At 35.8% G+C, this 215,415-nt stretch overlaps 5 protein-coding genes and 1 long non-coding RNA gene across 13 annotated transcripts; 3 read left to right on the top strand and 3 right to left on the bottom strand.

The window, feature by feature from the left end:
* Positions 1-1,839: 1,839 nt before the first annotated feature.
* On the top strand, positions 1,840-25,302 carry LOC121425617 (rho GTPase-activating protein 19-like). Of its 3 annotated transcripts, none has more exons than XM_041621738.1 (15): positions 1,840-1,942; positions 6,741-6,981; positions 8,368-8,460; positions 9,824-10,033; positions 10,342-10,592; positions 11,126-11,218; positions 11,879-11,977; positions 12,393-12,560; positions 14,884-14,910; positions 21,695-21,823; positions 22,668-22,739; positions 23,391-23,525; positions 23,902-24,204; positions 24,553-24,807; positions 25,270-25,302. In XM_041621738.1, the coding sequence occupies exons 2-15, from the start codon at positions 6,765-6,767 to the stop codon at positions 25,297-25,299; spliced, it is 2,082 nt and encodes a 693-aa protein (XP_041477672.1). In that variant the 5' UTR covers positions 1,840-1,942; positions 6,741-6,764; the 3' UTR covers positions 25,300-25,302. The 3 variants fall into 3 exon arrangements, with proteins under 3 accessions (XP_041477672.1, XP_041477671.1, XP_041477674.1); XM_041621737.1 differs by having other exon boundaries at positions 1,843-1,942; positions 6,711-6,981; XM_041621740.1 differs by lacking the exon at positions 14,884-14,910 and having other exon boundaries at positions 1,843-1,942; positions 6,711-6,981.
* A 1,626-nt stretch (positions 25,303-26,928) lies between these two features.
* On the bottom strand, positions 26,929-39,032 carry LOC121425618 (ribonuclease H2 subunit A-like). Its single transcript, XM_041621741.1, has 8 exons — positions 38,782-39,032; positions 36,695-36,766; positions 35,877-36,003; positions 34,934-35,021; positions 34,124-34,261; positions 33,541-33,628; positions 30,773-30,896; positions 26,929-30,365 (listed from the first exon to the last, which is right to left on the bottom strand). Exons 1-8 carry the CDS (start codon positions 38,966-38,968, stop codon positions 30,224-30,226), a joined length of 966 nt encoding a protein of 321 aa, XP_041477675.1. The 5' UTR covers positions 38,969-39,032; the 3' UTR covers positions 26,929-30,223.
* A 4,709-nt stretch (positions 39,033-43,741) lies between these two features.
* LOC121425004 (LIM domain-binding protein 2-like) lies at positions 43,742-127,674 on the top strand. 5 transcript variants are annotated; one of them, XM_041620921.1, is made up of 12 exons: positions 43,742-43,902; positions 55,511-55,759; positions 70,401-70,476; positions 90,683-90,785; positions 96,264-96,436; positions 100,371-100,493; positions 103,519-103,596; positions 104,497-104,620; positions 108,444-108,598; positions 116,909-117,004; positions 118,486-118,515; positions 124,607-127,674. In XM_041620921.1, exons 2-12 carry the CDS (start codon positions 55,704-55,706, stop codon positions 124,898-124,900), a joined length of 1,308 nt encoding a protein of 435 aa, XP_041476855.1. In that variant the 5' UTR covers positions 43,742-43,902; positions 55,511-55,703; the 3' UTR covers positions 124,901-127,674. The 5 variants fall into 5 exon arrangements, with proteins under 5 accessions (XP_041476855.1, XP_041476857.1, XP_041476858.1 ...); XM_041620922.1 differs by having other exon boundaries at positions 43,744-43,902; positions 104,497-104,602; XM_041620923.1 differs by lacking the exon at positions 118,486-118,515 and having other exon boundaries at positions 43,743-43,902.
* Positions 127,675-128,938: 1,264 nt separating this feature from the next.
* On the bottom strand, positions 128,939-146,314 carry LOC121425613 (transmembrane protein 127-like). Of its 2 annotated transcripts, none has more exons than XM_041621735.1 (4): positions 146,128-146,314; positions 139,387-139,657; positions 137,534-137,704; positions 128,939-136,748 (listed from the first exon to the last, which is right to left on the bottom strand). In XM_041621735.1, exons 2-4 carry the CDS (start codon positions 139,655-139,657, stop codon positions 136,435-136,437), a joined length of 756 nt encoding a protein of 251 aa, XP_041477669.1. In that variant the 5' UTR covers positions 146,128-146,314; the 3' UTR covers positions 128,939-136,434. The 2 variants fall into 2 exon arrangements, with proteins under 2 accessions (XP_041477669.1, XP_041477668.1); XM_041621734.1 differs by lacking the exon at positions 146,128-146,314 and adding an exon at positions 143,054-143,065.
* A 3,639-nt stretch (positions 146,315-149,953) lies between these two features.
* Positions 149,954-152,350, top strand: LOC121425356. The gene is made up of 3 exons (XR_005971489.1): positions 149,954-150,249; positions 151,747-151,826; positions 152,257-152,350. It is a non-coding gene; the product is annotated as an uncharacterized LOC121425356 (long non-coding RNA).
* A 19,604-nt stretch (positions 152,351-171,954) lies between these two features.
* Positions 171,955-174,764, bottom strand: LOC121425315. The gene is made up of 2 exons (XM_041621344.1): positions 172,918-174,764; positions 171,955-172,596 (listed from the first exon to the last, which is right to left on the bottom strand). Exons 1-2 carry the CDS (start codon positions 174,691-174,693, stop codon positions 171,955-171,957), a joined length of 2,418 nt encoding a protein of 805 aa, XP_041477278.1. The 5' UTR covers positions 174,694-174,764.
* Between the last annotated feature and the right edge of the window lie 40,651 nt (positions 174,765-215,415).

The following is a 215,415-nucleotide window of genomic DNA, read 5'->3' as shown; positions in this document are numbered from 1 at the left end:
AAATCTTTATATCAGTTTCTGCCGTCACCTCCATAAAGTCAGCTTCTCCCGCTTTTCAACTCATTTACTATAAACAACCATAATTTGGGGGCAAACAGGTTCCTAATTTAAAAAGAGGAAGGTATGGAATTCGTGTCGTATTAAATAAAAAAGTACAATATTTTTTTTTATCAAATTGTATTAAACTTCATGTCATTTCCCTGTATACATTCATCTCCTGTCCTGTTTTGCGCCCTCAGTTTGAAATTTTGAATGACACTTATCAGGATAAGTCAAAAAAATTAATCATCCTTTATCATATAGATAGATAATTTCAATAAATCACAGAAGTTTCAAATTTATGCGCACTATTTTCCTTGTAATGAAGTTCAATAATCTTAGAAAATCAATTGAATTAGAGACGATTGGGTATTAGAGATATCTACATTTGATGAAACGTCCGCCCTTTGAAATTTCAGAGTTTCATTGCTCTGCGCGGGGAGGAATATCTTCCTCTTCCAATCTTCTCCTCTGTTTTGCGAGTTAAAAATATGCACTGATGCTAAATTGTTTGTAATCAAATCTGATCTTTCCAAAGAAAGTTTCAATATATCTTTGAGAATACCCTTTTCTCGGGCCCCTTTTTATGGCAAGAAAAATTGATAAAACACTTAAGCTTCCGCGCTTCGCGCGGAGTTATTATCATTTAATTTCCTCCATTGTATACCTCTTTTGTGCGTTCACAATCACTTTTGAAAACAAGGTTCAAAATCGCAATATAGTCAACCGAATTGGAAGTACTAGAGACAAGAGAAACGGCTCCTTTTCATTTTAATTTATGAAACACTAAAAGCTTGGCGCTTCGCGCGGGAGGGGAAACTCCCCCTCCCTGCACCCACCCCCTAGGGAGCGCGCTTCGCGCTCTGTAAGTATTGGCACGCTTCGCGTGCATTTACCGCCCCCTCCAAAATGAAATCCTGGCTACGCGGTTGCTGACATATATGTTTTTTTTTTCAATTAGACCTGTCAACAAACTTATAGTAGCTTCCCGCAGGTGAGGATTACGAATTTATCCTTATCATATTGCGGACTATAATATTATTGCAAGAGAATTAGCTATTTTCGACCGTGAATCTCCATGGCCCTGTGAAGCGGGGGTGCCTGGGGTGTGTCTGGGGTGCGTGCGTTATTCACCATGCATATGCAGCCCCCCTTGGAAATCAGGTTGGGTTTTTTTTGCCAGTCAATTTTCCTTTCTGTCCAAAATTACCTTCATTTTGGAGCTAAATTTCAAAGGCCGCTTTGTTCTTTCTTTCTTTCTTTTCTTTCTTTCTTTCTTTCTTTAATTCTTTCCTTCTTTCTTTTTTTTATTTCTTTCCTTCAGCACCCCCCCCCCCCCTCTTTCATGAATCGTTCTCAAGTCACTGTGAAACTTAAAATTCAGTATACAATCTGGTACAGCAGTGAGAAGAAGGAGGAGCAATGAGAATGGAATACAATATTCTTTGCCCGGGGGGGGGGGGCAGTCAAATGTATTGCTGTACACATGCTTGAACAAATTATTTCCAAACACCCCCTAAACGAGTTTTTCTCTGTGTGCAAAATAACCGCCTTAACAAGTTTTTCGCGGGCTTCGTTTACACATTTATACATTTAGCCCCTAAACAAGTTGTCGCCCGAATATGACCCCGGGGAAAAGGTCATGCATGAGTACAACAATATATTTGACTACCCCCCCCCCCCCCCCGATTCTTTGTTACATTTCGAACAAGGACACTTCGCTCGCTCTAAGTTCTCGCTCTCGATCTCACGAGCTCGTAGTTCCTTCAGTATGACGTCACGTGTGATTTGACCAATGAGCTCATTGTATTTTCGAAGTCTACCTGTCGTGCGAAATTTGATTTTACGAGCACAGTTCCGCCTCGTTTTCACAAAGTTAATTTGATTTTTGATAAATCGACTGGTAAGTGATGTTATGAAATAGGTTTGGTAAAAGTATTGATTCATATATATATCTATTAAAAAGCTGCCGAGTCAAAAGTGATGTGAGTGGCGCCGAAAATGTGCTTTGTGTGACTGAGCGTGAGAGCTCGAGAAAAATACCCGCGTCCCACCAATTGACTCTTGTGTCATGTTTGTACAAGACAGCTGTGTTTCGAGGAGTGTTTTTGTTATTGTTGATGAAATAAGGACATGGCGATGTTAGGAGACTGATTTCACCTAAAATTTTGTCTGATTTTTTGCCTAATATCTATCTAATTGATCCTTGTCCTCGATGGCTTGACATGATTTTTCATATTATTAAGTTTCCTTTGTTTACATTTGCTGCAAAAGTATTACTATTAGTATTAGCTTGACGGCAAATAAAAATGTGATAACTGATAAGCAGATGCAGATTCCTCATGAAAAATTACCCCTTTTCACCGTCTACTTTAAAAATTCACTGCGCTGTCTACTTTTCTTTTGTTTTGATAAAGATTTTGGCATTATCGTGATATTGGGAACCACCGTTCATTTCACACAGCAGTGCTTTATTCAGTCACACGCACGGTTCCCTATTTCCACCTCCATTCACTTCGTACACAAGTGCGCGTACACAAATCTACGAGTGGTTCCCAAATACACGATTTGGCCAAGATTTTTGTTGTCATCCACACACAAAACAGATCAGTAGAGGCGCACGGCCAATATGGGAGACTCTCTCCAATAGGGGAGACAATCTCCCACATTGGAGACTTGCTTTGCAAAAGGACAAAAGAAACAACACCAACAAAAGCATGATTTTTTCCACCCAAAATTTTGTCTCACTGAGGTCAGAAGCCCATTTGTTTTGTGTGTGATTGACAACAAAAATCCTTATCAAAACAAAAGTAGACGGTGAATTTTTAAAGTAGACGGTGAAAAGGGGTAATTTTTCATGAGGAATCTGCTTATCTCATTTTTATTTGCCGCCAAGGTAATCCTTTTGCCGCAAATGTAAACAAAGGAAATTGGTCTCCAAAACTGGAGACTGTCTCTGAAATTGGATACCCAAATTCTTCACAAAAGTCTCTGATATTGGAGATTATCTCCCACATTGGAGACAGTCTCCAATATTGGCCGTGCGCCTCTACTGCAAATGGCCTTCTTTTTAATGAGATACAACTTCATTTCTGACATTTATATCATGGACTTGCCCAAATCCAAATTTTTAGATTCTGACGAGCTACGAGAGCTGTTAAGAATTTATTCTTGATGTAAAAATCGTGTCCACTGAGTGTCAGTTCCTAATCCGACACTTTTTAATTTGGAAATCAGATCATAGACTAGTGTAAAATGGCGACAATGTGAACAAAATTGTGCCAAACAGAAATTATTCAATATGTAGTGCATGGGGTATTGGCAATCTCAACACACACAAAAATAAGGGTTTGCAATTTATCTCTTCTCCTTAATCCTTATTTCTAATAATCCTATAAACTTGTACTTAGCATTAAAAGAAGGCCCTGAATTTTCTCTTTTCATACATTGTACATCATATATGATTAGAAAATCAATTCAGATTTTTCTTGCAGGCTGAATTTGCCCACAAAATTGTGCCATTTGCCCTCAAATAAGTCTGTTTTCTTTAGACAACTCTTGATAATAATGCGTCTTTTTCGGGAGGTCATGTGACCTTTATGAGATTACGATTACCTCCGCCATCACTACAATGTTGTAGAGAAGGTGAATATCATGGTAAACAACTCTGGATAATAATGCGTCTTTTTTGGGAGGTCATGCGACCTTTAAGAGTTTACGATTACCTCCGCCATCACTACGACGTTGTAGAGAAGGTGAATATCATGATAAACAACTCTGGATGATAATGCGTTTACCGTGATATTCACCTTCTCTACAACATCGTGGTGATGGCGGAGGTAATCGTAAACTCTTAAAGGTCGCATGACCTCCCGAAAAAGACGCATTATTATCAAGAGTGGTTTACCGTGATATTCACCTCTACAACATCGTAGTGATGGCGGAGGTAATCGTAAACTCTTAAAGGTCGCATGACCTCCCGAAAAAGACGCATTATTATCCAGAGTTGTTTACCATGATATTCACCTTCTCTACAACATCGTAGTGATAGCGGAGGTAATCGTAAACTCTTAAAGGTTGCATGTCTCTCGAAAAAGACGCATTATTATCCAGAGTTGTTCACCATGATATTTACCTTCTCTACAACTTCGTAGTGATAGCGGAGGTAATCGTAAACTCTAAGAGGACGTATAGTCATATAGTCGTATATATTACCGCGCATGTCAGCGTGTTCAACTAAATCTTATTTGCCTCCGCTTAAGATCAAAACATATCGTCTTTTCGTTGTTTTTCTTCCTCCATTTTTGTCGGAGATCAAAACAAATTATCACCAATTATCATCATCATCGTTTTGTTCTTCCCCGATTATGTCGGAGATCAAAACAAATCATAATCTTCTTCTCCACCTGCCTTTCCGCTAATATCGGAGATAAAAACAAATCATAATTTTCTTCCCCTTTATCTTCTTATCCTTCCACCGCTTTTGTGTGAGATCTAAACAAATCACCAGCGCATTTTGACGGCAAACATGTCGCCACGTGTTTTTTTTTTTTGTCTTGTTATGTTTTGGTTTTTCCGATCCGATTTTTTCCCCACTGGTCAAAAATCGGAGTTCGGAAAAATGTAGAAAAAAGGGGAAAATCGGATCGGATCGGGAATTGGAATAAAAATCGGTTACAGCATTACTGAATACTATTATCCCGGCTTTAGCATTGCTATGCTTAGTGGATGCTCGAGCATTCAAGGGATTCCTTCCTATAAGATACCCATTTACTACACCTGGTTGGAGAGTGGCAAATATAAATATACGTCTTGCCAAAGGATGCGAATGCTGCGGTGGGCCCTTTCAAACCCTGGAACTTATGGTACAAAGTCGGGAGACTTTACATTTATCCACTGAGCCACAACACCTCTATTATATGTACATGTTATGCAGGGCTCCACACTAACAATTTTTTCTACTGGTCCAACCTATTCATGTCGGACCAGTAGATACCCAGTTTTTCAAATTTTTACTGGTCCGAACCTAAAATCTACTGGTCCCAAAAAATAAAGAAAACATTAAGAAAAGGCGCATGTTTATTTTTCTAGCCTTTCGTTACCCACCCCCCCCCCCCCCCCGGCCCCCCCAAAAATGAAGGAAATGAAGGACAAAAAGAAAGCAAGACCGAAAGAAAGAAAGAAAGGAAGGAAGAAAAAAAGGTAAAGAAAGGATAGGTGTGAAAGAAGAAAAAAAAAGAAAGGAAACGAAGGAATAAAGAAGGAACAAATATAAGAAAGAAAGAAATGAAGGAAGGAAATGAAGCAAGCAATACAGAAAGAAAGAACAAATCCAGAAAGTAGTAAAGGAAAGAAAGAAGAAGCAATAAAAAAAGGGTAAAAGGAGAGATGGAAAGATGGAAAAAAGAAAGGAAGGATTGAAAGAAGGAAGGAATTAAGAAAGAAATGAAGGAAAGGTAAAATGATAGATAGAAGGAAAGAAATAAAAAAAAGAAAGACCGAGAGACAAAGAAAGGAAGGAATGAAAAAAAAGGAAGCAAGCAGTCAAAAAAAAGAAAGGAAGGTAAAAGGATATAATTAACAAAGGGAAAAAGGAAAGAACAAGACAGATAGAAGAAAGGAAGGAATGAATGTAATAAAGAAAGGGCTGAGAAAAGAAATAAAAAAAGAAAGGGTAAATAAATGATGGATGGAAGAAAGAAACAAAGAATGAAGAAAGGGGTAAAAAGAAGGAAGGAAAGAAAGGAAGAAGAGAAGAGATAAATATAGGATGGATGGACTCAAAAACTAAAGAAAGAAAATATCAGAAAGAGAGAGAAAAAGGAAATAGAGAAAATATTTTATAAAAGGATAGAAAGAAAAAATGAATTAAAGAAAAAAGGGAAATTAAAAAAAAAAAAAAAAAAAAAATCGAGGGAAGAAACAAAGAAAGATTAAGAAGGAAAGAAAGATAGGAAGAAAGCTAAAACTATTATCATAAATAATTTATCAGTTTCTTTTTGGCTCAATTAAAATAGCTACGAAAGAAAGTCAGATACCAAGTGTATCAACACACACATAAATGCATATGTGGGGCTATTATGTATTCAGACGATATCACCCGAAACCCGATCTGTTTGAACCAAAACAGAAGTGAAAATTTCTCCTTTTACTACTTACAAATGAACCTTGAATTTTGACAGTTCTGTGAGAGATTTCTGACAGAGTTTAGCCAGGCTTCGTTCGTGCGGCCAGTGGAGAATTTACCATGTGAGTTGTGTGGCTGACTACATGTACACTGTATGCATGCTGTATAGTACTCTAGTAACACTTACGTGCGATTCATTCTGTGTGTATTCTGTGTGTGAATGGCAGAATTTAACGGGGGGAAATGGTTTGCTGTGAATTTGACCATTTCTGGAAAAGTTATTGGCCCAACAATGGTTTTTATTACTGGTCATGTCGGACCCTTAAATCTTGCTATTTTTGGAAAAATTACTGGCCCGACAATGATATTTTTTACTGGTCATGTCGGACCGGTACATCTTCCAATTTCTGAAAATCTACTGGCCCGACAGCGATTTTTACCGGTCTGGGACCGTCGGACCGCCGCTAGTGTCGAGCCCTGTTGACTTTCATGGTACCAACACCTAGAATAGGAAGCCTGCTTAAGTATTTTCTTATTTCTAAAGTCTAATTTCTAGGTTTCCCTTAAACATCAGGAAGTTTAAAGAACTACTAAGAAAATGAGTGGGCGAGACGTTCTGTGTAACCCGCTCTACTATGTCGAGGTGATGCGACACAAGTACCCCGAGACACTGAATGACTGGTGCTGCATTGAGCTATCCCACAGATTAGATTTCAGCGGAACTGATGGCCTTGGTCAGGTCCTCATGGGGAAGGTGGATGTCAGGCAAGGGAAGACAATCATCAGGAAATTCACCAGGCATAAGAAGAAAGCAGGTGGGACCACTTGTGAAATGTGTTTTTAAATCAAGCATTGAAATGTGCTAAAGAATAATTTGACATTTGTGTGTTTCCATTCATTCTAGTTCAGGTACCAGTTCATGTATGTGTACTTTGAGATCAACCCACTTTTGTAAGTTGCCTTACTGATTCCTTTGAAATATATAAAACAATACTGTTAACTAAACATTCAAGCTTAATTGCATGTCGATGTTATGGAATAGGCGTATCAACTAATTTTGTTATCTATTTGTTAAAAAAAAAACCTCATACATGTATGTTAGCAGAAACAAACGTGTCATGACATTACATAATGGAATAGGTTATATCTTACAAGATGAATTGAAATCCTTGCTTTTCTATATGAAAATGGTGGTTACAAGATCCAATTTATTTTTTGAACAGTTTTATCAGTTTTTGTTGCTTTTGTATATATAAAACAATACTGTTAACTTTTCAAAAGTACTTAATGTCTTTTAATTAATCTTTATAGATTTCCAATTGTTATTATTTAATCGAAAGCTTTTGCCAACTTTAACTACTTTATAAAAGTAAATAATGCTTAGGTATATCATTGTTTTGCATGTATACATCATTGTGGCATGTTCATTACACCCTAGTAACTCCTCAGCTACGAAGGTTCATGACAGTGCTTCTTGAGTTTTATACCTACACTGTGCATGTTGATGAACAATAGTCAATACTGAGGACTACATGTAGATGACCTGGGCCCTGTCTTACAAAGAGTTGCAATTGATCCAATCGAACACAACTATGGATGACCGGCAACGTCAACATCTATTGTGCATGTTCAAAATATTTTCTAATTATGATGTGTATTCATTCATTCATGGTTTTCTTGAAAATTCAGTGTGCTTCTCTTTGTTTACAAAGGGCATTGTGCAAATTTCCTGTAGAAAAAATTATGACACTGATGGATTTCCATAGAGTTACGATTGATTGGATAAATCGTAACTCTTTGTTAGACGGGGCCCAGTTATAAATTACCGCTGTTCCTTCTCTTTGAAGAGGTTGGATGTCATGGTTTTCCATCTGTCTCTATCCAGTGCTATCTTGCAGCATTCATTTATCTTTCTGCCTGTCATCTCTTCAATATTTCCAAGCCAGCTTTTTCTTTTACGTCCCCTTCCTCTTGTGCCTTCAATTTTTCCCTCCATGATTTTCTATGGCAAAGATTCATGTCCTCTAGTATGGCCGTAATATGAGAGTTTTCTAATAGCCCTCCTGCCCAAACTGATAATAAATCTTTATTGTTACTATGTTAGTTCATATGCCTTGGAGTTCTGCAAAGCCGTGTCAAGGGTTATCTGTTCAGAGAATATCTATTTTGTAAAACTGCATCTGATTTCTTTTCTTCTATAGCTGCCCTCCAGCCTCAATTGACAATATTTGGTGCACCATTGAGTGAGGAAAGTTACAGTAAAGCCAGACAGCTCATTGACTATTTGAAAGATCGTAAGTTCATTGATATGGGCCCTGTATCATATAGAGATACAATTGATATTTACATTTGATAGAATCTTCTTTGTACATGGTAATCATAGAAGGATAGTTATGTTGAATTTGCAGTTGTGTCTTTTGTGTAACAGGGATCTGGGGAAGGAGGTATCTTTGCTACATGTAGGTTATTCAAGTGAGGAATCCAAAAGTGAATTGTTAGGTTGTGTTATCCATTTTCAATGAGAATATTCATCTCACAATAACTAGGGATTAATGTTCAACTAGATTAGATGAAATAATAGATACACTTTTATATTTCTATTTAAAACCATTGCTTAACAATATAAAGCATCACAAAGATCACAAATTGGTATGAAAATTGAAAATAATAGCTGTTAATGTTCAATTCAGGATATATGAACAATCTTTATAAAACTCAAGTTGTAATTATCTTTTTTTTTTAATGATAGTTGTAAATTAGCATGTGTATGGCACCAAGCACATATAAACATCCAATTGTGCAGATTTGTTCAAATCAACCATTACCACAATCAATTCTTATAAGACCTGGCGAGTGTTTCATCAATGTATTTTGTCTGACAAGATTTGAAAGCTTTCCTTGATTTTGATTTACTGAATAGCACTGGCACTATATTAAAGGGGAATCCAGCCTTGGCCATAAAATGTTGTGTTGGGAAGGAGAAAAATAAATTAAACAGAATGGTGAAAGTTTTAAAGATATTGGACAAGCAATAAGAAAGTTATAGCTGCTTTAAAATTGAGATTACTAATACTATGTAGATTTCAAATTGGCAACTGGGTAAGTAAATTATGACAAGGGGCAAGGACAACTTTCCCATAGGCCATGTACTTTATTATCAGGGATTTGTGGTTTTCTCCCAAGTACCCATTCCCCTGGGGCAGTAATCTAAATATAACCCATGTAGTATATTGTTTTATGTCATCATGAAAGAAAAATATAATTTGAAATAAAACTTTTGGGAAAAATGACATTTTAGCCATAATATGTATTGGAGTACATGGAAGAGTAGTCCTTGCCTTACATCACTATGACATCCCATACGCGGCCAATTTGAAATCTCCATGGGTATAGTGATTACCAATATTTACAACTTTTAAAAATTCATATCTTTCTTTTTGTTTGTCCAATATTCAAACTTACACCTATCAACTTGTCTGATTTGTCTTTTCCTTATAAAAACAAGTTTTTATTTGGGTTGGATTCCCCTTTAACTGTTGGATAAAACTGGCTGTGTTGGATATGACGTTTGACAAGTCCTTTCATAAAATGCTCCCAGACTTAAAAAATGTTACATAGCTTCCATTTTATTGGTTATGATCATCTTCTCTTTCATAGATGTGCATGTCGAAGGGTTGTTCCGCATCCCCGGGAACTCCCACCGTCAGCAGCGCCTCAAGGAATTCCTCAGCATGGGGAGAACCGTAGACCTAGAGAGCTCAGAGTTTACTCCCCATGATGCTGCCTGTGTCCTCAAAACCTTCCTGAGTGAGCTCCCAGAACCTCTCCTAACAGACAGACATTATGAAGCCCATATACAGGCTGCAGGTAAGAAATATTTTGTATTCAGCAAAAAAAAAAAAGAGGAAAGGAAAGGAACAATCTCTTTATTTTGTTGTGAATTCAGATTCATTTATTTCACACCTCTTTAAAATACACAACAATACACAAATACAAGTAAAATGCTTATACAACAATACAGATATCAAGTAGTCACATATAGTAAAGAACAGTGATGACTGCTAATACGGCGGATGTCGGGAAAGACAGAAAGCCATATTGAATAAAGCTGAACTTAGAATTGTTACCATTTCTTGCTGTATATCAAGAATACCACCATCTGTCTTTACATACAGAGCTCACGTACAAGCTTGAGATTCTTCCGCACCAAACGCCCGAGATGCTTGGGAGGCTGAGAGCGACACGGACAACCTGTCAAGTGGGGGCGCTCCGCTACCTGTTCCTGATGCTCCAACCGTGCACGTATAAACTCCTTCGGGATGTGATGGAACTGCTGCACACCGTAGCAGCCAATGAAGTTACAAACAAGATGAATGCCTCGAGTCTTGGCATCCTCTTTGCACCCCATGTCCTCTGGCCCAGATTTGTAAGTAATCACTAGAGATTAGATGAGATCATTGAGATGATTCTTGCAGAGTGTCTGACCAATTCTTATCCCTGTATCAAAGCTAGACGTACAGTGTATATGAATATTCTTTCTTTTCGTTGCCAGTTTTACCTTGACATAGAAAAATTGGGGGATGGGGGAGGAGTGGAAAGAACAGATTTGTTTTAAAGTGTAAATTGATAAACTTTAATAGAAAAAACTTTGGTATCCTTTTTATCACAATTCAATAACACAGATATAGATCAATTGCGTTATATGACTGGTTTATGAAATGTGTGTAACTTTCAAGGTCTCGTTGCTTATGCCACCTATGTATTCATGCAGTGAGGAATAAACAGATTTTGAAAATGAACAAACAAGAATAAATAATGCTCATTAACAATAAAACATTTTTTTCTGTCAAGTAGGGCATCTGTCGATGGCTGAGCAGCGTGTTGGAGTCAAATTTCCCTCAGGTGTATTTAATGTAAACCTTTTAATTTAATTCTTTAATTTATTTTGTTATCCCACAGTTGACCACAAATGATTTGAAGGATCAAACTTACATCAATAAACTCAACTATGCTGTTGAGTTCATGATCAGCTATTACACCAGCATCTTCAAGGTAAAAAAAAAGCGAATTTTATCCTTTGCAGTGAAAAAATGTGTACGGGAGCAGGGAGCTATTTATCCCCTGGAAACTTCAAGGAAAATAGTTAAGAAACACAATTATGTTATTTGCAGTGAAAAAAATATGCATGGGACTGGGAACTACTTATCCCCTAAAATATCCAAAGAGCCAAGTTTCAAATAGCTCTTGTAAAATACCATTTAGCTCAACAACGGAGGTATTAAAGCATGAAATATAGCTACCTTGAAGGAAATATAATTTTTTTGCATTGTTTCTTTGAATAAATGTACAGTAGATATCAATAAGATATTTTGTTCACAAAATTGTGGCGAATGTCTTCTGTGAATGAACGTGTACATTTAGATATTGGAAGAAAAATGCTTGTCAGGTTTAAGGAATAAAGAAGATGATACAGGACTATGCATTTTTTTATAATTGCAAACTTACAATGGAAAAAAACTGATAATGGATTACATCTGTCTGCCTGGATTATCCATATTTGTGTTACTTATTTTAATGTTTTTTTCTTTTTTAGCACCCCCCCCCCTCAAAAAAAAGAGAATGAAAACAAATAGTACTCATATTGCAGTTGTGCGATTGGAGACTTTTTAAACCATACACAGACTTGGTGTTATAATTTACCTTCTCTTGCAGGTTCCAGACCATATGCTGAGAAAGTGTGAATTATTTGTCAAAAATGGAGGCAAGCTACCAGAAGATGAAGAGGAAGATTTGTGCCATCGAAGGTCCCAGGTAATTCAACACATACAATCTTTTGCGCATCCCCCACCCCATTTTTGCAGTTGGTTTAGGGTTATGCATGAGTTTGGTCAGCCTCTTTGTGAGTGAAACCCCTTAGTTCTCTTCTTAGGGTCAAATGTATATTTAAACTGATTTTCAAATTAACCAATAAATTAATTAAACCTAAAATATATGGACGGTAGTTGCAGTTGCTCCATCATTTTCTTTCAGGAAGAAAAGTTGAACAGTTTTGGCATCATTTTTAAAAGAGTTTTTAATATTCTATCAGTCATTTTTATCTTGTGGCATAGTTCTATTAAAGAAAACCAAACACTTACGAAAGTATATCAAATGTACAAAGAAAAAAATTCTCAACTTTATTCTTGAGGAATTCAATTCAAAATTGATATATCTGCTTCTCTGACAGTCTGATGATGAATTGGAATCAGATCGGAGGTTACCCATAAGCCACCCAGAGACAGAATCAGTGACGATCCACAATAAAATAGATTACACTCGGGACGCCCTTGCTCAGCTGTATGCAGACGTTCAGGCTATGCCAGAGAGCTCCAAGAAACGCAAGCTCATGAAGCAGGTATGGTATAGACAAGATTGAGAATTATAATCGTATTGAGAAGGATTAATTCCTTGAACGCATCGAGCGTTAGAATCAGCAGCTCGAGCTTAACCTGGAGTAGTGATAGCAATTGTGTGCCTACAATATTTCTAGATAGATGTTATGCATATGTCTGTTATACTTGTTATCATTATTATCATCAGCATTTTACTAGTAAGGCAGATTATAAAGTTATACAGGACTTTACTAAAGGCTTGATTATGGAAAGCTTAATTGGATGTCCAAATTTTTTAATCTATAATCAAAATTTCCTTTATTTCCTCCAACCAATGCCATTCAAAGTCTGCCCAATATACTTTGTTAATTGTTTTACATCTTGATTATTTAAATAAGGATTTTAAGTCTATAATATTCAGAACATTTCATTCTACATTATTTGGTAATAACTGATTAATTTTTTCATATGACTTGCCATACCCAAGTCGATTGTAAATTCCTGAATAAATATACATGTACATAGCGGTTTCATGAAACTCCCTCAGGAAATATTATAGCTTATTCCCCTATGTCTTCCTTGGTAGAATTACATTGATAATTTCCTGTGTGTGATTTACTAGTATATCATCTTTCCTTCCTTTTCACAAACTGCATGTTTTCAAATATATCCTACATTTTTTTTCTTGCATGCTACATTATTCACCCCTGGGTTCTTTGTCATAAACCTTGTTATCAATAGCAAATGCAATAATTAAATGGCAAATGTACTTTCAGCCAATCGAATGCCTCTATTTTAGCAGCTTGTTACATGTGTTTTGATATGTCATTGATGTCAAGTATTATGAAAAAGAGCCCACTATTCAATATATATGACCGGATCCAGCTGAACCAGGCTCTTGTCTGGTTTTAGGTTATCCACATTTTGGATGGAATACCTCACAAAAGAAAAGAGGGAGTAGATTGTAGAGTAAAATGAAATTTTGAAAATTTGTGTAAAAATGATGACTATGTCAGGTACTTTATTTTTTTCTCATTAAAGTCTAAACCGGTGAGAGCAACCATCTTTTAAATTTTCTTTTGGTTGAGAATTCTTATGATTACAATTTCCTTTTTTATGTGGTTTTAGTGTTAGAACATGTAAGGCTACTGTAGTATTACTGGCCATGAATGATTCTCTTGTTTTTCTTGAGCTTTAATTCCAGGAGATTTTAGTTTCAGAAGAGTGCCTGGGTTTGTTGGATTGGGTCATATTTTTTTCCTGTGCTTACTTTAATAGTTTCTGATTAAAATATCCAGCTCCTAATTCTCATCAACATTCAATAGAATTTCATTATGCAAGAGGCTGATAGAGCTAATACTCTTTAGATTACATGTAGTGTACTTTTATCTTTAAGAATCCTTGTATATTGTGTTCACATATTTTTCTTTATCACCCTTAACCCTATCTAGGCCGGTGGGGGGCCTCGGAGGCCCCCCCCCCCTCAACGAATCGCGTAATATTTTCGCCGTGCGAATTTTTTGACCGCGCCACTAGCTGACTTTTTACTTTCAAGTCTTGCGCAACTTTTGAGACCAATTTTGCGTCACCCGGGTACGTTTTTCCGAAATTACGCAACATTATGTAAGTGCATGTCAGACCGAAAATTGCTCAAAAACGTGATTTCATGTACAAAGTCAATGCAAATTGTGTTTTCAACCAAAATTCATAAATGTATGATTATTTTAGGTTTTTCTAGTCTAAATATATTCATTTTATGCTTTTTATGATTACAGAAGAGTCCCCAACAAATTTCATTGAAAAAACAATGAAAAACAAAAGGTCAAAAAACAAAGAAATACATAAGAAATTGCAAAAAACAATATAATACATAAGAAAATAATTTGATATCACAATTTTTCTCATGTACACTTGCTAAGGACACCACAAAGAGTTTCTATACCAAAAATTAGTACATTTGGAGCTTTATTTAGTGAGTTAAAGGGAAAAGTATGATTTCGCATACTAATTACGCATAAATTCGCATAATCACTTAATAGCGATTCGCATGATATAAATTACTTTACAATCTTGTAGATTATGCTCCAGGCAACCCGCGTGCCAATTTTCGGCGCAATCGCGCGGTCGACGGCCGAGATCTTAGGGGGGCCTGGGAGGCCCCCCCCCCCCCCCGGCCATAGGAACTTCCAAAATACCCCGGCCTAGATAGGGTTAATAGACAATATTTAGCCTCTCCATTATCTTGTATACCTTAAGCTCTAGTTTATACTGCATGATTGTTGCATGACTTAATAATTTTGAAACAGTCTTTGTTGTCGTCATTTGTTGTTATTTTTCTCCATACAGGATGAATGTAGAAGCATGGTTAACAAGGTATCATGGTTTGGTTATATCTTTCATTGATTGTTTGTCTGTCCGTCCATCCGTCCCTGTCCTTACCATCCTATCCCATGGTTCACCCACCCGATCCCATATTATGTCTCTCTAACTTCAAGGTTGTAGCACTGATTTTAGGTCACCACAAAATGAAGTTGACAAGTTTACGGCAAAACCAATATATATCCAAGCGCGGATCTAGCAGAATAAGACACAATCATTTTGAGAGGCCGACTATTGTGCTGAAACAATATGGCCCCTGGAATAGTATTGTGTCCAATCCGGCTAGATCCACGCATGATTATATCGATGATTTTGGTATATATCTTGCCAGTAAGTTGTTTCATAGTGCATTCCTTTAATTTAGTGCTATTACTTTGAATATGTTTCCCAACTAAGTGAACTCTGCCTGAGTCGAATATTCTGGGTTTAACAATAGGTCAGGTGGGTGTTTCATAAAGTTGTTCATAAAGATACGAATGACTAGATGAAACATCCCTATGTCATTCATGTAGGACATAAGAACATGTTCCAGTCGTTTGTAAAGTTGTGCGTAACTTTACAAACAGCTTTATGAAACACCCACCAGATGTCTACTTCAAAAATTCTTTACTTGTGTAGTCCTGCATTTTACATCTCATGTCTAAGTATTACGCAACATCTTCCTTTAATGGATACTATATCATTAACTGTAAATTCAATGGTAACATCCAATCAAAATCAAGAAATCCTTGTTAATAGTGCGGTACGGTATGTCACTGACACAGCTCCCGTAGGACTAGCGTGCCAAAATTGATTTTTGGGTTGTTTTGGCTTCAATAGGGTCCCCTTAGACCAAAAACGATGGGGTTCAAATTTTCAGACCCCTCCTTCCCTTTGTGGGGGTCCTTTTTGGCGCCATATTGGCCTGTACAAAGCCCAATAGGATAATCCATTGTTTTCAACCTTATTTCTTTTCTTCGCCAATTATATTTTTAAGTTGTCTGGGGTGTATGAGAATGAATATTTGATGATGTTGTGATGTCAATTTTTTTTTTACTTTTACCTTATGGGGGCGGACTTTACGAAAAATGCCCCAAAATTGTAAAATATTGCCCCCAAAATATTATTTTTCCCTTTTTTGGCAATCATTACGCGAATCATGTGTTTAAAAAATACCCCACCAGCTTATAACACAGGAACTCCATTGCCTTGCGTGTTGTGTCAATGGGAGCTCAGGTGGGGTATTTGAAACCCCAATTTCAGATTTTGGGAGAGCTCTCGTTTAAACTGGGGTGGGGTTCATCTGACTGCTGATAATGCCTTGCGTGTTAGTCAATGGGATCTCAAGTGGGGTATTGACACCCCAATTTCAGTTTTTTGGGAAAGTTGCATTTCTCGCGTTTAAACTGGGGTGGGGTAACTGCTGCTGCTGATAAGCCACCACAACAGGCTGATAAACAGTATGGAGTGGGATTGCAGCTGTCCTTGTTACGTAATAGTATAAACAAACTCTTCAGAGCTTCCTGGCTGACATTAATCTTGAAAGAATGAATTTGTATTCTATTTGTTTTAGGACATTAGCATATCTAAAAACGATTCGGAATTTAGATGACGATCGACATGAAATTTTGAACGATGCAAAATGACCCACAATTGCCGAAATAACAATAAGTTTTAAAAAATCACCCTCTCTCTCTCTTGCTCTCTCTCTCTGCCAGGCCTTATGAAGGTCACTTCTCCTTGGGGGAAGGTGGAGAGTGCGTGGTTGTTGACTTAAGGATAACTATTCCTTGTTGATATAGGGGATGGGGGGGGGCGAGTGAAAGTAGCTTGGAATTTGAAATTGGGGTGTCAGATGAGATCCATTTTTAAACACAAATTTTCGTAATGATAAAATTAGGACGAAAGGATTACAAAATGAAATGAATATGTATTGTTATACAATCCAACAACAGAGGAATATATCACATGTAATGTATATCATTATTTTTGGTCAACTGGTATAAAAATCATCCCCATTTCAGGATTTTATGCAGTGAAAACCTTACTACAACACTAGAGGGCGCCATAACTTATGATAAGCCCTTTCCTTAATAAAGTCAAATCCTAGGGCACTGTAATTTTATCAATAAATTTGAAAGTTGACACATTTCAAGAGCAATTATTTCCAAAGCCTATTCATAGTATGGGCATCTAATTTTTTTTTATTCTACCCCCGCCCCCGGGGGGAGCAAAATGGCTGCCTTAGGCTAAAAAATAACAAAAAATCCTGGGTTCTTTTTTTTTGGTTAGTTAAGTGACCTTAATTTGGTTTCTATTCAAATATTTTAAGGGTGAAGAAGTATATCGGGAAAAGTTACAAGGACCCAGAAATCCAAGATGGCTTCCCAAAAATGGAGTTTAAAATGGCTGTTGATACTTTAAATGGACATAGCACGGAATCGGTGTCTAGACCATGGTTACAACGATCAAAATTGGGACAAGAATACCGTTTCCTTTTTTTATTTATTTAACTTTTGGAGGCCATCTTGGACTCAACATACCGGGACAGTCGGTGGTCCGGTATGTTAAAAAATCCAAGATGGCTTCCAAAAATGGAGTTTGAAATTGCTGTTGCTGCTTGAAAAACCGATATAGTTTGTTCAATATCCGGGAATATGAATGTGTGTGACTACCATGGAAAAGTGAGTCTAATAATACATTAGAATTAGTTACAAGGAGAGTCGTTGGTCGAGTATGTTAAACAATAGAGTATAAAATAGCCACTGTTATTTACAAGTGGACATGTAATATCCATCAAGAATATGGTTTGATGTCTAAACCATGATTTTTAAAGTCAGAAAATTAGTTATAACCGTTCGAGTGTTGTGGCCCAGTGGATTGGTCTTTTGACTTTGAAAGGGTCGTGGGTTCGAATCCTGGGGGCCGTTTCATAAAGCTGTTCGTAAGTTAAGAGTGACTTTGAGAACGACTGGTGATCCTTTCTTACGCGCTAAACCATCGCCTATGGTGTATACTATTTACCAAAAGAAAGGATCACCAGTCGTTCTTAAAGTCGTTCTTATCTTACGAACAGCTTTATGAAACACCCACCTGATATCTCCCAGGCCGATATGAAATGAATGTCCGCTTTAAGTATCAGCAGCCATTTTAAGATCATTTTTTTGGAATTCATCTTTGATTTTTGGACATACCAGACCACTGACTGTACTTGTAACTTATCCTTATGTATTACTTGAACCAAACCAGTGGTTTAAAATCAAACAACGAAATCACATTTCCATGGACGATATGAAATCATCATCTATGTCTGCGTTAAGTTTAGCAGCCATTTCAGAATAAATTGTTTGAAGCCATCATGGATTTTTGGACCCACCAGACCACTCACTGTCCTTGTAACTTTTTCCAATTTACTACTTCACCCTTAAAATCATTGAATCAAAACCAAATTGCGAATTTTAGCACACAGCAGCCTTTTTTGATGCCATCTTTTATTTTCCAGGTATTCTGGGGTCCTTATATTCACTCTACCCTGTGTCAACAAATTATTTCAACTCGTATTCATTAATTTTAAGTGAATGGTGGCCATCTTGGATACTATCTTGAAAACAATCACTTTCGTTCCCTGATGCAGATTTTGGTAGATTTTTAGTATTCCTGAAGTCAATTAGTACTAAAAACTGTTGAAAAACAATGTAAGTTCGGAAGTGCTCTAAACATCACATGTTATTTCAATAATGATTATGTGCATGTGTGTGTTTGCCTGTGTGGGGGGGGGATAAAAAATAAAAAATATATTTTATGTGTTTCTTTCTGTCTATCAGTAATTGGAAATTAGCCGAGAAGTATATAATTGACAATTCGAATAGAAGTCCTTTAATCGTAAATTGTACTCTAGAACGAGTGGCCGAATGGTGAAAGTTGTATGCCAGTCAGTTGGGGGGGTAGGGGATATGGTTGGTAGGTTGCTCGTCTAACTTGAAGCCTTCAGATATAGGCATTCTAGCTGTCTAGGGATGATAAAGTACCATAAAACAATTCATTTTTTAACCGGGCGCAAAATTATACTAATACTCCTGATTTTAGTGGGTCTTGTTATAGGTGACCCCCCCCCTCAGGCAGTGGGTGAGGGTGGGGAAAATTGGAACCCTATTATTTCCTGATAGATTGGACCCAAATGAATAAAAAAAAAACAGTTTTGGCACAAAAATCCTGCAGGAGCTGTGTCATGATATACCATACCACACTAATATCATCATGATAAGTTATGGCGCCCCCTAGTGTAGTTAGGTTTTCACTGCATAAAATCCTGAAATGGGGGTGACTTTTACATTAATTTACCAAGAATAATCATATAAATTACATGTGATGTATTCCTCTGTTATTGGACTGTACGACAAGACATATGCACTTCATTTTGTAATCTTTTTGTCCTAATTCTAGTGCCAAAAAGGGGGAAAATTATAATTTTGGGGTAATATTTTACAATTTTGGGGCATTTTTCGCAAAATCCGCCCCCCGTATGGCAAGAGTGAAAAAATATTGACATCACAACATCATCAAATATTCATTCTTGTACACCTCAAACAACTTAAAAATTAAATTGGCGAAGAAAAGTGAGAAATAAGGTTGAAAACAATGGATTATCCTATTGGGCTTTGTACAGGCCAATATGGCGCCAAAAAGGACCCCCCACAAAGGGAAGGAGGGGTCTGAAAATTTGAACCCCATCGTTTTTGGTCTAAGGGGACCCTATTGAAGCCAAAACAACCAAAAAATCAATTTTGGCACGCTAGTCCTACGGGATGACACACCTTACTGCACTATTAATATTGATAGCAAATTTACCAGTAATGGTTAGTTTTAACAGGGATGTGAGTCCCTGGTTTTATGTGATGTGCCCTGCCATGCTGTAGATTCGACCTAGGCAAAGTTGACTAGATGTATGTCAGTAACTGGGGAAAGTAATGGAGCCATACTGTTAACCATTGTCAAGGCTTGGAGGAATCGGATAACATCAATTGCATTCTCAAATCATTCATGTCATGTTGAACTCTTCTGTCAGAGTAAATGCCTCTCATGTTTTGAAAATGCATGTACTGTATATTGTTTTCATGATTCATTCCCAATAGGGATGTTTCATGTATTCTCATTTCTAATGATCCCTTTTCTCCTCAAGAATCCAAGATATTTCCCTCCCTTGGATATTTGTGTACAGAATTACCCATGGACCGTCGATGGCAATTCATTCATATTGTTTATCAGGTTTCATGTGTATGATAACAATGTTTTTCTTTCCTTCACAGTTATATGGTCTAGTAACTGACAAATAAGGGATTGAGCAGTGTCCTTATGTCAGTTACAAATTAAAATCATAGATTGCACCTGTTATTTGCTGTGATAGCATAAATTTCTGTACTTTTCCCTTAGATGGTTGTGATTGATTTGTTGTGAATAAGTAATCAAAGTTTCCATGTTTTGATGACATCTCATGGATTAGAGAATACACAGTTTGTTTGAAGTGTTAGCACATATTTTTCCATTTCTAACACAGTTTTGTTCTTGTAAATTTTAATTTTAGTGATGTAGATTGACTATTTTGAATATTTTCATGAAGCAGTGATATGCTTAAGGTTGTATGCAATCGCTGAGCATTGTTGATACCAGAAGCTACTAATCGGCCACTGATGTCATAAGCTCTTTTCTATTGTAGGGTTTTTCATGATGAATAACATAAATTGCATTTTCTCCTGAAAGTTTAACAAAGTTTGACTTTTCATTGAATGTGTAAAACATCATTTGGATTTTCTGTGACATAAAGAATGGATCATATCTACACAATATCATATTTTTTTTAAAGGCTGAATTACTAGTGAAAGAAATGTGAGGTTATTGCATGGCCCTTGGGGGTCATGTAGCCTTTTTTACTTTTTCACAAAATGTATAGCTCTAAATTCTTATTGCAACTGGTATTTTCCAGTTGACTCAGATGATATACTTTTACAGTTCTAATTTTACTTGGTTTGATTAAGATGGTCTTGTTTTAGGGTGGACCTATGTGTGTGTAGCCAATACCATTTTTGTTTTCTTTTTAAAAGTACAATAATGTAGATTTTCATCAGCAATGTAGATGTCAGCAATTCCATTTCTTCATCCCAGATTTCAAAATCATACTTTGCAACAACTTTATTGTTCATGTTCATTGATATGTGCTTTGTTCTCTCTCACAATTCTCTGCAAACCATGCTACATTTAATGAAAAATGAATCAGATTTTTATCATACATTCAATTGTGTGCTTCATTTTCACCTATAATTCTTTTCAATTTCCCCCATTGTTTACATGATTATTTGGAGTGCAAATTTGTCTGATCAACTAAAACTTGCGTGTATTTCAGTTATTTGCATCTTATTGCTATTTTCATCACACATCAAATTTCTGATGTCACATCCTTATAGTTCCGTAGAACATCTGATTAATAATGCACCTGTCATAATGAAGCTTAATTGGCAAACTATTTCAGACTTCAAACTTCTTCTGCATCATCACATTGGCATGCAATTTACAAGTCCCTCTTACTCTTTTCGTTGTAGACTACCTTGTCGCTTCATTTCACATGTAATCTGCTCTGAAGGAATGCCAGTTTTAAATACAAAAATACCTAGGGTGCTTGTCAGTCCATCCTGTATTGTGACCTCGCCTAGGAATGTAATATGTATACATCTGTCCTGGTGTATACTCATTAAATTTGTCATATTCATTCTTCATCTACTCCCCCCCCTCACCATTCCCACGCCAGTTTGTCCAGAACAGCTATCTCCCCGGCACACCTACCAAAGTGAGAGACGATGCGGTCCAGATGGCCAAGACCCAAGAGCGGTCCCGGAAGCACCACAGACGGAGCAGATCAGCTGGGGATTTGCTTGTGGTGCGTTTCATGTTGGAGGACATATGGCTCCAAAGATATGCTTACTGGTGTATCAGTTAGGATACAGTGGCCCATTTTTTTTTTTCTTTTTTTATTTTTTTATTATTCAAACATCTTTATGAGCCTCCCCCCAACATTAGAAATAAAATCATTCATATCAGGCTCCCATTTTGATAGGGCCTCATCTTTCATTTGTGCTTCAATATGCTAGCTTTACTGATTGTAATTCATCATAGATATAATTCAAAATGTAATTCATCCCTTCTTGATCGTCATTGAAAATATCATGACTTGCGCAACTGAATGATAGTACATGTAGTAATAATGTCCATTGCAAAGCGAAATATTGCATAATTGATAGGACACAATGTTAACTAACCTGGCATATTATATTTAAGAATTGTATATTCTGTCACTCTATAGTCTCAAGCATATTTACTTGAATTTGTATGTGATCATAGTGGAGAATATAAAAAACAATATCAAGTAGGAATTCATCAAGTAAAAAGAAGAAAATCATTAAAGAAAAATGATTTCTTACATAATGTACATTAGGCATAGTGATTATAATAATAATAAAGGTATATTTCCCAGGGTAGCCACTTCGGTTCAGAAAACTGTTCTCCCAGCCGGCCCTGCTATTATATGCAGCAGGTTTGAAATACAGATAAAGTTTTGTTGTTAAAACATCAAATGCATTCCAAAGTATCATTGTCAGCTTTTCCATGCACTATAATGAATACCTGTATACCATGTTTTATTTTTTCTGAAGCCATTATTGTTTTATCCATTCTGAATTTGAATGAAAAAACCTACTAACTGAATTGTTTAAATTTTTTTTTAGAAGCAGCTAAGTACTCCGTTCAGCAGTCGCAAGAAGAGGCTTGCTCCTAATCCACCCCCTCAAAAAGTTTTGGTGAGGAAAAAAAATCATTATTTATTCTATAATCTAATAAAGATATTCAAATTTTAATGGTAGGCATGTGAGGGTATGTTAATATGTCTGCATGACTGTTTTTGTGTGTGGGTTACTCAGATACATTGTACTGTACTCATTGACATACAGTGTATATTGATTTGTGAGCATATCATTTGAAAAAAACACAAATTCAGGATGAGCAATTTATGTAGATGGCTTTGTATCAATTTAAAAAAATCCTGAAACCGATACAAAATTAGTACGAAATGCTTTTGAGCAGTTACAAATAAGGCTTTTTTTGGAATATGATCTCTCCCTGAGATAAATTGAAACTGATCACTTTACTCACTTTCTAAAAATTACTGTTAGGGGAAGTGTCTGTGTATGAAGAGAGATGGGAAGAAGTGAATGTGTAGACACATGGTCTGTGCTATCCCTGCAGTACCAATGACCTTTCTCAATTTATCTTTCAACCTAGCCGTCTTCACACCCGTTGATGATTCTGTGTATGAGAATGACCTGGTGCATGGTATGAATGACCTCGATAGCTAAAGAGGAAGCAACAATGATACCCCTTTCAGGTTCTGTAATGATACATGTAGAGTGTTACCTGTCATTTCTAATATTTCATTTTGTCTTTGAACCTAGCCGACGTCACGTTCTGTTGAGGATGCAGAGTACGAGGATGACCTGGTACATGGCATGAATGACCTCAATAGTTCAAGAGGAAGGAGAGATATGACACCAGGCAGTCCGTTTAGAATGTCAATGAAACACACAAAGGTGAGTGTTCAATTTCCGCTAAAGATCAAGCTTATTGAGATCATGACACTGATAATGATGATGATGACGATATCGATGATGATGATGATGATGATGGTGGTGGTTGTGGTGGTGGTGGTGGTGGTTATTGTGGTATTGATGATTCTGCTGCTAATGATAGTTTTTGTGGTAATGGTGGTTGTGAAAATGATGATGATTTAATGATAATGTTGGTGATGATACTGCTGCTAGCCTGCTACTAATGGTTTTGGTGGTTCACTAGAAGCACATTTACTTAAATCACTATATTCAAAATTGCAACTTTGAAGTAATGTCAATAGCAATGAATCTTCATTTTAAAACAGATTTCCAACTCTCCTTGTGTCTGTTCCTTTAGGAATTAAACATCCCCTCACCTGCACCACGCACCCCAGGGTCCCACCGGCGTAACGCCACCCCTAGTGGCCGTCCGGCATCTCAGAGTCAGAGGACCAAGCAGCCCCTCCCATCCAGTAGAGAGCCCCGACCTAGCAAGCCAACAAACAGTAGTACTAGGAGACAAGTGCTCAAGCCCCAGAGTGATAACATCACTCCAACCCGCAAGGCACCGACCGCACCCCCAAAGAAGTACTCTCCCTATATCCCACCCCCAAGGAGCCATTCTTCGCCAAAAGACTTGGAATACACAGATACAACAGAGGTAATAATCACACTGCTGGCTGCAGTCATTAAATTACAATAAAATGTTTGTTAGAAGATTCAAAGTCACTAAGCTCCCTTGATATGTTATGTCCTTTGTTCTGTTATTAATTTTTTCCCAGTTTTGCTTGAAAATGTGAAATTATTATATCTCACTTTCTGTTTTATCTGCCCAAGAAAGTAAAGTCTACATAGGATTTTAAACTTGCATCTCTATTTTGAGAATTTCAAAAGGAGTCTAGTAATATCTAGTATTTATTACATTTCATTGTGATATAAAGAGATAAAAAAATATTTACAATGAAATTGATCATGAAGAGAAACTGGATATTGTTGTTGCTCTTGATAGAATTCCACAAGGCGAGGTCTTCCTCATCCCAGAGGCCACTCGTCCCCGAAGGAGATGATTCGAGGGACATCATCAAGGCAATCACATTCCAGAAGGACTCCGGTTCCTGCTCCTCGAACTAACACCCCACCTGTCTCCGTCACCAAACCAAGGAAACGACGGAGTGATGGCACACCAGTTGATAGTCCATTGGTTGTAGATAGTCGTGATTACGGTTCATCCTCACACAGACCAGTACCAAAACCAAGGATAGTTGTGAGTTAATTATCTTTCTTTTGTCACAGCGTCCTGATTTGATGAAAATAATCCACATCACGAGATATAATTCCTTGATTGAACATAATCTTACCCTCTTACCCATTGTTTGTAGATTCTATATCTATCTGTGATCTGATATTTGGAATGAAATATACTTCTTACAGTATTATTACTTACTGTTGAACTACTTGATATGCAAATTTTAAACTAAGACAAACTGTTCAAATTCTGATTAGTTTGTTGAATACCAAAGTTGAAATTTATGGCTAGCCCCAAGAGGAGAATTTGCTCCTACTTCCAGGAACCCATTTATTACACTTTGGTAGGGAGTAGTATATGTATATATGCCTTGCCAATGAACGCGAATGCTGCTTTGGGATTTTAACCCAGGACGTTATGTTTCAAATTCCATCAGTAATGTTGACTTCCATCTTGTTTCTTCTTTTCTTTTCTTTTTAGGATAAAAGGCAACTGCATACCGCTGTTTGAGTAGATAGGAGCTCAACTCCTATCTACATGCACAGAATGAAACAGACAATCCATGGCTATCATGAAAGACTGTTGTCTCATTAGGCACTTATCCACATTTGTCACTCTCCACTCAGGTGTTAAATGGGTACCGGGTAGGGTGTGAATGTCAATGTGATTAGATTAGCATGTGCGCACCAATAAACGGTTGCCTGGCCAGGATACCCCCCAGGGATTAGAGATGGTGCACTTTATGTGTGGAACAGTGATGGATCCTACGACCGGGGTAATAATAATTACTATGTACATGTAAAGTGCTTAGAAACCAACGTATGAAGCGCTATATAAATGTAACTATTATAATTATTATTATTACCGGTATTATTAGATCTTTTCTGTATGAAAGGCAGAAATATAAATGCATTCAGATTTTATTCAGTGCTTCAGTCTTTTCCCCCACAGGGTATAGGCTGCATGTAGACATGTTCAGATTTGGTTAAAAAAAAAAAAGCTCAGCCACAAAGTTCTGCAACTTTCCATGTTCTGAATGAATGGAATATGATCCGAAAGATAAATGTAGCAGTGGCAGGACGACACATATAACATGTTGCCAAGCTTCACAAATTTGTGGACAATCAAACCTTTAAAAGTTTATACATGATATGTGGCTGGTGTTCTCATGTCGTAAAATTTTAGGGGTTATTTTAAATCTTGAACCTCTCACAAAGAGCAAAATCCTGAACACTAAAAAATTTACTGGGATTTGCCACAACATATCTGAATAGTTCTTGAGGGATAAGTTTGAATTTTCAGTGTAAACTTGCATGTGCTTTTATCATTTCTACATGGACTCTACTACCATGCTGAAGTTTACAAGACTTGTCACGCACTTATGTTGACATGGGTCATGCTTTTTAAAAGTCTGTGTGGTCTGGGACGACTTTAGTAACTTTAGTATCACCACATGATCAATGTGACATGAAAATTAAACTTCTCTATTGCATGGGTTTGAAGAAAGTCGCAAAATTCATAATTTATAAATCCTGATTTTTAGTTTTGACTGAGAGACAACTGTTGACTTATGTAGTAAAACCATAGGGGCAATTCCACAGGTTGGGACAAATCTGTAACGTGAGTAACCGACACATTCCAAAGATTTGCCAGGAGCATAATAGAATTTCCCAAGTTTTGTTTTTATACAAAGGATAGTCAGACTGTGTACTTTGTTGTGATACGGAGATGTTTAGTTCCTATCAATAATAATGGAGTTACAGCTCCAAGTATGAGTCAAGGTGTCTCCAAATGTAACGTGAGTAACCGTGGAATAGCCCATAGATAGAAATCAGCACTTGTAGAATACATGTAGTTGGATGAGGTTCTCAGTACTGTATATGAGACACATATTGACTGCTGAAGTTGGACAATGGGTTATCCACTTAATGTCAAGCTTGTGATAAAACATAGCATACTTTTGAATATAATATTAATGTGTGTGTACAAAATGTAGATCATTAATGTAACCATGTATGCCTACCAATATGTACATTTTTGTCATATACCGGTATATAAAACATTGTAAATAGGATTATGGATAAAACATATTGTAATGGAATGGTAACCTTTTTTATTCAGTGTTGAGGACAATTATCAATTTAGACATCTCATTTTATAAAATCAAGTTTGGGTCATGGAATGCTAAAATTTTTATTCATTAGATTTGATATCTGTTTCAATTTTATATATTTTTTCTTTCTATGAGATCATTTCCAATGTGGTGTATAAAGCAAATAATCACCATTTGGTTTCAGTGGATGACACAAACTGTCGCTTCCGCAGTGATGTGAATGCAGATGTATGCTATCTTATCTCAGCTTTGCTTCAGAGAGTAGATACACAGAACCACCCCTATCACCTCAAATATGTCATATCACTTTCACCAATGGCGAATGTTCGCTCTAATTGGACTTATTAATTGGACTTGAATTTTGGAAAGATTTTGTGTGACAGATTTTCAATCGGAGTTAATATTATTACCGCAGTCCGGGGGTGTTTTACAAAGAGTCAAGTATGACTTAGAGTTGCACTTAATGCCTAGTTGTGTGCGGTATAAAAGGCATGACCACAATGGTCAGATCATACCAAGAGGATGCGCATTACTGCGTATTGATCAATAAGATTGCACGTTCCATATCATGTACGCGTGGGCTTCAAAGTCATACTTAAATCTTTTAAACCCCCTCCCCCCTTCCCGGATCCTCCTGAATGATAAATGGTCTGTATTTATGGCCTAGAGCATGTGAATAGGATACCTACCCCTTCCCTTTTGTATCTCGAATCACATATCTAACAGTTCATGCAAATTTTTTTTACACCTTCTACTATTACAAAATGCCCATCTTTATGATAAAGGATTGCTTCAGTCAAGGTGTTTTTAATATATTTTTTTTATTTGATCCAATATATTTCATACACATATTGTACATGTATATACAAGAGATATTGAGTGCATACCTTTGGCAATTGCGATTTGATCTATGATTAAGTTTGCATAATATTCCTTAAGTTCTCTGAATAAAATAATTGCCCAAGTCAGAGTAATTTATCAGATCTGGGTCCCGTAACACAAATCGTAGCAATGATTATAAGACTTTGTTAAGCTTGCATTGACTACAATGTACAATTAACCGTAAAAATCAAGCGTACGATTAATCGCTAATTTTTGTCACAGGACCCAGATTGTTAAGGGCGTGTCGGATGACAAAAGGTGAAATGCTCTCCAGATTCCGTTGTTTCCAAGGCAGACTTGCCTTTAAATAGATCAAAGTAATTGTGAAATTTTCCTTGATTTGCCATTAGATCTGAAATTGTAATTCCTGCTGTAAATATGAAAGATTATTTTATAATTTTGTACTTCTACTGTGACTGGCTATAACTATTTAACAACAAATGTACAATTTTGCTCATATTTCTTTATGTGTATTGGGGCATTTTACTTTGCTCAGACTTGTTTTGTAAGTACTGTATATGCAAATAAATATACTCTATGCTAACACCACAATTCATAGCATCTTGTCTTTATTATTATCATGTGTATGACAGCATAAGTCAACCTATAAACTTCCATTCAAGTTTAAAAACAATTGTCCCAATTTGGGCAGATTCACCTTCATATACAGCTAGATATTCTGGTTGGAAAACACAGAAGGTCAACCACTGCATGTACATACACAGGGAAAATTTATGGATGATGTCATATGCTGTAAATAATTTCAGTAGATTGTAGAACACTACAGCATGTATTTCTGGATTGTTATGTTACATGATCCTCCGTGATGAATTGACAATTGTATTTAATCATACTATTTTCAGGACACATAAAAATAACTTTCTTGGCTAAGCTTTTCAAGTTTTCATAAATTGTGATAATTTTTTTTATTCACCCCCACCCCCAGCACTATAAGTGCAAGTTGAAAAAGCAAAATAGACAACAAGAGCATTCATTCTTACCATTGCATACATATTTATAAAAATAAGGAAAGCTTACAAAATGATAAAGGTTGAATATTAAATTTATATGATTTCTTCCAAATCTTTCATTTTGGACTTTTTTGGTTTTAATGTTAACAAGCCATCAAAGCACCACAGCCCATACAGCGCCCTGGGAATGATTTTTGAAAATAGGGGTGCAGGTGGTTTTGTTCAGATAGTAAAAAATGACAGGCAAAAAAAAAGGTAAATGGTTATTGCTCCTAAATCACTATCATTTTGGAGAAATGACCTTGTCAACCTGATTTCCATGCGGTGCTGCCTGTGGTAATTTGCATACATATGCAGCATCACCTGAAAAATCCTCTGCTTTCTATGTAGCCACATAACTACCTAAATATAAAATAAATTTTGAATATTGTGAAAGATTACAGCAAGCCTTTAGTTTGCAGTAAGGTCCATATTTGGACGTTTGCCATGACTTAACAATCAAATTTTAATCCACTCAATGTTACACTCCCAACGCAATATTCATTAATTTGATTATCGGAGTACTCAGATCACAATTCAATACTTTAGACAAACGTTTCATGTCCCAATGTTCGCATCAATATCATACTTGTTAAATGCAAAATCGGGCTGGAGACCAATCATAAGGTGTGTGGTGGCCATAAGTTACACCTAAGTCTGAGGAACAGCCCCAAATATTTTATATAAATGCTCACTCTTTAAGAGACATCATTATATTGCTTCGAGGTCTATGTGAATGACAAACACATTTTACCCTTTCACAGAAAATGAACCTTTCATTACATGCCTCATTTTGTAAAATTTAGGAGCTCTAGTTCCACATCACATCACAGTGACCTGTCTCTCTCATTGAATAATTGGTGTTTCTTTTGTTGAGGATCTGCACTCATGGGCGGAGGAAGTTAGCAGGAGACGTTTCCTTTAGCTGATGCTCTAGTTCTACATCACATCGCAGTAACTCATTTCAAATCCCTCTCTCGAAGAATTGGTATTTTTTCTGCCGAATGTCTGCACTCTTGGGCCAAAAAATGTTTGCCCACTCTTGGTCCAAATCACAGAACTGTAACTTGTTCAAGTTGCTCTCGTTGAAGAATTGATGTTCCTTTTGCAGGACTACACTCTGAGAATAGTGAACAGTAGCAGACAGACACTTCTTCAGCCGTTACTCTCGTTCCAAATCATCACAGAGACTTGTTTCAAGTCTCTTTCAATGAAGAATTGGTGTTTCTTCTGCCATAGGTCTGCACACTTGGGGACAAAGAATGATAGCAAGGAGGCGCTTCCTTTTTAGCGGTTACTTTACTTCTACATCACAATGACTTGTTTCAAGCTATTCTCATTGAAGATTTGATGTTTCTTTCACAGGTGTTCATTCTTTGAGGAAAAAGCAGTAGTACAGAAACACTTCTTCAGCTAATACCCTCGTAAATCACATTGCAGTGACTTGTTTCAAGTCTCTCTCGTTAAAGAATTGGTGTTTCTTCTGTCGAGGGTCTGCACTCTTGGGAGCGAAGAACGTCAGCAGTGAGGCACTTCCTTTGGCTGCTTCATCCTCCTCATCATCATCTTCCCTGTCATCATATATATATAAAAAAAAAAAAGAATCCATTATTGGATCTGAATCTGCCAGTGGTCAATTCCTCATGAAAATGAAAACAAAAATATGTCATGATACAATTCTGAAATCAATTCCACTGTTCCACATGTCCATGAAAAAATTGTATATTTGAGTTTACATACAACAAAATGGTTTAAAAAGTCAGCTCACTTTACTTGAATTGCATCAATGAAAAATATTTTAGCTTTGTTCTGTATCCCATAATGCAGTAACTTCCATATTTCTTATACAATTTAGATTGATTCTACAACTGTGCTTGTTTAATTTACCCGAATGATATCATTGCAAAATCATTTGGGGGAGGACCGGACATTCTTGCACCTCGTTATCTGATCAGATTCATTCTTTATAGTCACTAACCATTGCACAGGGAAGGCTTTATCATCCAAGATGATGCTTGCTGTGGACCAACTGAAGCGTACAAACTGTGAGAATCCAAAAACAGGATCAACATTTCCAGCAAGCCACTTCTTGGTTGCAGGATCTGTTGGGTTAAAGCAAGGAGAAAAACAAAATATGGATGGACATAGTTTACTTTGAGGCTCTTTCATTCAAATATGTTGTTGGACCCAGGGATTATGAGGAGGTAAAAAGCTATTCATATACAATCTCTTTCTGACTCTCAATTTTTTTCTATTAAATGCCGAATGTTATTTTCATCATCATCACAACAACAGTATTATCAGCAACAACAATAACAATATTCACATAGATACATAGTGCTTTAACAAAAAATATTGTTTATAAGCAGTAGATACATACTAAACAAAACATGTTCTAAAATAATGTTCAAGTATGAAGATAGTACAATGACATAGAAAGATAGGTAGGCTAATAAAAAATCAAGATGAAAAGTATGTAAGACTGGGTACATGTATTTGAGTCTAACTAAAGCTATTGGTTGGGATGGGGCTTCCAATAAAACCTACAAAAATAATATTTAACTAGATTTTAATTCGTCATTAGGACGAATTAGGTGGTCTGTCATGAAATTTCATTAAGTGTCGCCTAATGTATGAACTAAATCATTAGACAATCTTGATCATAGACATCATGGGAGTAAATTTTGACCATTGCTAAATCCCGGTGCTTAATACTCACTCTGTAATGTGTGATGACAAACGTGATGGTTATAAATATGTTGGTGATAATGCAATACAAAATGAAGTTTGGTGCACGTAAAATGCATTAAAACAACTCAGAAATTGGTTTTCCGAAATTGCGCTATGAAAGGAGCCTTCATTTTCAGAGCAGCTAATTTTTAATCGACAGTTTATGTTTTTTTTTGCAAAATCTTTTTAAAAATTCTTTACTCAGTAAGCAACTTTTCTTTTAAGATTACAAGCAAGAATTTTCACAATGTCAGTGGGTATCAAATTCACAGAATGCGTGAAAATTCATGATACTTTTTGAAAACTAAAATATCTCAAATATTTTATTCAAAGCTTTTGCTAAATTTGAATTATTTTTAATGAGAAATTTCACAGTGCTACAATTTCACAGCATTCACTTCAAAACTCATCAGTGATGTATTAGATGAAAGGAATATCTTTTTTTTTTTTGGGGGGGGAATGTTACATTTCACATTATATTTTCCGTCAAGAATTTTCAATATCCATTTATTAATTGTGTATGTCTTTAACTTTTAATTGAGAATTCTTTCTTAATGATTTTACTAGAAAAAATTCAGGTGAAAGATTCAAATACAGGCAATTTTCCCGCAAAATTTCGGGAAAATATGTATTTAAGTAAATTGCATAACTTTTAATTTTACAGAAGGCATATGAAAATTTGTTATATGTTATATTTAGTGAAAAGCGAATAAAGCAAAAATCAGGAAATTTCCACAAAATGTCCGGAATGAAATTTTTCAACACAACAGCATTTCAATATTGTAGCGTTTACAAAGAAAATACATAAATGATGTTCTACAATGTTAAAATTACCTCTTAATAAGTTCCGGAAAAATTACAAAAATGTCCTACGTGAAAAAAAACAAAACCAGTTGCCTTGAAATTTATAGGAAGACCGTAAAATTGATTGATAAAATATTTTCTTAAGAAAATTCTCAAAAAATAGGCCCAGAAAAAATTTGGAAAAACTTAAACAGGTCACAACACATTGATGCTGTGGTCAAAAGTGAAAATTATTCACATGTTATTTGTAGAGAATTTTTTCGACTACATCATATCAAAATTTGAGAGAAAACTGACCACTAATAATGAAGATACGGTCAAATATGCATAAATACGTTGACGTATGCTGCGAAAATGTGTAATTTTTATTTTTTAAGCAATTTTGTGGTATTTATGCAGTTTCCAAATGAGATATTGAGTATATTGACGAGTGAGGAAAAATTAGGGGTCAACGGACTCCCTGAAGAGCTACAGTGAATTTTATATAGGCATATTTTTTCCCACTTATGACTTATTTTGCGAGTTTGCACGCGCGTGCAATGCAAATTTGAATGGACGCGCATTCCGGTATTATTGGTCGTAAGAGGCTTAATGAGGTATCAAATTAATCAGAAGATCATGGACAATGGACAGACACAAAATAAATGACGACTCGAAGAGGCATAGCGATGGTAGGAGCAAGAACGCGCACGCATACCTGTGCGCGCGCAAATTCTTGACATGCTCAAAATGGCCTGAAACGTACCCAAACCTGACCACGGTTGATTTGGAAAATTTTTAAATTTTGACGCGCGCGTACGTGCGCGTCGTGACCTTTGCATGACCTGTGTTGACATGTCCTGATGACTTGTCACCTGAACTTGATATGATGCAAATATGGATGATTTTTGATGATTAGTTGCGATGATATGATCAATCATTTAATTTCACAAAATGGCGCCTAGATGACGTCATCATGATTTGATAACCTTGAAAAGTTTCGTTTCGCATGTCCACAATGATTGCCATACATGACATGAAAATCAAGGAAATTGACATGCCCGATATTGAGATAAAGTGGTTACTAGCTTTGGCAATAAAAATAAAGAAAATTCTGACGAATATAATAGGTGATCTGTCATATTCATGACAGACCACCTAAAAAATAATTCAGCTTAATAGAACATAATATGCACTTAAGTTTTTTTTTTGTAAACTGAATTGTTTTCTTACCACTAGGATATCCACTGCCATAGTTCTCAGTATCTATATCACACTTCTCAACAAACTTCCATCCAGTCGTCGCTCTATCTCTCGTTACCTATAAGATTGCACAACAAAGAGATCAAATAAGACTGGAGTTATAAGGTTGATCAAATATATGATTGATGACTTCATCACACATTTTATGTAATTATTCTGAAACAAGCACTTTATAAGAAATTTTCTTTGAATTCTTACGCAACTTTGAGTGTAGCATCAAAATGCTTCAAAGCTTTCCACGAGTCAACAGTCTGCACAAAATTCATATTTAGTTTATTTTAGTTGTTTTGGCATGGAAATCCATTAAAACAAAAAAAATGTGAAAACCCAAAGGAATACATAATCGATTAGTCAAATTATTGAATACCAACATACAAACTTGTGCATTAAAAGAACTAATAATAATATTCTTCTCTAATAAACCACATTCAAATGATGTCTCCATAAAGCACTTTGGAGGTGTATCATATAACCCTGGTCATTAGATTCTGTAGTGCCACCATACAGTGTATGCACATTCTCCACGACCTGGGGAGCATCCCAGCATACTAACCTTTGCACATATACTAGCAGCGCTGACAATGGGGAACTTGGCATCAGCCTTTGGTGTGACGGTGATATCAAGATCAGGGAAGAGACCCGATAGTTTATCCTGGTATTTCTTGGCATCCCCTACAGTATCAACATATACCTGTGAGGATAAACACATACATGTAGGAATGTAAGAGAGTTGTGATTTAATTATCGGGCCTGAAGATAACTAAGAATGATAACTCACACAGTACACCCCATGGGGTATTGGGTAAAAAAATGTGGCTTATGGAGCAACATTTCTAAAAAGTGAATGAGAATTTTTTCTTTTTGTTTTACTTTTTACTGCAAAAATCTAATTTCATGACAGACTAAGTTTGATCAACTTCTAGTATTCAAGAAATGATATCATATTTCACCCTTTTCTGTCATTTCTCTTTCTTTTTTGGGGGGGGTTATGAAACCTTAAGGGGGCTATGGCTCCCACAGCCTGCCCCCTGCTATCTATACAACAGTGATCCCCTTCCCTCCTTGGATTCAAGGGGAAGGGGTACCATATAAATGGAGAGATAACATATCACTCTTGCTTGTCAACAATAAGTTTTTACAGGAAAGTCACAAACGTGGTTACACTTGACTTTTTTTGCTTGTCAGAAATTTTAAAAGGAAATTAAGACCCCTCCTATAAGAAATTCTGGATCTGCCTTGCCTCCCTGATCCACAAGCTGACTGGTATGGGAAATTTTATATAACTTTCGTTTTCATGTGATAGTCCAGATGAAAAAAATTGTGTTTTATATTTAAATTATAAAAATTACCTTTTGTTTCTTACCTCTTTCACTTGGACACCATCAGCCAATGCTAACCTCAGCAAACCGATGGCTGAATCCATCGATACAGCATTCAAACTATGTTTACTCCTGTTCGAAAGACATTACAATCAATACCTAGTTCAATACTATTCAAGATGAGAATAGCAAATTATGCTTAGAAATACATGAACTACTGACTCATCAACATTATATGAAGATAATACAGTGGAATTCCTCTGATATTCTAGCCTTCATGAAATTTTAGCACAGCAGTGCTGATAATGAAAACAACTAAACTGAAATATTTTCAAAGAGAGAAAAACATACAACTAAAGTGAAACATTTTCAAAGAGAGAAAAACATACATTCATTAATAAAAAGTAGTTCTTGGACCTAAACTTCGAAAAATTATACCAAAGTAATTTCCAAAACATGTCATCAAGATGATCTTGAGGGAGGGGGGGGGATACTTTGAGTCTGAGCTCAATCAATAGAGATAATTATAATAGCAATAATAAAAATGCTAAAAATATCAAGGGGTGAAATGGGGCTCTCATTTTACACTATAACACTTCCCTCCTTCAACAAACAATAATGGGTAATATCTTAAATGGCACCACAAAACCTCCATTGAGCAAGTAATATGGGGGAATCAAATCCATTTCTGTGACTGTGCTTTTATACTGTAATAATGAGATAAAGAATTTTGAAGGTTACACTAGGTCACGGGCGAGGTATAGCAAGCCGTTTAGTAGTACTTGTATGTCATTTCTTGATATTCTTCATTCTTAAATTTATTCTTAATATTATTAAATAATTTCATAATGTAAACAAATGACAATTCTTGATATTAAGAAATAGGATTGAACCAGTTTGCCATATTTTGTAAGCACGCCGGCATAAGCTGGCTAAAACATTGCAGTGTTTCAGCACCATTACATGTAGGTAAGGTTCTGAACGCACCTTCTAAGCATAGCGTTTGCAATGTAGTTTGGTGAGAGAATCTCAATCTTATACCCCATATGGTCACTAGCATCTTGGATTTTCTTCATCAATGCTTCTCTCTGTTCTTCATTCAGAGTCTTGGAATCTGAAATATTTCAAAGATAAATAATTTGTTTAAGACTAGAATATATAACCTTATTAAAGACTAAGAAGTAAGGGGGGAAATATGATGAAATGTTATACAAAGGTGAGAGCTACTGCAAGAAATATCTGATTTATTAATTCTAAACTTGATATTGAAGTGATGTTGAAATCATTCAGAGAATCAAATATGTGATACATACATATACACTGATCTGTGGGTATTACAACTTAAAATTAAGTTAAATGAAATGAAATTTTAATATTGTACATTTCCTAAGAATAAGGGAAAAAAAAGAAGAAAAATATAGAAACACACCAGACTCTTAGTAGTACAGTATATTAAAATTGCATCGATATTCAAGTCATTAAAAATGTGACCTTAATAAAGATGAATACTGGGTGTCCACCCCCAGGAGGATGACTGCTGTGTGTCAAAGTACCCCTCCCTGTTATATAGATGCAGGATATGTTAAATTAAGAAAACTGTCCCTTAGATAGGATGTTAAATTGAGGTCGAGAGTCACCACCTTTGCATGATAAGAATCCACTAGACCGATGGGGGGGGGGGGTACCAGGGTTAGAAATTCACCAGTATACCCAGCCAAGGCTACTTACCTGCAAGAATCTTTAGTGAAGGAGCCGGATTAATCTTGAAAGAAGAAATTCAAATCAATATAAATCTAAAGTTTTACCTGCAAAGCCAAGGTCTCCAAGTTGTTCTTTCCAGGAGAGTGGACAGAAACTTGTTCCATAGACCATGGGACCTGTCAAGAAGAAATTGGTTATCAGGCAGAGAATACAAGAACTTAAAAGATGAAAAATTCCTCAATTTATTTCCATTGTATTTATACAATATATATCAATTATCACAAACATGTGTCTTTATTGAATTCTGAAGAAAAAAAAATCATTTTTCTAGTACAACAGTTTAGATCTACTTTGACAATAACGAGGATGTTCACCGAACATAAATTTGAGTTTGATGATTTTAACAGCAGAAAAATATAAAGAAAAATTATCAATGAAGATTTGGTGAAAATTTGTAAATGAATAATGGAGATATGAAATTTTATTTTGTGATGTCACGTGCAAGTAATTACCCCCAAACATTATATCATGTGATATGTCTATGAATTCCATATAGATCTAGATTATATTAGAAATTGAAAAAGAAAATACTTCAAACATAAGGTGTGTTTATCAACGTTATAGCATCTGGACTCTAGTCAAGTGCCACTCACATGTATTGCGAGGTTAGTATTAGTATACTAACCTCGCACCATGAACCGCGTTTGGCCATGGATTTCTAACTAGTGGGTCGCATGCTGCGACCCCTCTTCTGGTGTCCACAACACACGACTTCTATGGCTTGATTTTTCTGTGCGCGGCGGCATTTAATGAACCCTTGAGTCACTTGTTCACTGCTACCATCCTGCCTGTGGAGAATCTACAGGTAGGACTATGGTATGCCATTGCTGTATTGAGCACACACTTTAAAAAATCATTAAAATATCACTTTTGTGACCAAGTGATATCTTAATGATTTTTTAAAGTGTGTGCTCAATACAGCAATGGCATACCATAGTCCTACATGTAGATTCTCCACAGGCAGGATGGTAAAATTACTAATTTCCATACAGTTGCAATTTATTTTTCATTAGTAACTTGGGAATAATTTTTGTATTCACCAGAGCGCTCAAAAACTTGAATTTTGGGCATATTTTTTGTACGCCCTCTATTGGTGGAAAGTAATATGGCAAGAAAATTTTCATTTTTCAATCTCTACTTTTAATTAAGAAAAAAATAATTCAAAAAATTAAATTTACATAAGAGCCAAGTTATATGATGAATAGCTGTAATGAAAACTGACAGTGTAAGAAAATCAAGCATTTGTCCCATAAAAAAGAGAAAATAAGCCAAACATTGCCACCCTTATTTTGCCACACATGGAGATGTAACTGAGAACAAGGTTATATCATAACCTTGTTCATTGAATGAGTGCCTTGAGTGGTCAACTGCTTGACTCATCAAAACCTTCAAAATGAGGAGACCAAAACTAATAGCTTCATCGATCATCAGTCACTCATCACTTGATAACCTAAACTAAAACAAACATTCATCTAACATTATTATTCTGGAGTCAGACTGTCATGTCTGGTTTGGAGATGATTGTTATTGTTAAGAGTCTCAAGATCATGATGTCAGAAATTGTTATTCCTGTCTACATCTACAAATGAGATCTATAATTATGTTACTGTCGCCCTTAACTTAAGTCAAAGTTTACAGCTACATTGTAGATCATCTTGCTGTGTAATAAATACGACTTTTGCAGAATAATCCGGGTTTCAAAAAATCAATCTAGTGAGTGATTGTATTACCGAACGCATGCACCAGATGTCCATACGCGTCAAAAAATTATTTCATACGCTCAAACTTTGCATTTTTGCAAAGCCAAAGCCAAGGGTTTGAAATTGAATATGAAATGATCCTTCCAAAACTAAGGCAAAAGTAAAATTAAACTTTAAAGAACCAAACGTTTTCATGAGAATAATGTGTTTGATATGATTGAAATCATGAAAAGTGTTCGGTAATATGATCAACTACCATAGCTCATGACCATGCATACCATATCTATCCCGACTTTGCCTTTATAATAAGTAACTTAGCTTAATACTATATAGTAAGGCTTTGGGCCTGAGGAGTAGCAGCTAGGTGAGGTTAGCGCCATTCTAACGGGCTGGGCCGGGGTAAGTGCGCCGTGGCTGTCGGGTATACTTACCAAGCACGGGACCTCTGCCAGCTTCGTCGATTCCAAAGCAACAAGGCTCATCTTTGCAAATCTGGGGTATTTCTGATTGAATAAATGCATTTCCACTATTGTTCTTATCAAACTCCGTCAGATCTATAACAGCAGCTGTATCTTGACTCTCCATAGGAGTTTCGGAAGTGTCATTTTGTTCTTCCATAATTACTCAATTATTTTAACTTTGCCGCGCGCTCTTGCTCTCTAGACTAGTTCTAGCTCTGTTTCCGGTTTGAAAGAATAAGAGTCAATGCACTTTGCATGCAATTTGCCCCGCAATTTGCATTGATGATGAGGGATAGGTGGTGGTACGGGGGGGAGGGGGGGGGGGGGGGTAAGGGGAGGGGAGATGAATATACTGTTGAGATATTTCACCTTTGGATGAAGCTTATTCAAGTGAATAGAAAAATATTAATGATAACATTTGTAACAAAATGCAAAAAAAAAACATATAACATAAATAGAGAGTTTGTCAATTTCATCCGGGTTCAGGTAAAAAAAAAATATTGCATGATTTTATCTATGAGGGCGTGTTTGGGAAGGAGGGGACCTCTAGGAAAAAGATTTATTTTTTTTGCGTGTGGGATGTGTTCGGATTTGTTTATTTTCTTTTTTTTTGTATAATATTTCTTGATTTATTTCACTGAATTGGAAAATGAATGGATTATTCAATTATGTATGTTCATGAAGTACCTTGATATTTCATTAAGTTATTATGATGTATCATAAATTTAGGAAGTTATGAAACTTCCTAAATGAATATACTGTTGAGATATTTCACCTTTGGATTAAGCTTATTTAAGTGAATAGAAAAATATTAATGATAACATTTATAACAAAATGCAAAAAAAAACATATAACATAAATAGCGAGTTTGTCAATTTCATCCGGGTTCAGGTAAAAAAAAAATATTGCATGATTTTATCTGTGAGGGCGTGTTGGGAAGGAGGGGACCTCTAGGAAAAAGATTCATTTTTTAAATTTTTTTTGCGTGTGGGATGTGTTCGGATGTGTTTATTTTCTTTTTTTTGTATTATATTTCTTGATTTATTTCACTGAATTGGAAAATGAATGGATTATTCATAAATTATGTATGTTCATGAAGTACCTTGATATTTCATTAAGTTATTATGATGTATCATAAATTTAGGAAGTTATGAAACTTATGAAGTCAGTTTATGTTTGCATTCACTGGAAGAAGCAATAAAAGAATACTTTAAAAAAAACCTGCTTCCTAGTGTGATAATTTGTCCATATTTTTTTTTGTACCATTGTGAAGCAAAGTACATGTGCAAATCTTAAGGGCGCCATCTTGTGAAAATTCTATTCAATGCTGAAAAATCTTTACGAACGCATCATTTTTTTTCTGATCCCATAGCCATGGCCACTGATTTGCAAAGAGATGGGCCCACTAGCGTACCAACGGGGGGGGGGGCATTCTGCCCCCTGACAAGTCACAACCCATACAAAGGACGTATCTCTGCCCCCCCCCTGACGAGCTTGTCAAATTTTTCGGCGAACGGTTTTGCCCCCCCCCCTGTGGAAAATCCTAGGTAAGCCACTGGATGGGCCCTTTTTTTTTGGGGGGGGGGTCTCACATTGATTTTTCATTATTATATTTTAAATGAATAACATAAAAGACTTTAGTAAAGAAAAAAACACACCAAAAACGCAAACATTCTGCATTAAGTGGAGTGTGCATGTCAAAATAAAACTTTACAAAAATTATATAGTGGTAAAAATCTTTGTATATCAAACAAAATACTTTGTTGCAAACTCCAAAAGACAAATAACGAAAGTCATAAAATCAAACAAAGGATTATAAAAAAAAATAATCTCAAAATCGCAATATTCTTTTCCTCGGACTATAAACAGCGTTTTCTGACGGTAGGCCTATTTTGTTGTATGAAAGCATGTTTAGTCATAAATGCAACAAAGTATTTGAAGGGGAGGGCAAGCCAACCTAAACGTGAAAAGTACGTCATTCAAATTGAGTTGCATGCAGGGGCAACAAGGACTTACACGATCAAGCTCTTTTCTTCTTCTTTTTTTTTTTGGTTCGCCTTTTCATCACTACTTGAAAAATTACACACCTACCCTTTATGGGTGTCACTCCTTTATTAGGGCATATTAATGATGAACTGAACCTTTGGTTAGGTAAAAAAAAATGCATCAACGTCATCGATTTTTAAAATGCGAGAGAGCGAAACTACGGGGGCGCAAATAGATCTTTATCATTATAATTTTTTTTGGGGGGGAGGTGTTTATTCAATATTTGTTGTACCGAGGGCAGGAGGTCATAATCTAACAACTAATCTTCAAATGAAAATCAGTGAGCTCACAATGCTCGTTCGTCTGACTTCTGTTGAAATATTTTTTAAACTCTAAAAATAACACTTGGGAAAAGGTTATTATTTTACTTCAAGTAAAAATTGTCAAGTTTTTTCTTACCGTGGTTCATGATTTGCATTTTGCAGTTATTTTACATGAATATAATAAGTACTTCATAATTTTATACCACAAGGCAATTTCAAATGATTATAAATGATGGCCACAATGTATATTGTTCTGAATATTTACATTTACCTGAAAATTCCACCAAAATATTATTTGATAAACGTTAGTCACTGAATGTATCCAGTGGCGTACCTGGGATTTTCCACGGGGGGGGGGGCAAATTCGTCCGCCCAAAAATTTGACAAGCAAAAAAAAGGTCTTCAACCACAAATATAGGATTTCGTACCAGACAAAAAATTGACAAGCAAAAAAAAACTCCCCCCCCCCGTTGGTTAGCTAGTGAATATATCTCTAGAAATCCAATAAAAATAGGTATAACATGCACAGAAAAGAAATACCACCATTGAATAACAAGGGAAATTAGAAAAAATTAGTTAGTCTATACATATCATTATAATTAATATTATTGATATTATCACATTTTCTTTACATTTTTGTCACTCATTCGTTGGAACTTTTGATAATTATTTTGTATAGTGCTTTTTAGATTGTCTACCGTCACCCCTAATTGTACATTAATTTGTAATTGTTTATACCTTACAGGGGCGTGCCTCCCATATTAGCATGGCTTCTAGACAAGCCCCTCCATTCTTTTTCTTTTACTGAATTAGTTTACCTCAGTTCCCGCTTTCATTTCTATTTTTTTAGCGTACTATCACGATTGATAATACTTTACTATGTGACATTGAGTGATTTTAATATGTAAAAAAAATGATAACAACACCCCTGGGAAAGGTTAATTTTTGCTCATTTCTATTTGTTCCGTTCATATTCACACCCCATAATGCAAGTCAGACAACAGAATAGCCAATCTATCTATCTATCTATCTATCTGTCTGTATGTCTGCCTGTCCATCTGTCTGTTTGTCTGTCTGTCACTCTGTCGGCCTGCCTGTCTGTCTGTCTGCCTCCATAAGGGTATGTTTCACGACATTGACCTATCTTTTTGATACATTTTCCTTGATTCTTTTTTTTTTGGTTTTAATTCTAAACGGATTTTCTAGACTGAATCTTACAGCGGAAACCATGATGTATTTAAAAATAATTTATTTCAAAGCAGCGGGAATGACAGTGACGGATCCATGGACCTATGATCCAGCTAGGGGCACATCCGACCAGTGCCCCCTCCCCTTGAGAGACATAGAAACATATTTTTAGGGGAATATGTCGTGCAAACGCAAGTGAGGACCTTTTTTTATTTTTATTTTATGTTGTTATTTTTTTTGGGGGCCTGTCAAACTTTTCCTGGAACAAATCGACATCCATTGAGTGGGGAAAACCTTTCTTTTTCGTCATTTTTTTTCCTGATATAAATAATCATTGATTAGGAGTAAAGATTTTTTTTGCTCTTTTTTTGGAGGGGGGGGGGGGTTGTTCATAGGAAATCCTATATCCACCCGTGTAATAAAAGTATTATCATTATTATTATTTTACTCAAAGATTGATTGGGATGCAAAACTATAACTGTCTATACAACATTAACTACTCATTTTTAGTCAAGTTTATCCATTATTTCTTTTTGTTAACTTCTTGGATATTGTCAGTGATTTTGCTTAAAAAAGTAAAAGTAGATTTTTCAATGTGGGAAACAATGTAAAAAAAAATCTATTTTGGGATTTAATTACAAGATGACTGTTCAATGAGCTATATGTTCTTCTATTGTATTTTCTTGTATCAACAAGTTTCTGCTTTTGATTGATCCAAAATTAATCATGATTTATAAATCTACGCGAGTTTGTGTGGAATCCGAGTAGCACCACAATAATCTTTTAACTTTTGTTATAGGCATAACTGCATCAGATTAAAATAGCCCAGTACAAAGTAACAAACATAAGGTTATTGATATGTGTATAGTAGGCCTACATAGGTATCAAAGAGAATCACTTCCTCCGCCTCCTGCATGCCTCACCCCTCCCCCGAGCACATATATCTCTCCACGATGTGGAGAGATCAGTTCCCCCCCCGATTCCAGCACTGGCATATATCTCTGCATGCCCGTTGGTGCTGTACCAATATCTTAGTGGTGGTGCAGGTGGCCTCACTTTATTTTGCTATAATCAAAATTACTTTTGCATTGAATCTATCTGTCACCAATATAAGTTTGGTTATTTTACATTTTTGCGGCTGAACTTCACCTGTACCTATTCTTTTACAGATCGACTGTTGTCATGAATTTTAACGTTAGTGCTTGTTCGATGTGATAATCAGTGGTAGTCTCACTGAATATATTAAATTGTTACATTGTACATATCAAAACCCCCGGATCAAAACAAAAATGATTTAGACTCGGCTGTGAAAAAATACGAATCGTCGATCACCCCTTTAAATTTTTAACTAGTCTTTATACCCAGTTGTTTGTTACTCAAACGTACTTCGAAATGTTGCAATAATATGTACGAGTATACATGCATAAATACGAATATGACTTGAAAGCAACTAAGCAATTATGTCGGCTTCGGGTAGAGTCCTCCTGTAAAACAGTGGTGTTCCTGTGAGAGAAACAAGCATGATTATCGAGTTTCAGAAGTGTTTTCGTAGGCGAGAGGAATGTATATCCATTGACATTGACACTTATTATTGGTAAGTTTCATTTTGGTGTCAATTTTTCCCGAATTGATGTCGAAAATACGTGACAAATGAGCCCGTACATTTGATGGCAGTGCGTGGGTCTATGCGCCCTCTGCATGCAAATCGTACACGGCTTCTGAAGGCGAGGGCACCGCTCGACACCCATGTCACGTCTGTTCGTTGCTGCTGTTGTACGCGGTATGTAGTCGGCTTGATCTGACTCGCCTAAAACTAAGTACCAGGCCGAAGCCCGTGGCTTGGTTGGAGTTGGTCGTTCGCTACGTGTGTACTCGATTCGACAGCCAAAAACTTTGTATTTACATGAGTATTGCATGTGTCTTGAATTATGGAGATTTTTTATCTAGATACTGTGCAGCTAACCCGGCCAGGGACGGACTAGACAGCTGGCAGCCGTCTGTTTCGAGGAGTTTTATTAAACATTAAAAAAAAAAAATTCTCCTCGTACACACTTGTTCACTGCTACCACCCTGCCTGTGGGGAATCTACAGATAGGACTATGGTATGCCAATGTTGCACAGAGCTCAGAGCACACACTTTAAAAAATCATTAAAATATCACTTTTGTGACCAAAATTACTAATTTCCATACAGTTGCAATTTATTTTTCATTAGTAACTTAAGAATAATTTTTGTATTCACCAGAGCACTCAAAAACTTGAATTTGGGGTTTATTTTTGTGTACGCCCTCTTTTGGTGAAAAGTAATATGGCAAAAAAAAATTCATTTTTTGATCTCTATTTTTAATTAAGAAAAAAATGATTTAAAAAATCAAATTTAAATAAGAGCCAAGTTGTAGGAAAAATAGGTGTAATGAAAACTGTCAGTGTAAAAAAATCGAGCATTTGCCCCAAAGAAAAAGAGAAAATAAGCCAAACATTGCCACCCTTATTTTGCCACACATGGATATATAACTGAGAACAGGTTATATTATAACCTTGTTCATTGAATGAGTGCTCGTACACAGACGGCTCGCTATTGTGTAACCCAGGGGGGGCCAAGGACCTTATGTGTAATTGATCATACTCACCTGACTAGCGTGAAGTACCGTATGGGCACTAGTATTCAACCCGGCAGAATTCAAAGATTTTGACGTATTCCGAAAATATTTAGAAATTTGGAATTTATCTTCATTTCATATCTTTGTTTTTTCCAGGGTAATCTGTTGTCAGTATTTTCTTTATCAATCTGTCAACTGTATGTGCGTAAGATCAAATTATGCGGCGATGGCCTTTTGCACTGAATGGCACTAGTCTTCAACCTAGTGAGGATAGATAGAAAATCTCAAAAGGGTTTAGATTGCTAAATTAGATCTAGATCTACATGTATGTAAGTCTGTGGCTTTGATTAATTCCCTGTTTGGTCTCATCTCAAATGGCCTAGTCCATAGTCGGATGGCACGAGGGCAGATCGAGAGACAGGACCATCTTTTATCGCTAGGTTGAATACTAGTGCCAACGGATTGAATACTAGTGCCAAAAACCGTCGCCATGTAATTTGATCGCCCTCGCACACAGTCGACTGGTTGAAGAAAAAAATAACGGAAAAGGAATAATCATTTGCTCCATGAAATAAGATGGGTCTGATATTCAGGTAAATTCTATATTTCTACATATTTGAGAAAACTCTCCAAACGGGTTGAATACTAGTGCCCTTACGGTATGGTCAAAATAATTCTCCGAATAAATAGTTAAAACAGAAATCAAGCACTTACCACGATTATATGGATGAAGGTCTAACGAGTGGCAGTTTCCTGACATCTGGGCACAAACTGGAACCTCAAAAAAACGAAAAGTTCTCTCCTTCCCTGTCTCGATCGGCCACTTTTGTTATGAATCGTAAGTGTAAATTGTATTTTTTTTTTTCATATTTCAAGCAGAGCTTGTGTAGTGATTGGCAAACCTGCATGACTGCCAGGGCCCAATCTAAAAATGAAAATAAATTAAAGTAATTCTTGTCATGGGTAAATATATTTAGGTTCAAAATTACTCATATTCTTACTGGAAAATAATGTGAATATTGATTGATTATAATTCAAAAATTATTTGCGAATCCTATATAATAAGCATGAAATTTCAATTACATGAAGTATGATGGTGGGCCCCAAGTCTGCGCACCTAACAATTTGAGTTAAGATTTAACATGAATTTTGTCTTATTTCACAAAATCTTTTAGTTAATAATGTTCCTTATATTATAAGTGTACCAAATTTCGCATTAAAAAATGAAAGAAAATATAGGATTTTCATGAAAAAACCTCAGGCAGTCATTTTCAGATTAAAAAAAAAAGGTACCCCATGTTTGCGCACTCATTCACTTTGCACACGATTCAGGGATTTTGAGGAGAAAGGCTGCATTTTGAGGTCGTCACATGAAATGCTCTAAATTCATTATTTTTCCACCATTTTGAGTCAGATTTTTTTATGAATACCTGTCTATGTATTGCATGTGTAAAGTTCGTGCTCGTTGCGTATCTTCTTTTAGTAGAATCATGCAGATACGCGGGTGCGCAGACTTGGGAGACCGCGCAGACAAAGGGGAACTGACCATACTGAAAAATATGAGCCAATATTGCATGTTTCAGCAAGACTTGAAATAGTAAATTCATCAGGCCTCAAGTTTGTCAAATAATGAATGCGCCATGTTTACCTTTATTTGATTTTCATACCTGATAATTTAATTTCTGATGTTCTATCATTTTTTAATACCGGCTTTGAATGACTTTAGAAATTGATGAGCTCCACAAGGGAGTGATGTGACCAGTATGTAAACATCATTTGTCGTGTCAGATATCATTGAGTGTAATGGCCTTACTGAATATTTGCCTACCCACATGTGCAACTACCATAAACCACATTTTGGTAACCATGGATATAAAGCTGTAATTCTCTCCCTACTTAAGCATTGTTTTTGTTTTTGTCATTTGGTTCTGTTCTGGTAATTGTGTGTTTAAGTCGATGAGTTGATCGCTGGAAAGGACATTTGAACATCACCCAAACATGTGCACCTGTAGGTTACATCTTGTAGAAAACTGCAGTTAAATAAAGGCTAGGTCCACCTATGAATAATTGATTTGAATAAATAGAGATAATTAGCACTGAAAATTTCCATTAGAATTGTGTGTGTGAGATTGAGTTTTTACAGGCCAATCATTCACAAATGATAATTTACCCCAGGGACCGACCTTAGATGTTACCATCCTAAAGACATGACCTAGGCCTGAATCTTTGATCCCTCCTCAATTTTTATCTTCTTTATAATAGCTTCTTATGTAATGTACTTCGATTACAGGTGCATGCCACAATGCCAAGATAGATTGGATGTATAAAAGTACATGTAAGAAATTACTTGGTATCTTCAAATTTCACTTGCATAATGACTATTAATCCTGGAGGGAACTGATGTCACACATTTTTGTATTCAATACGAAATACAAAAATTCAATTTCAAAGATTGTTTTTTGTTAGGATAAAGAGGATCTCCTCTAGGTCAAGGCAAGTCGTAAGAATGATAATTTTACTTTTTCCATGAGTAATATGTACATGTAGGATCACTCTTTTGTGCAAGTGAAATGAGTGCAACATACATGTACGTACCGTGATATTCTCATTTTGCATTTGATTTGCAATTTTGCATGTTCTTTTCAGTATAATCCTTGTTTAAGAGCTGTGTATTTTTGTTTGGGTTGACTAAGACCCTCGTTACAACAGAAAATTGCTGGCCCGGGGCCTGCCATGGGTAGGATAGAAAAAAGATGTAAACACGTTCAACCAACTTTTATACATGTAGACCACCTTTTAGTGAACCTAACCGAGACCACCTCCAGAGGTAGGCTCAGGCTGGACTAAGGGCAGGCTACTGGCCACTGATTCGTAGATGTAAACGCAAACATACATGTACTTCAAACCTATCTTTGTCCACTTGCACTTTGCAGTAGTTTGCAGCACAGACCCCAGTTTGCCAAAAGTGGGGTAAATTTTACTTCAGTATGAGGAGAACTAGGATTATGAAGTGTACTCGCTGTAGCTACTGCATACATGTATTTATTGTCCAAATTATTGACGCAGATTGTCTGCATTTTGCAGTCCTTGAGTTTATAAAAATTAAGATTACATGTGCCTTCAGACTGAATATACAGTATGAAGTGGTCACGAATTTGAAACCTACTTGCGAATTGACATAAATTCCTGTGACCGATTGGGGGAATTGAATATACGTACATAAACTCCATGATAAAGGCCACATGAAACTTAGCGAGTTGTCTTGTGGATCTTCTACCATCGCGAGTAAATTACTTGCGATGATACTAATGTGAATGCAGTGATCCAAAACTTGCGATGTTTTGTTTAAATTTTGTGCGTTGCCAATAGGCAAAGCAAGCTGGATAGCACACTCATGTGCAAAAGACCGCAATGTTTTTACGGGTCCAGATCGCAATGTTTTGCTCCAGTGTGAATCAAGAGGAGGAAAGATCATGATGAGCTCGCGAGTAGAATCATCACAATCTTTCAAATAAGAATTGCCCTAATGCTGTGATGTAAACAGGTTCATACTGTACGGACCAGGTCCGTTCATGAAGCTAATCCACCTCTCATCAAGATTGCAACTAGAATCAGGCCTGCCACAAGTCAGCAGTTTTCCAGATGTAAAATGGGTCTCACATGTATAAACTGGACTTGAGTCTTGACCATAAGTTTTGAAAGCAGTGGAAGTGCGTGCTAATGAAGCACTGTTTTTTTTTTATTGCGTTACATGTACTGTATATTGACTTGTGTGAGTTTAAGATAAAGGATTAGAGTTTTCAGGAACCAGATCCTTGAATGCAAGTCTGGGAATGGATTGATTATCGTTTTACAACATGAATTCTGATCAGATACCAATTTAGTTTGTAAATGTTCATTTTGTTTTTAATAATATTTACATATATATCTCTAGGCTCCACATTAACTTTTTTGGTGGTGGCCCGTTCGGGCCACCAAAACCTTCAAATAATTTTTTTTGGTGGCCCACTAATAAGGTTTGGTGGCCCGAAAAATATAAAGAAAAACATTAATTAAAATGAATAAAACAAACTGAAATATTCTGCAATCACTAACACGTACCACTATTCTTTGTACATCTTGTATGTAAATCGTGCTTGCTGTTATTTTACTTTGCTTAATTTGTGGTAATATATATTGTTCCCAGGTTGTGTAGATTTTTAATCTCCGTATAGACACATACTCATAATGGTAAAGTAAATAAATAGTGCATACATGTATATCAAACTCAGATAGATTTACAAAACAATGATTTTTCTTTTCTTCCTTTGATTGTAAAACCTAGATTATGCAGGCCCCAAATCCAGTTTATTTTCTCTTTTCCAGCATATTATAGCAGGAGAAAATCACATGCTGCAGAATTAGAACAATGTGTAAAAGGGGGAAATAAACAAAAATAATTTTTAGAATAGTATATTGAAAAAAGAAAACAAAAATTGTAAAAATGAATACGGTAAGTGAAATAAAACAAAAGAAAAAATGAAGAAAGAAAAAAACAAAGAACAGGTCATAAAAAAAAAATTGAGAAAAAACAAAAGAAAATTTAAGAAAAATAAATAAAACAAAATTATCAAAAAATGGGGAAAATTATTATTATTCAGTAGAAACATGATCTTTAATCAGGCATTTTCAAAGGGAATGGGTATAAATGGTTTAATCACTGAAAAAAATGAAAGAAAAAAATAAAATGGCAAGTTATCTGGAAAAAACAGTGAGAAAATTCCTTCCCTATATTTGACAAAATGATGGAAAAAAATCGCATGTCGTATCAATGAAATGCCTTCCCAAAGTATTTACTTCCTTAAGAGTGGTTTAAGAAGTCATTTGTAAACAAGAAAGAAAGAGCGGCCTATTTATTTTTGGCTCAAAGAGACACAGCTTCGAAATAAACCAAATATCAACATACATACAAATGCACATATGGGACTGTGATGTACTCACCTATGTGTTTTATGTGTATTAATGCATTTGGAAATCGGTCTTTTTGAGTCAAAAGAGAGGTCATAATTCCTCCTTTTAATGCTGCAATTAATCAGGTTTCAGTAACATGGACTGTAGAAGGGCATTTCATTGGTGTAAAATGTGACTTTGACGTAGATTTCCAAAGTTCTGGGGAAGATTTCTTAGCATTGGCAGTAACATTTCGTATCGTAGCTCCCTAGGTCTGAATAGTCTGCTCGTGCACAGCTAGCTGCATTGGTTTCATGCATGCAAAGCTCAGCCAGACAGCCCGCACGGCCGGCTATACTGTATGCTAGCTGTAGGCCTACATACTGTCATGACTATGCAATCTTTGTGTGTGTGTATTTGTGTGTAGATTAACAAAAAAGGCGCATGACGAATTGGCTTGCAATTTTAACTGTAGAAGGTTGATAAATGCATGCAAAATCGGGAGAAAAATTGCACTACTTTGAAAATTATTGGTTGCCCGATTCGGGCCACCAAAACTTAACATTTTTTCAATAATGGTTGCCCGAGATGAATTTTTGGTGGCCCCGGGCCACCGGGCCACCGCTAATGTCGAGTCTTGTATATCTACAGTGTATGTTTGTTGTTATAAATAGGAAATTATGGTAGACTAGATAATTAATACAAGGATGAACTCTGTTGCATTACAGTTGAAGTACTTTTTCCTACATGTTTGCTGTAAATGCAAAATGATTTTGAAAAATGTAATAACACAGTAAATACATGTACACATTTGCTCTTCTACTCTACATGTACAAGTAGATCCTCTTTAATAGACACAAAACAAGTGTGAAACTGAAACATATTGTTATTAAAGCTTTCAGTTCGTTACTAAAATTAACATGCATTAAAATTCAGGTTACTACAAAAAGGAAGTTCCTTTTCAAATGTAGGAAATGCCATTGAGGGTCATTGTTAATTCTTTGACATTGCCTATAATTACAGAGGTTGATGGTTGCACAGTACATGTATGTCTTAGAGTTGCTCTCAAGTCCTGGATATTATACTCACGTAATGTCTTGTTTACTTTGTTGTGGAAGATTGAACAAACTATTATGATTAATGAAATAATAACAGTGGAGACTGAGACTACATGTACATGTAGTACAGACTACATACAGTATTTGTGCGATACTGCCAAAATTGGGGAAAAAATGAATTTGGAGTTGGACAAAATTTAACAATCATACTGTACTTTGCAAAGGTGAATAACAGACTTGTACATGTACTGTATATCTCTTGTACATGCATTTCTCTACATTTTTTGCTTCCAAGACAAGTGAAATGTCACTGCAAATGAGTAATTAATTTTTCGATTATTGATCAGTGCAAACAGTAGGCCTGCATGTGTACTGTACATGAAGATGTAAAGATTTAGAGTTTTCCAAGAGGAAAAAAAAAGAAATTGTGGGCCGAAATAGATTTTAGCCCTCCTCCCCCCTACCCTCCCCATCCCAAAATGTCTAAATTACGTGTAGCTTTCAAGTGTAAATTTTAATACACAAAAGGTCTGGTTTCTCAATGTGTTTTAAAACATTTGGAATGACCAGGGGTAGGAAGAGAATATCCCCAGCAAAGAAATGGTTTCCATGAGGAAACCTGTTTGTGAATGCCATTTTCATTCTCATAGTGATTCTGTGATCAGTCTTTACCTTGAGTTTGATGTTCAACATGGTAATAATATGAAAATGTACTGTACAGCACCTGTAAACATGTACTGTACATCCACATCAACCCAAGTTTCCAATACAAGATCAGTGCACAGTGCCTATGTAGCCACACAATGCACAATCGTCTCTTCGCACATTTTTTCATAGGCCCATGCTGACTCTGCTGATCGACAGTGTAGCTTGAACTGCAGACAGACTTGATGCACATTACTTATTGATCCACTTTGGAGGGTAGGAGAAAGAAAAACATGTTGTTCATGTAATATTCAAAAGCATACTGTTTATTTGAAAATTTTAACAGACAAAATTTGAGTAATAGATATCCATACAGGGCTTGACATAAATTAGGACGGGTCATCTACATGGGCTACTAAAATTTAGGCACGGCCACCCAAAATTGGATGATCAGGACTTTTTTCTCTCTCAAAGCTATGAAAATTCATAGGGAAGGAACTTTGTAAAAATTGTTCAAAAGGGAGACATTCAGTTTCAATACTTTTTCCAACCATTTTATCATCATCTATTGTCTGTACATGCATGAACCTGCATGTAGTACATGTAGGTCCATGTACATGTAAGCATGAGAATCTGTGTTCAACCCATTTCTCATACTTCCATGATGCGCAAGTGTGGTGGTGATGGTGGAGAAGCGGTGATGATATTAGAGTGTTGAATTGATTGTGGGGGAGGTGGATGCACGGCGCACTGTACAGTGTAATGCATCAGTGGTTTACGTAGATGACCAAGGGGTCACTCGCATTGTTTAGATTGATGACTCAAGGCTAAAAAATGATATATTCAATATGGAACCAAAACTACATACATGTACATGGCACTGAATGGGATCACATGAAAGGAAAGAAAATGGAGAAATCAGGAAGACATAATTTATATAGTACATGTACATGTACACCAGGGAAAAGAATTACACAGAGGTTTGGGTGATTTCACCCCTGAATTGCTCAAAAGAGCCCTGGAAAATATAAACAAGAGCTACAGAAATCCCTTTTTTTGTGCAATGTTAAAGCTACAGACATGTATGTAATCAACTACATTGCAGATTTACATGTAGGCATTAGGTCCAAGAGTATATGTGAACCTGTTCACATTTGTCCAAAATGCATGCCTGGTAGTGCTGCATAAATTCTTTTTTTCTGTCTTGATAGTCAAGAGTCAGTTCACATCTGCATTAGATATCCACATGTTAATGCATAATCTTTCCCTGCCGTATTACCTACAAATAAGCAGGACTTTTTAATACTTGCTTTATAAAAAGTGCCTACATGGACATATTTGTTGAACTTGTATTTCTTTTATATACATGTATGAATATGATTGCATGCATCCACATAGCATGATTCTCACCATTGTGTTGATTACCAAAAATAAACTTGGTTTTTTAAAAAGCTATTTGAAGTCACACTTTATGCATTTTTTAAAAAAATATAAACATCACATGTAGGTGCTAATGAGTTCATATCTTTGGAAGATATGGTACATCTGTGTTATATGAATTTTGATTATGGTATGGGTATATAAACATGATTTATATGTGTAAAATGAGTTTATGTATTGAGAAATAACTTCGAGATGCTTTTATCAAAATGCAATATACACCCGTTTTTCACTGGAATTAAACTAAAGTCCTGGTACATTACATGTAGTTCACATTTTGTGCAAAAAATCACTAATTTTTTATTTTTTACGAGATCTGTCATGGCCAAATTCCATCTTTTACTCTAAATGTACCCACTATTAAGTCAAGTGAAGGCATTCTTGTTTTATACCTGTATGTAGCTTTGAGGCAATTATGTTTTTTAAACCCTCCTTAAATTAATATTCAACTCTTTTTGTTTTGGATATGGTTCTACGTTTTGTTGCCTCAACACCATTTTGTAACTCATGTCGATATATTCAGAGTCCTTTTCATATTGTAATACAGGCTTGCATGAATATATTTCTGCAACCCCTGGAAATGTCACCATTGCTGCTTTGTTTCTGGCTGCATATATACCCTAACTCTGCATTCAGACGGGTTATTCAGACTAAGGAATAAATGGTTTGGCTGCATTGAAAGATATACATGTACATGTATGTACCTGTGCAAGTACATGTACGTACAAGAAGGGATTTGAGTTATATTTTAAGACATTTTTTTTTCTGAATGACAATACATGTAACATAATTTTTATTACAATTTGTGTGTGGGTTAAATGAAACAGATGGAGAGAATGTGCATTGTCTAATGAGAATGTTGATTTGTAAAAATTCTATTAAGTTACAAATGCAAGTAGCTCTATGGCTTATATCCCGAGTGTGAACTGATCGATGTAGATTACCCCCAAAGGACCCCACGGATGATGGTACATCTGCAACAGGCCAGTGTCGCAATGCGGGGTTCGAAATGTCTGGTAAGGCCCTGACTCCATCAGCCCAAGTTTTAAATTTCATCCTGCTACATGTATTGGTAAATTCTTAAGCCAAAGTTAGGATGTGAACACATCTAATCCTCTGATCATAATAGGCAAGAACTGCTGCATCAGAACACTTCCGAATAGCATGTTCATGTTTCTCTAGAAAGTGATAAAGTTTCCCCTCTCTACCGACTACCTTTCTCTTCCACAATTTCTTCCCACTCTTTATATACTTTGTTCCTTATACATGTATATATGTATGACGTTTCATTGCAAGGTTCAGCGTAGATTTCATCTGGTCTAAATTGGGCTATGGGATAGAGAAAAGAGAAAGCTCCTGAAGCAAATTTCCCTCTCCCAAATCAATTCAAAGTGCACTGGTTGGGTGATCATCGTAATAAAGGTCTGAGGGAAAAGCACTTCAGACTTCGGTATAGTCTGTGGTGTTGAGCCATTGTTTTAGCAACGATCCCAGGGTGCTGAAAGTACAGTTGGTGAATTTATATCAGAATCGGCAATGATTTTCATTGAGTCTGTTTAAAACAAAACAAAAAACAACAACAAGTGACGTATCCAAGCGGATGGAACTCATTTATTACTATGTTCGAGATACCGCTCTACAAAATATAGTTCTCAGAATTTCTGTTTTTGTGCTAGTTTTCTGAAACCATGTAGCATACTGTCTTCTAAAGTCTGTCTTACAAAACTACCTTTTGGTATGTTTTCATTTCAAAGGGATAAAAGGATGAAAGAGTATAAAGAAAGGAATATTGTTAAAATGAAGGAAACCATGGTTTGTGATAACGTTAATTTATAATCCTATACTGACAGTAGTTTTAAATTTACATAGATACTGTAAATATCACTGTGTTTTATGTCCACTGATATTTTTCACTCTCACGCTATGAATTTGTTCAAGGTGTTGCATCTTATCATTCTACGAATTAGGTCCATGTCATCCTGGTTATATTTCTTACCCTTGATAACCAGTCCCCTGGCCAATGACTGATACATGTAGACCCCCTATGTTTGACCAATTTATGGCCTATAGTATCCCTATACTTACATGTAAATATTTATTTCTATTTTTTTCACCCAATTTTTCATTTCAAAGTTCAAACCTTGAAGGGGTACTCCAGGTTCAAAATAATATGGTTTGAACAGATAACAATAAATCAGACAAACAAAACACTGAAAATTTGATCAAATTCATACAAGGTATAACAAAGTTATGACATTAAAAAAAAAAAATTACATTATTTTGGTGAAACTGTTCTATGCATGTCTTCATGAATATTCAATGAGCAAAATTGATGATATTATATTTTATGATCTAAATATGGTTATTCAAATTTTTTTCCAGGAATTAAAATATTGGATTGACAATCTATTCAAGGCATAAATATTGATTGCTTTTTACTTATTTTAAAGTTATGATTTATTGTATAAATTGCAGTTTGTCTTTGACCTGAAGCTGTTTATATATGAATTTTTAAATCTCTTTGTCCACAGATAATTCGTCAACCTCACCCTTTTCCCCCCAACTGAGAGAACATTCCATCTTAACCTGGCGACGACAACGCACGGCTCCAAGATTGGGCTGCAATCCAAAACACCAAACGAAGAGTTTGTCCTGCCAGCGTTCCCGCCGGAGCAAAACCCAGCCCTGGACGGACCGGGGGACAGACCAAGGTTCCCGTTTGGTATGCCAGCGCCGGGAATGCCGGTACCGATGGACGGACGCGATCATGGTTACGTGCCGTAAGTATTTATCCTCCATCTTTATGTATGACCAACTTGCAAGGGGTTCTCCACCCCTAATATTTACAGGTACAGACCATGTTTGAAATTTTGATCTGCAAGTGAGTTTGGAGTCAAGACTAGCACAAACTCAACTTATTCTTTGACCTTCCATACACAAGTCTCAGTCTATGACTAGGCTGTTTGCATACAATATTAGCAAATTGCTTCAATTCCTACTGTACAAATAAAGTTGATAAATATGAAAACAAAATGATATACAAAATAGAAAAATTGTATTCTTCAGAATGTTGAAAAATGTATTGAGTTACCATGGTTGGAAGTTTGAACTATTTAAGGGATGAGGCTGTATGCCAAGTAGTTGCTTTGTGATATAAAACTAACATTCTACTTCCTGCTCCAACAATTCAAATTGTTTGAATCTTCATGTAAGATTATTTGTGTAACTTCTTTTGATTTGAGGGAGAAATTACGGGTATACAGACAATATTTAAGTGAAAAAAATAGACACCTTAATACAGGGGATAGCTTTCCTTCTCTTCTTCACACCAATTTTATGTTTTACTTGTTAATGCAACTTTAGAATTACTTTACTATTTTGTCATCCAGTTTGAGGAATTTTCATACTGATAAATTGTTCTCTGAATAATTCAGCCAAACTTTGGTTTTGCCTTTGCGTTGAATTCAATGATGACAACTTTCAGTACATGTACAGTATGTCCCAATATGCAGTGTACCATCTTTTCTACAATGTACCTACATGTGTAAAAGAAGAATTTTCCATCTCTTGTGATGTCACTTCTCACAAGTAAGCACCGTAGCTGAACAGGTTGCTAAAGGACAAAAAAAATAAAGAACTGAGATTGCGGAGAGAGAGCGAGCGAGAGGAGTAATGAGCCAACGTCTTCATTACGTTCAGTTCATGCTAGGGTCATTGTGCGGTGAAGAAAAGGCCGGTTTCAATCTCCATCTCTTAGGTTAGCCGCCTGCTAGTGTTTTAGCCATCACTTTGATCAAATTTCCCATGTACATAGGGGAATTTTCTGAATTTCGTAGCCCTGTGTGTAATTGAGTTATCCCAAGGTGGGGGGGGGGGGGGGATGTATACACTATAGGTGTACACATGTGTATGACTCATGTATACTACATGAAAATAATTTTTTGTATGGGATTAGGATCATCTTAATACTAGAGAAAGGAAAGAAAATTAATTGACCTCATTTTCAAATTGGCAACATCAATGTTTTTTTGTACATGCTGAATTTTTTTTCTTCACTTCAAGTCCCAGAGAAAACGAAACCGATAGTTGTTGATGATTTATCATAATTTATAGACAAATTACATGTACATGTACAGTACCTATCATTGTAATTTGTTTAAAGCTTCTGAAAATCTTTTTCAAGTTGTAAAAGTCTGAAGGACTTTATTTCCTCCATTTGTTGTAATTTGTATAATTTGTATTGAACTATGATTTAGGGGGGCTGTTTTTTTCAGTTATAAATTACTCTTTGCCCCCTTGCATTTTAAAAAAATTGCTGTGTTTACAATTGTAGTACTCTTATTCTATAGGTTTCAGTCTTAAACAAGTTTTAAATATAAGAATTAAGAAATTAAATAAAACTGCAGCGTCAGTAATCAGTGCAAATCACAAGCAATCTTTGCATCCTCCTGTTCTGGGAGTATTGATGCAACAGCGCTCACATGGGTCTTAAAGGGAAACACAGATTCATTAGCTGTGACGAATATCTTCCTTCCCGTCAGAGGTAGGAATGAAATGAGAAATGTTGAAGGGAATTGGTTAGTCATATTTCTGGTTCCGAGGGTGCGTTTATACTTATTTTTTGAAAACAGAATCTGAGATTTGAGGCCATATATGGTAGATCAGAAACGCAGTCCATTGGAGTATTTTGTTATGTTTAACTTAAGTTTGATAGAAATTGCTTGTGGTGTATCAGGCAAGGAGTTACAGTACAGATTGCATGCTTTGGGTGATTTGTGTTATTAAGCTGCATGGTGTTGGTGTTGGTCCAATACCATACACATCACCAAATCTGAACAGATACTATTTCTTGGACTGGTGGCACTAGGTGTTTTAAAGCTACATGTTCAATGTTGTTGGCCTGTTCAGCAGTATGATTGAAATCATGTTTGGTTTGATGTATTAAAAAACAAATTATGAATGTTCTATCATTCGTGCAAAGAACAGAATACTTCATTCAGTGAAAGATGAAATTCACGACCCATATAACATGGCTCCTCCTTGTTGAATGGATCATTTCATCTTTCCCCTCGTGAAGTATTCTGTCCGTTCTCATAAACATTCATTATTTGTTTATCATGAAATATGTCAGAGTTTGAATCAATTTAACCTGTTGAAGACTCTCTAGATGTAAAATGCGTGTTAAACTTAAATACTGCATATTCAGCTATTTCCCAATGGGTTTTATGGAAGCAAGCAAGTTTTCACACTGATCATGATTTTCATTGCATTTTCTGACCCACCCCACGAACTTGCACAAAGGATAAACATACTATGAGACAGGTAGTGTTGGAGTTGGACCCTTGAATGTGTCGTCAGGTGATATGGCAGTGCAGATGGAAGAAAGAGGAAGCAAGGCTCACAGGTTTTTGAAAGCCCCAAGCAAAATGCAGGCTTTTGAGTGTGTTTGAGGGCAACAGACTATTTATATTCACATGCACGTGTACATGGTAGTATGTCAGTTCTTTTATTCACAATGGTCATTCACGATGAGATCGTGGACAGTTGTTTCACAGAAAGAAATAATGATGTTAAATCTTCATTTGTACAGTACCATCTATCTAGAAATACATGTAGCTATTGTAAAGCACACTGCATTACATGGGCTTAAAGGTATTGTTTAACTTTGTGACCAGCCGAATTAAAAAATTCTCAAACCAAGATGAAACATGTGTACAAGTGCATGTATTAGAACTGGTAAACCCTGAAAACAACCATTATTGAGAATGAAAAGCTAAAACTACAAGGCAAACCCTGATTTCATAAATAGGCGTGTTATAGATGCCTAAATAGTACACATAAGTGTATGGGATGAAATTAAGATGGTGTTTCTGGTCACTTTATATTTTCATTTTTGAAGCACTAAATAATCATTTTTGAATGCAATTTTTTCTGGGCTTCATTTTTGTAACATATCACAGACACAGGTGACAAGTGTGACCTTCTAGCTCAGATTTTTTTAAAGTCAAACCAATGTTAACCAATCACTTTAAGCTTAAAGTGCCCCTTAAATTACATGTATTAAGTTAAAGTAATTTATTTTGCCAGGTCCCCATTTTCCTCACCTGGATTGGATGCAGCATGATGTGGATACATTTCTTGCTGTATTAATACCATGGCTGGGATTTAAGCCCAGAATTGTCTTTTTGAGAATTAGAACCACTATTAAAACAGTGATGCCTCCACATGAAATGCTTCAATGTGATATGCCGTAAAAAGATTTTTTTTTTTCATTTTTGACACATCACTTAAAATGAGAGTTTTTTTTAATGATAATTAAAGTAATGAAAAATTGATAAATGCATTCATCACTGAGAACGCTTAAGATGTGACTTGTATTCTTTGATATCTTTGGGAAGGCTTTTCCACAATGCAGAACATTCAATAAGAGCAAATGATCCTTCCCTCAAATATAATTTTTTTGATGTCAATAGTCTAATAAGGATTTGATGACTTTGTATCATGATATTCCATGATTTTTTTTAGGTTAAAATTTTGTTGAAAAAAACACACAGACATTCAAATCTATTGTTCAGAAGAATTTAAAGAAGAAAATAGATAAATTTTGCGTAATATTGTTTTAACCATTTATTTGGAATTTCTCTTTGAATCCATTCTTGTGTTTATGCTGCAGTCAGCTCCTTTCGTTCTTTTTTTATGAATGAATGTGATAAAGTTAGTTTAGTTTTGGTGAGAGATGGGCAACGATTGAATTAAAGCACAGTACTGCTGACAGGATACCCCTGATAGACGGAAATCGGCCAGAATGTGTGGCAACAAACGATAAGAAGTCAAGCATGAGAAAAGGGGCGGGGCTTGGCATCATGGTCGCGTGGGGAAATGGCCAATGACAGGTCAGGAAGAACAAGGAGGAAAATGGTGGTCCTGAGCACACATGTGACAAATTTCCATTTGTCTAATAGCCCACTGGTCATAATTGAATCGTGAGCGCACTTAATTTGTAGTAGAGAGAGAGAAAAAAGATACTGTGATTGTTGTCATTGGTAAATGTACAGTAGCATGATACTGTGCATTGGCATCTGTGTACACTTAAAGTAGTCATTGAGATAAAAGGAGATTTATAATATAAAGAGCTACTGTTGTATCCTGATTTAAGTTCAACTTTTTTGTCCCAAAATTTGCACTTTTGTACCTTTTCCCCTTCCTCATCAAAATGGTCACAGAGAAAAACATGCTACGAGAAAGAAAGGCCTGAATTCCATTTTGTCGAATCCCACGACTTTCATCATAAAACAAGTACAATATCTTAATTGTTATGTCACGGACATGATCACAGATGTCGGCTTTACCTTTTACTTTCATTGACATAGGGTTTAGTACCACCTATGTGTAGTCTACATGTACATGTAGTTCTAGACAATTTCAATTGAATTCTATGCTCAGTCATATTGTACTATCCCATACGTGTGTACGCTCACTTGGCTTGGGCGTACGCACGCACGGGATATAACGATACGATGGAGAATAGAATTAAATTGAAAACGTCTAGAACTAGATGAAGTACCACCCCACACACCTCACTCAAATGGGACCCTTGACATGTAGATCTAGTGATCTTATACCCTTGCAAATTGGACCTTAAACACATAGTTTTCCTCACATGTTTTTTTTGGTCATGCATTGTATCCACTCTTCAATGGAAGAGGCCCCCTGATGTACATTCAATGAGATAATACCTGACTGGAAAATTGGATGAATGAATCAGTTAATAATGGTATTGTGGATAAAGAACACAAATGAATGGATAAATTGTATTTAAAATGACTCATTAAAAAACTCAATAATACTATAGTGAAGATGATATTCGTAGTTACTTACTCAAATTTTGTAACCTTATTTTCTGAAAATAAAGAAAAATATTAACATGGCTCCCTTTTTTCTACTGGTTCAACCTGTTTGTGTCGGACCAGTAGGTACCCAGTGTTTCAGTTTTTTACTGGTCTGTACCTAAAATTTACTGGTCCCTAAAAATAAAATAAAAAACATATTATTCTTTTTAATATTGCCCCCCAAAACATACAAACATAAGCCGGTGTCATGTGCTGATATTAATCGTTATGTGTTACCATCAGTTGTACTTGTTGAATGTTTGTACATACATGTACATGTACATGCCTGTTTATAAAAATAAAAATACATTTCCTGCCTTTTTGTACAAAGCGGAGATTCCGGCGATGTTATCAAATGAGCATTGGAGATGCATAATAAATCCACACCCCAACCACTATCTCTTCCCCTCCCTGGCACTACATCTCCATCAGAAGTGACCTACATGAACCCTAGCCTTGAGTCGAGACTACTGATGCAAGTAAAAATGGTGTTTGCATTGCGTTTATACTGTACACTGTACAAATGTAGGAAATGCACAGTACATATGTCATTATCGGCCTATATGTTGGTCAATCACTACCAAGTTCACATGTCATGTTTTTGTGTTTTTTCGCCATCCTCAACCCTCACATGGTGTATATATACAATATTTTGCATTTGATACAATTCTGTTTAAATGTATACAGTATGTAATACAACTTTAAAATTTCAGTATGTACATCACTACATGATGCAAATTAGCCCTCTCCACATGCTATTACATACATACGGCACTTAAGTTACAAGCAAGATTACTTTCACCACATACAATGTAAAAGTTGCATGTAGTATTTTGTATTTACAGAAGTTACCTAGATATAGTATTCTAATAATCACTGCTGTCCAGACAAGGTATTGTGAATATGTACCCCCCCAAAAAAAATCAAGCTGAAACCAGAAAAAAAACCAAACACGTGGGGCCCCAATGCCTCAGTAAGTTGCAAAAGAGGGAATACCCCCCCCATTCAAATTTGTTTCCTCCTTTTCATGGTAGATGTTTCTTTCTATTTGCTTGATACAAAAAAAATGACATAGGGCATACATTTTAGAAAATGAAGCCTGACTTTTCACTTAAAATACAGAAAAAAATGACGTAGGGCGTACAATTAAGAAAATGAAGCATGAATTTTTACTTACCTGTAATTTTTTGAGCAAGTTTTTAATAAATTCTCTTTCATTTCTTTTAGTGGAATATTACTATTAGTGATCACAATTCTCTCAATATATTTTGTCCTAGTTTGCAGATATTGATTTTTTTTTCATTTGGTAAACTTCATAATGCATTGAAAAAAAATCAACAATTGCTTGTGCACCTCTTTTTGCAATGATACGAAAAAAGAAGGATATCATTGTTATCTGTGAATGTACTTAATAGTGAACATAAAAACAGAAAAATCAAGTTGTCGCATATCAGCAGGACTGAATAACAAATTTAGAGGATCTGGCTATCGCTTCATAATTCTCTTTTTGCACAATGAATGTATTTATGCAAATCCGTGCTAATGGATTGATGTTTAATTACACTAGGACATCCCGGTGAGAAACTTGGAGCGGGATCTATACATACGTGATGAGGATCAAATTTGCATAAAGTACTGCCGGGAGAGTTGGAAGCTAGCTTGACATAAATTTTGGGTCTTCAACTGGTGTTGTGTGTGTTTGTAAACACATACACCCTGTCAGGCAGGAGTAGGCTCCTAACATCCAGTATTATATGCCATGTGAATCTACCGAAACACCACACTCACACTTACTTTATACACACTCACTCATTTGCTCATTTGGAAGCCGCGGCACCACAGTGCATGTGTGTATGTATGTAAATACACACACACTCCATAGAACTTCTATACCTCGTTCTCTCTTGTTCATCATTAAAGCGGTAGTATATTGATTCGCTGGTGCGTGGCCCTACAGCCTAGGCACAAGCCAAGGTCCTTTGTTTAGACCCTACAGTAAAAAAAAAAAATAGTCTCATATACCAGACAGTCAGATTAAGTTAGTATAACTGATAGAATTAGCTGAAATTGAAATCCAGCCCCTCCCCTACCCTACCTCCAAAATATATGTGTATGATGTGTATGACATTAAAAAAATCAAGAGAATCAATATCCAAATAAAAAAAGATAATAAAAAAGAAGCTTATGGATGAACTGTAGGCATAGGGTTCTTTCATGCATTTTAATATACATAAAATGTTGACATTTGCCTGACAGGCAAAATGATAGTAAGTTCTTTTATAGTGCATATCACGTTGTGAGTGATATGACGTCCCCGTCCACAGGACTTGGATATTATTACCTCAATGTGACAAGAAAAGGCGACCTTGACCTGATTTTTTTAATTTTTAGCTGTGAAGTAAAATTTTTTAATAGGGCCACTGATGTTTAGACCCCCCCCCCCTCCTTATGATACCATGTACACGTAAAATGGCCCTTTGAATTGATGTGGAATGCAGACAAGGTGCATGTACATGTATGTGATGGAGGTAAAAATCAGAAATATTACTTTACAGCATATTACAGTATGTACATTGTGTACACACTGCAATGGCGATATGGTATCCAATATACCATTCCCACAGTCTGATGTTCCCTTTAAATCTGTGAGTAGTCTTTACTTGTCCAGACACAATGCTGTACAAAAAAGATGAGTTAAAGAATAGTTCCAGCACATGTCTAATAGTGACTTGCTTAAAAAGTTATGGCCAGATTTTTTTTTCATAAAGATGTCTATGTTTACAATCTAATGTGGATTTTACGTCATTTGTGTGAAGTGATTGAGGCTAGTTGTTAAAATGGAGTGTGTGCAAGAACCAAGTCAAAAGTCTGCACTCTCAAAACACTGAGTACAGTTTTATTGGCTAAAAGGTTATTTTTTAACAAATTCTAAACAAGAAATGTTTTTATTGTGTCAGATTTTGTCCACGAAAAACTGACAAAAAAAGGGTTTTAACCAAAAATTAAGGGTAGGGGAGACCGGGGTTAGTTGGAACATGGGGTAAGTTGAAAACATGGTAATTTTCATTAACGCCTGTAAAGTAGATTTATGCAATACTGCCCTCAATTAATTGCTATTAATAATACAACAGTTGTGGTATCAATAACAAATTGAGGGCAGTATTGCATAAACTTACTTTTTAGGCGTTAAAGAAAATTACAATTTTTCAACTTACCGAACTAACCCCGGTCTCCCCTATTTCTTCAACGAAAAAATTTGAAAAGCAAAAAAAAGGACTTCACTTTCAAAAGGGGGTGAGGGTGCACTTCTGTTTGAACGGCATTTTAACATTAGAAATTCTTATTGTGTTTCAAAGGGGGGGGGGGGGACGGGACAGCTGTGCCCCCCCTGATCTGCCAGTGGCCTATTGTATGATCATATGAATCCTTATGGGTCATTTGACTCATGGATATCTTGATAATGTTCAATGTTACCCTTTTGTTATGTAAAGCAAAGTTTTCTTTAACCTCATACTATAAAAGGTTGGGGCTAAATGGTTAAAGTTAGCCCCAAGTAAAGTCTGGGGATAAGCTTTGCCCACTTTATTCTCTCACAACATGTTTTAAAAGTGGGCTAACCTTGAGTACAGGATTATTTGGCCCTGCAAAATTAATTGCAAGGTAAGCTGGGCAATCGCTGCGTTAAACTTGACATTCTGGGGTTGAGTTATCATGAGAAAACAAATTTGGCCAAGCCAAGGACGGAGTACCATGTATGTTCTGTAGGGGCAACAGAGCCAGTGATGTCGTCCTATCACAGATGCTCATGAATGGCTACCACAAGTCCAGGATTACAGAATTTTGTGTGAGAAAAGCAAGCCAGGGTTCGGTAGAAATTTTGGCCCATGGAAAATGGAAAAATAGTTTTGGGTTAAGAAAGCATGAGAAAAGGTTATAAATGACCTCTCAGTCTGACCTAGAAGTTTGAAATTATGATTTTCAGCAGAAGATGGAGCTTAGAAGAGGGATTTCTTTTTATTTTTCTTTATATACAATCTTGGAAAAAGTTAATGACTGACTTAAATGTCTGTTGCAAGAACTTTTAACATTTACCTACCGGTATGTATGCCCATATATAATTTACTTCTTGGGCCTCTCAGCATATTCAGTAAGCTACTTGCAGGGGGGGGGGGGGGGCAGCACCGTGATACGGATACGTGCCGCTTTGAGGACCCCCTTTTTCAGACCTAATTTTCAGTTCCCTAGATACTTTGAATGACAAAAGTTAACTTCAGAAGCTGCCCTGCCCTGCTCGTGAGACCGCCATAACGAAACATCTCAGTTCCCTAGCCCTGCCAAAACTGTCCAGCTCGAGCACCGCATGTGAGAGCTGCATGCAAGGCTTCACAACTCCCTCCGCTGGCAGCTCCATGCACCGCTAGCGCCCACATTTAGATGCACAGCCTAGTGTGCACTGTACCTACCACGCAATCCCGTTCCATAGACCCTGGTTTTCACACAGCTTGGCATATATTTAGTTCCCAAGGCCCAGTATTTTACCCTTGTGGTCAGTTCCTTAGACCCCCATTTCAGGGTTTCGTGAGGCACAACCTCATCAAAATATAATTTGATTGCCCCCCTCCCAATGGGGCTACTTGTACAAATGGATTGTAGATCTGTTCATAGTGCCACTTTTACTTCTCTTGGCAAAATATCTTTATTTTTAGAATATACCCAGCATAAAAAATGTATGTATCATGGTTTTTAAATCATTTTTGAAACCCTTTTTTTCGTCCATTGCTTTGACATTTAATTTGCTGTATCCCTTAGTGTTGTATGCATGTTGTGCTATGTATTTTTTCCTTCCTTGTTTTGTGCCCCCAGGCTAATACTATCCTGATAGCATTATCCTTTTTTTCATTTGAAAGTCTACAGTCACAATTTGCTCCTCTCTAGCTTCAATTTGCCTTATTTTGCAGAGCCAGTCGTTGGCAAATTTGTACCACGGCGGCCCTGGCCCTGCTAACAACCTTATCATGCAAACGACCAGGTTGCCTAAGCAACAATCGCCATGGTTATTGTGTAGTTTCTTGACATACAAAGGCCTGTAGTCTATTAGGAAGCCGAGGGTTCAATTAGATGTAGAAATGCGGAGCTTGGTTACAAACCTCCAGATTCAATGTAATGAAGCTCTGCAGTTCAGCTTAACATGAGTACAACTTTCTTTTGTAACCGTCTCCGATAAGTAGGAGAAGTCTTGTGAATTGTTTCAAGGAAAGAAATGTCTTAGGCTTACATAGTTGGTATCTTGTCTTGCAGTGCTTCATTGGATATGAAGCATGGATACAATGTACAAGAAAACACTGTCTTTACATAGAAAAAGTTCTTTATGTAATTTTAATGAAGCAAATACCTTCTTGTAGTATGCTGAGAAGTAATATATTTATTTTTTTATGAGAATATAGTTATTCAGGTACAAAGGATCAGCGAAAAGCTGTTTTCATCAAAGATGTGATAAAAACCAAAAATCATGATTACAACAATAAACATTAGTATTATACATGTAAATAAAATAATAATGAATCATCTAGACATTGCTCAATAATATAAACAAACAAAATTATTTTACTTACATGTAAGTGATGAAAATTATGTTATCTCAATGGAAAATATATAATTCATTCACTGATAAAATACTGAAATGAAATTAATAGGGGAGCTATTATTTTGTAATACTGTTCAATATCGTCGAATAGAGCATGTCAAGTGTCTGCCAAAGACTTTAGCTACATTTTTTGTGCATACATGTAGAATCAATAGAATATGAGGTGATCCACCCCCCCAAAAAAAATTAAAAAAATGAAAAATATAGAATAAAAATAAATGAATAAATGATAATCCTATAAGAATCTGAGGCTGTGAATTTTAGCCGTCATCTCGTTTTTGAAAAAAAAAAGTGTGGACCTATCAAATCTTTAAGGGTTAATACCTGTACATGAAGATGTCATTAGTTTTCTTCAAATAGGTATGTAAATCTTGATTACCTGAGGTTGGTATGATGAACTTTCATCATATGAGTGAGGCAGTTTGTTAGGCAAATTGTAAAAACACTAAAAAGCATTGGAAGTTTTTTCACCTTAGTGACTGAGAGCAAGCCTTTAGAGAAAGATACAATTTTTTAGAAATGCAATGCAGGCACTTATACATGTTGTGGTATTTTGGGTTACTTTGTATTTACTGATGTACATGCCCCTTTAAGTTCGACGGGTGGGGGTAACGTCCAGCTTAGCTTGATGGCAGAGCCAGCGTTGGGCTAGAGCTTGTAGTCGGTGCAAGAGCGAGGTAGGGGTCATCGCATCTCCTACGCATAAATTTATGCAGACATATTACGGATAGAGAAAGAGATACAGTGTATATGTATATCTTTGTGCTAGTTCTGTATATGCTTGGCATTCCTGTACTAGGATGGGGGGAAATTATCCAGTAGGTGTTTTGACATGTCTAGTTTTCTTTGTCCAAATCTGTGATGTGAATTTAACAAATGTTCATTGGACTCGTCTAGGACCTACCTATGCCAGTGTACTTTACAATGGTTTCAAGAAAATGAAAACTAATTGAACACTTTACTTTTTATTTCTGATCTCGGCAAGTAGGTTTGAAATACCATGGCAATGAGACCTTTTATGGAAGATTTGATATCAAATATTTTATCAACGTATTTTTTTCTCATGCTCACAAGAAATTGAATTATTTGACATTATTTGGATAAGAGCACATCCAGGTATTGACATACTGATAAGCATTGTGTAAAGAGATAAACTGTGAGAGTACTTGGTTTCTTTTCTGTTTTGTTAATATTTCCAGTTACAAGTGGGTTTGAGAAGAAATTTAGGAAGAAGTCATTAATTTTGAATGTTGTTGGTGTGATTGTTGCTTTTATTTAATGGCAACATAGAACGTTGGTGTTTATCAGAAGGGGAGACGGGGGAGGGGTCATGTTTTGGTGGGGGGGGGGGAGGAGCAGAAAGTAGGTAGAGGCAGGTGGGGAATAAAATTGGAGGGAAAAGAGTAGGGAGGGGGTGAGGAATGAGGAGAATGCTGGCTAGGAGAAGGGGCAAGAATGAAGGGGTGGATTGACAGATCAGGGGAATTGGAACGGTAGGAAGAGAAGATGACGAGGGTAAGAGGGTGCAGTGGTGAAAAGGGGCAGGAAGCAGGAGGAAGGGGTGAATGGAAGGAACAAGGGAAAATGGGGGAGTAGGAAGATGATGAGGGGAGGAGGAGGAGGGGTGGTGGGGAGGAGGAGGAGGGGGGTGGGGAGAAGGAGCAGACAGGAGGAGGAGGATCTTGAGGGGAATAAGGGACAAGGGTTACTGTAGGAAGAGGATGAGAGCTGGGGCCGTTTCATGAAGTGAAAAGACTGGTGACCCTTTCTTACATGCTAAACCATAACCAATGAATATACCATTTACCAGAAGAAAGGATCAACATGTCTTTCTTAAAGTCGCTCTTAACTTACGAACAGCTTTATGAAACACCCACAAAGAGGTGTGTGGGAAGGAGCAGGAAGCAGCAGGAGGAGGAAGTGGAGTGAAACAATGTGAAAGGATACAGAAGGATATGAAGAGAATGATGGAAGGAGGAGGTTGCGGTAAGAAGGAGATGGAGGGGAAAGATGTGGAAGGGGTAGTAGGAGATTGTAGAGGGTGGGGGGAGGAGCAAGGAGCAGGAAAAGGGGGTCGTGGAGTGGAATAAGGCGAAAAAGGTAGAGTGGGATATGAAAAGGATGAGGGTAGAAAGGGGTGGTTGGGGAAGGAGCAGGATACAGGAAGAGGAGGATGTGGGTGAGGAATATGGGGAGAAGGATATGAGGAGAAGAAGGAAGAGAGATGATGAAGTCACAGAATCGATTGCATGTGGGATCGTTTATCTTCATAATCCCTCTTTAATAATAATCCACAGTGAAATGATTTATCTGTTTCAACTGTTCATTTGTCCTTTATAAAGGGATGCTCCGGGCTCTGAATAATATGATTTTATCAGAGAAAGAAAAATCAGACAAACAAAACACTGAAAATTGGACCAAAATCGGACAAGGAATAACAAAGTTTTATGGCATTTTAAAGATTTGCTTCATTCCGGTGAAACAGTTGTAGGCATGTCTTCATGAATATTCAATGAGCAATTTGATGATGTCATATCCCCACTTGTTCTTTTGTATTTTATTATATTAAATAAGGTTTATTCAAATTTTTCTACCAAGAACTGAAAAAATGGATTGAAAACTGATTTAGTGCATGAAATATTCATTGCTACAACTAATTTTATTATAAAGGAGATACATTATTCACACATGTATGATGAAATGAAAGAATTATCATTTCATGCAATGACATAAGAAATAAAGTGGGGGTGTGACATCATCGGCCCACCTAATGAATATTCATGATGACATGCAGCTATTTTCACAAAATATTGCTAAACTTTATAATTCAATAACTTTATTATTAGTTATCCGATTTTGAAGAAATTTTCAGCATTTTGCTCTGTTAATTTTATTTAGATATAGATATTTTCAGCCTAGACCATCCCTTTAAAGGACAAGTCCACCCCAACAAAAACTTGATTTGAATAAAAAGAGAAAAATTCAACAACCATAACACTGAAAATTTCATCAAAATCGGATGTAAAATTAGAGAGTTATGGCATTTTAAAATTTCGCTTCATTTCACAAAACAGTTATATGCACATCTCGGTCGGTATGCAAATGAGGAACTGATGACATCACTCACTATTTCTTTTGTATTTAATTATATGAAATATGATTTTTTTAAATTTTCTCGTCATTGTTATGTGAAATGAAGTTTCGTTCCTCCCTGAACACGTAGAATTCCATTATTTTAACGTTTTGTGCTTCAGGCAAGGAGTTCCTAATCATCAAATTTGTAAAAATTATAATATTGTATAATTCAAGCAATAAAAAACAATATAGATAGTGAGTGAGTGACATCATCGACTCTTTCATTTGGATGTAACTGGCTCATTCATTTAACTATTTTGTTAAAAATAAGTGAAACTTTGAAATGTCATAACTTATTTTACATCCGATTTTGATGAAATTTTCAGCATTGTGCTTGTCTGATTTTCTCTAGTGATTCAAATCAACATTTTTCTGAGGTGGACTTGACCTTTAAGTCAATCTGTGCATATCAAGCATCATAGTTCTTATAGCTATAAGAAAATTTTCACTTGTACAATTTGGGAAAGTTTGTAATACATGCAGTCAGACACCACTTTTTAAATTCATTGGTGAGTTGTTGTAATGAGGATATCAGGATGTACAGCTTTGCTTGTCGTCACACTCATCATAATTTATGACAGTGATCATGAATGATAAATGAGTTCTTGATTACATACTGATTGTCTTTCTTCTGCCAGTCGATCATATAGCATTATTTGCTCATCAAAGATAAAGGATGGTCTCCCACCTACGGATGTATTAATCTGTCTTTCATACTGATTTCCCCTCTCCATCGCTCTTCTTCCCATACAGGAGGCACACGCCATTCATCAGCCAGCCTGACTACAGAATATATGATCTCAACAAAAGGTTACAACAGAGAACAGAGGTGAGAGTAGGGTATAGGATGGTACATGAAAACACATTGCATGTACATCTATCCGGAAAGAATTGGATCAATACAGGGTGATTCATGAAAAAAAAACCAACACCAACCAAATGGATGAATATGTCAGGACACGTTATTTAAGGAAAAGTCATGGGAAGCATTTTGTCAGTGGGTCCATTTTGCTCCTAGTCACAGGTAGGCCCGTTTTGAAAGTCCATTTTTGATGCACGTGTACACGGCGTGTTTTTCGGTCGTGTACACGTGTACACGTTGTAAACACTGTGAGAGCGAGTTCTGTTTTCATGTCGACACGGACCCGCATCAATATGTCATAAAAAGGGGTCTATATAGCCTAAGTCACGGTTTTAAAGCATACCTGAGAAGTTTGAAGTATCAATCCACAAAAATTGGTGCAAATTAAAAGTTTACTCGGCTTAGCAGCGCATTAAATTAATAAAGAATGCAAAAGAAAATCAGTGCAGGGCCCTAGCTATCGCCGACGCTCGGTGGATGCGCATTTTGTATACTGTACCGTACATGCATGCACAGATCGCTGCAGAATAAGTGTAACTGAAGTTATCGATTAATTTTCATTATTATGTTGCCAATTTGAAGAGCGTTTGTTTGTAGGCTTGTGTGCGAGCGTATAACACGTAAGTTGTAGCGATGATCGCTATCGCAATTGGTGATTCTCAAATTGACTCTGAGTGTGATTGAGCAACGCTTTCGAGCTTTTGAGACCGGAGCAGACCCATTTCGTGCCAATTTCGTGGTACAAAAACGTGAGTCTCCAGAAAGAATGTGGATTAAATTGGCGATTTTGGAAGTGAACTCACTCTGGATTAATTGAAATATGTTGACATATTAGTAATTAAAACATGTGCAGTGTCTGAGAACTAAGATTTAATGTGAGGCTGTGAGCTGGTTTATGCAGATGCTACCGTGTACACGGTGATGGAATTTAGTACACGTGCACTGACTTGACCGTGCGTGTACACGTGTACACGAAACGGGCCTAGTCACAGGCGGGATCCAGAGTTAGACTTTTATGGGGTCCGAAAAATTTGAAGAGTATTTGATTAATAATAATCCTTGCCTGAGTGGTCATCTCAAAGCAGAATAGAGGTTAAATACAATGCAGGCTGGTACATAAAAATACATTGAAGTTAAGAAGTTATTATTATTCAAGTTATTTCTTCATCTGTGACCTTTGGCACATCATATTTTAATTCGCAAAAATTCTAGTTTTCTTTTTGCTCAACTAAAAAATATGAATGAAGACAAGTGTCCAGACGATAATGTAAATGAAATGACCTGAACCAGCAGAAAGCAAACATGAGGATGGATGATAATTGCTTCCAAAATGTTAACTATAGCCCGTGAAAGTTTAAAATAACTTCGGGAAAATTGAAACTATTCAGTTCAATACAACATGGTAGTAGATAAGTAGCCCTGACAGGAGATGCAATTTTTAAAAACATATCCTGTACTCTTATCCGTCATTATTGGTTGTTGAGAATTTAGGTTGGAGAGGTGGGAGGTGCTCTTTTTTGTTGTTGTATTGTTCTTTTCTTTGCTGAATTAAGTCACCATCAAAACCCTTTGGGGCTGTAAAGAAATATCTACTGGGTTTATTGTCAAGTGGTCAGATGCCATTTTGTCCAATTACTAACTCGTCTACTTTCATTTGGTCTACAATTAGTTTGTCCACTATCCATGGATTTTAATTGCCATTTCGTCCACTCACTATTTTTTCTAATAACCAGTTTGTCCAAGAACCATGTAGCCTGTATACCATTTGGTCAAATTGGTCATTTTGTCTAACAACCAGTTGGTCCAAGAGCCATGAAGTCTATGTGCCATTCGGTCAAATTGGACTAAGTGCTAATTGGGCGAGTTGAATAAAAAGAAAATGGGTACTAGACCAACTGGATATGGGACGTAATGGTCATAGACAAACTGGTGATTAGACAAAGTGATTATTGGACCAAATGGTCATTGGACCGAATGGTTTTTAGACGAAATGTTGATGGATTGAATGGCATTAGACTAACTGAAGCAACACCTTGTGAAAAGTGGACGAGTTGGCAATAGACGGAATGGCAATTTACCATCTACTGAGTCTTATAAAGGTATTGGCAGTTTTACCTTTGACACATTTCAAATGGCCTATAAATGCAACAGGTAGGGTTCTACTCTCCCCACAGAGCCGTGCTATACAGCCCGGCGTTGAATAATTTCACAAAAATTGCAAGTTATCAAATTACTATGCGCCTAAGGGTTCGCCTGCTTACGTGTTTGTATTCTGTTCACTTCACAGTGTTGGCAGTGTTGTGATTGGTGGTGTTCAAGCTAGCATTTTCTAACACGTTTTTTGCAAACATTACTTTAAACCATCGATCATAGCCACGTTTTTTTCGTACAGGGATCCTGCCTGTGCCTATTCTTTCACAATCCTAACATTCATTACAGAAAAAAGAAGTGAATGCGGTATAAAGGCTCTTTAAAAGATGCATAACGCCTCTCATTCTTGATATAAAGGCGCTACATGTAATGTATGCACCTTTTGCAGTAGTTTTTCTTCATTCCCCATTGCTTTGTCTGTGATCAATTAAAGGAGTAGTGATAAAGGACGCTTCTTGTAGAATTCCAACATTATAAATATGGCTCTGACGGCAAGGTGAGTAATAAGATGCATACCTCGTAAAAAGAATGAAAAAGATGCATTTTTATTGTCATATAAATGAGGTGATAACAGTCACTTAAAAATCACTTGAATACGATCGTCAAGCCAAAGACATTACAATTTTCTTTTTAACTAAAATGAATAATAAATTTCTGGGACAAACTGCTTACAAAAGCAGGCCATTGATTTAAAAAAAAATTGGGGTAATGCTGCTTTCCATAGGACACATTTTTGTACGGCACATTATAGAACAAGTTGAAATACATGTAGGTTTTTTTTCCTTTTTTTAAATGACGGAGGTTTATTGTGACCAGATTCATGTGCATCCATAGCTATAACATTCAATAAAATTAGATTAAATTCATTTGAATTTATTACTGTGCTTTATATATCACAATGAGCTTTACTACTTTCATGTCTGGAATTGTGGGAAAATCAACATAGATGAAAAAAAAATATGCTTGAAGTCATGCCAGTGTAACACTGTTTCATATTGGCTTTTAATTCAGATTCATGTTTGTGATGCAAGCTTAAGAAAGTTGCCTGAACGCATCCAGTGGTGGCTATGTGCTCATTGATTCTGGCTTCCTTTTTGCCACCACCAAAGCCCTTATCCACATTAAAGGGGGAATCAGTCATGGGGAGCTTTTCTTTCATCAACATTTATTGGGTATTTGCAAGTTCAGTGTTGACCTTTTGGTGTTGGGTCAATTTTTACATGAGCAGAGCACCTAACAAACATAAAATGAAATGGGTCCTGAAAAGTCACTTACTAGATGTTGAGCCGTTAATATTGTGATCTGTATCATTTTTGTAAACTCAGAATAGGTTTTTGAGCACAATCCAAATTGTGCTTCCAACACCTACACTGGACTTAAAGGACAAGTCCACCCCAACAAAAACTTGATTTGAATAACAAGAGAAAAATTCAACAAGCATGACACTGAAAATTTAATCAAAATCAGATGTAAAATAAGAAAGTTATGGCATTTTAAAGTGTCGCTTATTTTCAACAAAATAGTATATGAACGAGCCAGTTACATCCAAATGAGAGAGTTGATGACATCACTCACTCACTATTTCTTTTGTATTTTATTATATGAAATATTGTTATTTTCTCGTCATTGTCATGTGAAATGAAGTTTCATTCCTCCCTGAACTCGTGGAATTCCATTATTTTAACATTTCGTGCTTCGGGCAAGGAGGTCCTAATCGTCAAATTCGTAAAAATTGAAATATTGTACAATTCAAACAATAAAAAACAAAAGAAATAGTGAGTGACATCATCGACTCTCTCATTTGGATGTAACTGGCTCGTTCATATAACTATTTTGTTAAAAATAAGCGAAACTTTGAAATGTAATAACTTTCTTATTTTACATCCGATTTTTATGAAATTTTCGACATTTTGCTTGTCTGATTTTTTTCTATTGATTCAAATCAACATTTTTCTGAGGTGGACTTGACCTTTAAAATCAACCAATGTCTGACAAGTTGTCAAATTTAACAATTTTTCCTCAAATTTTATTCATGAAGAAGCAGTGTTACTATGGTAACTGTTAGAGAAATCATCCAATAAGTCCTTTCATGAAATGCTACCCTGAACAAAAAAAAAGAGACAGGTTTAATGAAAGAAACATTAATGAAGATTTGGTATTAAGAATTGGATCTAAAAATAACAATCCACCCTATATTTGATTTAACTCTAAAGTGAATCACACCCCCACTTACATGTAAAATGGGGCATTGCAAGAAACCGTTCAATTGCAAATCAAATGTAAGTCCTTCAAACACTGGTGCAATTTGGTGTTTCAATTGAATGCAGATCAACTACAAATTTGTGTTTTAAAGGCTTGAATTTGGGACTTAATTCACTTTCAAGTGCAACACCCCAAAGTTAATCATGATACAAAACCAATCATGGAGGGTGGTGATCATAGGGAGACTGCCGGGGGTGGGGGGGGGGGGGATTTCTCCCTGCCCCTCAAATTTTCAATTTTGTGCAGCATCCTGTGGGAGACTATCATCACCTCATCACCCCCCTCCTGTTTAATAATGATATAAAAATAAAAGGTATATTTAGCCAGGTAAGCCACTTCAGTTCTGAAAACTGTTCTCCCAGCGGGCCCTGCTATTTCATGGTGAATAACGAATTTAAGATACAGGGCTCATGCCTGATTGTAGTGTAATGCAAGGCTCCACACTAACTTTTTTTCTTGGTGGCCCAAACAATCTACCAAAATCATCAATTTCATATTTTTGGTGGCCCTAAAACAATAGAAAACATAACAATTTATCAAAACTTTGGTAGCCCAACCGGGCCACCAAGTGTAGGCTTTTACAAAATTTTGGTGGCCCGACTCTCATTTTTGGTTGCCCCGGGCCACTGCTAATGTCGAGCCCTGTGTAATGTCATATCTGTTATGGGAGGGAGGAGCCGTCATGAATGTTTTCGTCAATATACATGTATAATGTAGATTATCCCCACTTTTAAAAAGAACAAAAAAAACAAAGACACTTTTCACAGAAAGCAAACAAAGTGAAGTAAAATTCTTAAAAGGGCCTTGGTAGAGATGGGGGGGAGACATAGTTGCTTTTTTTGCTACTCACATAAGGGCTAATTTGGTGGATACTTCAAGTTTTGGACGGGGGGTGGGGGGATACTCTAATTATAAAGTGATACCTTTGTGCAGTGACAAAGTCAGGGGTCGGGCTCTGGAACTAAATTTTGGTCTTAAAACAGGGCTCTACGAAAGTCATTAAATCATGGGCATAGCATGGTCGCTGCTGTGTAAAAACTCGCACACATCTTGCTAAATTCATATCAGGCTAGCGCGGCCCGGCATATATGGCTCTGTGCAGGCGCGTACGCAAGGGGGGGGGGGTTTCGGGGGTTCAAACCCCCCCTTTTCGTTTCGTTTCGTTTCCTTTTTTTTTTTTGCTTGTCTCCCCAGAGGTCGGTCTGGTCAAGGAGTTATCGGGCAAGAGCCCGATAACTCCTTGGTCTGGTTACGGACAGTTCCCCTACCCAATAATGTATATGACAGCAATAATGAACAGAATCTCATGTTTCCAACGAAAAACACAGAAAAAATTTCCGCTCGCTTCGCTCGCTCCATTTTATTATATCTTTTATTTCCGCATGTCGCCGACATGATCACGGTATCGCCATTAACAAGGCCATACATGATTATCATGATGTATACTTATGAATACAAGTGAAAGAAGACAAAGACATACGTTTTCTTACAAAATATGTTTTACCAATATGAAAACCAAAATGATGGAAAACGCTGAAATGTCGGTTAGCTCGCTCCGCTCGCTCGTAATAATTTATGAAATTCCATAAGTATCTAGTCTCCTGTTCAAGGCCGTATTATGAGTGTTACGAATAGAAGGACATGTAGCATCGACTAATACTTGATTTACTAACAAACTATTGACAAGAAATGTATGTTTTGACGGGAAAACGTGAAAATTTCGGCTCGCTCACTCCGCTCGCTCGTAATCATTTATGAAATTTCTTAAGTTTCTAGTCTCTTGATCAAGGCCATATCATGAGACTTACGAGCAGAAGGACATGTATCATCAACTAATATATAATCATTACCAACAAGCTATTGAGAAGAATTGTATGTTTTGACGGAAAAACGCAAACATTTCGGCTCGCTTGCACCGCTCGCTCGTAATTATTCATGACATATCTCAAGTTTCTAGTGTTCTGATCAAGGCCATATCCAGGCGCGTAGCCGGGGGGGGGGTGGTCGCCCCCCCCCCAAACGTCCCCAAAAAGAAAAAAAAGAAGGGAAAAAAGGAGAGGAGAAAAGGAAAAGGGAAGGAAGGAAAGGGACGAAAGGTAGCTTTGTGTTTTTTCTATTTATTTATTTTTTTCTCAAAAGAGAAACTCCTTCACTCTTCTTGCTTTAAATTCATATATGAATTTTGCTTCCGCGCTGCGCGCGGTTAAATGACAATATTGAAGTTCTCCATTGTTCCCCCACCTTTTCTCTAACCCTGTTTTTCCACCTCAGCTATGTGCTTCTTGCCAGTTAAAGTTAAAATTGTATACATTAGGGCATGAATTTGAGTAAGGTTAGGCCGAAGTAAATGTATGAAGTTATCTTTTTTTTCAATTGATCGCGCAACTTCTGGTCTGGTCGGCTCCGAGCGGGTAAAATCTTTATATCAGTTTCTGCCGTCACCTCCATAAAGTCAGCTTCTCCCGCTTTTCAGCTCATTACTATAAACAACCATAATTTGGGGGCAAACAGGTTCCTTATTTAAAAAGAGGAAGGTATGGAATTCGTGTCGTATTAAATAAAAAAGTACAATATTTTTTTATCAAATTGTATTAAACTTCATGTCATTTCCCTGTATACATTCATCTCCTGTCCTGTTTTGCGCCCTCAGTTTGAAATTTTGAATGACACTTAAGTTTCTTTATATTCAAAATGAAGTGCTTCAGGATAAGTCAAAAAAATTAATCATCCTTTATTATATAGATAGATAATTTCAAAAAATCACAGAAGTTTCAACTTTATGCGCACTATTTACCTTGTAATGAAGTTCAATAATCTTAGAAAATCAATTGAATTAGAGACGATTGGGAATTAGAGATATCTACATTTGATGAAACGTCCGCCCTTTGAAATTTCAGAGTTTCATTGCTCATCGCGGGGAGGAATATCTTCCTCTACCAATCTTCTCCTCTGTTTTGCGAGTTGAAAATATGCACTGATGCTAAATTGTTTGTAATCAAATCTGATCTTTCCAAAGAAAGTTTCAATATATCTTTGAGAATACCCTTTTCTCGGGACCCTTTTTATGGCAAGAAAAATTGATAAATCACTTTAGCTTCCGCGCTTTGCGCGGAGTTATTATCATTTTAATTTCCTCCATTGTATACCTCTTTTGTGCGTTTACAATCACTTTTGAAAACAAGGTTCAAAATCGCAATATAGTCAACCGAATTGGAGGTACTAGAGACAAGAGAAACGGCTCCTTTTCATTTTAATTTATGAAACACTAAAAGCTTCGCGCTTCGCGCGGGAGGGGCAAACTCCCCCTCCCTGCACCCACCTCCTAGAGAGCGCGCTTTGCGCGCTCTGTAAGTGTTGGCACACTTTGCGTGCATTTACCACCCCTTCCAAAATGAAATCCTGGCTACGCGGTTGGCCATATCATGAGTGCTACGATCCGAAGGACATGTAGCATCGACTATGATACCAACAAACTATTGACAAAAAGGTTATGTTTTCAACGCAAAAACGAGAACATTTCTGCTCGCTCGCGGGTCATGACCGCACTGTTACATACCCATCCCCACTTAAATGTTATTGTCTTATTTGCAGCGCTGAAAAAAAAAATCATCACCTCCCCCCCCCCCCGCTCATCACTTTTTAGAGACTGGGCGGGAGATTTAAAAAAAAAAATCAGCTCTAAAACCCCCCCTTTCAAAAATCCTGCGTACGCGCCTGGCTCTGTGTTGATCAAGCTCACTGCTTCGAATGGCTGAGTAGTTTATGATGGGCGCTGTCCGGAACGAGAAATCACGAATTTGAGGGTCTCCGGAATGGGAAAAAATAGGAATTTCTATGGCTTTCTGAATTGGTGATGCTCTGGAACAGAAATTTTGGCTGAAAATGGGGGTTTCAACCGTGGCGCATACGTAATATACATTAAACTGCCCCCATCAGGGTTAGCCTTTTATAGGCACCAACTCCTTATTTGTTAATTAACAATAGAGATTTCTTGGTTCACTTAACAATTTGGGTTTAAAAGTCAACACCAGATGGTGTCTTAAAGCCCACACCCTGGGATGTTAAAATTACACCCTAGAGTTTACAACCAAAGATGTATAATGGGTGTTGAACTGAATACAACACTGTCAATTAGGCACCAGAGTAAAATGACCATTGTGGTCCTCCATGCACACTTGTTAACACTGTTATTCATTCAATGAATGTCCATGGGCCCATCTAAAGAAATATATGTAAGCTCTTCAGATGGTTATGTTTTAGAAGAAAGCTTGTCTTTTCAAACTTATAACTTACATGTAGAAATCAAAATGAAACTGGCATTGCCAAAGAAAGGCATTGACCTCCCTCTGGGTATTCGTTACACTTCATGGGTGTGACGATTCCTGGAAATGTACAGATCAGATCGGTTTCATATGTTTCAGTGTGATGACTCAATAAGAATCCTATTCATTCCAAATGCAGTGGAATGCTGGGGTAATTGATATTTTCTTTAAAATCTCTGTATCAAATTACCACATCTTCATTTTCATTTTCAGTTGATAATACAAGTTATTGCTTTACTTCTATGCTAAGGTGATGTTGCAAAATTGTAGAATGCTTTATAAAAAGGGTTTCATTCTACAGTGTAATCTAACATATGTGTGTTGGAGCAATGTACAAGAATCTCTGTTTATTTTCACTTTCACTTTTCAATTTTTATAGCAAGGCTCGACATTAGCGGTGGCCCGGTGGCCCGGGGCCACCAAAAATTCATCTCGGGCAACCATTATTGAAAAAATGTTAAGTTTTGGTGGCCCGAATCGGGCAACCAATAATTTTCAAAGTAGCGCAATTTTTCTCCCGATTTTGCATGCATTTATCAACCTTCTACAGTTAAAATTGCAAGCCAATTCGTCATGCGCCTTTTTTGTTAATCTACACACAAATACACACACACAAAGAGTGCATAGTCATGACAGTATGTAGGCCTACCGCTAGCATACAGTAACTATTATTCAGCCGGCCGCGCCGGCTGTCTGGCTGAGCTTTGCATGCATGAAACCAATGCAGCTAGCTGTGCACGAGCAGACTATTCAGACCCAGGGAGCTGCGATACGAAATGTTACTGCTAAGAAATCTTCCCCAGAACTTTGGAAATCTACGTCAAAGTCACATTTTACACCAATGAAATGCCCTTCTACAGTCCATATTACTGAAACCTGATTAATTGCAAGCATTAAAAGGAGGAATTATGACCTCTCTTTTGACTCAAAAAGACCGATTTCCAAATGCATTAATACACATAGGTGAGTACATCACAGTCCCATATGTGCATTTGTATGTATGTTGATATTTGGTTTATTTCGAAGCTGTGTCTCTTTGAGCCAAAAATAAATAGGCCGCTCTTTCTTTCTTGTTTACAAATGACTTCTTAAACCACTCTTAAGGAAGTAAATACTTTGGGAAGGCATTTCATTGATATGACATGTGATTTTTTTTCCATCATTTTGTCAAATATAGGGAAGGAATTGTCTCACTGTTTTTTCCAGATAACTTTTGCCATTTTATTTTTTTCTTTCATTTTTTTTCAGTGATTAAACCATTTATACCCCTTCCCATTGAAAATACCTGATTAAAGAACATGTTTCTACTGAATAATAATAATTTTCCCCATTTTTTGATAATTTTGTTTTATTTATTTTTCTTAAATTTTCTTTTGTTTTTCTCAGATTTTTTTTATGACCTGTTCTTTGTTTTTTCTTTCTTCATTTTTTCTTTTGTTTTATGCAAAGTAAAATAACAGCAAGCACGATTTATATACAAGATGTACAAAGAATAGTGGTACGTGTTAGTGATTGCAGAATATTTCAGTTTGTTTTATTCATTTTTAATTAATGTTTTTCTTTATATTTTTCGGGCCACCAAACTTTATTAGTGGGCCACCAAAAAAAATTATTTGAAGGTTTTGGTGGCCCGAACGGGCCACCACCAAAAAAAGTTAATGTGGAGCCTTGTTTATAGGCTTAACTTGTTTTGATAAATAGAATACAAATACATTGATGCAAACATCAATGGTACCCTTCTGATCACTTGGCAGGCAGCCCCCCCCCCCCGTGCTAGATGCATGTACCGCACAAGATGCGCACAATGGCTTCAGCTGCCAGGCGCTGCAGTAAGCATCTTGAGCGCAGCGCACGTATGGGGGGGGGTCGAAAAAACAGCTCAGAAAACAAACTATTTCATGGCAAATGTTTGTCCTGATAAAAACTATTCGATTTCTCCTAGCGTGCACTCTAAATGCAACAATCTTATTTAGCAAGGGATATAATAAATTCTACTCTAAAATAATCAGGTCTTCGGTCACATCTTACTCTATTAAAAATAAATGAAAGTAGTTTCAATAAATACTATTTCACAAGAAAGTGTGTGAAACCAAGCTTAATTGTTACTATATCATCGAGGATCTAGATCTGGTACAGTAATACCCTTTTCATAAACCTATCCTCCAATTAGCCGCCTAAGAGTAAAGCGGATAATTCAATAAAATTGCATTCACAAACTCCGAAAATAAGCCGCATTATTTTTACGAGCGCCCGTCCTGAAAAAGGCGGATAATCGTCATGACAACTGGACACGCCCCCTCCGATGCGGTTGCGTTGGAAAAGGGTGACCTTGTGACCGCACCATGGCAATTATCCGCATTGGAAATGCGTTCATAAACTCAAAATCTTGTCCAAATATAATCAAAATTATGCGGATAACTCTTGTCCTCCTCTGATTTTACGACCAAATTATGCTGCTATTAGCCGCATAATTGGGTTTATGAAAGGGGTTTTACATAAACTGAACTTTGTGAAATCTTGAAATCTACACTGAAAAATGTTCACTCTGAAGATCACCAACACAGATAAGCGCACGTGGGACAGTATTATTATTGCTTTGAATGTCGGCCAGACGCTTGACCCGAATCCTTGCTTATTTGCTAATTCCTCAGTACATGTAATTACACTATTTCTTCCAGAATCCTTTGGCACATATATTTTATTTGTACAAACAGACACTTTGGTGGTCATTTCATTGGATTCTGTATGAACTCATTTTGAAATTGTTACCACAACTGGAATTTATCTTTAAGCATGTTTTTATAGTGTATATGGAATGAATCCAAATTTAGAAAATGACTAAACTTTAATAAGATTTAGGTTTTGATACTGTGCAGGCTTCGAGTGTATGTCAAACCTACATAAAGTTGCAATCAGCTGTAATAATTGATGATATCTATTAAAGTCTTTGGCGTCCCAAGCAGATGAAGGTTATCAAAAATAGAAGAAAAAAATCTGAAATGTGAAATATGTCTATTTCTTGAATATTTTCTCTTGCCTTTTGCAAAATTATTTCTTGTCTTTGGAGGTAGAATACTGCCTCATGGCAGTGTGAACCCTGTGAACTGCATGCCATTTAAAAATGCGAAGCTGTAAAAATTGGGCCAGTGTGCCCCAGGATCTATTTTTCTCCATTTTGTGTTATTGTGCTGGAGTAAGAAATATCCACAAAAAGGAACATATAGAAGAAAATTGTAAAAGAAGTGCTGTATGGAACATCACAAAAACATTCATTGGAGAGAAATTAATATAATGGCAGTCTAACTTTGCATTCTATGTGCAATAAATCATTTCTTTGTCAGTTTTATGTGGACTTTTATTCAGAATAACACTTGAGAAGGTTACAATCAAATTAAAAATCTGTTTAAATCATAGCTCATTTGTCATTAAATATTATTGATGAGATTTTGAAATGCCTTTAGTTTGGATATGTTTTAGTGAAACCATCAAGTATTGTAATTTTTTTTATTCCTGTGCAGAAATAATGAATAAGTACTTGTTGAAACTAACCATAGTTGTAGATCTAGTTTTAAATCAGTATTTGGTTTTATATTTATTTCTTCATTTATATATATTTATTTATGCATTTATTAATGTATATATTTATGGAGGGGGGGGGTATTCATCAAAATTTTCTGCTAAACTGGGTGGGAGTTCTTGTCGGAAGTTTTTTTCTGTCTTATGTACTTACTTGAACTGGTTTCCCTTAAACCATTTTCAGAAATCAGTGTAGAAGATCATTTCACTGGTGTCCTTTTCATCATCTCCTGAACTGGTTTCCAGAATTACTTCACGCAAAGCGGTCTTGTTGCTATGGGAACACTCTCTAGAAAGCCACATGTTCAGCATGAAATTAGAAATCTCATTAGGTGGTTTCAGACCGCCTCGAAGTTTGCCAGTTCCAGGTATTCTCTGATCGGGAAATTTACCCCGATCTGAAAATACCAGGTATTTTGGTAATGTGAAATCAAACTACGCGTAATTTCCCCAAAAGAAAATACCCGCTAAATAGTAGGTACTTGGCAAAATTACAAGAACTTTCACAGGGATTTTTCCAAGGTCGCAGGTATTTTGGCGATGTGAAAGCAAATTACGGGAACTTTTAGCCCCAGCGTGTTGTTGGGCGCGGCGGCGTGGGTGGCTGCTGGGCTAGTGAATTTGAATCTCGCGCCTTGCCTGCTTATCAGACCATACTGCGCATGCTCGTAACTTTGGGAACTTATCCCGAAGGGTACGTCGCGGGGCGGTGTGAATGCAGGAATAATTAATTGGTATTTTTTAGCCAAAAAAGTTCTCATAATTTAACGGGGATTCTTGTGATCGAGGCGGTTTGAAACCACCTATTGTAACTTGTAAGCATTCAACACACAGTATGTACAGAGTAGCGCGCCAATTCCGTGTACAGATCGCTTCCGTTGAACGGTTGTGCCCTTACCTACGCTTAAACCAGTTTAACAAGGCAAAGTGGTCTTGAAAACCACATCGTAAGGTAGTTTTCCAAACTAGTTTGGAAGATCACTTTAGGTTCGCTTCCAAAAACGCTTCAAACTTCCCCATTACATGTTAAACTGGCTTCTACTAAACTAGAATAAGGACATAGATGAGAACAGGGTATATGCTTTTTAACTTATATTTATTTGCTTCATGATTTAAATTTATAGAAGTTTGTTCTTTAATATTTGTTATCAAAGCTTATCACTCTTGATATTGAGAGATGCATGCACCATCTAGGATAGCATTTTCTGATACATGTACATGTAGCTAGGTCTTAGATTCAAAACCCTTTCATGGAAGTTGTCCATATTTTATGGTTCAGCAAACTTCAGCCCAATATATAGGCCTACACTGTAAGAACTGTGGTGTTAAAACTGACACCAATTGGTGTTAATAGAGGACCACACCCTGAGGTGTTAAAATAAAATCCTAGAGATTGAACATAAAACCAAAGAGTGTAAATGTAACAACCATAGGTGTTGTAATAACACCTATAGGTGTAAAACTAGCACCACCAATTTAACACCGGTGTAAAATAATTGGTGTGGTCCTCTTTGTACACCGGTTAACACCACAGTTTTTGCTGTGTACATGTACAGGAAATTTGGTTACAGAACCATAATTACATGTATCATGCCAGACACATAATAAAGAAAGATAGAGCAAAATATTTTGGTCATTATTACTGCATCAATATCTTTTATTCAATGTATTTTAAGGAAATTAAAATCCATTTTTAGCCTCAAAATTGTTTTTTTTACAAGCATACAGTATTTAGGTTTTTTAACTTGTATTAAAACATATTCTATCAATCTGTTTTTATATCTGATACATATAATTTAAAAAGAAAGATGTAGCAATGCAAGAAAATATCAATGCGGCTAATGCTTAAGATTAAAAGCTAGTAAAATAAGGCCAAGGCTGCTGTATGCTATTCATTGTCCTGTAGTAATGAGTTGAGAATGATTTGAAGAATTAAAGAATTTAATGATTTTTGCAAGTTTGCTCTCTTTGCATCAGGGGAGTCGTAAATTCTAATCAGTTAGCCTCAAATGATTTGCAAGTCATGATGAAATTTGAAATTGATCTCATAGTGAAAAGTAGTTTGAATACTTTTTTGCAATTAGAATATGATTGTGGGAGTATTCTATCTGTTAATAAAAGGGAGCCATAAATCCTGGTCTGTTAGCTGAAGAATGTCAAACAACAATATCCAGACTAATAGGATAAAATTTGATAATAGGGTTTGTGATTTATTCAACTATCTTCCCTCATCTACTTGACAGGTGGTTGATATTATTTGGTGATGAAATGAAATAGAAGAAATGAAAAATGAATGGTGATGGTTGACTGATGAACTTGCAGGAGTGGGGGTGGGGTGGGATGTCTTTCCTGAAACTGTTTTAGTTACATGTATGTGCACAGACATTTTAAAGACTGGAATATGGAAAGCCACATTGAATATTGATTGCATTAATCAAATTTGAATATGCTGATTGTTTATTCAAGCTGTTGATATACATTGTGAGTGCAAGTAGATTGCCGCTTATTATGTTTGAAAATAAACAAGAAAAAAAAATCTACAATTAATTTGAGTTCCCATTTTAGCACTTCATAGGCCTACACTCCAACTTTAATGGATTTTAATAAATACAGATAGACTACTCCAAATTCTTGATTATTTACCATCAGTATCTGGGGGAGTTGCATATGAAAAAAGAAAAACAAAAGTGGGGGGCTCAAAGTATGAAGAAGGAAGTGGATGTCTTTAGAAGATATAACAGTGAACAAAGTGCTTTCTTGTCTTTATATGTTACTTCTAAAGTTATATCATTGTCAACCAAGAAAAAGAAAAGATGATTGAATAGGCATAAACAAAGATACATTATCCTGAAGTCATTGGTAAAACTGAATGGAGCCCAGAGTACAAAAATATGATTGATGGAGATGGGTATTATTGATGATCCAGTCTTTTCCTCTTATTTATATTTGCCAAAAGCGACAGATTTCCTTTGGAATTCCAGGGGTTAGATCACCCCAATTTGGGAGATCCTTGTATGAGATATTTGCCCTCGTGCTCCCGACGAAACTTGTTTACAATAAGCTACGACTTTTGGCTGAAAACCCAGTTATTATGCAGTTCCATAACTCAAATGTAGCAGGAAGATTGAGGCAAAAATTTAGCTTATGAGAAGTCTACGAGTCGCCAATTATACTCCTCTTTTGAGCCCCGACTGAAGAATGAGGGGAAAAAAGTTTTCCAAATATCTGCCAGTCACTCACCAGCTTTTGAATGATAGATTGGGCCTGAGAATGGGTAGGATCTTTTTCCTTCTTGCTGCAGATGATTTTGTTTCATATTAATAGGATTCTGGCTTAAAAGTAATGCCTCATTATTTGGGAGAATATCTCATTTCATTTGCCCCATTTCTAGAGAAACGAAATTTGGTTGAGTATGGATGAATGATCACAGAAGATAAAAACAAATTTGACATAAACTTGGGAATTGAATGTGATAACAAAATAATGCCATGCCATTCTTAATCCATATATATCTATACATATTTATATTTTTCGCTTTTGAGTTACATTTCATTTCCAAATCAAAATGCTCACCCAGTATTCAGCTACTTATAGAATAAATCATTTTTTGCGATACTAGTGGTTTGAAATTAGTTCTGAAAGTGTGTGTGGTCATTTCAGGGGAATGGGAAAGAAAGGGATGATCAGTATGGGAAGGAGGAAGGGAGAGGGGATTGGAATAGGGATGAGGAAAGAGGAAAGGGGGGGGGGATGATGAAGGTGGAGAATGAGAACGTGAAAGCACAATTGTTCTAACTATAACTTTGGCCTCTGGATGATAGTGATATTAAAGATAAATACCAGTTCTGGTAACAATCTCAAAATGAGTTTGAACAGAATCCAATGAAATTACCACCAAAGTGTTTGTATGTATACATGTAAATAAAAGATATGTGCCGAAATAGCTCTGGAAGAAAATGCGTAATGCCTGAGAAATGAGCAAAATAAGCTCGAAATTCTGTCAAATGTCGGGTATTTTTCAAAGCAATATTAAGACACTGTCCCACATATGCTTTGCTGTGTTTGTGATCATCAGAATTATTGATTTTGAGCTAAGATTTCATGATTTTTACAATGATAAGTTTACATTAATGTACCAGATTTAGATGTATGATAATATCACATGTATGACAATTACCCTTGATTTAAAAGACTTTCTCATCAAATAATTGTTTACTTCACTGTTTACTTACTGCTGGTACTGTCTTTTACCTTTAAAAAATGTTTGAACTGCTCAGAGTCAGAGCAGGTCCCTGGTCAGAGCATGTCCACATGTTTTCATCACCCACTTTCCTACCAGGGTTCCCTGTTCCTACCATGTCATCTCTGGACAAATTCAAGCATCTAAGATTACCCAACGAGAATTAGATCCTATTTCTTCATGCAGAGTGATAAGAATGAAATGATCTTTATGTCTCTGAGTTTTGATTGGGTTGATCCAAAGTTTTTTCGTCTGTAATTAGAGTCGTTTGGAATTCCACGGTGCTTCACCCCAATCAGAGCTCCATTAGCCTCATAACTGGTCCTGGTAATTGAGCGGGGTCCGGTTACTCTGGCCGGGACCTCTTGTTCTTGTAACAACCTTAAAAGATTTTAAGATGTTTCCACATTTGCCCAATCTGGCATAATACCAGTAAATTACAAGAACTTGTCCCATGTTTGGTTTTCATAGTAAATGAGCAAGCTATTTAGATATTCACATTTCTTGAAAGAAGAATTTATACTATACTTAATATTCTTCACCCCCTGATGGGGTAAAAGTTCTTGTAATTTCTCATTCACGTTACAAACATCCCTGCAACATTGGGAAAATGGCTGTAAACTCTTGTAATTTAATACTACTTAACGTTGTACTTTATAATGATGATAATGTCTTCTTTTATGACCCTCCTGTTACTCTACATTTATTTCCGAAGCTTTTTGCATTACTGCTGATTTCAGTGAATGTATCCCTGCCATGTTCATTACCTCTCCTGAGTTGAGAGTGGCAATTTCTTTGCATTTACACCAGAAAAATTTCATTTTTCCTGATCTGGTTGGTGTGAACCTTCCCACGGAAAGTTTGATTGTCGTCGTTTTTCAACAGGTATGATTGGGGACATCAGTCAGATTGAAAATGATTGGAGAATAGTTTGGAGTCGAGATGAGAGAATTAAGACAAGAAAATGTTATATTTGATACAGTTGTTTGTGAGAGTTAAATGTCAAAAAAAAATTTTGAAGCCGTTCCAGATGGATGTCGTTGGCATGAAATTAGAAGGCATCAGAATAAAATTTTGGTTCATGTTTGGTATGATTGTGATTGTTTTGGCATGATTGGAATATACATGTATGTATTCATAATAACAAAGGAAATGGTGAAGCTCTAAACTTTTTAAAGCTATTTTTACCATGCTCTTTGCTTCTATTAAATTGTATGGTATCTGCTCCTGGTTATATAAGTTGTAATAAATCTTTTATGTTCAATAGAGAATAGTCAGTTATAAAATCAAATATTGATTTATTATCATAAAAGAGGTTGTTGCTGGAATATACTTCCTAATCATTTTGTGATCTAGTTGACAACCAGACCACACAGAAACCTAATGATCCTATGAACAAAAAATGTAAAAGTGGGTCAGAAAATTTTCCAATTTCACAGATCACATATTTCCAAATCATTTTCTGTAGAGATGGCATTGTCCCAAATTATATTGACATTAAGAGTCGAGATACGGGTCTTTTTCTAAGGAATTGTTTATGGCGGGCAAAGATTAGCCATGAATTAGTGGCCGACTCCCCTGGGATTATGGTGCACTTTGTATCTTCTTGTAGACATTATGTACACATAGAAAATAATCAGAATGAAACTAACTTGTTATGTTTCCACGAGACATTCAATAGTTTTCCCCTGATGCAAGAAGTAAGAAGAGTTTGAGGAAAAAATTTTTAAAAAAATAAGCAGAGTAATGATTTTTATAAAAGTTTTAAGTATATGATGTCACATGCAAATACTTTTAAAAGTTGCTGAAGATTCCATTTGTTGATACCTTGATTTGAAAGACTTTCCCTCAAAATAATTTCTCACTGTCACATTTCACGATTGGATTCTTCACCGTTTCTTTTTTTTTCTTACTTTTTTCTCAAACCTTTCAATAATTCTTAATCTAATAGGTAAACTCATATGCTTTTCACACTTCATATATTTTCCAATCGCTGGAAATTGGTGTGGCTAAGGGGGGGGGGGTTAAGCGTAGCCCACTTCGGTTTCACACTACGTTTAATAGCAAAGTGGGCTAGCATGGTAAATAGTGTGGTACTATCTGGCCCTGCAAAAAGCAGGGTTAGCTGGCTTATTGCGGTGCTAGCACCACAATTGTGGTGCTAAGAGATGCAGTGTGAAACAAAACCGAGCCAAGGAAATGTGGGGCTAAGCATTAGCAAATCACAGAAGTCGAATTGCACGTTAATCACGCTTTGTGTGGCAAAATCACCAATATTCATGAGATGTGCAATGTTCCGGGGTTAAGGCATTAATCCTGGCTAAGCAATAGTATGGGGTGGAGAAAGACAGTTTGATAAAAAAAAATAGTATGGGGTTAAAGAGAGTCCGGGGGGTGTTTCATAAAGCTGTTCGTAAGATACGAATGACTTTACGCACGACTGGTGACCCCTTCTTGTGCTATGTGATATCCTTATGTAATTGAGTTATGACCTAAGAACATGTTCCAGTCGTGCGTAAAGTTGTTCGTAACTTTACGAGCAGCTTTATGAAACACCCGCCAGGGTAGGGATAGTATGGGGATGATGAAATGCAGTGGGAAAAGCATATTTTGGTTTTAAAGAGGTGCTTCCACATGCTCAACAAAGTTTCAAAGTTCAATCATAAACATACTCCTTCTTGTGTGAACCCACCCTCAATTATCCCATTGGTACACAAGTTACTGTTGACACGGGTGTCATAAACTTTATGATTTGTGCTCAATATGAGTGGTTTATAATGTTTCTAACATGTTAAAGTGACAGATTCAGGCATTATAAAAAAGATACAGGGGTCAAAAGGGAATGTGATAATTTTTGGATACCACACAGGAGTATAAATATTTGGTTTAGAATTACTTTTGTTTCAATTTGACGATCATATAATATTTATGTTGACTCTGACCTTAAGATAATATATCCAAATTTACTATTGGAGTTACATATAAGTTACATCTGGGCTCCGTAACACAAAGGTTTGAGATGAATTGTAAATATGGAAGAACCGCACTGATTGGTCCCCGGCCAGTATTTTAAACCAACTGCGCGTATAACATTGATATTGATTGGCCAGTTCATTTAGCGATTGATCGCTAATCTTTGTGTTACAGAGCCCAGGTGGGGTAAGCATGGGGTTGCAAGATATTGAGCCAAATATACAAAAAGTAGTTATCATTTTTTTTTCTAGCCTTTCAATAGCCTTTTGCTCAAATAAATATGCATGAAAAACAATTTGCTGAAATCAGCAGAAGATTATAAAGGTGAAGACCTCTTGGAGTCCAATGATGGATAATGTATACATATTTTATTTTCAAAAGTTTATGTATAGATTGATAGTGTTCATTTGCCTAATCTACCCCTCTCTTTCTTTCCTTCCCTCTCTCTGTTTTCTCCTTCCCCTCACGATTATTTTACTCCTCCCCTCTCCTTTTTTATTCTCTCCCTCTTTGTCATTCACCCTCTCTCTTTCTCCCCTCCTCTCTCTCTCCCCCTTTCCACTTCCCTCTACCTTTCTTCTTTTACATCTTCAATTCTTTTTTCTGTCTTTCTTTGCTATCCCTCTCTCTTCTCCCTTCACTCATATAGGAAAGTGATAATCTCTGGTGGGATGCCTTTGCCACAGAGTTCTTTGAAGATGATGCAACTCTAACCCTTTGCTTCTGCCTTGAAGATGGTCCAAAGAGATACAGTAAGTACAAAGATCCCCAAAATGGTCCTTCAGAGTTGAGAAACTGTTTTCCCAAATTAAAGGTCAAGTCCTTTGAATAAATAGAGAAAAAATTAAACTATCATAGTGCTGAAAATTTCATCAAAATCGGATGTAAAATAAGAAAGTTATGACTTTTTAAATTTCGCTTATTTTTCACAAAACAGTGATATACATGTACACAACTGGGTGAGTCAGTCGATGATGTCTATCATTCACTATTTCTTTTGTTTTTTATTGTTTGAATCATACAATATTTCATTTTTTATAGATTTGACAATAAGTACCAACTGGACTGAACCATATAGTATTAAACAATGCTAATTCCACATGTTCAGGGAGGAATTAAATGTTGTATCACTTGACAATGAGGAGAAAATTGGAATATTTCATGTGATAAAATACAAAAGAAATAGTGAGTGGATGACGTCACTCATAGTCTCCTCATTTGCATACCAACCGAAATGTGCATATAACTGTTCTGTGAAATTAAGCGAAACTTTAAAAATGTCATAACTTTCTTATTTTACATCCGATTTTGATGAAATATTCAGTGTTGTGCTTGTTAGATTTTTCTCCTTTTATTCAAGTCAACTTTTTGTTGGGGTGGACTTGTCCTTTAAGGAGTACTCTAAGCTGAAATTGGTGTGATTTGAACAGATGAAGAAAAATCAGACAGAAAACGCTGAACATTTGATCAAAATCAGACAAAAGATGATTAAAGTTATGATATTTTAAAGATTTGCATTATTACAGTAAAACAGTTCTAGGCATGAAGTCATGAATATTCAATGAGCAAACCGGTGATGTCATATCCCCCACTTGTTCTTTTATATTTTATGAAATAATGTTTTTTTAATTAAAGTTTGTCCAACAAGAATGAAAAGAAAATGATTTACAGCTGATTCAATAATGTAACTTATTATACTATGAGGAGATATGTCATACACAGATGAATGAAAGTATTGAATACATGTAATTATGATTACATGTAATGGCATTAAAAAAAGGAAAGTGGTGATGTGACATCAGCCCACCTAATGAATATTCACGACAATGTGCATATTTACAAAATGTTTTTACAAAATACTGCTTAACTTTAAAAAGTCAATAACTTTGTTATTTATTACAAAATTTGCAGCATTTTCCTTGTGAATATTATATTTAGCTTAACAGAGTACTCCTTAAATTTCAATTGCCTTGCTTGCCAAACAATTGTGCCAGATACGACAAAAAGCATGCAGTATTAATGGCAAGATGTTTAACAAAACAGATCTTCTACAAGAAAAATAGTCCAGGGCAATCAATCAATCAATAAACAACAAATACCACTTCAGATCACTATTGTAAAACATACCTATTATCCACCAATCTGAATCATCGTTTGAAATTCATAATTGATTTGATCACAAATATTTGACACAAAATATCCTGCACAGACAAGTGGCCACATTTAGGCAGTCGTGTTTGTCAACATTATTCTGCCTCCATGGTGATACACTTGATAGGGTTTTCATAATTTACACATTACCTTATTAATAATATAATGTCTTGTGCCTAATTTTTTATTAAAATCTGCTTGCATTTCCAATAATATCATTTGAAATTGTGATAATCTGTATTATCTGTTGTAAAAAAAGGCTTAATAAAAATGTAACATTAATCTACATTAGTCATATTTCAACTGTGACTGATAACATTTTGAATGATTGAGAAGGAAAATTTCAATTGTGGTATCGAATTCACTCTTGATGCTTTTGAAATCATTTCAACTGTCGAAACACTTGCATTTTTTTATGCCATCGCTGACCCTCCCCTAAAGTTTCAGATCATCTGACTCTTAAATTGCTTGCTGTACCAAAATTTAAAATCATTGGGCCAATCATTTACACATATATACCTATGGAGGCAATTTCAAATGTTGTTTAAAACTTCCTCTAAAAACTTATTTGATTATTGAGAAAATCATCTCCCAGTATTTTCCAGACATTATTTATTTATCACATTCCCTCTCCATGAAAGTTTTTCTCCCCCTCAACTTCTTTAGCACATAATTCAAGCACATTTTGCACCTAGGAAATACATTGTATTATATTATAATCATTGTTAATTATGGGAAAAGTCCTCAACTTACATTATTTATTGAATTTTTATCCCTCATGTTGAAGAGCTTAATAGTAGCTTTGAAATGAAAATGGATTTCAATCATTTGCATTTTCTGTTAAGAATGTTTTTGCCATTCCCCTTTATTTTTCTAAGCCTTGTGTAGGCAGTAATTCCAGGATTTAAAGTAAAGCTTCATTTACAAAATGTAATTTCTTATCAATTGTCATTTCAATTCATTCATTATTCATTGAAATCTTTTCTTAAATCTTGTAGCAACATATCCATTAATTGAAGAGAAGAAATTGAAAAACCCTCTACTTTCATGGATTATAAACTGATTTGTTGTTCTAATAACTCTTTGCATTAAGGGATATAAGTTCTATTCAAACATTTCTTTCTTTATGTTCTGGCAAGATGAGTTATTAATTGTTTATTTTCTTTTTTTTTTCTTTTAGAAACTTTTCCGACATTGCCATTGCATCTACTTTTCTTTGAGGACAATTTATAGAATGATTTATTATTAGATTTAATCTTCATAAATTAGTTTTAGGAATGAATACAGATTTGAATGACCCTTTTAAGGAACTTCTGGTTCTATGAAAGGATTTTTCTATTTCAGAAAAGGGATGATTTCAAGAAAAGAATGCATTCTTTCATCCACATAATACATTACAAACATGTGAAATACATTTTAGTTGAAATTCAGAAAAGAGAAAATGATACATAACTTACATGTAATGTAACATTGAAAGTATGTGACAATGTGAGGATGTATTTCAAATGGTTTGCCTATTTCATTTTTTATCGATGGATGTGAAAAAGATAATAAAAGCTATTAATGAATTTACAATGGCCTAATCCTAAATTGATGAAGAAAGAAATTTGTTTTTAATCTTTTAGAATTTGCAATTGGTCATTATCTTTTCAAACTGTGCAAATTGATACTGGTTATTTTCATAGGAGTTGCATTTGCTTCAATTATCCATATTTATTGCCAAATCTTTTGTTTTTCTTCAGTTCTAAGTTGCGTGCTAGAATTGGAGATTATAATCGGTACCAAGTCTGGGAAATCGATAAGTGTAGAAGAATTACTCAAAACGAGTTACAATTCCATCTGTGAAAGGGAATAAAGTTTGACTTGTTTGACAATTTTCTTCCTGTTTGCTCAGTTTCACTTGCTCTTTTAACAGCCCAATTGTCTACCAACATTTCCCTTTATGTTCTTTCTCTCTTTCTCTTATTGCCAATGAAACAGGCAACCCTTTTCAATTGGGAAGGTCACCCTGATGAGTTGGTTTTAATAAAAGCAAAAAAAAAAATTAAAAATAGAAGACATTGGTGATGGTTTGATGAAATATCCATCAGCAAATAAGATGGATATGAATGTTTAAAATTTTCAATTTGGGATGTTATATTTTGTAGCTCCCCATATAGTGTAATATGAATTCAATACATATGAAATTTTATAAATAATGAAAATGATTATCTTAATATAAAAGAGGGTTTTGAATGATGTGTATGATGTGAAATCCCCCCCCCCCCCCGCACACACAAAAAAACAATTTTTTTTAGAAAAATTATATTTTTGAGAATTTATATCACGCAACAAATGGTGGAGCTGCTCACCTGGGACATCACAAAATCAAAGCTTTAAAAATTAATTACTCTGATGATCTTTGATGGGTATTCGTCAGACTTTCACCAACATTTTACTCTATTTTAACTTTTTTCTGGTTTTATTACAACCAACTTATCATCGGGGTGAACTTCCCCTTTAATGGCAAGGTCCAGCAGTCCCATTATTTGAAGAGGTGTGATATGGGTGCCTTATGTCTTTAGCTCTATAATGGCATTAGAATTTTTAACTTGAATAGATTTATTGTGCAATAATATGTCACTACTCTCTGTATGGAGTTAGTCTTCAAGTCTCGGCAAAGATAGAATAGGAGGCCCTCTTTGGATCAGGTGCCCTGTTTGGTAAAGGTTTTGCAACTGTTGTAACATTGCCATTATGGCAACTACCATGGCAGCAATGCTCAGCAGCCAATCAGAATCAAGGTTACCATGGTAGTTGCCATAATGGCAAAGTTACAACAGTTGTAACTCTTTATGAAATGGGCCCATATGGTAGGTGTTTCATAAAGCTGTTCGGAGTGACTCTGCGAACGACTGATGATCCTTTCTTAGGCGCTTTATCAACATCAATGAAGATTTTGTGTATATCAGTTACCATATGAAATGATCACCAGTCGTTTGTAAATTCGTTAGTAAGTTACAAACAGCTTTATGAAATACCTTCCTGCTTTCTTATGATAAGGCATGATATAATATTTGACCAGGTGGGTGTTTCATAAGGGTGTACGTAAGTTAAGAGCGAATTTAAGAACGACTGATTATCCTTTCTTATGCGCAAAACCATCGCTAATGAATCTACCATTTGCCATAAGAAAGGATCACCAGTCGTTCTTAAAGTCCCTCTTAACTTGCGAACAACTTTTTGAAACACCCACCAGATTACAATTTTGTAATTGTATGGCTTTAAAAAAATCAATTATAAAGTTATGAAGACATACATGATATGAACAAAAAATCAGAATGATACACAATCAAGCATAAAGACCAGGGGCCCGTCTTACAAAGAGTTGCAATTGATCCGATCATTCGCAACTATGGAAAGCCAGCAAAGTCAACAAATAAAATGCATGTTCAAAAAAGTTTTTAGATATAAATGTATATCTATGAATTCACTGATTTCTCGACAATTTGGTATGTTCTCTTTTGTTTACAAAGGACAATTTGCAAATTTCCTGTAGAAAAAATTATGACACTGATGGATTTCCATAGAGTTGTGATTGATTGGATCAATCGTAACTCTTTGTAAGACGGGGTCCTGGACAGGTGACCCTCATTTTTTTGTGTGAACCTTACAGCCTGTTTTGTTAGAATCTACATGAATGATACATGTACGTGTATTGGTTTGTAGTAAACAGGAAAGGGATACAAATAAGAGCAAGCTGAAGACCAAATGTTACATCACACCTTGAACAAATGTGTGTTAATGGGGATAGGTATCAGAGATTTCTCACTGCTTCCAAGTGTAGAGAATAAATTTAAGGACTACACCATTTTCATTTATTGCTAAAACAAATGTGTAGGTTGCCCTACAATATTGGTCACTGCTTCTTGTTAAAAAAATTGTGTTTTAAAAAGGTTTTTCAGTTATCACTTCAAAAGCGGTCACTGTTTCTCTCTTGAAAAAAAAAGAAGTTGATGAGCAAAGAAATAAAGATAAAGAAGGGTTGTTTTCTTATTCCATGTTATTTCACACTTTTTTCTCTTTCTTTTCCTCTGCAGCTATTGGACGGACACTTATTCCGCGTTATTTCAGAACGGTATTTGAGGGCGGTGTGACGGACCTTTACTATTTACTTAAACATCCCAAGGAGTCATTCCACAATACGACTATTACGTTAGACTGCGAACAGACGACGATGGTCACGCATCACGGCAAACCAATGTTCACAAAGGTATACGGTCACTTAGCAATATGCTTCACAGTGGCCTTATGCACATTAATGATAATAACAAGAGTAATGATGGTGATTATGATGCTGATGATCATGGTGATGATGATAATGATGATGCTGATGATCATGGTGATGATGATAATGATGATGGTGATAATGAGGAAAATGATGAAGCTGATGATAATAATCATAATAACAGCAACAATGAAATCAACAGCAGCATCAACAACAAAAATAGTAAATATTAATGATTATATTCATAATGATTTCAATAGATTCAACAGTATCAGTAGTAAGAAAAATAGTAACACTACACTTGACAACAATAATAGAAGTAACACCAATTTCATTAATCAAAATGTTAATAACTATTTAAAAAAAATATACATTCTCGAAGAATATGTTTTAGATGAGGTTGCTGGAATGCCAAATTGAGGAATGAATTTATTTTAACATTCAAGGTTTATAGAACTATTATTTAATGGGAAGTTCACCCTGACAAAAAGATTAGTTTAAAGATTGCAGAAAAAAAACAATACAAAATATTGCCCAAGATATCGTATGGTAAAAAAAATCAAGGAAATGTCATTTTATCAGACTTTTGAAAATGTTTTTTTTACTGTTCCTTCAGTATAACAATAGACAAATCATTTCACACCCATTCATTAAAAGAAGACAAAAATATATCATCACAAACCATCAAAAAATTGAAATTTATGCATTTTATATGACATAACGTATGGGGAATCTGCTCTTTTATGACATCACAAATGCAAAACAGAGGATTCTGATAACTTTCTTAATCTTTGATGGGTTTTCCTCAAATCTTCAGCAATATTTAAGTTGAGGGTGAATTTCCTGTTGAATCTTTAAAAAAGTGGTTTCAGTTCTAAATTGGAAAAAAAATATCAGAAGAGATAGACAGGAAGAAATAACTAGACAAAGAACACATGAAGAGGGAAGAGTCAGAATGAGTAAGAGAAAGAGGAGAGGGGAGAGAATATAAGAGAGAGAGAGAGAGGAAGAGTGAGAGAGAGAAAGAAATAGAAAGATTGATTGATATAAAGACAAACAATCAGAGGGGCAGACAGCAGACATGTTTAGCGGCAAACATGTACATTTTGACTTACATGAATCTTTAAACAAATGATCAGAATCACTCACAAATCATGAACGTGTTGAAGCAATTCAAGGCTTTGATTTATAAAGTCAATATTTTATTCATGAAAGTGGTATACAGAAACAACTGAGAAACCATAAGTTTGGATAAACCAAATCATGATTTCCCTTATTTTTAATGATAATGGTTGTGGTCGTGTGGTATGAATTACATCAGATAAAATATCCTTCAGACAGATAAATGGCGACTTATGGTTTCTCATAGAAACCAGCAATTTTAATACATATATTCAGAATAATGTAAAGGTTTGTAAAAAAAAATTCATTGTACAGAGGGGTCATTTTTTCTGGAGAAATGTGTCTGATGACTGATGCTACTCAATTTTTGTTTCTATTCTAGAAATACTGGGTGTGAAAAATCAAGAGTATACTTAAACTGGAGGTAGTGTTTTACTTAGCTGTTCGGAAGTTATGGACCTTTTTGGGTACGACTGGAGCACGTTCTTAATCTGGATATATCATTTATCCTAAGAAAAGAAGACCAAGGCTCCATAACACAAAGATAAGCGATCAATCGCTAAATGAATTGACCATTCAACATCTATGTTACACGCACGTTTGGTTTAAAGTACTGACCAGGGACCAATCAGTGCATTTCTTTCATATTTGCAATCAATCGCAAACCTTTGTGTTATGGAGCCCAGTTGTGTCCAAAGTCATGGGTCATTTTGCAAACAGGCTTTTGAAACAGCCACCCAGCATATTTTTACAGAAAATTCCTATCCAATTTAAAGAAGAAAAAAAGAGATTTTCATTTATTATTTTAGTACCCTTCTAGCAAATCTTCAACTATCTGCGGAAGTAGTGACTGACATAAACAAATGTGAAATAGATCAACTCCTAAGTTCTAATACAGATAAAAAATAAAGAAATAAAACAAAATAGGAGAGTGAAATCAGATTCTGTGAAAGGAAACCTACATTTATTTAAGGTTGTGTTCAAACCTCTATATTCCTACGTTCCTCAAAATTGCAAACAGAATTGCTGATAATCATGCCTTATGTTTTGCATCACTTTATTGTGCGAAAAGCAATAAAGGAACAGTGTAAGTGTAAGAATGACAATACATATACATTTACATTGTGTGTGTGGGTTTGTTTTACGAAATGGCCCCTTGGGGGTCAAAATGTGCGGTAAAGTGAATAGTGGCATGTTTTAAAAGGGGGAATGCTTGACATTAAAGTCACAAAGGTAAAAAAATGATTCCAGGGGGCCGTTTCATAAAGCTGTTCGTAAGTTAAGAGCGACTTTAAGAATGACTGGTGATCCCTTCTTGTGGAATAGGGTACATTCGTTGGCGATGGTTAAGCGCGTAAGAAAGGTTCACCAGTCGTTCTTAAAGTCGCTCTTAACTTACGAACAGCTTTATGAAACACCTACCTGGGCCCCCGTCTCACAAAGAGTTACGATTGATTGGATCAATACTAACTCTATGGAAATCCATCAGTGTCATAATTTCTTCTATAGGAGATTGGCACAATGTCTTTTGTAAACAAAGAGAAGCACAGTGAATTTTCAAGAAAACAATGAAGGCATGAATATACATCATAGTTAGAAAATGTTTTGAACAAACGTGCATAATGCATGTTGACGTTGCTGGCCTTCCATAGTTCTGATTGATCCGATCAAATCTGTTACGTTTTTTTTCATGACAGACCATTTTAGTTTGTTTCTTAGGTGTGACTGCATCATTATAGTTTTGTGTTTTTATTTGTGATTGATGTTTGTGATTCCAGCTGAAGTAAACAGCTTGAATGCACCTGTAGTTTGGGGAAGGAGGAAATTTGAGGGTGTTATCAACGTCTAAATCAAAGCTAAAACATCCTGTATGGTGCGGAAATGGTTTGAAATATGAAGGGCTAGCATCGTGACAGGAATCTAGGGATGGATTTCAGCAAACGATAACGGAGCGTGAATCGATGTGAGAGATGGGAGGAATAGGGAAAGAGATAGAAAGAGAGCAAGAGAGGGAGAGGAAATGCTGACAAGATTTCCTCAAATAATTGGCCGTGATGGCTGAAGAGATAAAGACGAATGAAGCTCCAGATATTTGATTTTCTTTTCTTTGACAAAATGGTTTTTATTGTATTTTTGTAACTTTTGTTTTTGTTTTTTGTTAACATTCTCAAGTAATAAAGAAATAGATATTTGAGTAATGAAAAATTATATTTGATTTGTCTTTCTTAGAGATATGCATTTATTTATTCATTTTGGGGGGAGGGGGGAATATGAAGTTATTTAGACTTTGATTGAAGTTGTTTATGGCATCAGTAGTCTCAAGGAATGTTCCGGCATGAATATTTATATTTAAATCATGTTTGTGTGATGAACATGTAAACACATTGTCTAACTGTGAATAATGGCAAAAATTAATGCTAGATAGGACAAAATCACTGTTATTAGGCTCAATATTCGTAGTAGTAGTTTAAATTCATTTGTAAAGTAAGAAGTTCTGTCACTTACATATGTAGTATGTTATGTTGTGTAGCCAGAATATTATTGAATATATTAAAAGAGCACAGGTCATAGGCTGACATAGAAGATGCCAAAATTTCCAGCAATTTCAGAGGCAAAATTACCAGAGTTAAATGATGTATAAATCAATGTAGTAACAAAATAGGTTAGATCTCATGAAGGAGTCAATGATACCAGTTTAAGTGTAAGGATTTGTTGTGCATGTTACTGTTTAAGATATGATCAATGCTTGAACTTAAAAAAAAAAAATGTAATATGTTAAAAACTTTCTTTATTACAGGTTTGTACAGAAGGCCGTTTGGTAGTTGAGTTCACATTTGACGATCTTATGCGGATCAGATCATGGTACTTCGACATTCGGCAGCATAGAGAACTCATTCCAAGAAGCGTTATAAATATTCAGGTATGAACAGGCCCATCATTGAGTCTGATGATATTAATGTACTAAAAGAGAGCAGCACCCTCAGAAATTTAACTGTGTCTAACTTTGGCAGATTAGATCTTGGCAGATCTGTTTAAAAAAACATGGCCCAGGCATGCGATATGATGTGCGATTAACAGATTATAACTGTATAGTTATGAAAGCACTGTAGAGATACTTTTTACTTTTTACTCAATAAACAGGGCATCTTGGCCCCAGTTGTACAAAGAAATTGTGTGATAAATCAATCTCAATTAGAGAAAACCAGTGACACCATTATCTTTTATGTTATTTCTAACAATATTCTCTGATTATGCCAAATGTTGATGCTTGTAATTTTGTTTTTGGACCATGGTTGTTATCCTTGTTGACAAAGGAATAAGTCATGTGCTCACAGACAAAGAATAATGCACTTTTGGCTTTCCATAGATGGGATTTATTGATTTTAGTAATGACATTCTGTTGTAAGAGTAATCATTGGTTTATTTCACAGATCTTTGGCCCATGTCACAGAGGCAAGTAACTTCGCCATTATTTCAACTACCTTGGGAAACCTTGATTTTGATTGGCTGTTGAGCCCTGTTACCATGGTAGTTGCCATAATGGCGAAGTTACCATAGTTGTAACTTTCTGTGAACTGTGCCCCACGAGTTACACAATACATTCCTATGACCCCTTTTGATTTGTTAGTTCATTAGACCAAAATTTCTCGTCATAATTGTTCTTGTACTGGGGTAGTTCAACCAACCTGCTATCAATTGCTAGCCAAACATTGTAAAAAAAAGAAAAAAAGAAAACTGTCTCTGAATTAATTGCAAATTCCAATCGATTGCTTGTCTGCTTCTCGCCACAGGGATTTGAATTGTGTTTTTTTTACTGCAGATAATATTGATCTTCCAATCGCAAAGTGGCAATTGATTGCAAGTTTTCTTGCAACTACCCCTATCAAGTTTGTTACTGAAATAGAACTGATCCATGGAGTTGATTTTCCTTTTATATGGAGGCATGATCATCTTCTATCTCTGTCTCTCTTTCTTCATATCCACCATCTGCATGGGCGTTCCATCTTACTTTGCACCCAACAAACTTTTCTCATTTACCTCTCAACATTTATCTGAAATTTATAATTTCTTATGATGATTGAACTATTGCCTGGCCTTTTTCCTGCCTTTTTTAAAATATTTTTTATATTAATTTATGAATGAATTTATCTTCCTCCTGTCATTATTAATTGGGGTATGTGCTTTCATTGCGCCCTGTACAATGTCTTTAATTTCTTATTCGTTATGTGATAATTGTATCATGATGGTGATCATTATCTATCTATCTATCTATCTATCTGTCTGTCTGTCTGTCTGTCTGTCTGTCTGTCTGTCTGTCTGTGTGTCTGTCTGTCTGCCTGCCTGCCTGCCTGCCTGCTTGTCTGTCTGTCTGTCTGTCTGTCTGTCTGTCACTCTCTTTGTTTCTGTTACTCTCTCGCTCTCTCTCTATCTAATATCTCCTGTTTTCGTCATTTTGATGTTATTCATATTGTGTGTTTCAATCGCTCGATATCTGTCCCTCATTTCATTCTGTCTTTCCCTCATCCCTGGTTTGATGCTCTCTTACCAACTCACTTTCCAAAAAATTCGGGACATGAAACAAATTTTTGATTATTTCCTCTCGCTTATATTTCGTGCCATCTTTCTTCTTAACTGCACCATAAATCATTTTCCTTTGCGTGCATATTTCCGTCTCTGAATTCTACAACTTCCACATGCTGGTTTCCTTTCCTTCCGTCTCAAATCATCTACGTTCCTTTGACCTTTCCCAACCATTGCGGTTTCTGCATCGTTTGATTCGACTTGTTTAATTACTTAATTATCTGTATCCACTCAACTTGTCTTTGCATTATGCACCTCTACATAATGCCTATGTTACATTTGATATTCCTTCGTGTATCATACTTGTCGCTTCTTCCCTGCATAATAAAATATGCCCTTCAATGTGACATGCTGTCTCTCTTTCTGTCTGGCTCTCGTCCAACATTCGCCACGATCTTTCAAGCTTGTTTATTTGTATCTTTCATCTTGATGCTTTTCTCATTATTTCACATTGATTTGTGATTATTGGTGCCATTCGTTTTTGTGACCTGCCGAATTCCCCCCCCCCCTCCCCCTTCCTCCCATCACCCCACCCATCCCCTTAATCTCCTTCTCTGTACTCCATATTCTTCTTCACGTCTATCAATCGGCAATCCTCTCCTCCCTCTCTGTTGTGTATTTTCTTGTCCCCTTATTTTTATCTTTATATCACTTTCATACTCGCTCTATCCCACCCCACATCCAATGTGTCTGTTCCATCTTTCATCTTTTTTTACCACGTACCTCTCTCTCACCATCTTTCTACTATTCACCCGTCTCTCTTTCCATCCCTATATGCTTCAAATCGACTCTCCATGTACCTCGTCTTCTATGTATACTCACCGATGGTTTTATCCCAACCTAATGAATTTGCCACCAACCTCATTGAAAACACCCCCATCTCAACGATAACCCTGCCCATCTCGATGAATTTACCTCCACTGCAATGAATGCACCCCACCCCAATTATTCAACCACTGCCCCCAATGAATACCCCACACTAATTGTTTTCCCCACCCCTGTGGGTTCAACCACATGTATGCCCAATGAATTTACCCACCCCACATATCAATTTTACCACTCCAATTTAATGTCCTAACCATAATGATTTTAACCCTTCTCAATGAATTTGCTACCCTCCTATATATTCACCCATATGTATTGTCCATCCCAATTATCCCCCTACTCCAATAAACCCATCCCTGCCACAATAATTTTACTCAACCCCAACACCCCAATAAATTCACCCCTACAATTATTTCATCCCATCCTATTGAATTTACGCACCTTCATGATTTTGCCCCCCCCATGCTGATGATTATGTCCCTCCCCCTATTATGGGTTTGCTTCCTGCCTTGCTGACACCCTTTTAGTACCATTCACAGGACCCTACGATGCTGGAACAGCTTTCCAAGAACATCACCCGACAGGGTCTAACTAGCTGTACTCTAAACTACCTCAGGGTAAGTGAAAAACAAACAACAAAATTATGAGATATAAATGAAATGATTAATGAAATATATAAGTAATTAATATATATCGAGGGCATTGGTAAGAATTATACTACGAGGTACCTGTGGAACAGTTCTTATATGCCCGAGCCATAGCTGAGGGCATTTGGACTGTTTGAAAGGCACCAAGTGTTTGTTATTATTCTAATTTCCTAGCCAAATAATGTTTTTTTTTTAATGTGATGTGGATCCTTGTTATTTGATAAATCGTCATGTCTAAACCAAGACCGGTTTATAGATAAATCATTATTATGAGCAAATTGTCCTGTAAGTTAAAATAAATGAATGGTCAAATTATAGATCTCAGTCACTCTGTATCTCTATTTCTGTTCCAGAAATGGCAAGGTATACTATATAAACCAACAGCCAAATTCTTAGTTAAAACAAAATATAATGTAACAGGAGATTCATTGCATAATTGATGAGTAATAAATTAATACATCAAGGTACACATAAGAAATTCAAAATTGTTGATATATAATTTTTTGTTGTTGTTGAAAATATACGACTAAATGAAATAATTGAAAAGTATGATAGATTGAAATAGACAGAAGAGTTCCTTACTAGTTGAACTCTAAACTAGTTGACTATGTCAAAATATATTTATGTGCATATGAAAAATTTGGAACTGTATAGATACAAAAAAGAGAAACAGCAAAGCAAATGTATGATAAAGTGAAATTATTGATGAGAAGTAAATGAATGAAAATAAGCAGAACATTTTACTTCAAACTAGATTTATGTGTACATCAGTATTCATCAAGTATTTTCTCCTTCCACTCTTCCCTGCATTCTGACCCCCATCTTGCCTGCATCGTATGTGCACCATCTCCTTCCACCACGCCCTTGCAGCTGTGTGTGATTCTGGAACCGATGCAGGAGCTGATGTCCCGACACAAGGTCTACAGCCTCAGCCCGCGAGACTGTCTCAAGGCCACGCTGTTCCAGAAATGGCAACGTATAGTCACACCTCCCGGTAACGTATCCTCGTGGCAACCTGTCAAAATGGAACAAAACAAATTTAAAACCGACATTATACGTATGAAATAGTGACTTTTGAATCATGTAGGAAACATGGAATATTTACTTTAGTCATTTTTTTTTCTTTTGATAGCCCCTCTTTGGTTAGAGAATGCCTTCCCCTTCCTTGCACCTATGTCCCTGTATGCCACAGCCCTTTTTTGATGATTATTATTTTGTTTGGTCTGATTGAAACCGCAAACATAGACTGCATGGTTTTGTTAATTTCATTTATTTTGTTTTACAATTCGACCAATTTTTTTTCTTTTAGTGATGAAGTTCAGTAAATTGTGTTCCATAATTGTGTCAGTTATTTGTATGTTTGTTTAAACCGTCTCCTCCTAAAGAGATTTGAAAAATTGTTATTTCTACATTTGAACTTTTATGAGTGAGGATAATAATGACAATATAGGCAGAAATATGCCATTTAAAAATTTATTTTTTTTGTTGCTAAACTACACCCCAAAAATCTTAAAATTTATAAGATATATAGTATATCATCTCATTTATGCTTTATGATAATTCAATGAATTTTTTATTTGCTAGTTCAACCTAAAAATAATGTTTACATGGATCTAGAGCTTTTGAGATTTGTCAGAAATGCTTCCAAATAATTTTTGATAACGAGTGAATCAGTTCATCCCCACTTTGTTAACTAAAACTTGAATATTTGAAAGCTGGACCATGACAATAAACTTAAAAAGAAATACTTCCCAATGCAAAAAATTACATATTACCATGTTGATTTCAGATAAAATGAAAATGAGAAACATCCAATTTTGACAGGTTACTGCGGTGATGCTAAAATACCGTTATTATTTCTTTGTGTAACATGTTGTATTGATATTGCCTGTTCAGAGTGAGAAGAACGTGTTTATAATATGTGTGAATGCACTCCTGTCTCTTAACAGGCAATACTCCATGCATGCATTGAAACTAACTCACACACCACACTGTAGAATTCCTTGTATACTTATGACTAATCCGAGTGATTCATTTATAAAATTATGTTTTTAGTTTATCTTGAAGATACTGCACTTTGTTTAATCCCACCTTATAATCTTTTTTCCTTTATTATTTATGTTAATCCTACATTAAACCAGAAAAATAACACTTTTTGTGATAGAGAGTTGTATTTTGTTTAGTTAAGTTTATGTGATACATTGTAATGAAAACTAACCACAATGTCTACTACGGATATAATATACTAATATATTCAAAGGTGGAATTTCCGTCCATTGTGATGTAAAAATGATCAGTAAAAGCTTAGAAAATTTATTTTTTTTCAAATGGATTACTAACACACTCAGTCTAATCCTGATATAATGATTGAATACTACACTGCAGTCATATGAGTAATCAGTAGCAGTTCTATTAACCCTCTGGAGACTGGCTGTTTATGTCATAACACACATTCCCATAGACTCCAGCAGGAGGCATGTATGCAGGATCAGCCTCCAACAGTTCAATGTCCACCCCAACAAAAACTTGATTTGAATAAAAAGGGAAAAATTCAACAAGCATAACACTGAACATTTCATCAAAATCGGATGTAAAATAAGAAAGTTATAACATTTTAAAGTTTTGCTTCATTTCACAAAAACAGTTATATGCACATCTCGGTCGGTATTCAAATGAGGGAACTGATGACATCACTCACTATTTCTTTTGTATTTTATTATATGGAATGTGAAATATTTTGATTTTCACGTCATTGTTATGTGAAATGAAGTGTCATTCCTCCCTGAACACGTGGAATTCCATTATTTTAACATTTTTTGCTACAGGCATGGAGATCCTAATCATCAAATTCGTAAAATTGAAATATTGTATAATTTAAACAATAAAAAACAAAAGAAATAGTTAGTGAATGATATCATCGGCTCTTTTGGATGTAACTGGCTCATGTATCATCGACTCTTTTGGATGTAACTGGCTCGTTCCTATAACTATTTTGTTAAAAATAAACGAAACTTTGAAATGTCATAACTTTCTTATTTTACATCCGATTTTGATGAAATTTTCAGCATTGTGCTTGTCTGATTTTTCTCTATTGATTCGAATCAACATTTTTCTGAGGTGGACTTGACCTTTAAAGTGACTGTAAAACTTTATGTTTAAATAAACATTGGTGAAAAGCACCATCTTTTGATGACATATGAAAAGGGATAACAGGATAGAGGTCAACAGTGCACCATTCTATCCGTTTACAGGGTTAATACATGTTTTTGGACTTTTTCAAACTTTATAAAAATGTATCAAGATATATAGTGATATAGTGCTTTATTGACAAATCTGTAAAAATTGAATGAGAGAAAATATGGAGAGTTTTGAAATTGATAATTTCTGTAATTTAAGTTTCGGGTAAATTTCTATGGGGGGGCCATGTGGGCAAAAATTAAATGGCCATGTGAGTGGAGTGGAAGCTAGCCAGCCAGCCAAATTTTCCCATTGTGTCCTTCAAAGAACAAAGCTACCAACAAGTTATCACCCTGGTGCACTGCAAGTACAGGTATGCAGGACTAGCCAGTATGTGCACGGTAGTGCAGCTAGCTAGCTGCATGATCATCTAGATAGATGGTCATGCAGTCAGCTGGCTGCACTACCGTGCACTTACCGGCTAGCCCTGCATACTTGCGCTCATACAGCTCATCCTACATGGCAGGGTCAGGGTGATAACTTCTTGGTAGCTTTGTTCTTTGAAGGACACACTATAGGGAAAATTGGCCAGCTGGCTAGCTTCCACTCCACTAACACGGTTGTTTCATTTTTGCCCACTTGGCTCCCCCATGGAAGTTTACCCAAAACTTTTGTGCCACTTTACACAGCTTTTTATAACAAGCTAGGTGCTCACGGCACTCCTGTATTACCCTGGCTAAGCTAGTATACTGATTCCAGTGCTTGCCGCATTTTGAGGAATTACTTTCTGCCGGTACCCATTTCATACCTCACTTGAGTTGAGTGGAGCACAATGTGGGTAACTCTCTTGCTGAAGGAAAACGCGCCATGGCTTGGAACCGAACCCATGTTCTTCAGATTGAAAGACAGGAGTCTTATACACTAGACCACGACACCCCCAAATAATTTTTTTTCTCTCTCTTATATGTGTTAAACTGGTTTCAAGGGTTTCATTCTCCTTCAAAAGAGTCTGAAAGAACAACTTGTCTACCTCTGATACTACAGTTTAGCATGAGTAATTTTTGTCTCGCCCACCAGAGGTGAAGGCGGGACTTAGGGACAAATGTTGTCCGTCCGTCACAAACCTGTAATGACACATAACTCCACAAGCGGAAGTCGCTTTTCAACCAAACTTGGATGGTAGATGGACTTGGGGGGGGGGCCTGCATGTTATGCTGCAGTCTGAGGTCATATGGTAAGGTCAAAGGTGATTTTCAGGTCAACGTTAAAGTTTACATGCAAGACTCTCTGATGACACCTAACTCCGCAACCGTAAGTTACTTTTAAACAAAACTTGGATGGTAGATGTACTTAGGCAACCTGCATGTTATGCTGCAGTCGGAGGTCACATGGTAAGGTCAAAGGTCATTTTCAGGTCAACATTAAAGTTTTCGTGCAAGGCTCTTATGACAAGTGTTATTTCATCCCAGTCATCCCAGTTATTTTCATAAGTGGGCGAGACACAAAATTACTTCTGCCTTGTGTTGAAATGTCATTGATGTAGGTTCTTGAATTTGTGTGGATTCTTCAGCTTGCAGCTCTTCTAATCTCACTTGCTAAGATTCTTACTTCTCTCATTACCTTTCACGAAACACTTACAGATACCAACAGGCCGACGCAAAAGCGACGCAAGAGGAAATCATCGCAGTCAGCGCTCTCTACGACGGGAGGGAACAGTATGGGTATGAACAATATCGGTGGGGGAAACAGTAAGAAAAAATCACCTGGAAGCTTCAGTTCTGACGGCATGCCAACGGTTTGTATATCATTTATATCTATCTCCCATCCTGTTTTGTTCTGTTTTCAATTCCATATCTTTTTTTCCATCATCAGTTTATTTTGCTCTGTAATTTTGTATCTTTTGTTATTATTTTCTTTTATTTTCTTTTTTTTTAATGATTCTTCATAATGTTGATAATATTGTAGCAGAGTGTTTGAGATGATCTGGAATCATTTATGTAGAAATGCTATAAAAGCAAGATTGTAATATGTTAAACAACGTGTAAGATTGTACATCAATGTATTTCTAAATTTGAAATTAACAAAATTTATAACGAGTCACCATACTGGTATTTTGAAATGGGAGGGGCGTAGATATTAAATTTGAAAATACAGGGGATGCAATGGCAATTTACTTCGATTTAACTCTATTGTCATGCATGTTCAATGGAAAATCCTCAAAATATTGAGGGGGCATATTCCCCTTGCACCTGCCAGGATTGCTACTGGTGAATGTACTTTATAAAAGATTATATTCGTAACGGTCTAATGGATTAGACTGACATTGAATCCATGTTTTGTCTCCCTGTGGGAAATCTCAGGGATTATAGACTGGATGATATCGGGGCCGCACCATGTAATCCCATACGCATTCCGTGTTCCTGCTACAACGATGAAATAAAATGTGTCTATACATGTGTAACCATATTTGGGCATTGAATCGCATGTCAGTAATAATATTCAAAGTGGTTCATTTAGATAAAAACTTGGCATTGAGGCGGATTACAAAAGCTTTGACAGTAAAATGGAATCTTGGACTGACTACCGATAACATGTAGCTCGGTACTACCTGTCGCATGGGGGCTGAGGATTGGTGACCCAGTCTTCTACTAGCCAAAGACAAGAATGAAATCATAACAATACAGCACCAGGGTTCAGACCCTTGCTTCTAATCCAAACCCTGATTTGCCCATGTCGGGACACTCAAACGTCAGTGATGGGTTGACCCCTAAAGCCTCCGGAATGGACCAACCTTGATTATAGTGACAAAGTCAAGGTGGATCCTTTTATTAAAAGAAAGAAACCTGTTATAGTGAGTAGTTTTAATACATTATCTTTAAGATCATGTGGCTAGAGGGTTGAACTAGCCCATGAAGCTCAATATTTAGGCATTGATGTTATCTGTCTCCAAGGGCATCGGATAGATCATTCTGAACCAATTGTACAACAGAAATTTGCGAATGAGTATACTTTGATTAGTTGCTCTGCCAGGAAGAACTCCATAAATGCATCTTCTGGTGGTGTTGGTTTTCTGATCTCACCATCTTCTCTGAGAGCATGTCTTAATATTCGAAAGCATAGAAATCATATAATTGAAATCACTTTGAACGCCAGTACAGCAACCACTATAGTTTCCTGCTACAGCCCACATAATGAGTATTCTGAAGAGGATGTTGCCCAGTTTATGTTGAACTCTCTTATGCTATATTCTCTCTGCCTGCACATAATTTGGTGATGATGTGTGGGGATTTTATTGCACAACTTGGGCCCGAAGATGCTCACTGTACTATTTCATCAAACACCAATAGGAATGGCATGCTCCTCAAAGATTTTATGGAGCAACACAATCTCCTTGCTATCAATACTAGATTCCAACACCAGAATGGTAGGCTATGGACCCACAAGTCGATTAATCATAGATTTATCGTAGTCAGAAATAAATGAATCAGTTCAGTTAAGAATAGTAGAGCATATCGGTCTTTTGTAGGGATTGCGTCTGATCATTGATAGTATCATGTAAATATCAAATACATGTAAGTTATCGGAAGTGTAAAACTAAATCTGAAGACCCCATGAAGTGTAGTAGTATAGAAATAGCATCCAATAAGGAATTTGTCCAGCATAGGTTTGCTGTAACTACTTTCGTGTAACTTTAATATCATATTAAAGTTAAAGGAAAGTGGTTACAACAAACCATTATGTCATGAGAAAGTCTATAAAATCTAGGTTGAATACCACCATATAATGATAGATCTAGATCTGATACATTGAAATAAACTTAACTTTGTGAAATCATGAAATCTTAGCTGAAAACCAATAATTCTGATAATCACTAACACAAAAAGTCAAGTGTAGGGCAGTGTATTAATATTGCTTGGAAAAATACCTGACAATTTATGGAATCCTGTGATAATTTTGCTAATTTCTCAGCAATTACACATTTTATTCCAGAGCCAACTGACACATATTTTTTTATTTATACATACAAACAGTTCCTTGGTCATTTTATTAGATTTTAGATTTTGAGATCATTACCAGACAGGTATCTTTAATGTTGTCACAAACAAATGCTAAACATTGTGTTATGGGCAAGGATCCTCTATTTTGTCATAAAAATATGCGAAATGAGACATATTGCACAGACAAATTAGAACAAAGTATCTAAGAATTTGAAAATTCAGCAAAGAATTGCTTTACTCGGGATACTTAATGTAAATGCCATTTATTGTCCGGTTTGTTTGGTGGAAATTATAAAGGTTAAAACACACCATAACAGGAACATTTGCTGTATTCAAATCTAAGCACATGTTCATACCTTAAGTTTTGAAATATGCCTTGGCAGAGAAAGGAGACAAATACTTTGTTGATGATGAAAAAAAAAAGAGAAAGAAAATATAAAGAATATTGGAATCCATACAATTATACATGTACATGTAGTACTCACAAACCATGGCAAAACATCATGGAGAGGCATGAAAAATGATAACAGTGGACGTATTCTGGGGGTTGGGGCGGGGTCAGCATTGTCTTTACAAGGTAGACTCTGTGCTTGAACAATGTGCTTTCAAAAGCGACCCTTAACAAACATTCATGATCTCAGAATATCCCAAACCAGTATTTTGTCATCTTTAAGATCATGTGGCTAGAGGGTTGAACTAGCCCATGAAGCTCAATATTTAGCATAGAAATCATATAATTGAAATCACTTTGAACGGCAATGCAGCAACCACTATAGTTTCCTGCTACAGCCCACATAATGAGTATTCTGAAGAGGATGTTGCCCAGTTTATGTTGAACTCTCTTATGCTATATAATCTCTTCCTGCACATAATTTGGTGATGATGTGTGGGGATTTTGTTGCACAACTTGGGCCCGAAGATGCTCACTGTACTATTTCATCAAACACCAATAGGAATGGCATGCTCCTCAAAGATTTTATGGAGCAACACAATCTCCTTGCTATCAATACTAGATTCCAACACCAGAATGGTAGGCTATGGACCCAAAAGCGGCCTAATGGTCAGCTTGCTCAAATAGATTTATCGTAGTCAGAAATAAATGAATCAGTTCAGTTAAGAATAGTAGAGCATATCGGTCTTTTTAGGGATTGCGTCTGATCATTGATAGTATCATGTAAATATCAAATACATGTAAGTTATCGGAAGTGTAAAACTAAATCTGAAGACCCCATGAAGTGTAGTAGTATAGAAATAGCATCCAATAAGGAATTTGTCCAGCATAGGTTTGCTGTAACTACTTTCGTGTAACTTTAATATCATATTAAAGTTAAAGGAAAGTGGTTACAAAAAAACATTATGTCATGAGAAAGTCTATAAAATCTACATGTAGGTTGAATACCACCATATAATGATAGATCTAGATCTGATACATTGAAATAAACTTAACTTTGTGAAATCATGAAATCTTAGCTGAAAACCAATAATTCTGATAATCACTAACACAAAAAGTCAAATGTAGGGCAGTGTATTAATATTGCTTGGAAAAATACCTGACAATTTATGGAATCCTGTGATAATTTTGCTAATTTCTCAGCAATTACACATTTTATTCCAGAGCCAACTGACACATATTTTTTTATTTATACATACAAACAGTTCCTTGGTCATTTTATTAGATTTTAGATTTTGAGATCATTACCAGACAGGTATCTTTAATGTTGTCACAAACAAATGCTAAACATTGTGTTATGGGCAAGGATCCTCTATTTTGTCATAAAAATATGCGAAATGAGACATATTGCACAGACAAATTAGAACAAAGTATCTAAGAATTTGAAAATTCAGCAAAGAATTGCTTTACTCGGGATACTTAATGTAAATGCCATTTATTGTCCAGTTTGTTTGGTGGAAATCATAAAGGTTAAAACACACCATAACAGGAACATTTGCTGTATTCAAATCTAAGCACATGTTCATACCTTAAGTTTTGAAATATGCCTTGGCAGAGAAAGGAGACAAATACTTTGTTGATGATGAAAAAAGAGAGAGAAAGAAAATATAAAGAATATTGGAATCCATACAATTATACATGTACATGTAGTACTCACAAACCATAGCAAAACATCATGGAGAGGCACGAAAAATGATAACAGTGGACGCAGGCCTGGTGGACGTATTCCGGGGGTTGGGGCGGGGTCAGCATTGTCTTTACAAGGTAGACTCTGTGCTTGAACAATGTGCTTGATTAGCACTTTTGGTCATAAGAAAAAAAAGGCTTAAAGAGAAATGCCAGTAGTTGCAGTAAACACTGATTTCATGAGAAAGTCTGTAAACCAGGCTTAATTGTCAGTATATCATCGAGGATCTAGATCTGGTACAGTCACATAAACTGATCTGAAATCTTTAAATCTTTGCTGAAAAATATTCACACTGAAGATCACCAACACAGATAAGCGCACGTGGGACAGTGTATTATTATTGCTTTGAATGTCGTGCCCGACGCTTGACCCGAATCCTGTGCTTATTTGCGAATTTCTCAGCAATTACACAATTTCTTCCAGAATCCTTTGGCACATATTCTTTATTTATACAAACAGACACTTTGATGGTCATTTCATTGGATTCTGTACGAACTCATTTTGATATCGTTACCAAAACTGGCTTTACTTTTAAAGTCTGATAATGATAAGTGGAAGTAATTTTGATAAAAATGGTAAATGAATAGAATTTTGCCCCTAGTAGGATTACACCACATAGTCTTGCAAACATACATACATGAATTGACCATATACAGGATAGTTTCATTATTTTCTACAGAGGGGATATTTTCTCTTCTTCTGTACATTCTAAAGTATGAATTTAAAATGGAACACAATAGAAGTTTACAGAGGATATTTGTGATAGTAAGGGTCCCCCTCGGCCTTGAGTATTTTATTTCTGCACTGTTCTCATGTCGTGAACTGCAATTACATGTAATTCAATGGTAAACCACTTCAACAACTATACATTAAGGTAGAACACATTGATTCTGAATATAGATGTAGTTATTGTTATTCAAACTTTACAACTGCTTAGATATCACATCAATTTACATTTACCAATTAACAAATATTTGACCACCTTGTCTGTATCATTTTTAGTTGCCTTCCATTGCTGAATTAATTTACATAAGATCCCCCAAGTTTGATGAGAATCATTGTTTGGCAATACATGCATCTGTACAGATTTTTTTTTAAATGTTGAATAAACAGAAACATTCCATCTTCAAATCAAATTAATATTATTATCATTATTATTATCATTGTTATTGTTATTATTATTATCATCATTATTATCATTATTATTTCCATTGTCCACAGCTTGATGTTCTGTTGGTATATTAAACAGCAACCGGACTTCTTCCAGAAATCTAGGGTTATTGTTCTATATTCTATCAAATGGGTCCTCTTCTCTTCTAATTATTATTATTATTTTTATTATTATTATTAAGTCTTGTTTACACAGGGTAGCCTCATCAGTGACGCACACTGTTCTCCCAGAGGGCCCTGTTACATGTAAACACGAACAAATACAAAATCAAAGGGCAACAAAGAATACAAAGACACGAAAAGAATAACTTTGCCGAGTTGCATCTTAAAAACTTGGGTTAGGGTCTATGAGTTCTACAATAGGTTGAAATGAAGGATTGTAGGGTTGCTGACTTTCTTAATGCAAAGAGAGTTATTCATTTGAAAATCTGTGTCAAAATACATGTAGTGGAAAATGTTTGATTTGATTTGGAGCATGAATGGGCAATAGCTTATTTGTGGTTTTCAGAAGATTAAGGGAGGCCTAGGGAATGTATTCTCACGTGCCTTAAAATTATTTTCGAGGAGAGAAAAAAAAGGAGAATAAAAGTAGATTATTAAATATACATGTAGTATGCATATGATATTTTAAAAACGAGACTTGAAAGAATTGCATGGTACCAGTGTTACACAGTGGTGCTAAAAAGTTAGTGAACGTCACCAGAAAATGAACATAATGAAAAGTGTTCAGGTTTTCCATTTTAAGATATTTATTTTGAAGTCAGGTGATGAAACATTACATTCAATAAAGTTTGTTTCTTCGGGCTTGCCGGACATTGTAGTGTTGTTGTCTACATTCGACACCAAGCATTAAGGAATGCATTTGTTGGGATTCACTAACTTTTTAGCACAACCGCAGTTCTCGCTTACAACTTAAACCTGCATTTTTAAAGTAACTGCAATGATAATTACCTGTACGATTAAGCATGGAATGAATTCTTAGTATGCCGTAGATTAATGATTTATTTTTAAAATCAATAATTGCCTTTAATTATTAAGTTAACAGCTTAATATGCATTTAGCATGAAAGATACAAATCTAACTACTTCAATACTCCAGCACATGTCATTTTCCATTACTTAAATTGACTGAAATGTACCACAATTGTAGTAAGCATAATATCCCAACACAAATTTGCAAATTATGGTTAAAAATTAAAAATACCATATAAAGTATTATATATAAAGGTGATTGATTAATGAACCAAATATTTGTATTTTTTTTATGTTGAATAAGGAGTGAAATTATTTTGAATTGGACAGGATATACTCATACTATGGTTTGATAACTTTAGGAAAGGGTGTTCAAGTTCATGTGTATGGCACGTTAGGCCATGTTCAAACACATAGGTCATACAATTTTTTTTACATGGCCTGGTTTGGTCAATTATTAATAACATGCAGTAACAATAGTAACAATATATAGTAACAAAAAAAATGCTGTCACTTCCATATCGATCATCTTTTTTTCTTCAAATTGACAACTATTTTTCCCTTATTGCTACAGTTTTCCTTTAAAAAGTATTTTATTAAAAATATACACATGTTAATAGAGAATATTACAAGTTGACAAAATGTTCAAAAATGAGTTGAATCAACAACTTTTAGAATTCTATTGCATTGCCAATTTAAACATTTGAGTTATTGAATTTATTTATTATTTAAACTGTTGAATATGATGCATTAAAAGTGGCTATATGTATATTTGATAATGTATTGAAAAATAAAATAATAATTTTGCAGTCACTGCACTCGAGATTAATGGCCAATCCCCAAAATATGTTATTTTTCAGAATGGGGTAAAAACGGTAATTTAAATTATGGCATTCACATTCTGTAGGAATTCCACTCATTGACTGTGTGCTTTTCTAATCCTCCCGTTTTAGCATAGAAAAAGCCAATGGGAAATTAAAAGTGAAAAGACACTGAATGTAATGCCTGCTAAATCATGGGCAAGAAAGTGGCTCTGTATGTTAGGGAGGGACGTAGAGGAAATATCACTATGTTTAGGCACTCTGTAGTACATGTATATCATTATGTTTATGTACAACATACATTAAATCATCGTGATAACAGGTATCAGTTTTGGGGAAGCTTGAAATCATATGTCCAGCCAATCCAATCTAGCTTTTTTTTTACTTGATCTTAGATTTACCTGAATTAGAAGGATTTTACATTTTATTTCGTAGAATGCATCTAATAAAGCATGCCGCTTTTTCTGATATCTCAACTCTCTAACAGCCTGGTTTATGAGAAAATATTTTCCTTGCAAATCATATAATGTCTGTTAATGACTGAATAAAAAAAAATCTGATGAAGAATCAAAAAGTGGAATAAAAGACCTTTTAACTTAAAAGAAAAATTAATGAATTGCAAGTTCATTAATACTTCCTACAACCAATATGCTTACTTTGCTTTTGAATTATTACAAGGGAGCTTACTGAAATCAGTAAAGTTTTACTACAAGTTAGCATATAAAATAAAAAGAAATACTCCTTTTTTTCTTTAATCCTGGCATGGGTTTGTAATTTTGATAATGCAGGATGTCAAAAGCTTTTGAGTTTTTTTCGTAACTGAATGAGTACAAAAGGTGAATTACAAGTACCCATTTATTTGACAATGTATATGTAATTAATTTGTACAATACAATGTTTTTTTTTTAATATGAGTTTTCATAAATGCTCTTGACTGAGTGGGTAGAGAAGCTTACCGGTAATTTCAGCCTATTTGTTGACAATGTTTATGCTCTAATCTTCTATAGAGAAATGGTCCAGGTGGGAGGAGTAAGAAACGGAGCCGGTCCGGCACCCCTCAGCCGGTACCCATCCCTCCCTGGATACATGATTCTATTTCAGAGGTGATTATCACAAACCGATGCTTCCCAACACCCCCGTAACACTCAAGTGGACTCTTCCTATTACCCCCACAATCCCATCAATGAAACTCACTCTGCGCTGTCTGATATTGCTTAATTTGTACTAATTAATGCAATCATTATGTGAGATTGGGATGAATTTTGTCACTTACATTTGTATATTTGCTTTTATTTGAAATAGATGGGCAAATTCATGTTTTGAAAGACAGTCCATATAAATATAAATGTTAAAGCATTGGCCATTTAACATTTTTAACTTTCTTGTACTCCTAGATAAGATAGATTGTTTTTCTTTTACTTTATTTTTTATTCTTAGAACACCTTTTATTAAAGGATATTCCATTTCTGTAATGTTTGCATTTAAAAAAAAGTTCTTTTGCCACTTCATGAAATATTGAATTGGATTAAAATACATCATAAAGAAGGGATTGGATGAATTGAGATAACTATTTTTCAAAAATTGCATGTAATATGTGAACAAATGTAGAATTTACTTTGCGAAAAACATAAAAAAAAACAGAGAGAGGTTGATGGTCATATTGATTCCAGACCAAATTTCTATGATATTCCACCTGTTTATTTTTATTTTCAGAAGGGGAGGTGTTAATTTCGTATTTCAATATCATATTTTTAGTAAAAGGAAAGAAGAGTCCACTTGAACTGTTATGGTCAGGGTTTGCTCATATTGTATTGTCTTACACTTCTTTCTTTGGTCACCTTGGTATACTCTTAACAGAAAAAGTTAACTTCTCTTTTCCTGAATCTCTTTTCACACTCAAAAGTACATGTAGTTTTCTTGATTAACCCTCCTGTCCCCTGTAAAATTCTTCAAACAGTTGTGAGATTTCAGGAGATCAGAGAACTAACTCCCTTGATACCAGCACCATTCATTAAAAAACTAGGGGTCAGGTGGCACTAAAATCCATTATTATCTTATTTCATCCTTTTGAAATAAATAAGCACCTAACTTAGTTTGGATCATATGATCGCTTTTCGGTATTAAGATTAACAATAGAAACTCCCTCCCTGGAAAAGTATGTCAATGAAATAGAAGTAATTAATTTAGGAATTAACTAGTTCACTGAATTTCATTTCATGTCATGATACAATCCATTTATTATATAATCAAAATTTCATGTGCATAAATGTTGATGAAACATGCCTTTAACTATTTTGATTAAAGCATCCCAGTCTCACATCATTTAACTTGTTCCCAAGATACTTGTGCCAACAAATATTTATGTCTAGAGATGAATTTTCGAATAGATAACGCATGGGTAATGACTAATACAAATCTGTCGTGAAGATTATAATGTGATTGTTTCCTTAAAATTAATGTCCAGTTCATAGTTTTTGTAATGTTTGAGTTTATGAACGAGTATGTCATTTATCATGAGACCTTGACTTGAAGCTTGACGTTTTATCTCCTGTTTTTGTTTCCATGGCAATGCATTCCCCTAAAGTATGATACTAGCGGTCATCTTAACATACAGGTACCTTGTGTCACACGCACTATGCATTTGTTTTGGATTTTTCAAACTTTTTTTTATTCATTGTGGAAATGTGCAATTCATGCAAAATTAACCAAGCCCGTAAAATGATTTTTTTTTGTCTGTGTGTAGGTTTGAAAACCATATTTTTATTTATTAAATTTCTGCCTGTTCCTTGGATATTTCACAACTGTTCTGCTGCTTTTGAATTTAATTTCAAGACAATTCTTTGGGGCTCATTTCCCCCCTTCCATCGAGGGGATGTAATTTGCTTCTTGCTTTACTGCACCTCTCTATTGACTAGTTCTTCTGAATTTTTTTCTTTTTGATTTTTAAAAATTTTACTTGTTTATCTGTTTAGGGGCTTTTTTATTTTTCACTCACACAGCACTTAAAGTTAGAACACAGCCACAGTCTAGCACTTGTTCACTTGTTTCTAGCACCTTCGTTCATATTCGTGGTATTTTGTTTATATGTTGGTTGCATGTTTTGCACTTTTTATTTGTAAAAAAAATTGAGGAGCAAGTTAAATGATGTGTTGGCACAACTACTTATTTTATTTTACATTTGTTCACAGTGCACAATCACCGTAATATAGTTTCGATAAAATGGCATCAAGGGAAAAATGTAATAAATGAGATCACAGGTTAATGCAAAAGATAATAGGTTCTTGATGAAGAAGTTTCTTTTAATCATTTCATCTTTATCTTTAATTGTTAATTTCATTATATATTTATTATTTTTGGTAGGAATATTTAGTTTGATGTTTGTAATCTCACCTTTTCAAATTTAAAATTTCCTCTTTTTTTCTTCTGAGACAATCATTTGTACATATTTTGATAAACAGGTTAAAATTCAGATCTATTTAAAAATAATAATTTAATATAATTGGGGGATACATTTTTGAACATTGCTGAATTAAGAACACATCTAGCTCCCCAAATTTATTAAGCCAACATATTTATTATGTCAAGTACACTTTTGGGTACATGAAGATAACATGGAATGAATGAAATGCTATTTCTTTAGGGATATTCTTTCCTGTTCTATACACTTTGTATTTCTGCTTCTGTTTTGATAATGTTCTATCTTGATAAACTCATGCTGTTGAAATTGTTGGCCATCCCAATATTTTCTTCAAGTAAGCAATACAATTATAAGATTTAAATACAGTCTTTATATTTATATATAAATATAATGCTTTTATTGCAGTCAGCTGGGTCATTTTCTTTTTACATCACTGTATCCATTTATAAATCTGCCATAAGTAGTCCTTGTCGATTCTCAAAATATTCTTTTTCTAACAATGCTTATTTTCTACTCTTCTTTTTATCTAATACATTTCTGTACATATTTATCCAATAGTCTTTTAATCACAATACAATTTAATGTATTATTTTGCTGTCTAATAAGGTGGTTTAATATCTAAAAACATTCGTGTATATTTGCCAACAAAAATATCCACACTTTTAACACACTAAACAAACGTTTCTGTGCAATTACAGGGAATATAAAAGAGATTACTACATTACCAATTACAATTAATACCTAGCAAATCATTTTTTAAGCCATGAGCAACTAATAAAACTACTAAACTAAAAGCTATAAACATGCAGTTCCATATTATAAAACAATAACAAAAAAATGTCATATAATAAAGGCTTGTATGTTATAAAATGCATTAAATCTATACTAAATGTCCTAACCTTATTGTTAACAGTTTTAATATTTAATGCTCCTTTTTAAATATGAAATGAATTTGTAGAGTGGTAACATTTGAAGTAATTGCAGTAGTGTTTCATTAATCATTTTCTTTGGTAAATTGGACGGACTCATTTTATGTGTTTCTTTTTATTACATGAAGAGTGAACTTTTCTTCCAGTAATGTATAATCTTTCCAGTGGGCTGTTTCAAGAAAGAAAGAGGGATGGAAGGAATTGCATGAAAATTAGTTTTTGCTAATACATGTTATGTACAGCTGTGTTGGCGTCTAGCTGTATAATAGTTTGCACATATTTTGCTCCAGGTTTCAAAGCTTACAACCCATGGGTGGCCGCGCCTTTTGATAGAAACTGAATAATTGCGGATATCACATGTACATTGGCTTGTGTAAAATTGATCTCTTTATCAAATAGGGACAAAATTACTGCTGATGAAAATAAGAGAAGTTTATACCTGATATACCTCCATGACTGTCATAAACAATGTTTTGATATTGATTTGTAGGAAATTGTAAAAACAAAACGATTCCATATTCACAAAGAAATTTCTCCAAGGTTCTTTCAAGTAGATGTGTAGGAGAGCCATAGACACTTACCCACAGAAAAGTGGAAATAATTGTAATATGAATATTAAAGGGATTGTTAGAAAAAGGTGAATGAGAGAGAGAGAGAGGGGAGGATATACATGGGACTGAGATAGAAGAAGAAAGAAAGGAATAGGATATGCAAATTTTTTTCGTTTGTTGTGCAATATTAGATGTGTCCGTAATTTGTCACGCAAAGCGTTTGGAGCATCTATGCACAAAATTGAATATCTTGTTTTAAATTTGAATTTTCACTGATGCTTATCATATTATTTTGTAATTTACTTGTTTTAATTTTTTTTTTCTTTTTTATGTATTTTTTCCTCTTCTTTCACTGTAGTAATATTTGTTCATTTGATCAACATCGTTTTATTTTCTGTTTTGTCTATTTCATCCCACAATATCCTTTAAAGGTCAAGTCCACCCCAGAAAAATGCTGACTTGACTAAGTAGAAAAAAAAAATCATACAAGTTTAACGCTGAAAATTTCATCAAAATCGGATGTAAAATAAGAAAGTATGACATTTTGAAGTTTTGCCTATATTTCACAAAACAGTTATATGCACAACTCCATGCTATGCAAATGAGAGAGTGGATGATGTCTCTCACTATTTCTTTTGTTTTTTATTGTTTGAAATATAGAATATTTCAATTTTTACAGATTTGACAATTATGACCTCCTTGCCTGAACCACAAAATGTTTAAATAATTGTATTCCACATACATGTACAGGGAGGAATTGAACTTTGTTTCACATGATATTGAGGAGAAAATTGAAATATTTCATATATTGAAATACAAAAGAAATAGTGAGTGGATGATGTCATCAGTTCCTTAATTTGCATACAGACCAGGTTGTGCATATAACAGTCTTGTGAAATTGAGCGAAACTGGAAAATGGCATAACTTTCTTATTTTACACCAAATTTTGATGAAATTTTCAGTGTTGTGCTTGTTAGATTTTTCCCTTTTTATTCAAATCAAATTTTTGTTGGAGTGGACTTAAATGTTGAATTGAATTAACATCTTATGGTCAATAATGAATCAGCTTTCTAAGAAACAATATTTTTTTATCATGTTTGCACTAAGTTTGCAGTGACCCAGTGTCTTTCTACAACTCCTCAAGCTGTATCTTGTATTGGCTGTAGAAATTATTGCAATCAAATGAAATCAATAAATGAAAATCAAACACAACCTGATTTTCGCCTAAACAGAAAAAAAGCATTTAGGATTCTGGAGGATTTTAAGTACAATTCCTTCTATGATGGTGTCCTTGGCCCCATCTCACAGTGAGCTGCAATTGATCCAATCAATTAAAACTCTGGAAAGCTGAAGTCTTGGGGCCCCGTCTTACAAAAACTGTGATTGATCCGATCAATCTCAACTATGGAAAGCCAGCAAAGTCAACATATAAAATGCATGCAGGTTCAAAAAAATTCTAGATATGAATGTATATCCATAAATTCATTGATTTCTTGACAGTTCGGTGTGATCTCCTTTGTTTCCAAAGGACATTGTGCAAATATCCTGTAGTAAAAATTAAGACGCTGATGGATTTCCAGAGTAACAATTGATTGGATCAATTGTAACTCTTTGTAAGATGGGGTCCAGGGGCCCGTTTCTCAACACCGTCACAAGTCTAACTTCTTGACTAAATCGGAGTTAGTGAGCTACTTGTCCACTAACTGTTTCACGAAGCCCTCTTTACCAAGATCGGGTATAACAACCTCACTAAATTTTTATGACACCTCCGTACCTGTCATAACTTCTTTCTTAATGATGTAGTGGCATCATGTGGGTAGACTATGACATGCAAAAGTGCCAAGAAATTTGAAAATTATGATCTTACGTAATCAATCATAGAGGTTGAAATTACATCCCAAAACAAGTGGGATAATGCATTCAATGATCCTTGTAATACAAAGTAACTATGAAAACTGTTGGTAAAACGCCACAAAACCATTCATTTTGAAATAGTAAAATAATTTAATCGATAGAAATTCTACCACGCCAGGCCATCCATAACTGGACTTGTATTTGTCGTTTTCAGACCCTACTGACATTTGTATAAATTCTAATCTCTAATTTATGCATATAATTTGTCAAATCGTAAGTTTCGGTATCAAAGATTTATAAAAAAAAATGTTCAACTATATTTTGATGATGTTTGGAATCGTAAAACATTATATAATTATCATAATTTTACAAATAAAACCGTTATGGTTTTACTTTCGTAACTATTAAGATTGGATATCTCGAGGGTACCCATCTCATCGTCCACATGTGATTTTTTAGTCATGAAATAAATTATTCATAATTCCATTTTTCAGCAATTGAATGCCCCAGTCTTCATGGTCTAAGTATGTATGATGCATAATTTACCTATGCTATTATTTTCAAAAGATTTAATCCCCAATTCATCACAATATTTACAATTTTGTCATAATTTTTCTTTTTGAAAATTATGCTATTTTGTTACTAAGGCTACGTCTCATCTGCTCCAGGTGTTGAGAAACGGGCCCCATGGCCCATCTTACAAAGAGTTACGATTGATCAAATCAACCACAACTATGGAAAGCCAGTAATATCAACATCTAAAATACATGTTTGTTTAGACTCTTTTCTAGATATGATGTATAATCATATTTTTCCTGAAAATTCAGTGTGCTTCCATTTGTTTAAAAAGGAAATTGTTAAAATTTCCTAAAGAAAGAATGACGTTGATAGGTTTCAATATACTTGAGACGGGCCCAGATTTTCATCTTGTTGTGTACACTGTCTAGTCATAAGGCCACCGCACGCCTCTGAATTTGTCTACAATCCAATTTTGTAGCTAATTTTATGATTGCTATGACGTCATTTCAATTCTGAATTAAATTCACTTTTTTGCCTGTGAACAGGAATAAATGAGCCATTCACTCCATTGATTGTTAAGAAATTTTATTCCGTTTGAGCAGTGGCCTCAATGAAACAAGCAAATTTTCATCAAATTTAGAGAAAACTTTGAACAGACATTGTTATGTATTCTAGATAATGGTGTCCCTTGCATTCCATATTTGAGATTGATTGGTTCAGTCACAACTTATTTTGAAGTGGGGGCACAGTGTGGCTATATCCTTGTAGATTATGAAACAGTAACACTGTTGTTATTAGGGGAATAATTGGTAACTAATAATGAGATTTACATGTTGCCTGGAGCACAGATTGTGAATGAAGTCTTAATCCGAACCTTCATGCGGCATTGAATGTTCACAATATAAATGTGGATAAATATACTTTTCAGAATTACTAACATGAATATACATATGTGGGACATTAAGAAAATTTCCACTCCACATACTAATATTTTGTCATGTTACATATATGTGTAAAGGGGAATTGTGGGATGCAGTATTGCAGTATGTTGTATTGTAATCATTTGCAAGAAAGTTATTGCAATTCGATTGCAGATATCGATTTCGTATATAAACACAAACTCATATTTTGATCAATTTCTACAATTATAAAAACAAAGTAATGCCTACTGCTGAAAGAAGGAATACCGGATATTAATAAAAATATGTAATCACGTGAATAATGATTGATTTGGGGGACTAAAAATGGACTTGCAATGATTTCAAGCTTGTTACAACTTTCTGTAGGACATCTCTTCACTCTTGGAACAAATTTCCCATCAGTGATCAGATATAGTACAATTTCATTACTGCTGTTAATATTAATGATCTTTAAGTGCCTTCTCAACAGCTTTTATGGATGATCTGTTGAATTTTTGTTTCTGATTGTATATAGGATGTTATGGTAGTTGGAGAACCATCGCTCATGGGCGGCGAGTTTGGCGACGAGGACGAGCGGCTGATCACGAGACTGGAAAACCAGCAAGCCGACGCCAACAACGGCATGGACAACGATGAGGACTTTGCGGGGGGTGAATCGGGGGGCACCGGACCCGGTCCAGGCGGTCCAAAGACCAACAATTCGTCGTCGGGTCCTGGCCAAGGGTCTTGGAATTCAACGGACACCAAGCCCCCACCTGGTACCAACCCTCCACAAGACGAGAAACAAGTAGCTGCATCACAGAACTGAAAGGACGCCACCAGCATTGCTCCATATGGAAAAAAACAACAACACAAACTGACAAAAGCAGTTGTCTTGCTCATTGCCATAGGAATGAATTTTGTGACGACAAACTGGAATGACTATATTTTTTTCCAGTGGACTACTTTACCCTCGAGTTTTGTATTTATATCCAGTTTGGGGGAATTTTTTTGATGGCCACTTTTTTTTTTTACTCTGTTTTGTTGTATATACATGACTATGTTTACAGCAGTGGTATTATATGGTTATTGCACTAGTCATATCATTTAAAAAAATTGAGTTATTGTCCAAATTGAGTTAACCGACCCCACTACCTTTGGGAAACAAAGGCGAGTCTTTCTCAGTATTTTGCACCACCTGTGAGACTAGAGGTATTCAGAAGTACTAAAACCACAAAAAACCTTTACAGAATCATCAGGACAGTAATATATCGTATTCACAGTAGCTACTACCATTAGATTTATAGGCATGCATGTAGGTGTGTTAGGATAGAATAAACTATACTTAATTTCCATGCATCATCATCCTGAGATCATGAATACCACTGCTGTAGCATTCTATGTTTTATGTGTTTCATAGTTTTGTATATTGTACATATATATGACAAATTACAAAAGAATGGCGGAAGCCGAGACTTGGTGTCCCCACAATGTCATTTTAGGCATTATAAGGGGTATACCATTATTATCTTCACCTATTAGTATGATTCTTTAGCTTTCACTTGTGACATCAGATTATTTTTGTCACTTTTTCATTTACGCTCCCTCCTCCCCCACCCTCTCTAGATTGCTTGGTCATCAATAAAAGATGAACTTCATTTGTCCTTGTCAAGTTCATCTTATCGTAGAAAGTATGAATTACGTCTGAATTGTTATACCATTTTTAACAAAATAGAAAATTTTTATTTCTGTAAAATTCACCCTGGCCTAGTTGAATAATTTGATCCTAAAATAGGGATAACTGTTTCTTGTCAAATTTACTTATTTATTTCATTATTTAAGGACCTGTTTCATAATGAGTGACAACTATTCTAACTTTGCCATCAGGGCAACTACATGGTTGAGGGGCAAGACGCATACAAACTTTTGAAGGAACGTGAAGCGGGTGAGCGAAGCAACCGAGCTTGTTATGGGGGGGGGCTTTGTCATTTCTTACGTGGAAATGAAGGATTTCTTGCACATATTTTGTGAGTTTCGTGACAGTTTTCAGAAAAAATAATGTAAGTTTTCAAACTTGGGGGGGGGGACTGCCTCCTTACCCCATTACTCAGCAGCCAATCTCAATAAATGTTTCCATGGTACATGTAGTTACTATAATGGCAAAATTACCATAGATGCAACAGTTACTCTTTATGAAACAGTACAGACTTGGCCTCCATGTAGGTTACAGACCATTTTCTAATCCTGTTTATCTTTTTTTTTCAGAAGGTTAATTCCTTTGCCAAATATGAATAAAGAACAAGAGAGTGGTATTGTTTTGGCTTGAAAGTGTTATCCATCACTTAAGGAAGGAAGGAGGGAGGTGGGGGAGAACAATTTAATCTCCTTCAGTGAAGGATTACATTTTTTTGTTGCAAATACTGTATCTTTGAAACAAAAGCAGCACTATGATTTTAGTATAACTCCAATTTGTGCGTTCATCCCCCCACTCCATCCCACACGTTGAATGTTTTCTGAGATACATCATTGATATTTATTGTAACTCAAATCAATCACTGTATTTGTACATATGAGATATGTGGGGTTTTTTTGTGTTTAGGTATACAAATGTTTTTGTGTATTGTGCATTTTACGTTAAATATGGTGCACTGCCTGTAATGTATAGAGAGGCGTAATTTTTTTTTGAGTAGGAGTTTATTTTTGTTGAGATGATATGGTCTAATGGTCCTGCTATTGGTGGATCATGGTGGGTCTTTCCAAGTCTTTATAGGATTTTCTATAGAATATAGGATGGTGAACAGTGTGAAGAGATATATTGAGAGAGATATTGTGTCGTTTGAGGAAAGGAAAATCGATGAATGTCGAGTGTGAAAACTGAATCAGGAATCGTCTTGTTTTTCATGTTTTTTTTATGTTTTTTTTCTTCATTATTTAAAGATATTTCATGTTGTATAACCGTTTCAGTTATTGTGTGCTTTTTAAATCTTATTTTGTTTTTTTTATTAATTTGGAATCATTAATGGTAATGAACACACTGTATCAGCTGTCATCACTCTTATGATTAGTCATCAATGTCGTATTTTTTTCTTGATCATTGCTTTTGTAAGGGCTCTCATGATTTCTGTTGAACTAAAGAGGTGTTTCACAAATAAAAGTGTGACTTAAAATAAACTCACCTTTCCTTTTAGCTACTTTGTCCATCACATTGGTCAAATTGCAAAGGACATGCTACTACCTTGTAGTTATCTGTGTCACTGTGCTTTGCCATACATATATATGCGCACTGGCTCTTTCCCAGTTGTCATTAAAAATCCTAAAGTGGTGTGAATTGGCAGACTACAGGTCAGTGGGTATTGTACATGTTGGCTCTCAACAGAGGAAATCGAGTATTCTGGTCGAATAAAGTGCCAATTATGATCTACATGTATGCCTGCAGATTAGGACTTCCCCATGAGTTAAGTCACACTTCTTTCTTTGTGATGAACCCTCTAGTTTTGTCTTAATCTTAGTGAAATATGCTCAATCATTATTATTATTTTGGGTACTTTTCCCAATATAAGTAAGTTTAAGATTGTTAAACTCAGTGGCCTATTCAGAAATGTACACAAAGATGACTTGCTGGAAGTTATAACCTGGGAAACAACCCCTGCTTCAAGTGGAAAGGGTGGGCTCTTGTCAATTTAAATAAAAATATCTGTTTGCCACTCTTCCAAAAGCATCCAACCCCGACCAGAAATTCAGGCCTATTCAAAAGCTTATTTAGCATTTACATTTGCAGCTCGTATCAAATTAATTCATCCACCCCTTCCCCATCTTTTATGAAATGATTCCTAATATTTTTTTTTAGTCATTGACTTTATAGAATCTTGGGAGAAAGTATGTGTGACATGTTATATGCAGGGGAAGGACTGAAGCTATACCTGTAGAAAACCATTGACATATTCAGATTCTCTTGCCATCTTGCACTCAGGGCACGATGACATGTAGAAAGCCCACTGTACACATCAGATTTAAAGGGGAATGAAACCTTTGGAACAAGTGGGCTTTTGTCGAAACAGAAAAATCAAAGAATAAGAACAAAGAAAGTTCGAGAAAAATCAGACAAATAATGAGAAAGGTATGAGCATTTGAATATTGCAATCATTAATGCTATGGAGATCCTCCTATTGGCAATGTGACAAGGATGTGTGATGTCACATGTGAACAACTTTCCCTTTGATGGACTATAATATACCACCAAAATGTCTCTTTTGGCTTTTTCTTTTGGTGATACAAACTCTTTATCCATGATGTATTCTTTAAAAATCTGTAGTACATGCCCTCCTATAGAAAGAACATATGCTCTATGGATAGATGTGAAAAAGAGGCAGTTTAAGTGAAATATATACTGAAGTAATGGGGAGTTGTTCACAAGTGACATCACACATCTTTGTCGCATTGCCAATGTGATGATCTCCGTAGCATTTGTGATCGCAATATTCAAATGCTAATAACTTTCTCATTATTTGTCCGATTTTTCTCATTTCGTTGGTCTGTTTCTTTGCTTTTTCTACACAAGCCCACTTTTTCCAAGGGTTTCATTCTCCTTAAAGGTAAAATAGCTGGTACATATTCACAAAACTGTATTAAACAGAACTTCGGGTTCAGTGTCCCTTTTACAATTTTCTGATCATTCTAAATGCTAATAATCACATAGTGTAGTGCCTTGGGATATCTGGATAAGTACTTTTTATTAAAACTAATGGTGCCATTTCCTTAATTGGCAACGCTTTGAAAACTGAATTATTTGCAAAATTCAAATTTGCTTCTTGTTTGTAAAGAATTGTTTTACTATGTCCACTCATAATTATGATTTTTCTCTCAAAGGACAATCTGAATAGAATCATTTGTGAGATGTAATTGAGTTGAATGTCGTGTGTTGACTACAGGATTTACGTATGTACATATGGACAGCATACAAATTTGTACAAAAGACTGGACGGTCGTTTGAGGCAGTCAGGACCCCTTTAATAGTATCATTAAACTTTATTCTCTGCTGCAGTGTTTAAAAAGAGAATTGATTTCAGTATTTCATATCAATAATAAATTTGGACTTGGATATACAACATCCGATTGCAGTAGTGTGTGTTTTTCTTTAATCAGAGATGCCAAACTTTATTCCTTTTTGGCAGTATTTTATCCCCCCCCCCCTCCATTTCCGTATTATACACGTTTCTTGACAAAAATCGTTACACTCAAAATGCTTTTCTACATCCCTAAAATATTGAAATTCTTGTTCATGGGATTGGCATCCCAGCATAACGGTTTCCCATTAAAAAATACAGCTTTCTAAAATGAAACAGAGTTTACAAACAAACTAAATTTCTGTTTTTATGTTTTTCCTACAATTAGTGATCACAACTTTGATATTCGAACCTCAATCAGAAAACAACAAGGGCTTTGAAAAAGTAAATATATGATAATTCATGTATTTAATAACCGGTTAAATATAAAATGAGACAAATATTTACATGTATTCATAAATTTGTTTCTTCCCATTACATCTTTAATACAATTAGGATGACAAAATAAGAACCTGGCAATAATAAAATCTAATATAATTTCACATTATGACAGGAGCATAACCTTGCAATTTTACTTTTTAGTCGTGCATGAATAACTATGTATTATTTAAGCAATGATATATATTTTCAGACTGATTATTGAAGCATTCCATGACTTCTAATGAAATTCTTTTGTAGTGACCAAACTAATTTCTTTTATTTCAGTTTTTACTACCATACGACCATATTGGGTGTGGTGAAATTGCGTCACAGACCGCAAAAGCACATTATTTTGTTGGTCATGTGGGTCTGGTATCAGTCCACCAAGGAAAAATAGACCCCTTTTTCTAGCATATTCATAATAAGAATATGAATATACACTCTTGTCAATTAACATTATATTCACAAGTATAATATATATTAAAAAAACAATCAGAAGGTGGAATGATACCAGACCCACGTGACCAAAAAAGTAATGTGGTGTTGTGGTCTGTGACGTAATTTCACCTCACCTGAATTGGTCGGTGGTAAAAAAGCAAATCAAACTGTAAAATAAAAAAAATTAGTTTGGTCACTACTTTCTCATTTGGTAGTATTGTTAGTTTTACTCATTTTGGTTACAACCCTACACACAAAAGTCATGTAGCCAGACATTCTTTCTACCAAAAATCATTGCTTAACAGAACAATACAGATTGATATACTACCAAAAAAATGTTGGGTTCATTAAAGTATAACATTATCAAATCTCGTGATTCATTATCATTCATGCATGACTAAAACTAGGTGAAAACAAAAAGCCGTACTTGACACCGTTCTCACTACCAACCTAAAACTAAATGTTCAACGTGTAATGAGAATGCTCGAAGTGGTTTTTGAAGCCATCTCCCAAACCGGTTCAGAAAACCACCTCCCAATGTAGTTTTGAAGATCGCTTTAAACTGGTTTTAGCATGAAGACAACCATTCTTCAGGAAGCGATCTTTGCACATTACGAGCGCGCTACTCCATACTGTGTGGAATGCCTACGCTGCGGATTCAAATTTCGCGCGGAACATGTCACCCCACTGAAGAGAGTTCCAATAGCAACAAGACTGCTTTACGTGAAGTGGTTTTGAAAATCACTTTCGGGTGATCAATTGGGAACGCTAGCAAAGCGATCTTCCAAACTAGTTTCCTGAACCGGTTTCCAGTATAAGCCAGTTCACTGTTAGCTGATGATCAACTTTTCTCATATGACCTTTGCGATTTTTCATTAGGATGAGCACTAATATTTTCAAATGAAGATGTTGCATAAGTTTTTACGGCAAAGCATTCAAATTCTAAGAATGAAAGGCAATGTATAGAGCAGGTGACTAGAATAGTACATCATGGGTAAAGTTTTTTGAAATCCTTTTAATTTGTTGTCTGGTCCTGGAACATTTTGACTATAGTTTGGGTATCTGTCAAAAACCAGTGATTAAGAAGACTTTGTTACTCTTCAGCTTAGAGGTGATGAAAAGAATATTCTGAAAGGAATACCTGAATAATCATCAAATCACAAATGCCTATGTCAGAGAATTTGAAAACCAACTTTATGGTTTATCTCAAATGACCTTTTACTGCTTGTGTGCAGTTTACAACTGTGAACAGGCTTATTAAAACCAGTTATAGAAAGTATGAGAACGGTGTCCTCGTCTATTTCAGATATACAATTGATCAGATTTTATAATAGCCAGGATGGTTGGAATTTTCTATTTCCAGCATAATACAAATACTTCCTGTAGACACTATGTGCAGGTCATGATTAAGTTGCAACTAAGGTTGTAAGGTCTAGTGCTCTAATGTATTAAATTAAAGACAATTATTAGACCTACATGTGTAAAACTTTATGACACATGAAAGAATCACCTTTGCCAACAGAAAGAAAAGGGTTATTACAAAGAATATACAGACTTTGAAAATATTTATCTCATTGAAGCCTTTCATAGATAATTTCAGACAGAACCTTGTGTGCATTTTTAGCACAAGATAGAAAGTGTAACATTTACCGAAATGATTGTTCGACCCTTGGCCAGATCATAGCTCTTATTAAGACTTTTCTTTCAGTTGCCGTGTCTCTGTGATGGCTCTCAGACAGATGACTCTGTTACAGAATCAGTCAGTTAAGCAATAGAAATGTCTGGGACGACCGTTTGTAATACATTAGAAAAAGATGCTATATGTTGTTATATTGGAGCAGCAGTGCCAGCGGAACATTCTCAAGACGAGTTGAGGGTCAAGCCATCGTTTACACACAATAGTTCTTCACTCCCAGGCTTTGTCTGGCCCAGGCCATTGTAACAAAGCCTACTGAATTTTATGAATGATCATACACAATAATCAATGCAATCAATCGTAGAAATCTGCCGCACTATCAATTGCCAAGCTTTTTGTTAACAGGGCCCACAGAACATTCTTGCACCATTAAAGTCTCTATAGATATCTCCAGTCCAAACTGGCCATACCAGGGCCAATGTATATTTATCTCACTAAAATAGTTCTGACTTGGAAAATCATATACCAGCTCGAATATAAAATGATTATCTCATCCAGAATAGCTAATGTCATCTAATAAAACAAAGAAAAGTATTACACAAGTTTACAAGTTATACATATAAACATCTTCTTTTTCATAATTATTTACAACGTAAGTATGATACAATATATATTATTCATAAAGCATTCAAAGACTTATTATTCTTTGGAACACAAATTCATATAATAACTTTGACGTTTTTTAAAATGAAAGTTGCTTTCAAGATGCTAGAAAATTCTTATTAGACTATCAAAGGAGCAAATCATTGTTACATACAATGTCCTGCCCCTCTAGTTTTTTTGTATTCAAAGCATTCTTGCAAAGGTCTAAAAAACAACAACACATTTTTAACTGATACATCTCATCTTCTATCATTGGAAAAAAAATAAAACCATGCACTAACTACATTATTTGGCCTTTTTATGAAACATACCTTATAAACATTTCCATGGAAGCCTTGATTCAGTTGGCTATTGAGTCTTAATTTCAGCATATGCATTTTCATAACAGTCCAACAGTCGGGATGCAATTAGCTAGACCTACGGTGTACATTCTTTTGTAATGATGTTAATGTGTAACACTCAATGCTAGACAATTTAATCAGAATCAAGGATTTCATGGAAAGCCATCATCTACATGTAATTATCAAGTTTTGTGCAACTGGCCCAGATACACTTTATATATTACTCTCTTTGTGAGTTGTAAACATACTTTATAAAAATGAATATATACATAACCTGATGAAATAAATGAGAAAAAGCTATACAGTAATCTTTATCAGGAAGTAAAAAAGGAGTGTTCCCATTCCCAAACATGTATATTTAATGGGAAAAGATGGCTAATGGAATCGGTAGACTAACTTAGCCGGATGCCTTGAGCACCTAACAAGGCAGATACGTGTGGTTTATAAATCCTATATTATTATTTTTATTTCAAACTCAACAAAAATAGAAATCTAGTAAGATCACATCAGCATACATACATGTATATCATTATTCACAAATAATTTTGCTTATTTTCATCCCCCAAAAAATTATTACTGCATTACAGCATAATTAAATGGTGTGGTTGGGTGAGAATTTAATAATAATAATAAAAAACAGTTCTTGTATAGCGCATATCACAATTATGAATAATGTCTCTATGCGCTTCTTGGATATTATTACCTCAGCTGTAGCTGGGCAGCCGTAATTATTAAGATTACAGTGCACATTTAATGAATTGTTCAAATAAAACTTTAAAGTGTGATTTATTCAAATCAAATTATGTAAAGAAGATTATTAGTTATTGAAAATGCCAACAAACTATCCATTTAAATACAACAATGTCAGCATGCTGATTGGTTAATTTGATGCCTTCATGATGGAAATAGTATCCTGTCATCATACTCTGCCACACATGGCTCTAGTAATTACAAATTGAATAGAAATGATCAAATTTCTTCAATGCTACGACATTGAGGAAAAAACAGTTTTAGACGGTCAATAAAGTGCACTTATTTATTCTTTATTAAGAATAATAATCACATCTACATGCATACCAAAATTTTGTCATAGCATCAGATTTCAAACAGCTATCACAAAGTTCTATAAACAAATAACCCACCCCTATAGAGCATATGATTATGACTTTTACGTTTTTACGTGGGAAAGCTAAATGAAGAAGAGTTGTAGAAAGCCAGCAACAATAACATTTCTGTCAATTGTATATTCTCAAAGCTCTTCTCTTTTCCAGCCTGAATCTACATTCTGTAAACATCTACCAAAATTAATTTCAGAATTATGAAACGCAATAGAAATAATTACCTAAACTCACTGCAAATAAATAGATACAATTATTGCAACAACACATCCTAAATATATATAAATGTATTAATATATCACACCTACATGTATTATGGTGAAGTACCTACATGTATTATGGTGATAAACTCACATGTATCACTCAATAGTGAAATGCAATAAAAATCAACAACATAATACATATATATGCCTGAATAGATACTTTCTTACAATCAAATACTTCACACTGGAAATTCTATAATTCTACCAGTACAGATATCACTGAGAAAAGATTAGTGTTATACAAAAGTCACATGCTTATTTTATAAGCTGATAGACACCAAGAAATCTTAACACAAATTAACTTCATATACATGCCACCATATTAAAAATTTAGTACTGTAACAAACCCATTTATCCATGGTTGGTGCAATGTATATCATCTCCCATGATAAACATTATTTGAATTTACATACTTGTAAAGACACCCCTCCCTCCCAATTAAATGGCCTATTCAGACATGATGCAACTCAGCTCAATAACATTTTCTTGTACATAGTAAATGGGATGTGACACGCCAAAAAAATAAAACAAAATAAAACAAACAAGTTGCACATGCAAATTTTTGTAGCAACACGACAAGAGACTGGACTTATACCTTTTAAAGGTTGATGCAAATTAAAAAATGTTACACATGAAGTGAAAAAATGTTAAGTCCAATTTGAATATAACAATCACTAATTGACCTTAATGAGTCATGACATATTGATGACTTTATTATGATGACATCAAGATGACTTCATCATGATGAAATCATAATTACTTCACTGTCATGACATGACATTACTTCATTGTGATCGCATCATGATGACATCATAATAACTTCATTGTGATGACACCATGACTTCATCATGACATCATTAACACTTCATTGTGATGACAATCATAATGAACTTCACTGTCCACAAAACTTTAGTCTATTTTTGCAACGTGCAGCTTACATTGTGCATTTATCATCATAAAGGGTGCAATTTGTCTCACATATATCCTATAGGTATAGGCTAAAATTGATTTGACTTGTAGAAATCTGAGCTACAAGGTCCCAAAATGTCTCTATGTTACAAAAATGAAGCTCAGAAAAAAAAAATGCATCCCAAAATCATTATGGTGTTTTAAAAAGTAAAATATAAAGTGACCAGAAACATGATCTTAATTTCATCAATACTCTATATGTGTTTTATTTACGACTCGGAAGATGAAAAATTATGAAATTACGAGTTCTTTTTAGTTTTAATACATGCACTCATACACATTTCATCTTGGTTAGAAAATTTGTTTAAGTGTCTCTTCACAAAGCTAGCCAATGCCTTTAATACTAATAAAATGTTGCTGAGCATTTTCGCATCATATCTGAAAAATGCTAATCCTGGGCCTGCTTGTACCAATGCAGCACCCAAAGTACATGCATATTGCATCATGGGAGAATGGATTAATGTATAGCATAATATACCCATTTACATAAATAAAAAAAAATTGTCCAGTTCTTCTGAGAAGACTCATTTGAATGTGTTTAATGTATCATTACTTGGCAGTATTGCTGCATGATTAAAATTCAAATAGGACATAACATGCCTCAGTGACACTCGAGTCATTTGATGTTTGAAGTTGTACTTCTAGAAATCCCATCATTATTTATTATATGTGAACAGCAATATTTATTTCATCCAAACCCATTTTGGCTAATATTCAACTAATGTCCACCATACCATCTAATTTTAAATGCTCATGAACAGATAGAGGAATTTGCTAAATGCGCATCTTGGGTAATGTAAGTAAGTTTTTATCCAACAAAGTTCGAGAAATAAAGCTATGAGATGGATGACATCAACAGAAAAATCTTGTATACAGTATATTTGTATGCAGTCAGATGGTATCAGGTACATGTACAGTGGGATTGATTATGTTCATAATTTCATTTTCATTATAGATTTCTTCCCCTCGTAACATTCAAATGAATACGATGGTCTGGTTAATTATGGCGATGAAACAACTACAGCCGTTCATGAAAGGAGTCATCAAATGTTTTATGCAATAGTTACCATAGGAACCGTGCTTCTCAGCCAATCAAAACCTGTCGGACAGAAAATATTGATGAAATGCTCCTCAGGACCCCGTCATACAATCCAGTACAAGTGGTCCAATCAATCGTAACTATGGAAAGCCAATGACACCATCATCTAGAATGGTCATTGTATTGGTCCATCAGTGTGATCCTCCTTGTTCACAAAGTGCATATAGTTATAGACAAAATATTATGGTGCTGATGGTTTTCCAAAATTGAGAGAATATTTTTGATCACACTAGATTGTAAGACAGGGCATTCTATAATATCACCTATATTTTGAACCTCTCATAATGATTTCATCAAGACGTTACAAACAAAAACCATCCTAGTCATTTGGATGGTGGCGATGACACCTGCTGTCAAGGGGTGTACGCAGGAGGGGCAGTGAGGGCTGTGTTGGGAGGAAAGCCCGGCAGCTCTTGCTCCAGCAGCTCATCCCAGTCTTCCACCAACCTCTCTCTCCTCTGGGGCTCGTCGTAAAGCGGGTACCGCCTAAGAAGATTGGTGGCTGATATGACGACGGAGAGTGCTCCCGAGACGACAACCAAGTAGTAGCCCATCTCGAACGTGACGTAGACTTTGCTGGTTGAGACCAGTTTGTAGGCTTTGAGCTCTTCTTCGATGCACGTTGATACCCAATAGCAGAAGCCATTGATGGCTACACAGAAGAGGACTGAAAAGGGAACAGAATCCATGAATGAGAGGGTGACCAAAAGATACCGGCAACTTACAAGGTAAGATAAGATTAAGATTGGTGATTGTTTTACCTGACTGCTAAGAAAGCATGAATGCTTGTAAGCAAGCAACCAGAGGACCGACGGCTTAAGGTCCTCTCCGAAGGTCCTGGTACTGAGGATTAATGCCTTACCAAAGGGAACTAGCACACCAAGTGGGAATCGAACCCGGGTCACCGGAATACAAATCCCTGCTCTACCGACTGAGCTTTCGCGCCTCCAACTGAGCTATCGCGCTCTTTTATCTAACCACCTCGTTAATAAATGCAGAGATGCCTACATTGTATTTGACGTTTAGGTGGTTTAGAGCAACTGGTCAAAGGAAATTGGCTAAATTCTTCAATCACACTTCCTAATTTCCTCACTCCTGCACCAAGAAAAATTGCCTTGGAAGTGATAGTTTGTCCCACAAGCATAAAAAGAGTAAACTTTGCTTATTCAACACCAACATAGCAAAAATACTGAATTTTGGTTGTCCATTTACAAACTTATGGGAATTAAAGAGCCCTGGGCAATTTTATATGACATGTGTATGTTACCCCCCCCCCCCTTCATGTGAACCTTCCTGAAAGACTTCCTCTATTTTCCAGTAAGGCTCTAAAATTTCAATTCCTAGTTGTGAAGTGAAGTATGAATGGAGAAAATTGGTGGTGGATTTTCAAAAAGCTTCATTATTTTTAAGGAATCGCCCAGAATTCGGTAGTCTACATGTTAATAACAGTACCTGTTACAATGGATGAGATGGCAAATCTTCTACAGAGCTTTAATGGTGTCTGCATGGGTCCAAGGGTGTCTAGGAAGAATGCAACAAGAGACGACACGATGCCCAGGAACAGGAACCCTATCACCGCTCTCATGATTGGTATCGCTTTACTTGTAAAGCAGTACTGGTATGCTGTACAGAGATGATATAGATTAACCAAATCAGAATCACACAATCAAAGGGGATGAGTATCATACAATCGAGCATTTTTTACTGCATGCCAAATTGCTACATATATAGTAAACATCAACATTGAGTTGCTATTGACAGGTTCGTGTATACATGATTGGTGGCACAATGAGATTAGGAAAGAGACCCTCATGCAGGGTTGGCATATTTCCTGGACGCCGGGAAATAAGCGGTATTTACCGCTTTTTTCCGGTATTTACCACTTTTCACTGAGACAGATAATTTTTCCTCTCACTTTTCTATAGGGATTGTCAAATTTTGAACATAAAAACAAAGATGGTGAGCATGGTTACCCTGGTGTGTACCATTTGTGTGGGTGTGTTTATGTTTGTGTGTTTTCTCTGCCTGATACCATGAAATGGTGAATATAATGTAATAAAATACTAAAAAGATCCCAAATATACAATAGATATGATTTTCTTCATTTGTTTAAGTTTTAATATGATTATTTAATTTCCAGGAACATAATTTGAGTACATATGTGTAGACTTTATAGATCCTATGTGTGTTCGGGTACGTACATGTATGCAGTATGGATTTTATCTGTTTGTGTGTTCCTACTATGAGTTTTGTGATTCTAATTATTTCAGAACTCTATTTTCATTTTTTGAGGTTAAAAACAACTAAAATTATTGACAAAAAGAATCATAAATTATATTTCCTGTTTTTTTTTAAAATATTTACTGGATGCCCATCTTATTTACCAGACGGTATTTACCACTGGAAATTACCGCTACCGGTATTTACCGCCCAACCCTGCGATAGATTTACATACATGTAGCTTAACTTGTAAAACAGTACTGGTACATGTAGGCTGTTAAGAGATAGCATCATACTAAACAAAATAATGTCGTACAATCAAATCAGTATCATACAAAGACGATTGAGTACCCTACAATCAAATGCGCTTCTGGGCCCCGTCTTACAAAGAGTTACGTTTGATCCAATCAATTATAACTATGGACGGCCAGCAACGTTAACATCTATTATGTATGTTTGTTATAAATATTTTCTAGCTATGATGTATATTCATGCATTCATTGTTTTCTTGAAAATTCACTGTGCATACATGTACAAGACATTGTAGAAAAAAATTATGACACTGATGGATTTCCATTGTGTTACGATTGATAGGATCAATCCTAACTCTTTGTAAGATGGGCTCAGATTGCAAGTCAACATACATGTACCATTGAGTTGTCAATAACAGTTTCTTTGTTTTTTAACCAGAACTGGTGACACCATGCCTCCATAACAAACCCCATCATCTCTCACATGACTGGTATAGCTTTAATTGCAAAATTATATAGATATGCTGTAAAAAAGGAGATACCATCATACAATAAAAGCTGTGCTACAGGCATTCACGCCAGGCCCATCCACACACAAGACCATATGACTTGGGACCACATAAAACCTTGTTCATGAATGTCAATGCAATAGAACACCAGCAATCCCACAAATGCACTTCCCCCATTTTCTGCTGGTTGACCTCTCTCAAAAAAATGACAGGGGTGCAACTTCATTCCATGCACGAACTCTACCGGACTGTGCATGTCTGTATCTTACAGTCTTTTGCAATAAAAACGATCAATCAATGATATGCACTGGTCAACTATACTCACATGCCATATTTTCGATATTTGGTGTGAGGAACTGGTAGGCACCAAGATACTCCTGTTTGCACTTCCCGCCATGCAGTCTGAACCACTTTCTGTCTGCAAGGGCAGAGATAAGAACAGCTATGACAACCATCCCGAGTATAGAGGCCACCAGGTTCCGTTCCGTTTGCTTCGGTCTCAGCCGATGTCTTCTCCTATGGCGGTGGTGATGATGGCTGTGATTCGATCGACTCCTGCGGGATGAGCTCCCTGACGTACGGCCAGAAGACGGCATCTGCAGGGATCCCAAAAGACAATTTAGTTATGATAATGTCTAAAATTGAGATAAATTGTGTGGTATCATGGAATTGTGAAAGAAATTTGAAGTTGGATGCATTACTAGTTTTTGATAAATTGCTATTGTGATCAATGATAGCACTTAAATTCTGCTTCAACTTGGCAACATATTGAAAGCAAGCTCTTTTCTAAAGTTCTGGAGTTCTATTATTTACTGTCATTATTACAAGCTACAACTTACATGTATGATCTTTTCCCAATTTTCACTATCTTGTGTGAAATGGAGTACATACTTATCAGGTTTAAGGTTTTGTTGTTTTCTAAAATGGATACGGGGGGGGGGGGGGGGGTGGATCATTAAAGTTGTCAGCAACTAAAATGTCAGTGCTGACAATTTCATTGAAATCCATGGATTTGATATTCGCATTCGCCCTTTTGGATTCGGCAGTGAATTAATACATGTTGGGTACTAATAACCAGCTATAAATCACCGGTTTTGAGACGTTTATAAGAAAGGGCAAGGAGTGAGTCTGTGTCCGATGGTAAGTTTAGTCACTGTAGAGTTACCTCAAGTGATGTTAGTATATGCTCCACTCCACTCCAGCTACACTATGCTACACCTACCCGAACATCAAGGTACAGAACTCGCTCTGATACTCCGAGCATGGACCTATTACAGAAGGAGATCCTTCTTCCAATTCCTATGTTAATCCTTTGTTATCGCTTCCTTCTTGTGAAGGAACGATGTATAACATCAATTGGCGAGCCGCCAGGCAAAAGTAAGAGCCTGCTTATGTAGCACGATAAGCCTGCTCGTAAAATCTGAGGTCAGTAATTCTTAAAGGTCCCTGCGATGCACCGCCTTAAACGACGTTCTTCCACATAACTTCCCTTTGAGCTCTGTTGTTTTTTTCAAAATCATAACATGACTTGCTGTTCTTCCAACATCCATATCTCTTTGTACGGATTCCTGACGTACGTCTTTGATGTATGGTTGAACTTCTGAGATGATCCCCATTGCATACATACCAAATACATTACAATCTGATTCAACCCAGCCACATTACGTACGGAGAAATTTGGATATTAGTCATTTATGTATGTCTGTCTTTCTTGCTTTACTTAAACCTCTTCCTGTATGCTCCTGTCTTAAAAATTACATGAGGGGAAAAAGCATGTACTTCAAACTTGATTTTGATGCATATATTATTTGTTCGGTTGTGTTTGCCTTGAAAATATAACGACAAATCTACAGGGCAATTTTCCGGCGATCGATGCATCGTCGAGTATCCTTCGGTGCCCCACGTACTCCTATTTGTGTAAGTTGAAGGCGAGTGTGATGCCAGAGCTCCGAGCTTGTGCGCTCAGCTCATTCACACAGTACAGGCCTCAGCTCCGGACCGTTTCAGAAAAATATTAGAATTGACGCATTTGAAGAGATAGATCTAGACCTAACTTTTATGATATTTCGTTGATTATGATCTGTAAATTTTATTTATATAAATATTACCCATTGGGTCCGAATATCAGTGTTTTAAATTGCATTAGATCAACTTTCCCTATCTGATTTAGGGCTGATTTACGAGCAGCCTGTGCCTGTCAGTGTAAAAATTCCGTGGACAACCCTGCTGTTGGGGGATTAGCGTTGCCGCGCAAGGGGCAAAGCATTTGAGAGCCACACAGTGTAGCTTATACTAGGGATGGATATGCTACAGCATATGGAGTATTTAATCCTTATTTTTCACTATTTAGGAAATTTTGAGGTAAGTTTTGAGCAATGTCTGTGATAATAGTAATAAAGAATATATTAAGGTAGGCCTAAAACTTTTTAGTAGAAAATAAAATGCTGTTTCGATTTTTGTTGTCCTACCTAATGACGTGTTGCCTTTTTAAAAAAAAAAATGACACAGTTTGTCACTGGTTTTTGAGAGCGAGTATTAATCGCCCGATGGTTCGGGTAAGTGCAGCGGAGGGTAGTGGTAGTGAAGTGCAGTGGATCGGAGGCTTAGGAGCCTACACGAACCATCACCTGAGGTAGGGACTAGGCCATGAAGTAACGAATACTAAATAATTTTTATCTGTAAATTGTTCTTCAAAACGGCATTTTGTAACATCGCTAATCGTAGCTACGTCATACAAAGCGGTTCAAGGGTCAGACCAATCGTATTTGCTGTGTTGACAAACGGATCGAGGGATGTACACGAGATCAGTCTGGTGAGAAACCTTCCATTTTCAACATTTTTATTAACCAATTTTTGAAACCTTTATATGCATTAGGCGTACATGTAGGCAGGTGTAAGAATCCACCATTTACTTGATTTTTATCTTAAAACGGCCAGGCGTTTATGGGAAGAGTGTCAAGACTCCATGATGAAGAAGTACCCAGTATATGTCAAAAACTCAAAATATTTTTAAAACAGCAAGGGTGATGGAGTCCTCAAGACTAGCTTTCTCTGCAATACTTTTACGCACAACAGAGCAAGTGCATTGTTTTATAAAATAGCAACCGACAGTCACAGAAACAAATTCTTAAAGGTCAAGTCCACCCCAGAAAAATGACGATTTGAATTAATAGAGAAATATCAAATGAGCAAAATGCTAAAAATTTCATCAAAATCAGATGTAAAATTAGAAACTTATGACATTTTAAAGTTTTGCTTATTTTTCACAAAACATTTATATGCACATCTCAGTGACATGCAAATGAGATAGTCGATGATGTCCATCACTCTCTATTTCTTTTGTTTGTTTGAATCATATAATATTTCATTTTTTACATATTTGACAATAAGGACCAACTTGACTGAACCATTTAGTATTAAAACAATGCTAATTCCACATGTTCAGGGAGGAATTAAACTTTGTTTAACTTGACAATGAGAAAATTAGAATATATCATATTTCATATAATAAGTAGGAGCCAGAGAGTAAATGTCAATGGATCATTTTTACATCATGTACCTGTTACCAGCGGAATTCCTCAAGGGAGTGTGCTCGGCCCCGTTCTCTTCATTATTTACATTAATAATCTCCCCAAGGTTATATCTGGTAACTCATCGACAGTCAAAATGTTTGCAGATGATACCAAACTCTACTCTTCTGTTAACAAAAATAATGATGGTGAGGTGTTGCAGCAAGACTTGGACAGGTTTTCAAATTGGTCCAAAACATGGCAACTCCCCTTTAATACATCAAAATGTAAAGTGATGCACCTAGGTAGGAAAAGTTCAGACAGGATTTATAAAGTGCAGAAAGATGGTATGATTTCCGACATTGCATCAGTATCGGAGGAGAAGGACTTGGGAGTTACTTTCGATGATAAACTCAAGTTTAATCAGAAAGTCAGAAGAGTTGTCGCTGCAGCAAACAGGAAACTTGGAAAGATCAGACGTACCATTTCATCTTTTGATCACAGAGATGCTAACTGATAGCTCAAAAAAATCCTGAAAACCCAGGCCGGGGTCCAGGGGCCCGCCCAGGGCCCCTGGCGGGGTCAAGGGCGAAGCCCCCTGAAGCTGGAACGTTTTCTTATTCTTTAGAGGGCTGAAATCATTAATCTACAGTAGTACATAACAAATAATTAATGACATAATAAACTTCATATCATAGGCAAGGTGCTCAAAAAAAAAAAATCATGTAACCCGTACTCATTACGGTACGGGTTAATATGCTGCGGCCAATGGGTGCGACTCGGGACGGGTGTATGTAGCAGCTGGGGTGCCCTTTTTCACTCACTGTACTCATCAACAAGACAATCCTATACTATTGAAAATCCATAAATCACAATTTCTATCAAAATGATGGATAGTTCACACATATGAATTGATGAATACGCACCAGAGAACACATATTTCATGGTAGCAAATAGGTTTTCAGCTGAAATCCCGCGGCAGACAACCAATCACTCACGCAGCAGCAGGCAATTGCAGCCACACCGGGCCGTGCTTCGAGCGGTTCTACCGGGCGATCGCCCGACTGGGATAGCGCTGACACCCGTATCCCTGCAGGGTATAGAGCGGCGTTTGCAACTGCTACAGTGTATTGCTCGCGCGTACCGTGCAAGTACAGTACCAGCTAAACTTCATGCTGCGCACAACGCTAATAATTTTCCGTCTGCGCAAATTGGCCATCCAAAATTGAAATTGCGCTCTCCGTAGCGAACTCCGTGACAAGATTTGGAGGGGAAATTTTTACGGATTTCACTTTGACAATCGATTTTTTTTCCCGGAATATTTTTCAGCAAAGGAAAAAATCCGGAATTCCGGAAAAATCCGGAAAATTAGCAACTCTGTGATCAAGAAGGATTCCTACTTCTGTACAAGACACTAATAAGGCCTGTCTTAGAATATTCCTCATGTGTATGGCATCCTATCTACAAAAAAAGATATTGAGACACTTGAAAAGGTGCAACGAAGAGCAACTAAACTTCTGACTTTATTAAGGGACCTCAGCTACCCTGCACGCCTCCAAAGCCTGACACTGCCTACACTTGCCTATAGGAGACACCTAGCCTGGAGGCGTCTGGGGAGTGAAAGTCATATACTGTATGTATGGTCACTCCCCTAATGCCTGGATTTGCTTTATATGCCTCTCCGTAGCGGCCAGGATTACCCGTGTTGAAACCTAGACCTAAATCACCAATTATATTTTTTGTTTTTCGCCCAAAGTTATGTACATGGGCAAGTTTTATGTTTACCCCAATTTTTTTACATTTTTCTTACTTTTCATTAAATAAACAGTAGTAAAATTGAAAGAAGTTAAGAGCAAGAGCGTTCACTTACCCCGTCTATTTACATCGCCATTTTGCTGTCTTTTGTCATCGATACCTAGATACCACACGCGTGCAGAGCTGCAACTTAGATTTTAAAAATACTTGCATTTGCCGATTAATATCACGATTCGTAAAATATTTGTTTCGGTTTGATAAATATCATAAAGTAATTTCTATGATATTTATTGATTAAAACAAATATTTTGCGATTCCTGATATCTATCAGCAGATGCAAGTATTTTTTTAATCCAAGTTGGCTGTACATTTCTTATCTTACATCCGATTTTGATGAAATTTTCAGTGTTACTGTTATGTTTGTTGGATTTTTTTCTATTTAATCAAATCAACTATGTAATGGTTGGGGTGGACTTGTCCTTTAAAAAGTTAAAGTACAGTTTTGTTGGACTCTGCCGAACTGGTCTGCTTGACTGAGCGTGCAATGTCAATTTTCGTTGCGCACCTACAATGTATGATGGTGGGCCCCAAGTCTGCGCATCTAACAATTTGAGTTAAGATTTAACAAGAATTTCTTCTTATTTCACAAAATCTTTCAGTTGATAATGTTCCTTACATCATAATGAGTTAGTGTGCCAAATATCTCATGAAAATTTGAAAGAAATAGATAATTTTCTTGGAAAAAATCTCAGGCTGTCATTTTAAGATTGAAAAAAAAAATGGTACCCCATGTTTGCGCACTCATTCACTTTGCACACGATTCGAGGATTTTGAGGCTGTCACATGAAATGCCCTGAATTCATAATTTTTCCACCGTTTTGAGTCGGATTTTTTTATGAATACCTGTCTATGTAGTGCATGTGCAGTAGAGGCGCTGGTCAGAAAATTGGGATCGTCCCAGTTTACAGGGACTGTCTCAGTTTATAAGGATTTCTTCACACAAGAAATCTAGGAATGTTCATTCACCTGTCAAGTGCCGACACCAATCAAGTGTGCTAGTCAATGTAAACATATCAGGTTTCATAACAAGATTATTGGAAGACGGTAAGTCATGAAAAATAGGCAGTGGACTGGGGGGAATTGAGGTCACTGAATCTATTTTTAGCACTCTCAATTACCGTAATTGCTGTCTTTGTGCCGTAGGGGGAAGTGAAAAAAAAACGTCCCCATAAACAAGGACAGTCTCAATTTATCAAGACATGATTTGTCTTGGTTTATGAAGATATCCTTGTTTTCTAGGACAATCCCAATTTTTGGACCAGCGCCTCTACTGATGTGTAAAGTTCGTGCTCGTTGCGTATCTTCTGTAACTAAAATCGCGCAGATACGCGGGTGCGCAGACTTGGGAGACCACGCAGACATGGGGGAACTGACCATACATGTACTAGGCCCCTAGCACCTTTTGGCTTTTGCACTGCTGTGCATGCACAAAAAAAAGTTGAATGTCATGTACTCATGACGTGATGCATATTGGCCAATCGCAATGCTTGAAATAATACACATATTGGCATGCCCACATATTTTATAAACCCAGTTGTTGTGTCCGCACAATTTTAGAAAGTCATTTGGAAAATTTTACCCTGGCTAACGTTAGGCCTAGATATAAAATGTCCGGACACCCGACATGTACACCCCATCGTACCGTATACCGGGCGGTACCGCACTGCTGCCTGCATGCTGTGACACTGACAGACTCAAACAAATAAACACAATATTCGATAATCACAATCGATCTGAATTACCTTTAAAAATTGTATCAGACTTGTTTAAAACACATCTAACAAGCCAATCTAATTCTGCAGAGATTTCAGAACAGTTCTAAATAACATATTCTTCAAAAATCCTAGTCCAAAATGTGAAATATCAACAACATTCCCTTCAGTTCCTTGTAGCGTTTGTTTTCCTATTCCACAAATTATTACCCAATAGTTATTCTATTCAGCCAAGAGATGGCAGTATACTGCACTGAACTCCTCAAGGCCCTGCACATGAGAGTAATGAGCACACATGAGTATTACAGACCCCCATTCACTCACGTGTTATATCATAGCTCATCAAAAAATCATTTAAAATCAATCCCTCGATAGATTTTGCTTTAATTCACTGACATTAGTCACAATTAACAGTACATTAAGACTTGATATGTTAATCAGGTACTTGACCAGCTCAATCAAAAGTTGAATGGCCTGAAATAAGACTAACCATAATTTCGGCCAGTTGTTAGTGGATACAGACTCCCACGGCAAGAGGCAGCAGACCTCGAGGGATCATTATCTTCATCAGAAGCTTCACACCAGAGAGCACTTGTGTCTTTCTTAAGAAGGACACACAGACTCTCTTATTTTTAAGTTCTCTCTGCATAACATATTATAAGATAAAGCGCGCCTGTAAATAAATGTATATAATGTGTACATATGTATGTAATATGTTTTATTTTGTTTTGTTATTTTCTTTTCCTCTCTATAAATTTACTTGTATTTGGCTACTGCATTTTGAAGTTCCTCTTGAGTCTATGTACACGGGTGTCACCCACCTATGAATCGATAGAATATTCCAGATAACATGTTTAACATGTAACATTTAATTATAACACATGACATTAATTGCACCGAGCACAAGCCCGGAATGTCTGCATTAATTAATTGTACATGTGTCCTTATATTTGGTCATGGTATACCATACAACATGTATTTATATTACACACTTTTATTGTTCTCTTTTCAAACTTCGGAAGGAGAGGTCTGTTGACAGGCATCACACATTATGAAAAATACGAGACATTTGGCTTCCTCCTGCTCGTACGCACGGGCTTCCGTCGATATAACACATGATATTTTTATGAAAATATGCACCCTTTTTCTTAAAAGTTGATGGAGAGGGGGAAAAATTAATCGTATCAAGTCGGGGTATTCAGTAATGAGTACAGGAGAAACTATATTTCACTGATTTTCATGATTCATTCCATTTGATTAACTCATCTATTCGTGTTTTGGGGCTAATCTTTCCCTTACGCATTGCTTTTTGGCAGAAGTTCTATGGAAAATGCACCTTTTTTCACACAAACTTTGAGACACTCTGTATTCATTCCCCCATTGCTCGAGAATGAATGGGCAGTTAACGACGGGGTTAAAGATTTATTGAGGAACGGAATGTATATTTCATGAAAATGAAAGCCATTTTCCCATTGGATATCTTCAATACGTGTTTTTTACTAGATGAAGTTAGTTGTCGAATAGTCTGTCCTGGCATTTGAGGTCTCTATCGGTGACGTCACTCAGGATCGTCATGCCTGAACCATCGGCCGGGCAGGGGTCGCAATGGTAGTATGATTTATGGATAATGCACTCGATATATACAATAATCTTGTCCTCCCGTTCAAATGAATGTGAAACTCATATAATTTTCATCAGAGCATTCAACAGGAGTACTGTAGTACACATTTCTTTGTTATAAGTGAATTAAAGTCCCTCCAGTGAGTTTGATCACACCTATTGCGAAAATGTATCACCCCTACGTTGTAACACAGTCAGCTGTTTGCACTCAGGGTCACTCCGTGACCTGTGTGTGCGTTCAAGAGTTGTACACGATTTTCTGTCTCATTTAGGCAGAAATCTTTCATAATGTGTCTTGATTGGGTAGGGGGGGGGGGGCTAGGCAGTGCTTGTTTTTAATAGCAACCACGCGCATGCTGAGAAGCCTGTTCAAATTACTGATCCGGGTTGGCCAGAAAATACTATTCAAACAATCAAGGATTTGTGATGAGCCGCCTTTCACGATCTCATTCAAATTTACTGAAAGCAGCGCTAATCCATTATGCGTCAAAATTTTATAACCACAAAAACGACAAATGGATATAGGCGTAAATATTCATATCTGAATGACACGCGCCTCAAAACCCAAGCGAACAACAACAACAGTTCATCGCCAGAAAAACCAGAACTGCATTGTGGGTAATAATGATTAAAATGAAATACAAAAATGCAGTCTAGCCTTCCCTGACGCCTTGATTATGAAAGAGTATGAACATAGCAAACCAACTGGATTACTAAACTCATTTGTCCATGTACTGACACCATAAAAGCATTTAGGGTTATCACTGGTCAGTGATGTTCGAATATGCCTCGTGAGAATTGAACTCACCCAGTACACAACAAAGAGTTTATAGCCAAATTGGTACTAGGCTAGACAGGAATAACCATTTCTGGGGAATTATTTAACAATTTCTGACACTTTACTAAGTGAGAGAAGCCAACGCAGTTCAGCAAAACAACCAAATACAAATACTAATGCTTTTGGTCTAGTACTGTACTGGGCCTACTTGGGTATTTCACTTTCCTTTGGAATAGTTATACATCACGGTGGCAACTATAAGGATAACCCTGGCCTGTATCATATATGAAAATAAGATAAAGCATGTTGATCTCGAGAGCACTGAGGTACATGTACATGTAAGGCATTGAAGTGGTATAAAATCCAAAGAACACCATGGTATGTTTTTACAGGGCATAAAGGGTAGTAATGAAAAATTCTGTAGCGATAGGAACATAAGGGGAAACTAGCACTAGCCTTATTCTGGTGACAACTGACAAGCCCACTTATCCAATGTAAAATTTTATGATATAGATCTAAGTAACCTAACGTTATCCTCATTTAGTAAACCTTGTGCTGTGTGGTAATTGAAATGAATAAGTATTTATTTACTTTCTTTTGATCTAAACTGGATAAAGCACTTCATTATTTGGTACATTCCTGGTTGCAAATTCATTTTATGCATTGGCCCCAAAATAAATTGAATTCTTGAAATTAATTTTGCTCTTATTAAAAATAAGGTTAGTGGAATTGAATATCTGCATTCTGCACAGCACTTATCTCACTTTCCATCAATTAATAGGCAATATACGTTTCATCTTCAAAATCTTCAAAATTCACAAGTTTGATTCAAATTGTCAAAGTTGATTTTAATATTAAATGAACATAATTCCCAATTTAGGATACCAATGATCTTTCTCATAACATGTTTGCTAGGCGCGTACGCAGGATTTTTGAAAGGGGGGGGGGGGGGGTTCGAGCTGATTTTTTTTTTAAAAATCTCCCGCCCAGCCTCTAAAAAGTGATGAGTGGGGGGGGGGGGAGGTGATGATTTTTTTTTCAGCGCTGCAAATAAGACAATCACATTTAAGTGGGGATGGGGTATGTAACAGTGCGGTCATGACCCGCGAGCGAGCAGAAATGTTCTCGTTTTTGCGTTGAAAACATAACCTTTTTGTCAGTAGTTTGTTGGTATCATAGTCGATGCTACATGTCCTTCGGATCGTATAGCACTCATGATATATATGTTCTTGATCAGAACACTAGAAACTTGAGAAATGTCATGAATAATTACGAGCGAGCGAGCCGAAATGTTTGCGTTTTCCGTCAAAACATACAATTCTTCTCAATAGCTTGTTGGTAATGATTACATATTAGTTGATGATACATGTCCTTCTGCTCGTAAGTCTCGTGATATGGCCTTGATCAAGAGACTAGAAACTTAAGGGCCCGAATTCACAAAGGTGGTTTCTGCAGAAACCATGGTTTCAACCGTGGGTTTTGCTGATTTTGCGATTCACAAAGGTGGTTTCAAATGAAACCATGGTTTCAACAGTGGGTTTTCGGCATGATTTTGAGTCAACTGTTTTAGGTGGTTTCAAACCGTGGGTTTTAGGAAAACCATGGTTTTTAGGCAGATTGACCAATCACAGAACAGTATTTCGGTACATTGCTGAGCTAGCTGAGCAAGTGCATAGACGACGAGAAATAGCTTTGCACGAAATGAAGAGGAGCAAAGCGTTTAATATCGGTATTTGCCGAGCTGTGAGAACATCGTAAGTAATTTACCATTTTATAGCGACGATGAATGTTTTTTCTACGTCTGCATGTATTTGTTTGTGAAGAAATACTTAAATGCATGCAGAGTTAAGAGCGGAACGGTGGACTTGGGATGGGAAAAGCATTATCGCACGTAAGTTATTTTTTAGTCCCACGCGTGTAGTTTTGTGTCCTGTCAAAAGATAACGAAGAGCTGACCCACCGGCACTGACTCGCTCAGCTCAGGAGAATTATGATATCTTGCTGCATAGCGATAAAATGACAAAGCCGCCCAAGTAGTCAGACTTTCAACCACAATTGTGCAAAATTAAAAAAAAAATTATGGCCAAATCGTGGTTTAGGAAACCACTCATAGATTTGTGTACGCGCATTTGTGTACAAAGTGAATGGAGGTGGAAATAGGGAACCGTGCGTGCGACTGAATAAAGCGCTGCTGTATGAAGTGAACGGTGGTTACCTATATCACGATAATGCCAAATTCGGCCAAATCGTGGTTTAGGAAACCACTCATAGATTTGTGTACGCGCATTTGTGTACAAAGTGAATGGAGGTGGAAATAGGGAACCGTGCGTGCGACTGAATAAAGCGCTGCTGTATGAAGTGAACGGTGGTTACCTATATCACGATAATGCCAAATTCTTAATTTTTACATTAGCTTAACTTGATATTAATTTTTAGTATCTCGGCTAGTCTGATTAAACTAACTGCATGCACAAAATTGCAGACATCCCCGTTTGTAACTAAACAGCATAAAAAATATTGGGTCAATTTTTAGTGAATGGGAAAACACTTCCTGTGTCTACCTTAGATCCTGTCACCAAGTAGTCTAGTGATCACAAAAAATATTTTTCGAAATTCACATATTCAGATCCAACTTGAGAGATGTAGAAGATCTACTTCTAGCCTCGCGCCCCTCTGCTCGAGGACTCTGAATCTGATATTTTTTATAATTTTTTTTCATCGTGAAGCCGTAGCCCAAGTTAGACACGCTAGTCTAGGCCCTGGCCTTCGTGTAGGCCCTAGCCCTAGGCCAGGGCTGTGTCAGTGTGTGTCGAAGTTGGTAAACAATGTTAATGATGGAATCCCCTTCAATATCCACATCACTGCCAATTTGTTAAATACACTGAATTTAATTTTTATACCTTTTTTACACCTTATATAATAAAAGGAATAGATATTCTATAGGGCCTAAATAATCAGATTGATCTGGTGGCCATTGCAAAATCTTCCCATCCCTTGCTGCGCACTGCGTAATAAAATAGGCTTGACTGGCTTTGTTTACATGATGTAGCTACAATACGATGAGCTACATTATGAAGCACCGTAGAACAATTAATTGAATGGATTATTTTAACAAATCACCCCAAATGATAAGAATTTACATTTTGGTTAGAAATCTGGTAGGTTTGAAGAGATGTTGAATTATGTTTCATGTCCATTAGATTTAAAAGTAATTTAATGTAGATCTACCTGTACTTTGTTTATTTCCGCAGTAAATTTTTGAATGGATGAAAACATCTTACAACATGCACAGGCTGTCCTGAGAGACTATTAAATGAGGATTGTTAGAGAGGTATGTTCATATTTTTTGTTGTTTCTATGTGGACTATTGTCTATTTTCTAAATTTTCCCTTTGTCACCGTCTAAAAAAAATTTTATCTTAAAATTTGTTGTCGTAATAAAGAACCATTTATTTTGATCAATTTCAATCTTGGTTGATGTCCACATCTGACAGTGACTGAATTGATCTAAATTCCGTGTCACATGGTCATAGAGTATAATACCTAAATGTCAAATATGTGTAGATCCAATTGATCAATTTAAATTTAACTTAATGAGAATGGCGATCTGATTAGGTTTTGGGCAAAAGTCAACTGACCAAATATGCAGATTTAAAAGGTAGGCCTATTAATTTCAACAGTACACAGTAAAGGTAGTTAAGAATACAGTTTTTTTTTTCAATGTTTAAATATTTTCTTTTGCTTCTCACTCTAACTCAATAGGAATATGCCAACAAGAACTGCAATGAGGAGTCGTTGACAGGAGGAAACTTTTTAAAAGAGAACACACACTACCTCATCAACATGCTTGAAGATGATCTGAGCCTGAACCCTGAAGAGGGACAAAGGGCCTCGTGATAGACTACCTTTCTCTCTGCAAGTATTGACAATTCTGCTTTTGCATGCTGTAAGTATTTTTTTGATAAGAAAGTTATATGACAATAACATCTCAAGACAAGCCTAGTGTATGCAAATATTAGTGATATTCTTGTAAGGAAGACTCAATGTAAAAAGTGATAATAAATATTGGCAACTGCCTGTTTTTAATTTACAATGAACTGAGCATATGATAATATAATCAGAAATGTAAATTAGAACTAATGTTTTGTCATCCATTGTGGACAGATTCTTCCAAATCCCTAATTTACATTAAAGAAAAAGAAAGGTTGCATCATTATCTTGGTTATTTGAAAAAAGTATTGCATCAGCTATGCTCATTGTATGTTTGTCACACAAATGTGTATGGGATATGGATAGGTTTAGCCTTTAGACCAGTAAAGTAATTTTTAAAGGATTCCATATGAGAACCAGTCTTTTTTTCAAATCTTACAATGTAAAGACAATAAGAATAGCTACATTTTGTTTTCTCTTTGTCATCTTAAAAAATAAAAACACAGTAAGATGCAACTTCTGGCAATATATCTTCATTTACAGGATAATTTCAGGGAATACATGGTGATGAGGCATCAGTGTTGCAATCATCTGTTTGTGAGTGATCAAAGATGTTTCACAAGCCATAGCAAGAAGAAAGAGGTTTTGTGAGAACTTCAACAACAAGAGATGAGATTGAGGCTACCCAACAACAACTGTATGAGTGATTGATGGGACCCATGTCTATACAAGAATTCCTGGAGGGAAACAAGCCTTGTACTTTCCGGAAGGGCAAGTCCACCCCAACAAAAAGTTTCTTTGATATAATAGAGAAAAGTCCATTGAGCATAACACTGAAAATTTCATCAAAATTTGATGTAAAATGAGAAAGTTTTGACATTTTGAAGTTTCGCTTATTTTCACAAAACAGATATATGCACATCCGGGTCAGTATGCAAATGAGTGACAAAGTGACGTTCTCCACTCAGTGTTTTCTTTTTGTAATATACTAGTATCATGCATTTTCCCCCCCTCATAATGTGTATAAAGTACAAGTGTAGTATGGTTTGATTTCTCCCTGAAACTTGTAAAAAGCCATTGAGGCAACCTATACTCGATGAAGAGTTTTCTCATAATTGTGAATTCTGTAAAAAATCAAGCATTATAATATATCTCATATATTGATATACATAAGAAAGAGTGAGTGTGTGACATAGACTTGTTTGCATATCACCTGTTTTATCACCTGATTAATTAATTTCTTATTTTACATCCTATTTTGACGTTTTCAGTGTCATGCATGTTTTATTTTTCTCTATCCATTCACATTAACTTTTTGTTGTACAGTGTACTTGCTCTAGAACATGTATTTTTTTGTAATGTACAAGTAAGAATTTCATTATTTATTTGTGTCTTCTTTTTTTAACACTTTTTTTACAGGGGTGGGGGGGGGGGTTAAATCAACCTCCCTTGAGATCTCTGCCAATGATCACATGAACGCCTTGAAAATTGGTATGATACATGTAATAGTGGGGGATGTCATGTGCAATGCAGTTTGGTTAATTTTTCCGAAATCGTCAGATCTTTTATATTAATTAATTATGCTAATTTCTGCATAGATCATACTTTTATACCACTGATAACAATCAAAATGAAAAAAAATCCTAGATTGAAAATGAATTTCTTATGTATTTTATTGTTTTATGAATTTCTTATGTATATCTTTGTTTTTCAAACTTGTTATTTGCCAAAATTATAGCAGAACATTTTTTTGAAGCATAATTATGCTGAAATCAAGTAATTTCACCTGTGAAAGTAAAAACAATCATGTCCAAATGAAGAAGATGAGAAAATTCAACATTGACTTTGTACACAAAATCACGTTTTGGAGCAATTTGGGTCTGACATGCACTTATGGAATGTTGAGTAAATTCCAACAGCATGCCCATGCATCGTAAATTTGATCTTAAAAGATTTTCAAGACTTCAAAGTAAAAAGTCGGCGAGTAGAACGGTCGTAAAATTTCGCACAGCGGAATGGTTGTGGTCTTGTGGAATACGTTGAGGGAGGGGGTTTCACCCCACCACCATAGTTCTATGCCCCCTCCCCGGGTTTTAGGGTTAAAAGCCTAAAAGAGCACATTATTACTAAGAATTTCACATGAATACAAGTATTTGAAATGAACTTTCATCAGATTTAGTTTCTTTCACAGACTACATGTATCTTCAATTATTTTTTAATAAAAAAAAAACACTATTTAATCAGGACGCATCAAATGCAAATTCCTCATTTACTTTTTCTTGTAAAATATTCTCACATGATTTAAATTGTCTATTTCAAATGCTTAACCCTAAATAGACTGGGCTATTTCGACGCCTAAGAAGACTGGGGGGCTGATTCAGCCCCCCCTTATGATCTCGGCTGTCGATCGCGCGATCGCGATGAAAATTGGCACACGCGTTACCCATGGCATTATCTACAAAACTATAACATCAAATTCTGCAAAAATCTCATGTCTCATTAATTATGCTAACTTATGCGTAAAATCATAAGTTTGCTCTAATTAATAAAATGCCCCTGAAATGCTAATTTTTGTTTCACATACTCTAGATAGGCATCTGATCAAATTGATTTTTAGAAAAAATTCAAAATCACATTTATTTTCTGATGTATTCTATTGTTTTCTAAATTTCTTATGTATTTCTTTGTTTTTCAACTTTTTGTTTTATTAATGATACATTTATGAATTTTGGCTAAGAACACTATTTGCATTGGATTTGTACACAAATTCACGTTTTTGAGTAATTTTGGGTCTGCATGCACTTACGAAATGTTGCGTAATTTTGGAACCGCGTACCAGGGGGTCACAATTTTGGTCTCAAAAGTTGCGCGAGACTTGAAAGTAAAAAGTCAGCGAGCCACGCGGTAAAAAAATTTCTCGCGGCGGATTTATCGCGAAAAATGTTGAGGGGGGGCTGAATCAGCCCCCCCCCCCAGTCTTTTTAGGGTTAAGATTAGAACTTTGATTGCACACAGAAAGTTTATTGCATGCCCCAAAATATGCAAATGTGTCCATGAGGGTCATCAATTCTAATTGCTCTTTCTTTTTTTTGCATCAGTTGTGTTTACACTTTGCACAGATGGGGATTAAATACCATATGCATGTCCAAGAGGATAATAAGGTCAAAAAATCATATAGCATACACTTTAGTTTGATTGTGATATCAGGCAAGACTGGTAGTTCACCTTGTTTTGTTTTTTATGTATTATTTTCAAGTGTCCCCAGGGCAACAGCCTACATGTAGCTAGGGCAAACAGGTAGCCTTATGAGTAGAGCTCAACTCTGGCAAACAGTAAAACACTAGCTTGGCCTAGCACATGCACATTTAGGGAGCATGAATGAAACAAATTAAAAGGGCAATTAATGCATTTTCTTGGAAAAAATACAATTTCAATTGACCCCCAATTGAACCAGGTAGCCTAACAAGTAGAGCTCGACTCAGGCAACCAGAAAAATACCAGCTAATTATTGACAATAATAATTATTCATTTGGGCCATTATTTTATCGTAATACAAGAATGATGTGGCAATATATCAAAACTTAGACTATTATTTCACAAATGTTTGTAATTTTGCAATATGTTTTTGAAATGCCAATTGAGTATTAGATTTTCAGTGTGTTATATTTTTATGCAATTTCCTGGTGTGATTTTTCAAGGTGTAAGATGGTTTCATGCAAATTAAAGATATACAGAAAAGATAAAAGAAGAGTAGTCTTTTGCCTTTTTTCTGATTTGGACGAAATAATCATGAAGATGATCAAGATGACTTTGGTGGTGATGAGGATGGTGTTGCTGATGGTGACAAGTGTGGTGGTGGTGATGATGAGGTTGATGATGATAATAAAGATGATGGCAATGGTGATGTTAGTGTTGATGATGATGGTAATATTGATGACGATAGTAATGATCATCCCCTCTCATCTACATCTCTCCTCTTATCATCTCCCTTCCTTACCATCTCCATCACTCTATCCTTTCATCTCTCATCTCCATCCTCAGTTCCCCTCCATCACCCTCATCACCTCCATTCCTCTCATTTCCATCCCTCCCAACATCTCCATTCATCTCAGGAAAATGCATATACACAAGATAGAATTCAACAGTCAAAATACTTGTTTTGAAATATAATATCCCTCTGTAAAGTGGGTTTTATATTATTTGCCATATAAAGTTGAATAATTTACATAGTAAACACTGTATACTTAACCAAATTTGCATTTTTGAAAGTGAAACTGAAAGTTTCATGCACACTTTCAGTGGATGTGAAAATTTTCAGTAAAATTGAATTTTTAAAAATTCCATGGGGGGGGGGGGTGGGGGCAACTGCTGCGTAGAGCCATGCTTTTGAACACTTTGGGGACCTGGATTATATCGTCCCAAGCCAGCCCCCATGTATATTTTCCCTTAATACTCAAAGTAACAGCCACGTAATAAGCATTGAACTCATTCTTAGCTGTACACCAGAGAAAATTGATATAAAAAGAAACATATTATTCATAGTAAAGCTGCAAGAAAACTTCAAGAAAAAAAAATCAGGGGAAAAACAAAGAATTGAAAGGGGCAAAATGAGATCAATTCATCCATGTTATTTTAATTTCTGTAAAATAAATAATGCTAAGCCCTTATTTTTATTGATCCCTTCCTTCAGCCTGACATGCCCACACAGCTACACCACAAACATATTTGGGACCGGGGCAAAAAACACACGACCCCCCCCCTCCCTGCAGCGCCTGTGCATGTGTACTATACATGCAATTTTAGATTGAATGATGAATCGAACATCTACAAGTCAAATTGAAGCCTATTACCACTTAAAACCAAGCTACACACCATGGAAAAAAATATACCATTACATTAAATAATTAGGCCTTATCGTCATCCAAGTCACTGGGGACAAACTTGAGACACACCTCAAATATCAGCAATCTTTCAATAGAATCCACGGTTGGAAGATTTTCAAAAGAAATCTATTGTTCGCGATGCGAAACGGTGCGAAACTTCTCACTGAGCGGGGACTTCCTTCCACCACACGTTTTCCCATTGACACAATAACAACTGACTCGGACACTTTTTCAAACGACAAAAATAGTCTCTTTCTTTTCACTCTTGTGGCAGTATATTCTTCCAAGTTGATGAAACAATGATCAAAACACTAAATAAGACAAATTTAATAACACTAAAAACACTATATAACTGTCTAAATACTCCTCGTGATCGGAGTCCCCTTCCCGTGTTGAGTTCGTCTAATTTCCCATAGGAGGGGTCTTGGATAACGAGGAGTACTATTAGTCGTTATCCAAGTCCCCTCCTATGGGAAATAGGACGAACTCAACACGGGAAGGGGACTCCGATCACGAGGAGTATTTAGACAGTTAAATAGTGTTTTTAATGTGATTTTCATTGATTTTAATGATTCTTATTATCGAAAATATTCATTAATCATGTCTATTAAACTGTCTAAAAGTGGCAGAGTGGTTTTGAAGAGGAGGGAAATGAGGGGTAGATGAATATCAACGGGTTAATTGCCGTTTTGTATTTTTAGGAGAGGGGACTTGGATCACGAGTAATAGTACTCCTCGTTATCCAAGTCCCCTCCTATGGGAAATTGGACGAACTCAACACGGGAAGGGGACTCTGATCACGAGGAGTATTTAGACAGTTAAATAGTGTTTTTAAAGTGATTTTCATTGATTTTAATGATTCTTATTATCGAAAATATTCATTAATCATGTCTATTAAACTGTCTAAAAGTGGCAGAGTGGTTTTGAAGAGGAGGGAAATGAGGGGTAGATGAATATCAACGGGTTAATTGCCGTTTTGTATTTTTAGGAGAGGGGACTTGGATCACGAGTAATAGTACTCCTCGTTATCCAAGTCCCCTCCTATGGGAAATTGGACGAACTTAACACGGGAAGGGGACTTGGATCACGAGGAGTATTTAGACAGTTAAATAGTGTTTTTAAAGTGATTTTCATTGATTTTAATGATTCTTATTATCGAAAATATTCATTAATCATGTCTATTAAACTGTCTAAAAGTGGCAGAGTGGTTTTGAAGAGGAGGGAAATGAGGGGTAGATGAATATCAACGGGTTAATTGCCGTTTTGTATTTTTAGGAGAGGGGACTTGGATCACGAGTAATAGTACTCCTCGTTATCCAAGTCCCCTCCTATGGGAAATTGGACGAACTTAATACGGGAAGGGGACTTGGATCACGAGGAGTATTTAGACAGTTAAATAGTGTTTTTAAAGTGATTTTCATTGATTTTAATGATTCTTATTATCGAAAATATTCATTAATCATGTCTATTAAACTGTCTAAAAGTGGCAGAGTGGTTTTGAAGAGGAGGGAAATGAGGGGTAGATGAATATCAACGGGTTAATTGCCGTTTTGTATTTTTAGGAGAGGGGACTTGGATCACGAGTAATAGTACTCCTCGTTATCCAAGTCCCCTCCTATGGGAAATTGGACGAACTTAACACGGGAAGGGGACTTGGATCACGAGGAGTATTTAGACAGTTTAATAGTGTTTTTAATGTGATTTTCATTTATTTTAATGATTCTTATTATCGAAAATATTCATTAATCATGTCTATTAAACTGTCTAAAAGTGGCAGAGTGGTTTTGAAGAGGAGGGAAATGAGGGGTAGATGAATTTCAACGGGTTAATTGCCGTTTTGTATTTTTTAGGAGAGGGGACTTGGATCACGAGTAGTATATACTGTTTTAATTCAATTCTTTAGACAATTAAATAGTGTCTTTAATGTGATTTTCATTGATTTTAATGATTCTTATTATCGAAAATATTTATTAATCATCTCTAGGAAACTGTCTAAAAGTGGCAGAGTGGTTTTGAAGAGGAGGGAAATGAGGGGTAGATGAATATCAACGGGTTAATTGCCGTTTTGTATTTTTAGGAGAGGGGACTTGGATCACGAGGAGTAGTATATACTGTTTTAGTTCAATTCTTTAGACAGTCAAATAGTGTCTTTAATGTGATTTTCATTGATTTTAATGATTCTTATTATCGAAAATATTTATTAATCATCTCTAGGAAACTGTCTAAAAGTGGCAGAGTGGTTTTGAAGAGGAGGGAAATGAGGGGTAGATGAATATCAACGGGTTAATTGCCGTTTTGTATTTTTAGGAGAGGGGACTTGGATCACGAGTAGTATATACTGTTTTAATTCAATTCTTTAGACAGTTAAATAGTGTCTTTAATGTGATTTTCATTGATTTTAATGATTCTTATTATCGAAAATATTTATTAATCATCTCTAGGAAACTGTCTAAAAGTGGCAGAGTGGTTTTGAAGAGGAGGGAAATGAGGGGTAGATGAATATCAACGGTTAATTGCCGTTTTGTATTTTTAGGAGAGGGGACTTGAATCACGAGGAGTAGTATATACTGTTTTAATTCAATTCTTTAGACAGTCAAATAGTGTCTTTAATGTGATTTTCATTGATTTTAATGATTCTTATTATCGAAAATATTTATTAATCATCTCTAGGAAACTGTCTAAAAGTGGCAGAGTGGTTTTGAAGAGGAGGGAAATGAGGGGTAGATGAATATCAACGGTTTAATTGCCGTTTTGAATTTTTAGGAGAGGGGACTTGGATCACGAGGAGTAGTATATATACTGTTTTAATTCAATTCTATTGATCTTAATAATTCATCATCGAAAATAGGAAACAAGTGACACAGTGGTTTAATTCGGATGAAGAGGGACTTGAATCACGAGGAGTAATTATAGACCGACATTCTAATTACGTACCTTACGAAATAAAGCAATGGAGACAGTTAAGAGAGAGATATGCATTTTGATTTATTTAGTAAAATCGTGATAGACGAAATAAAGCATAATCATGACAAACATAATGAGATTTATTCATAGTATAATTAAAAAGTACGACGAAATAAAGCCTATATATACTGAAAAGAAGTAGATGCAATTTTGATTTATTTAGTAAATTAGGGATAAACGAAATAAAGCAATGTCTGCAGAAGAGGGATACTCGGGACCGATTTATTTAGTAAAAATGTAAACGAAATAAAGCAAATTTCATAGTGTGGGAAACATAAGAAGATGAATATACTCTTGATTTATGTATATGAAAAGTACTAATTTACGAAATAAAGCAATGGAGATTGAAAAGATGATTCAATCCTGATTTATTTAGTAAATTAGGAATCAACGAAATAAAGCAATTGAGACTGTTCGAGGGATATACTCGGGGCCGATTTATTTAGTAAAAATGTAAACGAAATAAAGCAAATTTCATAGTGTGGGAAACATAAGAAGATGAATATAATCTTGATTTATGTATATGAAAAGTACTAATTTACAAAATAAAGCAATGGAGATTGAAAAGATGATTCAATCCTGATTTATTTAGTAAATTAGGAATCAACGAAATAAAGCTATTGAGACTGTTCGAGGGATATACTTGGGGCCGATTTTAGTAAAAATGAAAACGAAATAAAGCAAATTTCATAGTGTGGGAAACATAAAAAGATGAATATAATCATGATTTATTTATATGAAAAGTATAATTTACCAACTAAAGCAACAGAGATTGAAAAGAAGTATATAGATGCAATTCGATCTGATTTATAACGCCAATAAAGTGAAGATAGACCAAAAATTGTAGAGCGCGCGTACGCGGCGCTCTACAATCTTTGGTGGAGACTGAAAAGAGACAAGTCACACACAACTACGATGGAGGTTGGTAGAAACAGGTAGGACATGTTTTACGTTGTGAAAAATTGTCCGTGGATCCGAGTCACCGGGGACTTGGATCACGATAATGCCAATATTTATTTTAAAAAAGTAAAAGGGCAGATGATCCTATGATGTAAAGCTTCATCTAATTTTGTCTGAAGGAGAGCACCAATAGACATTCTCCTTTGATCGATGTCTGAATTAACAGGCTTAGTCCTACATGTACAACATCGTTGGAGTAAAGTACTCAGCCAATCTCGGCTCTTTGACTGTACATGCACACTTCCATTAATTGGGGATATCTTCGGGTCTGGAGCGCCCCGGCAGATACGGGGGCCGCGCCGAGCTACTGATATTGCGATGAAAAGCACCGAATCTTTAATCCGTTTTTCGCTACTCACGATCAGAGAGAAAGTTGACAAACCTCAACAAATCGGGCATCTACACTGAGTTTTACTCTTTCTATGAAGAAATTGAGTTAAGGGAATACAAGAGAGTCTATCTTCTGCGACAAAAGTGAAGAAAATAAATTATGATCACAAAATTAAGTCAGTTGTTGAGCGGGGACCGAGTCGATCACCAATACAGTATACAGCAGCTAATATATCGTACGCGCACTAGCTAGCTGTACCTGGGAATCGCAAGATACAAGTAGCTAGAAGCGCATAAAATTACACCTTTTTCAATTTTTTATATTTCAACGAAAAAAGTTGTAGCAATTGAAGAATCAGACCGTATTGCCACTTCTGCCAGCAGAGGCGTCGATTATGGGGGGGCAGGGGGGGCGATCGCCCCACCAATGAAAATATTGGGGGGGCAAACATATCATTTTGCCCCCCCAATAATTCCGCATGTGCTAAAAATAAAATAAGATTGTAATGTAACACAGAAATCAGCAAGCGAGATTGAGATACACAACTCGTTCTTCATCTAAAATCGTGCTCAAAATGTCCACTTTTCAGATTGGAATATCAGAAAATTTCAGCTCGCGCTTCGCGCTCGCATCATTTTTGTAACAAAAACCCATACTTTCCATGATTAAATAGGTGAATATGGTCCCATTTTCAGTTCTAAACTTTAAAAGAACTCCCACTTCGATTTGCAATAATCTTTTGTTGGATATATATATCTTGTTCTTTATTAAAAACGTCCATTAAACTCAATTTTTTTTCAGATCGAAATATCAAAATTTTCAGCTCGCGCTTCGCGCTCGCATTAATCTGCTGGTGAGATATGTATATATATACCTTTTTTTTTTCTTTTTTATTCTTTTTTATTATATATATATATATATATATATATATATATATATATATATATATATATGTGTGTGTGTGTGTGTGTATGTGCGTGTGTGTATGTATACATATATATATGTACACGTATATATAGGCATATGTGTGTGTTTGTGTGATCGAGCTCCTTTGGAAAATTGATTCATGATTTTGCCCCCCAATCTGAAAAATGGATCGACGCCCCTGTCTGCCAGTGCTAGCTGTAGAATGTAAGTTTTCAGTGAAACTGAGCATGCTCAGTACGCGCTAAAAAGGGGAAATCCCTGGTTTTGAGGTAAAACCCATGGTTTAAACCATGGTTTCATTTGAGTCCACTGTTGAAACCATGGTTTCATTTGAGACCACTGTTGAAACCGTGGGTTTTAGAAACCATCGTTTGTGAATCGCAAATGTTAGAAACCATGGTTTTTGAAAAACCATGGTTTCTAAAACCCACGGTTTCTAAAAACCATGGTTTCAAACGAAACCACCTTTGTGAATTCGGGCCAAGAAGTTTCATAAATGATTACGAGCGAGCGGAGTGAGCTAGCCGAAATTTTCGCGTTTTCCCGTCAAAACATACATTTCTTGTCAATAGTTTGTTAGTAAATCAAGTATTAGTCGATGCTACATGTCCTTCTATTCTTAACACTCATAATACGGCCTTGAACAGGAGACTAGATACTTATGGAATTTCATAAATTATTACGAGCGAGCGGAGCGAGCTAACCGACATTTTAGCGTTTTCCGTCATTTTGGTTTTCATATTGGTGAAATACATTTTGTAAGAAAACGTATGTCTTTGTCTTGGTTCACTTGTATTCATAAGTATACATCATGATAATCATGTATGGCCTTGTTAATGGCGATACCGTGATCATGTCGGCGACATGCGGAAATAAAAGATATAATAAAATGAAGCGAGCGAAGCGAGCGGAAATTTTTTCTGTGTTTTTCGTCGGAAACATGAGATTCTGTTCATTATTGCTGTCATATACATTATTGGGTAGGGGAACTGTCCGTTACCAGACCAAGGAGTTATCAGGCGCTTGCCCGATAACTCCTTGACCAGACCGACCTCCGGTGAGACAAGCAAAAAAAAAAAAAAGGAAACGAAAGGGGGGGGGGGGGTTGAACCCCCTAAACCCATCCCTTGCGTACGCGCCTGAATCTGACTGACACATTTTCTCAGAAAATAAAATAATATAGTTTTTCGTAGAACTAAGTTGGTTAATTGGGATGCTTCATGTCCGCCCTTATTGAATCTGTATTTCAGTTCTTATTGTCAAATATCAGGGGTAGATGTGAACTTGTTTAACGGCAAAGCTGCATCAAAATTAAGCCAAATATATAGCCAGAGCGGGATGCAGACTTTGATATCGCCGGTGCCAGCTGGCTGCGAAATTGCCGATGTAGGCTAGGTCATTAGGTGTTGGAAATTAATTGTCAAACAAGCTTGAGTTAAAATTTGAAGTACTTATAGGCCATGGGCCTAGTACTGATTTTTCGACACCGCTATTTCAATATAATTATCTGCATTTAAAATGAAATGAAATTAAATCTAAATGAACTGAATCTGTTTGGAATGATAGGCCCTATATGCTTATTGTTAGATTTTGCCATGCCCATGGCCATGGTCACTCATAGAATGATTTGAGACAGATGTTAACGTTTTTTTTTTAAATAAAAGTAAGGCCCTAGGATAGGTCTAACTTAGATATAGATTTAAAAAAATAAAATTCTAGATCTGTCTGGTTTGACTTTTTTTCTACAAAGATTGAAGTTAACTTTATTTTAGTTCCTGGCTGGACCGTTGGACTAAAATATAATTAGCCTAGCAACGGAATTAATGATTTTTTTTTTTTGGGGGGGGGCAACATTTCTTTGTCAGGGTTCAAACTGCTCAATTGTTTTTTGGAAGGGTTGAGAAAATTTATAGTGCCCTATTTTGAATTGTTTAAGTTAAGGCTAAGCAGATAGAGCGGCTGATCCAATTGATTTATCTTTATTTTCCACACTTGATGTAATTTGTGGTGAAAGGCAAAGGGTCATTTAAACCTGCCAGCAAGTGAGCTAATCCTTTTTTAAAATAAAAATCAAACTTAAAGAGGAACTTACTTAATGTAGAGATTCAAATCAGAAATGTTTATAGACGAGTGCAAAAAAATTTATGATTGTCTCGCACTGATGAATGAGCGACAGCCATATTATCACACAAATGATAATTATCCTACATCTGTCAAAGCTGGCTTATATATATATCGAAGATTGACAAAAGACATCACTATAGTAGGCCACGTATGCTTGAACCATTTAGTTTTTGGTCAAGACCTGCTTTTTTCTAGTAGGGAATTGTGAAAGCTGGAAACTCTGAAAAAATTGTTTTAAGAGAGGAATTTTGTTTATCACTTTTGAAATTTTAACTGTAAAGTATTGTATGTATATTGAATTGCAGATCCAATGGGATCCAGTTCTTAGCAGTCCCAGCCTAGTCAGAAGTACAAAGTCAAATACCATTTGCACATCACCAAGAGGTATAATCTGATGAGTAACAGGATATCTGATCTAAAAGCTTGCCAGGTATGCTTGTTTTCATAAAATATTAAAAAAACTGTTTTTTCTGAATCATGTTATCCCATAAAGTAAAGCTCCATGATGAGATAATATTCTTTTGGATTCAGATTCACCAGTATTTCCATTATCATCAATGCATACCTATTGTTCATGTCTCTTAGCTATATTAATCATACATAAAATCACTTTAAAACAAACTCAGTTACTCAGAAGACAGAAATAAAACAGGACAAAATATTGAGATTATTCTTTCGATATATATTTGAATGGGTTTTCACACTTACTAAAAAAAATTATATGAATAATGATCTATAATAGTGATCTATGATTTTTATCTGGCAACATAAGTTACTACAATGTGCATTTAATAAATAATATTCCATGGAAGAGTAGGGGCTCATAAAAAGTTTAAAACTTCTAAATAAACTGGACTAGATGAGTAAGAATAATTTATATCAGCAGCTCATTTTGTTCCTTTCTCTTTTTGTTTACTATTCAAGTTTCACAGGCTGTTTGAGTATCACCAGGGGCCCGTTGCATAAAACTTTTTACCTGAGAAAACTCTGGTAAAATTTTAAAACTAAGGTTAATCTGATTTCTGCCATTGACTTTAACACAGGGCAAAAACTCCGGTAAAAACAACCTGAGTTTTCTCAGGTAAAAATTTTTATGCAACGGGCCCCAGGGCAGATCAAGAAGAAATATGAAGACCATGCAGATTCACAACAAGCAGTAACTTCATTGCAATTACAGATTTAGAAAATTGAATGAATTTAAATAAATGTGTCAATACATATTGAATGTTGCTTAAACTACACATCTGTTGAAAAAAAGATTAATTGGAGTATAGATATTTGGGTCGATAGGTTTCACACAAGATTAAAATATTTTTCCAAAGGGCACACTTATCCCCCCCCCTTTATTAGTGTTCTAATCATCTACATGGAGTACTTATAGTAGTAAAAGCACTTTGAATAATATAAGTAGTTTGAAAGGGATAGGTTGTATTCTGGTAATCTAAAAAATGCAGAATAGGCCTTTACTGAGGTCTGGGCTATGTAACATACATGCCTACAGACATATATAAGGTGATAAGAAATAATGGATTTCATTGAAAAAATGTGCATAATAAAAACAATGTGACAGAACAAAGGGTGAAGAAATCACTCTCAGTCCTGGACTCCAATTCATTAAGACTAACCACTATTCTAACTTTGAAATTCTGGTAATTACTATGGAAACATTAAAGCAACAGATCAAAATTGGGGTTCCCATGCTAGTTGCTAGTTACATTTGGGGCCAATTTACCATAATTGAAGTCCTTATGAAACAAGAACCTGTATGTATTGCTGGACATTAAGCTGTTGAATTCATTTTCTGGGGGAATTGAAAAGTTACATTATATTTTTTCGTTTTTAATATCTTTGTTTTTGTAACACTATTGTCGATGTCCCGTATAATGAACTAGATTAGCTCTGCAAATAAAAAAAATTGTTGGAAATAGAACACAGCTCTAGCAGCACTTCACAACAATAGACAATAAGCAACTTTGTTACTGATTTACTAATGTGCAGATTTGGGAAGGCACTCTTCAAAGAAGTGTGGCAATGTGCTCCCCTTTTTTTATGAAGTGTCCCGGATTAGATTAGCATGCTATTTCTTGTCAGCAAATGCTGAAAAAATGATTTGATATTTGAGTAACTGAATTTGAGAGAGAGGTATATCGATAATCTTTTTTGTGGCATCCTTGATGCCCCCCTTATATTGACTATGTAAGGCTTATCAATAACTATGTAAGTGAATATACGTACTTATTTTTTTCTCTTGATTTTACAAAAAAAATACATCCCCTCTCTTGTAATATCCTTGCAATTTCTGTTGCACTCATTATAGGCATTTTGCTGATGTAATTTGATGCTTTGGTGAGAAAAAAGAGAAAAAAATATTTTTATCATGTATTCAAAAATTTATTAATTAATAAACATTTTAATTTGAAATATTACTTTCTAATCTTGATATTCGTGATTTACTTAATCCACCAATTTATATTGCGTGAAAGATATGTAATGATGATGTTATTGCTACCAAACTGTGATGTGATGAAATGGCACTGAAGATTACTTCTATATGACTGGAATATGATGGTGCTACTGATTGATTGATTCTGTATGTCGGGTATCCATGGGTATAATACTAGTATAACAGGTATTTAGTATCAAAATAACATTCGTGGCAAGATAGCCCATAAAAGCCATTGCAACATAGCATACTGTGACATTCAGGTGCAGCCGAATCAAAGACATGAAATAAAAATGAAATGAGAATAACTGTTTGCTAGCATGATTATGTGGAATGTGTGTGTGTGGAAGAGAGAGAGAGAGAGAGAGAGGGGGGGGGGTGGAATCGATAGAGAAATATAGGGGGTGGACAGGTACAAAATTTTTATTTTATTTGGAAGTGACCTTTAAGACAGCCTTGATGAGATCAAATACATGGGGGGGGGGTACTGGGCTCTCTTTTGCTCCCATCCCAAACTCAGACTTAAACAAAAATCTTCTTAAGATTTGCACCAGATTGTTCATTTCAATTTCAAAATAAAAACAAAATGACCTGATTGCTCTCTTGCTCAGATTTTTCTAATCATTTTAAGTATTTACCCCAGCCCCCAAAATGATAAACAAATATTTGTGGCTATTCATGGTGTGTTTAATGAAAATAATGGGCAGTAATGAACACCTGATGAATAGAGCAAGCAGATCCCTAAGTTCAATCCTAATAATGAATCTCTTGTAAGCTTTCAAAATGTCTTCCAGGGAAATATCTAGCAAATAAATAAGTGAATTAATTGATGTAGTATAATCGCGAAAGAATTAAAAATATGTAAACAAGAAAAGATGAATAAACAACTGAATACCTTGAGGGGGGGGGGGGGTGAACGGGGGAATGATCAGTGACATGAATTTACCAAAGACGCAGCTCTATTACATTTCATATTCAATCACGTCGCGTATTATGCTAATTTGTGACAATTTGCTTATTTGCATATTTTTACAATGTGCGCGCAGCCGCAAGCCAATTTATGACCACGCCTCTCACTCTGTTTCGCTGGTGTTCCATGAAGTTGCGGTGTCCATAGCCTTGTACGCGAAAAATGGGAGCAGTGTGCACTTTTGACCTTCCAAAATTTCCCCATGTCTGACCCGGGATGCAGAAGCGGAGTTTCAACCCCCTGACCAGCTGCCGAGAGTTATCAATATTGATAACTCTGCAGCTGCCCTAATAGCGCCACCACAAGTCCTCAACTACTCACATCTGGCCAGCTTATGCAACACTCTGAGATGTGTAGTCTTGTAATAGAAGCCCAGTTGAATGATAACACACTAATTCACCACACAATACATACATATCACACTATTTGTGTTACCGAGTAGCAAAACATGTTCTATCATAAACAAACATCACATTATCTCTGTATGAATAAAATTATGGGACAACCCACTCTCTGTTTCGTCGATAGTTATCTCAAAAGGTATATTTTAGACTAGTTATTTATAAGACAAGCCCAATAAGAGAACACACAAAGTGTTGATCACGGTTTGCTAATCCTGTCAGCAGGACTCAAGGGTTATTTCACTTCCTTTTAGTCGCATCTGATTAGATCACAATATATCATATAGTAAGAAATGACTAGAAATGAACCCTCGTGAACGGGAGGTTGTGGGTTCGATCCGATCCCTGGCAGAGTCATACAAATACTTATGGGTGATTTCCGTTTCAGTGTTAAAATCGTTGTATTGGGTTTTTACACAATTTGAACCCCAAACATTAAATGGTCCTAAAAGTCTCTCACTCTACATGCTCTGGTGTTAAGTTGTCAATATTGTGATCTAGATGAGGATAGGTTTTAGAGGTAGGAAACACAATCCAAATAGTGCTCCCAACACCATCACAAACACCGGACAGTAACACATTGTGACAAATGATGATGAAAATAAAACACAATCCAAATTGTGCTCCAAACACTATCACAAACACCGGACATGAGATAACCCATTGTGACAAATGATGATAAAATTAAACACAATCCAAATTGTGCTCCAAACACCATCACAAACACCGGACATGAGATAACCCATTGTGACAAATGATGATAAAATAAAACACAATCCAAATTGTGCTCCCAACACCATCACAAACACCGGACATGAGATAACCCATTGTGACAAATGATGATAAAATAAAGCACAAAAGTGTTTGTGAACGTGAATTTTATTCAAATTCGTAAAAAATTACATAATGCAAATAAACTGGACATTTCAAAAATACAAAAAATAGATAAAATAACAAATAATATGGAATGGCGTTTATAAGGTATGTTACGATTTCCTACATATTGAACGTAAACAAGTTAAAAATAATGACCATATAAATTTGACATTTATTTTACCGTACGGAAAATGGATGTTTGATGTAATTTCACGGTACCGAAAAGTCACTTATACACGTTTCCAAGGTAAAGATATAAAATTAAATAGAGTTACTCTTAGAGCTTCAAGTAGCGCTGTTGATTGCTGTGAGTGATCAAACTCGTATTAAAAAAAAACCAAAATGTATCACAAAATATATATACCTATTTGCTGTCACACTTCAAGTACAATAATTTGTGTGTATAAAATTAGTTTGAACATATTCAGTTGGATATTTTTTTTACACAAAACATGACATGAATTAAAGATTGGTTGGGATTGCATGTGATTAGTAAGAATATAACACAGACAGAGAGTGAATATTTTTCAATAATTCTTTAACAGATAACAATGATTCACTGGGCGGCTTGCAGGACTAATACCATCAAATGCAGACATGTGAATTGATGCAAAGTGTGTTGGCAATACACCTATAATATACCCACATCGAACCAATGGCGGCCATCTGAGGCCCAGATTATTCGAAGAATTTAACATCTATTCATAATTTAATATTTGTTTTGTAACTGTGAATAATAAATCTTTCAATGGAAAGGCTTGTACTCAAGGTTAATGCACCAAGTTTGAAAATTATCATGGTATTTTACAACAGGATTGTTTAAGATGGTGGTATTTTATTCCATATTCCAAATACTTGGAAAGCTCTTTTCTGATTGGTAAAAGTACATCATTAGAAAAATTAAAGCAAAACACATTAATAAAGTCAGTAAGAGTATGAATGATGGTGCCTATACACCAACAAGCATGCAAGGGAGACAAAACTTCTTAGTTTTACCTGAATTTCAATAATCACAATTAAATATCATTTTACAAAGGAGACATTTACTTTCTTTCCTTTCTATAATCATGAAAATAAGTTCGTTTGCGATGGGGGATTATAAAGCAAATAATCGTCTTTTGAATTCCATGGATAGCACATGCTATTATTTTTTACTGTTATTATCGAATGTAGACGATCTCAGCTTCACTTCGGAATGAGGGCTGAATCAACATTGACTCGGAGATGATAGTTAGCCCAATCATTTCCACCGCCACGGGCATTGATATTAGAAATTGAAATTGAAATGGTTTGTTAAGAAAATTTAATTGCACCCAAAGGAATGAGTTGCGAGTTTTTTTAACAAAGTAAAACACAAAATATATACAATTTCAATAATCATAACAAAAATGGCATGCGAAAGTAATAAAATCAATGTTTATTGGTCAAATTAAAAAAAAGAATATAATAGAAATACACATATGGGGAAATCAGTAAATTGACTCTTTTTTGTAGCTCCAAAGGGATTGGTCCCTAGCATTACTCCAAAAGGAGTGTGATTAGAGATTAGTGTATTTAGAGAGTACATGTATCACGAAAAGGCGAAGAAGAATGGCACATCAGGCCATGACAGATTTTCTAATAGGATGCAGGAAAAAAGAGAAATTTATAAGGATATACAATGTAAATAAATCAGGTTCACATGGCTTAAACATAAATAAAAAAAAACATTAAAATAATAACAAATAGAATAAAGGCGGGTAAACAAGTATAAGTAAGGAAGTAGGATAAATATTTTATAGACAATTAGATAAAAAGATTGGATAAAACAAGTTAGTATGCCGATTGAAAAAAATGTCCCATTATTATTAGCATACAATTGTGTATAGGCTATCATGATTATATTTGGTACAAAGTGTCGTTAACAAAAATTAAATTTAAAAGGAAACATCATGATATAAAACAATGTAGCCCATTCATTTTTATTTGTAATAATTAATACACCACACGGTCCAACCCCACGATGATCCTTTGATACATTATTTACACATAAGATTGCTTGTTGAGTAGTCGGACAATGTGTGAGACTGCGCTTTTCTACAGCGTTCTGGGGAGCGTTTTATTAATATTTTTGTCCGACAAGTTGTCAGATCTGACAAATTTCCTTCATTTTGATTGGCCAATAAGCAATGCTACTATGGAAACTGTCGGATGAAATGGGACTTGTCGGATAAGAGACAAGTCCTTTCATGAAATGTTGCCATGTTCTATGCAGCTGCGTACTTCAGTGTACTTGTTGCTGATGCGCAATTGACCGTCTGTGCATGGACCGCCTCACGAATTGGAGGTAGCCAGTGCAGTCATGAAAAGGGGGAGAATGAAGACCCACGCCCTTCGCTAGTCTCATAATAGTCCTTCTTTCCATTTGTCAGGAGTAGATAAGTCATGTAAGTTAAGCACTTCTAGAGGTCATCATCTTGGAAAGCAGGCACAAACAGGCTAAATGCACGTTTTTGTATCCTCTTAATATGTTTTCTCTGTGATGCGTCGAGTCCAGGGCCAAGCTGGTGCACAGTCATGACAGTAGTAGGCCTACTAGGATAGTAGGATAGTACCGCAGGGGGGGGGGGTCTACAAACCTCTCTTAATGAATCAATTCTTTCAAATGACGCCTATTGCTGAAGGAAAATTGGTGGTATCTTGATTTTTCCTGCAGATTTTGTATCCCTTCCAGGACACCCTTTTGGTTCTGTCGATAAAGTAGAATGGTAACCTGAAGCCGATTCGCACGATGAAGTGTGTCTCAACTTACGATGCGCTACATTCACCAGAGGAGAGTGTAACGGCGTGTCCATCGTAACCATGGCATCTTTGGAAACGTCCGTCCGGTGCAATGGGATGATGTCCGGACGTCTCTGCGTTCCATTCTCATAGACCGCCGGAAGCTTCTTAACCAGGTGCTCTTCAGGGAAGAAGACATTTCCATGTCCTGATGATCGAGATGATGGCATATGGTTACCTGGTAAACTGGACGGAGAAAATGGTACAAACCTCGACCTCGATTGGGGTACGGTTCCATGATGCATGTCATCGCAAGGTTGATACTCATATTTGTCCCGGTGTGTAGCGTTGACACCGAAAGCTGGGGAACCCGGCGGCGGTGACGTCCGGATAGGTAAAAATACGGAATCGGCTGGGATTTCCTGGTAGATGTCTTGTTTTGTGTGTTCACTTGGTAATGGTGGCAGCGGCATGTACTTCCGGTTGTCTTGGTTGGTCAAAGAGCGCTGCTTCAATAGGTGTCTGCTCGGTGACTTGAAAAGACAAGAATAAGGAGATTGAAATTAGATTTTGAAAATTAGTATAATTACTTATAGGCAGGCCTAAATGCACTTGGATATTAATTTTAAGATTGAAATGATAACTTCACTAATTCTTTTACAAGGTTAGATTTAAGAAGGGTCCATGCTGTTGGCTTATTTATAAAATGGGAATCTGAAAACCTTTGGATCAATAATAATATCTAAAGTATCATTTAGGAAAGAAAATTTATTTTGATTTTATTTCAATCTTAATTTTAGTTATCAGAGGATTGAGCAATCGGTTTGAAATAATACCTATTTAGAGATACTTACGATAGATAGACGGGATCTTGGAATGGGTACTTGGTAACCATTGTCTTCTGTGGCATCGCCAAATTTCTCGTAGAATGACTCCAGTCCATCCGCAATGGCCTGTCTCCAGTTCCTCTGCGCCACTCCGTGTGATTCTAATGGGATAGCTGGTGAGTGCAGAGGCATTTGTGATGTTGATGGTTGACAAGGTGGGTTCCAATCTGGGTCGAATGTCATATAGAATTCATTATTGTCTGGTTGTACGTTAACATCCGCCAGATCGCAGGATCTAGGGGCAGGTAAATGTAAGGATCTTCGGTATAATTTAGCATTTGTAGAGCCATTTGGAACAGTGTTGTCAAAAGAGTTGCAAGTCATGGTCTTCCTAACCGGCTTGGAAAGAAAAAACGCGTTGTTTTTGCTAAAATTACGGGACACTATATCAGGGTCAATGTAGCCGCAATCGGAACTGGTTCCTTGTGTCTTGGATAAAATAGCGCGTCGTTGTCTCAGACCAGCCTTGTCAAGCTGCTCATGTGAACGGACATTTCTGTGAACTGTACCTTTCAGTGATCTTGCCCGTGGAGTATCAAATTTACTAAGGTCGGGCACCCTCTCGTACTGCATCGGTTTTTCTTTGAATCGTCTAAGTAGACTTAGCTTTAGCATTTTATCAAGGAAACTTGAAAATGCCGTTTTCTTAGAATGTTTGTCCTCCAATGCTAGCATATATTTCCTTTTACATTCGTGGTGCGGAATAACTCCATTCACTCTAGCTGACCCATTTCTCTTCATCTTGTTCTTTTTCTCGCTTCGCGTCGCCCGCAAACCTTCGAACGCATAAGAATCGGACAAGGAGCGACGTCTATGTTCAAGAACAAAATCGTCCAGGTTAGTTTCGTGGGTTGGTGTAGATTGACTCTGAGTTCTTAGTGATCTACAGCCAAAGGCCACCGTAGTAGAAGTGGATTCCTGGTCCCACTGCTCACGATCAGGAGTCACGAAGTTACGCTGATACTCACCGGGATGGCTTGAATCACTGCTAGTGGGTGACGCTAACATGCAACTAGACGTCCTGAGTCTAAAGTCAACATGGTCAAATTGAAAATTCCCCACCCCCGGACTAGTGGGTGTGTCCTTTTGCAGAGACGGTTCACTTAGTGTCCGCGAGGCGCTTGTCCTTCGCTCACCTGAACTTGCGGAACATTCTGAGGAGTTGGCTTGATCAAATGACTCTCGCTTACTATTTTCAGGTTGCGTTGGATAGTGCAATTTAGCTGCATGTGTATAATAAAGGGTTTGAATTCGAGCGGGACTTGTATTGTTATTATTCGTATTAGTATTCTCAGAAAGAATGTGTTCTTGAAAACCAAGAGGAGGAAGGATCGGTAGTGGGTCCGTTTGAATTTGGGAATCACGCTTGCAGGGTCTTGGATGGGAAAGCCTTTGAAGCTGATCAAGTAACTTGCACAAACCTGAATAATCATCAGGCATTCCAGAGTTTTGGCAAAACGTCGTTGGGAAAGAAACTTCTCTTCCACTGTACGAGACTGGCTGGAATATGAAGTCAGGGGAAATCTGACCGCCTGGTCTTTTGTGACAAGAAGAAACACAGTGACATCCACAATAGTCATTACCTTTGGCGTCTTTTGGTACTTGGTTGGTATCATTCTGGTCTTTTGAAGAACAATCTACTTCAGTATATTTCGTGCATCGTTTGGTTTTGTTGCATTGCGCTCTAAAGCGACGGATAATCTTAGTTAAAAGAGGCGTTTCATTACCCTTCGGATCCATCATTCCTTCGCAAAAATGCCCTCTCCCGGGTCGTTCCAAATATTGATTGCTGTAATTTGGTAGTGTGATCAGAATCGCTGATCGCAGACGTCAATCAAAAATCTGAAAAAGAACAAAATAGATATGCATTAACATATTCAAATTAAAAAAAAAAGAGGTAAAGCAGATTGCGATTGCGCTTACGACAAATACATTTTACGAAATTGAAATATAAAGACCGATATCATTCTTAATGATAATTTACAACGACCTCATTTCCTTCCACATATTCCAAACTTCTAATTAGAGGTATAGGTTTACCGGTTAATTCAACGTTCACCATGTTCATGATAATTAAGAAATTAATGAAATTTATTTCACATTCGAAATATAGGTTCATCTCCTTTTCGTTGCCTACTAGATTATTAAGGGACAAGTCCACCATAAAAAGAGAAAAATCCAAAAAGCATAACACTGACATTTTCATCAAAATCGGATGTAAAATAAGAAAGTTACGATATATTGTAGTTTAGCTTAATTTCACAAAATAGTTAGATGTACATTGGGTCGGTATGCAAATTAGATGACTGATGACGTGACCCACAGACTATTTCTTTTGTATTTTTATTAGTATGAGAAATATTCGAATTTTCTCCTAAATGTCCTGTGAAACAAGTTTTGTTCCTCCCAGGACATTACCATTGTGTTAACATTTCATGGTTCAGTCAAGTTTCTCGAGGGATATCATTGACTCTCTCAGTTGCAAGTCACTGAGTCGTGAAAAATAAGCGAAACCTTAAAAATCACAACTTTCTTATTTTACAACAGATTTTGATGAAATTTTCAGTGTTGTGTTTGCTTGATCTTTCTATATTTATTCAAATCAACATTTTCCGGGGTTGACTTAACCTTTAAGTATCCAATAGTATGATTAAATGATTGTTACAGGGGTAAAACCAGGCAGTCCATAAAAAAACAAACATTAGCGAGTAATATCGCTCAGCGCTGAATATCGCTCAGCACTGTAGTTCAGTCACTATACAAGCACTGTAAGTGCTAAATTAGCACTTAATTTTTTACAGTGTACGCCCGGGGTCGAAGAGCGAAGACCCGCTATTGACGAGGGTACATCAAAGACAACCAACCTCATAGGAGCTTTAGTACTTCGAGTAGTGAACTATCCTGGACTTCAAACTTCCCAGTCTCAACAAGATAATGTTAAAGTGCTAATTTCTGAAAAGTGTATAGGCGCTAAGCTCTCTCGCATCAATGGAGGGTAGACACAACAAAACGATCTGCCATGGACAACTCTGAAGCGTTAGTATCGTCGAGAAGCAAGATCTTATCTATCATACACTGACATAAAACCTCTCCTTATATTCCGAATATTTTTTTTGAATAATCAGACTGAATTTAAAGTTATTTAAAGAAAAAAGAGATCATCAACCTTGTTTTTAATCATGTCATTAGAAGGTTCATTTTATACTTCTTTCCTCCTGCCCATGGCCGAAGTTATCAAAATGAAACCATACTGTGTAAGGAAACTCACGTCACACACAGAAAAAACAAAATTATACAACCTGAATAAAATTTTATACAACCGCTGTTTACTATATGAACCTTGCAACTGTTGTTTGAAAATTATACAACCCTCGGTTGTTCAAAATTTAAACAGAAGGTTGTATAAAATTTTTATACAAATTATGTTTAAAACTTGGCTTTATACAGCGGGTTGTAAAAAGATTTTTATGCAATTCTGATTAAATTTTGTGTAACTGTATAAACTATGGTTGTATAAAAAAAACTGTTCAAAAATGGTTGTATAAAGGAAGGAGGTGGAGAAGGCAAAGAAGAAGAAGGCAAAGGAGAAGAGGAAGAAGGCGAAGGAGATGTACATTAGAAGACAAATTCAATCATCCCACATTCAATAAAAAAAAATGTTCGACAAGTGTAACTGGCAATCAAATAAAATTTTTATGCTTTCAGTTTCATTCAAGATATTTATTCTTGCATTTCACACCTGCACAGTAAAGTATGCATGTTTTACATTACATATAGGAGGCAATACTCCCAAAACTTTTTTTTACAAGGTATCACTTAAAAACACTATGTAACACTGTGGAAGACTCTGTGACATACTATATCGGAACACGGACGAGTAGATTCAATCCTGCAGGGGGAAAGGTAGAAAATTTTGAAATTTGTACAAAATATGAAGAAATGTCCATAACTTATCATTGACGAATATGCTGCCCTCTTATTATGAATATACATTTTTAAAAAGCAGTAATTTTCTTATCCCTTGTTTCAGTAACAGTAATTTATTTTATCCCCCCGCTTTTTTTACAAGAAAATCAGATGCCTGTGTGCTTTCACAAATGTGAAAGATTAACATTATCCTAAAAAGATGGGGATCCTTGTATAGTGACCTTAAGTATGCAGATAATCTCAATCCAGGCATTATATTTAAGAAGTACTCTGATAACTAACTTGCAACAGTGAAGAATTCACATTTTTTCATATTTCAATTAGCTATATGATACATAAATAAATGAAAATTATATTGAATATTGGCATGATAACTTTAGACAAAAATTTTGTAATTACATTTTTATCAAACAATGCAAATAACAAGACTCATAAACATTAAATCTATTTCAACCCTAAATACATAGGCTATTTCGATGCCTATAAGAAGACGGGGGGGGGGGGGGCTGATTCAGCCCCTCTCATGATCTCGATCGCAAAAAAATTGGCACGAGTGTTACCCATCGCATAATCTACAAAACTACAAGATCATTTTCTGCGAACAAGCTCATTGCTAATTAATTATGCTAATTTATGCGTAGAATCAAAATTCTGCATTAACTAACTCAATAATGCCCCTAAAATGCAAATTTTGGGTACACAGACACTTTATATGAATCTAATCAAATGTACAAAAAACATTTCAAAATCACATTTATTTTCTTTATGTATTTTATTGTTTCTAAATTTCTTATGTATTTAAAAGATAATGTTAAAGTGCTAATTTCTGAAAAGTGTATAGGCGCTAAGCTCTCTCGCATCAATGGAGGGTAGACACAACAAAACGATCTGCCATGGACAACTCTGAAGCGTTAGTATCGTCGAGAAGCAAGATCTTATCTATCATACACTGACATAAAACCTCTCCTTATATTCCGAATATTTTTTTTGAATAATCAGACTGAATTTAAAGTTATTTAAAGAAAAAAGAGATCATCAACCTTGTTTTTAATCATGTCATTAGAAGGTTCATTTTATACTTCTTTTCTCCTGCCCATGGCCGAAGTTATCAAAATGAAACCATACTGTGTAAGGAAACTCACGCACACACAGAAAAAACAAAATTATACAACCTGAATAAAATTTTATACAACCGCTGTTTACTATATGAACCTTGCAACTGTTGTTTGAAAATTATACAACCCTCGGTTGTTCAAAATTTAAACAGAAGGTTGTATAAAATTTTTATACAAATTATGTTTAAAACTTGGCTTTATACAGCGGGTTGTAAAAAGATTTTTATGCAATTCTGATTAAATTTTGTGCAACTGTATAAACTATGGTTGTATAAAAAAAACTGTTCAAAAATGGTTGTATAAAAGAAGGAGGTGGAGAAGGCAAAGAAGAAGAAGGCAAAGGAGAAGAGGAAGAAGGCGAAGGAGATGTACATTAGAAGACAAATTCAATCATCCCACATTCAATAAAAAAAAATGTTCGACAAGTGTAACTGGCAATCAAATAAAACTTTTATGCTTTCAGTTTCATTCAAGATATTTATTCTTGCATTTCACACCTGCACAGTAAAGTATGCATGTTTTACATTACATATAGGAGGCAATACTCCCAAAACTTTTTTTTACAAGGTATCACTTAAAAACACTATGTAACACTGTGGAAGACTCTGTGACATACTATATCGGAACACGGACGAGTAGATTCAATCCTGCAGGGGGAAAGGTAGAAAATTTTGAAATTTGTACAAAATATGAAGAAATGTCCATAACTTATCATTGACGAATATGCTGCCCTCTTATTATGAATATACATTTTTAAAAAGCAGTAATTTTCTTATCCCTTGTTTCAGTAACAGTAATTTATTTTATCCCCCCGCTTTTTTTACAAGAAAATCAGATGCCTGTGTGCTTTCACATATGTGAAAGATTAACATTATCCTAAAAAGATGGGGATCCTTGTATAGTGACCTTAAGTATGCAGATAATCTCAATCCAGGCATTATATTTAAGAAGTACTCTGATAACTAACTTGCAACAGTGAAGAATTCACATTTTTTCATATTTCAATTAGCTATATGATACATAAATAAATGAAAATTATATTGAATATTGGCATGATAACTTTAGACAAAATTTTGTAATTACATTTTTATCAAACAATGCAAATAACAAGACTCATAAACATTAAATCTATTTCAACCCTAAATACATAGGCTATTTCGATGCCTATAAGACGGGGGGGGGGGCTGATTCAGCCCCTCTCATGATCTCGATCGCAAAAAAATTGGCACGAGTGTTACCCATCGCATAATCTACAAAACTACAAGATCATTTTCTGCGAACAAGCTCATTGCTAATTAATTATGCTAATTTATGCGTAGAATCAAAATTCTGCATTAACTAACTAAATAATGCCCCTAAAATGCAAATTTTGGGTACACAGACACTTTATATGAATCTAATCAAATGTACAAAAAACATTTCAAAATCACATTTATTTTCTTTATGTATTTTATTGTTTCTAAATTTCTTATGTATTTCTTTGTTTTTCGACTCTTGTTTTTTATTGTTTTTCAATGGAAATTGTCAGGGACTTTATTTGGACCATAAATAAGATGGAATTAATAAATTTCAATCAGTAAAAGGAAAAATAATGATACATTTGCCTAAAAACTCTATTTGCATTGGATTTATACACAAATTCACATTTTTGTTCATGCGTTATTTCGGAACCGCGTATCCGGGGGTCGGAAATTTAATCTCAAAAGTTGCGCGAGACTTGAATGTAAAAAGTCGGTGAGCGACGCGGTCAAAAAACTTTACACGGCTGAATTAGCCCCCCCCCCCTCCGTCTTTTTAGGGTTAACCCTAAAAAGACGGGGGGCCGATTCAGCCCCCCCTCGACATTTTTTGCGAGAAGTCCGCCGCGCGAAATTTTTTGACCACGTCGCTAACTGACTTTTTACTTTCAAGTCTCGCACAACTTTTGAGACCAAAATTGTGACACCCGGGTACACGGTTCCGAAATTACGCAACATTTCGTAAGTGCATGCAGACCCAAAATTACTCAAAAACATGAATTTGTGTACAAATCCAATGCGCAAATAGTGTTTTTAGCCAAAATTCATAAATGTATCATTATTTTTCCTTTTACAGCTCAAAATCAATCAATTTTACCTTTTTTATGGTCAAAATAAAGTCCCCAACAATTTCCATTGAAAAAAAGTAGATTAACAAAGAAATACATAAGAAATTTAGAAAACAATAGAATACATAAGAAAATAAATGTGATGTCATATCGAATCCTACGGGACACTAACTGCGCGTGCTTTCCGCGCGTGTCTACCACTCTATGGAAATACCATTGGAAATTTCATGGTTTGTTAACAATTTTGTCATTCCTGAAAAAAGTTCCCACTTTTATCCCTAGTTCCAATGATATAATGCTGATGATATCATATCATTTCCATTAAATAATTGAAATTTTTGCAAAGATGTTAATTACATTAGCGTTTTGGGGTCAAAAACATCCCTGTCATATCAAAAATAGGATGAAACTCAACGTAAATTCCTACTTTATGTCACCACAAACGATTTCCCACTCTTCCAATTTCGCTTGATGGTATCGTACAGCTTAGTTCCCATGAGTCATTGTGCAGTTTTTTCTAAGCTTTACGATGATGTAAGAATGATGTTCATTGGTCAAACTTTGCGTGTGTCAGACGACAAGCCAATGGCAAAAGTTGTCATATTCGGGCCGGGCGCGTACTGTACCTAATATGCAGTGCAGCAGGCAGGAGCCACGGCCACCGTGCCCTAGCGTATAGCCTTAGCGCTAGCCGGCTGCGCTTGTGCGACTGTGCGTGCGCCGCCGCTGAGCATTGGCGCGCGCAAGGGGTCCAAAAGGCGTAAAAGGACTTGATATGTGAAATTTTTTAAAATAAATTTAATCAGATGCCTATCTAGAGTATGTGAAACAAAAATTAGCACTTCAGGGGCATTATTTTATTATAATTATAGAGCAAACTATGATTTTACGCATAAATTAGCATAATTAATGAGACATGCGATTTTTGGCAGAATTTGATGTTATAGTTTTGTAGATAATGCCATGGGTAACGCGTGTGCCAATTTTCGTCTCGATCGCGCCATCGACAGCCGAGATCATAGGGGGGAGGCTGATTCAGCCCCCCCTGTCTTCTTAGGCGTCAAAATATCCCAGTCTATTTAGGGTTAAGCCACTGAATACTATATGAGCAAAGCAAATATGAAATATATGTCCTATTACAGACCCAAGGTCAGCATTACTGCATGCAGGCCAAAGTGAAATAAGTGTGCGATGGATGAAAAATAAGAGGGTGGTATCCAATTATGGTGCAAAAGATCCTTCGGTTTTAATGCATTGAGCAAATGTTCAGTTGCTGAATATTTAAAGGACAAGTCCACCCCAACAAAAACTTGATTTGAATAAACAGAGAAAAATTCAACAAGCATAACACTGAAAATTTCATCAAAATCGGATGTAAAATAAGAAAGTTATGGCATTTTAAAATTTCGCTTATTTTCAACAAAATAATTATATGAACGAGCCAGTTACATCCAAATGAGAGAGTTGATGACATCACTCACTCACTATTTCTTTTGTATTTTATTATATGAAATATGAAATATTTTATTTTCTCGTCATTGTCATGTGAAATGAAGTTTCATTCCTCCCTGAACACGTGGAATTCCATTATTTTAACATTTTGTGCTTCAGGCAAGGAGGTCCTAATCGTCAAATTGGTAAAAATTGACATATTGTATAATTCAAACAATAAAAAACAAAAGAAATAGTGAGTGACATCATCGACTCTCTCATTTGGATTTATTCAAAACTGGCTCGTTCATATAACTATTTTGTTGAAAATAAGCGAAACTTTGAAGTGTCATAACTTTCCTATTTTACATCCGATTTTGATGAAATTTTCAGCATTGTGCTTGTCTGATTTTTCTCTATTGATTCAAATCAACATTTTTCTGAGGTGGACTTGACCTTTAAAAAAAAATCAACGATGGAACATTTACAATAAGCATTGAGAAAGTATCGAAATGATTCAAATTTATCCTGGCACAACAAATTGGAATAAAGATTGTCGTCTAAATGTTTCAGACGTACCTTAGAAGATTCTTTCTTGTATTTGCATGAAATCTGGAAAGATGCTGTGTACTGGACTTCAAGTATTTACAACAAAGATAACAAGAACTGTTCTTCTGCACACTCTTCAAATTAGCCAACCATCATAAAAAATGCCACTTGACCTAAAATTATTTACATGTAATCAATAGAATAACAAGCACTCCTCTTAACCCCAACTAGACCAGGCTTTTTTGGCTGTTCTGTGTGTGGGGGGGGGGGTGCCCGGGGAGCCACTTACATTTACGAGTGGATACCAGCATGCGCGACCAAAAAACAGGTAAAAAGGATGTCTTTTTCACGATATGGCACGTTACGTACGTAACGTGATAATGGTGTCAAAAACACAAAAATAATGAAAAAAGGGTATCTATTTCGCTAGGAAAATTACGTGTTTAGGGTCAAATTTGCGGGATGATAAAACAAAATTAAAATGTTTCATAAAGGATGTCCTTTTTGCCCCAACACTTCGTGTTTAGAGTCCGATTTGCACGAGGAGTAGAAGGTGGGGTCGTACTAAACCAAATAAGGTAAAGCAGACGACCGAAGGACCCGTAACAATAAAACATTCCTGTACTTGTTTAGGGGTTCATTTCAGTGAATATTTGCCAAGAGTATCGTTTTGTTTCCAATAGTTGTTAAGGGTAGGGTTTCACACGCGAATACTTGTTAAGTGGTGCATTTTCCGAATATGGAAATTACGTGTTTAGGGTGCTTTTCGATACCCCATGGTCGCGCATGGTATCCACTCGTGAATGGAAGTGGCCACAACCCATCCCCCCCCCCCCGATCACGCGAGCGCCGCAAAATTTGCACGCTGGTAGGGCGCGATGTAATCTACAAGGCTGTATGGTAAAATTTTCCAAAATAATGATACTTTATATGAATTAATTAATGCATAAATCATATTTTTTGCTCTAATTCACTTCATAAAGCTCCAAGAATGCTAATTTTTATCAAAAATATTCTTTGTAGCATTCTTAACAATCGCAATTGAACAAAACTTCGGTTTGGAAATCAATTTCTTATGTATTTTATTGTTTTAGGAATTTCTTTGTTTTTCAACCTTTTTTTCACCAGATTTATAGCACAACCTTTTTGAAGCATAATTATGCTAAAATCAATTGATTTCAGCTGTTTAAAGGAAAAATCATAGCTTTATGAATAAAATGAGAAAACTCAATTTGCATTGACTTTGTGGACGAAATCACATTTTGGAACAATTTTTGGTCAGACATGCACTTACTAAATGTTGCATAATTTCAGAACAACGTACCTGGGCATCGTAAATTTGGTCTCAAAAGATGTGCGAGACTTAGTATAAACTCTGAGAGTGGCGGGGTCAAAAAAATTTGCGCGGCGGAATGATCGCAGAAAATGTTGGGGGAAGGTTGATTTAACCCCCCCGGCCTGTTTAGGGTTAAGAAGGGGAAGGTGTTAATTTGCACCTTTTTCATATACTGTACTTGCTCACAAAACCTAAAATACTGTATGTAAATGGCAATGTAAGGCTGCCAATATAAGGTTTAAAGGCAAGGTTCATTGTGACATTGCATGTAAGTTGGTGAAAAATAATCCACCAAAGAATAAAAGAGTTATGAAGATTTAAAGTTTCAAATTTGTGACTTCACATGCATGCGAGCAGCTCCCCATATTTCATGTGATATAAATTCTATACCAGTGCTTTTTCTAGGGAAATTGGAAAATGATTTTACCTGTGGATTCAGAGTCATCAGAAACATTATTTCACACAAGCTTCTGATAAAAACCCATTTAATTATCATGAAAACCATTAAAAAATGGCAATTTATGGAACTTATATTACATGATTGACATATTGGGAGCTGCTCGCACGTCACGTTACAAATTTTAAAACTTTGAAGCCTCATAACTCTGTTATTCTTTGATTTTCGCCAAACTTTCATTTATTAATTTCTCTCATGGTTCTCCTTTTATTAAAACTAACTTGATGTCAGGTTGAAATTAGGTCCAAGGGTGCCACTGTGCAATCACTCCCAGGTATGGAACGCGCCATTGTCAATGCCTGTTCATCTTCTTTTTCTTCATGCTCCTTCCTAAATAAAGTGCAAAACAAAGAATCGAAGGGGGTAGAAGACCAATCACACAGACATCTAGTTGGATAATCTGTATTATACCTTACATACTAAGAGCAGGGTTGACAGGTAATACAGGAGTGGGAAATATATGATATTTAGAAAATCATAATGACAAGGGTTCACAAAACATGACAATTACATCATTCTACCAAAAAAAAAGAAATATCCAATACAATGACACTTTGGCTATATCACTGAAATTAAAGATCTAAATTGTTCAATTCTTTTAGGGCCATCCTGTATAATGAAATGGGCAAGTGAATCTGGTCAACTTACGATTTTCAGCATGGGAAATCATGCGGCTCAGATTTTTTAATTGTGGTATTGTTAGCCAATATCTTTAAAGGGATGGTCCGAGCTGAAAATATTCATGTCTTAATACATAGAGTAGAATTCACTGAACAACATCCCAAAAATTTCATAAAAATCGGATAACAAATAATAAAGTTATTGAAGTTTAAAGTTTAGTAATATTTTGTGAACAGTCGTAATGAATATTCATTAGGTGGGCTGATGATGTCACATCTCCACTTTTCGTTTTCTTATGTTATTACATAAAATCATATTTTTATCATTATTTCATACTTTTGTGAATAATATGTCTCCCTTATAATGAAATAAGTTGCAGCAATCAATATCCAATGCACTAAATGAGATGTCAATCCAATTTTTTCTAGTTCTTGGAGGAAAAAATATGAATAAACCTATTTTCATATAATAAAACACAAAAGAACAAGTGGAGATGTGACATCATTAGCCCACTTAATGAATATTCATGACGGCTTTTTTCACAAAATATTGGTAAAATTTAAAATTCAATAACTTTTTTATCCAATTTGATGAAATTTTTGGCAGTTTGCTCAGTGAATTCTACTCTATGTATTAAGATATAAATATTTTCAGCCCGGACCATCCCTTTAAGAAGGACCTCTATTGCCCCCCCCCCCCACAAAATAAATAAATAACATGAATCGGCGTTGATCACATTACATTATTGAGGCAAAACCATAGGAGGTCTTTTGCTGAGTTTGGAGAACTGCATTTAAGGAGATTTCAAGTCTTTGCAAGATGTGCAGATTTGCATAGACATTCAACAACCATGACATACATGCAGAATAGGTATTGACTAAGTCATTGTGTGAAATTATAAATTTATTCTGTTGTTTTGGTTTGCACTACAGAATGGAGATGCTTCATTTAGTATCAGGATTATTAGATAGAACATACAGTCAGATAGCTGCCCTAAACAGATTTCAATGTTGGGGTCAAAATTTTACTTGCCCACATTAAATTTTTTATACCTTTTTGGGTAAGCAACTTAGCACTTTGATATTTTCACTTGCCTTGGTCAAGTGAGCATGTGGTAGAGTCAAGCCTAAGTGCTCTCAAAGATTGCCAACAGTAACGTTCTAATATTGTTCAGGATAATCAGAGCTTTAACCTAACTTGGCCAAAAAATAAATATAAAAATAAATAAATAAAAACTTCAAAAAAGGAGATGATAATCAATACTTACTAATTGGAGATTGATGAAAGATTCAAGACTTTGAAGTACGGCACATTTGCCTCTCTCCCCTTGCGTTTGCCGATCAAAATCACAGGAAGTACACTGAAAGCTAAATTTTCTTCAATGTTGACCTGTACAAATGAAAACTGGGTTTGAGCAAAGAAGTGACCGGTGAAGGAAGGGAAAACAAAATAAGAATGGGAGCAAGGAAAATAGGAAAGAAAGATGAAGGTGAGGAGGAAATTTCAGAATTTTCAAACTAAATGTGGAAGGTAATAAAAGGATTCACCAAGGTAATTTTAGCCAAAGTGTGAATCACCCATTAATATACAACAAAATCATTTTATATTCAAAATGCTTGTTGACCCCTGCCTGTGACCTTAAGCTTGGAATTAGAGGTGACCTTCAAATCTCTGAAGAGCATCATCCCTCTTACTTTGACCCATGCTCATCATCACCTTTCACCTTGAGCGAGGTGACCCTCATGTTTGGTAAATGTTAAATAAATTTGCATATAACCATGCTTCCCTCCAAGTTTGATTAAAATCCTTGAGTACAAAGTTATTCAAGTTTTGTCAGTGTTCCCATTTGAAATTCCTGCAATGCATTACTGCTACACAATAATGGTGAACAAGGCTGTGTACAGTATTCACCTGGTAGGTATGTTGGGAGTCAATTATCTCTCTTTAATGGCTCGTGCAACACAATAGTAAAAAATAAAAAGGGTCTGTGTTAGTTCTACATCAGTAATCATTACTCTGAATTGGTGTATAATATCATTTGCTTGTTTTGATGAGGTCCATCAACAATTGCAATTATGTTGGACAGAATTTGGTGTACGTAAGAACACTGATTTCACTATAAATTGGAAGCATTGTTATTTTTACACCTGAAGAGGAAATATTCTCTTTCGCAGTTTTAATGCTAATTGATGCAGCTTTGTAAAAGTCTTCGCACTGCTACTGTAAGCTTGAATTGAGTATAAGACTAAAACTTACCCTGCGACATTTTCTGGTCCACTCCGGCCCCTAGGATCTTTCTATATCCTGGATTAATCTTCACAACTTTGGCCACATTGTGAAAAGGGCTCCAGGAGCTGCATCTTCAATCGTTAAATCAAAGTCTTGATCAATCTGAAAATGAAATAAGTATTTAAAAACTGTATCACACATAATACAATTGCCAGCATACAATGTTTTCATACATCACATTGTCATTAAAGTCATGCTAAATATTGCTCATTAAATTAAAAAAAAATTAAAACTCATTGATCAGTCTTTGTAACAAAAAACCAGGGACCTGGGAAGCACCCCCATAAATTTTCCTGGGGGTGCTGCGTGTATTATTTTCCATAGGCAGCACCCCCACGAAATCAGGTTCCCTTTGTGCTTTTTTTTTATATATGTTATGATGTACATAATTATCACATCCGACAATTGCAAATCATTTACATATTCTTTCACATACTCCAATAACATCCCTTCTATGACGCGATTCAATCACGCTCGGCACTCCGATACAGACGTAGTCATTGTAGTGGCGCGCGATACGTGATATCAATAGTTTACACACTACTCGATAGCAGGGAGGGACATAGGTGTGGCTGACTTGAAACTTATAGGTTCAAATCAAGTGAGTGCATGCGCTCGACCGCACGTGTTTTGTACAAACAATTACAAGTCGGACAATAGAAATCAAATTTCAGTCCTTTTCGCCCTGCCCCATGGCGCTGGGAAGTGGGGGTGCTGGGGGTGAAGCACCAACATTTTAGGGATTCTGCATGTGTTATTTTCGATAGGCAGCACCTCTTGGAAATCTAGTGGTAAGTTGATAAATGACAGAAATGTAATGAAAATGAACCACGTTTTGTAGAACCCACCCCCCCTTCAGAATTATCCGACACAAAACTTAAATAGTGTTTAAATTCATCCTTTTTCAGATCGGAATATCAAATATTTTCTGCTCGCGCTTCGCGCTCGCATTATTGATTTTTATACTAAAAAATGTATTTACACTGCATGCCCAGATACTAGGTCTAACTTTAAACACACACACGCATGTTTTATATGCAGCTTGTTTGGGGCTACTCTGGGCTGAAAATATTTATATCAAATAAAATTTTATGAAAATCTAACAAATATTTAAGTTATATAATTCTAAACTTTAGCAATATTTTATGAAAATGGTGATATGCATGTTGTCATGAATATTTAATAGGTGGGTTGACATGTGCGGAAATCTGTCCACAAAGATAAGGGGACCAGGGCCTGGAAAATATGACAAGCAAAAAAAAAAGTTTTCACCCAAAATGTAAGATCATTTAGTCCAAACATGCCAAAAGGTGTTATTTCGATTGTGAAGTAATGTATTTTTGGTAGGGGGGCACGTCCCCCTGTCCTCTCTGGGATTTCTGCCTCATGTCACATCCCCACTATCATGTTTCTTGTGTTATTACATTGAATAAAAATCGTTTCATTTTTCATACCAGTGTGAATGATATCTCTCCCGTATAATGAGTTGCAGCAAAGAATATCTAATAGACTAAATCAGTTGTCAATTCAACTGTTTTTGGTTCTTGAAGGGAAAATATTTTTTAAAAAATACAAAAGAACAAGTGGGGATATGACATCATCTGTTTGCTCGTTGAATATTAATGAAGACATGCTTAAAACTGTTTCACCGGAGTAATGCTAATCTTTAAAATGCAATAATTTTTATATTCTCTGTCGGATTTTGATCAAATCTTTATTCTTATGTTCATCTGATTTTTCTTTATCTGTTCAAATATCAAAAATTTTCTGCTCGCGCTTCGCGCTCACATTATTACCCATCATTATCTTGATTTACAAAACATGAATAGAATGTCCCAATTATAGGTCTGAAATCTCAATTTTGTTTCCGCTCGCGCTTCGCGCTCGCATCAATTGTATAGTTATATACCTTTTCTGTTCATGATTAGAAAGGTGCTTAGAATGTCCTGTTTTTAGGTCTGAAATCTCATTTTTATTTCAGCTCGCGCTTTGCGCTTGCATCAATTGTATAGTTATATACCTATCCTCTTCATTATTAGAAAAGTGCTTAGAATGTCTCATTTTTTTTGTTTGAAATCTCAATTTGGTTTCCGCTCGCGCTTCGCACTCGCATCAATTTTAAAGTTGTATACCTATCCTCTTCATTATTAGAAAAGTGCTTAGAATGTCTTGTTTTTTATCTGAAATCTCAATTTTGTTTCCGCTCGCGCTTCGCGCTCACATCAATTGTATAGTTGTATACCTATCCTGTTCATAAATTAAAAAGTGCTTAAGATGTCCCGTTTTTAGGTCTGACTCATATCTCATTTTTATTTCCGCTCGCGCTTCGCGCTCGCATCAATTGTATAGTTATATACTTATCCTCTTCATTATTAGAAAAGTGCTTAGAATGTCCAGTATTTAGGTCTGAATGTCAAAATTTTCAGCTCGCGCTTCGCGCTCGCATTATTTGGTTGTTGATATATGTATCGTCTTAATGGGTAACTGCAAACAGTCCTTATACCACTTTCCTTTCGATCATAGCGTATATAAAATATATCTGCTCGCACTGACCACTTTCGCAGTTATCATGGTTATTATTTGTTACATATGCATTTTGTTTAGGACCACAAATATTGCTCAAAATGTTCAATTTGTTTAGGACAAAATACATGAACCCCCCCCCAAAAAAAAATAGCTTGCGCTTCGCGCTCTAATTATATATCTATGTTCTTTTATAAAAAAAAGCTAAGAAGTGACTGTGATATATATGTATGTACAATATATATGGGGGGGGGGGCTGGGTGTGTGTGTGTGTGTAATTATGGAAAACTCAATTGTGTCCCCTCCTCCCCCCTCCACCTTTGAAGAGAGATTTCAGCACCCCCACTGAAAAAATCGTTCCCAGGTCCCTGACAAAAACCCTAGGTCACATGCACACAGTGCACAAATCAAGTAAAGTCTAGTGAGCTTTGACATTGACATTTCTATTTCTAACCATTTATCACATCCCTTCAAATATTGATTAACCACTGGAGAAACAATACTTAGTATTCGCAAAACTGTCCATGTATGCATTGAACTACAGGCATACATGTACATTGCAAATTTGCAGACAATGCCTGACTGAGATCAGCTACGGTATGCTTTCCAAACTGTAACTATAACTTCATGGCTGCGCAATCGATGGGGATTCTTCACATTGTCACGAACCACGTTACAGCTAATAAAAGTGAATCCCAACTTATACTCAATAGCAAGTTCTGATTGGCCAATACACTTTGCCAAATGTTGCAGATTACAAAAAAGAGAATGAAAAAAAAACCTAAATCGGGGGGGGGGGGGGATAGGTGGGGAAATTAATATCCCCCCAAGGCCCAAGATTGACATTCATGGAAAGAAGACACATCCCAACTTAATCTTTCAAATCGGATTTCAGAACAACTTTTCCACTAATCATAGAATTATGACAACTAAGATGCAATTGAATTGGCACCGGGGCAGAACAAGCGATCCTATAATCTTGCACTGTATTCTCAAGCAAGAAAGACAATAATTTTTCGAAATTCATAACCGTCCAAAAAATGCTTCGTAAATAGGCCTACATTTAAATTTAAAATGAGTTTTTTTTTCATAATGCGAATCCACTGCATTATTGTAGTAATCAAGTTATTTTACCATTCCGAAAAGCTGTAGATATTTGTTAAGAATTTCTGCTGTGCTTGGTCGCAGGTTCCCTCTAGTCCACTCATATCTCGGTACCAAGATTCGTCACATTAACAATAATGTTGTCAGTTGATGAGTTATGTTGCATCCAGGTGTCTTCTTCGTGCTCATCTTCTGCAACATTAAACGGTGATAAACATGAATTAAAGAGCAAGAATAGCAACATTCATTATTACACAAGTTATCTGACTATTCTATAGAGAACTGATGGAATAAGTGGATAAATTGTACAAATTCTCAATAAAAAAATTCCCTTGTGCAGTGTGGCATTTACATGAAGTCAACCTAATTCCTGTATCTCAGATTCAAAATTAGTTTATGATCATTCACAAATTGTACCGTACATACATCTGCAATAACTCATAGCAAGAATCCCCCCCCCCTTCCTGGAGCTACAATGTAAAGTTTAGATCTACTATTTACATGTAGGCCTGTCCTTGCTAAGCCTAGGCTATGGACTAGCCTGGCCTATAATAAAGGACTATTGGGCTAGCTAGGGCCTAGGCCAGGATTTAGATCTAGCCTAGGTTTGGACCTTAAGGCCTGGTCACACCGCCCGAGCGTTGTTGGAGCGGTCGTGGAGCGGTAGGGAGAGGGGGTCGAATTTCGCTCACAAAATTGGGGTAAAAATAAAAAACAAAAATCGAAAACAAAATAAAAACAATCGAAATCGAAAATGGTGAACGGGAGCGAGCGGCGATCATTTTTCTCTCTCCGCTCCACGACCCCGTCCACGACCGCTTCAACAACGCTCAGGCGGTGTGTCCATGCCTTAAACCTAGATTTTAATGGGGTTTAACATAGGCCTACACATATGTAGATGTACAAAATTGAATAAAGTTGACTATATCTAGCCAAGCCTACATACACCTAGGCTACATAATGCGCTAATTTAGGCCGGCCTGGTCCAAGCTCGTACCGGACCCCGGTACCTCGCACATATCACATCCGCATTTTGTTGCATTTTTGTTTTGAAATCTGCAGCGAATTATTTATGTGTGAGGAAATTCATCATAGTTCATGTTGACTCTAAATCAAATCACCAATTACATTATTTCAAAGAATCAATGGTTAGACCCTAGCTTAGCTAGGCAGAGGCTATGTTAACTTATTTACATGTTTCTTGCGACTTCTCTGAGTTTGTAAAATAAAACATAGGTCTAACGTGTCGTTAGATCTTGATTGATTGTAACGTTAAATCAAATGCTGTTACTACTAGTGTTAGAGTTAGGCCTGAGACAGAAAATAGAGATAGAGTCTCTATTCTAGCCTATTAATACACCTCTTCACTCTTTCTTGTTTCAGTTCCTTCGTGGAGATCGGCAGACATGTACTTATGCAAAATGAAGTCTGGTAACTCTGGTTGTCAAGTCCTGCATGGTAAATGCATGAAGGCCTGTATTCTGTAACTTGTTAAACTGTTAATTTTCCATAGAGTGTCCTATGGTCTAAGTTACATGTTTGTCTGAAATCAATTGAATTTAATTTGGTGCATGATCAAAATACAATTTCTGCATATTGCATCTGTCTTGAAAATCTAACACCTCAATCATCCCATTGAAATGATGTATAGATGACACTTGAGTCTATAGTATTCACATTGCATTTACTGACCCTTTAATATAAGAGAGGGGTCCAGGAAATGGTAATGTTACCTCATTAAATTGATGCTGTCTATCAAAATTTATTAAAATTAGAAACTGAATAATTAGATCTGTATCAGCAAGTAATCAAGCCCACAGTACATGAGTTTACATGTTGTGCCACATGTGTTCCACTTCCAATTTCAAGAGCTGTGGACCTAATCTTTCTTTTCCATTTTTGTCCTCCTAATTATTAATTAACAAGACCCTGACTAAGATCATTTGAAGGAATTTTACATAAAACTAATAGTATGCAGGCATACAGTAAACTTTGTCTACTCTGCATTGCTTTTTACCTTTGACTGTATTGCTGTTGTACAGACACAATAATGGAAAGTAAAAATAAGTAAAAATAATAAGTATAGCGATAGAACTTTGCGCCATAATGCAAGAAAGAGGACCATAGAAATAGTACAAAAAATAATTGATGATTCTCTAGAACGTTATGAATCTGAATCCGAAGCTGAATCAGTGCCTATAGAGCCCCAAAAACGTAATTCCTCACAGGGTGGCTCATGCTAAGGCAGAGATTTCAGAGACTGCACGTGAATTGATTCATGACGATGGTTCTATTGATGATTTCCAAAATAACATGCCTGGAGCTGCGAGTGCGAGTTTGAATGTTGATTGTGATGGGGATATCTGTGATACTGATGTTGAAGATAATGTACATGTACATGTTGGTCCTGGTTTGCATGCTGCTAGAAGTCAGTCATCTGAATCAAGTAAAATTATTGCTGAATGGGATGATACCTCGGTTCTTGAGTTGATAGACATTGTGGATTGTGATAACTACCAATTGAGTAGTGATGATAATTAATTCTGATAATGATGATGACGGGATGGAGAACTCTAGTAGGCAAATTCGAAATCAGTTAAGAGATTGGGCTGTAAATTCCAATATCCCCTTGGTTCATTTGTCTGGGCTTTTAAAGATTTTACATGGAAATATGCCTGGTGTGCCAAAGGATGCTAGAACCCTTTTGGGCACGCGTCAGGATTTTGAAGTTAAAGAGATTGCGGGTGGGAAGTACTGTCACTTTGGCATTGCCAACTGTTTGAAATTACAGTTTACAAAGAGTCCACATTTGATAAAGCATGGTGCAGAATGTGTTTTGCTACAAGATTTTGTTGACGGCTTGCCTATATCAAAAAGTACCCCAGCTCAGTTTTGGCCAATACTTGGCAGAATTCATCAGCCATCTTACAAAGTAATATCAGAGCCATTTATCATAGGACTTTTTCTTGGACAAAACAAGACCTTATGAGCTGCTTTGTTCGGGAAATGAAGGAAATTGAAGTCAGTGGTGTTAGTTTTAATGAAGATGAACACATTAAAGTTTCAATTTCAAATTTTGTTTGTGATACACCTGCCCGTGCTTTCATTAAGTGTACCAAGGGTCACGGTGGCTATTATGGCTGTGATAAGTGTACACAAAGGGGTTTGTATATCGAGCGTCGTGTAACATTCCCAGAGAGTGGGCAAGAAAAGAGAACCGATGATAGTTTTCTCATCCAAGAGAACAAAGAACACCATCATGATACAAGTGTATTGACCCAACTACATGTAGGAATGGTCAGTCAATTTCCAATAGATTATTTGCATAATGTATGTTTAGGTATTGTCAGGAAATTGATTCTAGTCTGGATGCGTGGGCCTCTACAGACACGAATTGGATGGGGAAATGTCAATGCTATTTCCAGAAGCTTGCTCAGTTTAAAAGTTTCATACCAAGTGAATTTTCACGAAAAGGGAGATCTCTTGCTGAGATTGATAGATGGAAGGCAACAGACTTTAGAACATTTTTGTTCTATACAGGTATGGTTTCCTTGAAAGGCATTTTGCGTGATGAGATGTATGGAAATTTCTCCCTGTTGCATGTCAGCATGACAATTCTGAGCAGTCCATCTTTGTCATTAAAATATGCGACATATGCTGAGGAATTGCTAATTGTGTTTTCAAGAAACTTTGGAGATATGTTTGGGAAGGAGAAGTTAATTTATAATATACATGCTGTCACACATTTAGCTGATGATGTTAGGCAATTTGGACCAGTTGACAATTTTTCTGGCTTTCCCTTTGAGAACTATTTGCAAGTGCTGAAACGCATGTTGCGCAAACCAAATCAACCACTTAAACAAATAATCAGAAGGATTTCAGAAAAAACGAGGGTGGATACTATGGAAGCTTAAAAGTGCCACCGAGATGTTGAGATAATTATCTCATCATGTTGACATCTTGTAGAAGAGATGACGAGATGACAAGATCCCGGATCTCATCATGTTGACATCTTGTAGAAGAGATGATGAGATGACAAGATCCCAGATCTCATCATGTTGACATCTTGTAGAAGAGATGATGAGATGACAAGATCCCGGATCTCATCATGTCAACATCTTGTAGAAGAGATGATGAGATGACAAGATCCCGTATCTCATCATGTCAACATCTTTTAGAAGAGATGATGAGATGACAAGATCCCGGATCTCATCATGTCAACATCTTTTAGAAGAGATGATGAGATGACAAGATCCCGGATCTCATCATGTCAACATCTTTTAGAAGAGATGATGAGATGACAAGATCCCGGATCTCATCATGTCAACATCTTTTAGAAGAGATGATGAGATGACAAGATCTTGGATCTCGTCATGTCTACATCTTTAAGAAGAGATGATGAGATGACAAGATCCCGGAACTCATCATGTCAACATCTTTTAGAAGAGATGATGAGATGACAAGATCTTGGATCTCGTCATGTCTACATCTTTAAGAAAAGATGTTGAGATGACAAGATCCCGGGATCTCGTCATGTCGTCATCTTTTAGTAGAGATGATGAGATGACAAGATCTCGGATCTCGTCATGTCGACATCTTGTAGAAGAGATGATTAGATGACATGATCATGGATCGAAGATCTTGTCATCTGACCATTTCTTCTAAAAGATGTCGACATGACGAGATCCGATATCTTGTCATCTCATCATCTCTACTAAAAGATGACGACATGACGAGATCCCGGGATCTTGTCATCTCAACATCTCTTCTAAAAGATGTCAACATGATGAGATCCGAGATCTTGTCATCTCATCATCTCTTCTAAAAGATGTTGACATGATGAGATCCGGGATCTTGTCATCTCAACATCTCTTCGAAAAGATGTCAACATGATGAGATCCGGGATCTTGTCATCTCATCATCTCTTCCAAAAGATGTTGACATGATGAGATCCGGGATCTTGTCATCTCAACATCTCTTCTAAAAGATGTTGACATGATGAGATCCGGGATCTTGTCATCTCATCATCTCTTCCAAAAGATGTTGACATGATGAGATCCGGGATCTTGTCATCTCAACATCTCTTCCAAAAGATGTCAACATGATGAGATCCGAGATCTTGTCATCTCATCATCTGTTCCAAAAGATGTTGACATGATGAGATCCGGGATCTTATCATCTCATCATCTCTTCTACAAGATGTCAACATGATGAGATCCGGGATCCTGTCATCTCATCATCTCTTCTTAAAGATGTCGACATGATGAGATCTGGGATCTCGTCATCTTATCCTTTGCTATCAAGATGTCGACTTCCCGAGATAATTATCTCAACATCTCGGTGGCACTTTTAAGCTTCCATAGGATACTGATCCAAAGATTTGTTCACAACAAATTAAGGAAGGTATTACATGTAAATATGAACACACCTGTGGTCCCTTACCTCCTATTATAGAGCAAGTACAAGAGTGCTCTCAGTTCAAAACTATTGTGTTTGAAGAATTCACTGTTTCTTTGAAGAGACCTGCCGATTCAGTTGTTTTAATAGATGATGAAATTTGCCAGGTCCAAATTCATAATGATTGGTGCACAGCCATGAGTTGTGTACAAGAATTATACATCCTCGTCTTCTTTCTTTCAGTATCCTTTAGAATCTATAAAGATTGGTATAGTCCATGTTGAAAATCTTGGCCCTAGGTTGTACCTTAAACCAGCCACAGCAATAATAAACAAAGTTGTACTTCTTCCTTTCAAAAGGGGTTATGTTGCATTTCCTTTCAATCACAAGAAAGATTGCATGTAGATATTTGGTGTGAAAAGAATAACTGTTGACTTTTCATTTTATACATGTACTTGGTTGTTTAGGATTTTGTACATTTTATTCTTGATCTGTAACTGTTTTCAGTGAAAAGTTAGAAATTTCATATTTCATGTTTTTATTATTTCAGTTCCCAGATAGCTATGCAACGTTGGCACAACGTGAGCACTTACGTTGGCCCAATGTCATGGTTACTACGTTTGCCCAACGTTATTCTTGCCGTCGAGCCAACGTTGGCACAACGTCGTATATCTTACGTAGATCCAACGTTGGGCCAACGTTAGCCCAACGTTGGCCCAACCATTCTGCAATGGTCAAATGGACGTTGGACCACCGTCTAACCAGCCATTTGTTATGACGTAATTATGACGTTGGCCCAACGTTTAACCAACCTCTCAGAATTAAGTTATATTGACGTTGGGCCAACGTTAGCCCAACATTTAACCAACCATTTGTCACGACGTAATCATGACGTTGGCCCAACGTCCAACCAGCCTTTGATTGCAAGTAGATGTCCATTACAAAATGAAGTGTAATATACAATGTAAACTTTAAAATGGAAGTACATGTAGTCTAATAATATACTGAAAGTACAATAAAAAACTGTTATACATGGGAAAGGTACTTGCATACGTCACAAATAGAAACCACTTTTAACTTTACCAATCTTTGATTGATTAGACTCTACTCGGAGTTACCATCCAGAGTGACCTAAAGTGGGGAATCCATGTTCGTATGATGATCTCAAGAGCATCTTCTCGCCTTTACATGTTGCGGAGACTGAAGGAGTTTAGATTGTGACCGTGACCGTGGACCGTGACCGTGTACATTGGATTTGTCCGACCCATTCTTGAATATGCGTGTCCAGTTTGGCATTCTAGTTTGACAGTGATCCAATCTGAGTCTATCGAAAGGATCCAGAAGCGTGCCCTTCGGCTGATATTTCCAGGATCGTCCTACAACACGGCCCTTGAATTGGCGGGTATCTCTGCTCTGCAGTCAAGGAGGAAGTCTCTCTGTCTCTCTTTTGCCAAGTCTACAATCAAGTTGAACATCTGCGATGATTGGTTTGTGAGAAACAATCCGACAAGAACTCTTAGACAATCGAAACGCTTTAAAGAACCTAGGTGTCGCACTGATCGATTCAAAAATAGCCCAGTGCCATTCATGACAAAACTGTTGAACTCGGAATAAATACCTATGTACAGGATGATAGGGTCCATATATGTCTTTTAATTTGTGATGTTTATTTTAGATATGTATTCCGGAATAATGTATTTAGATATGACATGTACTTGATTTATCTTTTGTTTTTGTTTCAACTGTTTATATTATCTCTATTATATCTGATAATTATTCAAAGACACAGATACATACACTTCAAATCGGAAGACTTTAATTTTATGTCTCCCTACCCTTCCTTCATAAATTTGTTAATTATACTTCTGTTTCATCATACGCTTTAAATTTGATATTCCGAATCTTATTCCAGCAATGCCGTGCCCCCATCTGTTTAATATCCGTACTGATAATTTTGTTTTATCCATTATAGGTAAATTTGAGTATCCACTTTTGTTTGTATAGTGTGTGTGTATGTTTCTGGATGCGGGGTGAGTGTGAGCGCATGCCTGGGTATATGACTGTTTAATGAGTGTGTCCTTGTGAATATATATTTTTTTTAAATAATTCTTTTGATAATCAATATTCCTTTAAGTAATATGCAATGTACACTTTTATTGTAAATTCATGGTGTAATTTAGTTTTAAAGACTACTATGCCTGTATGTATTTTATATGTGATTTTGTATTAATAAAACCATTTATCTATCTATCTATCTAAACCCTTAACCGATATCTATATTTTTCTGCCATTTTTACCGTAAATAGTTGGGGTGAACTTCCACTTTAAAGGTAAGTGCATAAGTAAAATGCGAATGTAAGTGAATGGTCATAGAAAAGGAATTAACATGTTCTTTATAAAATACAAGAGACCCAAAGTAGCTACAAAAAATACTAGCTTTTAAAGTGCAATCTTCTTAATGAGATGGAGAGATATTGTATTTTGTCAAATTTAGTTATAAAAAGATTTTTGATGTCATGGTGATTTCCGTTCTTATACCTACTGTATCTTTCCATGTCAACATATTTTTTAATGAGTAATCTAAGCAAGATCAAATATCTTATCTTCGGGAATGTGACCACAACTAAACCCATGCAGCAGAAATTGCAAAAACTTGTACTTTTTATACAAAATACACAGAAATGCTAACAAGAAAAATAAGAAAAACTATTCATTTTTGTCTCCAACAATACCACAAGGGTATAAACACACACTACTGCTGTGTGAAATAAGAGCTCAGCTGCTGTGGATGAATTTCAGGCAGACAGAGCAGGTTTTGAACTTGTGACCTCTTGATTACAGACCAGTGTCAAAACCACAGCAGCAGAGCTCTTAGTTCACACAGCAGTACAGTAGCGTGTGTTTGTACCCTTGCACATGGTACTGTAGGAGACCGAATGAATGATGATCGTGCCTAACAAGCCGAAGGTTGTGTGATCCATCCATGGTATATTTTGAAATCGACAGTGGACCCTAGTCTGTCTTATAGCCGCACGCTTAGCATTTAAAAACAAGTATATTTACATAGTAAACAAGATTTTTTAAAATCCCGAATGATTATTAAGGAACACATATTTGCAACATATTCACTTCCAATCAGCAGAAGTTGAGAAATCAGGCAATGCAATTGAAAACTCCATCACTCTATCAAGAAAAAAAGTCTGAATAACATGCATGCAAAGGGGGGGGGGGGGGCTATAGACCTACTGTATATAGCAGAAAGCAGGTGAAGAAAAATTTACAACTTCAGATCCAAAATCTTGGAAAGATATGGTTTGCAAATATGATTAAAAAGGACCTTGAATACCTACATTTTTTCAGTATGAGGTTCTGCAGAAGTGTACACTTACAGAAGACATTCCTATCTATTTTTTTTTACAGAAACACACTTTAACAAGAAACTTTAACTTGACAAAAAAATATTACAAAAAGTGCAGAAAAAATAATATTGGTGAAGGTTTGAGGAAAATCCAAGAAAGACTTACAAAAAACATGCTTTCATTGACCATTCCAAAATTGAAATTTATGCATTTTATATTTCCTATAATTTGGAGCAACTTGTATATGACGTCACAATCAAACATTGACATTCTAATAACACTCTGAATCTATTATAGATTTTCCACAAACCTTCACCAATATTTGTTATTTTACGGCGATTTAAATTCAGATTGAGCCTGTCCTCGAAGCCTTCCAAATCAATCACTGTCAGATGTGTTACCTGGCTGGTGCACATGGTCTGCAGCAACTGGAAAACAAAGGAAATGATAAAAAAGTATACATGTAAATGAATTGTTATTTTATGTTCATCTTCTGTTAATGCTGAAATATGACAATACCTAACTTAATTAGTGAAGCCATCTTAATTGAACTCATACTTCCATGGCTAATATCCAAATGAATTCAAGACTCTCACAAATTTGTATAAATTGCATTACACAATAGGGAAGAGCAAACATCTTTTATGCTTTTACACATATTTAATCATTTATAGCAATGACAACCACTTACATAGAACACACCCTCCCCCAAAAAAAATATACCTTGCTCTGCCCTCTTCTTCCTTCCACCTGAGCGGTCCTTAGCGTACTTCAGCCAGTTCTTTACAAAGCCTTCGGTGGCAGAATCTGAAGCATCTCGCCAGCATTTCCTTGCAGCTTCTGAAGAATAAAAGTAAATAATATATATGATAGTACATTACCTTTCACATGCTACTTTAAAATATAAAATTTGCTAAATTTAACTGTGTTAATAGTAAAAGACATTTGACATTTGTATTTTCAAAGAAGCAATCTGAAAGTCTCATATAACTAGCTCTGTTCTAATTTATTCAAACAATCAAAATTTCTCAACATATTAAAGCTACTTACTGCAAATCACATTGGATATCATAAAGGACGCTATCCCTGTTTGCTCCCTCTCCCTTTCCAGTTAAGGTCCGATGCAAAGTTGTCTGTAAAAATCTTCTTGCAAATCCTGTGCACCGTCTCTTGGTGGCTTGCCCCGGCCACCCAGAGTGCCAAGGAACCGTGCCTGTACACAAAAGGGGGCAGAAAAAAATGTGTAAGTGCCACCATGTACATGTGCCTTATCTGTATCATTGAGTCAGTGCATTTTTCATATAAAACACAGGGAATTTGTAACAAATTAAAGTTAGGCTATTGGAGTGATAATGATATTTCATTCATCAAAAGGGAAGAACCTTGGTCAAATTTGAAAAGTACACCTACCAAGGACAAACTGTAGGCTACAGTGTATTCGGTATTTCAGGCAAAGTTAATACAATACCTAAGCTGAATTAATTTATAAACAATAAATTAACATTCTTACCAACTTTTGTCTGTTGTCAGGGGTCTTCAGCCCCCCCCCCTCCAATTCATGTAATTCATCTAGACTGTTTAATGGGAAACCAAACTTTTCGATCTCCTCTTCTTGAGGAGGGTTCCCTGTCCCCATAGCACTTTCCACCCTCTGGAGAATAAGCGTCTGGTGGCGGACCAGCTGCTTCAATTCCACCAACAGCTTTATGATGATGGAGACAGTGTTTTGATCTGAAATCAATTATGAGAACAAACTTAATAGGAACTACATTTTAATTTCATATGATATTATTCAGTATGAAAGATATGATAAAAGAAAATAAAAATTACATGGTCATTTTTCCAGGTCAATGAGATATTTTTGGTTAAATAAAACTATTTTAACTAAACCAGAATATAGACAAATTAGATCTATTGGGTATATAAAATGAGCAATCCAAACACTTTTGTTTCAATTTAGTATCTTTTTTTAAATAATGGTATTTTATATCAAGACTGTTCGCAACATGAACTGAATTGTACAGAACTTTTACATAAAAAACAATATAAAACATAACTACAGTGATACTTAATAAGAAGTATCAGCAACTTAATACAAATACATGTATTGTATATAAAGCATGAAGAAATAAAAAAATGATGAATACTTTGGGGGGTTCAAATGAATCAACAGAATATATTCAACTAATTGTAAAGACTTTAAGTAATTGCAGAAGTTTCAAAATTTGCATAACAGATAGTATACAAGAAAGCCTATTAAGGGAAATATTTATGATGTATATGTAATGGATTGGATAAATTTGACTGTAGAGGATATGAAGATTTTGAATTAGTGGCAAGTCATGACAAGATCTTTGGAAATATTAAATTTATTGATATACCCTTTTCCTTTCATAACGAAAACACAATACAAATATTTTATCTACTGAGGCAGTAGTTTTCTTTTCCTGAAAAAAGAAAGAGACTCGACAGTAATTTTCTGATACATACCCTGCATTGTCAATGTCGATGAAGATGATGGGGCTGTGTTCTGGGGAGAGCGGAGTTGTGAGGTAGTACGTATTGGAGGTTGAGATGGCGGGGTACGTACTGGGTGGTGAGAAGACAGGGTAGCACGAACTGGGCGAGAGGTTGGGGTAGAAGGAACAGGCTGTGATGGAGGAGTTGGACGTATTGGCTGGGATGTTAAACAGATGTCCGTTTCTGACATTACCCTGCTGGGTCCTGGACTCAGATCAGGGAATCTGGGCACTGTGGGTAGCTTCTTTGGAAGTGGGGGTCCTTGCAGTTCTTCATCTGAGGTATCTGAATTATCAGACACATATCTTGAAGGAGGACTGAATAAGCAGGAATGTGACAAGAATGAAATTGCTTTATAAGTGCTGCATGCATTGATACTTTCTTTAGGAACCTAGTTCAAAAACTTTACATGATTCTTGACAGACATCATATTCTACACATAAGAATTACTTCAACCTTTACGAAGGAAACAAAATATTTGTGAACGGCTTTTCAATACCAAATGTGATTGACACAGATGTACACAGATGAGGTTAGAGGTTGTCTGGTTATATGATTCATGACAAATATTAATCAATGAACAAATTGCATCACTTATGAAGTTGTGAACAGGGGCCGGTTGAGTAATTTGCAATAAAAAATAACTGACAAAAAAATTGCCAGTTTTTCTTCTATGCAACAGCCCTGGTCATGATGACTACTTTAACATGTGCATGCATGTATCAATGTGTATGATGATGAGGGCACACTGAGCATGTAGCACGAAATTTTAGGAGCTTAGAATTTACACAACAAAATCCGTCTGCATCTTCTTCAAATAACGCTTTTTTACAACAGAATCATGAGAAGAGTATCTAATAACACCAAATCTACTAATGCTAAGGCATATTCCTTGCGGAATAAGCCTTCTTCTGACGATGAAACTAACGAACAAAGTGGCCGTCGTGAGTATGCAACAGAGGAGTCCATTGGTAAGCTACGTATCGACTTTGACGGGTCTATGAATAAAATAATGGATAAATTGAACATTATGAATGACGGAATCTCTAACTTGAGAGCAGAATTAGGAGCTGTTCGAAAAACTACCACGGATCTGCAAAAATTTGCAGAGGATACGACGGCGCGAATTGTGCATTTGGAGAATGTGGTGCTACCTAAAATGGATGAGAACGCCCATGAGTCAGAGACCAAGCTAACAGATGCAATTACTAGTCTTGAAATACATGAGCGGAAACTCAACTTGCTGTTCTACGGAATCAAATCATCACCCGTAGCGCCCAAGATATCAAAGAATGCTTTACATGATGTTCGCGTCGCCATTTCTACGCGGATTCTCTCAAGAGAAGGTGAATGCAATGTATTTTGTGAACGCGCATCAACTCCCACGCAAGCCCTACCCAGGAAGCAGCCAAGAAAGCCAAACGCCGGACCCGATAATTGCTAGGTTTGGATCAATGTTTGACCGCGACGAAGTCCTACAAGCTTTCGAGAGCAAGGTTCGCGACAAAAATTCTCGTCCTGGATTCACTATCCGCACGGATCTGCCCCCATATCTCAAGGCCAAGCGATTTCAACTTGAGAAATTAGCTTATTCACTACGCAAAGACAAGGGTAAATCTACCAGAGTTCGCCTCATCGGTACAAAGCTTCAACTAGAAACACGGGACAAGGGTAAAGCCGCAGCTCCGTGGGACATATACACAGAGTAAACTCCGTGAAACTGGTGAGAAATCTATGCCTTCAATCACTATATTGGATTTTACTCACCACTATGCCTTGTGTGTCCATTTACAAACGTATAAACTATAAGTTAAAGTACAAAAGTATTTATGATGGCACTTGTTTTTGCTTTATAACAGCGACTGGTGAGAAGTCAACGCTTCCTCTCCGATTAACGTATCTACTTTCATATTCCGTATGATTTTTTTATGTATAAAATATTACTTACAAAACATAAACTATAGGCCTACCGGACCATGATGACATTTTCTTTGCTCTGTAATGACTCTTTGCCAAACTAGTGAATCCCTGCTTCACATATCTCTGAGTCATAGCATGGAATCAGCATGATTACTCTGACATGCTGGATGTGACCATGATGATTCTATATTACACCTGTCAAAGTGGCTCTATGTACAAGTTTCTTTGTTGTTGATAATAACCATAGCAACATAAAAGTGTGAAAAAAAATCAGCGATCAAATTTCAAAGAAAGAAAACCATTTTTCCAAAAGGTATATTTATAACCTCTTTTTTTGCTCGCATATCGGATTTTATACTTCACTTTCTGGTGATTAAAGGTCAAGTCCACCTCAGAAAAATGTTGATTTGAATCAATAGAGAAAAATCAGACAAGCACAATGCTGAAGATTTCATCAAAATCGGATGTAAAATAAGAAAGTTATGACATTTCAAAGTTTCGCTTATTTTTAACAAAATAGTTATATGAACGAGCCAGTTACATCCAAATGAGAGAGTTGATGATGTCACTCACTCACTATTTCTTTTGTTTTTTATTGTTTGAATTATACAATATTTCAATTTTTACGAATTTGACGATTAGGACCTCCTTGCCTGAAGCACCAAATGTTAAAGTAATGGAATTCCACGTGTTCAGGGAGGAATGAAACTTCATTTCACATGACAATGACGAGAAAATCAAAATATTTCATATTTCAAACAATAAAAAACAAAAGAAATAGTGAGTGAATGACATCATCGACTCTCTCATTTGGATGTAGCTGGCTCGTTCATATAACTGTTTTTTGTGAAATGAAGCGAAATTTTGAAATGTCATAACTTTCTTATTTTACATCCGATTTTGATGAAATTTTCAGTGTTATACTTGTTGAATTTTTCTCTTTTTATTCAAATCAAGTTTTTGTTGAGGTGGACTTGTCCTTTAAGTAAGTTCTGTAACCAATCATATGTTGTACACATACAGAAGGTGGAGCTGACATTAAATGATCCACTGTTTACAGATGTTTTAACAAAATCACACTTAAATTTATCTGTACAGCTTTGGCCGTTGCTCTGTGTTGTTTGTTTCTCAGTGTTGTTGACATTGAAAATTTATTAAACATGTAAAGAATAAACAATGTAAAATGATAAATTTTTGGAGAAATGCAATTCTGAGAAACACCTGTACAGCTTTGGCCTTTGCTTGATTCTTTAGCATAGAATTAGCACGATTACTTTGGATGTGGAGGTGATGATTCTCTGTTACATCTGTGGCTCTATGTACAGGGTTTTTTTTCCTACTGATATAAATCATAACATCAACGAAGGCATTAACAAATGTGAAAAGAAAGATGAAATAATAACTTTCTGATGTTTTTTTTTCTCTCTAACAGCAAAACCATATCCCTTTGTTCTTGCATACTTTATATTGACACTTTCATTTTCTAGTGAAACTCTGTCTCCAACCAATCTGTTATTTTGTTTACATAACAGAATTCAATTCTTTCTTTCAATTCATTTCAGCAGGTGAAAATTTGTATTTAATAAGACTCAAATGCATGTTCCTACCAAAAATAACCTTGGTTTTTGTAAGTCTGTGCCTAAATATTCCTGGCATTTTGAAAGAAAACGGAAATAAAAACCAACGGACTCAATGCAAATATTAGTTTGTATCGGATATGCAGGCTCTTTTACAGTGATGGACACATCTGATATTGGAACAAGTGCAATGCACACTATTCAGAAAAATCTTGGTCATTATCACTAGTTTACATCTTGCTAGTTAGTTACCTGTGATGTATCAAATTAAGTAAAACAATATTGAAAGGAAATAGGTCACCACCATTGATTTCAGATTTATAATATTTCTTATGGTGATTGCTAAATCTCAATATTGTAGGTGGACCTGACATTGAATGCTCAATTGTTTAAAAATAGTCTGAACAGAATCACACTTAAATTTATCTGTACAGCATTGGCCGTTGCTCTTTAGTGATTATTTCTCAGGATTGTTGACATTGAAGATTTATCTTATATTTCATAGTAAATTTCATCTTACATATAAAGAATAAACAAAATATAATAACAAATATGAATAAGAACAGATAAATACAATTCTGAGAACTAAAGCTAATGAAATATGTATTTTGTATAGCTTAGGCCATTGCTTGATTCCTTAACATGGGATTTTCATAATTACTTTAAAGTGTGGTCATAATGATTTTATGATCATCAACACTATTTTACTTCCTGTAAGTTAGTTTACCCCTTAGTTATCAAACAAGGTGAAAACAATATTGAAAGGAAAATGTTCACCTCCATTGGACGATTTCAGATTTACAATATACTTATCATGCATGTTATGTCTATGGCATTAAGTATGAACATGGAGCTATTAATGAATATGATGAGTGCAAACAGTCTATATATTATTATAGGTTGAACTGACTCTGAATGCCTGTTAGTTTACAAATGTCTGAATTGAATTTCACCTAAATTTATCTGTACAGCTCTGGCCATTGTTCTTCAGTGATTGTTTCTCAGGATTGTTGTCATTCAAGTTTTACTTGTATTTCATAGTAAAATTACTTTTCATCTAACATGTAATGAATAAGCAAATATAACAACAACCATGAATAATTCTGAGAAATAAAGCTATATAATGTTCATTATGTACAGCTTAGGCCTTTGCTTGATTAATTAGCATGGAATCAGCATGATTGTTCTGGATGTGACAAAATCATATTTTGTATACATGAAATAGAATATGGAGCTGACATTGAATGATACGTTTTTTACAGATGTTTGAATCAAAATCACACTTAATTTATGTGTACAGCTTTGGCCATTGCTATGTGGTGATTGCTTCTCAGTATTGTTGACATTGAAAATTTTCTCTGTTTTCCATAGTAAACGACCTTTCATTAAATATATAAAGAACATACAATACAAAATGATAAATTTATAGATGAAATACAGTTCTGAGAAAAAGCTGTACATGCTTTTGGCCTTTGCTTGATTCCTTAGCATGGAATTAGCATGATTGCTTTGGATGTGGTCGTGATGATTCAATGTTACACATGTGGCGTTATGCACTGATATATTTTTTTTCCTTTTTCTTTTTTCCCCTGCTAATAATCATAACATAATCAACAATAGACAGTGATAGATGGGAAAAGAAAGTTATAAAATAATGACTTTCTGTTATGTTTTTCTCAAGTATATTGATACTCATTTTGTGCTTGCATACTGGATTTTACATCTCACTTTTGGTGAAAGTATGCCTCCAACCAATGATACTTTGGACACAATGAAACTTGATTGAGTTGCCTTCTTTTTATTTACTTTGAAAATTTGTATCTAGCAAATCTTAATTACTTTGTAATATAAATTACAAATTATATCTTTGCGAAAATATCCCATTCATATTTAAAGAGGAAAAAATGTTAATTAATTGGACTCAATGCAAATATAGATTTCCTTTTTTGGTAATCTTATTCCAATCATTCATAATACAAATACCAGCCAGTATACCAATTGTCTTTTTGCTTTTTGTGATGCTTTACTGCCTTTAATCCAGGCTCAGTATATATTAATTTTAACTTATAATGAAAAAAGAAAGAAAGATAAATACTCATGAAAATGTAAGTTTCATCTCGTTCAATTGCTTTTAACTTCCAAAAAGTGAATTCTGTCTTGTTTTGTGACAAGACAATCTAAACAGATTGTAACATGTTCTTTCGATTCGTATACATGTATACTTACAAACTGAACTTCAGAAGGAAAATAATGAAGGCATTCAAAGCCCTATATTTTATTTTACTTATTATTTAACTTATTATTTTTGATGCAGACGCATCCACTTAATTTCTATTTGCTTTACTATGGCTCCTTTTTGTGTTATATATGATGAATTTTGTTGTTGGATTAAGACGCACAATGTTATTAATTTTGTATCAAATTAATATAATTACAAGGGCGAACTGTTCTTCTTTACGTAACTTTCCATTTTCTGTCAACATCATTCTCTTTTACCAACCTTCTAGTGGGCGTGATGTTGCTTTGTATACAAATAGACGTACAACTCACTTTCAAAATATACTCATTCTGTTCGTGCTCATTCAATATGCAACAACAATGCACATATGTTATTACGTAATCTATCCGAAAGCAACAGCTACAATATACCTAAAATGCAACCTAAAAGATCTTAATAATAGTTGTCAAATGTATCTGTCAGTGTGTAAATTCCTACATGATAAAACGTTGCATTCTCATGACGGTTACACTTCGTAATTCCGAAGCTTCGTAATTCCGAAGGTTCTTTATTCCGAAGGTTCGTAATTCCGAAACACGTAAATTGCCTATACCTCGATGTTCGTTAATCCGAAAACGAAAAAGGGTTCGTTAATCCGAACATTTGTGGCGTAATTCCGACGATTCGTTATTCCGAAGGTTCCATAATCCGAAAACGAAATAAGGTTCGTTGTTCCGAAGGTTCGTTAATCCGAAAACGAAATAAGGTTCGTTGTTCCGAAGGTTCGTTAATCCGAAAACGAAAAAAGGTTCGTTATTCCGAAGGTTCGTTGATCCGAAAACGAAATAAGGTTCGTTTTTCCGAAGGTTCGTTAATCCGAAAACTAAATAAGGTTCGTTAATCCGAAAACAAAATAAGGTTCGTTTTTCCGAAGGTTCGTTAATCCGAAAACGAAATAAGGTTCGTTAATCCGAAAACAAAATAAGGTTCGTTAATCCGAAAACAAAATAAGGTTCGTTAATCCGAAAAATGAAAACCGGGAAAGCAGAGGCAAGGGGAGGGGGGCGGGGGACACTGTTGCCGTTCAATTATCATATGAGGATGGGAAGGCAAGGGCGGCCGAACGAATTTTCGTTGGGGGTAAAGCCAAAAAATGAAACTCATACGTCAAAATTGGGACTGTGGTGATATTTTCACCTTAAGATTATCATCTGCTTGAAGTCATTGTCTGTTTGATAGTGATTAAGTAGAGAATAACTTTTTTGAAGTGACTTGTTATTATGGCAAAATGTATATTTAGGCTTTATTTTTCGGGAGAGAGTATAATGAGCGAGCGGCTTGGTAAAACAAATTCAAAGGTGAAGTTGTATAACGTTTTTTGTGGTCAGTTATTCTTAAAATGGCATTATTGCGAGGTGTTGCGAGCGTGAATCACAAGCTAAACTTTAGGTTATTTCAATAAAAAATGAAAATTAGTTTTTAAAAATCCAAGCAGATTTCTGCTGTCATTAAAAAGATGTGCATCTAACTAAAGAATTAACACGAGCGCAAAACGCGAGCTTAAACATACTGACCAGAAAAGGAACCTGTTAAAGAAAGCATTTAGTGACCTCTTTAGGATGCATATTTCACCAATCGAATGAGAGTGCGAAGCGCAAGCTGAAATTTTTCAATATTCCAGCCTGAAAACTTAACTTAACTTGTATACTTTAAAAAGAGTATTTTATTTCGAAAAAAACATGAAAAACGGCATATTTATTTTTGAAAAAGGAACTTTCCCATTTTGGAAAATATTAATTCCCCTGTTTTTTATTCCATTTTTGATGCCCCCTGCCTCCCTCCCGGCGGATCCAACTTTCGTTAAATAGAGGGGGGGGGGGGCGGGGGGGATTTTTTTAGCCATATTTTCCTTGATCGGCAGTTTAAAGTTGATTTTTGTTTGTTTCTTTGAAAGGGTAGTCCTAACAGTCAATAATTAGCTTTATCCTTATAAAATAAAGTAAATATGTAATAGCATGATAAACCCTTTTTAAATAATGCGAGCGCGAGCTATATTTTTGTTAATATGATGGGCAATATGTTTGTGATCTTCAAAGCGAGATGCCTATGTAACTAAATTTAGATAATAACTGCTAGCAAGAAGCGCGAACAGAATTTTTAAATATATAAGCTCTGACCTGATCTAAAGGGGACATTTTAAGAACTTTTTGCAGTTAGCCATGAAGACGATGCGTGTTTTAGCCAATGGCGGCGGAACGTTTTTTTTTTTTTTTTTTTTTTGGGGGGGGCAAAGTAAAAAAAAGGGGCCAATAGGGGCAATTTGGTGCAAACGGATATTTTCACCATTAGATTATCATCTGTGTAAAGAGGTTGTGTGTTTTTGTAGTAACTAAATTGAGCACAATTTTTTAAGTGATCACTAAACATGCTAAAGTTATATATTTACGTTTCATTTCTGCGAGCGTAGAGAGCAAGCGGTTTTGGGGAAAAAGTCAAATCTGAAGATGTAAAATTCACCTTTTTGCAATACTGTTAAAAGGGCATCCTTGTGAGATGTTGTGAGCGAATCACGTGCTCAAACTTTTGGAAATTTCATGTGGGCCTAGAATGATAATATTGATATAGATATCATTTACCCAGCTATTATATTATAGGAAGCCACTTCAGTTCTGAAAACTATTCTCCCAGATATTATTTTTTTTTTACAAGAATGCTATAGAATGTCCAGTTTTCAGGATGGAAAATCGGAAAAATTTGGCTCACGTTTCTCGCTCGCATCAAGTATTGTTTATTGAGGAACTCATTCTATTCCTGGTTACAAAAAAGAAGTATGAAATGTCCAGTTTTCAGGTTGGAATATCACAAATTTTAAGCTTGCGGTTCGCGCTCTCATTATTTAGTTCGTGAGATATATATTCTATTCATGAGTCACTAAATGCAGTCCTTAAAAGATTACTTTCTGAAGCCTGTTGCATAAAACTTTTTACCTGAGAAAACTCTGGTAAAAACTGAAAACTAAGGTTAGTCTGATTTCCGCCAATTACTTTAGCACAGGGCAAAAACTCCTGTAAAAACAACCTGAGTTTTCTCAGGTAAAAAGTTTCATGCAACGGGCCCCAGGTCAGTATATAAACAAATTACAACTCGCCCTCGCATTAATTCTTTAGAATCTCACGATTACAAAAAATGCTCCGAATGCTCACTTCACGTCTTGTTACATGAAATGTCTACTAGTTTCAGCTTGCGATTCGCGCTTTCAACATCTCACAAGGATCATTATTAGTATTATTTTTATTACCAGCAGAAGCTGTTATTAAAAATGACATCCCCTCCAATACAAATCCTATTATCTAGAGGTTGCTCGCACGCTTCCAACACACTTGATCCCCTGCATCTTTAATTAAACCATTTGCTTATAGGCAGCAATTGCTCAGATAAAATCGAAATTAGCCTATGCTTGATCAGGGCGCCATTCTTAATGAAATACATGCTTTGGCCCCAACACACATCATCGATCGTTATTACTATCATTGCATGATATCGTGTAATCTTGTAATGACAACATCGTTTTTGTTACCAAAATGAATTATTTTCATTTTCGGAAATACGAACCTTATTTAATTTTCGGATTAACGAACCTTATTTCGTTTTCGGATTAACGAACCTTATTTCGTTTTCGGATTAACGAACCTTCGGAATTACGAACCTTATTTCGTTTTCGGATTAACGAACCTTCGGAATTACGAACCTTATTTTGTTTTCGGATTAACGAACCTTCGGAATTACGAACCTTATTTCGTTTTCGGATTAACGAACCTTCGGAATTACGAACCTTATTTCGTTTTCGGATTGACGAACCTTCGGAATTACGAACCTTCGGAATTACGAACCTTCGGAAATACGAACCTTCGGAATAACCGAACCTTCGGAATTACGAAGCTTCGGAATTACGAATGTATGCGCTCATGACGATGATGGGTGAATCCATACAAGAATTTCAAGACTTGTTACATAGTCAACAATATTGTTACGTGTGTAAGCAAATATGTCTAAATCACGACTGGAACAAATATTTTTCCTGTTGTAAACGCTGTTTTGAACACCTATTCCCTTTTAACCAATTAAATAACAATGAGCTTGATGATGTAATATCGGCTGACGAACCCCCAGAAAATAATTTTGACAGGCTTTCTCATTTACATTTTGATCCTTTTTTAGCATATGAAAGTATTATCCAAAACAATGATGTTGACCCTGACTTCCAATTCTTTACTGAAAGTTCAAACGACTCTCGTTACTACAGTTCTGAGGAATTCAATGAAATATTTGGGAATGTTGATGTTCCGAGCAGTGGAAAATTTTCCAGCGTTCACTTGAATGCTAGAAGTCTTTTAAATTCTTTTGATGACATTACAACCTGTCTTAACTCTTTGGACTTTACATTTGATATAATTGCCATTTCCGATTCGAAAGTTAAGATTCGAAAGTCCCCTAATATATATGCCCAACTATACTTTCGTTTGTAACAATAGGAAATATTCCAGAGGCGGTGGAGTTGGAATGTATGTACATGAATCTTTTAATTTCTTAGAACGCAATGACCTTAACTTAAGCGAAATAACATGTGATTCTCTATTTGTCGAACTGGAACAGTGCGCAGGGAAAAATATAATTGTAGGAACCTTGTACAGAGCCCCATCTTTAGACATTAATGAATTTATCGAGGAGTTCGATAGCCTTTTGATTCGTCTTTCCAGGGAAAACAAACGGATATTTTTGATGGGTGATCTAAATATAGATATTTTAAAGCATAATTCTAGTTCTCAAATTAAAAACTTTGTAAACTGTCTTTTTAGTAATTTTTTTCTCCCTATAATTGATCGGCCCACCAGAATTACACAAACAAGTGCTACCCTTTTAGATAATGTTTTGACTAATTAATTTGATTTACATACTTTAGGTGGATTGTTATACTCAGACGTGTCAGATCACTTACCAATATTTCACGTAACCGACATGAATGTTATTAAAACTAAATCGAAAGATCACGCGGTACCTCGTATAGGGCTTTTACGGCATGCAATATTGCGAAATTTAAAAATGAAATTGAAAATTCAAATTGGGGTGATATTTTAGATATGCAAGATGCGAATCAAGCATATGAAACATTCATAACAAAATTCCGTGCAATGTATGATAGTAATTTTCCATTTAAAAGAACATCTAGAAAGAAAATTAAACTTAAATGCTGGATGACCGATGGATTGCTTCAAACTATTCGTTATGAAAATAGTCTTTATAAAAAAATATATCCATAAACCAACAGTTCGAAACGAAACTAAATACAAAGACTCTCTTAAAAACGTTAACTATTTGAAACGACAGGCTAAAAAATGTTATTATAAATGTAAATTTGAAGAATATAAAAATAATATAAACCGTACGTGGCAATTGATCAAATCAATATTGAATAAAAATAGAAAAACCACCCCCAACTCTTTAGTTTGTGATGGAAGTGTATCGACAGACCCACTCCAAATAGCAAATACTTTTAATGATTTCTTTGTTGAAATTGGTCCTAGGCTAGCTAACACCACTCCTCAAAATTATACAGATTTCAAAACGTATCTACCTGAACCAAATTCTAAATCATTGTTTTTCAGTCCGGTAACCCAACGTGAAATATGTAATATTGTCATGCGTTTTGGTAACAACAAGGCCCCGGGTCTAGATGATTGCTCTCCTAAGATTGTCAAACTTGTAATCGAATTAATAAGCGAACCTTTGTGTCATATATTTAATCTATCACTTGCGTCTGGGATATTTCCAGATAAAATGAAAACTGCAAGAATTTCTCCAATTTTTAATATAGAGAACAGGTTAATAATTACAGGCCCATATCAGTCCTTTCTATTTTTTCCAAAATATTGGAAAAGGTTATTTATAAAAGGACCTATAACTTTTTTGAAAAAAATAATTGTCTTTTTAAATCTCAATACGGTTTCCGTAGTGACCATTCAACAGAACTGGCTGTCCTTGAATTAACAAATAAAATCATTGACTCTTTTGAACGCGATTCATTCGCGATTGGAATATTTATTGACCTGTCAAAAGCGTTTGACACGATTGATCATACTATACTTTTAACTAAACTTAATAACTATGGTATTCGTGGGACTGCCCTTGATCTTTTCTCTAGCTACTTCTTAAATCGTAAGCAATGTACTTTATATAACTCTGTTCAATCCGAATATAGGACAATTACATGTGGAGTTCCACAAGGGTCATTACTAGGCCCGCTCTTATTTATTTTATTTATCAATGACATATATCGTTCATCAAACCTTCTTTCCTTTATCATGTACGCTGACGATAATATTCTGATAAAAATCTTTATGCACTTGTGTGAAACTGTTAATACCGAATTGAGTAATGTCTGTAAATGGTTCAGTGCAAACAAACTCACAATCAATTACAAAAAATGCAATTACATTATTTTCCGTAACTCTACAAGGCATATAGATTTCAATCATGTTGAAGTTAGGCTTAATAACCAAATTATTCCCAGAGTTGAAAATACAAAATTTCTTGGTAGTATCATTGACAGTAATTTAACATGGTCACATCACATAAATGAAATTGAAAACAAGGTAGCGAAAAATATCGGAATTATATATCGCCTAAGCTTTTATCTTCCAAAACCGGTCCTACGTACATTATATTGCTCTCTAATCTTGCCATATTTTTATTATTGTAATTTGGTCTGGGCTAACACATACCAAACCCATCTTAAAAAATTATGTTCCCTTCAAAATAAAATTGTTCGTATAATTTCTGTGAACGACATCATACCACCAACAGACACGAAATCTTTATTTCATTCCCAGAAACTGCTGAAATTTAACGACATCAATAAACTTCAGCAATGTAATTTTATGTACAGGTGTTTAAATTCTCAAATTCCAGAAAATTTTCGTGATTTCTTTACGCATGTATCAAATATACATCATTTTGATACCCGAACAAATAACCAAATATACATTCCTAAACACAAAAAGATTATCTTTCAACACAACATCCGTTATTCTGGCCCGAAAATATGGAATGATCTTCCAGACTACATAAAAAAATCCTTGTCAGCAACTAGCTTAAAATTTAAGATTAAAAAATCAATTTTATCATCCTATGCTTGAATATCCTAATACCTTACATTCCTTTTGATCTTAAGTTAACATGAATAATGTGCAAATGTTGCGGCATTATTATTTTTATCTCTCCCTCTCTCCATCATACATTGTTGTACGCTCTACTTGCTCGGTACTCGGTAACTCATGCCCGTCCGCCTTCCTGCTCACTTCTCCCTCTCTCGTTTTCTTCCCGTTTTCTTTTCTACTTCTCTTCTCCTTTCCTCGCCTTCTTATCTTTGTATTGTATTTTGTGTATTGTATATATTTGTCCACAGGCGTATCCCGCCACAAGCATTATGCTTCTAGGGACATACGCCTTCCTCTTTACACATAAGTTGTTTATATTTATATTCTTTATAGAAATTGATTTGAAGTGTATTCTTGTGAACAATAATGAATGTAACTTTGTAAAATGGAGGAAAATAAATGTTTATTTGAATTGAATTGAATATACTAGCACCTTAATATGCCAAAATTTTTTTTTTAAATTTTGCTTTTCCTACTTTTCTCTTCGCTCTATCCCCCTCAGACATTTCAAACCCCCTGTCCGCTGCTTATATACCCCCAAAAGAAAACCCCTTTTCCCGCCCTCCAGGCCAACACGAATTATTACAATCTTGGCTTGTTAATCACTCTATACTAGCACCTTAATATGCCCAAAAAGATTTTTTAATTTTGCTTTTCCTACTTTTCTCTTTTCGCTCTATCCCCCCTCAGACATTTCAAACCCCCTGTCCGCTGCTTATATACCCCCAAAAGAAAACCCCTTTTCCCGCCCTCCGGGCCAACACAAATTATTACAATCTTGGCTTGTTCATCACTCTATACTAGCACCTTAATATGCCCAAC

This window comes from Lytechinus variegatus, chromosome 12 (genome assembly GCF_018143015.1).
Source record: "Lytechinus variegatus isolate NC3 chromosome 12, Lvar_3.0, whole genome shotgun sequence".
Lineage (NCBI taxonomy): Eukaryota > Metazoa > Echinodermata > Echinoidea > Temnopleuroida > Toxopneustidae > Lytechinus > Lytechinus variegatus.
This window is presented reverse-complemented; position numbering and strand designations above follow the sequence as displayed.

What these genes read in the sequence shown, in the direction of transcription:
- LOC121425617 (XM_041621738.1), top strand. Translation starts at nt 6,765, where the DNA reads ATGAGTGGGCGAGACGTTCTGTGTAACCCGCTCTACTATGTCGAGGTG. An exon ending in ATGTCCTCTGGCCCAGATTT is followed by an intron (nt 10,593 to 11,125) that starts GTAAGTAATCAC and finishes GTTATCCCACAG; the next exon opens with TTGACCACAAATGATTTGAA. An exon ending in TGTGCCATCGAAGGTCCCAG is followed by an intron (nt 11,978 to 12,392) that starts GTAATTCAACAC and finishes CTTCTCTGACAG; the next exon opens with TCTGATGATGAATTGGAATC.
- LOC121425618 (XM_041621741.1), bottom strand. Translation starts at nt 38,968, where the DNA reads ATGGAAGAACAAAATGACACTTCCGAAACTCCTATGGAGAGTCAAGAT. An exon ending in CTGCTAGTATATGTGCAAAG is followed by an intron (nt 33,629 to 34,123) that starts GTTAGTATGCTG and finishes GCAATCTTATAG; the next exon opens with GTAACGAGAGATAGAGCGAC. An exon ending in AAAGCCTTCCCTGTGCAATG is followed by an intron (nt 30,366 to 30,772) that starts GTTAGTGACTAT and finishes ATATGATGACAG; the next exon opens with GGAAGATGATGATGAGGAGG.
- LOC121425004 (XM_041620921.1), top strand. Translation starts at nt 55,704, where the DNA reads ATGCCAGCGCCGGGAATGCCGGTACCGATGGACGGACGCGATCATGGT. An exon ending in GGTTACAACAGAGAACAGAG is followed by an intron (nt 70,477 to 90,682) that starts GTGAGAGTAGGG and finishes TCACTCATATAG; the next exon opens with GAAAGTGATAATCTCTGGTG. An exon ending in GAAGCGTTATAAATATTCAG is followed by an intron (nt 100,494 to 103,518) that starts GTATGAACAGGC and finishes TACCATTCACAG; the next exon opens with GACCCTACGATGCTGGAACA.
- LOC121425613 (XM_041621734.1), bottom strand. An exon ending in AAATATCGAAAATATGGCAT is followed by an intron (nt 137,705 to 139,386) that starts GTGAGTATAGTT and finishes ATCTCTGTACAG; the next exon opens with CATACCAGTACTGCTTTACA. An exon ending in CATCTCATCCATTGTAACAG is followed by an intron (nt 136,749 to 137,533) that starts GTACTGTTATTA and finishes TTCCCTTTTCAG; the next exon opens with TCCTCTTCTGTGTAGCCATC.
- LOC121425315 (XM_041621344.1), bottom strand. Translation starts at nt 174,693, where the DNA reads ATGATGGATCCGAAGGGTAATGAAACGCCTCTTTTAACTAAGATTATC. An exon ending in CAAGATCCCGTCTATCTATC is followed by an intron (nt 172,597 to 172,917) that starts GTAAGTATCTCT and finishes TGTCTTTTCAAG; the next exon opens with TCACCGAGCAGACACCTATT.